General features: G+C 41.7%; 3 protein-coding genes, 1 non-coding gene and 1 pseudogene across 9 annotated transcripts; 2 read left to right on the forward strand and 3 right to left on the reverse strand.

Moving 5' to 3' along the window:
- Positions 1-27,489: 27,489 nt before the first annotated feature.
- Positions 27,490-27,597, reverse strand: LOC138804002 (small nucleolar RNA U13). The gene has a single exon (XR_011365123.1). It is a non-coding gene; the product is annotated as a small nucleolar RNA U13 (small nucleolar RNA).
- A 4,346-nt stretch (positions 27,598-31,943) lies between these two features.
- On the forward strand, positions 31,944-124,875 carry Inpp5f (inositol polyphosphate-5-phosphatase F). Of its 3 annotated transcripts, none has more exons than XM_069988153.1 (20): positions 31,944-32,260; positions 60,280-60,360; positions 84,671-84,807; positions 91,214-91,342; positions 91,544-91,711; positions 91,789-91,845; positions 94,904-95,102; positions 96,181-96,360; positions 97,282-97,349; positions 102,463-102,587; positions 105,058-105,135; positions 106,453-106,573; positions 108,625-108,753; positions 111,606-111,723; positions 113,678-113,876; positions 119,524-119,595; positions 120,520-120,593; positions 121,037-121,165; positions 121,712-121,799; positions 123,209-123,317. In XM_069988153.1, the coding sequence occupies exons 1-20, from the start codon at positions 32,164-32,166 to the stop codon at positions 123,219-123,221; spliced, it is 2,262 nt and encodes a 753-aa protein (XP_069844254.1). In that variant the 5' UTR covers positions 31,944-32,163; the 3' UTR covers positions 123,222-123,317. The 3 variants fall into 3 exon arrangements, with proteins under 3 accessions (XP_069844254.1, XP_069844253.1, XP_069844255.1); XM_069988152.1 differs by having other exon boundaries at positions 31,953-32,260; positions 122,697-124,875; XM_069988154.1 differs by lacking the exons at positions 31,944-32,260; positions 60,280-60,360; positions 84,671-84,807; ... (10 more) ...; positions 111,606-111,723; positions 113,678-113,876 and adding an exon at positions 117,753-118,006 and having other exon boundaries at positions 122,697-124,875.
- On the reverse strand, positions 61,866-61,979 carry LOC138803999 (small nucleolar RNA SNORA40; annotated as a pseudogene).
- Positions 124,876-125,028: 153 nt separating the features above from the next.
- Positions 125,029-157,480, reverse strand: Mcmbp (minichromosome maintenance complex binding protein). Of its 2 annotated transcripts, none has more exons than XM_069988156.1 (16): positions 157,179-157,480; positions 147,731-147,816; positions 147,009-147,149; positions 146,875-146,916; positions 144,551-144,652; positions 141,330-141,474; positions 139,058-139,209; positions 138,465-138,565; positions 136,355-136,527; positions 135,901-136,024; positions 134,317-134,434; positions 131,744-131,909; positions 130,895-131,028; positions 128,835-128,999; positions 127,590-127,678; positions 125,029-127,200 (listed from the first exon to the last, which is right to left on the reverse strand). In XM_069988156.1, the coding sequence occupies exons 1-16, from the start codon at positions 157,234-157,236 to the stop codon at positions 127,074-127,076; spliced, it is 1,923 nt and encodes a 640-aa protein (XP_069844257.1). In that variant the 5' UTR covers positions 157,237-157,480; the 3' UTR covers positions 125,029-127,073. The 2 variants fall into 2 exon arrangements, with proteins under 2 accessions (XP_069844257.1, XP_069844256.1); XM_069988155.1 differs by having other exon boundaries at positions 136,349-136,527.
- Positions 157,481-158,976: 1,496 nt separating this feature from the next.
- Positions 158,977-202,487, forward strand: Sec23ip (SEC23 interacting protein). Of its 3 annotated transcripts, XR_011365101.1 has the most exons (20): positions 158,977-159,191; positions 164,484-165,016; positions 166,356-166,566; positions 167,539-167,732; positions 170,201-170,290; positions 173,072-173,192; positions 175,133-175,222; positions 176,480-176,621; positions 178,220-178,428; positions 178,768-178,886; positions 179,426-179,578; positions 181,404-181,499; positions 185,619-185,816; positions 187,523-187,678; positions 188,319-188,421; positions 191,439-191,624; positions 192,539-192,701; positions 193,433-193,533; positions 194,040-194,171; positions 201,098-202,487. XR_011365101.1 is itself a non-coding variant. In XM_069988158.1 (19 exons), exons 1-18 carry the CDS (start codon positions 159,035-159,037, stop codon positions 193,512-193,514), a joined length of 3,000 nt encoding a protein of 999 aa, XP_069844259.1. In that variant the 5' UTR covers positions 158,977-159,034; the 3' UTR covers positions 193,515-193,533; positions 201,098-202,487. The 3 variants fall into 3 exon arrangements, 2 of the variants coding, with proteins under 2 accessions (XP_069844259.1, XP_069844258.1); XM_069988158.1 differs by lacking the exon at positions 194,040-194,171 and having other exon boundaries at positions 192,542-192,701; XM_069988157.1 differs by lacking the exon at positions 194,040-194,171 and having other exon boundaries at positions 158,978-159,191.
- The last annotated feature ends 209 nt before the right edge of the window (positions 202,488-202,696 follow it).

Here is a 202,696-nt window from a genome sequence, read left to right on the forward strand (position 1 = left end):
CTGGGTGCTAGCTGACTCATGCCTATAAGGAGGCTGAGATCTGAAGATCATGATTCAAGGCCAGTCTAGGCAGTAAATTTCTTGAAATTCTTTTTTTTTTTTTTTTTTTGTCGGTCGTGGGGCCTGAACTCTGGGCCTGGGCGCTGTCCCTCAGCTCTTCAGCTCAAGGCGAGCGCTCTACCACTTAAGCTACAGCGCCACTTCCGGTTTTCTGGTGTTTTATTGGAGATAGGAGTCTCACGGTCTTTCCTGCCCGGGTTGGCTTTGAACCGCGATCCTCAGATCTCAGCCTCCTGAGTAGCTAGGATTACAGGCGTGAGCCACGGGCGCCCGGCTAAGTTCTTGAAATTCTTATCTCTAATTAATCACCAAAAAGCCAGAAGTGGAGTGGCTCAAATGGTAGAGTGCTAGCTTTGAGCAAAAAAGCTCAAACACAATGCTCAAACCCTGAGTTCAAGCCCCAGGACATGCACATGCAAAGTAATGTATTTCTACTGCAGAAAACTGAGAAGTCAAGAAAATGTATCGAGAAAGAAAAAACTGGGCTGGGAATGTGGCTCAGTGGTGGAGAGCTTGCCTCGAGTGTATGAAGGCCTGGGTTCAATTCTTCAGCACTACATACACAGAAAAAGCCAGAAGTGGTGCTGTGGCTCAAGTGGTAGAGTGCTAGTCTTAAGCAAAAGCAGTTCAGTGACAGTGCCCAGGCCCTGAGTTCAAACCTAGGACTGGCAAAGAAAGAAAGAAAGAAAGAAAGAGAAAGAAAGATTTCCATAATATTAATGCCCATGTGTCATCATTATTAGTATTATAGTTTCATTTATTATTTCTCCTTCTATGTATATATACATCATAATATTAAATTTAACGTACATTCAAAGTTGAGAACTGTTAAATGAAAAAGCAAACTTTAGAAGAGAAGGGGTTTGGCTGGGCGCTGGTGGCTCACATCTGTAATCCTAGCTACTCAGGAGGCTGAGATCTGAGGATCGCGGTTCAAAACCAACCCGGGCAGGAAAGACTGTGAGACTCCTATCTCCAATAAACCACCAGAAAACCGGAAGTGGCGCGGTAGCTCAAGTGGTAGAGCACTCGCCTTGAGCTGAAGAGCTGAGGGACAGAGCCCAGGCCCAGAGTTCAAGCCCCATGACCGACAAAAAAAAGAAAAGAAAAGGGGTTTGCAGTGCTGTTATATATCTGTCTGTCATTTTATCTATCTGAATCTCTGATCTGGGAAATGAGTCAAATTATAAATATTTTTCCCAAGAAATGAGGTGTATTCATGTCTGTAATTCCAGCTACCTGGAAGGTAAATCTCATTTTAGACCAGTCTGGGCAATAGGTTAGTGAGACTGTCTCAAGCAACAAGTCAGCTATGACATGCCTCATTTGTAATACAGGAAGAATTTGCTATACAGGAAGCAGAGATAGATTATCCCAGGCTGAGAGAAGCCCAAGGGGGGAAGGAGAGAGAGAGAGAGAGAGAGAGAGAGAGAGAGAGAGAGAGAGAGAGAGAATGCAAAAGCTCAAAACCCTATCTGAAAAATAACAAGCATAAAAGCTGTGGATGTGGCTCAAGTGATAGAGCACTTGCCTAACAAGATTGAAGCCTGGAGTTCAAATCCCAGTTCCACAAAAATAAAAAGAGAAGCACAAAAAAGCTTTGTAATTCCCACATTTCTTTTTCTTTTTTCTTTTTTTAATTTTATTATTTTTTTTGGTGAACATACTGTATAGAGGGGTTACAATTACATGGGCTGTAATTCCCACATTTCTGTATCTTGAAAATTTTAGAATAACTCCAGGTTTCCTTTGTAATCTGAATAAAGATACACAGCATGTTCTCCAATATCAATTTTTCATTCCTCATTGACTGTCTCGTACACAGATAGAACTTGCCATTTTCCTTTCAAATGCCTTGTTAAAACCAGTGGTGATGATGTTGAAGTGAGCTGTCTGATATAGAGTACATACTGACTAATCCAAATAAAAATAAACAGAACATAAACAGCTCTGGCTGTTGCTGGAGACAAGCAGGAAGCGACCCTGTGTGGTGGTCAAATGCCTCCCAGAAGTGACTTGGCAAGTCGGAGAGGTCTTTGGTAGGATCTCTGCAGGACTGAGGGAGCCCAAGCTGCTACAGAGCTGCTATAGAAGACCAAGCTAGAGTCTTTGTAGTTCCTTTCTTGCCAGGTACTAGGCATAGGAGAGATGCTGCCAGGGAAGCAGCTCTGTCCTGTAACAGCAGGGCCCTGGGCTCATGGGCATTAATTGAGGATAACTCCCCCCCCCCCTCTTCTGAGGCCTTGATTCATCAGCTGTCCCAGCTCTCCTGTGTGTTCATGTCCTCCCTCTCTCTTAGACTATTCCTGGAAGTAGCTCTCATGACTGTGTGCGGTTGCCCCATCTCTCTCCTCCCCTGCAAACCCAACTTCTTCATGGAGTCATCCACATCCTCGACTTCTACTTCCTCAATCCCCATCCTACTCAAGTTCCTCCAGGGTAGTGATGCATCTGGCTGGCTCCAGGGACCTGCTTTTTCTGGAAACAGACTTGTGATCACGTGCAAATATTCAGACCAGATGCAGAAGCAGGGTTGGCCTTGCAGAGACTTAAGAGGGGGGACTTCAGGCTATCTCTCCTCTCCCCTCCCCTCCTGTCTCCTCTTCCCTTCCTTTTCCTCCTGGCTTCTGAGCATCTCTACTATCTCCCCCCTCTACTTATCTATCATCTCATTATGACCACACCAGATGCAGGACCTGAGGCCAGCTCCAAAGCAGACAATGCCTGAGAGATAACCTAAGTAAGTCCAGTAATTTCTTTTTCTTTTTCTTGTTGGTCATAGGGCCCAAACTCTGGGCCTGAGAGCTGTCACTCAAGGCTAGTACTCTACCACTTGAGCCACTGTCTCACTTCCAACTTTTTTTTCTGCTTATGTGGTGCTGAGGAATCGAACTCATAGCTTCAGGCATGCAAGGCAAGCACGCTACCACGGAGACACCTTCTCTGCCCTCCGTGTGAGTTTTAAAAAGATATCTCATACCCAAAAGGATGAACAATAATTATACAACAATATCATACCCAAAAGGATGAACAATAATTCTCTAAGATCATTAATCACTGTTCAGATTTCCATTTTTTCCCCAAATGTCCTTACTTTTTTTTTTTTTTTTTTTGGTCCAGTCGTGGGGCCTGAACTCTGGGCCTGGGCACTGTCCCTCAGCTCTTCAGCTCAAGGCTAGCTCTCTACCACTTGAGCCACAGCGCTACTTCCGGCTTTTTTCTTATTTGTCCAGTAGTGGGCCTGAACTCTGGGCCTGGGCACTGTCCCTCAGCTCTTCAGCTCAAGGCTAGCACTCTACCACTTGAGTCACAGTGCCACTTCTGGCTTTTTTTCTTTTTGCTTATGTGGTGCTGGGGAATTGAACCCAGGGCTTCAGGCATGCAAGGCAAGCACTCTACCACTGAGCCACCTTCCCAGCCCCTCGGCTTTTTTCTTATGTGGTGCTGAGGAATCAAACCCAGTGCCTCATGCATGCAAGGTAAGCACTCTACCACTGAGCCACCTTCCCAGCCCCCCAAAGGTCCTTACTTAATAAAACAGTTTGGAACCTAATTTGGGATCTCCTTCTATCTTTTTATCCCCTTTATTGTTTGTTCCTTGCAGTTGATTTGCTATAAGAAAGCCAGAAAATAAATGTTGGCTGTCTGCCCTTCAGAGATTCCCATCTCTAAGTTTGGTTGATTGTGTCTCCAAGGTGTCATATCATTTAATGAGGTCTTCAGTCTTCTATATTTCCTATATGTTGGTAGAATATCTTTATCCCCTCTCCCGTTTATTTTAGTGGTATCACTGCAGTAGACACTTCCATTTTTCTTTTTGTTGGTTGTGGGGCCTGACCTCAACCTGCTGCACCTTGACCTTAGACTTCCGGCCTCTAGAAATGTGAGAGACACATTTCCCAATGCCCAATCCCCTAATACTAGTACTTTGCCATGATGCACTAGCAGACAAGCACAATCTCCAACCTGGCTGTAATAAAGCAAGAGATAGGCAATCAGATAATGTCATCCTGTCTTTCCTAATTGTTATGTCTCTTATTCTTTTTATTGTGTTATTACATTGTCTAGCAAAAAAAAATGCTGAGTGCTATCAGAGATAATAGGCTTCCTTGTCCTGTTCCTTTACCTAGTGAAAATGCCTTTGACATTTCACGGATGAATATCATGTTCACTGCTGGATTCTGAGACAGCTTTCTTCAAATTAATCAGTCTTGAAAAACCATCTTGTACCTGCCCACCTGTCTAGACAATCTGCTGTTTTCCCTCCCACGCCCTGGCTGATGAAGACAAAAGGAACTCCAGGTTCCTTTGTGCTCCGTGTCTTTCTGTATCTTTCGCTTTATCCAAGGGACACCCACCCCAACTTCCACATATCTGGCAGCATAAAGAGAACCAGATGAAATTTAGTTCATTGTCACATGTGGGAGGGACAGAGGGAAAGAGGATCCTGCCTTTCTCTTCATTCGGAAGAATGGAATCCAGCTCCTTTGAGTTAGCTGCTCTCTCCCAGGGAAAAGGTGGATGGCCTGTTCTGAGTGCCACCACCATCGGTGGTGGTATGGGGAAGGTCCCGGATGGCCCCTCCACCCACTCCTGACCATGCTCATGTGAGGCAGACCTTATCAGGGGAAGAGGGAAATGTGGATCGATCACTCTCTTTATTCCAGTTTCTCCACTGTGACAGGATGGGTAGGTTTGATAATCTTTGCTGTAAGGCTCTTGCTCGACTCAGATCAGTGGAGAGAAAAAGAAGACCATGTTTTCCTTGGGCCTAAGTTTAAGTGCTGTGAATACAGTGAGCCTCAGCCATGTGTTACTAGTCTTGCTGAAATACATTCTTGATGTACTAAAAACTGATATTCCTGCAATTCATTCAACCACAATTTTTTTTTTGTATGCCAGTACTATGGGTTGAAGTCAGGTCCTGGGTATGTACCTTATACCGTTTTTTGCTCAAGTCTAAAACTCTTCCACTTGAGCCATAGCTCCACTTCCAGCTTTTTTTTGCTGGTTAACTGGAGGTAAGAGTCTCCTGAATTTTCATGAGTAGGCTGGCATCAAACTGCAATTCTCAGATCCCAGCTTCCAAGTTACCTAGGGTTACAGGCATAAACCAAGGGAGCCTGGCTAAACCACAACTTTTTAAAAGCATGTACTATGTGCTGTGGCTACAGCAAGTGGGCAAGACAGACGCCGTGCCTGTGGACTGCCAGGCAGTCAACAGACTTGAACAAGTGCCGTGACAGATGCAACCTACTTTGGGGAGCCAGGAAAGACCTTCCTAAAGAAGCCATCAATTCAAGCTCCAATCTCTCTCTGCTGGTTTGGGCCTTCCTTGAACTGAGATTTTTTTCCTGTTGATTTTCTGGCCCACATCCATCATTCAATATTTGGATCTACTGAATCTCCATAAGTCTTTGAGCTTTCATTAAAGTTAAAAGAAAATGGTAGCGTGCACACGCACACACACACACACCACACACACACACACACACACACACACACACACACACACACACACACAAAGCTTTAGAAATTGTTTCATTGTGTGGTAGAAACTATGTTATCCCTTCATTTCCTTTCTTTTCTTCTTCCATAACAGAAACCTGAATTTCACCTGGACAATTGGCACTCACAATAAATACTTATTTCCCAGCCTTCCTGCCAAGTAGGCTTGACTATGCGCTATAAGTGGAAATGGTGGGTTCTATTTATTGGGGTGCTGGGGGGACCTCACGCATGCTAGGCAAGTGCTCTTCTGAGCAGCATCCTGAAACCCTGAGATATATTCTTTTTCTCTTTTTGGCAGCGCTGAAGTTTGAGCTCAGGGTCTCACACTTGCTTGGCAGGTGCTCTACCACTGAGCCACACCTTCAGCCACTGAGTGAGCACCATCTCTCCTCATATTAGTACTTGGCAAATATGAACGAATACTGGAGATCCATGTTGGACTGTAGGGCAAGGGTCACTTCACAGGGATGGTAGAGGCTGGAAGCCACTTGTCCCAGATGCCCAGAGACCCACTGTATTAATGTCCTAGGATCACTGTAACAAGTTACTGCAAATGGAACAACTAACAAGAGAAAAGTGTTCTCTCACAGTTCTGGAGGCTAGAAACTTGAAATCCAAGTGTTGTCAGGGCTGTGCTCTCTCTGAAGACTCTAGAGAAGAACCTGCCTTGTGTCTTCCAGCTTTTAGTGGCCCCATGTGTTCCTGGCTCATGAAAAAAGGAGAGAAAGAAGATAAGAGTTTCCCTCCTCTTGCTCTTCCTCCTCCTTCTCTTCTCTTTTGCTTCTCTTTTCCTCCTCCTCCTTTGTCACTTCCTCCTTTGATTGCTTATTTATTTTAATTGTGTAAAATAGCTACATAATTTCAATACCGAGCACAATAAATTCAAATAAATCTGGCATATATCCCTGTCTCTTCAATTCACTTTCCCACTACAGTTCACTATTTAAAATGCATTTTCCCTTTAAAATGTACATAATTTTGTGCCTAAATTCCCCTCCCCTCCCTCCTTTCCCAGTACTAGGCATTTTATCTATCTTGCTCATTTACAAAATTGTAGCAAAATATAATGGTAAGCACCTTGATCATGCTCAGGAAGCTGAGGATGATTGGTGTATGGGGGGGGAGAGGGATTAGGAGGGATTTGGGAGTGAGTTCTGTCAATTAAGATACCCAGGTTCCCTTGCCTTTCCAAGAAGGATGTGAATGTTACGCTCAACATCTGGATGTTGGAGATCTGAAGAGATTAGAATACAGAGGTTCCAACTCCTGGGGTCTAGTGGTTGAGATTTGGATCCCTATGCCTCCCCACCCCCAACCATGTTAATCAGTTTTAAGTGTACAGTTCAGAGGCAATAGGTACATTCACACCATATAACCAGCACACCTTCAGGACTTGTCCATCTCCTCAAACAGGAGCTTAGTTTCTAGCTACTCATTCTTGTCCCCACACCTGGCAACTAACTTATGACTGCCTACCAGCCTTTCTTTCTCCTTCCTTCCTTCCTTCCTTCCTTCCTTCCTTCCTTCCTTCCTTCCTTCCTTCCTTCCTTCCTTCCTTTCTCCATTCCTTCCCTCCCTCCCTCCCTCCCTCCCTCCCTCTCTTTTCCTTCTCTTTATTTTTTCTTTTCTTTCCCTACCTCTCTTTTATCCATTCATTTGTTCTTTCTTTGTTAGTAGTGGGGCTTGAATTCAGGGCCTGGGTGCCATTCTTACCTTTTTCTGCTCAAGGTTAGTGCTCTACTGCTCCAGCCACACGTCTTTTTCTGGATTTTTTTTTTTTTTTTTTGTCAGTTGTGGGGCTTGAACCCAGGGCTTAGCTGCTGTCCCTAAGCTCTTTTTGCTCAAGGCTAGTGCTCTACCACTTTGAGCCACACTGCCACTTCCAGTATTCTGGTGGTTCATTGGAGGTAAGTTTCATGGATTTTCCTGCTTGGGCTGGCTTTGAACCATGACCCTCAGCTCTCAGCCTCCTGAGTAGCTAGGATGACAGGTGTGAACACTGGTGCCTGGCCTTGTTCTCTTTTGCAGAAGCAACCACTCTTCTCTGTTGATTATAATTACTTTCTGACTTATGCCCCAAATGTTTTATTATTAGATTGTGCTCCGGAGGGCAATCAGGAGTATACCATGAAAAAAAAATGAGCTGAGGTACAGCGCCCAGGCCCAGAGTTCAAGCCCCATGAAGGACACACACACAAAAAAATTCCCACTTTCTTTGTCTCTTCTCTTCTCTTCTCTTCTCCTTCTTCTTCTTCTTCTTCTTCTTCTTCTTCTTCTTCTTCTTCTTCTTCTTCTTCTTCTTCTTCTTCTTCTTCTTCTTCTTCTTCTTCTTCTTCTTCTTCTTCTTCTTCTTCTTCTTCTTCTTCTTCTTCTTCTTCTTCTTCTTCTTCTTCTTCTTCTTCTTCTTTCTTCTTCTTCTTTTCTTCTCCTCTTCCCCCTCCTCCACCTGCTCCTCTTCCTCTTCCACCTCCTCATCTTCCTCCTCCTCCTCCTCCTTCTTTTTTTTGTTGGTTGTGGGGCTTGATCTCTGGGCTTGGGCGCTGTCCCTGCACTCTTCAGTTCAAGACAAGCATTCTACGGCTTGATCCACAGCGTCACTTTCAGTTTTCTAGTGGTTTATTGGAAATAAGAGTCTCGGGCTGGGAAGGTGGCTCAGTGGTAGAGCACTTGCCTTGCATGCTTGAGGCCCTGGGTTCGATTCCTCAGCACTACATAAGAAAAAAGCCGGAAGTGGCACTGTGGCTCAAGTGGTAGAGTGCTAGCCTTGAGCTGAAGAGCTGAGGGACAGCACCCAGGCCCAGAGTTCAGGCTCCACAACTGGACCCCCCCCCCCCAAAAAAAAGTCTCATAGGCTTTCCTGCCCAGGCTGGCTTTGAATCTCGATCCTCAGATCTCAGCCTCCTGAGTAGCTAGGATGACAGGCATGAGCCACCAGCGCCTGGCTATTTTTCTCTTTTTTTGTAGTTAAGCAATAAAGATGGCATATTTCATAAATTTTGATGAACTATTCTTCAAAATTTTTAAGCACTAGAATAACTTTACTAACTTTGTAAGAAGCAACTTCAAAGATGCTTTTGCTGGATCCTGTGAATGAACTAAACCTCTCCCAGCTTTGTACATGTGCCCTTTGATCTGGGCCATTCTCTGCTGCAGTCACTTTTTATGGTCACCTTGGGCTCCAGGAAAGAGAAGATGCATTGATTAGTGTCTTGTGTGGAGGAAAAACTGCCCCTCACACAGTCCATGCCTTCTTATCATCTTAAGAGGAAACAGCCAGAACCTCAGACAACTTGTCCACAGGTAGAGACAACAACTCCAGAACTTCTGTAAGCACTGAGCTAATGGTCAACCAGGCCATTCGTGATTTGGGGCTGTTTAACAGTGCATGCCTTTCTCACCCCCTTCCCCCCCAATTCTGTTTAATCTGAGATCAATGTCTGTACTTCTAATAAAGATATACCAAAGACTATGTACTAAGTTTCCCTTCTCTGTCCTTCACCATGTCTCTTTATTTGGCATATGGGGGATGAGTAGCTTTTCTGACTTTGGATGGAGTCTCAACACTAGGTTTCAGCTCTATACCTGACTCATAGCCTTTGATTGAATATTACTATTCAGTACAAGAGATCAGCAGGCACAGCAGAATATAAAAAACCTTTCTGCCTTCCTACCTTCCTTATTCCTTCCTTCCTTCCTTCCTTTCTTTCCTTCCTTCCTTTCTTTCCTTCCTTCCTTCCTTCCTTCCTTTCTTTCTTTCTTTCTTTCTTTCTTTCTTTCTTTCTTTCTTTCTTTCTTTCTTTCTTTCTTTCTTTCCTTCCTTCCTTCCTTTCCTCCCTCCTTCCCCATCATCCACCTTCTTTCCAAGATAAGCACCTGAGTTACAGTGTTGTGTTCTTCCCAGTTTTGGCCAAACTAAAATTCCCTGACTTAGCCCTTTTTGCTATAGGATGTTGTCAATCTAACCAAAAGCCTCCTGTCATATTAAATTTTTATACTTTTATTACTGTAGTAAGAATCATAAGAGAGAAAATCATGTAGAATTGAACATCTGGGAGAAATCATGTAAATCATGAAACTGGAGAAAGGACAAAGACAAGATAGAAAAAGAAAATTTTAGTGACAAAGGAGGCAATTAAAGTAATTTTGGCCAACTTGCTCATACCTATAATCCTAGCTACTCAAGAGGCTGAGATCTGAGGATAGCTGTTCTGAGGATGGCAGGAAAGTCCAGGAGACTCTTATCTCCAATTAACCACCAGAAAACCAGAAGTGGCGCTGTGGCTCAAGTGGAAGAGTACTCACCTTGAGCTGAAGAGCTCAGGGACAGTGCCCAGGCCCAGAGTTCAAGCCCCATGACCACCACCACTATGAACAATAAATAATCTTGAACAGCAACAAAGAGGGAGGAAAATAAAAGAAGGTAAAAGAGAATATTAAATGTTCTCTTAAAATTACAAAAAGAAATCACATGAAATTATATTTTTAAGCTTGAAGAGAATGAATCTGGTTCTTTGTATTTCTCTTATATTACAATGAAATCATCAGGAGCTATTACTTGCCTTGCTAGGATTGAGCAATTCTAAATGAGAGAGACAGAGTGGGGGAGAGGGAGAGACAGAGAGAGAGAGAGAGAGAGAGAGAGAGAGAGAGAGAGAGAGAGAGAGAGAGAGAGAGCATGCTAACATATACTAGTGCTTAGGATTATTATCTTGCTAAAGCCAGTACATGGTAGTATTGAGAGAACAAATGCTTTTGGAGGAGAAGCTGGAGAATAATGCTGTAGGGTAAAGGAAGTTTGGGGCCATTCAGGAATGAGTCATTCTGTTCTGTGGCCTTTCTTCCAGATTCAGAAAGGACTCCTATGTCATGACTTCATCCAACCTTAAAACAATGGCTGATACAATCAGAAAGTTGCTTAGCTGCTGGCCATCTGACTTCTATGACAAAGAATCCCTGTTGTAGGGTAAAAGTTGCTTGTTCTGATTCTGTTGACCAGCCAGAAATTTGCTGAGATACTAGAAGCAGCAGAACATACACAGCAAAGGAGTTCCCAAGTAGACCACCGCTTGGTACAGAGGGGAGAAGGGAGCTTCTCAGCCTTTCCCTCCCCAACCTCCACTTTCACTAGGCTTGATTGTCTTGCTCTAAGTAGGACACATTTCTTTTTAGCTTTCTCTTAACTCTTTTAGGGCTCAGAGCTCTCAAAGTTCCCTATCATGTATATCATATTAAACAGTGTTAGCCCAATGAGCTCCCTTCCCATGCTCCTTCCTGCTCTACAGCTTGGCAGGCCCTTAGGCAACACTAGGCCCATTTAGTAAAGGCAGTAAATAATCAATCTCCAACCTCCTCTACCTTAGGATGGCACTTCTCTAGGGGCACTACTGCCATAAAAGGCAACAAGAGCCCCTTAGAGTGACCTTCAGGTCTGGGCAGGTGCAGAACCCCTTACCTACTATTTGGACAAAAGCCATAAACCCTAGTCCACCATGATGAAGCCCCTGGCCCTCACGTCCACACCAGGGTCTCCGTCTCCTAGGCCCTCCTAAGCCCTCCTAAACTTCCTAGGTTATATAGGTCACCTCAGACAATAGCCAGCACTTCTCACTTCTCCTTTGTGAGAAGGGTTGGTGCTGGCCCCTTTTCAGGCAATAAACCTTTCTTCCTTCTCTGTACCTGTCTGGTCTTCGGGCAGAGTGTAAAATACTCTAACAAACAGGCTAACAGGGCCTACAGAAAAGCCTCATATAGAGTGGAAGAGGCTCAAAAATGCTATTAGCGGCTGGGAAGGTGGTTCAGTGGTGGAGTGCTTGCCTTGCATGCATGAGACCCTGGGTTCAATTCCTCAGCACCACATAAGCAGAAAAAGCCAGAAGTGGCACTATGGCTCAAGTGGTAGAACACTAGCCTTGAGCTGAAGAGCTGAGGGACAGTGCCTAGGCCCAGAGTTCAGGCCCCACAACCAACCCCCCACCGCCCCCTCCAAAAAATATATAAAATTAGCCAGGCAGGAGGACTCCTGTCATTCCAGCAATGAGGAGGCTGAGGTAGGAACATTACAAGTTCAAGGCAGTCTGGACTATGTAGTAAAACCTTACCCTTCACAATTCCCCAAGCTTTCAGATCATAGAATCATGTGTATTAGAAACAGGAAGAGAGAGCTTATTTGGAAAGAGAATCTAGATGTTTTCATCAACAAGCTTTTATCCCTTTTTGTTTTAGTCTTGGCCTTTGGTAGTTTCAAATGCATTTACTTCCAGGTAGCAGTATCCTGTTTTCAAAACGAACAGCTATGAGTTGAATTGAATCTTCACAAGAGATATGTTCACCTCATACCTTAGGTACTTGTACATGTTATCTTATCTGGGAATAGGTCTTTTATAGATCTCAAGAAGTTAGGTGATAATAGAGTCCTAATCCAATGACTGGTGTCTTTATAAAACTGGAAAATGTGCTGGACACTGATGGCTCACACTTGTAATCCTAGTTCTTTGGGAGGCTGAGATCTAAGGATCACGGTTCAAAGCCAGCCGGAGAAGTAAAGTCTATGAGACTCTTATCTCCAATTAACCATCAAAAAAATCTAGAAATGGAGCTGTAGCTCAAGTGGTAAAGCACAAGCCTTGAGCAAAAAAGTTCAGGGATCATTGCCACACTATTCACAGTAGCCAAGATATGGAAACAATCCAAATGCTCCACAGTAGATGACTGGATCAAAAAAATATGGTACCTATTTATATACAACGGAATTTTACACAGCCATTAGAAAGAATAAAATAATGTCATTTACAGGGAAATGGGTGAAACTAGAACAAATCATGTCTAGTGAGGTTAACCAAGAGCAGAGAGACAAACGGAGCATGTTCTCTTTGATATGAGGAAGTTAGATCTAAAACACACTGGGATAAGACAAATTATACAGAATTTTAGATAGTCACATACAATGAGACCAAAAGAGGGTAGTCTTAGGAGAATCACAAAGGTGCAATACCCAAGCACCTCTTCCTATGCATTTAAAATAATATACATTCTGAAACCAACTCCAAAGATATGGAAACAAAAGGCTTTTTTCTTAATTTTTTTCTCTGATGACTCTGTATTCTGTGCCTTTGAGAAGCGTGAGATATATATAACCAGATAGACCTGTATTTGCCATTTTGTATTAGACCGGTATTTACCATTTTGTACTTTCTTTAACTTGCCTTTCTGCTTCTGTACACATGCTTGCTAAACCTTGAAGAGTGCAGCTGCTATTCTACCCGCCCTTGAGCCCCTGACACTCCTGGATCTGGAGCTGAAATTAACGACCCTCTGGCAGGGAGTACCTGACAAAGTACCTGATACATTCCAGACCACTTTCTCTGGGCCTAGGATCAGAGATAGTTGCTGCCCGGCAACCATTTCCCCTGGGTCAGGGTCAGAGATAGTGGCCATCTGGCAACCACTTCTCCTAAATTACCCTAGAAGTACTGTCTAATTAGTTTAGAGCACAATAGCTCACTAAGGCTGACCAATTATTAGCCCCAGCCCTTTTCCCACTTTGTACTGTGCCAATCATCCGCTAGAATTATGATTTAAATTTCCCGCGTGGTGTATTGATTCGTTGCCAATACATACTGAGGCCTTACCCCTACCAAAGAACATATAAAAGGTGCTGTAACCCTGTGCTGGGGGCCGCTCTCTGCACTTGGACATCAATGCACAGAGGGGTCCGTGCTCGAGCTCGTCAATAAACGACTCATTGCCGCTTGCATTGATCTTTGGTCTCTGGTGGTCTTTTTAGGCGCTTCAAGTCTCTGGGCATTACACCTTCTATGCAGTGTTCTCATATGCACATCTGTGGAAGGGTTTGGAGAGGGCACAAAATCAGAGGAAAGAGGGTGAAAAAGTGCAGCAGTGGAACACACTGGAAACTGATGAAATCAACTATGAAACTAGTAGGTGGAGATGGGAGGAAGGGAATGGGAAAGAATGAGAGAACAGATGACACTATGCAAAAGGAAAGGTACTTATTACCTGATGTATGTAAAGGTAGCCCCACTGTATAACACCTCTAAGACAACAATACAGTATACATAAGTTAGCAAAAAGAAAGAAAGAAAGAATTACAATGTGGAAAAAACAATTCAGGGACAGTACGTAGGCCCTGGATTCAAGCCTCAGGAATGATGCATACACGTATGCATGCATACACATACACACACACACACACACACACACACACACACACACACACACACACACACACACACACACACACACAAATGAAAAATGTGGAGAAGGTCATGTAATGATAGAGGTAGAAATGGAAATCAACTATCTATAAGCCAAGGAACATCAAAATTTCAGGTAACTACCTGGGGTCTCCAGAGGGAGCAGGGCCCTTGATTGTATTGTTTATACTCATTTGTTACAGCAATCCTAGGAAATAAATACATTAGCTGGGAACTGGTGACTCATGCCTGTAATCCTAGCTACTCAGGAGGCTGAGCTCTGCTCTGAGGATCGAGGTTCTAAGCCAGCCTGGTCCCTATGAGACTCCATTTAACCACTCAAAAAACAGAAGTGGTGCTGTGGCTCAAAGTAGACTGCTAGCTTTGAGAAAAAGAGCTCAGGGACAGCGCTGAGGCCCTGAGTTCAAGCCCTATGACCAACAAAACAACAACAATAACAACAAACCCAAATATATGGCCAAATGGACACATCTCTTTTATCCTCTCTTATTTAGTTAAAGAGAATGCAACTAATCTATGTTCTCAAAGCTCTGAGATTTCTGGTGGAAATTTCAATGTATATTATTTCTATCTTACTCTGTATTTGGATTGAGGAAGCCTTCTGAGGATGAAGTTGCAAGGTTCTAAGACAGAGGAGGAGGAGAGAGAGAGGGGTGGGGCATCCCACAGGATCTCCGTTGGGCAGCCTCAGGACAGTGCAGGGTGAAGCCAGCTGACACCTTCCCTGTGGGTGTGGAGCTGTAGGTTCACCCTCTGTAAGTGCTATTTACTTCCTCTTATCTCAGAATGAAAATGTCTTCACAGTATTTTAAGCTCCCTAGGGCTGCCATGGAAAATTAGAAGTAACAATACCACCTTTTGCCTTTTTCTTTTGTTTTGTTTTGTTAGTCGTGGGGCCTGAACTCTGGGCCTGGGCGCTGTCCCTCAGCTCTTCAGCACAAGGCCAATGCTCTACCACTTGAGCCACAGCACCACTTCTGGCTTTTTATGTTTATGTGGTGCTGAGGAATCGAACCCAGGGCCTCATGCATGGGAGGAAAGCACTCTATTACTGAGCCACCTTCCTAGCCTCCTGCCTTTTTCTCTTTTTAACTGACTTCCCTTTCTATTTTTTTTTTTTTTTTTGTCGGTCATGGGGCTTGAACTCTGGGCCTGAGCGCTGTCCCTCAGCTCTTCAGCTCAAGGCGAGCATTCTACCACTTGAGCTACAGCGCCACTTCCGGTTTTCTGGTGGTTTATTGGAGATAGGAGTCTCACGGTCTCTCCTGCCCGGGCTGGCTTTGAACCGCGATCCTCAGATCTCAGCCTCCTGAGTAGCTAGGATTACAGGCGTGAGCCACCAGCGCCCGGCTTAATAAATTTTTTTTTTTTTTTTTTGCTGACTTCCCTTTCTATTTTTTTAAAATATATATTTTATTTTATTTATTTTTTGGGGGGGTCCGGCCGTGGGGCCTGAACTCTGGGCCTGGGTGCTGTCCCTCAGCTCTACCACTTGAGCCACAGTGCCACTTCCGGCTTTTTTCTTTTTTGCTTATGTGGTGCTGAGGAACCAAACCCAGGGCCTCATGCATGCAAGGCAGCGCTCTACCACTGAGCCACCTTCCCAGCTCACTGACTTCCCTTTCTTCAGAACTTATTTGCATCATTTTCTCAAGACGCCTCCTCTTTAGTATGTGGTAATAACTCTTGTTCTGACTCACTGGTGATGCCACACTTGAGCAAAGGTGTTATTTCCATTCTCATGGGAACCAGTGTCTATTTCTATCTATTCACCTACCTGTAGGAGAAAGGGACATTGAGCTGATTGACTTGTTGACTTGTTAGATGGTATGATGAGTGTAAATAAAATGCTTCCTCAGTACTGTGAGTATGGGTGTGTATATGACTGTTGAGACTGAAGTAAACTGTTGACTACATGTGTTTTACATCTTGCATTATTGTAATGAGTCACAGAGAGCCTGGACCTGATATTAAGCTGGTGACCTGAAAAGGGTCCCAATACTAAATGGTGCCATCATTATCAAGAACTTTGCTGGTCTAGCTCTCTTTTCTTTTTTAAGTTGCATGCGTTTAATCGCAACTAATTTAATTGTTTAATTAATTAATTCAATTTATTAATTAAATTGCAACTATTTGCATCACTTTAATTAGCTAAGAAAAGACAATATTCTAAGACTAGAACATAGAAGAGATAGCTGATCTTGTGTGTGTGTGTGTGTGTGTGTGTGTGTGTGTGTGTGTGTGTGTGTGTGTCTGTGTGTGTGCTGGCCCAGGGGCTTGAACTCAAGGCTTAGGCTCTGTCATTAGGGCTTTTTTTGTTTTGTTTTGTTTTTTATTGCTCAAGGCTATCACTCTTTCTGGTCTCATTTCTTATTCAAACAAATGTTCTGTTTCAGAGGGAGAAAGGGGAAATCTTTCCTCACTGTATTAGGGATATGTTTTGTACTTACTTTCTATTATTAGTTTCATTCCTTTGGAGCATTCATTATAAATGCTTCTTTTTCTTCATGCCCTAAAGAATACAAATACTCAGTTTGATTTTTTTTTTTTTGGGTCCGGTTGTGGGCCTGAACTCTGGCCTGGGCGCTGTCCCTCAGCTCTTCAGCTCAAGGCTAGCGCTCTACCACTTGAGCCACAGCGCCACTTCTGCCTTTTTTCTTTTTGCTTATGTGGTGCTGAGGAATCGAACCCAGGGTCTCAGGCATGCAAGGCAAGTGCTCTACCACTGAGCCACCTTCCCAGCCCCTTAGTTTGATTTTGACTCTCATTTTGTCTCTCATATTTAGACTTTTTTGTTGTTGTTGCCCACTGCTCACTTTTTTGGTTTTTTTTTTAATCACTTTTTTTTTTTTTTTAAAGTAAAACTTTCCCACTGTTGGTGTTGGTTATGACTTTCAAAAGCTTTGTGGTTAGTCTCACTCAGAAATTCTAAGTGCTATATTTAGCAAGTCTGTTGCTTTAGATGGTAGTAATAACAGAAGTAACTCAGTTTCTCAATTCTGTTTTTTTTTCTATTTCTCCACTTATTATTTACAAGATACCTCTGGTAATCACAATCATTTTATATGTACTATTATTCATCTAATAACTCGTTTTGTGTGTGCTAGAACTTAGGGCCTGAGCACTGTCCCTGAGCTTTTGTGCTCAGGCTAATGTTCGACCACTTGAGTCACAGCTCCATTTCTAGACTTTTGCTGGTTAAGTGGAGATAAGAGTCTCACAGATTTTCCTCCCAGACTGTGAAGCATGATCCTCAGATCTCAGTTGCCTGAGTTGTTGGGATTACAGGTGAGAGCCATCAGTGCCTGGCTATCCAAGAACTTTAAAAGCAAGTCAATCATTGGTAGATTGCAATATCTGGTTTACATGTGTCTACGCTATTTCATTTATTTTGTGTTATACATAGAGAAAGAATTCACAGTTTGTAGGGCAATCTGGATAAACCTCAATAATGAGTAGAGGATGATGGGAAAAGGAGGAGAGTAGTTTAGCCAAGGAACTCTTTGGTTAATGTGGGCTAAATCATGTTCCCCTAAAATTTGTATAATGAATTAAAATCTTGTACCCCATACTGTAACTGCATTTGGAGATAGGATTTTTTTTTTTTTGTCGGTCGTGGGGCTTGAACTCTGGGCCTGGGCGCTGTCCCTCAGCTCTTCAGCTCAAGGCGAGCGCTCTACCACTTGAGCTACAGCGCCACTTCCGGTTTTCTGGTGATTTATTGGAGATAGGAATCTCACAGTCTTTCCTGCCCGGGCTGGCTTTGAACCTTGATCCTCAGATCTCAGCCTCCTGAGTAGCTAGGATTATAGGCGTGAGCCACCAGCGCCCGGCTTTGGAGATAGGATTTTTGAAGGCCTAATTAAGATAAAATGAGGCCAGTAGGATGGATCCTAATTCAATATGACTGCTGTCCTTACAAGAAGAGGTAGTTAGGACACACAAAATACATGGACTGAGAAAGGCACATGATGACATAATGAGAAAGGGCAGCTATAAGTCAAGGAGAGTACTCAGTAGAAATCCACCTATAAACACCTAGATCTTGGCCACCCAGCCTCCAGAATTATGAGAAAATAAATTCTGTTGCCTAAGTATCCCAGACAGTAGTACTTTGTTATAGCAGTACCAGCAGACCAATACAGCTAGGACCATCTACCTGTTCTTTTCTGTCCTAGAGCTTAGCTTGGCTTGAAGGGCAGAGGAAGGGTGTGGGGTAGGGAACAAATGACAAAGCCATTAATTTGGACATCTGCTTGGTACAACTTTGAACACTAGAAGTTATCACATATAGATTGGCTAATAGAAAAGGAATCCTTGTGTGTGTGTGTGTGTGTGTGTGTGTGTGTGTGTGTGAGTGTGCACGTGTGCTGGTTCTGAGGCTTGAACTCAGTACCTGGGCACTTTCCTTTAGCTGTCAATAAGGCTAGCACTCTACCACTTGAGTCACAACTCCACTTCCTGATTTTTTTGCTGGTAAATTGGAGATGATGTTCATGGTCACTCCTGCCCAGGATGGCTTCAAACCTCAACCCTCAGATCTCAGCCTATTGAACAGCTAGGATTTCAGGCTTGAGCCACTAGTGCCTGGCTCTCAGGAATCTTACTTGTGGGTAGAGAAGGGGTGAAATTTTGGTAGCAATAGAACATAATCAAGTTGGCTAGAATGGAGGGAGACAGCTGCAAATGCTCACACTTCAATAATTTGATTCTTGTTATACTGTGTTTCCTGAGGGCTGATGCTCTACTTTTCCTTGGGAGTAAATAGATCTGTAGTCTCTAAAAATAGAAGGAAACAAATGCAATTAATTTTATAAGCTTCTATTACTCTGGGTATATCTTTTTTGGGTGGGTAACATAAGGACACTTTGATTTATTCAAAGACAATGAAGCCATCCTCAAAAAAAACCCCTACAAATCTCCCTTGGGGAAGTGTTTAATAATAACCCTCCTCACTTGCATCCCCCCTCCCCCATCTGTGAATGTGACCTTATTTGGAAATTGAGTCTTTTGTAGATGTAATTAGTTGTTTAAAATGAAGTCTATTAGATTAGAGTAAACCCTAAACCCTAAAGACTGTTTGTTGTCTTTATAGGAAGAGGACAACGAGAGAGACACATGCAGACTAAGAGAGATCATGAGACAATGGAGGCCCAGATTAGAGCTATGTAACTGCCAGTCAAGGATTTTCAAGAGATTACCAAGAGCCGCTGGAACCTGGATGGGAGCAAGGAAGTATTTTCCCCCAAAGAGAGTATGGTCCTGCCAACTATTTGTACTTGAACTATTACCCTCAGCTTTGGTACTGACAAGGGCTTTTTGGCTCTCAGGGCAGGACAGTAGTTACAGATCTAATGAGAGATTTTACACCTGTGCTGAGACATGCAAATAGGGGTGCAGATGCTCAGAAATACTTTCCCTTTCTCTCTCTCCCCTCCCCACTCTCATTTTCCTTTTTTGTCCATCATGGGGCTTGAACTCAGGGCCTGGGCCTGGTGCAGTCCTGAGCTTTTCTTCTCAAGTCTAGCATTCTACCACTTTAAGCCACAGCTCCACATCTGGTTTTCTGGTGGTTAATTGGAGATAAGAATCTCATAGGCTTTCCTGCCTAGGCTGGCTTTGAATTGTGATCCTCAGATCTCAGCCTCCTGAGTAGCTAGGATTACAGGCACAAGCCACCAGTGCCTGGCTTCCCCTTCTTTCTCAAACACACTATGGACACAGAAATGGAAATCCCATGGTCTGTGCCCCTCGCTGTTCCTCAATAAATAGTCCTCGCCTGGCTTATTCCTTTTCCATTCTCTTCCATTGGTCCAACAACGTAGACAAGATAACACACAGGAAGAGCCTTAGAATTAGGGTTCATCCCTTACTGAGAAGTGATCCTTTTTCCTCCTTGTGAATAATCAGCTTTACAATATTTGAACTATCAGAACAGCTGCTTAGCAATGCAAATCAGCTCACTTTTGAAAATCCTTCCCTTTATGAGGCAGAAGTATCATTTAGCAACAGGTGCGGGAGGAAAAACACAAGAACCACAGTGTTTTCTTAAATCTCTTGAATATGAACTTGCTACTAGGGGATCAGCACTGCTATTCTTGGGGAGAGATTTTAGGCAAGATGCTGAACACAGTGAAAGGAACAGTGAAGTTTATTAAGAATAGTATAGGTGCCTACCACTGGTGGCTTATGCATACTCAGGAGGCTGAGATCTGAGGATAGCAGTCTGAAACCATATCTCTATTTCCAGCTTTTTTGGTAGTTTAGTGGAGATAAGAGTCTTTTACACTTTCCAGTCTGCGCTGGCTTTGAATGGAGATCCTCAGATCTCAGCCTCCTGAGTCACTAGGATTAAATGTGAGTCACCGGTGCCCAGCTTTTTTTTTTTTTTTTTTTTTTTTTTGCCAGTCCTAGGGCTTGAACTCAGGGCCTGAGCACTGTTCCTGAGCTTCTTTTTGCTCAAGGCTACCACTTGAGCCACAGTGCCACTTCTGGCTTTTTTCTGTTTATGTAGTACTGAGGAATCAAACCCAGGGCTTCATGCATACTAGGCAAATACTCTACCACTAAAGCCACATTCCCAGCCCTAAGATCATTTTTATAGCAATCTGAGGAAATGAAAACAATCCTCTGGCCAGGTGCTGGTGGCTCATACCTGTTATCCTAGCTCTTCAGGAGGCTGAGATGTGAGGATCACAGGCCAAAGTCAGCCCAGGCAGGAAACGTCCATGAGAGTCTTTTTTTTTTGGGTCCGGTTGTGGGGCCTGAACTCTGGGCCTGGGCGCTGTCCCTCAGATCTTCAGCTCAAGGCTAGTGCTCTACCACTTGAGCCACAGCGCCACTTCTGGCTTTTTTCTTTTTGCTTATGTGGTGCTGAGGAATTGAACCCAGGGCCTCAGGCATGCAAGGCAAGCACTCTACCACTGAGCCACCTTCCCAGCCCCTCCCTCAGTTTTCTAGCTCACAGCTGATGCTCTATCACTTGAGCCTTGCCTGCAGGGATTACAGCTAGGTTCCTAATAGCTTTGACTCCTGGGGTGGTTATTTAGACAGTGCTTTTATCAAGATGCCAGATAAGTAATCTAAAACCACACAGTGATTTGGCTTGGCCCTTTGTTACCTTTGAGTGGGGGTGGTGGAGGAGCAAGCTGGCTCAAGGTAAGATTAGTCTGAATGGACCCTACCAGTTTCCTAATTACTATTTCCTGCTTTGGAGTGTGATTTGTCCAAACCTCTGCCTTTGAAAATTTATCCTTCTCATATCTAGGGACTCGCCTTCTACCTCCCCTAGTGTTCTGCAATCTCTGAATGTCTACACTTCCTCTCTTCTCTACCTTGTGAGCTCTTCTAGCTGGGGGGGGTGAAGGGGGAGAACTGTGAGACTTTGCTTCTTTTTTTTTTTTTTTTTTTTGGTGAGTCGTGGGGCTTGAACTCTGGGCCTGGGCGCTGTCCCTCAGCTCTTCAGCTCAAGGGCAGCACTCTACCACTTGAGCTACAGTGCCACTTCCGGTTTTCTGGTGGTTTATTGGAGATAAGAGTTTCACAGACTTTCCTGCCCAGGCTGGCTTTGAACTGTGATCCTCAGATCTCAGCCTCCTGAGTAGCTAGGATTACAGGTGTGAGCCACCAGTGCCCAGCGGGACTTTGCTTCTTCCAGGCGGTCCTTAACCTGGATTGGCTCTGGCCAGGTTCTTCCTAAATCACCGAAGGACAAGCACATCTTGCCACTGACTTTTTTTCTTCTAAGACTAAACCAGTGTAACCTCACACATGAAAATATTTTCCTCCTATTAATAGTACTTTTGAAACCACTCCTGGAAAATCTATAGCTTTGGCGTTAAATCAAAGACTCTTCCAGCTCTATTTCTACTATCAGGGCTCTACACAAACTAGGAATAGCTTTGTCTGAGTCACTGGGATGAATGGTGCCATCCCAGAATACAGAGTTTTTGATCTCTAAATTTATCTCCTAATAGAACTCTGTGTGTGTGTGTGTGTGTGTGTGTGTGTGTGTGTGTGTGTGTGTGTTCATCCAGCTACACGATTGTTGGTGCATTAGAGAATAGGTAGGGAGTGGGGTACAGAAAGGAAGTCTGTTGGGCTGGGAAGGTGGCTCAGTGTTAGAGCGCTTGCCTTACATGCATGAGGCCCTGGGTTCGATTCCTCAGCACCACATAAGCAGAAAAAAAAAGCCGAAGTGGCACTGTGGCTCAAGTGGTAGAGTGCTAGCCTTGAGCTGAAGAGCTGAGGGACAGCGCCCAGGTCCAGAGTTCAAGCCCCACAACTAGACTCCCCTCCCCCCCCCAAAAAAAAAAGAAAGAAAAAAGAAAGAAGGAAGTCTGGGCTTGGAAAAGGAGGGACTAAAATGATCCAAGAGAATGATCAAAGAAGGGATGACAAATGGAGAGGACTCAATGAGCTGGCCTCAAAATCTTCCTGGGAGGTAGAAGCACAAAAAGTTCTCACATGCTAGTGTTGGGGTAAAGTCTGCGGTGCCTGAAGATATTTCAGAAATGAGGTATCTTCTTCAGGAAAAATGCAAAACAATAAATACAGAATCTGAGCTGGATGAAACTGAGAAGTCTTGAAGCTTAAGCTTCATTAGCTTCAGGACACATCCTTGCTGTCTATTTGACAATCACAGCCCAACATCCATCTCACACATACTCCCTTTGTGTTCATATCATATTCAGATGCTAGCAATCTGTCAAATAATTGAATCTAGGGGAAAATGTTTATACATAGAGTAAAAATAACATTTTTTATAACATCTAATAGTGCAGAACACTTTTAAAGACTTTTGTTTCAAGGTTCCTGACAAGAATACTAAGAGGGAAAAAACCCTTATGTTTTATTCCCAATTTACATCAAGGAAACTGCCTTTGGAGAAATGGGACATTTGCCTAAACATACTTGTCTGGCTAATATAGAGGTATGCTAGGACCCAGGTGGTGCTTGCCAGCTTTGACAGAGGGAGACTATAATTAGCAAGCATTTCTGCTTACCAAGGTGATGAAGGGAACAAGACAGGTTCACCTCAGCTGCCCGCCTCTGCATTGATCATGCTTACCTGTCTGTTTCCATCCCCCTTGGATCTCAGCTCCAAGTTCTACAGACAGAACAGAAAGCAATTTGCTCCAAACAGATCAGGTCAGCTGTAAACAAGGGCTGCGTGAGGCTCTGGGAAAACTCTTCAGAGCTAATGCTTGCCCATCATCTGCTTCTGGCCCCTGGTCATCCTCACTGTCCTCCTCTGAAAGAGTATCTCAGTTCTAGACAGGAAATCACAGGGGAAGACAAGTCCACAGGCTACAACTTATAGTATGAACGTAAAGGCCCTCAAATAAATTGGTTTAAGAGGTATATTTGTTTCCACTTAAAATGCAAATTATTTTCCCTGACATCCCCAAGGAGACATATTCCTGCTCCTGCTGAAGTCAGGGAAAGGACTTTATTAAGGCCTTTTTCCCTCCCATGTCCCCTCAGCCACAGAGTTCTCTGGCTTAGCTTCCTGCTCTCACTTTATTTCTGCTACCTTCTTAAGAGGAACAGGTCCCTCCAGGGGAGTTTGATTAGATTTACAACAAAGAGACTGAAAAATAAGCCAGAAAAGCCAGGAACCAGGGACTTATGCCTGTAATCCTAGCTACGCAGGAGGATTGCGGTTCAAAGCCACGTAGGGCAGACAAGTCCCTGTGAGACTCTTATTAACCACTCAAAAACCAGAAGTGGCGCTGTGGCTCAAACTGGTAGAGAGCTAGCCTTGAGCAAAAGAGCTCAGGGTCCTGAGTTCAAGCCCTATAACAGACTGAATAAATAAAAACATAAATAAAGCAAGCCCGGAAGAGAAAGTGGCCTTTTAAGAGGAGAGATTGGGGATTACTTATACTGTTGGACAACAATGGTGAGAAGAGAAAGATTTTTTTTTTAATGCACTATGTAGGATTCTGAGAAATACACACACAGCCTTTGAGTTTTCTCAAATTGTTCGTAATTATATAATATATAGCAGATTCCTTTTTCTCTCCGATAGTGGTCTGGACCGAACCCTTGCATTGTAGCTTTATGAACATCCTATATAAGCTGGGCATGGTAGTGCATATTTATAATTCCAGCACTTGGAAAGCTTATACAGAAGAACCACAAATTCTTGCCAGCCTAGACTAGCTAAATGAGACACTGTCTCAAAAACAAAATAAAATAATAACCCAAACCAACCAATTAGCTGGTGGTTTATATCTGTAATCCCAAGGAGGCTAATATCTGAGAATCTCAGTTGCAGGCCAGCCTGGGCAGGAAAGCCTGTGAGACTCCTATTCCCAATTCCAAAAACCTGGAAGAGGAGCTGGGACCTAAGGGATAGAGTACCAAAGGGAGAGCACCCAGACCCTGAGTTCAAGCCCCATTTTCAGTAGAAAAACAAAAATACATACAAACACACACACACACAAAGCAACCAACTAACCAAACAAAATCCATTTATACCTACAGTTTAGAATCCCTCATTGATGAATAGCAACGAGGAAAGCCATGAGAAATGCCCAGCTTGCAGAACATGTAAATGTTAGGATCTTGCCACATTTGAGAAGTACAATGCTGTAATCCTGAAATCAAAAGGTTACATTTGGAAAATGTATTTGCACTTTTTTTTTTTTGTCGGTGTGGGGCCTGAACTCTGGGCCTGGGCGCTGTCCCTCAGCTCTTCAGCTCAAGGCTGGCGCTCTACCACTTGAGCCACAGCACCACTTCTGGCTTTTTTGCTTATGTGGTGCTGAGGAATCAAACCCAGGGCCTCATGCATGGAAGGAAGGCATTCTACCACTGAGCCACCTTCCCAGCGTGTATTTGCACATTCATATGGCTGGATCCTGGCTATCCCTCTTTGAAATTTGACAAATCACATTTAGCTCTTGCTGTCCTCATAGCCCCTTGGGCCTCAGTTCATCCACACAAGAGCTGTCCCACAGCTCCCATCCCAGCACACATTACCCAGTCCACCTTTATGTACGTCTTCAGGCTCATTGAAGGATTGCTGTAAAACTGCAGGGAAGGAATGGAGCAGTGATAGCAAAACCCAAACCATTCATTTCCTTGTCATTAAGTGCTGTTCTTACAAAATGGTGAGATACTGAAAGATGTTATTATTTTCTTCAAGCAAGAGAACAAACAACAGGTTCGGAATCCACTGGGCAGATTTACCAAGGATCTAATGAATTTCTACACAAATAATCTCTCCTCTGTTATTTTCTGGTACAGTGCAAAGCACTATGCGAAAAATCTCTAACATGATTATCTAGCAGAAGACATTTTTGACAATGGTTATTCACTTGTGATGGTGCATGTCCTGACAGGCCACCAGCCTGAGAATTATAGTCAGCAGAGGCAGAGAACAAATCACATTATTGCAGTAACTGAGAGAAGGTAAGAAAAAACTCTGCTTGCTGTTCCTTCTACTTCAGGAAAAAAGAACAGTTTTACAATCCTTCCCACATTCCTGGTCTCACTTTCTGTCATTTCTATCCATTTCTATCCCCTGTAATCGCATTGTTTTTTGTTTCAGAAATATTCTGGGCTTATAAAAATATAGTTTCACTGGGAGCCAGTGGCTCATGCCTGTAATCCTAGCTACTAAAGAAGCTGAGATCTGAGGATCACAGTTCAAAGCCAGTCCAGGTGGGAGAGTCTGTGAGACTTTTCTCTCTAATAAACCACCAGAAAACTGGAAGTGGTGCTGTGGCTCAAGTGGTAAAGCACTATTCCTGAGCTGAAGAGCTGAGGGACAGTGCCCAGGCCCAGAGTTCAAGTCCCACATCCAACAAAAATACACACACACACACACACACACACACACACACACACAGTGAGAGAGAGAGAGTCTCTGTCATTCTCCTCTGTAAAAAATGCCCATAGTACACTAACTGGGATATAACTCAGTAATACAATACTTACCTAGCATGTGCAGGTTTCTGGGTTCAATCCTCAGCACTGCAGAATACATAATACATACATATATCCATACATATCTACAAACCAATAAATGTCTTCCTTCAACTTGGACTGCTCTTATTTAACACTGTGTCTTATAGTGCACTTTTTTTTGTGTGTGTGTGTTAGTTGTGGGGCTTGAACTCTGGGCCTAGGTACTATCCCTCAGCTCTTCAGCTCAAGGATAGAGTTCTACCATTTGAGCCACAGCACCACTTCTGGTTTTCTGGTGGCTTATTGCAGATAAAAGTCTCATGGACTTTCCTGCCAGGGTTGGCTTTGAACCGTGATCCTTACATCTCAGCCTCCTGAGTAGCTAGGATTACAGGCATAAGCCACTGGTGCTTGGCTTTATAATGCATTTTTAAAACCACATACCTAATTATAAAATAACCCCCCCCAAATGGTTTTAAAATTGAAAAGTAAATTCATAACAGAAAGGGTGTGAGAGAAATAGCTGTTGGAAGCCGGGTGCTGGTGGCTCACACCCATGACTGACAAGAAAAGAAAAGAAAAAAAATAGCTGTTGGACAAATAAGAAATAATTACTAGAAAAGACTAGTTAATTTCCCTCTACAAGGAGAGAAGAGAAATATTGGAGGCAGAAAACACATTGTTTCCTCTATCTCACACATATATACAATCGCATGGACAAATTATTATTTTTTTTGTTTTTTTTTTTTTTGGGTCTGGTCATGGGCCTGAACTCTGGGCCTGGGCGCTGTCCCTCAGCTCTTCAGCTCAAGGCTAGTGCTCTACCACTTGAGCCACAGCACCACTTCCGGCTTTTTTCTTTTTGCTTATGTGGTGCTGAGGAATCGAACCCAGGGCCTCAGGCATGCAAGGCAAGCGCTCTACCACTGAGCCACCTTCCCAGCCCCACATGGACAAATTATTAAGCTCGTTTAAACAATAACACTGATAAATCTTTCATGCCCAATAATTTGAAAGCCAGTATTACTAACCTCTAGAAAGTAACAGGGAAGGACAGACTGTCTTCTACATCAAACAAAGTCATGGTTCTCCTTTGGACCAACATAACATTTTCCTCATGAGGGATTTGGTCTCTCATACTAGTTGGCTGAACAATTTTATATGTCAAAGAGCTCTAAAATGGTCCTTCCAATTGTCTTTAATGAAGTGATAAGAGGAGGCAGAAAAAAAAAACCATGAGATTTTGGAGAGATTTTTTTTTTTTTTTTGGGGTCTGGTTGTGGGGCCTGAACTCTGGGCCTGGGCGCTGTCCCTCAGCTCTTCAGCTCAAGGCTAGTGCTCTACCACTTGAGCCATAGCGCCACTTCCGGCTTTTTTCTTTTTTCTTATGTGATGCTGAGGAATCGAACCCAGGGCCTCATGCGTGCAAGGCAAGCGCTCTACCACTGAGCCACCTTCCCAGCCCCCACCCCCCCATGAGATTTTGGATGTTGAGTGGCCAAATAAAATCTTAATCTGTGGCAGGTAACAATAAAATATTGGCTTGAGGCTGGATAGCTTATAAACAACAGAAACATCTGTGTGTATGTGCCAGTGCCAGTCCAATCCTGGGGCTTAAACTTAGGGCCAGGTTGCTATCCATGAGCTTTTTTTTGCTCGGGGATAGCACCCTACTACTTGAACCATACTTCCACTTCTGGCTTTTTGGTTGTTGATTGGAGATATGAGCCCGACTTTCCTGACCATGCTGGCTTCAAACTGAGATCCTCAGATCTTAGCCACCTAAGTAGGTAAGATTACAGGTTTAGAGGAAGGCACATGTCACGCAAGCACATGAGAACCCAATCATCACGCTTATGAACCGGAAAAGGATCCTCCATGAGACTCTTACCTCCAATAAACCACTAGAAAACCGGAAGTGACACTGTGGCTCAAGCGGTAGAGCACTAGCCTTGAGCTGGAGAGCACAGGGACAGTGCCCAAGCCCAGAGTTCAAGCCCCACAACCAACAACAACAACAAAAAAAGTTGATATGTAAAATAAACCATCATACAGGCTAGGGCTTGGTGGCAGAACATTTGCTTAACATGTGTAAGGTTCTGGGTTGAATCTTAAGAACAGAAAAAAAAAAATTACAGCTTGTGAGTGTTTTAGACTCTTTTTTTTTTTGGTCCGGTCGTGGGGCCTGAACTCTGGGCCTGGGCACTATCCCTCAGCTCTTCAGCTCAAGGCTAGCACTCTACCACTTGAGCCACAGCGCCACTTCCGGCTTTTTTTTTCTTTTTGCTTATGTGGTGCTAAGGAATCGAACCCAGGGCCTCACGCATGCAAGGCAAGTGCTTTACCACTGAGCCACCTTCCCAGCCCTTGTCTTAGACTCTTAATTCTAAAGTTAGGTTACCCTGAAGGCTGATCTAAGAAATTAGCGGCCTCTTGGCAGGCAAGAAAAAAACCAACACATCTCCCTCTCCATTACTATCTAGCTCTAACTGTAGCTCTGTATCTATAGCCTTTGGAATATTTCTTATATATTGACAAGACTGAAGAAATTGCTCATAGACATGTAACATACAAGACTGGGGACTAGTAGACAGTTGAGTACACTAAAATCAAATCAGGACCCCAGAAATCTTGGATACATTATTTAATTATTATTAATGATTCACTATTTAATAAATCTAACATTGAGGGGTTGGTCATATAGCTCAGTGGTAGAGGCCCAGGGTTTCAGTGCTAGCACTATAAAAACAAATCTAAAACTGAACAAAACAAACACTAACATTCAAGAGCCAAAATGCTAATTAGAGTTGGTCATTTGTCGTTATTTGCGTAGGATGAACTATAGGGCCATATTTCCTCACCTCCACTGATTTCATCACTGGGAGAACTCCTCAGTGAACTTTTCTTAAGGAAACATACTAAAACAGATTTAAGTTACTTGGCCAATGTCACACAGAACAGGCTAGAACCTAGCTCCTTAGTGAAATACTAACACTAGTAAAAATATACTGTAAAAACACATGTAAAAGAAGATAATATGCAAAATAGCTGTCAGTATTTTAAAAAATAGAGTAGCATCACAGAAACTTTGCAGTATAACCTTGGAAACAGCGGGGCAGGTGGACCTAATTGAGTTAGCAAGTTGGCCAAGGCAGGAGAGGCCAGCTGGGAGTTGGAGAAGCTTCAGGACCTAATCTTCAAAAAGTCCAAGGCTGGATGGATGGAGGGAAGGAAGTTGTAGCAGGAATCTGGGGATGTGACTTAGGCCAGGAACAACTCATTTTCTCTCTCTTTTGCTAGGTTAGGGTCTGCCCGCCCAAAAGTCCACCCTAGGGCAGGGAAGGTAGCTCAGTGGTAGAGTGCTTGCCTTGCATGCCTGAGGCCCTGGGTTCGATTCCTCAGCACCATATAAGAAAAAGAAAAAAGCTGGAAGTGGCGCTGTGCCTCAAGTGGTAGAGCGCTAGCCTTGAGCTGAAGAGCTGAGGGACAGTGCCCAGGCCCAGAGTTCAGGCCCCACGACCAGAACCCCCCCCCCAAAAAAAAAACAAAAACAAAAACAAAAGTCTACCCTAAAGTCAAGCATGCCTTCAGACCCTGACAGGGAGAAAGCAGAGAGAGCAGTAGGTTTTTAAGTCAGATTACTGGAGCATTCTTTTGCCAGGTTTTTCCTTTCCTAACAATCTAAATTGTTGCCTCTGGATTTATAGGTAACCAGCTCTACACAATGGTACTAGTTAATAACTGACTGCTGTTTGTTTTTTTCCTAGCTGCCACAGATTTTTGTAATTAATGTCTTTCAAAACAATGGCCAACTCAGGCTGTACATTAGAATCATCTGAGCAACTTAGAAAAAATATTGATGTCAGTAAGGCCCTAGCTCAATTAAATGGAATGTGGTGTCTCATGTTTACACCCTTTGCTATTTTGGAGGCTGAGATCGAGATCATGGTTTGATGCCAATTGGGCAAAAAGTTCCCCATATTCCTCCTCAACCAGTCAAAAGCAGGTGCATGGCTGTCCTCACAGCTATGCAAGAAACATAAATAGGAGCATAACAGTCCAAAGTGACCCCTGCAAAAAGCTAGCCTCTTTGAAAAATGGAATTGGAGGTGTGGCTAAAGTGGTAGAGCACTTGCCTAGCAGCTCAAGGTCCTGAATTCAAACCCCTAGCACTGCCAAAAAACAAGAAAACAAAAACTTCAGTTGGTTTGTGATACAAGCATTAGTACAATTAAAAAGAAAATTCCTCAGGTTATTCTAGTGAGTATCTTGAGTTGGAAGCGCTGATTTAAAACACCAGGAAAGGGCTGGGAAGGTGGCTCAGTGGTAGAGCACTTGCCTTGCATGCCTGAGGCCCTGGGTTTGATTCCTCAGCACCACATAAGAAAAAAGAAAAAAGCTGGAAATGGTGCTGTGGCTCAAGTGGTAGAGCGCTAGCCTTGAGCTGAAGAGCTGAGGGACAGTGCCCAGGCCCAGGGTTCAGGCCCCATGACCGGACCCAAAAAAAAAAAAAACAAAAACAAAAAACCATCAGGAAAAGTTTTAACCAACTGTATTAAATAAGATTTATTTTTTGCACCTAGCAATGTGTTTCATTAAAAAAATAATTTGCAGGACATACTGTCTTCATAGGACTTTCTCATTATTCATTGTTTTTCAAGGAAAGTCAACATGTGGCTGAAATCAACAATGAATCTGAAACTGATGGTTTGGCTGAAACTTTCACTGTCATTATTTTTGTCCAAATCACATCACAAAGATTTGGTACAGTAATCACAACTCCTGTGGTGTTAGGTGTTTGGATGGCTCAGGAAGCATAGTGCTTATGGGAAAAGGTGCCAGGACCTTCTGTTGCCATGGGACATTTTTTTTTTTGTGTGCCATGAAAACTCAACAATGAAACCAGCGTGGGCTGGAATAATTAGTAATGTGGAAGTCATTCCTGCTTTTGGGTCCGCCTCCTGTCTGTACTAGAGTAGGAAATTTAAAGTATTATTGCCCCCTTCTTATCTCTGACCTCATGTGTGTCTGTGTGTGTATCTGCTTATTTGATTTGAGAAGATAAAGGATAGGTAAAGGCTCACCGATTGATTAATAGACCCAAGAATGTAATGAAAGGTCATCAGTGAGCCCTGCTATGGCTCAGTCGGTGATGAATCACTTGCCTAGTAAATGCAGTCATGGGTCTGATCACCAAACCAAAACAAAAGGTCACTAATCCAACCACCACCTGAGATACCAAGATCCAAAATGTCCCCGAAATCACACGGCCCGTCAGACTTGGAGTTGGTTCTGGAACAGGGAGCCCAATTCCCCCAATTCTTCACATACCATCTGGCCGTCTGACCTTGTGACTACATCCCTTCCACTTCATTAATTGATCCCAGTATGAAATCTTCTCCGACCGGTCCTGCTCCACTGGCTCTGTCCTGTCCTCTCGGCCTGTGCTGCCCACACTTGTGTATTTCCTTTTGTTACACCCGTCTGGCTCAATGCTTGCTGTTGTCTAGCGTCACACGATTCTACAAGAAAATGCCCACACAGAAGCCACCTGTGCTGTGCTCAGACCCGGGCAGGAGAAGGATCCCCGCAGGCAGGCTGCTGGGCTCGGGGTCTGCGGGGTCTGCGGGGGCGCGGGGCTGGCCGCAGGCTCTGGGGGGAACGAACCCCGGGAAGGAGGTCAGGTGGGGCGGGAGTCAAGGACTCCATCTGCTTTCTTGGAGACTAATGGGAGGAACGACTAACGCGAGCCCACGGGTGGGCCTCTGCCCTCAAGGACGGCGCGGAGGAGGCTGCCAGCTAGGCCAGGCGGACCCAGCCAGGCTCGGGGTCCGCCCGAGGTGGCCCGGCAGGGAGGCGGACCGCGCCGGGAGGAGCAGGAGAAGGGGGGGCGGAGGGAGGAGCAGGCGCCGAGGGAGGAGGGTGGGAGGAAGGAAGGAAGAAGAAGAGGAGGAGGAGGGCGGGAAGAACTGGAGGAGAAGGTGGCGCGAAAGGGAGCAGAGAGGCGAAGCGCGGCCTGGGAGGAGCCGGGGAGGGGTGGAGCCAAGGGCGGGGGGCGGAGCCTAGAGCGGTCCGGGAGGAGCGAGCGGGCGGAGGGGGTGGAGTCCGAGGGCAGGGAAGCAGCCCGGGAAGGGGAGGAGCCCGGGAAGGGGCGGGGCCTGTCGGGGGGGGGGTTGGCGCTCGGCGAGGGGAGGCGCTGGGGGTGAGGCCTCCACGGCCGCCTCTGGCGCGTTCTCCGCGGGCGGGTCGTCCCCGGGGCGCTCCTGTGCTCTGCTCCCCGGCGCTGTTAGGTCTTCGGTCCTAGTCAGAGGCGCGGGCTCCGGTGGCCGCGGCGGCCGAGAGCGCCCAGGACGCTCCCCCTGCGGGCCTCGGTGGCCGCCGCCGGGCCCAGGAGCCGCCGCCTCCCTCAGCGCGCCGCGCCGCGCCGCGCCGGGCCGGCATGGAGCTCTTCCAAGCCAAGGACCACTACATCCTGCAGCAGGGCGAGCGCGCGCTGTGGTGCAGCCGCCGCGACGGCAGCCTGCAGCTCCGACCTGGTGAGGGGTGCGGCGCGGACTGGGGAAGCCGGGGTCGGGCGGGCGCGGAGGGGGCGCGGCCGGGCCCCGCGGCGCACTCGGCGGACCCACCGCGGGCGGGCGCGGCCCGCGGGCGGCGCGCGAGCTGTCAGGGTTTCCTGACCCGGAGCGGCCGCGGCCTCTGCCGTCCCCCCGCGGAGCAGGCCAGTGATCCTCGGCCTGAGCGCGTCCACCCTCCCGGGGTCAGGGGGCCGGGGGTGGGGGAGGCCGGAGGTAAAGCCCCCGCAGGCAGCTGGGCGGTGAAGGCCTGCCCACCCGGAGCGGCTGCTCAGAGCCCTGGGCGCGAAGTTCCGAGTTCGAGTTCCATCCAGTTCAGTGGACTCTTCGGCGGGACACTCCCGGTTGACATCCTGCGTGTCTGGTCCTTATTCGTTAAGTAACCCTCGGTTAGTTAACTCCTAGACACTCGCTCTAAAACACTTGGCTTTAGATCTGTATTGAAGTGAATTAAAATATCAAAATATTTGTGTCGGGGCGAAACAAGGATGTGTCGAGGTCCATGACTGGGTGTCACATAGGCGGGTAAGAGTGACCAGAGTCTACAGCCATCATGCAGCCCTGCCCTCAGGGCTGACAAGCCAGGGTCCTCTGTGAGGATGATAGGTCCCCCTAACCCCAGCTTTAGCCCGTCTATTTTCTTCATTAGTCAGGATCCTTTTACTTTAGGAAAAGGAAGAGAACAGAACTCTTTTTTTTGTGTGTTCTAATAAAACTTTATTAACAAAAAGTAGGTGGTGTGATACATTTGGCTTGACAAGACGGTCTGCCAACTCATGGCACAGGTTCGTCCATGCAAAAACAGCAGCATCAGTGGGCTCTAGAGGGGCCAGCATTCTAATTAAATACATACTCACAGCATTTGAAGTTACTTTTAATTCTTGTGTGTAGTGCTACTCAAAAAAATATTTCTGGGTAGGAACTGAAAAGTCTGACATGTTCAAATGAAATTTGTTATCACTTACAGGATTGTTTCCAAGTACAGATCCTTTAATATTATTCCTCCTCCATCTCCCCGTCCCCACAATCACCCTCCAGAGCAGATAGGAGCATCCTCCTTTTTCAGGTGTGGAGAAAGGTGTGAGGGGTCCCAGCAACTGCTGTTGGGATCTGGAGAGAATAGCTCTGTGGCCTTCAGAGCAGGCCCCCTGCTTTCTTATGAGGGCCTGCCAGTTGCTTTGCTAGAGCAGTAAAGGCGAACTTAGTTTTTTCTAGGCTCTGACTGTTTTCTTGCTATCACTTTTTTTTTTTTTTGGTCTGTCATGGGGCTTGAACTCTGGGCTTGGGCGCTGTCCCAGCACTCTACCGTTTGAGCCACAGCGCCACTTCCGGTTTTCTCGTGATTTATTGGAGATAAAAGTCTCACGGATTTTATTGCCTGGGCTGGCTTTGTATTGCAATCCTCAGATCTCAGCCTCCTGAGTAGCTAGGATTACACGTGTGAGCCACCAGCCCCCTGGCTGCTATCACTTTTTATTTCCTTTTTTTCAGAATGGAGGAGAAACTACTGGGTCCACATGAGGTTGGTTCTTGGTTATCTTGGGACAGATGTTGTAAATAGGCTCATTTTGACAAGCCTTTTGGTATTTTTTTAAAAAATTGATTGGACCATTTATTGACCTGGTTTCTGCCCAACCCCCACTGGGACTTCCGGTGAGATTCAGGACTGATTGAGGTAAAGTAGATTGCAAAATTCCCAGGCAGTCAAAAGATCTAAGAGAACTAGATGGAAGTTGGGATCATCAACAATTTCCCTGACAGGACAAACTTTTCTATACCTCAGTTTCCTCAACCTGAGCCTAGATTTTTGTATTAAACCATGTGTGTTGTACTACTGTTTATTTGTCCAAAGTTAATATCAAAAGGCAAATTAAACCTTTTTTCATGAATAAAATAATTATCAGGCTTTGCAACTATGTTTATTTCATTTCTTAGAATATAGCTGATCATGGACTAAAGTAGACCAAAAGTCTAGAGGAAGGAAGAGGCCAATGTGTTTCAGAAGTAGCAGCGGTTAGATGTTGATACATAAAGAATCCTTTCCCTTTACCAAATAGTTGATTCTGTTTAGATCTCAGTATCTTTCCTAAGTCTGATTATTTCATTTGGTAACTACAGTGTTTTTCTATAGATGAAATTATTTAAAGTTTTCTTTATTTTCACTGAACTATCTCTTCACCACTTTCTTGGGGGGCCAGTTTTGCTATTGTTTGTAGTGACAGCATTGAAAACTTTTCATTGTTTCCCATTGGTTACTGGATAAATAGATTAATGAACAAGTCCTTTTCTTTTCTGCATTGTAGTATTATAAGACCACAAAAGCTTTGTAAGCATTGTGATTTTTTTTTTTTTAATGCTGGTCCTGGGGCTTGAACTCAGTGCCTGGTACTATTCCTGCGTTTTTGCTTAAGGTTAGCATTCTACCACTTGAGCCACAGCTCCACTTCCAGCCTTTTTTCCTTTTTTGGGATTAATTGGAGTTATGAATCTCAGTGACTTTGCTGCCTGGGCTGGCTTCAAACCCTAATATTCATATCTCAGCCTGCTGAGTAGCTAGGATTATAGGCATGAGCTACTGGTGCCTGGCATACATTGTTGATTTTTTTGTTTTGTTTTGTTTTTTTTTGGTCGGTCATGGGGCTTGAACTCTGGGCCTGGGCGCTGTCCCTCAGCTCTTCAGCTCAAGGCGAGTGCTCTACCACTTGAGCTACAGCGCCACTTCCGGTTTTCTGGTGGTTTATTGGAGATAGGAGTCTCACGGTCTCTCCTGCCCGGGCTGGCTTTGAACCGCGATCCTCAGATCTCAGCCTCCTGAGTAGCTAGGATTACAGGCGTGAGCCACCAGGGCCCGGCTTACATTGGTGATTTTTAAGTGTGGTTATTGAACAACCTGAAACAGGTATTCTCTTTCTCCTAAAGACATCAGCCCCCTTTCCTGCCTGTTGTATAAGACCCAACTTCAAGATCCACCCCTACAAAACTTTCCCTTCATCTCTAGGACAGGATTTTTATTATGTTTCCCAGTATTTTCTATACTTAGCACACATTTCCATGATAACAGTTTATCTACTGCTCGAGTAGACGGTGTATTCCCCAAGGCAAGGATTCTACCTTACTTATCTCAGTGTCTCTAGGCTTTAGAGTGCTTAGAATACAGAAGGCATATTTGGTTTCATTGATGTGAATTAAATTTAAGAAAAAGTTCTCTCAGATAAACCATTGCTTTAAAAATAGGATGCAGGAGGGCACAGTAATGGAGGCAGGAAGGGTGAACAAATGCAGTCATTGTATTCAGTATACACTATGTAAAAAATAAACTGCAACTTGTGGGCAATCATGGGAGGGGAAAAATTGGGGAAAGTGAAGAAAGGGGTGACCAAGAAGCATTATACTCATTACCTGACTTTTGTAATTGTAACCCCTCTGTTGAACTCCCTAATAATAACAAAAAATAGGATGCAGGTTATGCTTATTACTCATTTTAGGCTGAGTTTTAAATATCTGGTAATCAGATTGGAAAGTATCTGTCTAGTTGGGTGAGGAGATAGAAGGAAAAGGAGAAGCACCACTTGTAATTTTTGTCTTGTCTGATGTAGCATTTTCTGAAACACAATTTTGTGGCAGTCTTTATGTTTTTATTTATCGTTGTTTATTTTTTCAGTTTTTTTTTCTAGCCAAACAACTGATTATTGTTAATTTTTTTTAGTATTGCTATTTTTCTTAAAGAGTAGCAAGTAGTCAGTATCTACGTGGATCACTGCTTTTTGATAGATGCTTAAGTGTATTGGATCGTAATGGCCACCACAGAAAAATATTTAGTTGTTTTAAGCATTCAATAATCTCCTGAGAGAAGAGTTTAATGCCTGAGAATAAGAATTGTAATTTAAAGACTTAGTAGGGAATATAATACAAGCTGCTTTTGGGGAATGGTGATATCCTCTTATCTCCTTGGTCTTAAAATTGCTTCCACCAGTCCTGTGGCTTTGTCTGATATGGCGGTGTTATATAATTTACTGCTCCGTGTTGCCTCATTCTGTTCTGAGACTGAGTGACCATGAAAGGAGCTCAAAACACCTGCCAACAGACAACATTCATGAATATCTAAATGATGAAGACCAGTGGGCATTTCTCTCTCTCTTTCTCTCTCTCTCTCTCTCTCTCTCTCTCTCTCTCTCTCTCTCTCTCTCTCTCTCTCTCTCTCGCTCTCTCTCTCTCTCTCTCTCTCTCTCTCGGATACTAGCTATCAGAATTCACAGAAACAGAAACTTTTCCTGTTTTTAGAGAGTTATGTTGTGATCATGAAATTTTACTTTTTACCATATATGAAGTGAATGATTTTTTTTTTTTTTTTTGGGTCCGGTTGTGGGGCCTGAACTCTGGGCCTGGGTGCTGTCCCTCAGCTCTTCAGCTCAAGGCTAACACTCTACCACTTGAGCCACAGCGCCACTTCCGGTTTTTTTCTTTTTTCTTATGTGGTGCTGAGGAATCGAATCCAGGGCCTCAGGCATACAAGGCAAGCACTCTACCACTGAGCCACCTTCCCAGCCCCTGAAGTGAATGATTTTGAAGGAAAAATTATATTATGGAAGGGAAATCCAAATGGAATATTTATCTCTTCTGAGGAATGTTTTGCTTAAACAGTTTAGAGTTCTGTGCCATTTAGTTTTATTTTTACAAAATGGTTTTGAAGACATAGCTCCTTTAGATTTCATGCTTGTAGCCTGGAATAGTGGTATATACGTATAATTCCAGTAGTGGGGCAGGGAACAAGGAGGCTGAGGCAAGAGCACTATGAGTTTGAAACCAGCCTTTGCCACATGGCAAAACAAAACAACAACAAAACCCCTGCCAAATCCATATTTGCTAAATTTGCACAAATTTTCATGACAAAATGCAAAGACTATTAAATATATTGTGACCATCTTGCTAACCATTTTTATTATTTTGTAAGAGAGCTAGTATCGTTAGTCTTCAATTTCTTTGAAGAGACTTAACAGTTTTATGTTTTATGCTACTTTTCAATTCATATTTCATATTATGAACAGGATAATAATTAGGTGAAGTAGATTTATACATTTTTAATGTACACTTATTTGCTATTTTAACATAGAAAAGACTTATTCATGCAAAGTCCTGCTCATTCACAATTTTGGTTTGAAAACAAAAGGGTCTTTTGGAATGATGTTTCACAGATTCAGGGGTGTTTTTGTGTATATTTTGTTATCTACGCCATCAGCCTAGATTAATATGAATGGCTTTTATTTGTTGAGTTTCTTTCCCTCCCTCCCTCCCTCCCTCCCTCCCTCTCTCCCTCTCTCCCTCCCTCCCTCCCTCCCTCCCTCCCTCCCTCCCTCCCTCCCTCTTTCTTTCTTTTTTCTTCCTTCCTTCCTTCCTATCTCCCTCCCTCCCTCCCTCCCTCCCTCCCTCCCTCCCTCCCTCCCTCCCTCCCTCCCTCCCTCCCTCCCTTCTTTCTTTCTTTCTTTCTTTCTTTCTTTCTTTCTTTCTTTCTTTCTTTCTTTCTTTCTTTCTTCTTTCCTTCCTTCCTTCCTTCCTTCCTATCTCTCTCCCTCCCTCCCTTCCTCCCTCCCTCCCTCCTTTCTTTCTTTCTTTCTTTCTTTCTTTCTTTCTTTCTTTCTTTCTTTCTTTCTTTCTTTCTTTCTTTCTTTCTTTCTTTCTTTCTTTCTTTCTTTCTTCTTGTCCTGGGGCTTGAACTCAGGGCCTGGGGACTGTCACTGAGCTTCTTTGCTCAAGGCTAGCACTCTACCACTTGAGCCACAGTGCCACTTCTGGCTTTTTCTGTGTATGTGGTACTGAGGAATTGAGCCCAGGGCTTCATGCCTGCTAGGCAAGCACTCTACTACTGAGCCACATTCCCAGCCCTGTTGAGTATTTTTCTGAGTGTGACATTGTTCTAAGTTCTTTGCATATATTATTTCATCCCTACAGTAAAACTTACAAGGGATGTTTCATTGTTCTAAGCTCTTTGCATGTGGTACTGAGGAATTGAGCCCAGGGCTTCATGCCTGCTAGGCAAGCACTCTACTACTGAGCCACATTCCCAGCCCTGTTGAGTATTTTTCTGAGTGTGACATTGTTCTAAGTTCTTTGCATATATTATTTCATCCCTACAGTAAAACTTACAAGGGATGTTTCATTGTTCTAAGCTCTTTGCATGTATTATTTCATCTCCACAGTAAAACTTACAAGGGACGTTACATTATCAACCTCATTTTTCAGATGAGTCACAGAGAAGTAATTTGTCTAAGTGTTCAGTATGAGGGATAGCCAGCTTCTAACCCAGTACATGGCTCCATAACCAAAATTTCTACAGTATTGACAAAAATGTTTTACAAATCTTTATAACTACTTTTTTTTTTGGCTATTCCTGGGGCTTGAACTTAGGGCTCGGCCACTGTCCCTTGAGCTTCTTTTGCTGTAGGCTAGCACTCTATCACTTGAGCCACAGCTTTACTTCTGGCTTTTTCTGTTTATGTGGCACTGAGGAATTGAACCCAGGGTTTCCTGCATGCAATCTACCACTAAGCCACATTCCCAACCCTATAACTACTTCTTTTAAATTAAAAAAAAATTTAAATAGTGGTACAAAGAGGTTTCAATCCAATATTTCAATTTATGAGTACAGTGATCTTGATCACTGTTACCCCTTCCATTTCTCTTATCTCTCATAGCCTCTCGTGTGTGTGTGTGTGTGTGTGTGTGTGTGTGTGTGTGTGTGTGTGTGTGTGTGTGTGTGTGTGTGTGTGTGTGTGTGTGTGTGTGTGTGTGTGTGTGTGTGTGTGTGTGTGTGTGTGTGTGTGTGTGTGTGTGTGTGTGTGTGTGTGTGTGTTCTGGTACTTTGAATTGTGATCCTTGGATCTTAACTTCCTGAGTAGTAAGCCACTGGTTCCTAGCTTGCTTTATTTGTTTGTTTGTTTGTTTGTTTATTTATTGTATTGGCCCTGGGAATTACATTCAGCTTGGGCACTGTCCCTGAGTTTTTTTGCTCAAGGCTGTTTCTGGCATTTTGGTGACAAATTGCAGAATAAGACTTTCAAGGACTTTCCTGCATGGGATGGCTTTGAAAGACATTTCTCAATCTTAGCCTCTTGAGTAGCCAAGATTACGGGCATGAGCCATTGTGTCCCAGTCTTGTTTTTCTTTTTAAGGCAGTGTCTTGTTGAGTATCCCTGGCTAAACCTCAAACTCAAGATCCTCTTGTCTCAGCTTCTTGAGTGCTAGGATTACAATTATGTGCCACTATGCTCTGCTTTCTTTCTACCTTCTTTTTTTTGTTGGTTGTGGGGCCTGAACTGTAGGCCTGGGTACTGTCCCTCAGTTCTTCAGCTCAAGGCTAGTGCTCTACCTTTTGAGCCACAGCACCACTTCTGGCTTTTTTTTTTTTCTGCTTATGTGGTGCTGAGAAATCGAACCCAGGGCCTCATGCATGGGAGGCAAGCACTCTACCACTGAGCCACCTTCCCAGCCCTCTTTCTACCTTCTTGACTACAGAGCTAATGGGAGTAATAGATGAAGTGTATCTGCAGCTGTCATATCATTGTAATGCAGCCTATGTAGAGAATAAGACAGTCCTTCTGAATGTCATAGCCAGAACATTAAGGAAAGGTAAGTATAGAATGAGAAGGCTATTCATGGGGCTTCTGGTTTGTTCTTTGACTCTGTCTGCCCTGCTTCCTTTCTTGCAAAAGCAAAATAATGTAGTTAGAAGGAATGCTGTTATGTAATAGATTGACTAGTAGTCTTTCCAGCTAAGGTTAGTTTATCAGGTTTCTCCTCTTAGGTTTTTAGAACATCTGCAGTTTAAGAAGGGAATAGATATAGGGTAGATCTTTGAGTAGAAACATTGATATGTGCTAGACGTGAATTGTTTCCTTTAGTGATGAGCAACCTGAAGCCTTTCTCAGTAGCTTTGCAAGAATCCTAGATCCAGTTTCAAGAGCAACCTTTTAGAGCAGACAAAGCTGAGATGGCATGAAGGAGACAAAGCCTTTACTAAGGGCAGTCATCTTCTGAGATATGAGCAACTTTTTTAGATTCCTTGTTCCTGGATACTTGTGTTTTGGCCTGCCAAATGAAGCTGGCTTCAAAGGAGAGTGCCTTCAAGCTCTTCTAGGTTAGAACCTGCAGGTTCCAGAGACCAAGGTTCCAAAACAGTGTGGCCTTTTGGGAAGTTGGCTGCTTTGGTGCTGCTCCAGGATGCCCAGTAACATGGGCCCCCAGCCCAGCCATAGCATGGAGGACACTCATCACCACCCCCTAGTACCTGGTCTTCAGTGTTGTATTAAATGAACCAAAATAATTCTAGACCCTGGTTCATCCTTTATGGTTTGAGAAACAAGGGGTTTGTTGGGAGAATTGAGTGAGACCAAAGAACAAAAGACCAGAATACTGCCTCTCACACACAGAATATTGCTGTGCTAATTTCTCATTTTATTCCTTTAAGGGAAATCTAATGTGCATATGTGTGTGTGTGTGTGTGTGTGTGTGTGTGTGTGTGTGTGTGTGTGTGTGTGTGTGTGTGTGTGTGTGTGTGTGTGTGTGTGTGTGTGTGTGTGTGTGTGTGTTGTGTGGTGTGTATGTGTGCTGGTACTGGGGCTTGAACTCAGGGCCTGGGCACTGTCCCTTAGCTTTTTCAGTCAAGTTTGGTGCTCTACCACTTGAGCCACAATGCCGCTTCTAGCTCTTTGCTAGTTAACTGGAGATAAACTCTCAAGGACTTTCCTGCTTGATCTGGCTTTGACCCTTGATCCCCAGAGCTCTTCTGAGCTGCCTGAGCTGCTAGCGTCTAGTTGGGAATCTAGCTCTTAAGTCTATGAAATTTAAGAAATCTATTTTCTTCCTGAATGAAAATAAATTAGGCTCATACACATCTTAATTTTCTCTCAGCTGACCCTTTAATAGAAAGGTGCCTGTTGCTAATTTTTGTCTTTATGGTTTATGATGGACTAAGCTGTTGTGTTTGCACACAGACAGTAGACTATTGGGAAATCGGACCAGTTCATCTGTGCTACTGATGAATGCATTCCTTTTTTTTTTGGTCAGTCATGGGTCTTGAACTCTGGTCTTGGGCGCTGTCCCTGTACTCTCCAGCTCAAGGCGAGCGCTCTACTGCTTGAGCCACAGCACCACTTTGGGTTTTCTAGTGGTTTATTGGAAATAAGAGTCTCACAGACTTTCTTGCCTGGGCTGGCTTTGAACCTCAATCCTCAGATCTCAGCCTCCTGAGTAGCTAGGATTACAGGCATGAGCCACCTGCGCCCGGCTGATTGAGTGCTGGTTGAGTGCATTCTTAGAATCATAGTCTAACCTTGATTTGGCCAAGTTTTATGGGGATTTAAATGTGCTAAATCTTTACAAGCTGTGTTTCTATCTCTGTGTGTGTGTCTTTTTATAAACTGTTCTATTTCTAGTCAAATGTTTTAAAACATAACCTTTTAAAATCTTGCCTTGCAAATATAATAAGAGAGCAACGTTGCAGGCCCCATAGCAAACAATTACTAGTTAGCTGATCTAAGTCACAATTGTGTCAACTGGCCATAATAGAGAACATTTGAAACAGAGTAGGTTTATTAAAATAGGGAATTTTTTTTTATTACCAGTGGCTGCTGATAATGCGTTAATAATGAATGGCTAGTATTTTAAAAATGAGAATAAATACTGAACATTCAGCTTTAGGATACTCACAACACATTCTGGTAGTATCTTAATTAAAAGGCACGTTCTGTTAGGATGACTCATTTTGTGGATGCTGTGACACCCTGAAGGGTGCTGCTTCCATTCACAAACAAGTTTCTCATCATATTTGCTTTGGTTAGGCTGATTAAATGAACTAGAGATGGATTTTTTTTTCTTTTTTTCTTTTTTTGTTGGTCGTGGGGTTTAAACTCTGGATTTGGGCGCTGTCCCTCATCTCTTCAGCTCAAGGCAAGTGCTCTACCACTTGAGCCACAGCGCCACTTCTGGTTTCTAGTGGTTTATTGGAAATAAGAGTCTCACAGACTTTCCTGCCTGGGCTGCCTTTGAACTGCAATCTTCAGATCTCAGTCTCCTAAGTAGCTAGGATTACAGGCGGAGCCACTGGCACCTGAACTCAGGGCCTGGGCTCTGTCCTCAGCCTCTCTTTGCTCAAGGCTAGCGCTCTGCCACTTGAGCCTGAGTGGCACTTCCGCCTTTTTCTGTTTATGTGGTACTGAGGAATTGAACCCAGGGCTTCATGCATGCTAGGCAAGCACTCTACTACTAAGCCACATTCCCAGCCCATAGAGATAGATTTTAAGACATCGCTGTTTCTGCTGCTTCTTCTACTTCTTCTTCTTCTCCTCCTCCTCCTCCTCCTCCTCCAGCTCCTCCTCCTCCTCTTCTTCTTCTTCTTTTGTGAAAATACCGTATGGAGGGGTTACAATTACATGGGCAAGGTAATGAGTATATTTCTCATCAGGCATTGTTGCCTCCTCCTTTGTTTCTCCTTCCCATCACCCCCACACCCAAGACATTGCTTCTTATTTAAAGTTACTTTATTTTAATTTCAGCTTCTTCAATTTTACTCTTGCATTTCTTTAACTTGATAATGGGATATTTAAAATTACACTAATTTTCTTTAGACATCTTATTCTTTGAAATAGGTTTTCACTTTCTTTTAAATTACACTGAATTTCAAATTTCCCACTTTTTGCAATGTCAGTGTATATGATTTGAGACAGTTATAACATCTAGTTGCAACATTAGAGGTTTTTTTTTTTTTTTTTTTTTTTTTTGGTCAGAGACTTGAACTTTGTACCTGAAACTTTCACTCATTGACTAACCCTATACGAACTGAGCCATGCCTCCAGCCTCTAGAATTTTTTTTGTTAGTTGTAAGGCTTGAACTCATGGCCTGGGAGCTATCCTTGAGCTCTTTTGCTCAAGGCTAGTACTCTAGCACTTTGAGCCACAGCTCCACCTCTGGTTTTCTGGTGGTTAATTGGAGATGAGTCTCACAAACTTTCCTACCTGGCCTGGTGATTATATATATCATTTATAAGCATGGAAATCCCTGTAAAACACTTGACCAGTATAACACTATCTCTTGTATACCTTTCTTTGATCTTACTAGAAACAGCACTTTTTTTTTCCCCAGTAGTAGGGCTTGAACTCTGGGCCTGGGCGCTGTCCCTCAGCTCTTTTTTTTTTTTTTTTTTAATTTAATTTTATTTGTGAACATACTGTACAGAGGGGTTACAATTACATGGGCAGGATAATGCGTACATTTCTTACCAAGCATTGCAGCCTCCTCCTTTGGTTTGTTTACCCTTCACATCCCTTCCCAGCCTGTCCCTCAGCTCTTTAGCTCAAGGCGAGCACTGTACCTACCACTTGAGCCACAGCCACTTCCGGTTTTCTGCTGGCTTATTAGATATAAGATCTCATGGACTTTTCCTGCCCAGGCTGGCTTTGAACCCCAAACCTCAGATCTCATCCTGCTGACTAGCTAGGATTAGAGGTTTGAGCCACAGGTGCCCGGCTAAAAACAACACTTTGTACAGTACCTTTATTCTAATTGGATGGTCACAAAAATACAAATTTTATGAGAATAGGTTTTACCTAATTGGTCAAGCTGTAAGATACATTACAACTTTTCCTCTTCCCCTCATGCCTCAGAACCCCAAGCTGTGGTCCTTGTTTCACATGGAAACAGTTCTTACTTGAAGCCAAGAAAATGGCAAATCCTTGACCTAATGAGGGCCTGTAGTGGCAGAATGTGTAAGCAATATTAGCTGCAAGAGAGTAAATTAGTTTTGAATGAAGTTTTCAGGAAGAACTAAGTAATTATTTAAACACCAGCTGGGAGAAGATTACATCTAGTTAATGATGGAAGTGCTAATTTTATGAATTTCTGTTAATAGCTCTAAAATGAGGAAAAGAAAATATTAATTCTTAGCTCATCTGTGTTTTGATTTACCTCTCAGAATTTCATGTCTGAAAGTAACACCGAAGTTTAGCTTTTGGTAGACAGAAGATAGGGGATATTTCCAAACACATTCCTGTGTTTCTTGGTGATGCATTATGAATTCATTATTGAAGAGTTTAATCCTTACTTGAAATAGTTATACTTTAGGTGCTTAAGGTTGAAAAGTATATATTTTCCTCAGCCTCTCCCTTGGATGAAGTCCTACTTATATTATCTGACCTTTCATAAAAGTTTCTTAGTCCTCCTCTGCTTTTTGGGCCTTTCTTTGAGATGTGAGAGGACTTTATTTTTCATATATAAAGAGAATTTAAGTTTTTATTTGGATATAGTTTGAGGAGGCATTGTAAAACAACAAAAAAAGCAATTTCTAATTTTCTTCATGATGATTAAAACATTGTGGCTAGGGGAAGGGATGATATGGGGAAACAAAGGAGGAGGCAACAATGCTTGATAAGAAATGTACTCACTATCTTTCCCATGTAATTGTAACCCCTCTGTATGGTATTTTCACAATAATAATAATAATAATAATAAAACTTTAAAAAAAAGTTGTGGTCCACTTTTTTTTTTTTTCCGGTCCTTTGGCTTGAACTCAGGGCCTGGGCGCTGTCCCTGAGCTTCTTTTTGCTGAAGGCTAGCACTCTATTACTTGAGCCACAACTTCCCCATTTACTACATTATAATTATTTCTGTTTATGTGTGTCAGTGCTGGGGTCTCCTACTATTGCTTGGGTTCCTCCCTGACTTCCCTCTCCTAAGGCTGGCACTTTACTGCTTGAACCGAACCTCTATTTCAACCTTTTTACTGGTTAATTGGAGATGAAGTCTCATGGATTTTTCTGCCTTGAGTTGGCTTATCAATATTCTCAAAACTTAGCCTTCTGAATAGCTAAGATAGGGGCTGGGAAGGTGGCTCAATGGTAGAGCGCTCGCCTTGCATGCTTAAGGCCCTAGGTTCGATTCCTCAGCACCACATAAGCAGAAAAAAAAAAAGTCGGAAGTGGCGCTGTGGCTGAAGTGGTAGAGTGCTAGCCTTGAGCTGAAGAGCTGAGGGACAGCACCCAGGCCAAGAGTTCAGGCCCCACAACCGGACCCCCCCCAAAAAAAGTTCTGAGTAGCTAGGATTTCAGGCATGAGCCACTAACAACTGTCTATTAGATCCTTATTTTTACTTTTTTTTTTTTTTTTGGTAAAAATTTTTATTAGCATAAGCTAATTGTATAAGGGAGGGGTGCATTGTCATATTTGCATATATGCCTTTATATTTTGTTTTATTTTTGCTGGTGCTGGGGCTTGAATTCAGGGCCTGGGTGCTGTCCATGAGCCTCTTTGTGCTCAAGTCTAGCGTTCTCCCACTTGAGCTACAGTGCCACTTCCGGCTTTTTCTGAGTAGTTTATTGGAGACCCAACTATTTTATTTTTGATACAGGGTCTTACTATGTAATCCAGGCTGTCCTTGAAATCATAATCTTGCCTCAGCCCTCTGAGTGGTAACCTTAATTATATTTGCTTCTGGTAGCTTAGGTCACCTTTGATGGCAGCCGACCATATTATGCAGTTTATGATACCTTACAACTTTTTTTTCTTTTTGTCAGTCATGGGTCTTGAACTCAGGGCTTGGGAGCTGTCCCTGAGCTTTTGTGATCAAGGCTAATGCTCTACCACTTTGAGCCACAGCTCTATTTTTGGTTTTGGGGTGATTAATTGGAGATAAAATCTCGTGGACTTTTTCTGCCTTAGCTGGCTTCGAACTATGATCCTCAGCTTTCAGTCTCCTGAGTAGCTAGGGGCCATTAGCTCCTGGCAACATTTTTTTTTTTTTAAATGTAGTCCTTCCCACAGCCACTGAATCAGTCTGATAGGATACAAATGAGGGACTAATACGGGTTCCTTCTCCCATCCTGTATTTACTTAGATCAGTCATTTTTAACCTGGCTGTACAGTAGAATTACATGGAGGGGATTTTTTTTAAAAATTTTTTTTATTGTAAAGATACTATACAGAGGGTTACAGTTACATGAGTGAGGTAATGAGTACACTTCCTCTTGAACATTGTTACCCCCTCCATTGTTTTCCCCCTACCATCCCCGGGATTTTTTTTTTTTTAATACAGATGCCAGAGCCCACCCTAGCCAGCTGGGTCCATCTCTGATGAGAGGTGAAACTTTGGCATTAGTATTTTATAAAGCTCTTAGATAATGATAATGAACAGCTGGTTGACAGCCATTGAGTTAGAGTTTATATGGGGAAATCACCAGCTGCTGGATCTTCTAAATTGGATTAGTTCTGTAGCTTCTGCTTGCTGGAGAAATAATTACCATTAGAGAATTCAAGGAAATGTATATCAAACTTTGCATTTATAAGATGGCACTTGGATGTAATTATTCTTAACCTGGTTTCCTGCCTAATTAAATTCTTAGAATTTAAGCAAGGATGAGCCAACTATGTTCCTCATTCTAAAACTTTTCCTCATTTGTTTGACTTTGGTGTTGGTGATTATCTCTTCAGAGCAAAAATATATCCCTTTTTTTTTAAAGCAGGAAATGAAACTGGGCTCTGGTTATATATGCATATCCTAGCACTTTTTTTTTTTTAAACACAAGTGAAGCTGCCGTGAGTTCAGCAGCTGTGCCCAAAACTAGGCTCTTTCTTGAGCCGAGAAGACCCAGGGAGTGCCTTTGCTCTGGGATGGTGGAATGAATGACTCACCAGCTCTGCAGGCACACAGTACTTAATCATTTGTTTTTCGTGTACCAGGAAGGGGAGTGCATATGAAAATAGAAGCTGTGTACTGCCAAATGGATCTGAAATAAGAGTGGAAATATTAACCCAGTGGATCAGACAATGGAGTACTTAGACTTGAAGTAAATGTAACTTTATTATTTCAGTAATTGGAATTTGGCAATATTCCTAAAATGTTATACTTTTATAATTTGTAAGCAACTTTATTCTTTACTAAATAACTTTGGTCATCTTAAATTTTATTTATTTATTTATTTTTGGGTCTGGTCGTGGGGCCTGAACTCTGGGCCTGGGCACTGTCCCTTAGCTCTTCAGCTCAAGGCTAGCGCTCTACCACTTGAGCCACAGTGCCACTTCCGCCTTTTTTCTTTTTGCTTATGTGGTGCTGAGGAATGGAACCCAGGGCCTCGAGCATGCAAGGCAAGCGCTCTACCACTGAGCCACCTTCTCAGCCCCTCATCTTAAATTTTAAAACTTACTTGTGAACTTAAAATGTTTCTCACTCACGCCTGTAATCCTAGCTACTCAGGAGGCTGAGATCTGAGGATCACGGTTCAAAGCCAGCCCGGGCAGGAGAGACCATGAGACTCCTATCTCCAATAAATCACCAGAAAACCAGAAGTGGCGCTGTAGCTCAAGTGGTAGAGCGCTCGCCTTGAGCTGAAGAGCTGAGGGACAGCGCCCAGGCCCAGAGAAGTTTCTCACTGGGCACAGGTGGCTCATGTCTGTCATCCTAGCTACTCTGGAGGCTAAGATCTGAGGATCTCGGTTCAAAGCCAGCCTGGGCAGGAAAGTCTGTGAGACTCTTATATTCAATAAACTACTCAAAAAAAGTAGCATTGTGGCTCAAGTGGTAGAGTGCTTGCTTTGAGCTAAAGAAGCTCAGAGACAGCACCTAGGCCTAGAGTTCAAGTGCCAGGACTGGCAAAAAAATTTTTTTGCTGGGTGCTGGTGGCTGAGGCCACCTAGCTACTCAAGAAGCTGTGATCTGAGGTTTGCAGATCTAGACAGGAAAATCTGTGAGATTCTTATCTCCAATTAACCACCAGAAAACCAGAAATGGCACTGTGGTAGAGTGCTTGCCTTGAGTGAAAAAGCTTAGGGATAGGGCCTGGGTCCTGAGTTTAAGCCCCATCCCCCCCCCAACCCCCGCCCCAAACCATATATCTGTTGAAGGAAAGGTTTGAAAACTGTATGCTTGTTGGAACATTTCAATTATATGGTGTTCTTTGTGGAGGGACCATATAAACTAATGCCTTCTCTCTCCCATGATTCACTGATATTGTTGACAGAGTGTCCAAGCTAAGTTTAGTCATTGAATATACCTAGACTAATACCCATCTACACCAGATTCTGCTAATGCCAAGTTTTTTTTATTTCCTTAGTGATGATACATTAAAATCTATTTAAAATCCATACACATGCGTGCATACATATATTTGTAAACACATGCACTCAGATACACACCTACATTTTGAAGTATCTCTCTATACCAGGCAGCAAATTGATAGCAGTTCAGCAATATGAACTGACCTTTTCTTCTTGGGTCAATTATAGTGCTTATACAGGTCTTACTCTATTTCTTGTGTCATTAGTATTACAAGTTATGTTATCTTAATGTGTAAGATAATTCAGTGTTGCCCACAATTTTAGCTAAGTATTTCATTGTGAGAAACTACATGCTCATCACTTACTATAGTTTTGAATGATAAATACATTTATTAGTAAAAAGCTTCCATGCAGCAAAGTTGGGTGTTTTGGGACATTAAAAAAAAAGAAGGTAAAATGTGCCAGGTGCTAGTGGCTCATGCCTGTAATCCTAGCTGCTCAGGAGGCTGAGATCTGAGGATCGTGGTTTGAAGATAGCCTGGGTTGGGGCTGGGAAGGTGGCTCAGTGGTAAAGCGCTTGCCTTGCATGCCTGAGGCCCTGGGTTCGATCCCTCAGCACCACATAAGCAAAAAGAAAAAAGCCAGAAGTGGCACTGTGGCTCAAGTGGTAGAGCCCAGAGTTCAGGCCTCACAACCGGACCCCCCCCAAAAAAAAAAAAAAGACAGCCTGGGCAGGAATGTCTGTGAGACTCTTTTCTCCAATAAATTACTCAAAAAAGCTGGAAGTAGTGCTGTGGCTCAAGTGATAGAGTGCTTGCCTGAGCAAAAAAAAAGCTTAGGGACAGTGCCCAGGCTAAGTTCAAGCCCAAGGACCGGCAAAATAAAATAAAATAAAAATAAATATAAAGTGTGACTGGAGATATAGTTCACTGGTAGACTGTTGCTCTGCTGCTGTTCACGTTCCTGAGTTCAATTCCCAGGCCTGCCAAAAACAAAAAATTTTTTTTTTGTTTTGTCAGTCATGGGCCTGAACTCTGGGCCTGGGCGCTGTCCCTCAGCTCTTCAGCTCAAGGCTAGCGCTCGGCCACTTGAGCTACAGCACCACTTTCGGCTTTTTCTGCTTATGTGGTGCTGAGGAATTGAACCCAGGGCTTCATGCATGCAAGGCAAGCACTCTACCACTGAGCCACCTTCCCAGCCCCCAAAAACAAAACTTAAGATGTGAGTCTTATTACAAGCTGATGAAAATAAGTAATTGGTAGGAGAAATCACTCTTTTTTTTGTTTATTTAGTTCAATAACTATAATGAATGCCTCTTAGCATCAAGCTCAGTGATAAACAAAAGAGCTATAGAATTAACTAAACTGGTAGAGAACTTGGCACTTTTTACTTGGTTAGTTGAAACTGTTTACATTTATTGTAATTAATATATTAGCTATTTCTGCCTTTATTCATCTTTTCTATTTGACATCTTTTCTTTTTCCTTCACTTACCTGCTTTTTCTTTCATTGGGGGGTGCTGGTACTGGGACTTGAGTTCAGGTTTGCAAGTTCTTCTAGAGTTTACCACTGAGCCACATCTCTACTTCTGGCTTTTTTTTTTTTTTTCTAATTAATTGCAGATAAGTGTCCCTGGACTTTTCTATTTGGGCTGGCTGATATCCTCAAATCTCAGCCTTCTCAGTAGCTATGGATTACAGGATGAGCCACCAGTGCTTGGCTTGACAAATTTCGTCGTTTCTTTTTGTTGTCTGATTAAGTTACAGTGTGATGTGTGTGTACATGTCAACATTGTTGTAATTTTTATATTTGCATTCTTTTTCTAAACTTTTTATTGTTATGATAAAGGTGATGTACAGAAGGATTGCAGTTACATAAGTCAGGTACAAAGTACATTCTTTTTGGACAAGGTCACTCCTTTCCTCTCTCCTAGTTTTTCTCTGCCATCCTGCCCACAAATTGTATAGCTCACTTTTCACAATTATTTATATTCTTTTGTGGATATAAACTTAGACTCAGCATTTATTTTCACATGTAATTGAAGTAGCCAACATCCATGTCTTTTTTTTTTTTTTTGTCAGTTGTGGGGCTTGAACTCTGGGCTTGAGCGCTGTCCCTCAGCACTTCTGCTCAGGGCTAGTGCTCTACCACTTGAGCCACAGTGCCACTTCCTGTTTTCTGGTGGTTAATTGGAGATAAGCGTCTCAGGGACTTTCTTGCCAGGGCTGGCTTTGAATTACTATCCTCAGATCTCAGCCTCCTGAGTAGCTAGGATTACAGGCATGAGCCACTGGTGCCTGGCATGTCCATGTTTTTTAAAGGTATATTTCCCTCCCTTTTCTAGATTTTGTCTTTTCTAGATTCTGCTGCCTCCAATGTCAAGGGTTTACCGAAAAGGAGGAAGCTGATAGTCATACTTGATTTGCTGTTTGGATAGAACTATGTTGCTGAGACAGACTGTGTGCCTAGTTTTAAGCTGCATCAGAGTTGTGGCTCAGTTTCATATTCTGAGAGAACAGAATTCTAGAGTGTATCTAGGCATGGAGGTATTTCACTCAGAGAAGGTTTACAGGTATTGTAGCTCTATCCTATGGTTTAATTAAAGAAAAAAGTATTAAAGTGGTTTTTCCTTCATATGATCCTTCTCCTTCCTCTTTTAAACCATATGTAGACTCTTAAAATGAAAAATCTATGGGGACAGTGTTGTGCAGTAGGAGCCTGGATATGTATTTCTCAAGTTTAGTTGAAAGTTATTAACATTTAGTATGTGACAGATGTTATGCCAAACACTTTCACATAATTCGTTTAATCCTCATGAAAACTCTCCTAGATGAAATCCTCATTTACAAAAGAAGCCGATGGATTCAGAACCTAGTTATATATACTAGGACTATTCCCTGGGACACCAAATGCAGGTTGTGGCAACATTATGTCTGATTATCTTTACTGTGTCCAGTTTTCCAATTCTCCAGTGAGTCCTGGGTTACTCTGTCACATTCTTACCTAACATCTGGATCTTTGAATTTAAGCTTGTTTGCTCCTGTCTGTCCTAAATGCTTGTCCTTGCATTTTGTTTCAAGGGCAATCTATTTTGCCTGGAAAAAGAACTGAATTTGCTTACTGTCTGTTGACTTGCTGGGTTGGTCCCTATTTAGTTCTTCAGCTTTATTCTTAAAGTGTTTAGAGTCCCCTTTGGGTTCAATAAATATTTGAAAGCCTGTTCTGTGTTAAGCAGATTTTTAGAGTCTGACAACAGCTTTTTTACTGGTTGTCAGGGTGAAGGTCTTGGCTCTGGACAAGGGCAGTGAGTGACTTTGTTCATGGAGAAAAGTGTAATATTCAGTGGACTTGGTGAGAAAGAAAGGCATTTTGGCTGCGGAAAGCCCTATGCAAATATGAGAGCATTACACAGTGACTATTTGGTAAGGATACTTAGGATGTTAGGGTGTGTTAGGAAGAGCACTCTTGGACTGAGTGGCAAAGTGTTCTGATGTTAGTTAATATGCTAGTTGGTGTTGGGCAGTCACGTTACCCACTACCCACTTTGCCAGCCATGATATATTTCGCTGAAATAAAACAGATGACTTTAACTTTTATTACTTTAAACAGTGAAATGCTTGAAGTGGGAGCATGGCTCAAGTGGTAGAACACAGGAGATTCTAAGTTCAAATGCCAGACTGCCAAAAGAAAAAAGAAGAAAGAAATAGTAAACATTGCTGATGTGATAGGAAGTTTGTCTGACTTCCCCCTTTCTTTCCATGTTGTATGTTTACCTGACAATTTTGGAGCCTGGTGTACCATGTACTAGGAACATAAAGTTGAACATGAAGATGGTCTCAGTGAGTTTCCTGTTCTTGATGATTCCCTGTTAGTCAAGGAGACAGCCAAGTCAATCATTAAGTGCAGTAAAAAACTAAGGTGCCCAGTGGAAATTTATTCAGGGTTCAGGGGAGCTATACCAGAGTGCCTAGTCAGCCCTATGGGGTGGGGTGGGTGGAGTGGGGAATGTGTCCAGGAAGACCAGTGACCCTTGTTCTGAACTTGGAATGAACAGCAGCCAAACAGGGCTGGAGCGATGTTCCCAGCCTTCACAAAGTTCCCTGGGTAACTGGAAATCGATGCTGGCAGTGGAGAGGCTGAGAAGGGTAGATGGGACTGGCCCCTGCAGGGTCTTGTAAGCCTTTCCAAGGAATCCGTACTTCATTCCTAAGGATATGGTTGGGAAAGGTAATAGGATTGGAATAAGAGTGCTCATCCCTTTTTAATGCCTAATGCATCTTTTTCCATGATAATTTTAGACAAATAAGACTTTAGCACAAAAAATATTTGAAACAAAGGCAGTTATTATGTTCTTACAAACAAAGCAGTTCACCAGCAAGATATAAAAACTCTGAAGCTTGTTGTATCAGCCAACTAGTCTCAAAAAACGTAAAGCAAACATTAAGATGAAAAGAAAAATATATACAAAATACGAGATTTTGAAAAGTAAGACTTCCCAAAAGCTAATAAAAGTCAGACATTGATGGTTTATATCTATAATCCTAGCTATTGAGGAAGCTGAAATCTGATGATTGTGGTTTGAAGTACATTGCTGCTTTCCGGGAAAAAAGAAGAAAACTAATAGGTGAAACGTTCAGAAAAATTAACAAGTACATAAAATACATGGAAGAGTCAAACAAAAGTATTTTACTAGATTAATACAATGAACCATCACCTAAATATGTTAAAGCAGATCATCATCTGGTGAACATATAGATATATGAACCAGAAATAGAAGTTAATTAATGATACCCCTCCTTACATTAAGACATTTTTCTATTTACTGCTCAGCTTCATTGATATTAGTGCTTATCTCATTACACAAAATGGATTTCATGACCCATATATAGATGGACATCACTTTCTTGAAAACACTGAGTTTAAAAATATATAAGCAGGGCTGGGAAAGTGGCTCAGTGGTAGAGTGCTTGCCTTGCATTCATAAGGCCCTGGGTTCGATTCCTCAGCACCGCATAAGCAAAAAGAAAAAAAAGCCGAAGTGGCGCTGTGGCTCAAGTGGTAGAGTGCTAGCCTTGAGCTGAAGAGCTGAGGGACAGCACCCAGGCCCAGAGTTCAGGCCCCACAACTGGACCCCCCAAACCCCCCCCCCCAAAAAAAAATAAGCACACATAGAACATTTATATCTAAATCCCACTCCCAAATAATCTTCCTGTGCCCTGTTACTCTTCTGTCTTTCCCTGTACTAAAAGGAAGATGACTTTGAGTCCTATTTTTATGGAGTTCAGGCCATCTGATCCCTCATCTGCTTTTCTTCTCCATTTCTATATTTAGCCTTTCATCTTTTCTTCCAGGCTTAGAAGAAAGTGACATATTTCTTCAAGGTTAACTTTTACAACCTTTGATTTCATTTTCAGCTTTCTTTTTGTATTTTAGTGTTTCCTCTTATTCTATACCTGGTCATTCCTTTTCACTTTATTCCTTACTGTGCTTACATTGAACCTAGTGCCAAAGTGGTCTATCACTGCACTACACCTTATGCCTAACCCTAGACATTTGTTTAAATCATTCCATCATGAACTTAATTCTATGAGTTTAACTGGGTTTTATTCTGAACTTCTGACATCAGTGACTATTAGTTTTAAAACACAAATTGTCTATGCTTTTTTGAAGTTGTTCACTTTTTAAGATTAAAATTGTATTTTCTTGAATGGGTGGTTTATTTACATCATTCACAATGCCCACAGTACAAAAGAGTGTGGATTTAGGAGGTTCTTGCTTGCCTTTTTTTAAATTGCTGTTTACCCTTGGCTTTTTTTTTTTTTTGTCAGTCATGGGGCTTGAACTCTGGGCCTGGGTGCTGCCCCTCAGCTCTTCAGTTCAAGGCTAGCCTCTACCACTTGAGCCACAGTACCACTTCCTGTTTTCTGAGTGGTTTATTGGAGATAAGAGCCTCGTGGACTTTCCTGCCTAGATTAGCTTTTACCATGATCCTCAGATCTCAGCCTCCTGAGTAGCTAGGATTATAGGCGTGAGCTACCCATGCCTGGCTACCTTTGGCTTTTTCTCTCACTCCCTTTTATTTTATTTTATTTTATTTTGGGTCCGGTCGTGAGACCTGAACTCTGGGCCTGGGCGCTGTCCCTCAGCTCTTCAGCTCAAGGCTAGCATTCTACCACTTGAGCCACAGTGCCACTTCCGGCTTTTTTCTTTTTTCTTATGTGGTGCTGAGGAATCGAACCCAGGGCCTCATGCATGCAAGGCAAGCCTTCTACCACTGAGCCACCTTCCCAGCCCCCTTTATTCTTTTTGCCCAAATCTTCAACCTTTCCTACTCTGGAGAGAAAATAGATGTTCAGTATCATCTTTGATTTCTGTTCTTCCTGCATTTCAGCTAGCTTCCTTTGAGCTGGTTTATGTTAATCTTAGGTATATTCTTTAGCTATTAGTAAACATCTTCCAAGCTCGTTTGTTGTGACCTTTCAAGTCCTTTCAACCCACAATTAGTAATTAGGTACATTCCTTACTCCAGTTTCTTCCTCTGTACAGTTCATGAAACTTTTGTTTCTGATACATATATATTTATATGTGTTCACTAGGACATAGTGTAGGAAGTATTTTTTGGTGATGGACCTCCAACAATTGAAAACACCATTTAACTTGTAGTTGAGGGTTCCTCTTATCAACTGACATATAATCCCTAGCTCTAAAGCTGTTTTACTGATGTCCTTACCTCCCTGCCATAGTCTTCAGTGCAGTCTCATTGTCTTTATTCAAGTCCCAGCACAATTAGCCTCAGTTTACTTGCATTCTTATTCAATCTCTACTGTACCTGCTAATCTTTTTTTTTTTTTGCCAGTCCTGGGGCATGAATGCAGGGCCTGGGCACTGTCCCTGAGCTCTTTCACTCTAGGCTAGCGCTCTATAATTGAGCCACAGTGCCACTTCCAGCTTTTTCTGTTTATGTGGCAATAAGGAATCAAACCCAGGCCTTCATGCGTGCTATGCAAGCACTCTACCACTAAGCCACATTCCCAGCCACTGCACCCCCCCTCCCCCACCCCCCCCAGCCCCTAGTCTTTTTAAACACAGATTATCTGTTCCTTTATTTTTAAAAATATCATAATTTGACATGGTGCCTCAGTGCCTTGTTCTTGTCAAATATTTTCCAAACAATGGGACAAATTCCAGAACAAGTCTTGTACTTTACTCTGGATTATTTTTTTCTTGTTGCTTTCCTGAAGTTTCTCTAGTAAATAATTCTCCTTGACAGCTTTAGGTCTTTTTTGTTTTTCTTCAGATTCCTAGAGCTCATTTATTATTGATTGGGTATAGTCTTAAACTGTGACCTTTTTTTTTTTTTGGGTCCGGTCGTGAGGCCTGAACTCTGGGCCTGGGCACTGTCAGCTCTTCAGCTCAAGGCTAGCGCTCTACCACTTGAACCACAGCGCCACTTCTGGCTTTTTTCTTTTTGCTTATGTGGTGCTGAGAAGTCAAACCCAGGGCCTCATGCATGCAAGGCAAGTGCTCTACCACTGAGCCACCTTCCCAGCCCTTAAACTATGACCTTTATAGGAACTCAGTGGCAGGATTTAGGGGAGCTAGAGCTCTTTCCATATCAGGAACATCTGTGTTGGTGTTGAGACTTGACCTGCCTGACACAGGAACACTGTCAGAGTTCCCATTTTCAATATTTAACTACTGGAGATAGTTAAACATTGAAAAATTAATGGAGATAAAAGTAGATACATAATTGATGCTGGGTTAGGAACACCTTTTGAAGCTTTAAAGGTAATGAACATGATATATTTGCATAAAAACTAAAAGCAAAATACTGACAAATGTATGCAGATTTAAAGTCCTTAATACAGAAAACTCATAATTTATTGAAGAATATAAAAAACTACTAGAAATTATGGACAAGAAAATCAAAGAAGAAGAAACCTAAGTAACCATTTTTGTAATGGTCAGTCTTATCAATAGTGGAAAGATAATACATATTTTAGGCATTAACTTATCAGATCATCAGGATGAAAAAACTCTGGCAAGAGAATTTTATTTTATTTTATTTTTTTGGTCCGGTCGTGGAGCCTGAACTCTGGGCCTGGGTGCTGTCCCTCAGCTCTTCAGCTCAAGGCTAGCGCTCTACCACTTGAGCCACAGCACCACTTCTGGCTTTTTTCTTTTTGCTTATGTGGTGCTGAGGAATTGAACCCAGGGCCTCAGGCTTGCAAGGCAAGCACTCTACCACTGAGCCACCTTCCCTGGCAAGAAAATTTTAAAACTTTTTGTTTTTTTGGTTGGTCGTGGTGCTTGAACTCTGGGCCTGGACACTGTCCCTCAGCTCTTCAGCTCAAGGCTATATCACTTTACCACTTGAGCCACAGAGCCACTTCTGGTTTTCTAGTGATTAATTGGAGAGAAGAGTCTCATGAACTTTTTTTTTTTTTTTTTTTTTTTTTTTTGGGGTCCGGTCGTGAGGCCTGAACTCTGGGCCTGGGCGCTGTCCCTCAGCTCTTCAGCCCAAGGCTAGTGCTCTACCACTTGAGCCACAGCGCCACTTCCGGCTTTTTTCTTTTTGCTTATGTGGTGCTGAGGGATCGAACCCAGGGCCTCATGCATGCAAGGCAAGTGCTCTACCACTGAGCCACCTTCCCATCCCTCTCATGGACTTTCATGCCCAGCTTTGAACTGCGATCCTCAGATCTCAGCCTCCTGAGTAGCTGGGATTATAGGCGTGAGCCACCAGCACCTGTCTAAAACAATCATTTTAATGTGTTTCTTGTAGAAGACATATAGTGTAATATTTGTAGAAAGCAAGCAAGGAAGAAAGTTACTTTTTAATTTAACTTATTTTTGGTGGTACAGGGGTTTGGACTCAGATCTTTGTATTTGAGCTACTTTGACAACCTGTTTTTGCATTGGTTATTTTCGAGGTAATATCTTGTTTGGTGCATGGGCCAGCCCGGACTTGAGTCTCCTATTTGTATTTCCCTGCATCCCTGAATGATGGGTAGGCACCACCATACTCAGCCATTGTGCTGCTTCTTAGCTGGGATGACTAACAAATGTGTACCACTGGCCCCAGCCAGTGGTCAAGATGGAGTCTTGCATATTTTGTTTTTCTCCCCAGGCTGGCCTCAAACTATAATCCCTTGAACTGTGTTTCCTAAGTAGCTAGGGTTACAAGTTTGAGCCAATGCACACAGCTAGAGAACTTTAAAGTTTTTAGGGGTTTTTTTTTTTTGGTCGGTTGTGGGGCTTGAACTCGGCTTGGGTGCTATCCCTTAGCTCTTCAACTCAAGGCCAGTGCTCTACCGCTTGAGCCACAGCACCACTTCTAGTTTTCTAGTGGTTTATTGGCGATAAGAGTCTCATGGACTTTTCTTTGCCCAGGCTGGCTTTGAACCGTGATCCTCAGATCTCAGCCTCCTGAGTAGCTAGGATTATAGGCGTGAGCCGATGCCCGGCGTTTTTAGTGTTTTGACTACTACCTTCATTTCTAAGATCTGTCCTAAGCTATTAGTGAGGAAGCAAATAAAATATTTACATAATATTTCTCATCACAGTGTTTTTAAAGAAGGGAAACCTTGTAATCACTTACATTCCTCAGTAGCAAATTCTTCCTTAACTGGGAACGTATTCTATCATGAAATTATGTTTTTGATGGATAATTTAAAGAAGTGAAAAAAATACTGTTCTCATGAACTGGTATTACTAACGTAATACTGTTTATAGTATAATTCAGTATGCAAATGTAATGAAATAAAATTCTGTTACCTTTGGCAGTGGTATGTTAAGTTTTTTTCTCCAAATTTATGCTGCTACTTTGATAATAAATACATAAATACGTATATAATTTCAGAGGGAGGCACTGTAGCAGGATGGTTTAGAACCCAGCCCCCAGTGAGGCAGGCCTTGTTTACTTATTTGCTGCTTATTTACTTATGGACTTATTTTTTTTTTAAAGGCAGTGTCTCGTGTATGTAGCCCCGATTGGGCTTCAAATTTACAATGTAGCCCAGGTTGTCCTGGAGATTTGATCCTCCTGCCTCAGCTTCCTGAGTGTTGAGGCATACACTACTGGGTCTGGTGGCAGACCTGACTTGATCATTTTTTCCAAGCGTTATTTCCTCAGCTGTAAAATGAGACTCCTAATGTCTACCCTACATACTTGTCAAGATTAGAAATGACAATATATATGACAGTCTTAAAAATTACTATTTTATGTTAATTCTTGCAACAGTAACAACAAAACCAGTGAAGTCAGGTCATAGAGGTAGCTTAATGGTGAAATATTTGGCCTAGCATGTGCTACTTAGCATATGTAAAACCATGGGTTCCATCCACAGCATTGTTAAACATCCTCAACCACAACAAAAAGCAACAAAGTCAACTCTTTGTGTTTCACTGAATGCATGTAGGAAACATCAAAACCCAAGTACATTAAGAGACTATATTATTAAGTATAATTACTCTGAGTTATCCGTAGAATATGTTTCACTACAAACATAAATGGTAATAATTGTTAGGTATTTAAAGAGGCTGCTGAGTAAGAACAACACCACACACGTGGTATTCAGGGATAGGTAAGGGATAGGTTTATTCAGGATACCGGCTAGCACCAGGCCAGGTTGACACTCCAAGCATCTGGGAAAGAGGCAATCTGGCCCCAGGCCATGTCTTGCCTTATATAGTAGGGGCAGGAGAAGGTGTGGCCACATCTGATCCAGGGAGGTGGGACCAGGTTAGGGGAGTGGGACCAGGTGGGAGAGAGGTGTGGCCACATCAGATCAGGATGTGACCTCAGCGGATTTGGAGGTGACCTACAGGTGTGCTAGTTGCCTGGGTCACACAAGTACTGGGCGGAGACTTGGCCTCCAGGAGGGAGGAGTCTGCTTGCCCTCCAGGAGCTGACCTTACAGTAGTTAAATACAATTTGAATTTTCTGGCAAGAGAAATATTGTTTTCAGCTGCTGAATTTCCAGAGCAGTCATTTTTTAAACCATATATATCAAACAACCTTTTGCAACCTATTAAATACAGTGAATTTGCTTCTTTTCTGAGTGTCTAGTATCATTTTCATTTCTTATATGAACAAAATGAGAAGTCTCCCAAATTAGGGTAATCTGTTCTGTGGTTTACATGAAGAGCCCTGATTGAGATGTCCAGCAAAGAGGGGTGCTCAGTAAATAGTAACAGTTCCTATTGGTTTTGCCCTAGAAGGTGTGTAAAAGAGCAGTCACTTCCTGGATGGCTTTGGTTCATGTAAACATTTTTGGGAAAAGGTGGTTTTCCAAGTATGATTCAGTAAGTGGATCACTCCATGGCTATTTCTTTCTTTCTTTTTTTTTTTTTGGTCGGCTGTGGGGCCTGAACTCTGGGCCTGGGCACTGTCCCTCAGCTCTTCAGCTCAAGGCAAGCACTCTACCACTTGAGCTACAGCGCCACTTCTGGTTTTCTGGTGGTTTATTGGAGATAGGAGTCTCACGGTCTCTCCTGCCCGGGCTGGCTTTGAACTGTGATCCTCAGATCTCAGCCTCCTGAGTAGCTAGGATTACAGGCGTGAGCCACCAGCGCCCGGCTCCATGGCTATTTCTTGAGTCTTGTCTGCATCTGGGACTGGCTCTGTGCTTGAATTCAGGAGTTGGAGATTTTCTTCATGTTTGCCCTACTAGTGCAACATCCTTTTTCCTCCACTGTAGGGCGCCAACATACTGCTTCACCTCAGGTGGAGTTTCTGAAGTTAGTTCTCACTCTGTGTAACTCCTAGCTTCAGGAGCCTTGTTCAGGCCTTGGAGTCAATGCTTTGTCTCAAATTGCTTTGTGGTAATATATTCTGTGTTGGGTGTTTATAACTGCTTTTGTGGGATGTCCATCCTCTTTTAATATACTGTTAAAGATATCTTCTGGTGAATATGTTTTCATGACTGCTTCTTATTTTATTCTAGCTACTGACCTACTTCTTGCCTGGAATCCCATTTGTTTGGGGTTGGTAGAAGGTGTTATTGGGAAAATTCAGCTTCATTCAGGTATGTTTCTAAAAACTCTTTAAACTTGTGATAGTTAATGTAGCATTCTGTGACATTTTCTTGTTTGAGGATACATAGAAATTGTTACGGTTTTGATTTCTTTGTCTTAATTTTGGATCTGCTCAAAGTTGGTATATTTCTGAATAATTTAATGAAACAAAAGGAAAGAGAGAGAGCTGGGAATGTGGTTTAGTGATAGAATGCTTGCCTAGTATGCATGAAGCCTTGAGTTCAATTCCTCAGTATTACATAAACAGATAAAGCCAGAAGTGGTGTTGTGGCCCAAGTGGTAGAGTAGTAGCCTTGAGCAAAAGAAGCTCAGGGACGGTGCCCAGGTCCTGAGTTCAAGCTCCAGGACTGGCCAAAAGAGAGAGGGGGGGGGGACATAGTATTAAAATCATTTTGTCCTTTTACTTAAAAATCTTCATCGAATGTCTGCTGTGTATCAAGAATTGTGCTTGTTGGTGTAACATGTGAGCCAAATCCTTTTCTACCCTCAGAGCTTACAATTTAAGAAAATATACAGATACAAATGCATACTAATTGAAATACATATATAATAATTTGAAAATTGATACTTTATGGGAGAGAATGGGAGAGATAAAGTTGGAAGGTGATGACCTTTTGTTAACAATCCATTCAGCTTTGATTAGACAAGGGTATGCTTATTTATATGTAGTATGATTTTTTTTTTTTTGTCCGTCATAGGGGCTTGGGCGCTGTCCCCAGCTCAAGGTGAGAGCTCTACCACTTGAGCCACAGCGCCACTTCCTGTAGTATTATTATTTTAGAGACCTTTGTCCACAGCAGGCAGATTGATAGAAATTTAAGCCAGGCATTGGTGGCTCATGCCTGTAATCCTAGCTACTTGGGAGGCTGAGATCTGAGGATTGTAGTTCAAAGCCAGCTCAGTCAGAAAAGTCCTTGAGACTCTTATCTCCAATCTTCAATTAACCACCAGGAAACAGGAAGTGGCTCTGTGGCTCAAAGTGAGGTAGCACTAGCCTTGAGTGAAACGGCTCCGGGGCAGCGCCTAGGTCCCACCCAGAGTTCAAGCCTCAGGACTGGCAAAAAGAAGAAGAAGAAGAAGAAGAAGAAGAAGAAGAAGAAGAAGAAGAAGAAGAAGAAGAAGAAGAAATTTAGTCATTCACCAGGCCCTTATCTGGACGGAAAACTGTTTCCTAGTTTCAAAGGAAATTCGTGGGTAAAAAGTACAAGTGTAATATAGGTGTGTGTCACTGAACTACCTGTAAAGGGCTAGATATTTATTTTTAAGCTTTATACTTAAGTATCTGCTTTCCTTTAGTGTCAGTTTTAATACAAACTTGGAACTATAGGAGGCTTTGCTATTATTGCTATATAATAAGAATACTTTACTGATACTCTGCATGAGTATCAGTACCCCCATCACTTCAAACTATTTTTTTTTTTTTTGGTACTGGGGTTCAAACCCCAGACATTGTACTTGCTAGGCAAGAACTTTGCCATTGAGCTATATCTCAGCCCATATTCCTTCTTACATAGACCAAAATTTATACTCAGCAATCAGTTCTGGATTGTAAAAGAGGATTTGTTTGTACTTGTAAGTCTCTGTTACAAATTAAACAGATACATATAATTGCTCTATATCTGTCTCTGAAGTGCCTTTTTATTCAAAATAAAATTGAATGTTTGGAAGCTATGTTGATGTGTGTATATGTGTATCTGTGTGTGTGTGTATGTTTGTACCTGTATCTGTATCTGTATCTGTGTATTTGAAGATAGGGCTCTGCACTTGGTAGATAGGCCCTCTACCAATCAAGCCACTCTGGCCTTTTTGCTTTGCTCTTAATTTAGTGTGTGTGTGTGTGTGTGTGTGTGTGTGTGTGTGTGTGTGTGTGTGTGTGTGTGTGTGTGTGTGTGTGTGTGTGTGTGTGTGTGTGTGTGTGTGTGTGTGTGTGTGTGTGTGTGTGTGTGTGTGTGTGTGTGTGTGTGTGTGTGTGTGTGTGTGTGTGTGTGTGTGTGTGTGTGGCTGGGTCTCTTCGCTTTTTTTCTTTTTTTGCTCAAGGCTAGCATTCTACCATTTGAGCCTCAACTCTACTTCTGGCCTCAACTCTACTTCTGGCTTTCTGTTGGTTAATTGGAGATAAGAGTCTCACACTCTTTTGGTCCTGAGCTGGCTTTTGAACTGCAGTCCTCAGATTTCAGCTTTGTGAGTAACTAGGATTATAGGCATGAGTCATTGGCTCAGCTTTCTTTGGTTGTCTTTTAAGATGTTTTATGAAGCATTTTGTAAAGCTAAGAAACCATCACAGATATTAAGCACACATTGTTATATCTGTGTAACATATATGTTGTAAAGCTATCATTTAGATTAAGAAGGGAAACATGACTTCAGAGCCCTCTCTACCTTCTCCGAATATTTCCTTCATTGAAGAAAACTTAATATTTTGATTTTTTTCTTTCCCTCTTGATTTTCATTATTGCTTTTTGTGTTTGTTTGTTTTTGGTGCTTGGTACATGAACTCGGGGTCTGGGTGCTGTCCCTGAGCTTTGTGCTCAAGGTTGGCACTCTACTATTTGAGCCCCACCTCAATTTTTGGCTTTTTTGGTGTTTAATTGGAAATAAGAGTCTCAAGGACTTTCTTGCCCAGGCTGACTTAGGATTGATCAGATCTCAGCCTCCTGAGTAACTAGAATTACAGGTGTGAGCCATTGGCACCTGGCTCATTATTGCTTTTAATACATATATGTTTCTAAACAAGATGTTGCTAAGGTTTATATTTTGGACATTTGATAGATAAATATTCTTTCTGTTTTTATTTTTAATTTTTTTGAGTTTACCCATGTTAATGCATGGAACTGGAGTCCCTTAATTTCACTATTAGTTGAATAAATAATGATTTGTTCTTTTGCCTGTCACTGGGTAAGTTTGTTATATTTTTTGCTCATAGAATACTGCTGAGATTCATTGTATATTATGCCTTTGGTAGATTTTTTTTTTCAACACAGAAGAGAAAATCATTTATCATTTTATAACCATGCTAAGTTTTTTAATAACACTCTCTTACCTGGCCACATTTACATACATATATTTTCAATTCATTTACATGCTGACAGGATAATTTTACAGCTAGTTCTTCTGAGCTAAAATTCGTTTCTATTATTTAAATGACATGTATGAAAGTTCTGAATTATTTTTCTTTAATTTCAGTCACATCCTGGTGAAGTGAATAATCACTGAAATCAGTCAGGAGAACAGGATTTGAGCTCTGATGATTAGCTTTGAGACAAAGGAGAGAAGTTACCTAATATCTGTTTCCTTTATCTATTGTGTAATATGCTATCCTAAAAGTTAATGGCTTAAAACAGTAGCAGTGGATCTTCTTCATGGTTCTGTGGATGAGCAAGTGGCTCTTCAGTTCTCTTCCGTTGGCTGTGGTCCTTCATGAAGCAGCATTCCCCTTGGAATTTACCTGGATTTACCTCTGTTTGACTTCATGTGGTCTCTCTCCCTGGGTCTCATCTTACAAGACCTCTCCTCAAATCCTTTTCTCTCTCCCTCCTAGAAAACCTGGACAACTTTTCAGGGTGGTGGCTGGGTAGGTTAGTCAAGTGCTCTACACCCCCAGCCTGATCACCTTCTTTTTTTTGTGGGGCCTGAAATCTGGGTCTGGGTGCTGTCTCTCAGATCTTCAGCTCAAGGCTAACACTCTACCACTTGAGCCACAGCGCCACTTTCGGCTTTTTCTGCGTAGGTGGTACTGAGGAATCCAACCCAGGGCCTCATGCATGCAAGGCAAGCACTCTACCACTGAGCCACCTTTCCAGCCCCTGACCTAATTATTTCTGTAGGGTTTTATGAGCCCCAAATGAGATAATATACCTGAAGGTTCTTACTAAATTACAAATCACTACCAAAATTCCTTTTTTAATATAAAACTAACAGATTATGTAAATAGGGAACCAAAGGGACCAAAATCAGGAGTGGATGTTGTACAGGTCTGCAATGACTTCCTTGGGGCAGGTGGTCTCTGACTACTGTCTCTTTACAGCTCCTTCATTCTTTTTTCCTTTTGACTATCTCTGTTGGTGTATATGTAGGGGAAAAAAATGTTGCCCTTAAAATAGCACCCTTAGTTCTCAAACTACCATCTGAGGTCCCATGTAATTAGTGGAGATTGATCAACAATCAAAAAGAATTGATTAGGGAGTCGGGTTCAGACACTAAAAACATTTATCGGCCCACGTTCGCCACCTCTCAAGTCATTTGGTTCAAAGTGTCCCTACAGGACCACTTTCCCAGGTGGGAGAGAAAATCAGTATCAAATTGTGTCCTGTCACCAGTGTACAAATTTAAGTTGATAGCTTCTGAATTCATGATACAGAGAGCATGTAGTCATCTGTAGTCAGCCTTCATTTCTATGTTCTCCCCCTCCCATCACCTGCCTTTCTTTTTTTTTTTTCTTTTCTTTCTGCCTTTCTTTCTTTCTTTTTTTTTTTTTTTTTTTTTTTTGGTTGGTTGTGGGGCTTGAACTCCGGGCTTGAGTGCTATCTCTCAGCTCAAGGCAAGCGCTCTAGCTCTACCGCTTGAGCCACAGCACCACTCCCGGTTTTCTAGTGGTTTATTGGAGATAAGAGTCTCACAGACTTTCCTGTCTGGGCTGGCTTTGAACTGTGATCCTCAGATCTCAGCCTCCTGAGTAGCTAGGATTACAGGCGTGAGCCACTGGCGCCCGGCTCTTTACCTGCCATTCTTTAGCCCCCAAACAGGAGGCTGATAGCCAATAAAAGTACCTATAATATAGAATATTTTGGAAGAGAGACAGATGAAAGAAAGTAAATAGGAGAGAGAAAAAAGAAAAGTAGGTAAAATTCCTTAATTTTTCAGTATCTTGGAGACACTCCCTCTGCTCTTCTTCTCTTGTCATACTACTTAACAGGCTTGGTCTGAAAAAAGTGAGTAAGAAGGAAAGGAAGATCTTTTCAGATGATGTTCTTCCTTCTTGACCACAGCCCTGTCTCTGTCCATCCACACTAACCCTTGAGCATTCCTTTTTTCTCCTTCACCTTCTGTCTTCCAGGCTGCCTAGTCCCTACTCTCTCAATGTCTCTCTAAAGCTCTTGCTACTAGGGGTCAGATTAGCCAAAAGCAGCTGTGCTGGTGAGCATCAGAACTGAGCTAAACAGTTGGGGGGCATTTTCCCATGGGAATATCTTAGGGGGTAGAAGATAAATGGAATAAAATGTCTGTACTTAAACTCTCTTTCACTCCTGTTTTCCTCCTACTGAAACTCTACATATTAATGCATGAATTTTTGTTCTTGTCGGTAAGATGGGAACATAAATTTATTTGAACAGATGTCACTGACAGTCTTAAATCAGCGTGGGTGAGCTATGCTGCTGTTTTTGATTGTCACTGAACTCTGCGCTCCTGAGAAATATATCAGGCTCTCATGACTTAGAAACTGCATGAGTTTGATAGGGTTGTCAGAGTGCTGCAGGCTGGGCGGCTTACACAACAGAATTTTATTTCATAGCTCTGGAGCTCACAAGTTAGAGGACAAGATGCTGGCAGGGTTGCTTTGTCTGAGATCTCTTTCCTTGGCTTGTAGATGGCCATATTCTCTCATCTTCATTTAGTCTCTCTTCTGTAACTGTGTGTCTAGATTTCCTTCTTACAATGGCACCAGTGTACTGGATTAGAGGACACCTTAATAAATTCACTTTAACATGATTACCTTCTTAAAAGGTAATCTGTCTGCATTGGTCACATTCTGAGGCATTGGAGGTCAGGATATATGAGTTTTGATGTTATAACAGGAACTTAGTGTCCATTGAAAGGTTTACTACAAAGTATTCCAGAGACAATTTCTTCTAGTCTAATACTGTTGATTCCTGTTTTTTGTTTTCTTTTTCCTTTTCCCTTTTCTCTGCAATACTGGAAAATGGGCTCAGGGCTACCACTTGAGCAGTGTGGCCATCCGGATATCTGCTTATGATGATATATTCTCCAGATGTACTCTTGGGGTTGGTGGACTAATCCTGAATGATCATGTGATGGCCTTGGGCCAGGGTAGTTTATCTGAGCCTCAGTCTCATCTTTAAGAGAACATCTACCTAGACAGTTATTGTAAGGATTTAATCAAAACTTGCTAAACGAGTTCTTGGTCATAGTAAGCATTCAGTATATACTAGATATTTTACTTTAAGGGTTCTAAGAAGTATCAGCTACTCTACCATAAATTCTGTGTTTTTTTTTTCTTGTCAGTTGTGGGACTTGAACTCAGGGCCTGGGCACTGTCCCTGAGCCTTTTCGCTGAAGGCTAGTGCTCTACCACTTTGAGCCACAGCCCCACTTGCCATTTTTGAGTGGTTAATTGGCGACAAGAGCCTCATAGGGACTTTTCTGCCTGCTTCCTGTCTCTGGTGGTTAGAGATGAGTCTTACTGACTTTCCTGCCTAGGCTACTTAACTGAGATCCTCAGACCTCGGCCTTCTGAATAGCTAGGATTATAGCATGAGCCATTGGTACCCAGCTCCAACTAAGTTCTATATATATACAATTTTGAAAGTTCTTAAAACTTGGATTGTGTATCTGCTGTCAGTATTTGCTGAAATGGTAATATAAACAATCCATTAGAAATCATACTGTGAAACTGCTGGGTTTTTTTGTTGTTGTTAGTTGTGGGGCCTGAACTCTGGACCTGGGCACTGTCCTTCAGCTCTTCAGCTCAAGGCTAGCACTCTACCACTTAAGCCATAGTTCTACTTCTGGCTTTTTCTGGAATCGGACCCAGGGCCTCATGCATGCAAGGCAAGCACTCTACCACTGGGCTACCTTCCCAGCCCCAATTTTTTTTTTTATTTTGGTTGGTTGTGGGGCTTGAACTCTGGGCTTGGGTACTATCCCTGAGCTCTTCAGCTCAAAGCGAGTTCTCTACCACTTGAGCACCACTTCTGGTTGTCTGCGTGGTTTACTGGAGGGTAAACTTTTTGGACTTTACTGCCAGGGCTGGCTTTGAACCATGATCCTCAGGTCTCAGCCTCCTGAGTAGCTAGGATTACAGGTGTGAGCCACCAATGCCCAGCTGAAGTAATGTTTTTGGTAGTAAAGTATTTGCAGTCGTAGTGACAAATTATATTTCATAATCCATGTGCTCTTTTTAAATATATGTGTTAGAAGAATTTTACAATTATTTTCAGTTGGGATATATATATATATTTTTTTTTATTTATTTTTTTTTACATCACATAACTATGTAATACATCACCCCGGACACCCTTTTATACTCTGGTCACTGTCATTATCTAGTCAGTTGGGATATATTTTGCTAATAATTGTTCACCCTTCCAGCCAGCTCTTCCAAAAAATATCTCTTTAGAACTGTTGGCTTGTTTTGGGGTTGAAGGCCTTTTCTGTTAGATATTTGCAGACTGGTGGACTTTTAGTCACAGTTTAATGCAGTCTTATTTCCACTAGCTGGAATATGTCTAGATTTGGATTGACCAAATGGGGTTTCTTAATTCGAGGAATTGAAAGTAGAAGGAAAAAGTAGATGAAAAGCAAAGGTTTGTGAGAATCGTTTTTTATTCATTTGTAATAAGAGTGATGGTGAAAGTTATAAGTACATATAGAATGTTTTGTTTGTTTCTCTTTTTGTCTATCTCCTCTCTGGAGGATAAGATTGAAAGAATTGGGGCTGGGAATGTGTCTGTTTTCCTCTTGGGTGGGTCCCTGTGTACTGACCTCAGGAGGGATTGTTTGGAAATACTCTGATTTAACAGATGTTCATGGTATGCCTTCTTTGTGCCAAAGCCTGTACCTAGTGTTGGTGACTTCAGTGTGACAGAGTTCTAGAATCATTTACTCAAGTCTGTGGCCTAGAGTTATTACCCAATCATACAGTTTTATCATTACAAGCTTAAGGTTTTGAAGAGAAGCATTAGGGAGCTGTGTACCCAACAAGGTAGGTGGGGCTGAAGGCTTCCCTGAGGAAGTGATGTATGACTTGAAGACTGAAAAATGAGTATGTGAAATGTGGGCTAATGGACAGGGGTGGAGGCAGTGGGAAGGGTGAGGGATGAGAGACTGAGAAGAAATGGAGTGGCAGAGTAAGCCGCTGTGCAAAAGAACACATGATTGATGTGTTTTCATCATTTATTTTCTGTTTAATGTCCGGGATATAGCCATATCTTTAAACACACATTTATAAAAAGATTGCTTTAGGCTGGAGATTGATTTTAAATGGATCATAAAAGCCCTTCAAGTCCAAATGCATTCTGAAGATTGAGAAGAAGATTAGCTCAATTAGGATAAGAGCTATCTGAATAAAAAGCACAAAGATTTGTTAGCAATTATGTATATATATATATGTATCATGATATATGAAAAATAGTCTGGAGAGAAAATTGTCAGGAGTCTTGACTAATTTGGCAATAGACTCTTTGTTTAGTAATTAAGTGAATTATTCCTCATAATACTGAACAATCACAGATAAAATTCACTCAAGTAGATCTCATTCATTAAAATTTGCTCACCATTTGCTCTTCTTCCACTTCTGAAGTGGTGAAGCAATCTTAGTTATTAAGATGGTAAAATGCATTATTGCGCATGATTTAAAACTGATTGTAGTCCTGTCTATGGAGACCTTCTTGCTATGGTGCTAAGGACAAGAAATGCTTTGTGTTTCAGTGCTGAGTATACAGAATTCAGTGTTACTACCATTGTTTTAATACCTACCTATAAGGCCATTGGGAATCCCCATTCCTTAAGAATATTAGATTCCCACGTAATTGTAACCCCTCTTTACGGTATTTTCACAATAATAATAAAAGAAAAGAATATTAGAGAAGCCAGGTGGGCCATTTGGAGCTAGCTTCAGCCTCTAGAGTTTTCCTATTACAGATCTTTTAGATACACCTTTGTTTGAATCAGAGTTTTATTGTTTGTTGTACATTATATTGTACAGAAGTAGATTGTTTTAATGTCTTTTAACAAATTACCTTATTAAAAATATATGGTGATTGTAGCTGGATGCTGGTGCTCACATTTGTAATTCTAGCTACTCCGGAGGCTGAGATCTGAGGATCCTACCAGCCTGGGCAGGAAATTCCATGAGACACTTATCTCCAATAAACTACTCAGGAAAAGCTGGAAGTGGCTTAAGTGGTAGGGGACTAGCCTTGAGCAAAATAAGCTCAGAGATGGTGCCTAGGCCCTGAGTTCAAGCCCCAGGACTGGCACCCCCCCCCAAAAAAAAGAAAATGTGTGGTGTATGTATATATGTATATGTGTATTTTAATGATGGTTTCATAACTATAAATTTATTAAGATCATTAACTTGTAAATTTACAAATAGATTAATTTTATATGTAAATTATATCTCAATAAAACCATTAAAGTTGGATGTGGTAGCATATACTTTTAATCCTAGTACTTGGGAGGTAAAGACAGGAGGATCATGGATTTGAGCCCAGTCTGGGCTACATAATGAATTCCAGGGTAGCCTGGACTACAAAATACAACATAACACAACAAAACACCTTCAATCCCCACAAAACCTCAACCATTAAATGTAACTAAGGCTGGTTTGTGATGGCTTATTCCTATAATCCTAGCTACTCAGGAGGCTGAGATCTAAGGATTGTGTTTTGAAGCCAGCCTAGGCAGAAAAGTCTGTGAGACTCCTATCTCCAGTTGCAAATATTTTACTTAAGCCAACTATTTGGCCAAGTAGTAGAGTGCTAACTTTGAGCAAAAATGCTTAGGGGCAATGCCAGGCTCTGAGTTTAAGCCCTACGACTGGTATGTGTGTACACATACATTTCACTAAGAAGATTTTTTTAATAGCCTCTTGTAATTATTTTAATTAAGAAAATGAAAGCTGAGGATGTAGGTCAGTGGTAGATCTTTTTAAATTTTCTGTATTGGATTTTGATCACAAAGTGGTCATACTTGCTAGGAAAATGTTTTATGATTAGAGTCATGTCCCCAGCCTTTTTGTTTTATTTTCTTTTCCAGATAAGGTCTTAAAGCTTTTGCTGAGCCAGTCTTGGATTATGATCCTCCTACTTCCGCCTCTCAAGTAGCTGGGATTACACCACCCCTGGTTTATTTTTGAGATTGGGTCTTTTGTTCAGGTTGAGTTTGAATTCCATCTCCCAGGTTGCTGTGATTACACATGTAAGCCACTATGTCTGGCTCAGTGGTGGAATTTTTTTTTTTTTTTTTTTGGTGGTTGTTGGCCTTGAACTTAGGGCCTGGGCACTGTCCTTGAGCTCTTTTGCTCAAGTCTAGCACTCTTACCACTTTGAGCCACAGCTCCACTTCCAAGTGGTAGAATTCTTGCCTAGCACTCAGAAGACCCTTGGTTTGATTCCTAATACTTAAACAAAACTAAACCCAAACAAAAACCCTAAAAAACCCAAACCAACCAAAGTAACAATATATTTTGATACTTGAGGTGATTCTCCACTCTCCCTGTCCCCCCTCCATGTTCTGAGGTTTGTTTAGAATATTTACATCATAACAACAGGATTTTTTTTGGGGGGGTCCGGTAGTGGGCCTGAACTCTGAGCCTGGGTGCTGTCCCTCAGCTCTTCAGCTCAAGGCTAGCACTCTACCACTTGAGCCACAGCGCCACTTCTGGCTTTTCTTTTTTTCTGCTTATGTGGTACTGAGGAATCGAACCCAGGGCCTCATGCATGCAAGGCAAGCGCTCTACCACTGAGCCACCTTCCCAGCCCAACAACAGGATTATTAGTAGTAGCAGCATTATTAGTATTATTATTTTCAGTTGTGGGGCTTGAACTCAGGATCTGGGCGCTCTCTGTGAGTCTTTTTGTACTTAAGGCGAATGTTGTACCACTTGAACCACAGAGCCACTTCTGATTTTTGAGTGGTTAATTGGAGAGTTTCATGGGAACTTTTCTGCCTGGGCTGGATTTGAATTATGATCCTCAGATCTCAGTCTCTTGAGTAGCTAGGATTATAGGTGTGAGACACCAGTGCCCTTCAGCTCAAGGCTAGCGCTCTACCACTTGAGCCACAGCGCCACTTCCGGCTTTTTTTTTTTTCTGCTTATGTGGTGCTGAGGAATTGAACCCAGGGCCTCAAGCATGCAAGGCAAGCGCTCTACCACTGAGCCACCTTCCCAGACCAGGATTATTATTATTACTATTTTTTTTTGTCAGTCGTGGGGCTTGAACTCTGGGCTTGGGCCCTGTCCTTGTGCTCTTCAGCTCAAGGCGAGTGCTCTACCGCTTGAGCCACACTGCCACTTCTGGTTTTCTAGTGGTTTATTGGAGATAAGAGTCTTATGGACTTTCCTGCCCAGGCTGGCTTTGAACCGTGATCCTCAGATCTCAGCCTCCTGAATAGCTAGGATTATAGGTGTGAGCCACCGCCCGGCTCAGGATTATTATTATTTTTTTTCACATATAACCATGCCCGACTGGCTTGTTTATTGGAGAAAGGGATGTGGAGTAACAATGTAAAGACCCTAGGTTGGGAAGAACACCCTTCCCTCCCCATATGTGCCCACTGCCCCAAATAAAAAATAACCAACTCTGGGGAGCAGCCGAGACAGTGACCTGGGACAGGGGAAGGAGACACCGAACTCAGGATTATTTTTAACATGATATTTTTACCAAAATGATCTAGAATGCTATTCAAATAGCTATTTTATATTTATTTGCTCATTTATGAGGATCTCAGAGTTATTTTAGAAGTTTTATAAATATATATGTATGTATATATATATATATATATATACACATATGTGTGTGTATATATATATATATCAGCCATGGGGCTTGAACTCTGGGCCTGGGTGCTGTCCCTTAGCTCTTCAGCTCAAGGCTAGTGCTCTACCACTTGAGCTACAGTACCACTTCTGGCTTTCTGGTGGTTTATTGGAGATAAAAGTCTCATGGTCTTTTCTGCCCAGCTGGCTTTGAATTGTGATCCTCAGATCTCAGCCTTCTGAGTAGCTAGGATTACAGGCATGAGCCACTGGAGCCCAGCTAGAAGTAATATTATTTATTTATTTATTTATTTATTTTTTTAATTTAATTTAATTTTATTTGAGAACATACTGTACAGAGGGGCTACAATTACATGGGCAGGATATTGCATACATTTCTTACCAAGCATTGCAGCCTCCTCCTTTGTTTACCCTTCACCTCCCTTCCCCGCCTCCCCCCTAGAAGTAATATTTTTTAAAAGCTACATTTTTATTGCTGTGTACAGGTGGCTCATGCCTTTATTCTTAGCTACTCAGGGGGCGGAGACCTGAGGATTGAGGTTTGAAGCCAGCTCGAACAGGAAAAGTCTGTGAGACTTTTATCTCCAATTAACCACCAAAAAGCCAGAAGTAGAGCTATGGCTCAAGTGGTAGAACACTAGTTTTGAGCAAAAAGCTCAGGGACAGCACCCAGGCCCACAGTTCAAGCTCTATTACTGGCACAAAACCAAAGAGCAAAAAAGTTATATTTTGTTGGTATATAAGCTTCTGGTTATCTTTAGGGAGAATTTATAACTATAGTTTGGCTGATTGGTCCTAGTTGAGTCATGAAGGCTTTGAGTCATGGAAGAAGACAGCTAAATTGTATGAGATGAGTACATCATCCCACCTTCTGATTTCCTTTACTCTCTCCAGGTACCTAGCCCTGGTGCTGAGTGTTCCTGCCTCTAATCTGAATTGTAGTTTGTTTGGTGCTTGTGTTCCAGCTTTTAGCTAGAAACAGTATATCATGTGGTCGCATAAGTGCGATCCATTGTCTGAGTTCTTCCAGAGGTTCATTAAGTCAGCATACCTGTCTCTAACAGGCATGGCAGATTGTTAGGTTTTTAGGCAGAGATAACTTCAGAGGCAAGTAGCTTGCCTTAGGCAATTCTACATTTTTTCTTCTAGTCATGAGTCTGATTACCTTTGAACTCCAGTTTCCTCAGTAATTACTATGGCATTGATAGTAAATTTTGTTTTAGCCTCAGAAAGAGAATTATGATAAAATGACTATAGATTGCAACCAGTTATGAGGACAGCATAAAGAATCTCATTGAAAGATGTTGATCACTAGGGCACTGGTGGGCAGGGAAAGAGTAAGCAGTGCAGAGGGTTTTTCTGAGCAAACTATGATCTATGCATGACTGAAATACCATGGTTAAAACTTGTTTGTACAATTAAGACACACCAAGAAAAGAAAGAAAGAAAAAAAGAGAGAAATAGAAATGAAAAAGAATGAAAGGGAAGTAAAACTGACTGTGTTGGGGATGGGTACTGGAGGATAGATGGAGGAAGGATGGAGGGCAAACCAAGAGGGTAAATGAAGATGAATGTGAACAAAGTAATTTATTTGCATGAAAGAAAATAGAAGAATGAAACCTGTTGAAATTATTTTATGAAAGGGGAGTGGGTTAAAACAGAGTGTAGAGGGCTGGGAAGGTAGCTCAGTGGTAGAGCACTTGCCTTGCATGCATGAGGCCCTGGGTTCGATTCCTCAGCACCACATAAGCAAAAAGAAAAAAGCCGGAAGTGGCGCTGTGGCTCAAGTGGTAGAGCGCTAGCCTTGAGCTGAAGAGCTGAGGGACAGTGCCCAGGCCCAGAGTTCAGGCCCCACGGCTGGACCCTAAAAAACAAAACAAAACAACAACAACAAAAAACAGAGGGTAGAGAAGGTGATTCAATTAGGATACATTGTATGCATCTATAGAAATGTCACAATGAAATTCTCCTTGTAAGGTAATAAAAATGACTGTCAGGGCCACATTTTTTTTTTGGGGGGGGGGGTCTGGTCGTGGGGCCTGAACTCTGGGCCTGAGAGCTGTCCCTCAGCTCTTCAGCTCAAGGCTAGCTCTCTACCACTTGAGCCACAGTGCCACTTCTGGCTTTTTTCTTTTTGCTTATGTGGTGCTGAGGAATCGAACCCAGGGCCTCATGCATGCAAGGCAAGTGCTCTACCACTGAGCCACCTTCCCAGCTCCCAGGGCCACATATTAAAATGTTTCATTTACTCTCCTTTCTTTTTTCTCATACATACTTTTATTGGCCTATATTAATTGTACAAAATAATGGATTTTGAACTTGGCCCTGATGACTCACAACTGTAATCCTAACTTTTGAGGAGGCTGAGATCTGAAGATGGACGTTTGAAGCCAGCCTGAGCAAACAAATCAGATAGACTTTTATCTCCAATTGACTAGCAAAAACCTAGAAGTGGAGGTATGGCTCAAATGATAAGTCACCAGCTGTGAGTGAGAACTTGAGGCCCAGAGTTCAAGCCCCAGTATCATCACACAGGAAGGGAGGGAGGGAGGGAGGGAGAGAGATAGATAAACACAGGCACTGGTGGCTAATGCCTATAAACCTAGCTATCCAGGAGGTTGATATCTAAGGGTTCTAGTTCAAAGCCAGTCCTGGCAGAAAAGTCTGTGATACTCTTAGCCAGAAGTGGGGTGTGACTCAAGTGGTGGAATGCTATCCTGGAGTGAAAAAGCCAAGTGAAAGCACAGGCCTTGAGTTCAAGCCCCAGTACTGGTACAAACACTGCTGGTGGCTCATGCCTGTAATCATAGGTCTCAGGAGGCTAAGATCTAAGAATTGCTGCTCAAAGCCAGCCCAGTCACAAAAGTCTGTGAGACTTTTATTTCTAGTTCATTACCAAAAAACCATAAGTGTCATTGTGGCTCAAAGTGGTAGAGTACTAGCCTTCAGCAAAAGAGCTCAGGGACAGCTCCCAGGCTTTGAGTTCAAGCCCCACAACTCCCCCCCACAAAAAATAAAGTTACATTGTGATATATATATATTTTTTTGGGTCCGGTCGTGGGGCCTGAACTCTGGGCCTGAGTGCTGTCCCTCAGCTCTTCAGCTCAAGGCTAGCACTCTACCACTTGAGCCACAGCGCCACTTCCAGCTTTTTTTCTTTTTGCTTATGTGGTGCTGAGGAATCGAACCCAGGGCCTCATGCATGCAAGGCAAGCGCTCTACCACTGAGCCACCTTCCCAGCCCCACATTGTGATATTTTTATATATACTTATGAGCTTTATGAATATTTTGTTATCACCTCTTTTCCCCATCCTCTTCCGCTTTTCCAGTGGTGTATGTATATATATACATATATATCTGATATATATGTATATATAATATACATGCAAGATATGATACATACATATACTAGTAGGATATATAAGTATATAACGTGTATTCTAGTGTCACTTAATCTTGATGAAGGTAGAGTACAGCAGATCCCAAATGTGATCAGGAGGATCTTGGCTTTGAGACTTTTGGGAAAAATATTAGTGATACCTCAACAACAGGTTGATATGGTGACACATGCTAATGATGCCAGCTGTACATGAGGCATATATAGGAACATCCCAGTCTGAATAGCCTCAGGCAAAGATATAAGGGCTCATTTAAAGCAAAAAGCAGCTGTTGTTCAAGTGGTAAAGTGCCCAGCAAGTGTGAAACCCTGAGTTCAAACCCCATCATTGCTCTCCTCCAAATGAAGTAAAAATTACTAATTAAAAAAAATATATAGAATAATAAATTCTTGCTTACTTAATCTTGATTAGTAACAGCCATTCACAGCTAGAAAATGAAGATTATTTAATTGATTCTGATATCAGGTTTGTTATGGGCTGTGGTCTTGGGCCTATTTGTGTAGGGGTCAATCACCTTCAACCTCGAAGCATTTATTTGTTTTTTTTTTTTTTTGCTGGTCATGGGGCCTGAACTCTGGTCTGGGCGCTGCCCCTCAGCTCTTCAGCTCAAGGCTAGCGCTCTACCACTGGAGCCACAGCGCCACTTCCGGCCTTTTCTGTTTATGTGGTGCTGAGGAATTGAACCCAGGGCCTCATGCTTGCAAGGCATGCACTCTACCACTGAGCCAACTTCCCAGCCTGAAGCATTTATTTGTATGCCACTTGTCAAAGCAACAGTTTATCTTTATGATGATAAATGTATCATGAATAAAAATCTTAATTACTCTTACTATGCTGGGATTTAATAGACAGGAAACTATGTAATATAGTGTTTTAAATAAACATTTAATATGGTGCTGTATGTCTGTAGTCTTAGCTACTGGGGAAACAAAAGACTAGAGGATCTTGGAGGCCAGCTTGGGCGAAGTTACCATAATATTCTATCTGAAAACCATATATATATATTTTTAAAGCAAAGGAACTGGGTGCCAGTGGCTCATGCCTATAATCCTAGCTACTCAAGAGGTTGAGATCTGAGGATCATGGTTTGAAGCCAGCCTGGGCAGAAAAGTCCCCATGAGACTCTTATTTCAATTCACCACCCCAAAACTAGAAGTGGCACTGTAGCTCAAGTGGTAGAGCTCTAGCCTTGAGCACAAAAAGGCTCAGGGACAGTGTCCAGGCCCTGAGTTCAAGCCCCAGAACCACCACCACCACCAAAAGCCAGAGTGTGGCTCAAGTGGTAAAGTGCAAGCACAAGATTGGCCGTGAGCTGAGATCAGCCCTCAGTACTGCACCCAAAAATAAATAAATAAATAAATAAATAAACATTTGAGAAAATATCTTAGAACTTTAAGGGCTAAGCTTGTTATCTGGAAAATGTAGTTTTATCTACAAAATAAATTTTCCCAATGATACTTTTGTCTTATTTTCCCCCTAGTTTTCTTGTTTTTATTAAAAAAATTAGAATTGTTATTATGAAGGTGATATACAGAGGGGTGGCAGTTATATAAGGCAGGTAAAGAGTACATCCCTCCTTTTTTCCCCCAGAACTGAGGACCAAACTCAGGGCCTTATGCTTGCCAGGCAAGTGCTCTTCCACTGAGCTAAATCACCAACCCGAATACATTTCTTTGCAAATTTGTTAATTTATCAAGGACTACTGTATCAGGTTGGAAATTGTCCATGGTGTTTTTTTTTTCTGAAGTCCTTAGACTCAGCTCACTCTCTTACATACACACTCACTCTCTTACATACACATTGTCTGAACAGGATTTGGGATTTTTTTGGACAAGGACACTCCCATTGAAGACCACAGGCCAACACCATACCACACCACCCTGCAATTCAATCTCAGAATGAAGCTGCAGTTTCTATGAACACCTATTGTTCAGAGGAAAGCACTTCAAGGTCGCCGAGAGTACATTTCTTTTTGGATGATGGATCTCTCCCCTTCCCTTGCTCTCCCCCAATTTTTCCCTCTCATCCCCACCCACAAGTTATATAGTTCATTTTCAACATAGTATCTAGTGAGTACACTGCTACATTTGTTCACCCTTTGTCCCTCCATTTTTGTACCTTCCCTTTTACTTCCAAAGACATGTAAATGAACAAACAGAACAAAAAGAAAACAAAAACAGCAAAAAAGGAAGAAAAAACCACTTTTTTGTTTTTTAATAGATTCAAAAGTTTATTTTTATAGAGTATAATATTGTTTAATTTTATGATGCTTTTGTTAAGGATTTAGCTCCAATTCTAAGCTTCATAGCCTAGACTGCATATCCTTCTAATCATGCCATTTGTTACTTGTGAAATAGAGCCCATTAAAAATGTCTCATCCTAGATCTCCCCATGAGTCATTATCAATTTTCTATAAATCCAGCTTAGGAAGCTTTAGTAAGCAACAGAGCAATTATAAGAAAGATTTAGTAGCTACTGTGTTTGGAAGATGGACCAATCTATAATAATTAGCTTTTTAGTCACTGAGAACATGTGATGTACTTTTAACTAGTAGGTGCCTGAGCCTTGAAGATCAGCACTGCTGTGGTGTGTTTTTGTTTGTCATTTCATTTCACTGATGTATGGTGCTTCCTGATGGATGTTCAGAGCCATATGGTACTTTATTTTCATGAGTGGAAAAAAAAGCATTTCCTAAGTGTAGTTAAAGAATAGCAATGGCTTTAAATACAAAATAAAAAATTGTGTTAAATATACCAAAAACTCATTCTTCTCCCCCCCTTCCCCTGCTCCGCCCATCCTGGGGCTTGAACTCTGGTCCTGTGGGTAATTCCTGAGCTTCTTTGGCTTAAGGCTAGTACTCTACCACTTGAGCCACAGCACCACTTCTGGCTTTTTATGAGTACTTTATTGGACAAAAGAGTCTCATGGACCTTTTTGCCTGGCCTGGCTTCTAACCATAATCCTCAGATCTCAGCCTCTTGAATAACTAGGATCATAGATGTGAGCCACCAGTGCCTGGCAAAAAAAAAAATCATGTCTTTAATAGAAAATTAAATTTATTCATTTTAGTATACAAGTCTACCCTGTAAATCAGTAGTAAATCAGTAGTAGAACACTAGCCTTGAGCACAGAAGCTTAGGGACAGTGTCCATGCCCTGAGTTCAAGTCCTAGGACTGGCTAAAAAAGTCTGCTTTGTAGACTTGCTCATTCATTTAAAAGTAGCAAATGGGGTGGGGGGAATGGGAGAAAAACAAAGGAGAGAATAACAAGTTAAATAAGAAATTTGCTCACTACCTTACCCATGTAACTGTAACCCCTCTTGACAATAAAATTAAATGTTAAAAAAATGTACAAAATGATCAATTAGTAACTTATGCAAAAGGTATCAGTGAAATTCACTCTTTTGGCTGCATTTAGAGTTCTAACAAAGGCTTATAAAAATGGTAGAATCCTCCAAATTGGAGCATACTTTGTCTTGAGATATGGAATTGATACAACCTAATTTTAATTGCGATTAAGTAATTACATAAATTTTACAGTATTGTGGGATAGTGATAATTAGGTAAAATCACAAACACATTTTAACCTTCACAAGGCAAATTGTCATTATCATAGTCTATATATAATGTTTGTGAATTCTATGGGCTTTGACAGTACAACCCATCAGCTGCACTGGACATTGATGAAAACAAACTAAACAACTCAAGGGTAGCGATGGGAGGGAGGAAATGAGAGGGAAAGAGGGAACAGCTTACACTAAGCAAAAGGAAAGAAATGTACATATCACCCGATGTGGAAGAAATAGGTGTATTATCAGAAATTATTTCTCTTTCTTTTTTTTTTTTTCAGAAATTATTTCTTGAAGCTTGGTTTTTTTTTTTTTTTTTTTTTTTTTTTTTCCTGTTGTGGGGCTTGAACTCTGGGCCTGGGTGCTGTCCCTCAGCTCTTCAGCTCAAGGTGAGCTGTACCATTTGAGCCACAGCGACACTCCTGGTTTTTCTGGTGGTTAATTGGAGATAAGAGTCTCACAGACTTTCCTGTCTTGGCTGGCTTTAATCTCAGCCTCCTGAGTAATTTAGGATTATAGGTGTGAGCCACTGGCACCCAGCTATTTCTTGACATTTTGAAGATTAGGAAGTCCAGAGTAAGGGACTTATTGTGCTTCAGAGATGACCTCTTCTCACATCTTGACTTTTTTTATTTTTGGTCGATCGTGGGGCTTGAATTCTGGGCTTGGGTGCTGTCCCTCAGCTCTTCAGCTCAAGGTGAGTGCTCTACCACTTGAGCTACAGCACCACTTCCGGTTTTCTAGTGGTTTATTGGAGATAGGAGTCTCATGGACTTTCCTGCCCGGGCTGGCTTTGAACCTTGATCCTCAGATCTCAGCCTCCTGAGTAGCTAGGATTACAGGCGTGAGCCACCGGCGCCCTCTTCTCACGTCTTAAGACCTCACGTGTAGAAGAGGTAAGGGAACTCTCCTCCTTCTCTTATAAGCTTACCAATCCTTCCTGTGAGGATGGATAACCTAAGCACCTACCAAGGTCCTACTTCCTATTACTATCATACTGGGAGTAAGACCTTTCAGCATATGAATTTAGGAGTAGGGACACTCAATTCAGCTGATAGTGTTCCACCTCGGCCCCTCAAACTCATGTTCTTCTCACATGCAAAGTACATTCGTTAATTCTAGAAGCTACCAAAGTCTTGTTCAAACATCAGCATCAACTTTAAAGTTTAAAACATAAAACTCGTCTAAACATCATATAAATTCAGATATGAGTAGCAGTCAAAGTACCATTCATGCTAAGGCAAATTACTCTGCATCTGTGAATCTGTAAAGCCAAATAAGTTATATGTGCTCCCAGAATACAGTAATGGAACAGCCATAAGCTAAGACATTGTGTTCCACTACCCAAGCTCCTTAGGGCTTGAGGATAATCCTTTATAGGTTAGTGTTCTAGACCCCTTGGCTACTAGGGTAGAAATCCCACCTGTCAGATCTACTGAAGAGGGGCTCCTACTGCACTTCACAGTCTACCCAGGAAAGCCTGCCTCCTTAGGGTTCTGCTGAGTAGCCCTGTCCTAATGGCTTTGGGTAGAGGCCATCTGGCTTGTTGAAGGTGACACTAGTCTCCCCCCTTTTAAAACCGATCACCATCTCTGATGATCTCTGAATTACCTTTGGGGGTCATAAATGCAAAAGGGATTTAAGAAAATAAAAAGTATGCATGGAATGAGTGAGACAAATAGATACATGGTAGATTACTAAATATATCAGTAATGATACCTATGTACAAAAACCAAAGATTTGCATACTGGAAAACAAAATCTGTGTACATTTCAAGACAAATGCTGTATATGGTGTGTGTACGTGTGTGTAATGTCGCCAAAAAGGCTGAAAGTAAAAGAATAGAAAAAAACTAAACATCCTATAAAAACTAATGTAGCTATGCTAATAGCGAAGCAGAGTTTAAGGCAAGAAGCATAGAGAAACATTTCAAAAATAACAGAATATTCAAGTTACCAGAAAGATAGAACAATTAAAATTTTGGGTTGGGAATCTAACCAGGTGTAGAACACTTGCCTAGCATTCACGAGGCACTGAATTTGATTGCCAGCACTGAAAAAAAAAATTATACGCGCCTAAGCACATCTCAGAATATATAAAGAACAATGAATCATTTGGCTTACGTTTTTTACTTTTAATGTCAATTTGAAATGACAGAGAAACATGTTAAGTGTTCTTATTCACAGCTTGACAGAACAAAGGAAAGGTGAGCAGAATGTAATATCAGAACATAATCTCTTCTTTTCTTCTCTTCCAGTATATCACCATCCTCTGAGATATAGTTGAGACTCTTCCATGGTTCTTTGAAGCATAAACTTCAGAAGTACTTCAGGAATTTAACTCTATTTGAGCATTACTTGAGAGTAAGCCAGGTGCCCGTGGCTCATGCCTATAATTTGAGCTACTCAAGAGTGCTGAGTTATAAGGATCATGGTTCAAAGCTGGCCATGGCAGAAAAGTGCCCATGAGACTCTTATCTCCAATGAACCACTCAATAACCAGAAGTGGAGCTGTGGCTCAAAGTGGTAGAGCTAGCTCTAGCTTGAGCAAAAACAGCTGAGAAACAGTGAGCTTCTAGGCCCTGATCAAGCCCCACAACCGGCCAAAGGGAAAAAAAAAGACTCAAGAGTAGCTAATATCTACCTCTGCCTTCATTGGCATGTCATATTATTAGTTCCTGATCACACAACTGTGAGTATGAGGCAGCTGGGTGCTTTCTGTTTCTATACTTAGGAGTAGTGGATGTAGAAGATGTAACTGATTCCAGGAATATAGCCTGTAATGTTGGGCTATGCTAAGGACTCAGACAAGTAAGAATCATTAGCAGACACACCTCTTTTCATTTTTACCTTTGGTAATTAGGTGAATGTTTATATTTATAGACTAGGAAAGGGTCTGAAAGAGCTGAAGCAGTAGTGCCTGTAAAATAATTTACAGTTACAAGTAATTTTTTAGCTATCAAGTAAAATTGAAAGGATTAATGCCAAGAATGTAATGTAATCATTTACTTTATATCTCTGCTTTTCTCCTTATTTGAACTAACAAAATGGTTAGTGGAGCAGATTGAAAAAATTTTCCATGAGGTAAGACTAAAAGTGATCAAAGGGCATTTTAGTGTTATCTGTAATGTTTAAACTTCAAAAAATTGAAAAATACCTTATAGAATTAACATTAATAAAATGATGGCTAAACATGCTTTATTGGGAAATGTATATAACTTCTATATATCAATAGGATGGATAGGCATGTCTAGAAATATGTAGATGTAATACTACCTAGTGATGAGGTCATTTATAGGGAGATGTGATGGTTAATTTCATGTCAGCTTGCCTGAGAAGGGATGCCCAGATAGCAGATGCAACATTTCTGTGTGTGTGTGTGTGTGTGTGTGTGTGTGTGAGAGAGAGAGAGAGAGAGAGAGAGAGAGAGAGAGAGAGAGAGAGAGAGAGAGAGAGAGAGAGAGAGAGAGAGAGAGAGAGAGAGAGAGAGGAAAGAGAGACAGAAACAGAGAGGAACAGAGAAAACAGAGAAACAGAGAGAGAGCATTTGAACTACTACACTAGGATCTAACTTCACTAATGTAGGTAGTCATTACTGAGTCTATTGAGGGCTAGGATAGAGAAAAACATAGAAGAAAGGTCAATTTTCTCTGAGTCTGGATGTCTACCTTCTGTCTGTGGACATTGAAACTCTTGGTTCCCAGGCCTTTAGACTTAAAAACACCAGCCTTCTGGTTCTTAGATTTTCTTACACTATCAGCTTCCCTGGACTGAGCTTGCATTTATACCCCTGGGCTCAGCTGAGTTTCAACACTGGATTTAGCTGGAGTTACATCACTGGACTCATCTGAGTTATACCCCTGGACTCAGCTGAGTTACAACACTGGATTCAGCTTAGTTAAACCACTGGATTTAGCTTGAATTTCACTACTGACTCAGCTTGAGTTAAACTATTGCACTCAGCTTTAGTTACACCACTGTACTCAGCTTGAATTACACCACTGGGCTCAACTAAGATACCATTCTGAGAACCATGTTGCCAGGTGGCACAATCAGTGTGCAAACATCATAGTGTGTAGTTACACATACTAGATGATACTGGTGCCTAGCCTGTTGATTCAGTCAGGAGAAGCAGTAAGGATGAGATGTAACAGAGTAACATGGAGTATGTTTTACACTAAACCAATGATGGGGCCGAGGATGAATGCTTGCCTATCATGTGTGAGTCCTGAGTTTAATCTCGAGTATTGCCACCCCCACCCCCAAATCCAGTAAAATAATAAGTATAACATGTCATCTACATAAAACCAGCACCATAGTTATTTATTATTATTAGACTATTAGGTAAAGTATATGGTTGTATGTATTATACTCTATGCTATCAGTAGCACAATAGGTTTGTTTACACCAACATCATTCATCACTTCAAGTGGAATAATATGTTGAGCTATGACATTACAACATCACTAGGCAATTAGATTTTTTCCAGCTCCATTATAATCTTATGAGACCACTGTCATTGCCTGACACATGTGTCACATGACTGCACAGCTGTATCACTCATATATATAATATTATATATTATATAAATACATACACACATATATGTGCATATATATGACACCAGGTTTTTCACTTAGTAATCATTAGGAATCATTCTTTATTAGGTCATAGAAAATTTCTAATTTTCTGTGTGTGTGTGTGTGTGTGTGTGTGTGTGTGCATGCGTGCGTGTGTGTGTGTGTGTGCGTGTGTGTGCGCGTGCACGCAGGTTCTGGGGCTTGAAATCAGGGCCTGGGCACTGTCTCTGAGCTTTTTTGCTTAAGGCTTTACCACTTGAGTCACACCCCCACTTCCGGCTTTGTTTTTTGTGTGGTCAGAGGTTAGAGTCTTAGGATTTTTTTTGCCAGGGCTGACTTAGAACTGGGATCCTCAGCTCTCAGCCTTCTGAGTAGCAAGGATTATAGGTGTGAACCACTAATGTCTCATTCCTCTAATTCTTTTTGTAAAGCTGCATAGTATACATTGTATGTATATGCCATGGTATGTTCTTCACTTTCTTATGTTCATACTTAGGTGGTTTCCAATACAATATTTAACAATACAAACTAATGCAAAGAATAGGCTTCAGTATGTAAGCTTTGGTTGTTGGGCTTATGCTTAGGGTAAATGCTCAAGAGTAGAACAGCTAGATTAAAAAGTAAGTGCATGTGTTGAATTTATAGGTACTGCTGAGTTTTCTTCCAGAAGAGTTGTATGTGTTGGTATTTTTACCAGGACTATTATATGAGAGAACATGTTTCTTTTTAAAAAATTAAAAAAAATTTTTTTTTATTGTGAAAATACCGTACAGAGGGGTTACAATTACATGGGCAAGGTAATGAGTACATTTCTTTTTTCTTTTTTTTTTTGGATCTGGTCGTGGGGCCTAGAACTTTGGGCCTGGGCTCTGTCCCTCAGCCCTTCAGCTCAAGGCTAGTGTATTTTACTTTAAGAAGTCACATTTTAGACTCTAGTTTTGTTGGTTATTGCCTCATTCATCCAGAACCATTGCAGTCTATAAATAGCAGATGTGAATATTTCTTTTCTCTTTCAGATCTTCCATGGTGGCTTATTCTAATTCGGCAGAAAGCACTGGTGGGCAAACTCCCAGGAGACCATGAAGTCTGTAAAGTTACCAAAATTGCTGTGCTGTCGCTTTCTGAAATGGAACCTCAGGATCTTGAACTAGAGGTAAGGCAAGATCAAGAGAAATTTTATGGAACCTTGGTAAAATGTCATAGCAAATGAGAAGATTTAGCTTAATAGATTAGGAACACACATTTTTCAGAGCTGGGTAATATATATATATATTGTCATAGGCCCTTGAACTCAGGGCCTGGGTGCTATCTCTGAGCTTTTTTGCTCAAGGATAGCATGTTACCACTTTGAGCCACAGTGCCATTTCCAGTTTTCTGGTGGTTAATTGGAGTTAAGAGTTTCATGGACTTTCCTGCCCAGACTGGCTTTGAATTGATTCAGATCTCAGCCCCCTGGGGAACTAGGATTATAGGCTTGGATAATATCTTTATTTTACTTTATTTTATTTTTGTCAGTTGTGGGGCCTGGGTGCTGTTCTTCAGCTCAAGGCTAGTGCCCTACCACTGGAGCCACAGCGCCACTTCCGGCTTTTCTGCTTATGTGGTGCTCAGGAATTGAACCCAAGGCCTCATGCATGCAAGGCAAGCACTCTACCACTGCACCTTCCCAGCCCCTGGATAATATCTTTAAAGTAATGTGTCCTGGGTTTTGAAACCTCATTTTAGTTGTAGAATCCTTGTTTCAAAACCTGTATAAACTAGCATATCAAACACACATAGAAACAATATAGAATTTGAAAACTCCCAATCTGAAGGGGAAGCAGAATCAGGAAGTGGAGAGTTAACTTTTACTGTATCTTTTTTTTTTTGGGGGGGGGGGGGAAGGAATCCGGTCATGGGGCCTGAACTCTGGGCCTGGGCACTGTCCCTCAGCTCTTCAGCTCAAGGCTAGCGCTCTACTACTTGAGCCACAGCACCACTTCCGGCTTTTTTCTTTTTTCTTATGTGGTGCTGAGGAATTGAACCCAGGGCCTCAGGCATGCAAGGCAAGCGCTCTACCACTGAGCCACCTTCCCATCCCCTCTTTTTTTTTTTTTTAACCTCTATTTCCTTCTTTATTTTGCTGGTTCTAGGGCTTGAACTTTGGGCACTGCCCCTGAGCTTTTTTGTTCAAGGCTAGGGCTCTACCATTTGAGCCACAGCTTCACTTCTAGCTTTTTTTGTAGTTTAATAGAGCTAAGAGTCTCATGGACTTTCCTGCCCAGGCTGGCTTTGACCTGTGATCCTCAGATCTCAGCTTCCTGAGTAATTAGGATTACAAGCGTGAGCCACTGGTGCCCCATCAGATCACCAAGGATAATGGTGGAATATATGATATGACCCTTACCAACTAGAGGTAAAAATAACTATGCAAGAGGTGTTTTGTCTGTCTTAGGGACTAGTTGGATATACCTTCTATAGAGGTAGTTTCAGAAATTTGTGCTTGTGCCTTTTCTTCTCTCCTTTTAATACTGTTTTATGTTGAGGAGCTTTACAACAATGAACAGCATAATGGGCAAAATGTTGAAATTCATAGACTTCTTGCTAATTTTCTGACATGTTAATTTAGATCTTTGGTATCTTCATTTCAATTTTCATATTACTCTATTTAAAAGACCTTTTAGAACTTAATCGAACTTAATCATTTATGTTTTCCTGTATATAAAGGAGAAGAAAACTGTTCTACTCAGAAATAATCCTGGTTAAAACTCTAGAGAGAGCTGGATGCCTGTGACTCCTACGAACTCAGGAGGTTGTGATCTGAGGATTGTGGTTCAAAGCCAGCCCAGGCAGGAAAATTCATGAAACTTTTCTCCAATTAAGCACCAAAAATCCAAAAGTGGCCCTGTGGCTCAAGTGGTCGAGCACTAGCCTTGAGCCAAAAAAGCTCAGGGATAGTGCCCAAGTGCCAAGTTCAAGCCTTAGGACTGGTGTGTGTGAACATGCACACATGCATGCATGTGCGCATGCATGCACGCACGCGCGCACACACACACACACACACACACACACTCCTTTCTCTAGGGAAAGCTGGGGAGGTATCTTGGTTGTGGGGCATTTGCCTACTATGGGCAAGGGTGTAGGTTGAGTGGTTTGCCTACCACAGACAAGGTGCTCCATTGGGTTGTTAGCATTTGCTCTTAAGGATTGTTATTTTCAAATGTTTCAGAATATTATTAATGATTTGTAGTTTTATGTATTTCCTTGACATTATTTTTGAACATACATGTCTTATGCACAGCAAAAGACTTCTTGAAGTTAGTTCTGTGCCTTCATTGTATGGTGGGTCTTTCTAACTGGGATGCCTAGTCTTCTGCCTTTATTCTTTTCTGAAGTATCCTCAGGTCACACTATGCTAATGTCTGGTTTGCCTTCTGTAATTGGAGCAGAAGCAATTTTATTTCAAGTTTATAGTATTAGCTTTTATTTTTCTACCTCAGTTGACATTTTGCCTGAGGTATATGGCTTGTTTGCTTGCCATTAAAAAAATAAGTTGGGTGCCGGTAGCTCGTGCCTGTAATCCTAGCTACTCAGGAGGCTGAGATCTGAGGATCACAGATCAAAGCCAGACCTGGCAGGAAAGTCCATGAGGCTCTTAACTCTGTTAAACTACAAAAAAAACTAGAAGTGAAACTGTGGCTCAAGTGGTAGAGCCCTAGCCTTGAGCTGAAGAGCTCAGGGACAGGGACCAGGCGCAGAGTTCAAGCCCATGACCAACAAAAACAAACCAAAAAACCCCCAGTCCCCCCAAAAAACAAACAAAAAATACTTCACATGCCAAAATTCATATAGCTCACTCATTTGAAGTATACAATTCAGTGATTTTTCACTTCCAGAAAGAGTCCTGCCAAGTAATTGCCAATCATTACTCATTTCCCCTAAAATGTGGGAGATCTTGATCTATTTCTGTGTATGTCATCTACTCTGGACAGCTCATATGAGTGGAATTAGACCTTAGGTAGCTTTTGTGATTGACTTCTTTTAGTTAGCATAGTGGTTGCAAGGTTCATGCTTATTGTAACATACACTGGTGCTTTATTCCTTTTTATTACTAAAAAAAATTTCCTTATGTGATTGCATCACATATTTTTAAAACTCATCATCACTTGTTGGAGATTTGAGTTTTTTCCATTTTTTAGCTATTATGAATAGTACCAAATTTTGCATACACATTTTTGATGGAGATTTATTTCTCTTGAGTCTTTACCTTCGGATAGAACTGTTGGGACATTTGGAAATTCTGGGTTTAACTTTTAGAGGAACTGCTGGGACTATTTTTATTAAAAATTCATCTATATAAGAGTATCAGTCTGTAGGATTCAGATAAATGCAAGCATATATGTTTCTTAAAAAAATACTTTTTAAAGTTTTATAGGCTTCTGTCTTCTTTCTGTATATCTTGTTTGCTGTATCTCATTGCCTTAAGAGATAGCTACATATTAGTTTTCCGTATTAGTTTCCCACCACATATCTGTTTAAAGTTTTATCTCTAGGTGGGTATAGATAACAACTTAGAAAGTGAGAGAATGTATTTGCCTTTTTTTTTTTTAGTCCGGTCATGGGGCCTGAACGCTGGGCCTGGGCGCTGTCCCTCAGCTCTTCAGCTCAAGGCTAGCACTCTACCACTTGAGCCACAGCGTCACTTCTGGCTTTTTTTGGGGGGGGTCCGGTCGTGGGGCCTGAACTCTCGGCCTGGGCACTGTCCCTCTGCTCTTCAGCTCAAGGCTAGCGCTCTACCACTTGAGCCACAGCACCACTTCTGGCTTTTTTCTTTTTGCTTATGTGGTGCTGAGGAATCAAACCCAGGGCCTCATGAATGCAAGGCAAGTGCTCTACCACTGAGCCACCTTCCCAGCCCTGTATTTGCCTTTTCTTAAGCAACAAGCAGCCACCTTTAATCTCTGTTGTGAAGAGTAACTTGCGATAGCAATAAGAAAACTGTAGGAGTACCTGCCTATGTGTGCATCAAGGTGTGGTAATCATGTAATATGCAGAATTGCCTGTGCCTTTGGGAAGGGAAGCTGTCTGTGCTGTTGGTCCAAATTCCCAATGCTATGTCTAAACCCAGTCTTAGGACTGCAAGGGATTCCAAGAAATAATTTTGTCTATTCCCTGATTTTTATATTTTTTTCCTTAGAGCAGGACTGAGAGACTAGGCTATACTTTTTTCCCTTAAAAGTAATTATATAGGGCTGGAAAGGTGGCTTAGTGGTAGAGTGCTTGCCTTGCATGCATGAGGCCCTGGGTTCGATTCCTCAGCACCACATAAGTAGAAAAACCTGCAAGTGGTGCTGTGGCTTAAGTGGTAGAGTGCTAGTCTTGAGCTGAAGAGCTGAGGGACAGCACCCAGGCCCAGAGTTTAGACCCCACGATTGAAAAAAAGAAAAAAAAAGAAAAAGTAACTATATAGTAGATTAAAATAATTCACTGAAAAGGTTTCTATTGATAGTAATTTTCCATTTCTGTTTTAAGAGATAGAAAGGTTTCTGGTTAAGATAGAAAGATGAGTTTTGCCTTAAAACATTTTTTTTTTTCTACATTGGGTTTGAACTCAGACCTTCATGCTTTCTAGGTAAATGCCTTATCACTTATCACTTGAGCTACACCCTTATTAGCCCTATTTGCTTTAGTTATTTTCCAGTTAGAGTCTTAGTTTTTGCTCAGGCCAGCTTTTGGGCTGTGTCTTTGAACTCTCAGTCCTCCTGCCTTAGCCTCTCAAAGGATTACATGCCTGTAATCCTACCATGCTCAGACCAGTAAAGCATCTCTTAATGGGAGTTCCCACTTAGTACTAGAAATAAAATGACTATGTTGAAAAAGTGGAATCAGGTTGCATGTTATTAATAGAATTCTTAGGCACTTTTCAAAACATTTGCTTCATATGTTGAAATTGCATATAAAACCCTGTCTCTAACTGGATTGGAACTTTCTTATTTTCTCTTCTCTACATAGCTATGATTCCTCTCTCCTTCATTACCTTCATTAGTGGGACCCAGCTTTCATTTAACTAATTTCTGGGCACAAATGTATATTATTCTTCTGATTTCATTAGTGCATATAAGAATAGAAGGAAAGGGGATGGGAATATGGTCTAGTGGTAGAATGCTTGCCTTGCATGCATGAAGCCCTGGGTTCGATTCCTCAGTACCACATAAACAGAAAAAGTTTGAAAGTGGCGCTATGACTCAAGTGGTAGAGTGCTAGCCTTGAGCAAATGAAGCTCAGGGACAGTACCTAGGTTCTGATTTCAAGCCCCAGGACTGGCAAAAAAAAAAAAAAAAAAGAATAGAAGGAAAGTTATCAGTGGAAGTGTCACACTTTTAAGGTTCCTAGTAGAACAGATGCAGCAGATCCTCTCAACCAGAATGTCCAGTTATTTAGAATGAATAAATATTTAGCACAGATGTATGTAAAGTAACAGTCCTGAGACATCAAAAATGTTTATTTTGCAATGTATTTATTTTTAGATGCCAGTTTCAAAACAAATAATATTAACTAGAACATTTAATTCCTCACTTAGATAGTAACTTAAAATCATAGTTCTAACTCGAACTTTTTGCATTTAAATCCTAAGTATATCCTTCCTTGAAATTTTTTTGTTGTCCTTCTCTCTCTTTCTTTTCTTTCTTTCTTTCTTTCTTTCTTTCTTTCTTTCTTTCTTTCTTTCTTTCTTTCTTTCTTTCTTTCTTTCTTTCTCTCTTTCGGTCTTTCTTTCCTTTCGGTCTTTCTTTCTTTCTTTCTTTCTTTCTTTCTTTCTTTCTTTCTTTCTTTCTTTCTTTCTTTCTTTCTGTCTGTCTGTCTGTCTGTCTGTCTGCCTTTCTTTCTTTCTTTCTTTCTTTCTTTCTTTCTTTCTTTCTTTCTTTCTTTCTTTCTTTCTTTCTTTCTTTCTGTCTGTCTGTCTGTCTGTCTGTCTGCCTTTCTTTCTTTCTTTCTTTCTTTCTTTCTTTCTTTCTTTCTTTCTTTCTTTCTTTCTTTCTTTCTTTCTTTCTTTCTTTCTTTCTTTCTTTCTTTCTTTCTTTCTGTCGTGGTGCTTGAACTCTGGGCTTGGGCACTGTCCCCTCGCTCTTCAGCACAAGGTGAGTACTCTACCGCTTGAGCCACAGTGCCACTTCTGGTTTTCTAGTGGTTTATTGGAGATAAGAGTCTCACAGTTTCCTGCCCGGGCTGGTATTGAACCTTGATCTTCAGATCTCAGCCTCCTGAGTAGCTAGGATTACAGGCGTGAGCCACCAGCGCCCAGCCTGTTTTTCTTTTTTTAATGTGGTACTAGGGTTAGATTTCTGGGTCTTGCAATTACCAGGCAGACTCTACCACTTGAGCCATACCTCTGGCCCTGTGTTGCATGTTTAATGTGACTTCTAATCATTGAAAGCACAGCTGTATTCTTTATCCACTATCACTAATTCTTGAAGTACTTTAATCCAAATATGTGAGTAATGCATTCACTTGTACTCTTAGCCTTGAACATTTAGCAAGCTGAACTTAATAATGTATTATCTTTTTCTCTCTGAATTATGTAGCTCTGTAAGAAGCATCATTTTGGAATTAACAAACCAGAGAAGATTATACCATCTCCTGATGATTCAAAGTTTCTACTGAAGACCTTTACAAATATTAAATCCAATGTGTCTGCTCCTAATAAAAAGAAAGTAAGAGCTGTTTTGCATTCATTCTTGATTAGTCTTAAGTCAGAAGGTACTTTGGTTGGTAGTAAATTTATTTTCAATCCATTTGTTATATTGAAGCTCTTTTTTTCTCAGATCTTTGGGATTATTCTTACTTGAAAGTTTTGGATCATCCAAATATATTACATTCTGTTCCTGCAGTAATAGGAAATTTATTTTCTATAGGTTAAAGAAAGTAAAGAGAAGGAGAAGTTGGAGAGAAGATTACTTGAAGAGTTGCTGAAGATGTTCATGGATTCAGAATCCTTTTACTACAGCTTGACCTATGATTTGACCAATTCGGTACAGAGGCAGAGCTCTGGGGAGAAGGACAGCTGTTCCCTGTGGCAGAAGGTACCACCCATAGCTCAAGCAGCGTCCTGTCTGGAACAATAATGTGTTTCTAAACTTTTTTTTCTTTCCTTTACTAGGTTGATGATCGATTTTTTTGGAATAAATATATGATACAAGATCTTATAGAGATTGGTGTGAGTAATTGTTTTTTTAAATATCCTTCCTGTTGGCAGTAACTTTTAGGCAAATGCTTTTTAATTGTGTTAAGATAAATTGTGAAATCTTACTTTAATGTTTTCCCCTGTGTGGAAGGGAATCATTTAACTAGGAAAAACTACTACTCTATTTTAAGGCAGTTCATAATTTCACTGCTTCCCTACTGGCCTGTTTAGCTGGTTCCCATAGGAGGGCAGTAATATAAGGCTATGGAACTCAGGTCCTTAGAGTTTCTGAAAAGAGGTATTTTGTTTGTATCCATTGTGAGTGTTGGAGCTCAGTTTTCCTGTAATGAAACCACTCTGGCTTCTCATCTGGGATTTGAGGTAAGCAAATCTCTTAAGGCCAGTTCAGCACTGCCAGTGGTTAACTTAGGGAAGACATAGAATATGATGAGATCGCTAGTCTGTTTCTTTACTCTGTCACATGTATTGGAGAATTATAACTGTACAAAGACTATTTACTTGTTGAGTCAACAAATTATTTATTTATTTATTATTATTTTTTTTTATGGTTGGTCATGGGGCTTGAATTCCGGGCCTGGGCTTTGTCCCTCAGCCTTCAGCTCAAAGCTAGTACACTACCACTTGAGCCATAGCACCACTTCTGGCTTTTTCTGTTTATGTGATGCTGAGGAATTGAACACGGGGCCTCATGCATGCGAGGCAAGCACTACCACTGAGCCACCTTCCCAGCCCCATGTACCACTTAGTTTTAGACACTAAATAAAACAGGCAAATGGATGAATAGGCTCACAGAGAACCTTTCAATTAACCTTTCAAAATTTTCTCCTTTCACTCTCCTATCTGCCCATATTGGTAACTTGTGTAAATGATTTTAACTTAATTCTTTTGTTGTTGTTTGAGCCTGGGCTCTATCCCTGAACTCTTTAGCTCAAGGCTAGTTAGTGCTCTACCACTTTATGCCACAGCACCACTTCTGGTTTTCTGGTGGTTAATTGGAGATAAGAGTATCACTGACTTTCTTGCACTGGCTGGCTTTGAACCGTGATCCCCAGATCTCAACTTTTTCTAGTGTTGTCTTCAGCCAGCCAGCTATTATGTCTCTATTGAAAATGAGGCATAAGAGTATTCTCGTTGCTATTTATGATGGTACTCAAACTATGATCCTTAAAACCCAGTGACAGAGGACTCTGGTGAATATTTGTCCTTTATAGTGGCTCTGTGGAGTTCCAGTGTGTTTTGTAGTTTTTATCAGAGCACTTTTAACTTACTATTTAAAACAGACAACTTGGAATAAAAGTGACATTTGCTAAGATGTGTTTCTTTGTTTCTGTCAAGAACAAAATACAAATAACAAGAATGGTGATAAAAAATAATGAGTGCAGGCTGGGGGACATGGTTGAAATGATAGAGTTCCTGCCTAGCAAGTGCGAAGTCCTGAGTTTAAGCCCCACTACTACCAAAATTTAAAAAAAAAAAAAAAAAAAGAAGCTGGGCGGCGGTGGCTCATGCCTGTAATCTTAGCTATTCAGGAGGCTGAGATCTGAGGATCACGGTTCAAAGTCAGCCCGGGCAGGAAAGTCTGAGACTCATCTCCAGTTAACCACCAGAAAACCAGAAGTGGCACTATGGCTCAATTGGTAGAGTGCTAGCCTTTAGCTGAAGAGCTCAGGGACAGCGCCTAGGCCCAGAGTTTAAGTCCCATAACTGACCAAAAAAAAAAAAGAATGATGCAAGTAGACTCTGTACAACTACATTATTAAATAACCTTCCTAAGATTCTTTTCTTCAGGCTCCATAAATCAAAAGAAACTGAGATAGAATTTTGAGCATGATGATAGAAGACAAGTAGGTTTGAAATGTGTTGAAACCAGATGTGGTGGTGCACACTGTAATCCTAGCACTCAGGGTGATGAGGCAGGAAGTTCTCAAGTCCTAGGCCAGCCTAGGATATATAACAATACCTTGTCTCAAAACAAATCAAGGGGGGCTGGGAAGATGGCTCAGTGGTAGAGCGTGTGCCTTGCATACCTGAGGCCCTGGGTTCGATTCCTCAGCACCACATAAGCAAAAAGAAAAAAGCCGGAAGTGGCTCTGTGGCTCAAGTGGTAGAGCGCTAGCCTTGAGCTGAAGAGCTGAGGGACAGTGCCCAGGCCCAGAGTTCAGGCCCCACGACCGGACCCAAAAAAAAAACCAAAAAAAAAACAAAAAAAAAAACAAATCAAGGAATAGACCAATCAACAAACAAAGCAAAAAGACATCTCAGTGTTCTTACCTTTAAAAGTGCATAAGAACCTGGCTCTGGTGGCTCACACTTGTAATCCTTGGTACCTGAGAGGCTGAGAGCAGGAGAATCACCATTTGAGGTCTGGGGCAGAAAAGTTCTCGAAAAACAGGGCTGGAAGTGTGGGCTAATGGGAGAGTGCCTGCTTACCAATTCAAGACCCTGAATTTAGTCCTCAGTACAGTATTCTCAGAAGAGGATGTCACTAACTTTGATTAGTACCTTCCTAATTATATTGGATAACATTTCAAAAGTACAACAATTATGGAGAGGGTTTTTGTTGCTATTCGCTTACTATTTAGATTTTTGTTAGGCGAACTAGGACATAAAGTACATCTATGTGTTTCACAATGATGTGATCAGAGTTGATTGTATTTAGCATACATTTGAGGGCTAAAAATCAACTATACTAAATAATAAACGAAACAGCTATTTGTGTTAAATACCATTTGACAGGCACTGTGAACATTTCACATGCATTGTTTATAATTCACAAAAAACTTTATTCATGGAGGAAATACTGGGACACATTAGGGGTGAGTTCTTTAAGGTGAGCTAGTTGGGAATATAACTTCAATTTGTACACAGATGTTTAGCCCCTGTGCTATGTTTTTTTTTTCCCAACTTTTTGATCATTGTAGAAGAAAGGAAAAGCCCTTTTTCCTTTCTTTTCCCTTACCATTCATTAAATAGAAAATATGGTTGAAGACACATAGACATAGGTGCTGACTGTTGTTTGGATTTAAGTGTTGTGTGAATATAAACAACATGATGTTCATTCTGTTTTCAGACACCAGATGTGGACTTTTGGATTATCCCCATTATCCAAGGTTTTGTGCAGATTGAAGAACTTGTGGTTAATTATACTGAATCATCTGATGATGAGAAAAGCAGCCCAGAGACCCCCCCTCAAGAATCTACCTGTGTTGATGACATTCACCCACGATTTTTAGTGGCTCTTATTTCACGCCGGAGTAGACATAGAGCAGGTGAGTAGAGGATCATAATAAAGTCCAGCCCAATAATAAAGACCAGATCAAACCCAAGTGAGATGGGAAAGATGCAGATGTATGGAAATGCTTTGACAATCATGGATTTAGAAGCACAGCTGACTTCAAAGTGCTTGATGATGAAGTATAGTGGTACAGTTAGGGACTAATTTCTAAGGAAGGATGAAAAGAAGACAGCAAAATGAGAAAGACAGACAGGGAGATGTATGTATAGAGAAGAGAAGGAAGTCATTTGAGAGTTGTTTCTGAATATTGGCATTTGAACTGACATCCTCTATCATAGTGGCAGGTCCTTACAGAGAGCTAGTATCTTTGGGAAAACTGTTGAGAGTCAGCTTTTTAAAATCATTGATATGTACAGTGATTTTGTTCTGTCTGCCAGATTCACATGGAACCTTCATGACTTCTTGGACTTGTATTTGATTAAGAAGCATAAGTTAGGCAGACTAAATGATTTTGTAGCCTAGATTACTCTCAAACTCTTGATCTTCCTGCCTCAGCCTTCCAAGTGATAGAATTCCAAGTGTGTGCCACTGTTCTTTTTTTTTTTTTTTTTTTGGGTCCGGTCGTGGGGCCTGAACTCTGGGCCTGGGCACTGTCCCTCAGCTCTTCAGCTCAAGGCTAGCACTCTACCACTTGAGCCACAGCGCCACTTCCGGCTTTTTTCTTTTTGCTTATGTGGTGCTGAGGAATTGAACCCAGGGCCTCATGCACGTAAGGCAAGCGCTGTACCACTGAGCCACCTTCCCAGCCCCTGTGCCACTGTTCTTGGCCAGAACAAATTTCTTTTTTGGTTGGTTGTGGGGCTTGAACTCAGGGCCTGGGTGCTGTCCCTGAGCCTCTTTGTGCTTAAGGCTAGTGCTCTACCACTTGAGCCATAGTGCCACTTTTGGTTTTTGAGTGGTTAATTGGAGATAAGAGTCTCATGGAGACTTTTCTGCTTTGAACCTTGATTCTCAGATCTCTGCTTCCTGACTAGCTAGCATTACAGGTATGAGCCACTGGCATCTGGCCAGACCAATTATTTTTCCAAATATTTGTTTCAATTTTTTTTCAGGAATGCGCTATAAACGAAGAGGAGTGGATAAAAATGGAAATGTTGCCAATTATGTAGAGACTGAGCAATTAATTCATGTTCATAATCATACTTTGTCATTTATTCAAACACGAGGTTCTGTGCCTGTCTTTTGGAGCCAGGTTGGGTATCGATACAATCCAAGACCTCGGCTGGACAAAAGTAAGCATGATAAGTATTTGATTTACAAATGATGATTTCAAAGAGAATTTTTTAAAAAGTAGACACTTGACAAATATGTACTTTTCTTTGCTAGATACTTTATTCAAAACAATAACTCTTAGGGCTGGGGATATGGTCTAGAGATAAAGTACTTGACTAGTTTGTATGAGGCCCTGAACTGCAAAAACAAAACAAAACAATGACTCTTATTGTGAAATGTAGTATAAGATAATATAATCACAGGAGTTGACTAAATCATTTGTTTAACATTAACATTAAAAGTTTCTCTAACAAGAGAGCAAAGATATTAGACTGCTGTTGTTTTAAATAGCACTTTATTGAATGTTTGACTTTGGAAAATGTAATTATAGCCAATATTTGTAGAAGCGGGAAGTACTTTACCAAGATGAAGTCCAAAAATGAATGAAATACTTTTACTTAAATTTCTCAGTGAAAACCTTTTTGAAACATTGAGAATTTCATTTCTTCTAGTATTCTTAGTATTGGGATGAGTTAAGTCATTTAAATAGAAATTGCTAAATGAGGATGAGTTAAAAGATTTTTATCTACAAAGTTACCTTGCATTCTTTGTACAATTTAGTAAACTTCATTCTTTTTATTTCATTTTTAAGAGGGATCTTTATTCTTTTATTGTAAGTAACATAAGCCCTTGCTGAGAAGTAGGTTGTATATATCAATATTAAATGTCATAATTTCACAAGTGACACTTTCAGATATGTTGAAGGTTAGTCTAACTGGAAAAAAATCAGAGTTTTGGCTTAACATTTTATTTTTAAAATGATGGTTAGATGATCATTTAAGCTGTCATTAAGTTATTTAAAAGTAAGAAAGATGGGATAGACACTAATTTCTGTCTTAAACATGGGAAGGAAAAATAGATTTTGTATCACTTCTTTGTAGGTGAAAAGGAAACTGTTGCCTATTTCTGTGCCCATTTCGAAGAACAACTGAAAATTTACAAAAAACAGGTGGGCTTTGATATGTGGTAGTAATATGTTCCTTCATATGTAGATGTGCCTATGTATCTATTTCTTTACATTTCATGAAAATAACATATACTATTCATAATTAAGCAGCCAGCTCAATTTGTCATGAAGTTAGAAAACATATTTAAACTATAAATATTCTTAATGTTCCTTAATAATGATGGATTCAGCTACTCTAGAGCAATCCAAGAAGCATCTAGACTAACAAATAATTAATCTCAGCCAGGCACTCAATGGCTTGCACCTGTACTTCCAGATAATCAGGAAGCTAAGATCTGAAGATCATGGTTCGAAGCCAGCCTGGGCAAGGAAGTCCATGAGACTCTTATTTTTAATTAACCAGCAAAAAGCCAGAAGTGGAGCTGTGTTCAGGTGGTAAAGTGCTAACCTTGTGACCTTGAAACCCTTTTGCCTGGGCACTATCTCTGAAAAAAAGAAAAGAAAGAAAAAGAAAATAAAAAAGAGAAAGAAGTCATTTCAGTCCCATTTACCTCTTGGAGGTAACAAGTTTTTTTTTTTTTTTTGGCCAATCCTAGGGCTTGAACTCAGGGCCTGGGCACTGTCCTTGAGCTTCATTTTTTTTTTGCTCAAGGGCTATAGAGCCACTTCTGGCCTTTTCTGTTTATGTGGTACTGAGGAATTAAATCCAGGGCTTCATGTATGCTAGGCAAACACTGTACCATAAGCCACATTCCCAGCCCCGAGGCAACAATTTTATATGTATCTGTCAGTACCCTTTTTTTCTCTACTCATGGATCACATGGTTCATACACTCACATGTAGGAATGCAGTCAGATAAACCAAAATAAATTAAAAACTGTTGGGTAAAATATAAAATTCTAGACTTTCATAAAAGATTCATGTGGGACAGTAATGTTCTTACCTATTAGCAGTAATACTGTAGGTTATATTTCTCTTATACAACAAATAGGAAGAAATAACTGAAAGGTATAATAAACACAGAAAAAGATACTAAGGAAAGACTGTATTCCTGAAAGGGAAAACTTGATATTGAATAGATTTGAGTTCTTACCAAACTAATATAATGATAAAGTCTGACAAGTTTGACTTTACAGTCTTAAAGAACTTCTGTTTATTAAGAGACATCATTAAGAGTACTGAGAGCAACTAGGCACTGGTAGCTCATATCTGTAATCCTTGCTCCTCAGGAGGCTTAGATCTGAGGATTGAGGTTCAAAGCTAGCTTAGGTAGGAAAGTTCATGATATTCTTATCTCCAGTTAACCACCAAAAATCCAGAAGATGTCCAGTTCCTGAGTTCAACCAACACACACACAAACATATACACACATACTCACACACTCACATACACACATACATAAGTGCTGGGAGCATGGCTGAAGCAGCAGAGCCCCTGCCTAGAAAGAGTGCAGTTTGAATTCAAGTCACAGTAGCAGGGAAAATAAAAATCACAAGTAAGAGAATGAAAGGAAAATCATAACGTAGGAAAAGAATATTTAGTTTTTTTCAATGTACATATATGATAAAGGTCTTACGTCTACAACATACTTAAAGGCATTTATAAATTCATTAAAAATAGATACAAGCTGAAATAAACTTGTATAAAATATCTTAGCAGACTTTTCATGTAAAATGGTTTCCATAAAGCCAGAAGACCTGTGAAAAGGTGTTCCACTTGGTTAGTCATCAGGGAAATGCAAATTAAAACCATGACTCATACACCAGAATAGCTACACTAAGAAAGAGAAAAAATACTAAGTTTTAGCACGGATGTGGAACAACTAAACCTTGATTAGAAAAATTTTAAATCTACTTGAGAAAAACTGTTCAATCAAGAAAATATATATATAAGAACATTCATGGAAGAAAAAAAAAGAAAAAAAAATCCCTGCTCATCAGAGGGTCAATGCAGTGGCAAAATAAAGTGCATCATTTCTATCATATTTAATACAGCTACTTACTGGGTAGACTCATGTTTACTAAGATGAGAAGATCTTAAAAATCACATTGTGAGGTGATATCAATCAAGATGTACTTAGCAAACTGAAATATTGAATTGTAACATAGTCTTCATACAACTACTTAAAGGTAATAAAAGCACAATAAAAATCACATTGTTGAGACAGTAAAGAAAATGAAAAACTGAAGCAGCATATAGTATATTACTATTTTAAAAAATCCTACAAAACAAAATCATGCCATTCACATTACATATAGTTCTTATCTATTTATTGTTTCCACACACATACACATATATAGTAGGCACACATATAGAAATGCATTTTAGTTATCTGCAGAAAAGACACTGATAACAAAGTTACCTCGAGGGTGGTTTGTGGAACAGAATTGTTTGTCAGTATGATTTGGCATTATTCTACATCTAAATTCACATATCAATTCACATGTTATTCCACAATTAACAATATATGTAATTATAAGTAGTATGAAGAACAAACCATATTCAAATATAACACACAGTTGTAAAATGAAGCAATAGGAGATCTGTAGCAGAAGAAATATCCTCATCCCACACTCCTCCTTGCTCCCTATTGACTTTCACATCAATTTGTAGGTGTGTGTATTGAGCAGACACTTCCTAATTTCTAACAGTACTCCAACTGTGTTCATTTATCTACCTCCTTCTCTTGGGTAATTGCTTTCTGGGCCCACCATCATTCTGACTCAATAAGGTGGCACCATTGCTCTTGCCAGTGATTGGTTTAGGTGTAGGCCTGTGTGTGCTCATTGGCTATTTGGTCAATGAGTTATAATGTGGAAAATTCCCTTGGGAAGCTGCAGCAAGAGAGTTTCCTGCTATAATAAAGAGGACACAAGAACTGGCAGCCTTCCTGTAGTGGTTGTATCTGGATTTGATGTGGAGCTGCTGCAGCTATTTCAAGACTGTGAATGAACTAGCAGGGGGCTTAACAACCTTGTTGGTAGGGTAAAAAAGGTAGGAAGAGCTCATGTCCTTAATGGTGTTTGTAGTCACTCAGTTCAGCCATTCTGACACTACTTCCAGATTTGTGCTACTTCCAGATTTGCTCTGAGCCTTGAGCAGCCATTTCTTGTTTGTAACAACAACAAAAAAACCAAACCCTAATATCTTGCTAAATGCATATTCATAATTGAAGCTTAAGTCAAAAGAGAGCTATACCATTGAAGATTTCATGGCTGTTATAACCATTTCTCCACAGATGGACCTTTGGACCATTTATTTTTGTTACTTTAAAAGGTTGGGAGCTGGTAGCTCACTCTGTAATCCTAACTACTCAGGAGACTGAGAGTTGAGGATAGTTTTGCAGCAAGCCATGAGACTTTGTATTTTATTTATTTTATTTTTTTAATCTCAGATTGCTTAGAAAAAGCCAAAGTAGCACTGTGGCTCATGTGGTAGAGTATTAACCTTGAGCCAGAAGCTCAGGAACAGTGCCCAAGCCCTGAGTTTGAGCCCCAGGACTGACCCAAAGGAAAAAAATGCTATGTAGGGTTTGAGGTGCAGCTTAGGTGGTAGAGTGACAGCCAGTGAGCAAAAGCATCAGATAGTTCAAGTCCCTGTCTCAGAGCAACAACAAAGAAAAAGCTGTAATCTTTTATGTGTGTTTTGGATACTTGTGTATTTTATAGAATAAAATTGAAGTGAGTGTGCTGGATAAAAAGGTTGTATGTCTAATTAAAGTTGATGCCGACTGCTTTATTATTCCCAAAAAGCCCACTAGTTCTCACTTGTAGAAACAATGAAAGCCAGTCATTTCCCTACAGATCCCAGTACTGCTTGTGTTAGTATTTAAATTTACCTTTATATGGTGAAGACTAATTTTCTATTTTGAAATTTGCATTTTGTTATTAAAGCTGTAGCCCTATGTTTATTAGCAACACATTTTTTTCTCTTGTGAATTTATTTTGTAGCATTCTTTACATATTATTGATTTTGTGCTTCAGATATATTCTGCTGAGTAGTCCTTTTTAAAAATCCTTTGCTTATACTGTCATTGATACATAGATTTGAAATTTTAATGACATAGCATCTGTCCATCTTTTCCTTTTTATCCTTTCTCATTTGTATGTTAGGCTTAGAAAGTCACATCCAATTACAATTTTGGAAACATTACTCGAAGTTTTCTTCTGCTTTTTTATATTTAGATGATTAATGCATCAAGAATTTTTTAGTGGATAATTAATGAGACACAAAGAGTTATTATGAGTCCCTCCTTTATGTATCCAGTTAACCCACCAGTAATGATAAAATCATCCATATTGTCCACACTGGTGGTAAGCGTATCCTTGATTCCTCAGTAGGTGTCTTTGCTGGGCTACTCTGTTTTGTTGCATCAGCTTTCTGTTTCTATGTTAGTTCCACAATTTTAGTTGCTCTATAGAATGTTTTGTTCTTCAAATGGGGCAAGTCCCCCTTTATTATTAGTTTCCAAATTTTTCCTACATATTTACTCTTCCAGATGAACCTTAGAATTAACTTGTCAAGTCCATAAAAAGATCCTGGTCGAATTTTGATTGGGATTGTTGAGTGTATAGATTAATTTGGGGAGACTTGACATCTTGAATCTTATCATTCACCAACATGGTATGTATTTCCATTTATTCAGGTTTTCTTTTATTTCAGTAGTTCTATAATGTTCTGTTTGTAGGTTTTACACATTTCTTTTTAAATTATTCTAGGTATTTCAAGTATTTGCTATTATGAAGGACTATATTTTCATTGTGTATTATAATTTGTTGTTGCAAATGTATGGATAAGTATTTTATACCACTGGTGTAAATAGTGCTCAGAAACCCAATGTATGCTGGGTGCTGGTGGCTCACACCTGTAATTCTAGCTACTCAGGAAGCTGAGATCTAAGGATCACAGTTGAAAGCCAGGCCAGGAAGGAAAGTTTGTAATACATTTATCTCCAATTAACTAAACAACATAAAAAAAAACTATATAGTAAATAAAAATTTATTCTTATGGGAAAAAGTTGATGCTTGAGTAGATTAATTTTTATTATGCCCATAAAATGTTTTGAAGATATAATTCTAGATAAATCATTAAAAATCACATTATGATTCTAACATCTAATCAATTTTATTATTTTTTCTTTTTTCTTGACTCATAGGTTATTATTAACTTGGTAGACCAGGCAGGAAGAGAGAAAATTATTGGTGATGCGTACCTGAAGCAAGTGCTGCTCTTTAACAACTCCCACCTCACTTACGTTTCCTTCGACTTCCATGAGCACTGGTGAGGTGCCCCCTGAGACAGATTTTGATCATTTGCAGTGTTTGTTCTAGGTGCTGCCATTGGGTCTTCACATCTCAGCTTTTGCTGGGAAGAAAAATTTCTTTTCCTCTTTTTAAGAAGGGAATTATTTACCTAGTTTTGGTTTTTATATGGACCTTATTTCAGTTAAAAATTTGAATTAAATTGTTAACAAAATATTGACAGTCCTTCTGTTGCAAAATGACTTGGAGACTGTAAGTTCTTTTTTTGCTTTGATCACACTGGTTGAAGAACTTACGGATTGTTTCTGTTTTTCTTGGGTCTCAGCCTAGCAGAAGTAATGAAGCTTTCTTGCTAAAAATTATCCTTCTGACTCATCTCATAATACTTCTGTCCTTGGAGATGAGTTTACTTTTGAAAAACATTTGGTGAATCATGTTGATGGTACCCTTTAAACTGGGTGTATTCTGAAAGAAGGTCCTTTTTGCCATAATCCTGGCTCTAATCTGTGTTAACTTACCTATATATCGGAGATTTGATGGAAAAAGGCACTTCTGATACATATAGTGTGGTTCCTTGTATTTGTGTTTTTTCAGTACTGGAGTTTGAAGGTCCTTTTTGCCATAATCCTGGCTCTAATCTGTGTTAACTTACCTATATATCGGAGATTTGATGGAAAAAGGCACTTCTGATACATGTAGTGTGGTTCCTTGTATTTGTGTTTTTTCAGTACTGGAGTTTGAACTCGGCCTTGTGTTTGGTAGGCAGGTGCTATACCACTTGAGTCACACCTCCAGCCCCTTTTTGTATCAATTTTGCACGTGTGTGTGTGTGTGTGTGTGTGTGTGTGTGTGTGTGTGTGCTTGTGTGCTTGTGTGTATGTGTTTGTATGTATGTGTTCACTGGCACTCTGGGCCTTGATCTTTTGTTCTGCCTTATTGCTAATGGCTGGGTATCCTACCACTTGAGACACGCCTCCATTTCTGGTTTCTTGCTGATTAAAAGGAATAAATGAGTCTCAAAGATTTGTCTGCATAGGCTGGTTTCAAACCCTGACTCTCAGATCTCAGTCTCCTGAGTTGATTATAAGTATGAACTACCTGTCAGGCATCAGTGGCTCACACCTATAATTCTAGCTACTCAGGAGGCTGAGGTCTGAGGATTGTGGTTCAAAGCCATCCTGGTCAGGAAAGCCTGTGAGACTCTTTATCTCCAATTAATCACAGCAAAAACTGGAAGAGGCACTGTGGCTCAAGTAGTAGAGTGCTAGCTTTGAGCAAAACAGCTAGGGAGCAGTGCCCAGGCCCAGAGTTCAAACCCCAGGACTGTAAAAAGAAAAAAAAAAGTTTGAGCTCCAGTGTCTAGGCGTACATTAATTTTGCAATGAAGTCTTGCTTTGTGCTTGGGCCCACTTGGGATGGGATACTCCTACTTGTGCTTCCCTGTGTCACTGGGAACAACAGACACATGTCACTATGTCCTATCATTGACTGAAATTGTGTCTTGTAAACTTTTATTGCCCTTGCTGACCTCAATCTATAATCCCTGGATCTCCACCTCCCAAGCAACTAGGATTACAGACTTGAGCCACCATGCCAACTTAAGTGTCTTCTTAAGTATGCTTTCTGTCTCAGTGCAGATCATTGATAGTTGTAGAATTGCCTGCATCATATACTTAACAGTAACAATTCTTTGTTTTTTGTTTTTTTTTTTTTTTTTGTCGGTCGTGGGTCTTGAGCTCTGGGCCTGGGCGCTGTCCCTCAGCTCTTCAGCTCAAGGCGAGCGCTCTACCACTTGAGCTACAGCGCCACTTCCGGTTTTCTGGTGGTTTATTGGAGATAGGAGTCTCACGGTCTCTCCTGCCCGGGCTGGCTTTGAACCTCGATCCTCAGATCTCAGCCTCCTGAGTAGCTAGGATTATAGGTGTGAGCCACCAGCGCCCGGCTTTTAACAGTAACAATTCTTAACTTTTCCAAAATAATCCCATCTTAAGAAAGGCAGCCAGATGCTGATGGCTCATGCCTATAATCCTAGCTACTCAGGAGGCTGAGATCTGAAGATCATGGTTTGAAGCCAGCCAGGGCAGAAAAGTCCCTGTGAGACTCTTATCTCCAATTGACCACTCAAAAACCAGAAGTGGCCCTGTGGCTCAAAGTGGTAGAGCATTAATTTTGAGCATGAGATAGCATCTAGGACCTCAGTTCAAGCCCCACGACTGTCAAAAAAAATAAAAAATAAAAAAGAGAAACAGACAAGAAAAACAGACAGAAAGGAAAATAAAGTAAGTAAGTAAGCAAGCAAGCAAGCAAAGCAAGCTAGCTGAAGTCTTTTTGGAATGCTAGGATTGGTTCTCTGGGTCTTATTTCATGCCAGACAAATGTTCTACCATTGATCTATGTCTCTAGCCTCTTAATATGTTAAGTTAAAAAAATGTGTACTATAATATTAAAGGTTGTTTTCTTTCTCTCTTTTTTTCTGGAATGGATTTTAGTCGAGGAATGAAGTTTGAGAATGTTCAAACTCTAACAGATGCCATTTATGACATTATTCTTGACATGAAGTGGTGTTGGTAGGTATCTCATAAGTTATTTTAAGAGATTCTTTTTAAAAAAATTTAATTGTTATTATAAAGGTGATATACAGAGGGATTACAGTTATATAAGCCAGGTAAAGAGTACATTTCTTTTTGGACAAGATCACTCCTTCCCCTCCTCTCTCCCAGTTTTTAAAGAGATTCTTGGTCTGTGAAATCATATGAATTTGTATAGTACAGACAAGCATTAACATAATAGCAACATGCTGGGAATGCATTGTGGATATCTTTTTTGTTTTGCTTCCCATTTTCTGTTATTTTCATGAGAGTGCTGTTGATCATTAGTCAGTGCTATCTTTGAAGAGGGAACAGGTATCAGATGATTGGGCAAAATTAAGTAAAATGGTCTGTAACTATTCTTTAAGAACTTGAGCTTATTTTTCATGCTCTGTGGTCTACATTTTCTCTTCTTATCCTCCCTATTTTGGGGAAAAGGGCTGAGAAGTATAGCATTTTCAGGCCCTTCAAAATTAAAAGAGAAGGAGAATGAGTCTCATGCTGCAGGAGGTAGATGTGGGAAGAAAAATCGACTTAAAGAACAGGAGGGAACATTTGGTTTTAAGATGACAACAGGTGGCCAGTGAAATTAGAGGGACAAGACATGCTGCATGACTTCCCACTGGATGGCAAAGTTGATTAGCCTGTTTCTTAGATAGCTTAGATGCATTTCTGCTTTGAGTCAAAGAGGGAGGAACAAGATGACAAGGTAGTGTTTAAGCTGCCTCCTTGTTTATAAGAATATGGGGAAACAGCCTGGGGTTGTGTCCTCTCTGCCCTGCCGTGTAGTTGTGATTTGAGGTGGATCACTCTATTCCTTAGGGTTTTCTTGTTTGGTTGTTTGTTTTTAGTGCCAGTCCTGCGGCTTGAAGTCAGGGCCTGTCCCTGAGCTTCATTTTGCTCAGAGCTAGCCCTCTTACCACTTGAACCATAGCAGTTCCACCTCTGATTTTTTAGTTGTTAATTGGAAATGAGAGTCTCACAGACTTTCTTGCCCAGGCTGGCTTTGAACTATGATCCTCAGATCTCAGCCTTCTGAGTAGTTAGGATGATAATGTGTGAGCCACTGGCACCCAGCTGTACCTTAGTTTTTAATTGTTTTGTTTCCTGAAATGGGGATAATGATGTCTTCACTACCAAGTTATTGTATGTGAATGTAATGTCAGTAATGATGGATATATAATGTTATTCTAGACAACACTATTGTTGCCATTGTCATAACTACTTTAAGAATTAAGCTTTTTTTGAAAATTCGATTGAAGTATTTCAAAGAGTAATCTCACTGTTTTTGAAAAGGGTTGATCAAGCTGGGGTAATATGCAAACAGGAAGGAATTTTTCGAATTAATTGCATGGACTGCCTGGATCGTACCAATGTAGTTCAAGCTGCCATTGCTCGAGTGGTTATGGAACAGCAGGTAATTGGGAGTCCATTTGATTCTAAATATTCGTATTTGTATGTTTTTTCATGTGGAAATAGTAGAAGTCTTTTTTCAAGTCTTGAAGGTTGTATAGGACATTTATAGTGTATAAATATCCTTATTGAATTAAAACTTTTAAAATACAAACTTTTCTAGATATGTTAAATACAATGGCATTATATAAACACTCATTTAAAAATTGTAAGGGCCAGCATTTTAAAATCCGTTGGGTAGTATTGTGGGACCCTGTACCTCTTTTACTCTCAGCTCCCCAAATACCCTTCTATATTTTGCATAGGAATTTGCAAACAGATTTCTGCTTTGCCAGTTTGCTCTGCCAGTATGAGTTGGGAGTGAGATGAGGAGTGGTAAGTCATGGGAACTAAAGAAGACCATGAACAGAAGATGGCAAAATGGACACAATCCTTAATGTGCTGTTCTATCAACATGTGGCTCTCTGGGGCCTGTTGATTCCTTTGACAAGACAGAACCAGTCTTTCTATGTGCCACAGCCCTATAGATGGTAGCTACTTCCTGCATTGTCTTCCATCACTTTGGTGTCCCATTTTAGATCTTTCATTTCTCTGCTACCTGAATAACAATGTTCCCGAAGTGTACATACTTCACCTGGTTTCTATGGTTTGTTTTTTGGCAGAATTGGGGGTTGAATCTAAGGCCTCATGCATGCTGGGCAAGTACTCTACCTACCACTTGAGCCACGTGCCTATCCCTTTTGTTTTGTAGTTTACTTTTGAGATGGGGGTCTTGCTAACTTTGCCCAGGTTAGCTTCAAACTTGAAAGTCCCCTATCTCTGCCTCCTCAGTAACTACAATTACAGATATGCACCACCACACCTGGCTTGTTTTGTTTTGTTTTTTTTTCTTAATAGAAAAATATGAGGACTATTTGAGAATATGTCTGTTTCTTTAATGTAGTGTTTAAGCATCCAGCCTTTTGAAGTTAAGCCTTTGTTATCTACATGCTAGGTGTTGACCCTATCATAGAGTTTAACCTCCCTGAGTCTTAGTCTATACCTAAGTGTAATGAGTACTGATTGTACAGGGTTGTTGTGACAGTTAATAAGATCAATCACGTAAAATAAACGCTAACCCAGACCAAGTTAAGACTTAATTGGCATTTCCTACTCTGATACTATTAATAGTACTATTTTTTCACTTCATAAATAATAATATGAAACTGTACATTAAAAATTCTGCCCAGGGCTGGGAAGGTGGCTCAGTGGTAGAGCGCTTGCCTTGCATGCCTGAGGCCCTGGGTTCGATTCCTCAGCACCACATAACCAGAAAAAAAAAAGCCGGAAATGGCGCTGTGGCTCAAGTGGTAGAGCGCTAGGCTTGAGCTGAAGAGCTGAGGGACAGCGCCCAGGCCCAGAGTTCAGGCCCCATGACTGGACTCCCCCCCCCCCCCCCCCAAAAAAAAATTCTGCCCAAACAGCCAGGCCTTGGTGTTTATACCTGTAATTATAGCTACTCAGAGGGCTGAGATCTGGGAATTGTGGTTCAAAGCCAGCCCAGGTGGGAAAGCCTGTCAGACTCTTGTCTCCAGTTAACTACCAGAAAAAAACAGGCACAGAGCTGTGGCTCAAGTGGTAGAACACCAGCCTTGAGCAAAGAAGTTCAGAGAGAGTGCCCAGGACTTGAATTCAAGTGCCAGGACTGGTACACCAAAAAAAAATTCTACCAAAACAGTGTAAATACTTCATTATATTTATTCAAATATGGTGATTCATAAAGCTGACTTTTAGCAGTGGCTTCTTTAGAAGAAGATGAAGCCTGAGCCAGGGGTGCACACTTGTAATACCAGTACTCAGGAGGCTTATGCAATAGAATTTTGAGTTGGAAGCCAGCCTAGGCTATATAGCAAAACCTTGTCTCTTTGCCTCCTTTGCCCTCCAAAGTCTGAAAACATGATTTGTTTTGGCAGAGATCCTACATTGTATGCCAGGGTGCTTTATTTTTCTATAGATACATTTTACTCTATGGTTTCCTGGTTCATGTGTAGTAATGTACCAATGTGTTTATTTTAGCTAAAAAAATTAGGTGTGATGCCCCCAGAACAGCCATTACCTGTGAAATGTAATCGGATCTACCAGATAATGTGGGCTAACAATGGTGACTCCATAAGCAGACAGTATGCTGGGACAGCTGCTCTGAAGGTAAATATATGTAACAAGCATTACGGGTTGCTCTGTGTGACACAGGTTAGACTGTGGTTGCAAACTGACTTGTTTTTGAGAAAAGCAGGTCTGTGTGGTTGACTCCTTGCTGCATGTCTGGCTAAGGCAGTGTTTACCCATTCAAATTTCTACAGGAGCCAGGTTCTATGACTGTTAGATCAGAGGGAAAAGTGGGCTATTCATGTTTATCCTGAAGGATGAACATGCATTGTCTCTGGAGGCAAGTTTACTTCTTCCTAGGAGATCAGTCCCATATTGCCATGTCTTCCAGTTTTTCAAAGGTATCTGGAAATCTGAAATTTTTTTTCCCTCGAGTTTGCTCTGTGACCTTGAACAAGTCACTGATTCCTCCGTCTCATTTGTCCAGGCTGCTGCAAAAGATTGTCATGGGATTTATAATTTAGGGTTTAGAACATTCCTTGGTACATAGTAAATGCTAAAAAAAATGTTTATTTTTTGTTAAAAATAAAATCTTGGAAGTGGCGCTGTAGCTCAAGTGGTAGAGCGCTCGCCTTGAGCTGAAGAGCTGAGGGACAACGCCCAGGCCCAGAGTTCAAGCCCCACGACCGACAAAAAAAAAAAAAAAAAAAAAAAATCTTTTTTTTTTGGTTCTGGTCGTGGGCCTGAACTTTGGGCCTGGGCGCTGTCCCTCAACTCTTCAGCTCAAGGCTAACGCTCTACCACTTGAGCCACAGCTCCACTTCTGGCTTTTTTCCTTTTTGTTTATGTGGTACTGGGGAATTGAACCCAGGGCCTCATGCATGGAAGGCAAGCGCTCTACCACTGAGCCACCTTCCCAGCCCTAAAAATAAAATCTTTTGTTGGGCACCAATTGCCTATGCCTTTTAATCCTAACTACTCAGGAAGCTGAGATCTGAGGATAAATCATGATTCAAATCCAGTCTGGACAGGAAAGTCTGTGAGACTCTTATCTGTAATCAACAACCAAAAAGCCAGAAGTAGAGCTGTGGCTCAAGTGGTAGCATACTAGCCTTGAGCAAAAGAGCTCAGGCACAGCAACTGGGCCCTGAATTAAAGCTTCATGACCAGCACCAAAATTTAAAAAAAAAAGTCTTTTGAAGATCCTATATAACTAGTCTTCATAGAATTTTAAGTATAGATAAATATGGAAAGATAGTTTCTGGTACCTAAATTCTTCCTTTGTGAGCAGTAACCACTGTGGATAATAAGAATGATTTAGCTTACATTAGGAGGGTTTATTTTAATTTTCCTTCAAGGTAATATTATTTATTTATGTATTTAATTTATTTAGTGTTGGTCTTGAGGCTTGAACTCAAGGCCTGAATACTATCCCTGAGCTTTTTTTTTTTTTTTTTTTTTAGCTCAAAGCTAGTGCTATACTGCTGAATTCCACAGTTCCACTTCCAGCTTTTGGGTTATTAATTGGAGAGTAGAGTCTTATGGACTTTGCTGCCTGGACTAGCTTTGAACCATGATCCTTACTCAGATCTTAGCCTTCTGAGTAGCTAGGATTACAGGTGTGAGCCACTGGCACCTGGCTTGGTAGTAGCTTATTTTAGTTTACCACATGGGCTCATCAGGTATCAGATAGTCAATCATTTTAAATGAGTAATAAATATACAAAATGCTTTTTAATAATTAAGGACAGCAAGGTTTAGATGTCTAGTACAAGCTGATGTTTAGAGAGACCTACTTTCTTCTTTGATTTTAAACTTCTTTGAGGTCCGTGTTCATATTTGTGTCTTCTGCAACAGCATTTTGTCACTAATACTCCCTGCAAATGGCCTAATGGAAGCATGTTCTTTCCAGCTTGTCAGTTTTTGATCAAAGCCTGCTGAGATTGGCCTGGATAGAAATAGTGAGGTTGGAGTAGGGGAGGAAAGAGTCCAGACTTTCTTTGCCTTAACTTTAAGTCAGTGTCCCTTCTTTTTTTTTTTTTTTTTTTTTTTTTTTTTGGGTCCGGTCGTGGGGCCTGAACTCTGGGCCTGGGCGCTGTCCGTCAGTTCTTCAGCTCAAGGCTAGTGCTCTACCACTTGAGCCATAGCACCACTTCCAGCTTTTTTTTTTTTTTTTTTGTCTTTTCTTTTTTGGTACTGGGGATCGAACCCAGGACGTTGCACTGAGCTACATCCCAGCCCAACTTCCAGCTTTTTTTTTTTTTTTTTTTCCCCTGCTTATGTGGTGCTGAGGAATTGAACTCAGGGCCTCAGGCATGCAAGGCAAGCGCTCTACCACTGAGCCACCTTCCCAGCTCAGTGTCCCTTCTATAGACTTACTCTGATACCTGTATGGTGAAACACAGGAGAAACAAAACAATTTAAATCTTCATTGGATTGCTGTACCGGTGATTAGAATGTGTAGTAAGGCATGGAAACCTCTGGTCTTCCTTTCTACTAATACCTACACATCCACACACAGATTGAATCCCTTCTTAACAGATGACAGAGAGCTATACACATTAGGAAATCTGGTTTTTTGAATGCTATACATACAGTTTTAGGTCTGAAAGTTGTTTTTTTGTTGTTTTGGTATTTGTTATATAATTGGTTTTTACCTTAAATTCTACAAATTCTAAAGTTGCTACAAGAACAGCACCATCTAACTGTAAAGCTTGATGCTACAAATAGCATGTTTAATTTTGGACATACTTGGGTCAAAGTCAAGTACTAGTGGGTACTTTAAGTTAGTTATACTATTTGGAAAATATTTAAGTTATAATGTGGAAATAATAGAATCCTGGAAATCATAGAACCATGGGAAACTAGAATTCTAGAACTAAAATCCCCAAATTGATTTTGAGAACGTTCATATATTTGAATAAATTGTCAAAATGGCTTTTTCTTTGACAGGGTGACTTTACAAGAACAGGAGAAAGAAAGTTAGCAGGAGTTATGAAAGATGGAGTTAACTCAGCAAATAGGTATTACCTCAATCGGTTTAAGGATGCTTATAGGCAAGCTGTTATAGGTAAGGAATAGAAATGCTTTCTTTCCTTAAAATTTATTCCTTCTATAACTAACATTTTACAGAAACAAGCTTCATTAACATAACTCATGTTTTGTAATGTACTTGTGTTTCTATATTGAGCTTCTTACCCAGTAAATCAGTTTTAGATTTAGACAAGATTAGAATTTGACAAATAATTTTGACTGGTGCAGTAAAAGAAACCATTTATTTTCACAAGTATCTGTCAGTTTATTATTCAAGCTGAGGCTTCTGAAGTGGCCAACAAAGTACCTAAGAGCTAAATACAAACTTATGTTGATTTTCTCATTACTAAGGCTGTACCATATAAACAGATGATTTTCTTTTTCTGTAAACTATTTATCATATGTTCTTGTTGTGGACACATATACCATCCTTTTTAATAAGTTTGATTTAACAGGATATTAGTGATTAATCCATTACTTTTTAGAAGGACAAGATAGATGGACCAATAGAATTCATACATTGAAATATTTTAAATTTAATGAAATTGTTATGTGTATAGGAGTAAATAATACAGTTCTGGATTTGACCAAAATGCAACATAGCTGACATGTGGTCCTGGGAATATTCTTTAAATTAAAAACTTTTTTTTTTTTTCAGTTGTGGACCTTGAATTCAGGGCATGGGCACTGTCCCTGAGGTCTTTTCGTTTGAGGCTAGCACTCTAACACTCTGAACCACAGCACCACTTCCAGTTTTCTGGTGGTTAATTGGAGATAAGAGTCTTACAGGGACTCTTCTGCCCAGGCTGGCTTTGAACTGTGAGCCTCAGATCTCAGCTTCCTGAGTAGCTAGGATTACAGGTGTGAGCCACTGGTGCCTGGTTTAAATTCAACTTTCACCTGATTATTTAGCATGAAACAGTAGGACTTCCACAAAGGTCAGATAGGAATCGAAGGAATCTGATGTAATGAAGTTTGATTCAGGGCTGGAGACATAGCAAGACATAGCTCAGTGGTAGAGTGCTTGACTAGTGTGTGTGAGGCTCTGAGTTCAGTCTTTAGTACAATTTTTAAAAAGTCATTGTTAAATATGAAGACTGCATGTTCTGTATGGTTAGGGAGTTGAATCTTAACAGGTTATTCAAGGAAAAATAAGATAACTTGATTCCGCCAGTTGGCCTAGCTACTCAGTTATGTCCCTGAGGATGGAGGTCACAGTTCTGCTGTCTATCCTGTCAGCTTCATTCAGGTCTGTACACTGGGTCTTTTCAAGGCTGAGAAGGAGAAATAACTACTGCTTCCCTTTTCAGGGAAGGGGTTGGTAGATGTTACCAATGTAGCTTCTGCTACATCGTTCTAGTACCTTCACAGGGAATGAGATTCAATGACTTATTAAAGCCATTGCTGCATGTCCATCAGGAGGAGGTCAGCTTATCTATTCAGATATTTTACTTTTTAAATTGGCTTGTATTTTTATTATGGTTATTCATGTTCCTAGCCAGATAACTCAATTGTTGATATTTTTACCTACTATGGGTTATCCTTTTCCTGACATTATACTTTGGAGCATTGAAGTTTTTTTTTTTGGGTCCGGTCATGGGGCCTGAACTGTGGGCCTGGGCGCTGTCCCTCAGCTCTTCAGCTCAAGGCTAGTGCTCTACCACTTGAGCCACAGCGCCACTTCCGGCTTTTTTCTTTTTGCTTATGTGGTGCTGAGGAATTGAACCCAGGGCCTCTGGCATGCAAGGCATGCGCTCTACCACTGAGCCACCTTCCCAGCCCTGAAGTTTTTAATTTTGATAATGTCCAGTTCATCTATTCCTTATTTTGTTGCTTATGCTTTTGGTACCATCTCTAAAAAATTATGTCTAGGATCACAAAGTTCATGTTAATATTTTCTTCTATGAGTTTTGTAGTTCCTATATTCTCTTTTGTTTTGTTTTGTTTTTAAATACTTTAGTAAACTAAGATGATCAACTCTTCTGCCCTAGATTTGATGCAAGGCATTCCAGTGACAGAAGACCTTTATTCCATATTTACTAAGGAGAAGGAGCATGAAGCTTTGGATAAGGAGAATCAGAGGAGCCACCAGGAGCTAATTAGTCAGCTCTTACAAAGTTATATGAAGTTACTACTGCCTGATGATGAGAAGTTCCATGGGGGCTGGGCTCTTATTGATTGTGACCCCAGGTGAGTTGGAGTTGGTGTCTGGGCAACTAACCCACTTAACTTCCCCATGTTTCTCAGTTGTCACAGTTTGAGCAGTGGCCCGTAGAGCTGTGAGCATGAATGCATGCTGTAGTTTCAGTATGGGGCTGTGCTAAGGCAAGTTTGTAAGGCACTTGCATTAGGTGTATAATTAAAGAGGACCAAAAACAAAAAAACAAAACCCCCGAGAGAGAGAGAGAGAGAGAGAGAGAGAGAGAGAGAGAGAGAGAGAGAGAGAGAGAGAGAGAGAGAGAGAGAGAGAGAGAGAGAGAGAATATGTGTATGTATATGTATATGTGTATGTATCCCTCCTGAGCTTTTGTGCTCAAGGCTCACTCTGCCACTTGAGCCACAGCTCAACTATTTGCTTTTTGATGAGTAATTGGAGATGAGAGTCTCACAGACTTTGCTGCCAGGGCTGGCTTTCAGTGGTTATCCTCAGATCTCAGATTCCTGAGTAGCTAGGTTTACAGGCATGAGTCACTGGTGCCTGGCTTATTGTTATTTTTTAGGAGTGGTTCAAAATTATTACAATTTCATATGTCAGGTTATGAGCACAATGCTTCTTGGGCATTTTGAGACCTTCCTTCACCCTTTCTGCATTTTCACCTTTGCATCCCTACCCACAAGTAACATAGCTCTTTGTTTGTTTGTTTTTTTGTTAGTCTTGGGGCTTGAACTCGGGTCCTGGGCACTATCTCTGAGCTGTTTTGCTCAAGGCTAGCTCTCTACCACTTTGAGTCACAGTATCATTTATGGTTTTTGAGTGGTCAATTGGAGATAATAGTCTCACAGGGACTTACTTGCCTGGACTAGCTTTGAACATCGATCCTCAGATCTCAGTCTTCTGAGTAGCTAGAATTACAGGTGTGAGCCACCAGTGCCTGGCTTTTTTTCCCCCTCCTTTGTTTCTTTTTTCTTTTCTAATTGTGTTGGTCCTGGGGCTTGAACTCTGCCTGGACACTATCCTTGAGCTTTTGTGCTCAAGGATCCACTTTTGTGATATACTGTGCTGGTCACATAATTTTTTTGTTTTGTTTTGTTTGGGGTCACTCATGGGGCTTGAACTCTAGGCCGGGGTGCTGTCCCTCAGCTCTTCAGCTCAAGGCAGGCATTCTACCACTTGAGCCACAGTACCACTTCCCGTTTTCTGGTGGTTAGTTGGAGATAAGAGTCTCATGGACTTTTCTGCCCAGACTGGCTTTGAGCCGTGATCCTAACATCTCAGCCTCATGAGTAGCTAGGAATACAGGTGTGAGCCCCTGGCACATAGTTCTTTTTGTTGTTGTTGTTGGTCATGGGGCTTGAACTCTGGGCCTAGGTGCTGTCCCTGATCTCTTCAGCTCAAGGCTAGAGCTCTTCCACTTGAGCCATAATGCCATTTCTGGGGTCTCACAGACTTTCCTGTCTGGGCTGGCTTTAAGCTGCAATCCTCAGATCTCAGCCTCCTGAGTAGCTAAGATTACAGGCGTGAGCCACCACCGCTGGACACATAGTTCATTTTTAAACATAGTATATATTGAATATAATGCCTGCATTTATTCACCTTCTTTCCTCCTTTTCTGTGCTCCCCTCCACTCATTCCCCCCCCCAAAAAAAAAACCCAAACCAAAACAAGAAAATACTCTGTTTCCATTTCTTGGAATTCATTTTGATAAACTGTTCTTTAGATGTTCAGAGGAATTATGCCTTTAGATTCTTCCTCTTCATATAGCCTCCTTTCCTCAGTTTATTTTTGTGTAAATACATAAAGGCCTGTATAAATTATCATCTTGAATTTTAGACCTAGCCTCCACTTATGAGAGAAAACATGCTGTTTGTCTCTCTGAGCTTGGTTTACTCCTCTTAACATGATTTGTTCTAGGTCCATCCATTTCCCTGCAAATGACATAATCTTTCTGATTGATGAGTAAAACTCCATTGTGTATAAGCTCTATATTTTTTCTTGATCCACTCATCTATTATAGAGCATCTGGGCTGTTTCCATAAAGTGGCCATTGTGAATAGTGCAGCAGTGAACATGGACGTGCAAGTGTCTTTACCATGTCCTGACTTGAAACGTTCTGGTAGACACCCAAGAGTGGCATGGCTGGATCATAAGGAAGTTCTGTGTTTAGTTTCCTGAGGCATCTCCAAACCACCATGAGGCATGAGCCACCAGTGCGAAGCTATTTCTGGCTTTTCAGAGCTAAGAGCCTTACTTTCTTGCCCAGACTGGATTAAAACCATAATCTTCAGGTCTCAGCCAGCGGAGTATCGAGGATTGACAGGTGCAACACTGGTAGATTTACATCGGTGCCTGGACCTTTGCCCGTTTTACAGGTCAGATTATCCGCCAAGCTTCCCCAGTGTTGAGATTACACACTCCTACCACCATTTTTTCTTTTGCTGTTCACTTGTTAAGTGTTACCAAGACTAGAACCATTGGGTCAGGCAGCTGAAGGCGGAATTGTGCACGTGCAGGAGCAGGTTCTCTTTGTGTTTCACGTTCTGTGTATGGCACTTTGGTAGTAATTCTCATTGATCGGGGACCCTGCGGTGCTAAGTCCTCTAAGGACTGTCTTGGCACCTTGCTTCACTTCGGCCCCAGCGCCTCCCTCTCTGCACTGCGGCACGGGCGGAGCGGGCAGCGTTAGGCAGGTGCGGCAAGAGGAGAAAGCCGGCCGTTCCGACGGGGGGGTTGTTCCGCTAGGCTGGCTGTGCGCCCGGCGGGAGCTGTCCAGCCGGGGGGCGCGGCACAGCGCGGCCCGCCCCGCAGGGACCCTGTGCCCGCCCCGCCGCGCCCTGGCCTGCCCTCCCTGACCTTTGCGTGTCCTTTCCCGCCATCCCGCTCCCGGGCCGCAGGACAGTCGCGGACTGGAGTGATTGACTCCAGTGACTGCGGGGAGCCGGGAGTTGCAGGGGCCGCTGCGTCCACCGCGGGGTCGGTCACCCTTTAGCCCTGCGTTCACCGAGCAGCCAGGGGTGCGGTAGCTCCTTCTCCCCGAGGCAGGGGGCCGGCCGGCAGCAGCGGGCGGCCGTGGCCTGCGCGCCCCTCCGGCCGCGTGCACGGAGGCGCGAGCTACCCCTCGCGGCAGCCGACCCCGACCCGGGTTCTCCCCCCCCCCCCCTTCCCAGGCTTCCGTCCCCCGCACTCCTCCGCCTGGGGCAGGGAGCTCCGAGCCCCCTTGGGACGTGGGCTGCACTGGACAGGACGCGCATGCGCCCTGGCTGCCAGCCGCATCGGGAAGTGGGCGGCCGGAAGCTAGACGCGTCCCCTGGGCGGGGCTTGGCGGCCGCCGCAGCGCGTCCCGATTGCCGCATTCGCCGCATTCGCTGCAGGCGCGAGCTCAGGCTTGGACAGCTCCGGCTGGGCTTCGCGGCATCGACGGACGGACGGACGGACGGACGGACAGCTAGGCAATGCCGCGCTCTCACAGGCCTCCGCCACCCGCGCAGCGGGCTGCTGCCGCTAATGCCGCAGAGCCCAAGACCGACGGGGTTCTGGCCATGACTTTCAAGATCTTCCTCCTTTTTGCGGGGCTGATGGTCAAAGTTCCCGTGGGGCTGTATTTCTCCTGCAAACTGCTGCTTTTCCAGAGCCTGATGCTAATGTCCCCCGAAGACAGCGCCTTTTACGCGACTATCGTCGCCGTGGTCGGGCTGCATGTGGTGCTGGCGATTTTTGTTTTCATAGTGTGGAAGGAGGGCTTGCCTCAGTGGCGGGAAAACAAGAAGGAGTAGAGCGGCCGCGGCCGCGAGCGCGGGCGGGGACAGCCTTCGGGGTTTGCGTTTTCCTTCTTGTTCGTGTTAAACACGCTTTTCCTTTTCTGGGGGCGGGTGGAGGGTGGGCAGGGAGGGGAACTAAGTGTCTTGCTGCGGCCGAGACCTCAGTACAAATGCGGGTGGGGGGAGGGCTCACATTTTCCGACCGCCTGTTAACGTGCCAAGTGATTTTTGTTAAGGACATAATGTGTTTGACTGAGGATCCTGTGCGACCGATGTAAATATTAATGCCCAAATAGGAAGCTAGAGTAAATGTAGTGCTGTAGGAGTAGAATTTATTTCGTATTACAAATGTGTCGTGACGTAATTTTTACGGCTTGGCTCAAGCAGTACTTTTCAGAATGCATGTAAGTATCAATGGACAGAATTGGATGCTATTTTGCCCTGTAATCCGGTATTATTCTCAGTGAAGCTGCCAGCATTGACGGATTTATAGTTTTCTTTTCCCCACTGATTGATTGATCAGTGCTTAAATTTTGGCTCTTAGAATTAATCTGAGTTTTATTGGGTTCTGGCATTTTACTTCATGAATGGTGTTTTTCTGTATACGAGATGAAAACTGAGGTGAATTTACATAAAGACAAGGTGCTCCTAATGGAGAGAACTGCAGTGGCGGGTTTTGGAGCGCCCCTCCTTCCTGCAGCACCCGCTAAACAATGACCTCATTCTACTCAGATTAAGCAGGGGCTTAAGTTCCAGCTACAAAGAATTGTCTCCCCTATTGGTTTCTATTCATTTTTTTTACTCACATTTTGATGGTAAGGTCTAGTGAATGACTGTAAATTCGTAAGGCAAGAATGTTCCTTCTTGCAGTGGAATTTGGCGACCAGTGATAATGCAGATTAATTACCTTGACAGAAAGGCCATTCATGTAGACTTATTAAAGTTTCATTTCAATTTGCATTCTATTTGTTGCTTATTTCTAGATTTTATGCTTTTCTTTTCGTACTAGAAAATGCTCAAGGGTGTATAATTCACGACAGTTTTAATGATTCATCCCATCGGGTTTTTTGAACTCCTATTTTAATATTTGATTTCGGAGTCAGTATGTGACAAAATAGCCTTCCAAAAATGTTTACGTGTACCTTGACAGCCAAGTAAATTAATCTATAGCGAAAGAAATGGAATATAATTGGGCTTGTTCCATTTTTTGCATATCGATATTATATTTGCATAAAATGTTTTAATGATACATTTCCCACAAGTGTAAAAATAATGGTAAAGGTGCATTGTGATATTTTGATGGTTAATGTAAAATAATCTTGATTTCTTCTTCTCAAGCTCATATATTTTATATTTCCAAATAATTGCCTTTCTATTGTCCATCTCCCTCCAATTTTCTTCCTCTCCTCCCTCCTCCTCCCCTTCTTCCTTTCCCTCTGCCCCCTCCTCCTTTGCTTCCTCCTCCTCCTCCCTCCTGCCTGCCTCCTCCTTTCCCTCCTCTTTTCCCTCCTCCTCCTCCTCCTCCCCCTCCCTCATACCTCCTTTCCCGCCTCCCTCTTCCCTTCTCCTTCCCACGCCCCCTCCCAGACGGCCCCCCCCACCCCCCTCCTCTGGCTACTTCTCAGCTCCAGCCCTTCTCACCACTAAGCCCTTCTCTGGTATGTGTTTTTCTTTGGTGATGGTTGTTCTTTCATTGGTTGATTTTTTTTTTTTTTATCTTAAATTCTTTTCCAAGTGGATAGATTGCATTGCATTTATCTTCAGAATTAGTATTCATTCTTCAATTTTCTTTTTTGTTCCCCTGGCCAATTTTTTTAAAAAATCGTAAGCGGCTCTGCTGTAGGACTGTATACAGGACTGTGCTTGACCAAAAGTGTGGATGAGATTCAAAGTATTTAATCCCTGTGTCATGTTTGTTTAGCCTCACTGACGCCACTCACAGGGACGTGGATGTGCTTTTACTGCTTTCCAACGCTGCCTACTACGTGGCCTAGTAAGTTACATACTAACTTAAAGCTGTTTTTTAAACTTAAGGAAATTTCCTTTTCAGAATTTATGGCAGTTAAAAAATTAAGACTCTGTTAATATATTATGAAAGCTTATGGAACCTTATATAATTACTCTTTTATCAGCTTGGTAGTTTTTAGAATAATAATTCATTGTGTTTGTGTTTATTTAACATTGGATTCTCTTAGCTAAAAATTGTTACCTTTCAAGCTTTGGGGTGTTACATGTATGTTTATCATTAGTGGCTGTATCCATCTGTATTATTACTACCGCTTTGTATTACATATATATTTATCATTAGTGTTCATATCACTTTGTATTACTGCAGCATATTTGTTTCCTTGGTGCTTCTCCACCTTTTTTTTTTTTTGCTGTTTCTGTGATCTGTGTACCATAGCTTGTGTGTATGTATGTCTGTATGCAAAAATATAAGCAGCTTGTTGTGCTTACAGTGATATCATCAATAACGTGGCTTCGGTTTGTCAATTCCATCTCCAGAAGGAGGACCAGTTAACAATGCCATTACCAAAATATGAGCACTTGTATACTCCTGCTTTATCAGGATTGAGTTTTAACTCATATTTTCCAAGTAAATATTATTTCTGACTTTATCATATTTTAGCTATCACCCTAGATGCCTGTTGGCACAGCTCACATGTCATTGTCACTCCCAGTTTTGAGCATCAGACTTATCTGACATGTACTCCCATATAAGAAGATGTGTGTGTATGTGTTCGTGTTTTGCTTGTTTTCGGTTTTTAATTTTATAGAAATTTTAACTATCTTAAATATATTGCACTGGGGATGATTTTAACTACACCTGTTCATTTGCTACTATTATATATACCTCAGCTGAGAAGCCAGATATGTTTCTGATTTTAATCCTCTTTTTTTACTCCCTTTCTTTAAGTTATGATGATGAAGTTGATAAAGTAAATCAATATCAACGACTAAGTCTAGAGGATCTGGAAAAAATAGAAATAGGTAAGTTTTAACATAGTGACTGCTTTACACAAATCAAATGCTCTTGCTCCCAGTTATAGGACATATTAGGTAGATAACATGTAGGTAACTAATATCTGTTGGAAACCAGAAAGAAATGAAATTCCAAGCAGTCTGTCTTTAGACTTCTTTTCTATTCTTTAGAGGTTAGTGATGGATGTAGTCTCATAGCGCTAACTGTGTTCATCTTATTTTCATGCTTTGTGAAGATAACCTGAGGGATCAAATAAGTTTCAATAAGACTAAAGAAGATAGCCGCATTCAATCTGATAGTCACTATAAGCTTGTATTTTGCAGGCTGTTTATAGATTATGAAGAATAATGTGGCACAAAGCTAATTGATGGGTATTTGTCAGTCATTTTGAAGTGAAAGAAGAAATGGATGTGAAAGATATAACTACGCATATATTCATTTGGGGTTTTAGGTCCTGAACCCACTCTTTTTGGTAAGCCGAAGTTCTCCTGCATGCGACTGCACTACAGATATAAAGGAGCAAGTGGTTATTTCCACACACTGAGGGCAGTGATGCGCAATCCAGAAGAAGATGGAAAAGGTGAAAGAAAGAATTCTGTGATAGCTTACTATCTACTCTTGGAAGTCTTGATGGGATGGGAGTGTTCTGTATAACGGCCAGCAGAATGAGAATTGGTCTGGGGAATGGTGTTGTGATTTCAGACATTGATACAGCACTGTTTTCAGAAATCCAAAGAACCTATTGAAATGGATTATTTAGTTTGAGGCGAGGACATGGGTACTTCTTAGCGTGTTTGGCTCTGTATGAAGTCATTTGGGTTCCAGGGCTTTGCTCAGCTTGCTGTCTTAGCAGCAGGAGTCAAGGACCTTGCCCGGTACATTCTCAGCTGTTGCCCTCCAGCACAATGCTGGGACAAACAATGAGCTATAAGCTCCTAATCCTAGTTAATTCATTTCTGTTAAAATTTGATTTAGAACATTTAGAATTGGTAGTGGACAAAGTAGTACTTTTCTGTACATTAAAACTTGTATTTAAATGACCACAGAGTTCTCTTATGTAAATTAAAATGCTGTTTTGAATATGTTTATGAAGAAATTTGGAAGCAGTTATATATTTGCATTTCAGATACCCTTCAGTGCATTGCAGAGATGCTACAGATCACCAAGCAAGCCATGGGACTAGATGTACCGATAACTGAGAAGAAACTTGAGAGGTAGGATAACACTTCTGCGTATGGAGACATTAATATCCAAGGTCTTAGTTCTGTTTACCTTTGGGTGCTGATGATCAGACTCAGGCCTCATACAGGTAAATGTGCTGCCATTGAGCATCAGGCCAGCCTTAAAGTTTTAATGCTTTAAAAGTCCTTGCAAATTGCTGGCTACTGGTGGCTCACACCTGTAATTCTAGCTACTAAGAAGGCTCAGATCGGAGGATGGTGGTTCAGTGCCATTACAGGTAGGAAAGTCCGTGAGAGTCATATCTACAATTAACTGGAAGTGGAGCTGTGGCTCAAAACTTGGAAAAGCTCAGAGTGCCCAGAGACGACTTGTATCACCAAGGTAACTGGGCAGAGATACACAGACATTCGTGGCAAGTAACATGTAGAATTTTACCCTTTATTGCTGTCATGGGGGATGTCACTACAATGTTATTTGCTCATAGTTCCATCCCCACTCCGTGACTGTTAGTCCTGCACTACCCAGCGTGGTAACCACTCAGCACAGGGGCTCCGAAGCCATGACAACGCGACCAGTCTCAGTATGGTGTGCCATACCACATGTCAGCCATCTTAGATTTAACAAATTTTAGAGATAACAAAATGTTTACTGCTGGTTTATATGTTGGAGGGATAATGTTTTATATATATTGGATTAAGTAAAATGGTACTAAAAACTAGTTTTCTTTTTAACGTAACAAGATGTATCTTGTGTGTTTCTTTCTGGCAGTGGTATTTCAGTGTCAATCCTATGGGAGTTTATCCAGTGAGCAATGCAGTGTTCCAAAGAAACTGGGACCAGTTTAAATCAGCAAAGCATTTTTACTTAGAAATTGGAATGGATCTTTTGGGTTCTCTGGGAAATTAACCTTTTCTCTTTCTGATTTATAGGAAGAGCAGTAAACCTCATGAAGACATCATGGGTATCAGATCTCAGAACCAAGGCTCTCTGGCCCAGGGGAAAAAATTTTTACTGAGCAAATTTTCATCTCTAAATCAAAAAGTGAAGCAGACCAAATCCAATGTAAATATTGGCAACCTACGAAAGTTAGGAAACTTTACTAAGCCTGAAATGAAAGTGAACTTTCTAAAACCAAACTTAAAAGTCAATCTTTGGAAATCAGATAGTAGTCTTGAGACTATGGAAAACTCAGGGGTGATGGAAAATAAGGTCCAGGCAGAATCTGATGGGGATATTTCTTCAGATAATGACTCCTACCATTCTGATGAATTCCTTACAAATTCCAAGTCTGATGAAGACAGGCAGCTCGCTAATTCTTTAGAGAGTGTAGGGCCGATAGACTATGTTCTTCCTAGTTGTGGTATTATTGCTTCGGCACCTCGATTGGGCGGTCGATCCCAGTCTATTGGCAGCACTGATGTGAGCATTCATGCTCCCACAGAGATTCCTCGTGATCATGAAGGCGCTCTTGGGAAAGGCCAGGAGTCTCCTTTGAAGAAAAGTCCCTCTGCTGACAACATACGCCTATTGGCTGGTTTTGTGAAACCTATGGATATTTACTGCCACAGATTTGTGCAAGACGCACAAAACAAAATGATGGAGCTGTCAGAGAGCAGCTCTGTGTCTCAGCGAGCTAGAGAGGAAGGAAACCAGATGACCAACCAAGTTTCTAAAGAAGAATCCCAACCAGAATCAACGGAACAGACCCCTTCCCGACCATCGCAATTAGATGTGTCTTTTTCTGGGACAGGCACACAGTTTTTGTCAGTTGAACCAGTGCACGCAGTTGTAGCTCAAAAGACACCCAGCTCCAGTTCCAGCATGCTGGAACTCGAGGCAGGGCTTCATGTAACTCCTTCTCCTTCAGAGAGCAGTAGCAGCAGAGCAGTCTCTCCCTTTGCAAAAATTCGAAGCTCTATGGTGCAGGTTGCCAGTATTACTCAGGCTGGCCTAACCCATGGGATCAACTTGGCAGTGGCAAAAGTTCAGAAGAGTCCTGCAGAACCGGAGATGGTTAATGAAATCCAGCAGAATGAACTTAAAAACATGTTTACACAATGCCAGACACGAATAATTCAGATTTAGGTTTTAGCTACCAAAAACAATCCCATGGTTTTTATTTGTGAATTTAGGACGTGTTTCATTTCATGTATTAAGCTAATTTAGCTTGTACTATCTGGATCTAGGATTCACAAATTTTAATTATGCTTATTAGTGTTTAAGAGGAGTCTGAATCTGAGCAGACTTCCAGATTCCTCTGTAAGTCCATCCTCCTGACTAGCTTATCCACTGCGGAGTAGTTGGGTCTGCTGAAGGAGTTCAGGTACAGGTCACTTGGACGGAACCTGAGGGAGGATTTGGGAGGGTGTCGATGGTTAGTAAAAGAAATAGATACCATCTGGGTCTGAGCCCACTCATGAGGTTAGCATTTTTCTATGTGTCCATTTCCCTAGAGATACATTTAGTTTTTAGTGACTTATTGTTTGTTGCTGGTAATGTAGAAGCATCTGAAAGTTTATTGAGGATTAACACTACAGTCAAATGTATTCTCATTTGATCCTAATTTTCCTCATACTCTACTCGAACAGTATATTCTGCCACCCCTAAATCCAGGAGCACTGACTTGCCAGTCATACAGCGAAACAGGCACATCATATGTGAACTGCAGCAGCTGTTAATCTTCATTTTTGCTCTGCTTTCAGGAACATAAGAATATATGTATATTGGCTCCTGGGAGTTCTAGAAGGAAGTCTTCAAATTTCAACTTTTTTCCCAGGGGGTATTCTTCAACATCTTGTGCAGACTAACACAATTATTGAAAATGTAGTCTAAAGCACAACTGCTAAAACTGGTTTTTCTGACGTTAACTCTGACCACACCAATGCCGCCTCCTCTAGAACTACAATAAGAGTCGCACGCCACATTCCAGCAGGCATTGGTTTCTCTGGTGTCTTAGAGCCTTACTCTGTGCGGTGATTCTCAGCTGAACATTATGTCTGTTGTAACTTTGATAAGCATTCCACTTTTGTTATTTATTTGTGGTTTCATTTTTTTTGAAGTGTCTAATCTTGTGACTTAAAATAAAGACCATTGTAATTAAAGCAACAATGGGCATGCAAATTTCCTTGTATAACATTTATAAAGGTTTGATTTTATGTAAAAGTTCAGAAATGGTCAGCGTGTCATAACAGAACACTTATTCTGAGCTTTTCCAGTTACCTTAACCCTTTGAAGTGTTAATGAAATGAATCACAAACCAAATTCTGAATCCCAAACATTAAAAACTGAATGCTTTATTCTGTTCTGATCAACTTTTCATCTGGGTGTTGGAAATAGGCTGGGTTCCACAACACACACAAAAATAGAAGCCAAAGTCAGCAAGAACTATGCGTGTTTATGTTCCATGGACATGAGTTACAAAGGTTTTTCAAAGTTAAAGTTGTTTTAAGGCAATGCTTATTTCCAAGCAGGGATCTACAAATGTTTATTCAGCAGGACTGACATCTTGCCGTCAATCTTAGCATTGTCCTGTGCCCCTGCCCACGCCTGGTAACAGTTTTCTAACAGAATACAGACAGAGCTTTCCAACATAGAGGATCACATAGGAGGCTGCACCTTGTAATTCAGGAAAAACAGCCCACAGTACTGGTAACTTGGGAAGTTTTATTTACAGGAAAGAGGATTCAACGGAACTTTTCTGTAAGAAAGACCAAGCAAAATTATGATTTCTTTGGTACATTACAATTTACATTGGCACAGTTAGACACATGGTAACTAATTACCTGTTTTAGAACAAAGGAAATACATCTTATTCTCACAAATCCAGTTTAGCATTTTATATTTCTAAAAGTGTAAGGATGGGTTGTCTACCAGTAATAAAAATGAAAAAGTTAAATCCTAATATAAACATTATTTACATTAGTTTATAAAAATAGCTTTGAATTTAGGAAAAGAATGGTGAACTAGTAATTTTTACTTCCCTTCATTAAGCATGATTCCTTGATTTTTCAAGACTGACCCTGTTTCCTTGGTGTTAACAATGTCAATGCCTTCCTTATAGGAAAAACACAATAAGGAATCATTTAATGTTTCCAGCTGTGAGAGTTACTAAAAGAAATTTTAAAAAGTCACGTTCTCATCTTCCTGAACATTCTGTTGCCACAATTATATTACTGTATTAGTTTGCTTTCTTTCCTATAAGTAATGGTACTTTTTATTCACGTAAAAATTTGTGTATTGAAACAAATTTGTCTGGGGAAAAAAGCACTTGTTTTAGAATTCACTGGAGTAGCAGATGTTAAATGATTTAACACGTTTGGAACTGATAAACTCCTAGAAAGTTTTAAGTCCAATATAATCATCAAAGCCAAGTAAATAACATTTGTGAAGAAAATAATTAAAAATCTTTTTTCCTAGACTGGGAATGTAGCACTTGCCTAGCATGTTCAAGAAGACCTGGCTTCAGTCCCCGGAACCCCAAAAGAAACTTTGTGTTTAGTTTACTGTTTGGTCTTTTCGTATTTGGGCAAACTGTCATAGATGAGCGAGCATTCCCTTCCGTCTCATAAACAGATGTTCCCAAATGTGCTGAAGGCATGAGAAAAATGATAGCTTCATTTATTCCACATAAAGGAATCTTATCCTTTTATGAAGAAAAAAAAAACAGTAATAACAGTTATTTCTTTCAGATCTTTCAGATCACCTGGAAAAAATTAATGGGTAATCCTAAGAATTTCTGGAAGTATTACCTGTAAAATCAAAGTGTAAAAGGCTAGTTTTCCAGGCGTGTTAACCGCTCTTAAGTGGAAAAAAGTTTCTGTGGCCAAGTATTTGAGGAAATACTGAAGGATTCACAGGTGAATCAATGGTAAGCGCACTTCACTTGCCACACTTAAGACTACTGCACATGCTTAGGCCCACTGAGAATTACTGGAAAGAAATATGAACTAGGATTATGAAGTGCACAATTTCTCCAACTTTGAAATGGCAACAGTTCTGTTTAAATGAAGTTGTACTGGCATATCAACAGTCTGGCCTGTGGGACTTAGCTGCAGTTAAGGAAATGCTATAGCCAGCAACCTTAATCAACATTAAACCTTTAATATCAAATACAATTTTGTACATCATTACTAATTTGTATAGTTATAAAACAAACTTCAAAAGCTCCATAAAATCAATAAGGGAAAAGCCCTTACTGAGTATCATATAAACATCAGGTGTTACCAGGCTTGATTTCAGGAAAAGTCCATTATTTTTATACAAATTGTCTATAAAACAATGTGGTATAAACGACGTCACTCAGGACTTCACAGTTCATTCCCATTCACACACTTCTGCTGCTGCAGCCTGTTTCTTCTTAAAGACTCCAGCTGCTTTGCTCTGAGCCACCGCTCTCTTGACAGTGTTGTCTGACCAGCACTGAGGGACAGAAACCTGGTTTGAAACAAACAAATTTAAGTGCAGAGCCAGGCTAGTGCCTTCAAACACTGAAGACCCAGGGACACTGTGAAAACAGGTCAGACTGGGAAACAAGAACATCTGGTAGCTGCAACATTTCAAAGCTAAGTTAAGATTTCTTCAGGAGTCCCTCCGAATTTCAAGTGGAGAGCGTCTCGCTGAGGCTCAGGGACAGGCAGCATGTCCGTTCTGCTGACAAGGGCATCAGCCGAACTCAACTCCTCCTCAATGCGCCCTTTCAGAAGCTGCTTTTTAAAGAAAAATCCTTTTGGTTTTTAGAAGTCTGCTTCAGTGTTTGACACATAAATAAATTAAATATGATGCACAGGTTGTCAAACCAGCCATTCCAAACACGCAGGACTTACCGTGCTACCACGAGCAGCTGGTGGAGGTCGTCCGCGGTGATGCTCTGAGGGTCGTTCTTCCGCATTTCCACGAAGTCATCCTCCACTGCCTTTATCAAAAGAACAAATGCACTTTGAAAGATTCCTTTAAAACTGAAATATTCTTTTTTTTTTTTTTGTCGGTCGTGGGGCTTGAACTCTGGCCTGGGCGCTGTCCCTCAGCTCTTCAGCTCAAGGCGAGCGCTCTACCACTTGAGCTACAGCGCCACTTCCAGTTTTCTGGTGGTTTATTGGCGATAGGAATCTCACGGTCATTCCTGCCCGGGCTGGCTTTGAACTGCGATCCTCAGATCTCAGTCTCCTGAGTAGCTAGGATTACAGCGTGAGCCACCAGCGCCCGGCTTCTTTTTTATTTAAATTAAGTTTTTTATTGTGAAAATACTGTACAGAGGGGTTACAGTTAAATGAGCAAGGTAATGAGTACATTTCTTATCAAGCATTGATGCTTCCTCCTTTGTTTTTCCCCTACCATCCCTTCCCTCCTACCTCAACTACCTTCCACCCTTCCTTAAATATTCTTAAATTAGTTCCTTGATTTTCTTTTTGTTTTCTTTTTCTTTTTGGTTGTGGGGCTTGAACTCTGGGCCTGGACACTGTCCCCGAGCTCTTCAGCTCAAGGCGAGTGTTCTACCACTTGAGCCACAGCGCCACTTCTGGTTTTCTGGTGGTTAATTGGAGAGAAGAGTCTCACGGACTTTCCTTGCCTGGGCTGGCTTTGAACTACAATCCTTAGATCTTAGCCTCCCGAGTAGCTAGGATTACAAGTGTGAGCCACTGGCAGTTCCTTGGTTTTCTAAGCAAAAAGAAACACGATCCTTTGGCTAATGAAAAACTGAGAATACTGACTAGTCTTAGATTATTATATAGTTAAGATGTATCATTTTAAATCACAAGCCAATGGCTAAAAAAACCCCAAACTAAAATGTATTGGAACAGAAACTTCCAGAAGAGAGGCAGGAATCAGCTCAGTACTAGAACCCTCCCCTTGGCTGCACAGGGCCTGGGATTGGACCCCAGCATAGCAAAAAAAAAACAAAAAGCAAAAACAAAAACAAAACTTTCAGGGAGTGAAAACAGGATGCCAGACAATGTCTATTTCCAGCACACAACAAAGGTCTAGGCAAGCACAGGGAAAGCAAGGCGCAGTAAACGCTGGACACGGCCGCTCTGCACAGGGAGCATGCGCATGCCCTCAGCTCAGTGTACCTTGGTGATTTCATCCGATATGCTGTAGTCCAGGAACCTCAGCAGGGTCAGGTAGATGCGGAACTTGTTCAGCATAGACGGCAGCACCGCCGAGAGAAGGCTGTTCATGTACTCCTCCATGTTGGGTGGCATCAGCTGAGGCTGTAAGTGCATCTGGCAGTCTGCCTGGAAAGAGAAACAGCGCACACTCCTTCCCACGCTCACATGCTTGCATGCTCCTCCCCCGCCCCTTGTAAACTACACTATATACACTCGGATTGTGTTAATCTGGCAATGAAAAATTTTATGTGAGGGGGTGGGAATGAGAGCTGGTTGTTATTTTTTTGGTACTGGGATTTGAACTCAGGGCTTTGCTTGGCAGGCAATGCACCCCTTGAGTCAGGCCTTCAGTCCTTTATACTTGTTATTTTTCAAACAGGGTCTCACTTTTTGCTTAGGCCCACAATTCTATTTATGCCTCCCATTTATCTGGTATACAGAGATGTACTGCCATACCAGCTTTTAATCGACTGAGATGAGGATCTCACAAACTCTGCCTAGACTGGTCTCAAATGCCAATCTTCCCAAAGTTCCCTACCTGAGTAGCTAGGATTACAGTTGTGAGCCTCTCTGGCTAGCCAGGAACAAGTTTTAATGTTCACTTGCACACTATAACTACCACAGCAACAGTTACAAAAATCAGCGTTTTGTTGGTCATTTGTAATGTTTCCTCTATGGTTTTAGCGAACATAAAAAAGTAGCCAACCACTAAAAGGCAGTTCATGAAACCGGATATCCTGTTTTCCCAGAAAACTTAACAACAAGCAATTTCATTCTCAAAGATTCTTATCCACTGTACATAAGCATTGCTACAAAGAAACTGCACACTTTCCAAGTCTTGGGAGTGTTTATCTTCCCCAGAATCAACAGCTCTCATTTTTCAGATAAGGTTTTGTTTATGTCTGTGGGCCTCTGTGATGCTCCTGCCTTGAGTAGCTGGACTACAGGCCAGCTCTGGCTAGCTTACTGGCTGAAATGAGGTCTAATTTTTTGCTTGGGCTGGCCTCAAAACAAGATCCTCATGGCTCTGTTTGAGATCTGGGATTACAGACATGTAGCATCATGGGTGGCTTGAATTATCAGCTCTTAATCAGCCACCCTGAAGACCAGAGCATTTCTCTCTCTCTCTCTCTCTCTCTCATAATGTTAACAACAATAAGGCTGATTACAAAGTAAGGACTATTTTGAAGGAACTCTTAAGACTGGCAAAGAGACCAGGCACTGGTGGCCCAAGAGTGGGCAGCACACACTGTAATCGTAGTTACTCAAGAGGCTGAGATCGAAGCCTGGCAGCTCAGAGGGAGCGCAGCAAGGACAGCAAGCGGGTGTCCATCCGGCATTCAGCTGTTTGCGCTCCTTGGTGGGGAATGCTGCAAACAGCCCTGGGTCCTCACAGAGGTTTTCAGCTCAAGGTGGAATGAGATAATTGTTCCCCTTATTAGTAATCAGCAGCCACAATTTACTTACCTCGCCTCCCTACCCTTAATTTTACAGTGCTGGGGACTGAACCTGGGGACTTGAGCATGCAGGCAAGTGTTCTCTCACAAGCTACCTGTGCTCTCAGGTGGTTGTTTGGTTTTTCTCCTTGGTGAGAAGGACATATTCTATATTGCCCAGACTGGGCTGGAAGTCACAGCCTTTCCCCACAGCCTCTGCAGCAGCTGGGATGGCAGGCACGTGCTGCTATGGCTCAGCTGAGCCACAATTTCTTACAGGCAAATTATGGAAAATAAGCACAAAATGTGGCCATCTTTCCAGATGCAACCTCCTCCACTTAAAACTGACACAGCGGGGGCTGGGAAAGTGGCTCAGTGGTAGAGCGCTTGCCTTGCATGCATGAGGTCCTGGGTTCGATTCCTCAGCACCACATAAGCAGAAAAAGCTGGAAGTAGTGCTGTGGCTCAAGTGATAGAATGTCTTGAGCTGAAGAGCTGAGGGGGCAACACCCAGGCCTACAGTTCAGGTCCCACGACTGACAAAAACACGCCCCCCCCCCCCCCCCCCCTGCACAGGCGGCGTACCGGGAGCAGGGACCGCCCCTCGGAGGTGATGAGAACATTGATGTTGCAGGGGAACTCCATCTGGTGGTAACTGAAGTCATAATCCACCTTCTGCCACGTGATCAGGTTGCTCAGGGCAGTCACGTTGTGAACACCTGGGAAAGCAAGAATGCAATTTCACTGACTGAGTCATCACCAACAACCAGCTCTGCTGACATCGATGACAAGGTGCCACTTATGCCTTGACTGATACAGTGTGAGGAGAGCTACACCTTCCCCTAATCTGTGCTTGGAGTCTGACATGCTGCTAGATGCAAAATGGGGCCCCAAAAGTCTATAATTTCTACCTAGAAAGTGTGGTGAGGGGCTACAACAATGCAAGAGGGTTCCTTCTAAACACGGAAGTTGATGGTTTTACTGATTTTCTATTCACATTTGCCTTCAAAGTACCCAGTCCACAGTATCATTTTGTCTACTTCAGTGTCTCAACATGGATATAGAACTCCGCTTCCTTGTAACGTTAGGAACATGCTCCACCAGGCCATTCAGCCCCCCTTACCGATCAAATCGTTTCCCCCCCCTGAATTCTCAAAGTGTTTGATGAAAGCTCTGAGGTGACAAGCAACTAAGCAAACCTTTCTCTCATTTCAGCCTGCAATGCTCCGTGTGCTATGTGCTCACAAAACCATGGTAGCTCACAGGTGTGCACCCAGCCAGCTTGTATTATCTGCTTTAGCCAAATGCATAGGCCAAACTTTTGCGTATTTGTTAAGTTGAACTGGTCTTTGTCCACAGATACCCTTCTAACCAGTGAGTGGCAGATCTGGCTTCAGAGGGCCCTGAGGACAGGGGCAGGCTCCACATGCGCACCTGGGGTGTCCAGCTGGCCCTGTTCTAGAAGTGTTTCATCGATGACCAAGGACGTGTTGTTGGGCAGCTGCAGCAGGCCACTGACCAGGCGATTGGCTGTATAGTCTTTGTGGGGAATGAATTTCAAATGGTTCATGTTCTCTATAGTCATCTGGAGACGAAAAGACTAAAGGAGAAGATTTTTAATAAGCAAGGATGTAAGTTTTCTGCTTTAAGAAAATACACATTTGGAGTTCAAACACTTTGTTTCACATAGGAAAAAAAGGATTTTATACGTTTCTAATGAGACAGTCTCTGCTACTCTTAGGAGCAAGGTACTATATTCACATGACAGCCTCAGTCATCTATGAGCTGTCCCAACACTAATGTGTCACAGTCCTCCTAGAGAATGACTTTTATTTTGCCAATGAAATGAGCAGCAGCCAATTGACATATATAGCAAGTATCCAGAAGTTTAACTTTTTAAACCTAACACAAGCCAGCAAAGCAGAAAATAAAATGTTTATTTTCTTCATTGAGATGGAAAGGCTCAACGGTGTCATGTTTCACTACAGTCTCTGAATCAAAACCATCCTCATTCATCCCTGCCACTGCAGAGGGTTTTGCATGAAGTACTGAAAGAACAGTCAGGGAGCACCGTGCGTGCTCAGCACTGCAGATCAGTCACCAGAGCCGCCAGTCCATCAGAGCAGGGAACCTGCCACGCCACGGCCACTGCTCCCTCCTGGGCCCTTCACCCTGCTCTCATCCTTCTCCTCCCTGAGCTCCATCCCAGAAAGAAGCAGGGGGAAAGCCGTTGACAAAGGGGTAAGACATATCTCCAAAATTTAGAAGATTTTCATAATGCAGGGGAGGGGACATTACAGATACAAATCTGAGTCCTGAAGGAAGCGCAGGGACTCGGGTCAGCTCTGCCACAGACGCACAGGGAGGTCACTTGCACTGAGTCTTTTATGAAAACGAGACATTCCAGTAGAAGTGTGCAAGGCTCACAGAGCTAGCTAGACTTAAACACAAGAGTGACATGCAAGAACGGAGGGAGGTGGGAAATAAAAAAGCCCAGAAAGTAACGGAGAGTCACCGTGCTCCATCCAGGCTGTCACTTTTAGATCCCTTCCTCAAAGAACTCTCTTACTCGGGGGAAATGTGATCCTATCCTGTGGGTAGCGCACTTAGCCTGCAGCTAAGGCTTCTATGGCCTGACCCCACCTTCCACTGCCCAAGCTCTGGTCACATGAACTGGGCCTTCTGGGATACCACGGCATCCTGCGGGTCATGCCCCATCACTGCCAGGACTCCACCCCTTCCCTGGCGCTTTATCTCTGTGAGGGCAAAGGGTCTGACTACTTCAGTAATTCACAAAATGCGGTACAGACCCAAGGAAGTGCTGAGACCCTTTGATGGGGTCCATGAAATTAAAAAAAAAAAAAAAAACCACAGCTTTCAGATTCCACTTCAGATTCACACTTCCACTACTCTTGATCAAAATGTCACATTACAACAAGACCAAATCTGGAAATAGACATGAAAATCTAGGGGACTCCTATTAATCTAGACCTTAAAGAGATTTGCAACAATGTAAAACCATGCCACTTTTACCATTACATTTGTTTTTTAATTGGGGGCAAGTTATCATTATTAAAAATACTTAAGGCTTACAGCAACTGATTTATTTTATTCAACATATCTCCATGGTAACTTCTAGTATGGGAGATTAACGAATTAAAACAGGTGTAAGTCCTGAGAGGGCTTATCTGTGTGGACCCTCCTGTGGCCTGGGGGGGACTGACACCCAGAGATCCTCCAATAATTGGCTCAACCTCTGTAGTTCCCAAAGGAAGAAGTAATCAGTGTTTGCAGTCACTCAACTTATCAAACAATTCTCCCAGTCCCAAGATTCCCTGCTCATAATACCACATTCCAGGTGCCCTTTGTAAATGAGCTGGGCTCAACTCTGCAACAGGAATCAAAGCTGGGGTAGTAGAGACAGAGATGCTCATCACCTCAGCTAAGAGAATCAGGCTACTGCAATTTACAGCTTGTTTGGGTTTAAGATTTTTAGTGCCTACACAGGACACCAAATTGAACAAACAGGCTCAAGAGTACAGTTTTAAGGGAGTTACTGCAACCGTGTGAACTGTTAGACATAACAAATTGGTGCTAAGGCAACAAATGGGATGTGTTTAGGAAAGAATACTTTTTTTTTTTGGTCAATTGTGGGGCTTGAAGTTAGGTCTAGGTGCTGTCCCTGAGCTTTTGTACTTAAGGCTATCGCTCTACCACTTTGAGCCACAGCTCCACTTCCAGTTTTCTGGTGGATAATTGGAGATAAAAGTCTCATAGACTTTCCTGCTCTGGCTGGCTTTGAACCACAATCTTCAGATTTCAGCCTCCTGACAGATGTGAGCCACCAGTGCCTGACTAAGAATACGTTTTTAATTATATAAGTCAACAGGCTTGGTTTCCCAATAAATGAAATCTATTCAAATCTCAAAGTATTTGGGTTGGGTGAAGACAATTAGATGCATTCATTGTAAACTCAGGTTTATAGTATGTATTTATATTCATCTTACTGCTGGAACAAGATGTTGAATAATTCGATATAAGTGTTCTGTGAAGGTACTATTCCGTGGGCAACCACTCAAGTTAACTGTAAATTTTCCTAGTGGAAGAACATCTCTTCTTGTGTATCTAGGGGGGAAAAAAAAGAAATAAAAAATAAGAACCTAAAGTGATTTCCTGGTTTCCACCAAAAGGCAAATAAAATACTGTCATTAAAAAATGTAGCAGAATCCTCTGGGGCTAGTCATTTTATCTATCAGAATAATAGCAGTTAAAATAGCAGCCAACCCTTCTCTCTTCAGTACTGATCCCATGCCAGGGACTCTTCTGAACATTCATGTGCTTTGTCAATCTCCAAACATCCAGAGGTGGGGGCTGATTACTTTGTTTCACAGCTGGGAATCCGAGCCTAAGAGCTAAGTATAACTGGAGTCACAGCTACCCAAAGTGCTGGAGACCATGAGTAGTTCAGGTCTGGAAAGTGCAGACTACTCGGTAAGCAGCCCTAATCTGAAACCCGAAATCTGTAGTGATCCAGTCTGAAACTGAGCAGTGTGTTGGCAATCAAAAAATCTTTAGATTTAAGAGAATTTCAGGTTTTCAATGAGAGGTGCTGAACCTGTCACCATCCAATAAGCTGGAAAATGATAGAGCTTGGATTCAAGGCTGTTTTAACTATGATATACTACTGTCTCAGATGTCATCCAAGGAAAAATAACCAATATAGCTGCAATGGTATTTACTATATATAAGAACTAGGAAGAACTAGTATTTATGGAAATGGCTACACATGGTACGACTGTATAATGAAACCTTGTGCTGCCACCAAAAAGCTCATGAGGAATTATGGGCAAATGTTTAGTATCTATTAAATGCTTAAAAGACATGGCTCTGTGCTTACAGTATAGCTGATACTACATGAATATACAGAGAGTTGCCATGGAAATAAAAGAACATGAACAAGTACAAGGGTACCCAAGATTCTCTGTAGGAGGTTACAAGGATAATTGCTGTTTCCTTCCTGTGTTCTTGGGACTTGTGGAAAGAGCACATTACTTTTGAAGTCAGAAAACAAAAGAACTATGCTGAAGTCACAGGGTGAGGGGCTAATGTCAACCTACAGATTAAATGTGCATGTGACACGCTTCATTGAGTGTTTTCAGAAGCAGAGCCATAGGATACATAAACAGAGAGATCAGAATGCAAACTGATTTGGGGATGTGGCTCAGGGGGTTGAGCACTATTTGCAGAGCAGTGAGCAAGGTCCTGGTTCAATCCCCAGCTCCACAAAAAGTAGGGGGAGGGAAGAATGCAAAAAGGATAAAATAACTCATTCTTCATCAGTCAGGTCGTTTATCCTAGTTTAGCTCAAACATTTACTGAAGGTACATTATCAAAATGCTATGTGAGATCGAGAACAGGTGGAGAGGGGATATTTGTGATTTGGTTTAATACTTGTTACAGTGAACAACAAACCCACTTGATGAATCCTGATAAACTAGAACACAAATATGACACCAGCGATCTTCCTTTTCCTTCCCACTTTCTATACCACAGCAAACTCCCTTATTTCCCACAAGCAATCCAACACTTACACTGTGGAGATGAGATGTAGGATAAGGTACTCGGCAGCCAAACTGTCTCCCAAAAGCGCGTGTGTGAGGAACCCAAGCAGCTCTGCTCTGACTGGGGACAACTCGGACATGAAACTTGACACGACTGCAGGAGGAAGGGAGAACCAACTCTGAATGCATGTGCCAGCACCCTGGTGCGAAAACAACTGTGCGACTAGTAAGAACTTAGAAGAGACACATAAGCAAAACCAAGGTAGCCCGTAGGTCGGTTCTTACGGGGGTGGGGGGTGGGGGTGAGGCTATTTCTATGAAGAGAATTAAGAGAAGAGGAAAATGAAGCAAAGCTACAGAAAGACTAAACAAGTGAATTCTGACAAATGAGGAGCTGCCTCGGTGCCACTACGGGCGCCAGCCACAGGCAGATCCAGACACGAGGTTCGTCTGTGGCTCAGCAGACGTTAACACTTACACTTACAGGTTCTGCTCTCCTCTTTGTTAAGGCAAGTGGGTAACAATGGATTGATGTGTTGCAGTTTCTGGGCTAAAATTACATGAATTCTTGGCACCAAGGAAGCGGGAGGACTGTGGACCCTCTGCTCCTGCGCTGTGTCCGTGCACTCCATGGGGTCCGGCAGTGCAGAGGCGTCCCTGTGGGGAGATGCACAGCAAGGATATGAAATAATATGCGGCGCTGAAAGCAAACTTAGAAGAAGTCAAGCGAGGAGCTATCTGTGCTCGCAGATTCTCACACACGGATGCTCCCGGGAGCCGGCTCTTCCTTGCCCTTTCGCTCACGCCTGGGCCATGTGGCAGCATGCTCCACGGCCAGGCATCCCCCAACGCGATGCACTGCCTCTCCACTGCCCACAGAAAAGCACCAATGGATATCGAAAAGAATCTCTAACTTGCGAGTCTACAAATTGTTTTATTTATAAGCTTACTGTCTCAGTTATTTCTTATATATACAACGTGTGTCTATGGGTCTTGATTTCTGAATGGAATTCCTCCTCCTTGGGGGGAGGGAGGGGAAGCTGCCATTGTGATTGGAGTCTGGAATGTGTAAATAGCTTAATGTGCCAGAACATAAATGATAAAATGACATGGTCAGGGCTGGAAGGTGGCTCGGTGGTAAGAGTGCTTGCCTTACATGCACGAGGCCCTGGGTTTGATTCCTCAGCACCACATAAGCAGAAAAAAAAGCTGGAAATGGTGCTGTGGCCCAAGTGGTAGAGCGCTCGCCTTGAGCTGAAGAGCTGAGGGACAGCGCCAGGCCCAGAGTTCCAATGACCAAAAAAAAAAAAACAAAACAAAAGACATGGTCATTTTTCTCAGGACATAAAACCTGTCTATAAAGTATCTTTTACACCGGGCGCCGATGGCTCACGCCTGTAATCCTAGCTACTCAGGAGGCTGAGATCTGAGGATCTGAGGTTCAAATGAAGACAGCCCGGGCAGGGAAAGTCCATGAGACTCTTATCTCCAATAAACCACTCGAAAACCGGAAGTGGTGCTGTGGCTCAAGTGGTAGAGCGCTTGCCTGGAATTGAAGAGCTGAGGGACAGCGCCCAAGCCCAGAGTTCAAGCCCCATGACTGACCAAAAAAAAAAAGTGTCTTTTACTTGCTCAATCTGGGAAAATTTAAGTCTGAAATTAATGAAGGAAAAAGGAAAATAACAAGAGAAAGAGAAAGAGGAAAGAAAAAAGGAGGAAAGAGGAAGAAGGAAGGAGCAGGAGAAAGATGAAGGGAAGAGGAAAAAAAGAAATAATAGCAATAATATCAAAACCATGAAGGCCAAAGAAAGGCTGAGGTCAGCTTCACTTCAGTGCAACGAGCCACACGGATCCTGGATCAAGATAGTAAGTACAGCAAAGAACACGAGTGAGACAATTAGTGAACTCAAGAACGGTGTACGATTAGTGTACCACGTACGTATGGGAAATATCCTAACTTAGATACTTGTGTTCTGATTACATATGAGAATCTCTGTTCTCAGGAAACATTAGTTCAAGTACTGAGGAATAAAAGGGTTTGGTATTTCAGTAACTGTCAAGTGTTTTGGAGAAGTGTGTGTAAGAGCTGAATATAGTGGTGCTCCCTGTAATTCCAGCACTCAGGAGGTTGAAGCAGCAGATCACAGGGTTGAGGCCAGCCTCAGCTACATAGTAAGACAAGTCTAAAGGAGAGAGTAAGCACCAGGGATAGATTTTGGGTGTACATAAACAGGGTAAGTGAATGACAAAGCACACTAGCAAGAGTAGTAACAATTGAAAAATCTGATGAAAGGGAAAGGAGTTCTTTATAACTATCCTGACACTTTTCTGAAAATGTAAAATTAAATAAAAAGTGACCAAAGCCAGGTACCAGGAGTTCATACTTGTAATACTAGCTTCCCAGGAGGTTGAGATCCAGAAGATCAAGGTTCAAAGCCAGCATGGGCAGAAGATTCTTCAGGACTCCATTTCCAAAATAACAAGCAAATATCTGGGCTAGAGGTATGGCTCAAATTGTAGAGTACCAGACAAGCAAATTCAAGGCACTAAGTTCAAACCGCACTACTGAGGGGGAAGAGACCGAATGAACTCACCTTTCATCATTGTTCAGTATACTTAGCACTGGATCCACGGACAATATGCCATATAATTCAAGAACATCATTTACTTTGAAACAATCCCAATCTTCATAGACCTAACAAGCATAGACACAAAATCACATTAGTACTGACATGAAAAAAAATCCAAACAAGAAATTAAGTCTTAAAGTTACAGTAATAGTATCTTAGAACTTTAGATCAAGAAATGAACAGCAAAGTAAGTAACTACATTTCATAGACTGAGACCAAGAGAGGTAATAATTAGTTTAATTAGTGGAAAGACTTTAATACTTAAACTCTTTCTATTCATCTGCAAGTAGGACGTAGTCGGCTGGACAAGGTGAAACAATACTTTCCCAATCCGCCTTTGGGGCCACCACAAAGAGAGTACAGCCGTCTTCCCACTGATTTTACCTCAGTGACACCCACACCAGACTTCTGACCCAAAGCCTTATTGACACAGGCCTCTAAATTTGTAGTGATTTGTTATAATAGCAAAGGAGAACGCATACAAATACTGTTTCCCATTTAAGTTTTGAAGCCAATAATGCATCTTTCAATGTGAGGACAATGAAAGGATTTATTACCTTCACCAGGCAAGCGGGACCCTTCTCTCCTGGCAGTGGAAAATTCAGATCAAAAGGAGAAGAGAGGTTTAAAGAGTTCAGTTGTTGGCCAGCAGATGCTTCGGTTTCTAAACGTTTTGGCTCTCCACACCACTGAAGGCCACCAACACTCCCTAAATTCAAAGGACAGCATCACACTTAGTAATTTCCTTTTCTTTTTTTGGGGGGTGGGGGTAATAGTGGGGTTTGAAGTCCTGCAGGACTTGCAAGGCAGGGGCTCTACCACTTGAGCCATGTCTCCAGCTCTACACTTAGCCATTTCTAATGCCTCCTAGAAGAAATGTATATCCCAAAGTTTGGTACAAATGATGTTTTGAGCTCTGAAAGTTCCGTTTGTTATGGTTTTAATAACACACTACTACCTTCGTTGGATCTATTTCACAACAAAGATAAATGCAGACCTGAAATTTTGCATTCATTTTCTACTATAAAACAGCAACAAATTACAGCCATCAAATCTTATGCAGGTACTATTAAAAGTTAATATTAAACATGCTTACTCTGACATCTTTGACCTAACATATCTGTGCTCTACTGACAGAACACCTTGGGCAGATTGTATTTTTTGTGCACTTTAAAGAATGATGAAGCCACATAGCAGTAACTTCATTTACCAAATGTTCATTAAAATCCATGGTGTGGAATCATACTAAGTACTGGGAAGATAAGTGTCTATCCTGAAGTAGTTACAATTCTAAACTAATAACTAATTAGGATCAAAATGCAGCCTGCCTTATCATTGAGTCCTACTCAGCAATAATAAGAAAATTACTAACACCATGTGGCACTGTGGGTGGATGAATGGATGTCAAGGGAATCATGCTGAACAAGAAGTATGAAGGGATATGACCAGCTGGGTGCTGGTGCTCATGCCTGTAATCCGATAGTGGTTCAAAGCTAGGCCAGGCAGGAAAATCCATGACTCTTATTTCCAATAAACCATTCAAAAACCAGAAGAGCTCAGGGACAGCATCCAGACCCTGAGTTCAAGCCCCATGACTGACCACTGTCCGTTTCCCCCCCACTCCCGCCGCTGAAAAGGGGGGGGATGTAAGCAGCACATGAAGAGAAAGACAAATTTATCCACCTACTAACATGAGGAAATTCACCTTTCATAAAAGCTGTGATTGTGCCAGGTGTTGAGTGGCTTACCCCTATAGTTCTTGCTACTCAGAAGGCCAAAATCTGGATTGTGTTTCAGAGCCAGCCCAGGCAGGAAAGTCTGTGAGACTTTTATCTCCAACGAACCACCAGAAAGTGGGAAAAGGAACTGTGGCTCAAGTGGTAGTGCACTAGGGCTTGAGCATAAAACCCTAGGGACAGCTCCCACGCTGAGTTCAAGCCTCAGGACTGTCTGTCTGTCTGTCTCTCTCTCTCTCATACACACACACAAAGCTGTAATTACAGGCATGAGCCGTCATGGGAGGCTACATGGGAGGCTGAGATCAGGAGGTGAAGGTTCCAGACTAGTCCAGGCAAAAAACAAACCAAACTCATAAACATACTTCAATGGAAGAAGCGGGGCATGGTGGTGAGCGCTGGTCACCACAGCTGCAGGAAGAAGTGTGAAAGCAGGATCAAAGTCCAGGCATAGGCCATGGCAACAAGTGTGATCCTATCTCAAAACAAGAGCCAGAGGCATGATTCAAGTGGTAGAGCACCTGTCGTACTACAAAACCAAACCAAACAAAAAAAACAATTGATTGAAATCAATGATGTGGCAATTCTGAAATTCTGTTAGGGTCTTAAAATATTTCAACTTTTCTTTTTGCTTTAATCAGAATCAATTTTTTTTAATAAATAAATCTTTGAAAATCCATCTAGTGTACTACCATTCTGAGTTTTTCCTTGATATTTTGACTTAAATATGTAAAGGACGTTTTCAGATATAGTCACTTCAGTGTAAAGTGCTATGCTTCTATATTATTTAAAGAGATAGGATAAAAAATATGAACAGATAATACTTTGTAGCTAGCCACTTGAGATTCTACATTCTTTGCATGTTTTTGTGGTTCTGGGGCTTGAACCCAGGGCCTTGCGCCTAGTAGGCAAGCCCTTTTCCAGTGAGCTACACCCCTAGCCCCAATCCAAACTGTTTCTAAGTCTCATAAACTTGAGGAAAGGTCATCACATCGTTACCAGCTCTTAAATCTAGGACTGCACTGTTCCACAGTCGAGAGTGAAAACAAATGTCTCGTGAGAAGGCTACAGGAAGCCCTCTGGAGCATACTACCTGCTTGCCTGGCACCTGCGTGCTGCTCTTTTTGCTTATTGGGCTGGAGGTCCATGTCTTCATCATCTTCATAACTCCTCTTGTGACGACTCGGAGTGTAGGAGGTTGATGGACTGACCCGAGCTTGGTTTGCATTGACGTAGGCGTTAGACAGTTAAGAAAATACTATCATGAACTGAGGAGTACCCTAAATTATGCTAATCATATAGCAATAAGAAAATTACTAGTTTGGCAATTCAGCTCAAGTATACTTAAATGGAAGTTAACTTGCAGTTTTGGATGTGAGTATGCCCTCTGACCAGGTTGAGTACAACCAAAAGTAAGCAAAGCAGCTGTCTTCACAGACACGGACGCATCAAGTTAAGCAAACACAGCACACAGTTCAGGGCTGTAGAAGCATCTGGATTTTGCAGGAAAATACTGGAGAAGATCGGTTGTAAGTATAAGACCCAGAAATCTGTGTAGGTTGCATTTGTGTCTTTGGCCAAATACTCAAGACAAGATTCTCCAAGGCCTGGCAGAGAACAGCAGCTGTTGGCAGAGTTAAATGGAGACAAGGGCTAGAAATGGATCTTGCTAAATATCCCAGGCATTTAGGTAGGACCTAGAAATAGCATTATCTCATGAGCAGGGACTGTGTTTTGTAGATCAAGGGCTACTCTATACCCACTTTCACAAATCCCCCAAACACGTCTTGTCAGGATCAAAGTCATCGAGTACCTTCTGTGAGGAATACATGCAGCACTTGTACTGGTTCTGACTGGGTGTGGTGGCACATGCTTGTCATTCCAGCTACATGGAGGGAACCCTGGCAAAAACACATGACTCTTATTTTAAAAGTAACAAAAGCGACAAGGACTGAGGGCATGACACAAGTGGTCGAACCCTTGCCTAACAAAGTTGAAGACCTCAGTTCACTGTATTTTCAAGAAAAAAAAATGTGTAGGCACCTCCTGCTTGGGACGCTGTGTGGGATCTGTAGCCAAACTTCCCGCATGGCCCTGCCAGCCGACTGGGCCCCTTGCATAAAGAGCTGTGCCCAAGGCTCAGTGTCAGCAACAGCCTCTGAACCTGCAGTTAGCTCCCCTGTGGCTGTGCCCTGGCAACCTGGGCTGATGCATCCACTGCAGGCGCTACTCGGTGTACCTCACTGCAGGTAAAGCTGAGCTTACTGGAGCCCCAAGGAAGACTAGCTGCTGCTGCAGTAGCTCGATGGCCCTTGCTTTTGTGATATAAAGGAGTTTCTGGAGGGTGCTCAGAACAACATGATCTTAAGCTCTGTGATGGTTTCAGTGAGGTACTACAACAGCACAGAATTGTAAGTGGCTGGTCTAACCAACTAGTTCAAGTTGAAGAAACAGAAAATTGTGCCTCTGAGCTTGGCACTGGTGGCTCATACCTATAATCCTAACTACTCAGGAGGCGGAGATCTGGAATCCACACTCAAAGCAGGGAAGGAAAGTCTGTGTAACTCTGATCCCTCACTAACTACCAAAAAAAGCCAGAAGTGGAGCTATGGCTCAAAATGGTAGAGCACTAGCCTGGAGTGAAAATAAAAACAACAAAACCTCAGGGACAGGCCCAGCCCCTGTGATCAAGTCCCTGGAACAGTTTAAAAAAACAAAACATTTCCGAGTTAGTAGTTAAAAATCTCACAAAGAAAATTGACAGGCTCAAAATAAAAATAATCTATGAACACTCAACTGGAGACTGTAGGCTAAGTATTAAAAGGAATGAACTACCGATACACACACACAGCATGGATGATTCTTGAGTATATGTTAAAAAATAACCAGACAGAGAACTAGAGACCCCCAAAAATAAGAAAAAAAGAAAATATTTAAGGCAAGGGAAGGCATGGATGTCAGAACATAGCTGCAAGGAAGAGAAGTATATGATAATTAGAGGCACAAGGGAATTTCTGGCCACAGGCTCTTTGCCCGGACTGGGATACTGGCTATGCAGGTATCCATGCCTTCATCCTAGTCACTGAAGGACCAGTGTACATGAAAGAGATACTAACCAAAAATGTTAATAAGTAAATGAAAAGGAGACTATGACAGTCAGTCCTTACCCCGACCACCACCTCACCCCTCCAGTGGGCTCCTGCTTTGTTACTAAACAGCTCTTTAGCTGCAAAAACACAACAAACGACAAAACCAGGCTCCTTTGTAACAAACCAATATGCTGTTTTCCTTTAATATCACAGGGGTGCAACTGTCACCCGGTCAACGTCAGGAAGCTGAAAATAGGTAGACTGGGTCTAGGGGAGCCCAGGCAGGAAGAGACACCCTATCTTAAAAACACCCAGCAAAAAACATGGTGAGAAGTGTGGGTCTGGCATAATGCCTGCCTAGCAATCATGAGTTCAAAGCCCAGTAACACCAGAAGAACAATTAGAAAGGCTGCAATTATTAGTTCAATGGTAGAATGCTTGCCGGGCATGTAAAAGGTCTTGGGTTCATCTCTAACATTGCAAAAATTTTTAATGTGAAAATTTTTTTTACCTCATCATAATAATCCTTCAGCCCTTATTCATTTATTTTTATCAGTCATGGGGCTTGAACTCTGGGCCTGGGCACTGTCCTGTCCCTCAGCTCTTCAGCTCAAGTTTAGCGCTCTACCACTTGAGCCACAGTGCCACTTCCGCTTTTTCTGCTTATGTGGTGCTGACAATTGAACCCAGGGCCTTAGGCATGCAAGGCAAGCAAGCACTCTACCATGGAGCCACCTTCCCAACCTTCCCTATTTATTTACACCTAATCTTTTCTTTCTTTCTTTTTTTTTTTTTGGTCAGTTGAGGGCCTGGACATTGTCCCTGAGATTTTCTGCTCAAGCCTAGCACTCTACCACTTTGAGCCACAGCTCCATTTCCAGTTTTCTGGTAATTAACTGGATAAGAGTCTCATGGACTGTCCTAGCTGGGCTGCTTTGGAGCATGACCATCATATCTTAGCCTCCCGAATAGCTAGGATTACAGGCATGAGCCCCAGTATCCAGCTACCTCAATTTTTTTTAAACAATATTTCATCACAGGAACATACCATAAAATTTGGCATTTGTATTAAAATAAAGTCACATTTTGTAAACAAAGTGGAAAACTTTCCCAGCTAATATTACTAGGGTAAAAAGATGAAAACCTTGAAAACTTAATCACAGTCTTTTTAACTAAAAAAAATTAGGAGCCATTCAACACATAGTAAGGTTCAGATAAAGGATATTTCTTTTACCCACGTAGACTCCCCAGGCACTGGAACACAGTAGAAAGTCTGTCTTTCCAATGTGGTAGATCTTGGAGAGTTTAAATCAAGTTCTTGTTGAGGCTATGACATACACAGAAGTATTTTTAAATTCTTGAGAAAAACAAGTTTAAAAAGATCAACTAAATTTTGTTACTTATAAAACCATATAAATATATAAATTGTAAACCATAGTAAATACATAAATTGTAAAGTTAATTTAAACTGGGAGCCAGTACCTCATTCCTGAGGATTGTGGTTCAAAATTAGCTCAGGCAGAGAAATCTGAGACACTTATTCTCCAAACAATCAGCAAAAACTTGGAATTAGAAGTGGTAGAGTACCTCAAGTGGAAAAGTTAGGAGCACAAGGCCATGAATTCAAGTTCCAGCACTATCATGCGTGCATGTGCGTGCGTGATTTTGTTTTGGGACAGGGTCTTACTATGTAGTCCAGGCTAGCCTGAAACTCATGATGCCCTGTGTCACTCTTCAGAGTAATCAGTGTGGTAACGGTGTGTACACCAGGCCTGGCTTCTCAACATGTTGTTTTTGAAAGGAAAATTGACTTAATTATTTCAAATGCAATAATCAAAATACTACCTCTCTCAAATCCTTAATACAGTGGGTTCTAGGTTATAAAACTCAATCGGATGTTGGGATGTACGTCAGTGACAGAGCACTTGCCTAGCATGCATTAAAGCCCTATGCTTGACCCCTAGCATGCACACGTAATGCATGCACACATTCGCACCCCAAACCCCTGATTCTATATAGAGAATTAGAGTTAGAACATAGGTCATTCCATGGAGATCTCCCTTCTACTGAGGTTTTACCTGAACCCCTGCCTAGTCAGCCCTGACAGAGATCCTTGCTTTCATTCAACAGTCGACAGTTAGGGTCTGTGTTTCCACAGAAAACACATGAAAAACATAAGGGGCAAGTAATGGGGAGAATTTTGGTTAATCAATTTATTTTGACATGGTAATCATTCTATTAAACTTGAAGTAACTTGGAAGCATACCCAACTACAGCATCAGACACACTGAGCAGGTATAAGACTGAAATTCAACTTAACTGTGTTGCCTGTTCTGCTATCAGAAAATCAAAGACACAGATTCCTGTAGTTCCTCGATACCTGTTTGTCTAGTAAGTTCCTAGCTTGGGACTATTCTCATGGATACCTTTATATGCCCACTCCGCTTTTTTCTCCCACTGCTTTTGTAAGAGTTTCTTCTATTATTTCTTTTCACCACCAAAAAAGGTGGTCAGAAATTGTGTGTATTTTAAAGTAAAAGTTTGGCTTAATGGTAGAACATATGCTTAGCATGTGTGAGCACATGGATTCAATCACCCATACCCTCAAAAGAAATAGAAAAAGCAGGATTTAATTATTATTATTTTCTTTTTGGTACCAAGCCTTGGGACTTGAACTCAGGCTTGGGTGCTGTCTCTGAGCTTTGGTACTCAAGGCTAGTGCTCTACACTTAACCCACAGTTCCACTGAGTCTTGTGAACTTTCCTGCCTGGATTGGCTTGAACCATGATCTTTAGATCTTCAGATCTCAGCCTCCAGTGGCGTGAGCCACTGGCACAAGGCAAGTTTATTTAATTTCTGAGCGTCTGCTAGGCCTAAGTTATTACTTTCACTTAAAACAATTGATAAATTATAATTATATATGTAATATATTTATATATTATAGTTATATAATATATAATTTATATTATTTTTTTAACAAAATAGGTACGAGAAAAGAATTTTGTTATTTATAATAATTACCTCTAACAGAGGTGGGAAACCTTTTTTGTGCAAGGGCCATTTAGATATTTATAACATCATTATGGCCCTTACAAAATTATGAATACGGACAGATAATCTTAGGAAGCTGACAAGAAGTGTTGCATGTCTGTCCCTTCGTATATCAAATGATTTTAAGGACTTCATGCAGCCTGAGGCCTAGACATACCTTATCCCTGTTCTAATACATTTTTTTATCCTTTTTTCATTGGTGCTAGTTACTGAGGTTTGAACACTCTTGCCTAGCTTTTTTGTTCAAGGCTGGCACTCTTCCACTTGAGCCATATTTCCACTTTTGACTTTTTGCTGGTTAATGGGAGAATAAGAGTCTCTTGGATTTGTCTACCTGGGCTGGCTTAGAACCAAAGTCCTCAGATCTCAGCCTCCAGAGTAGCTAGAATTTACAGGCAAGAGCCACTGGTAGCCAGGGTATAATAGATCTTTAAAAGACAATACGAAAACCACAACAGAAATACTCTTAAAAACTTTTATATCTTAAAGATACATACCCCACACTCTGCTACATCTCTGTATTTTCCAAAATGAAGAACCTTTGATCCAAAACAAAAAATAACATCATTACATCAGTATAATCAATACCGTACTAATAAAGAGAAAGTACCACAGAAAAATCAATACATACGCGTGCTTTTGTGTTCTGGTTAACCGTTTCATAAACTCCCATGTAAAATTCAGGGTCAAACATATCCTGGATCATGCAGCGAAATTTTACAAAACTATTAGGTTTCAAATAATGAAGGGGAACTTCATTCAATGATGGTACCTTTAAAGAAAACAGATAATAAAATATCCTGTCTATAAGATCTCAAGCACTTGTTCATCCATGCAAACAACTCCTCCCACTCTCAAGACACAAACTGTCACCATACACACTCAAAATCTAGGTCTATTACAAAGTCAAATGCTCTTAGAGGCCAATATAACATAACTGCTGGACAAAAGAAGTTCCCTCTGAATAGGTCTGTGTGATAGAGAACACATGACCATAATGTAAAAGGATGCTCTGCTTTGAATCCTTTTCAATGAGCAGAAATGCATTTACTTTGATGAGTCCCTCTTAAAACTCATTCATCATAGTTCTTTTAAAATGAAGGTAATGAAACAAAGGCAATGGATGCTCTGACAGCCAGTTTCCTAGCAAGTAACAGTCAGTTACTGCCACCTAGAGGCAAAAAGATGGAAGCATTTAATTTTGTCAACTTGTGAGATCAAAACATTTTAAAACATGTACTTAGGGCAGAAGTATGCATTCAACTATACTTTAAAATTGCATGTGGAATACTGCTCTATTGTGAAAAACTGTAGCCAGCCCAACCCTCTTCCTTAAAATAGCTAAACACATACCCATTTAGGAGCATTATTTTCCTTCAGCTTTTCCTTAAAGTATTCAATAACTTTCTTTTCCCAGTCAGGATTAACTCCATTTTGGGCTGAAAGAGAAATATAGTTTTCAAAGGTAAAGGTACAATGTATAATAACAGACTAGGTCCTGGTAAGTCACTCATTAGCTTACTCAGTTAAAGCAGAACTGGAATTTGCTACTGAGGTAAAGACATTCATTTCAGTGTCTGCGGCCCTCATCAAACACCCGAGATGCTGCCCCACCGAGCGCTGGGCACTGCAGACTCAGCTGCCAACAGCTGCAGAGGATGAGGCTGGCCTCCTGGGTCAGCAAGGGCTTACAAGAGCCCTCCCTTCATTAACTACCTATGTTGATCAAAAACAAACCAACAGCAGCCTTGAAATGAAGAGCAGCCTTTTAAACATAAATAGCTCAGAGCACACGTGTCCTTGCTCTGTTTGCTATCATTTGTTCTCTCTTGTATTTATCTAAGTTAAATGTATCACGTATTTTTACCTCTACATTATTCACTGTGTGTCTCTTAAGACTATCTTCTATAGCCACAAAATTATTATCAAGCTCAGGAAATTCAAAACGGATGTAATACTTACAGTATTTCCATCTACTATTCGTATTCCAATTGGTCATTAGACTTAAACCGCCCCCCCTTTTTCTTTTGCTGTTCTGGGGCTTAAACTCAGGGCCTTACCTTCATGCTCTATCTTTTCACCTTTTTTGCTCCCATCTGGCACTCTGCCACTTGAACCACATCCCCAGCCTAGCATTTCTGCTGGGCTGGCTTTGAACCTCCATTCTAAGATCTCAATCTCTTGAGTTACCAGGATTTATAGGCATGAGCCATAGACAGTTCAGGTCCAGTTTAGGATCATTTATTGCATCTAGTTATCAAGTCTTTTTAATCTGAGAGGCTCCTCAAACTCTTTATACCTTTAAGTGATTTAGTTTTCCTCTTTTGCAGTTCTGGAGATATGGCATTGATATTTCACAATACAAACCCTTTAAATAAAAAACAAGGCCAGGTATGAAAGCACACACCTCTAAATCCCAGGACTCAGGGGGCTGAAGCAGGAGGATATTGAATCTGGGACTAGTCTTTATGGAGCTATCCATGCTGAAGTTCCTCCTAACCCAAAAAAAACTAAGCTGTTTATTCAGCCTTCCAAGAAACCAGAGTAATGAGACAATACCAAACTTCCCAAACGACTAGTTTGATTGGTCTGTCAAAGAAGTTGCCTTAATCCTTATACAATAGTAGCTTGAAATAACCTAAAGCCAGGTGCCACAAAGGCATCTAGAGCAGAAGGAACCATGGACAGAACAGCTAAAAGCAAAAAAGAAAAATGAATGACTAAAAGCACTTTGGAGTGCGCTTCTGGAAGAGGTGAAGAACCAAAGCATGTTAAGGTTATACAGATGCAGAGGACTCTGAGGGTACAAACACTAAGGGTACCGCAAAAACAAGGAGGGGCACAACAAGGTCAAGTACTTGGAGGACAAAGTGCCTGGAAGAGCAAGGCAGTGAGGCCACACACATCACAAGGAGCTCTCGAAGTCAGCCTGCAAACCCAGAACCTGACTACAGCTTACATGGCACAGGGGAATTAATATGGTAGACCAAATTAAGGTTCACTAGCAGCTACCTAAAACAGGGAAATTCAATGTAATAACAGGGTTCTTTTTTTTTTTTTTTTGTCAGTCATGGGGCTTGAATTCTGGGCCTAAGCACGGTCCCTCGAGCTCTTCAGCTCAAGGATAGTGCTCTACAGAGCCACTTCTGGTTTTCTGGTGGTTTATTGGAGATAAGAGTTTCATGGCCTTTCCTGCCTGGGCTGGCTTTGAACCCTGATCCTCAGATCTCAGTCTCCTGAGTAGCTAGGATTACAGGCGTGAGCCACAGGCACTACAAGGTTCTTATATGTGGAAGGTGAAAGAAAAAAAGAACAGCAAGATGAAGGAACTCAATGTGCTGGCCTTAAAGATGAAAAGGGGCCACAAGTAATGACATGGAGGTGGGTCCAAACCCTAGAAAAAGACAGTCTCTCTCCTAAAGCCTGCAGACAGGAATTCAAGTCCTGCTGCCAGCTGGTTTTATCCCAGTGAAATTTTTGGTTTCCAGAACTATAAAATAATAAATTCACTGTCTTAATGTACTGTAATCAGTTATAGCAGAAACAGGAAGGTTACAGTAACACAGTGACGCTTGGAGAACAAGCCACTTTGCTGAAATTGCTGTGGATAGCAGTGACTTGTGTGCATTCGTCTTTTCGTGCCATATACCCTGGAATTACCTCACTGCTGTCCTTCCTGATAATGACAATTTTTCTTCCTTTTATCTTTTGTCCCTTTGTCAGTTTGACTAGACTTATATCAATTTTATTGATATTGAAAAGGAAGGATGAGGGATGTAACAATGGTATATTAAAAAAAAGCATGTCTTATATGCATAAGCCCCTGAGTTAAGTCCCTAGTAACACCAAAACAGGGAGGGGGGAAGAAGGAGGGAGGAGTGAAAGGGAGGGAGGGAAGAGGGGAAGGAAAAAGAAAAGAACTTTAATTGACTTGTTTTCAACCTTATTTCTTAATTTCTGCTATCTTTACTATTCGGTTGTAGTCTTCATTTCTCACTTCATACATGGAAGTTTAAATTATGGACTTGAGATCTTTCCTCTCTTCCATTAATACACATAGTGCCTCTAAGCACATTTGGCTGATTTGTGTTTGCCATTGGTTTAGTTCAGAATTCTTAAGGATTTCCCTTGGGCATCTTTCCCAGTGTTTGTGAGTGTCCTTCTCTCAAGTTTGGATTTTCCTGTTTCTTTCGGCTTCTGGGTCCCAATCTACTTTCATCTTGGTAAGTGAGTATACTTGGGTAATTCTACCTCTGGAGTTGCTGCTATTTGTCTATATCCCAGGCTATGCTTTCTCTTGGCCAACACTGCACAAGCACTTGCTGAGCAGAATGTGTGTTTGGATTAAGTATACAAATTTCTGAAAGAATATATATTGTCAAAACTCACAGAAGACTGGAAGACTGCATTCTCATTTTCCTCACATTTCTGTCAAAGAACAATGTTTCTAATAGCAATAGAACAAAAAAGAAACAGTAGCTAATCATTCCTCCTACTCTCCTCACAAGAATTTACAAAGTTGCAGGCCAATTTCACAAAAGATAAACATGAAAAATCTATACAGCTGGGTACCGGCGGCTCAGACCTGTAATCCTAGCTACTAAGGTGGCTGAGATCTGAGGACTGTGGTTCAAAGCCAGCCCAAGCAAGAAAGTCCACGAGACTCTTATTTATAATTAACCACCAGAAAACTGAAGTGGGGCTGTATCTCAAGTGGTAGAGATCTCGCTTTGAGCTAAAGAGCTGAGGGGCAGCACCCAGGCCCAGAGTTCAAGCCCTATGACCAACAACAACAAAAAAATCTCTATGAACTATCAGTTAAACTAGGTGTCATAATGTACGCTTACCAGTCCAAGCTACTTTAGAATCACTTGAGCCCAGTAATGGGGCCAGCCAGCATGGGCAACACAGCAAGCAAAATAAATAAAGTTTAAAGAGTTAACTGAGTAATATGGTATAAAAAAAATCATGGCTCTCAGCACTGGGAGGGAGACTCAGGCAGGAGGATTCCAAGTTTGAGGCCAGCCTGTGCTACAAAGCAAGACACTAAAATGAAAAAAAAAAAAAAAAAAGGACCAAGTAGTACTACCCCTTCAACAACAAAGTAGTCTTATCAGGACATGATAGTGGTTGATGGTGGAACACTATAAAGACACTAAACACCACTAAAATGTGCGTTTTAAAATGGGGGGCTTTGTGAAGAAGACAATGAAAAAATGTTCATGAAGAAGTAAAAAAGAGCTGATGGCACACAGTTAAGGGCACTTATCTCAATGGGTAATAACACACTTTTACAAATTCAGTATCATCATGTTGGTTCTTATAATTTCTTTTATTTCTACTTTTTGGTAGTACTGGGTTTTGAACTCAGGATATCATTCACTTGGCAGGCCCTCTACTGCTGAGCCTTGCCTCCAGCGCTGGATATTTTTAAACCGTGACCAAATTACTTTTTCTAATTTTGTAATAACTTGGGCTAGGATATAGGCCAGTAGTAGAGGGGTCAGCATGTGCAAGTCCCTAGATTTGATCCCAAGCATTGCACATACAAACAAAGTCAAAACACTCCAAGCACATTTTCCTAGCTGCCCAATCCACTTCCTCTGAGAACGTGCCCACTATTGAAACGTGGGCCTCAATAGTGATGAATCTGCCATGGCCATAGCCCAACTCCACAGGGTCAACCAGGTTTTCTATTCCTAGAGTTTGGGATTAAGCCAGTGTGGATTGAAACTAAGAAATGAATCTGAAGTGAAACAGAAAGTCAGCATGCAGAGATGAACAGAGCCTAAAAGAGAGAAAAATCAAGAAAAGTTGCTTGGACTTCTGCTAACCTAGTTCCTGAGTCTATTCAGTCCTCTGGAATCCCTGTCTTTGGGGTTTAAGGTAGTCCACAACAAATTACTTTTATCAGATCAGCCAAAGGAAAGTTGGTAGAAGAGATCAAAGGACAGATGATAAGGAATAAGGGCATAAAGACTCACAGTGGTAATAAAAAGCATAACAACTTCTGGTGGCTCTTCCTATTACTTTAAATCCTCTAAAATGCTAGTACTGAAATGTCCAATCCTTCCTGCTTCTACCATAATATTGTGATTTTTTTTTTTTAATGTGAGGTAGTCTGGTTAGATATAACTAAAGAACTTTAATGATCTGGCCCAGCTAATACTTTTGAGTTGATAAAGTATTCCTCTTTCTTCTTTTTCCTTTTCCAGTCCATGCCTGTACTGGGGCTTAAACTCAGGGCCTTGTGCTCTCTCTTGGCTTCTTTGCTCAAGGCTGGCATTCTACTATTCCTACTCCTAGAATTTTGCTGTTTAATTGGAGATATGAATCTCATGGACTTTTCCTGCCCAGACTGGCTTTGAGTAGTGATCCTCAGATCTCAGCCCCCTTAATAGCTCGATTACATACAGGAGAGAGGCACCTGTGCCCAAGTGCATTCCTAACTGTGAAATTAAAAGTAGTTATGACTGGGCATGGTGGTACAAGCCTGTAGTGCTAGCTACTCAGAGGTTGAGGCAAGAGGATGATTTGAACCTGAAAGTTAGAGGCCAGATTGGGATAAAACAGTGAAATTCTAATTTGAACAAAAAGAAAAGAAAAAAAAAAAGCACCGAGGTGCCAGTGGCTCATGTTGGTGATATTAGCTACCAGGAGGCTGAGATCTGAGGATTACGGTTAGAAGTCAGCCTGAGCAGGAACATCTGTGAAACTCTCATCTCTAACTAACCATTAAAAGGTGGAAGTCGAGCTGGGGCTAAAGTGGTATAGTACTGGCCTTGCGCACAAAACCTCAGGGACAGCACCCAGGCCTTGAGTTCAAGCCCCACACAGAATTAATTACTAATTCAAATTATAGTCAAAGAACAACTATTTAGCTGGGTACTGGTGGCTCACGCCTGCAATCCTAGTTACTCAGGAGGCTGAGATCTGAGGATCACAGTTCAAAGTCAGCTCAGGCAGTCCATGAGACTCTTATCTCCAATTAACCAACAGAAAACAGGAAGTGGCACTGTGGCTCAAGTGGTAGAACACTCACCTTGAGCTGGAGAGCTCAGGGACAATGCCCAGGCCCAGAGTTCAAGCTCCAGGACCGTACCCCCCTCATCCAAAAAATCTTTTTTTAAATTTTAGGTCTCTGCCTTAGTTTAAGGGAAGCAATTGAACCTGGATTAGTAATGAATAATCACAGTAGAGATTAAGCCATCCATATCACATATAATGAACCCCATAACGATCTGAATTATATTCCTAAATCCTTAAACCGTAGGGCCTAATATTCTGTATATAAAATGAGTTAGGAATTAGAAATAAACAATTAAAAACATGTAATAAAAGCTCACAGGGAACAATTTATGTATTAGCAACTATAATATGGCAGATATAAACTCAAAACAAGCTGCTTATAAAGATGAAATATGATTCATATAGTTGACTGGCCACCTACACAATTTCAAACTTTCTTAGATCTGAGCAAGAATTCGGCTTTACATGTGAAAGTAACTCATATCTCATATTCTCTGGACCAGCACAGGCCCATCACAACTGCTCTGCTCTAAACTGAGGTTTGTGGCCAGACACCCAATTTACACCACTCATCAGTCTTTCCACTGTTGCTGTTCAATAAATGTCTACTGAGCATTTTTCAATGTGCCAGGAGTACTTTGGACAATGAGTATACAGTAGTGAACAATGCAGACACAGTCCCTGAGTTTGCAGTCAAAATCTAGCAAAAGAACCCAAGAAACAGGCCATTTCAACGATGTGTTTCACATGCTAATTTTCAGGGATATACAGCAAACAAGTAACATGAAGCAGGCTCTACCTAACCTAACTTAGCTCCCAAGGAAAAGATTTAACCAGGAAAGTGAACTTGACACTGGAGGAGGAACAGACAAGGTAAACAGCAGATGCAGAAGACCTACAGGTGTGGCTCGAAATCATAGACTGAAGGAGAATATAAGAAAAGTCTGAGAACCAAGCGGAGGTGAAACCAACAAGGGCCTCACATGCCCCTTTAAAAAGGTCTGGAGCTAATGAGATACTAATAGGAAGTTTCCTTGGGGGACTTGGTCCCAGTGTGGAGAGAGGAACATGAACGAGTTAGGAGACTATCCCAGTTACCCAGAGAGGGACTAACAAAACCTGATGTGTGACTCTAGCTTTGGAGATGAAAATCACGGATGGATTCAGGAATTTCAAGAACCAGTGCTGCCAAGATATGTCAGAAATCAGATTCTGAAAGACAATACTAAGTAGGCAATTATCAAAAAACTAGTACCTACCACATACTCAAAGTACTCTAGAACTACACTGTACACCAGAATGTGCAGGTGACATCAATATTCTACACGTATGCTACTGAATCCAGTAGTCTCTACTGTCCTCTAGCTACTGAGACACTGGAAATGTGGTGGCACCAAACATTAAATTGTGACAAAGTTAAATAGCTACAAGTGGTGACTATATTAGTGTATAGGTCTCCATTTAACCACTAAAAAGCAGAAAGTGGAGCTGTGGCTCAAGTGGTAGAACATCAGCTTGAGCAAAAAAGCTAATGAACAGCACCTGGACCCTGAGTTCAAGCCACAGTACTGGCAGAAAACAAAAACAACACGTTCCCTCCCCTCTGCAAAGCCCTGCACTCTCTTAAACTGATACTGCAATTTCACCTTTGCCTGGTATTTTAGGTCTATTATTTTGAACACCAGCTCTTGGTCCAAGTACTCATTATGATGATCAATTATTACAATGTAGTCATGGAATACAGTTCCCAATGTAGTCCTTTTCTCCCCGACTGAGTCCAGGGCCTCCAGCATGTCAGGCATGCCTTCACTCTACCACTGAGCGTTGCCACAACCCATACTCCCTTTCCTAGTATGTACAGAGGCTTTTTTTTTTAAAGTGCCAGTCTGAACTCAGGGCCTGGGTGCTGTCCCTGATCTTCTTTTACTCAAGGCTGGTGTTCTACAATTTGAGCCATAGCCCCAAACTCTGGCTTTTTTTTTTTTTGGTTGGTTGTGGGGCCTGAACTTTGGGCCTAGGCGCTGTCCTGGTGCTCTTCAGCTCAAGGTGAGCGCTCTACCACTTGAGCCACAGCGCCACTTCCGGCTTTTTCTGTTTATGTGGTGCTGAGGAATCGAACCCAGGGCCTCATGCATGCGAGGCTGAGCCACCTTCCCACCCCCCTCCCTCACACACCCCCCAACTCTGGCTTTTTAATGGTTTATTGGAGATGAATCTCACAGACTTTCCTGCTTGGGCTGGCCTGGAACTGCAATCCTCAGAACTGACTCAGGCCCCTCAGTAGGTAGGGTTGGTTATATGCACTCACCACGGGCACCCCACCAGAATCGGTGGGTGTCTGTCTGCCCAGAGCTTGGGCTCAGCGCTAGCCCTGTGCTCTGGTGCTCAAGGCTAGCACACTCCCACTAGAACCACACCTCCACTTCCGGCTATTTTTAGTAGTTACTTGGGAGATAGGAGTCTCCCACAAGTTCCAGTTCCCCACGTCTTTGAATTGAGATCCTGAGATCTCAGCCTCCTAAGTAGCTAAGATTACAGGCTTGCGCTTCCGGAGCCTGGCTCAGAGGGATTTTTTTTTTAAAAATATTTTGTTATTATTAGGTGTTGTACGGAGGGGTTACCGTTTCGTAAGTTAGGTCATGAGCAAACTTCTTTTTGGAACAATGTCACCCCTTCGTTTTCCCCCAGTTTCCCCCCACCCCAGTTTCCCCCCACCTCGTCCCTGACCACAAATGACATAGTTCATTACAGAGTTTCTTTTTAATTCACGAGGTCGTTAGCGTTCATCGGCTATTATCTTTTAAGGCTGCCTTTCGTTTCAGCCTGGGAAACCAAATTAACTAGTTAGAATTAGAGGCAAAACCCGACAAATCGCGGCGGGAACTGTAAGAAACACATTTCCGGACTTTGGTTTTGGCTGCAGAGGAGTCTAGCTTCTTACTTCCTCGTCCTCTCCCCGATATCCCGTAGGATAGGATGGGGTGTCTTTTTTGGGGGGTAGGGGGGATTCCGAGGGATTAAACACACGCTCCACCTCGGATCGACACCCCCGGCCGCTCAGGACGAGCTAAGGGCAGCTAGCAACTCTAACTCCAGGCAAGTCAGGTGCGGCGACCTCACCGGAACGCCAGGCCAGAGTCTGACTCCACCGCCACGCCTCAAGCGCGGAGACTGGGGAATGGGGTGGGGATCGCAGGCCCAGGGGACGAGGGACGGACGAGCGTGCGTCCGTCCGGCGCAGCCGCCGCGGTCACTGAGCCCCAGCCGGCCCGGTTCGCTCCACCGGGCGATCCCGGGAAGCGGCTCACCTGCCACCCCCCCCCCCCGGGCTTTGGCACCAGAGCCGCGCGTTCCACCGGGCGGAACTCGGCCCCCGCCTTCACCCCGAGCTCCCCGAGCTGTCCGCCAGGCCGCGGTGAAGTCAACTTCGGGGCGGAGGGGCGAGCACGCCCCCCGCACGCCGGAAGTTTGGCAATAACCCTGAGCGGCTTCCCTCCGCCCGGGCTCCCGGATCCCGTCCGAGTCCGCGGCTCCGGGGCTGGGTGGCCGGCGGGGGAGCCGGGCCGTCCGTCTCCCCGCGAGCGCGCGCCGCGGCGCCCCCGCCGACGGCGAGGCGGCCCCGGGCGCGGCGGCGGCACCTGCAGCCCGGTGGAGGCGGTCGGAGCCCGGGCCGCCAGGCCGCGCGGGCCCGCGGCAGCCCGCAGGTGGTCCCGCGTGGGGCGGCACCGCGGCGCCCGTCGGCTCGGCCAGCCGCCCCGGGCGCGCCACTCACCGAAGAAGCCCTGCACGATCCCGAGCGGGTGGCTGAGCCAGTCCTCTCCGCAGGGCATGTCGCCGAGGGCCGGGCCGACCCGACCCGCGGGCCTCCGCACAGGCTCGGCCGCTCCTGGTCCGCGCCCTCCCGCGCACGGCGGGCCGAGGGCCGCGGCCTGCTGGGGCCTCCGGGCGCGGCGGCGGCGGACGCCGAGGAAGTGCTGACCACCGTGGGCGCGGCGCTCGGGCCGCAGCCTCCACTTCGCACAATGGCGGGAAACAGCCGCCGCCGACCGCGCTGCCGGCGACCTGGGTGGAGCTGGAGCGGGAGGGGCGGCGGGAGCGCACGGCGCGGCCCCGGCGGGGAGGGGGAGCGCGCGGCGCGGCCCCGGCGGAGCAGGGCGCGGGCCGGTTCTCCGGGGGAGGGGCGGGGTGGGGCGGGGCGGGGTGGCGACGAGACGCCCGCCCTCTTGGAGACCGGCAGTGGCAGGAAAGACAAGCGGCAGACGCAGGGCCCGGCCTCGCGGGCCGAGGACGGCGGGAGCGCGCGGCGCGGCCCTGGCTGGAGGGGCGCGGCCCCGGCGGGGAGGGAGGCGGAGGGGCGCGGTCCCGGCGGGGAGGCGGGAGGAGAGGCGCGGCCCCGGCGGGGAGGTGGGCGGGGCCTCGACGGGGCGCTCGCCATCTTGGAGACGGGCTGGGGAAGGGCAAACCAGGAGGCGGCGCGAGCTGAGCCGGGCCTAGCGGGCTGAGGGCGGCGCGGGCCGGCTGTCGGTCCCCTCGTGCTGGCCTGGCGGGGACACTGGCCTTCGTTAGCTCACTTGCGGAGCCCTGCACAGGGCCGGGAAGTGCAGCGCCTGGCGGCCGCGGGTGGTGGGTGAAGCGGCATTTTGCGTCTGCCCCTCCACCTCGTTTTTCTGTGTGTGCGCACGCGCCCGTTCGGGTGTGTGCTTGGCGCTTGGTCTGTATTTGTGGGGTTTGGGTGTGTGTGTGTGTAGTTAGTGTGTGTGGATTGTGTCGGGGTGTGCATTTGGTGCGTGTACGCCGCACGGGGACGCGGGGGGGCCGCTCTGGGGCTTTGAACTCAGCACGACTGAGCTCTAGAGGCTTACCCTTGAGCCACCCCTCCACTTCTATTCCTTCCTTCTCTTCCTCCTTTTTCTTTCATTCCTTCGTTCGTTTTTGCTTTCAGCCCAAGAAAATCCCAATACTAAAGTGGCTGATTTGAGGGACGATATTCAGTGTACTTCAATATAAAAGAGGTAGATAGGATATATATATATATGTGTGTGTGTGCACACACACATATATATATATATACACATATATTTGCCAGTTAAAGTCGCCCATCAAGTGCCGCATGGTGGGGTACACCTGGAAGCACCGGTCGGAGGAGGCCAGCCAGGCTAATTATTCCCGGGCAATATGGTGAGACTGTCTCAAAAAATAACCGCCCCCCCTTCCACACCAAACCACAAAGACAGCTGTCCCCTCGTTGCTTTCATGAAGCGACCCCGCAATCGAAGACGTCCAAGGTCAGTTGTGCTCGGATGCGGAGCCGACCCGGAGCAGATTGGAGGATCGAACCTCTCTCCCTCCCAGTTTCGGGCCCCACCTTCGCTCCACGGTTTCAAGCCGCACCTGCGCAGCCGCTGAGGGCTTCACGTGCTAGGCTTCGAGGCGAAGCCAGTGCCGCCATCTTGGCTTCTGGCAGCCCCAAGCTACAGGCTACTTCGGGAGTATTTCCGAACTGGAGCTGCCTTGCCTTCCGGTCCCTATGCGCAAATGCGGAAGTGCGCTGGCCAGAGGTGACTGGTTTCCGGCCCGTGGTGCAGCACCGGCTTCCCGGAGACGTGTAACGGACGGGGGGCCGCGGCCATGGCCGAGAGGAAGAGTAACGGCGGCGGCGCCTCCACCTCCTCGGCGGGCACTAACTTACTCTTCTCCTCCTCGGCCACGGAGTTCAGTTTCCACGTGCCCTTCATCCCCGTCACGCAGGCGGCGGCCGCCTCGGCCTCCCTGCTCCTGCCCGGAGGTAGTGAGGGGGAGGCGGTCTGGGGGGCGGCGTTGGGGCGCGCGGGGCCGCGGGTCGGGGCCGGCGGTGGTTTGGGGGGGCCGGGGTCTGAGATCTCGGAGGCGGGGCCGGTGATGGAGCTTGTGCTCCGCGTGGGGACCCCTGCACCCCCCCTCCCGTTCCAAGTTTTCCCGAGTGCTCGAGCACGGGCCCTGGGACCCTGCCGGGTGCGGACCGGAAGTGTGCGGGCCAGACAGCATCGCCCTGGAACGTGAGCCAGGCTATCTCCTGGGAGGCGGCAGCAGGCCTCTTCCAGGATGGACAGCGTCCCGCTTTTTCGGACACCGCAGACTAACTCCTGGAAGAATGTGGGTGTGAGAGGTTGCGGAGTGTCGGTACAGAAAGCCGTCCTCATTTTCCAAGACGTCCACGAAGCGTTTTGTTCTCCCAGGCCGCACTCCTGTGCGCCCCGCCAGCTGTTCGTATTGTCCAGGGCCCTTGCTGTGTGATGCTGGGGCGGCACAACGCAGACCGTAGTGTCTTGGGAGCCCAGAACCTTGCTGCATGACCTCAGGCATGTTACAGTCTCCGTTTGTGCTGCAGTTTCAATGAGTGTTCAGATTCATAGGGTTGTTGTGAGAAGTGAGTTGATGTTGGTAAAACACCAAGTAAATAATGCTTGGCAGGTAGTGCTAGGTAAATGTTTGTCAATGGAGCATGTCTGCCTCCCTCCTTGGGCCCTTTTATTTCCAGGATCGTGTCCAGTGTTTAGCACCTATGTCCTTATTACATGCTGAGGTTTCCTCCCCTTCCCCTCAGTGAATGATTTGTTTCTGCTTGTGAGACCAAGGAAAGTTTCCCGGAGAAGTGGAGAAAGACATGCAGGAAACAGCTTTATGGAGAACTGTCCTTTGTTTGTATTTCCTGGTGCTTGTTACTATCTACCTGACATGTACCCATGCTTGTTTATCCTACCCCCCCCCCCCCTAGAATGTAAGCTCTGTATGCAAGCAAGGTGTATGTCCTGTGCCTGGAAAAGCCATATTGGGTAGATATTTGCTAAGTGAGTGGGAGGCAAGGCATCGGATTTCACATGTGTCATTTAGGCTGTGATTGGAATGTTAGATGGTGTTGTCTTTGGTGAAGAATTGGTATGGCTGGCAGAAGTGCTGTGAGAGGGCTGAGGAGTAGATCAGGATTTGCTGAAGGGTTTTAGGTCATCTGCCTCAAAAGTATTGTTTAGCTCTTGTTCATCTCCTCACTATATTGTATTTGGCCAGTGTGTATAAAAACTAGACATTTTCAATTTTTGAGCACACCTGTTTTAACCACACTTACGTTTTCTTTCCTCTCTCCCTCCCTCCTCCCTCCCTGTCTCTGTCTCTGTCTCTGTCTCTGTCTCCATCTCTCTCTCTCTCTCTCTCTCTCTCTCTCTCTCTCTGTTGGTTTTGAGGTGTGAACGGAGGGCTTGGGTGCTGTCTCTGAGCTCTTTTGCTCAAGGCTAGTGCTCTACCACTTTGAGCTACAGCTCCACTTCCAGTTTTTTTGGTGGTTAACTGGAGATAAGAGTCCCACAGGAAAAAAAAAAAAAGAGTCCCACAGACTTCCTGCTGGCTTTGAACCACAATCCTCAGATCTCAGTCTCCTGAGTAGCTAGGATTATAGGACTGAGCCACCGGTGTCCAGCTTACTCCTGTCTTTAAACTCTTGTTTCTTGGTGGCTTTGAGTTCAGCCCATAGTACACAAGCTCATTCAGCTTGATTGCTTGGCTGTGTGTACCCCTTGAGCTATACCTCCAAGCCCAGCTTTTCACTGAATAATTGGAGATAGAATCTTGAGGACTTTTCTGCCCCACCCTTCCAAACTGTGGTCATCTAGATCTTAGCCTTCTATTAGATAGGATTTACAGGCATGAGCCACTGGTACCTGGCCAGAACTTACATATTTTTGTAGGACCATTAACCATTTTTAGGACTTTATGTACAAATATTTTTTCCCCTCTAAAAAAGGGTTTCATAGTTAGAGACCCCTTTAGATCATATCCAGAGACAAAGAAGAAACTATCCCTGGGGGCAAAATAGATAACTAGGAAGCAATTTCATAGATTGTACAGACAGGAACTGAGGATCATCTGTTTGTCAGACCCTGTTCCAGGTGTCAGGAATCACAGATAGCAGACAGTTCTGTCCGTAATGGCTGCACAGTATGTATATCTACACAGATACTCCCCTGGTAAGCATGTATGATGCACTTCACAATAGCCAGAAAGAAGGTTGGATAGGCTGCTGCAAATGCTGTGGGTCTCAACTGATGGAATAGGCAAGATAGGTCCCTTAGGCCATAGGTCCTCATAGGACATGGTATCTGAGTTGAGCCTAAAGGATACATAGAAATGAAGGAGTATGGAGGTGTGAGGAAACCTGAAGAAGATCTGGCAGAATATTGATGGGTGACATGGAACAGGGTGGACCTCTCCTTTTGTCCTTTCTTCTGTCCTTCCCAGTGCCCTCTGTCTTCTTCAAATGGGTCACTGACTAGAGTATTGCAGGGGTGTGGCTCTAGGAGGTCATGACTTCATATACTAGGGAGTTAATAGTTCCTATGGGGGAGCCACATTGATATGAAGGGCTCCGAAGAGAAAGCTGTCTGTTAGCACAGAGGTCCATTCTTGTTCAGTGTTAGCTCAAGACTGGGCTCTGAACCTGGCATGTAGTGGGTACTATTTAAGTATTTCCTGGATGGCTGAATGAAAGGTCTGAGAGAGAGGAAGTGGTTGAGAGCCTTGAAGATTCTTGTTGCAATGTAGGTGGACACTGGTGACCTGTTGGGATAGTGAGGTCTGGTAAAAGGATACATGGGGGTAAAAGTAATCCATCCACTTAAGGCTTACTAAGTTTGAAGTATATGTGAATCTGCTAGGAATGTTGGGGAAGTAGTTGGAATACATGAGGGCAGTGTGAGTTTGAAACAGTTGTGAGTGTTGCAGGTATATTAGTTCCCTCAGAAAGTGCCTCTGAAGTGAGTCTAGCAGGTTTGTTTGTTTGTTTTTTTAGAATTGTTTTTTTTTTTGTGAAAATACCATACAAAGGGGTTACAATTACATGAGCAAGGTAATGAGCACATTGCTTATCAAGCATTGTTGCTTCCTCCTTTGTTTCCACTACTAGCAGGGTTTTGAGGTCATTATTTCATGTATACTTGATGCTAATGAGAAGTCTATTTCTTGGACTGAGTAGATCTCAACTAATCTTAACTGGTGAAGGATACCAACAGGTTTTCCCAATGCTTTTCCTTGTTGGAAAATGAACTGAGTAATATAGAGGAGTGCAAGTGAAGTTCACAGAGAAGAATGGGAACTGGAAATCCACAAGACTAGTGGAGTGGCTCAAGTGGTAGAGAGCCTGCTGGGCAAGCATGAGGCCCTGAGTTCAAATCCCAGTATCACATATGCACAAAGGAAATATATCTGAAAAGTAGAAAAATGCTAGCAGACACAGGGCCTTGTGTTTTTTGTTTTGTGTGTTTTTTGCTGGTCATGGAGCCTGAACTCTGGGCCTGGGCGCTGTCCCTCAGCTCTTCAGCTCAAGGCTAGCACTCTACCACTTGAGCCACAGCACCACTTCCGGCTTTTTCTGCTTATGTGGTGCTGAGGAATTGAACCCAGGGCCTCATGCATGCAAGGCAAGCACTCTATCACTGAGCTACCTTCCCAGCTGCAGGGCCTTGTATTTGAAAGTGATATTTTTAGTTTTAAAACTCTCAAAGCCAGTTACCAGTGGCTTATGCCTGTTATTCTAGCTATTCAGAAGACTGAGATCTAAGGATCATGGTTCAATTGAAGCCAGCTCAGGAAAGTCTGTGAGACTCTTATCTCCAATTAACCACCAGAAAACTGGAAGTGGTGCTATGATTTAAAATAGAAGAGTGCTATCCTTGAATAAAAAGGGCTCAGGAACAGCATCAGGTTCTGACTTCAGCCCCACGACTGAAAAAAAAAAAAGAAAGAAACAAATTTGAGGGTTTTTTTGTTTAATTTTTTTTTTTATTCATTGTCTTTTTCCTTCTTTTTCTTTTCTTTCTTTCTTTTTTTTCTCTTGAGAATAGCCCGGGCTGGTCTCAAACTTGTCAGCTTAAGTTTTCTGCCTCCTTCATTCTCCCAAATAACTGGGACTACAGACACATCTTTTGAATAGTGTGATGTTGAATAATCCCAAAGGATAACCCGAATGCTGTAATCCCGGTTATGGCATTGAATTGTGTCTCTTGGACTCATGGCCAAATGGCGAGTATTTCATTAAGTTGGTGTATGTGAAATAAAGTGGGACAGATTAGAAGCTCAAGGGAGAAGCTGTCTGAGCCCAGTGGCCTTTTTCAGCAGAGGTCAAGGAGCAACCCAGGGCTTTGGCAGGCTCTAAGGGCAGAGGCCCTGGTGTTTCTAGGAATGGGTCCTCTGGACTGATGGACTCCATGCCCTAGCAGTAGATAAAGAGGGATTGAGGCAGGAGTAGGGAAGATTAGCAGAAAGCTGCAAGCTAAGGGCTCATAAAAATGTACTAGAGTGGACTTTTGAGGTCATAGAGAAGGAAAATAAAGAGAAAGTGTGTTCATAGTACCCACAATGAAGATCAAAAGGAAGCGAGAACATCCCATACTTAGAGAAGTGACTTTTCTGGTTATTTGGTGTTCTATAAAAAATTAATTATCTGGTTGGGACACTGCGTGATTTAGGGTGACAGATAATTGATGCCCTACTTTGCCTTGGGAATACAAGTACCACGTGTTCACTTCTTTTATCCCTGTTTATAAGGAAGAGCCTGACACCCTTTCTTGTCAACAGTTTCTCCTCATGGCTGAGAAATAAAATTATATGATAAAATTATTTGGGTAATAAGACTTTTTATTTACTTGAAAAGTATGGAGGGGTATGTACCCCATGTGTTAACAGTGATTGTCTCTGGAAGGCAGGTTTGTAAATTAGGATTTTTTTTTCTCTGCTTTTGATTTTTTCTGATTTATATTTCAAAGAGGAAAGTGGTTGGGTTTTTTTGTTTGTTTGTTTATTTTTGGGTTTTTTTTTTGGGTGCTGGTCCTGGGGTTTTAAGTCAGAGCCTGGGAGCTATCCCTGAGCTTTTTGGCTCAAGGTTAGCTAGCACTCTACCACTTGAGCCAAAGCTCCACTTCGTGCTTTTTTTCCCCCTCTGTAGTACAGAAATAGACATTAGAATAAGAAGAGCTCTGGTTGTTGGCTTTTATAGAAGAAGAGCATAAGGACTGCTGACCCTTTCAGCCATGGCTCTCCTATTTTGTTTCAGAGGATGCCACAGATGTTGGTGAGGAGGACAGCTTCCTTGGTCAGACGTCGATGCACACGTCCACCCCACAGACATTTAGTTACTTCCCTCAGGTATCAAGCAGCAGTGATCCTTTTGGGAACATTGGACAGTCACCCTTAACAATGACAGCAACATCGCTTGGACAGTCCACATTCTCTAGACCCCCGCCTGCTCTGCCTTTTACAACGGGGTCCCAAGACGGGGTGAATGCGTTTCCACCATCTGTTTCAAAGGCTCCATATGGTGCTCCACCTTCCTCGCAGATGGAAACCAATACTTACTTGCCTTCTCAGCCCAGCAGTCTCCCTCCTTCAAGTTTTGGGATCCCGCCTCAAGGAAAACCCCAACACGGATACAACCCCTATCGCCATACCCCTGTTAGCAGCAGAGCGAATCCCTATATCACGCCCCCACAGCTGCAGCAGAGCCAAACGCCAGGCCATCCCTTCCATCCTCCACCCTCCGGACCTCCTGTGCAGACCTACCAGATGCCGCCAGGGCCTTTGCCACCGGTATGTGGACAGGCTTTCTGTTCTACAAAGACACTCTAATTTTTCCTTTCTCATTTAGCTGATGTTATAGAAAGCTATGTATTTTATAATATATACAAGGACAAAATATTCTTCTAGCTTCTTTAATTATTTAGGGTTTTTTTTTTTTTTTTTTGTGGTACTAAGCATGGAACCCATGCCCTAAGGCATGCTAGGCAAGAACTCTACTACTGAGTTACCTCCCCTCCCCTTTAATTAGTTTTAGAAGTTATAGTTGGAATTTTACTTACTTTCTAAATTTTTTGTTTTGTTTTGTTTTTGGGTCCAGTTGTGGGGCCTGAACTCTGGGGCCTGGGCACTGTCCCTCAGCTCTTCAGCTCAAGGCTAGCGCCCTGCCACTTGAGTCACAGTGACCCTTCCGGCTTTTTTCTTTTTGCTTTTGTGGTGCTGAGGAATTGAACCCAGGGCCTCAGGCATGCAAGGCAAGCGCTCTACCACTGAGCCACCTTCCCTAACTTTCTAAATTTTTTTTTTTTTTTTTTTTTTTTTTGGGTCCGGTCGTGGGGCCTGAACTCTGGGCCTGGGCACTGTCCCTCAGCTCTTCAGCTCAAGGCTAGCACTCTACCACTTGAGCCACAGCACCACTTCCGGCTTTTTTCTTTTTGCTTATGTGGTGCTGAGGAATCAAACTCAGGGCCTCAAGCATGCAAGGCAAGCGCTCTACCACTGAGCCACCGTCCCAGCCCACTTTCTAAATTTTTACATGGTGCTGAGGGTAAGTCTGAGGGTCCTGCATACTAGGTGTATTCTACCACCCAGTTATAGCCTTAACCCTCCATTCAGTGTTTTAAATTTTGAGACAGGGACTTATAAAATTGCCAGCCCAGACATAAAAGTACAACAATCTTATTTCCATTTAACCAACAAATAGCCATAAGTGTAGCTATGGCTGAAGTGATAGAACACAAGCTTTGAGACAGCACCCAGGTCCTGAGTTCAAGCCCCAGGACCAGAAGAAAGGAAGGAAGGAAGAGAAGGAGGGAGGGAAGGAGACAGGAGGAAGAACTGAATTAAAGAATATATGTATTGTAAATATAAAATACATTTAGAAGGGCTATTCATATCTGTAACGTTGTCCATTTACTTTGCCACCTGTGTGGAAAAGACTATAGTTCATTTTACCTGCTATAGGGTACTACATTTTATTTAATTACTTGCTTTGCTTTGGGGTTTAGTTATTATTACTAAATAGTTGTCTAGAAATAGATGTAGGATTATTATTACTGATTACAGTTTGAGTCTGAGGCACATACCGAACTGTACCTTTTGGACATGTTATGACATGTTGTTGTCCCCTCAGGTTCCTCCTTCAGTACAGTCACCAGCACAGCAGCAGGTGCTTGCTAGACCTGCAGGCCCCTCTATGCAGGGACCACCTCCTTTTGTACTTCAGAACCAGTATGAACCAGTTCAGCCCCACTGGTTTTACTGTAAGGAAGTGGAATACAAGCAACTATGGATGCCTTTCAGTGTGTTTGACTCTTTGAATCTTGAAGAAATCTACAATTCAGGTAAGTACCTCTTGATATTTGGTTTTTGGAAGAGACGGAGTGAAGAACATTTATCCTTGGCCTGCTTTTGTGACTACCAGATTCCTTAATCTGTAGACCCTCCAGACTCAGTCCTTTAAAACGATGATACTAATATACATCCTGAATTATCTGAACAAAGTATTGGAAGAAATGGCTTATTAATGTTCCTTGTTTAAAAGGAGCTTTAACTCAGAGTAGTCATTTATATGATCAGAGTTCATTTTTCTTAGTTCTTTTACTCATTTGTAATTCAGTCTTAGTAAACATTTTCTGTGAGATTCCAGTTTGTATAGATGCTGAAATGTGTTCTGTGTCAGATAACAGTTTGGAGATGTCACTCATTATGTATTTCTTGATACAGATCCTACACAGGAGTACACTTGGGCTCTAGGAAGTCTTGTGGTGTACAATGTGACCTTTTGTTATTTGTCCTCATATTATTTGATCACAGGACTTAAAAACTACCCAGTATTCTCTAGCAACATGCTTCATGAAGTATTACTGCTTTGAAAAATTGCAAATGTTAGTTATTTCAATTTTTTTTTTTTATTGTCAGTTGTGAGGCTTGAAGTTGGGGCCTGCACACTGTCTCTGGGCTCTTTTGTTCAAGGCTAGTGCTCGACCACTTTGAGTCATAGCACCACTTCTAGTTTTCTGGTGGTTTATTGGAGATAAGAGTCTCATAGACTTTCCTGCCCAGGCTTCTTTGAACCATGATCCTTAGATCTCAGCCTCCTGAGTAGCTAGGATTACAGGCGTGAGCCACCCGTGTCTGACCATTTTAGTTATTTTCTAATCACCTTTTTACCAATTGAGAAGAGTCGTAATTTTGAGCAACATAATCACTGCTTAGTTAATAATCTTTAAATTTTGAATGATAGTCACATTCTTCTTTGCCATTTTCAAATATTCACTATAATGTTTGGGGGACCTGTGCCTTTTGTTTTTCAGTCCAGCCAGACCCAGAGAGTGTGGTTCTAGGCACAGATGGAGGGCGCTATGACGTTTACCTCTATGACCGGGTGAGGAAAGCCGTGTATTGGGATGAGGAACCAACCGAAGTGAGGCGCTGTACTTGGTTTTACAAGGGGGACACCGACAGCAGATTTATTCCCTACACAGAGGAGTTCAGTGAAAAACTAGAGGTGTGTGTACCTTACTCCCTTTGCGTTTCTTTACAGGACATGCAGTGGAGCCTTAGGTGACACTGCCATAGTCACTGACTTGATTTATAAGACAACTTTTCTTGATGCTGTTCACAAAAATTAAAAAAAGAACAAGGAAAAATTTGACCGCAATCTTACTGCCTTTTCCAAATCTACCTTTTAAAAAATAGTATCTTTTTTGTAATTCATGGCGCTTGAACTCAGGGCCTGGGCATTGCATTGTCTCTGAGCTCTTTTTGCTCAAAGCTAGCACTCTCCTTTGAGCCACAGTGCCACTTCCATTTTTGAGGAGTTAATTGGAGATAAGATTCTCACAAGGCCTTTTTCTGCTTGGGCTGGCTTCGAACCTCATTCCTCAGATCTTAGCCTCCTGAGTAGCTAGGATTACAGGTGTGAGCCACTGGCATCTGGCTAAAAATATTTCCTAATGTTCAACATCCCTGACTATAAGGGAAATGCAAATCAAAACAACTCAGATTCCATCTCACCCCAGTTAGATTGGCCAATATTGCAAAATCAGACAACAACTGCTGGAGGGGACGTGGGGGATAAGGAACCCTATCGTACTGCAGAGTACAACCACTCTAAATGGAGGTGTGGAGACTCCTGAAAAAAGTAAACATAGATTTTCCCTACAACCCAACCATACCATTTGGGCATCTACCCAGAATATTGCAAGTCAGGATACATAAAGATACTTTCATATCCATGTTCATTGCTACACAATAGCCAATTATGGAAACAGACCAGATGCCCTACAGTAGATGAGTGGATCAAAAAAAATGTGGTACTTATACACAGTGGAGTTTTATTCATCCATTGGAAAGAATAAGACTGTCATTTGCAGGGAAATGATGGACCTAGAACAAATCTTGTTAAGTTAAATAAGCCAAGCTCAGAGAGACGAATGGATGTGTTTTCTTTCATATGCAGAAGCAAGATCTAAAATACACCAAGACATCATAAATTATACAGGACTGTAGGCGTTCATACAGAGTAAGAAAGGAGGACACTCTTTTTTTTTGGGGGGGGGGGGCAGTCCTGGGGCTTGAACTCAGGATTGGGCACTGTCCCTGAGCTGCTTTTGCTCAAGGCTAGCACTCTACCACTTGAGCCACAGTGCCACTTCTGGCTTTTTCTGTTTATATGGTACTGAGAAATGGAACCCAGGGCTTCATGCATGCTAGGCAAGCACTCTACCACTAAGCCACATTCCCAGCTGCAGGAGGATACTCTTCATGCCTCTGAATAGTATGGAAACAAGTTCCAGGAAATTGAAACACAGGTTTTTCTTTTTGTTGTTGTTGGTGCTGTGTTTTTGTTTTGTTTGTCCCTTTTTTCTGTCTTTTGAGTGTGTGTGTGTGTGTGTGTGTTTTGGGGGGTGGGGGGCAGGGCGCCATAGAAAGGGAGGGAGGAGCCAGCCACCCGTGCTCACCTGTAATCCGAGCTATCTGGAGGCTGAGATCTGAGGCTCACAGTTCAAAGCCAGCCTGGGCAGGAAAGTCAATGAGACTCTTATCTCTAATACCACTAGAAAACCGGAAGTGGCAGTGTGGCTCAAGCAGTAGAGCACTCGTCTTTAGCTGAAGAGCGCAGGGACAGCACCCAAGCCCAGAGTTCAAGCCCCACGACTGACCAAAAAAAAAAAGAAAGAAAGGGAGGGAGGAAGAATGAACAAATGTGTAGTCATGGTACTTAGTAAGCATTATGTGGAAAATGAACTATGCAATTTGTGGACCTGGATAGGAGGAGTGAACAGAGGGATGGCAGAGGAAGGGTGACATTGTCCAAAAAGAGTTGTATTCATTACCTGACTTATGAAATGGTAACCCTTCTTTACAACACCTTAATAATAACAATGAAATTATATTAAAAAACATTTTCTAGGCTGCTTTTCATCGGTATACAATTTTTTTTAGTAGTTAGATTTTTTGGGTCCGGTCGTGGGGCCTGAACTCTGGGCCTGGACGCTGTCCCTCAGCTCTTCAGCTCAAGGCTAGCGCTCTACCACTTGAGCCACAGCGCCACTTCCGGCTTTTTTCTTTTTGTTTATGTGGTGCTGAGGAATCGAACCCAGGGCCTCAAGCATGCAAGGCAAGCGCTCTACCACTGAGCTACCCTCCCAGCCCCGTTGTTACAGATTTTTTCCCCATACACATTCACATACTTTTGTGTGTGTATCTGTTATCTTGCTTTCTTTCTTTTCTTGTTTAATTTTATAATTGCAGTTCTTAGGCATTATCAGTTATGCCTGTTCTAGGGACATTGGACTCTAGTAGAATATTAATGACTTGAAGTGCTATTTTATAAGCAAATTCTTGAGCAAAAGTAAGTCAGAGCTGCTATTACTATGATTCTTATTAGCATCATAGCTTTTGTTTTTCTTCCACACTTTATCCTGATGTGATACAGATTTCTTATATGGGATTATGTTTCTGTTATTGTAGGCTGAGTACAAAAAAGCTGTTACCACAAATCAGTGGCACCGAAGATTAGAGTTTCCAAGTGGAGAGACCATTGTAATGCACAATCCAAAGGTAATGGTGCTTTTTATTTTCAGTCTTGGGGCTTGCTGGGCACTGTCTCTGAGCTTTTGCGCTGGAGTCTAGAACTACCACTTTACGCCACAGTGCCGCTTCTAGTTTTCTGGTAGTTAATTGGAGATAAAACTCTCATGGACTTTCCTACCCAAGCTGGCTTGAACTGCCATCTTCAGATGTCAGCCTCCTGGGTAGCTGTGTGGTGCTTTTTTGAAGATACTAAAATGTTAGGATCATTTGAATAAATACTGTGCTGTATGTGGATGGTAATGCTCATTTTTAGTAACTTCTGTGTTGAGAGTATGTATTAAGGGCACTAAGAAATAATAATTTACAGCATTTTATTGATTATGAAAGCAAAAATACAATTTAAATTTTTCACATATTTTGGTTTTGGCGACATTTTAACAGAAGCTTAGTATGCACCACAGGAGTAGCTTGATAATTTTTTTCACTTGATTAGAGATGTGCCAACTTTTTCTGTAAAGGTCCAGAGAATAAGACTTTGTAAGCCGTCTGGTCTTTGCCCTTACCAACTGTGCCATTGTTTTGGAAGCAGCCAGAAGAAGCAATCATTAAGTGAACCTTTGGTGTGGAGTTTTAAATAAATCTTTATTTAGAATAACAGGTGGTAGGGCAGATTTTTCCTGTAGGCTATAATTTCTTACCTGTCTTTGATGATAGTTTGTTTTAACCTTTCAATAAAAATGTATTTTTTCTCTTTCCTTCTATATTGTCTCCACAAACTTTTTTTTTTGGTTGTTGTTGTTGGTTGTGGGGTTTGAATTCTGGGCCTAGGTAATGTCCCTGAGCTCTTTAGCTCAAGGCTAGCATTCTACCACTTGAACTACAGTGCCGTTTCCAGTTTTGGTCATTAATTGGAGTAAGAGTTTCATGGACTTTCCTGCCTGGGCTGGCTTTGAATCTTGATCCTCAGATCTCAACCCTCTTGAGTAGCTAGGGTTACAGGTGTGAGCCACCATGCTTGGCTTTAAAACATTTTTTAAGTAAGTTCATTCTTTAGCTGATCCTAGTGGCTTATGCCACTTTGGTTGTTGGTCATAGGACTTGAACTCAAGGCCTGGGTGCTGTCCCTGAGCTTTTTTGCTCAATGCTAGTACTCTACCATTTTGAGCCACAAAGCCACTTCCATCCAGGAAACTAGCAAAAAGTTGGAAATAAATCTGTGGCTCAAGTGGTAAAACACTAGCCTTGAATAAAAATGCCCAATACACTGCCCAGGCCGAGAGAGAGAGAGAGGAGAGAGAGAGAGAGAGAGAGAGAGAGAGAGAGAGAGAGAGAGAGAGAGAGAGAGAGACACTTCATTCTTTGATTTGCTATACTTAATTTCTCTTGGGTTTAGGTCCTGCCTGTATATGTGTGGATACACTGCCCAGGCCCTGAGAGAGAGAGAGAAAGAGAGAGAGAGAGAGAGAGAGAGACACACACACACACACACACTTCATTCTTTGATTGCCCTGAGACACACACTCTCTCTCTCTCTCTCTCTCTCTCTCTCTCTCCATTCTTTGATTTGCTATACTTAATTTCTCTTGGGTTTAGGTCCTGCCTATATATGTGCGTGTATGTATGTGGTAGGGGTTGGGGGGTGGAGAAAGAGAGAGAACTTGGACTTGAATTCAGGACCTGGGAGCTGAGGGAGGGGGAGAAAGAGAACTGAGACTTGAATTCAGGACCTAGGAGCTGTCCTTTAGCTTTTTCACTCAAAGCTGGTGCACTTGTACTTGCTAGGCAAGTTTTTGTACTTGCTAGGCAAGTACAACTTCATCTTTACTCCAGTCCTTTTACTCTTAGGGTGTTTTTTAGACAAGATCTTGTGCTAAGGTTACCTGGGCTGGCCTCAGGAATATGATCAACCTCCTCAGTAGCTGGGATCACAGGCATGTACCACCATGCCCTACCACATTGGTTTGTTTTGTTTTTGGAGAAAAAAAAAAAATCTGTATGGCACAGAGCTGAATTTAATTAAGTTGATTTAATGAATAGATTTCTTCTTGGAGCTTTTTTTTTTGTCATTCAGTTTTTGTCACTGCAGTTAAATTTGTCAGTTACTTGGAGCTTTGCCATTTAAAGAATTTTGCCTAATGTGTTTTTATAAGATAGATTTCTTAACTACAGATAAGTTGGCCATTAGAATTAAAACATTTTCAAGGTAAATTGGGCACCAGTAGCTCCTGTCTTTAATCCTATCTATTCAGGAGGCTGAGATCTGAGGATCAAGGTTCAAAACCACCAGAAAACCAGAAGTGGTGCTGTGGCTCCAGTGGTAGAGCGCTCAACTTAGAAGAGCTGAGGGACAGTGCCCAAGCCCAGAGTTCAAGTCCCACAACCCACCAAAAAAAAAAAAAAAAGAAAGAAAGAAAATGAGGAGTGGGGCTGTGGTACAAAGTGATAGAGCACTAGCTTTGAGTAAAATGCTCAGTGACAGTGCCTAGGCCCTGAGTTCAAGCCCCACAACTGACAAAAAAATCTTCAAGGTGTACTTTTGTTATTTTATATATGTGTAGTGCTGATAATAGAAGCCAGGGTTTTTTATTTAGTTGTATAATTTTCTGTCATGAGCATTGGATTTATTTGATTTTGGTGGTTAACATTAGCAGGAGTCTTAACAAAATTTGTTTGGGAGCATAGTACTGCTACTTGATTTATCAGCTTTTCATATTTAATCATAGTTTACTCTGTTAAAAATACCTTACTTACCTATCATGGGAAAGAGTTTGGAAATAAGCTCTGTAATAATTCTTTTATGTCCCAAAGGTTATTGTGCAGTTCCAGCCTTCCTCAGTGCCTGATGAGTGGGGAACTACCCAGGATGGACAGACCAGGCCCAGGGTTGTAAAGCGAGGGATTGATGACAGTCTGGATGAGATTCCTGATGGTATGCATAGTTTGTTTAGGTGTCAAGTCTTTTTCAAAGTCTTCTTTATTTTAGCATTATTCTTTAGAATGATGAAAAAAGAAACGTTTTTAGGACATCCTACTATAACACTTGGAAGTCAGCCATTTTGGCACAACTGTATCTTATTTTCCTTCAGTGTTTGGGCATATTTGTTCTTTTGATTTTTATTACTTTCTTCTTCTCAATAATACGTATATGTGTATATATAACTTCGTGTGTGCATGTGTCTGTGTGTCTGTGTGTGTGTTGGTACTGGGGCTTGAATTCAAGATCTCGTGCTCTCACTTGTCTTTTTTTCTTAGCACTTTACCACAGAAGCTTTACCATTCTGGCATTTTGCTGGTAATAGGAGATAATAGTCTCATGGATTTTTTTTCTGCCCAGGCTGGCTTTGAACCATGATCTACAGATCTCAGCCTCCTGAGTAGTTGGGATTATAGGTGTGAGCTACTAGTGCCCAGCATCCTGTTACTATTATCGTTTATTATTGTTATAAAGGTGATTATACTATGTAAGTCAGGTAATGAGTACATTTCCTTTTAGCCAGTGTCACCCCTTCCCTTGTTCTCTCTGTCTTTTCACAAGTTATATAGTTATATAACTACCCACAAGTTATATAGTTCCTTTAGTTCCTTTTCAACTTAGTGTCTAGTGAGTACCACTGCTGTGTCTGTTCATTTTTTGTCCTTCAGTTTCTTTGCCCCCTCCTTATGTTCTTCTATTTTTTTATTTGGAATTCTGATTAAGGTACGCAAACCACATAATGTAGATAGCCAACTATGTATTATTATGATGAAGTACATCATGGGGTGGTACTAAGCTTTTGGGGTTGTGTTTTTGTGCTTTACTTATTGAGTGGGGTGGCAAACTTACTATAAAAGAGCCAGACAGTGAGTGTTTAAGGCTTTGTAGGCCACGCGGACTCTGCTGATACTACTAGTTTTGCCACTGTAGTGTGAAAGTAGTTATAGACTATATGGAGACAAATGTGCATAGCCATCTTCTAGGGAAACTTTCATTTCTAAAAACAGGCAGCAGGCAGGATGTAACCAAACTGTGCTCTAGTGCATGTACTTTGTTTTCCCCTGTTATACCATATAAGGATGGGCTCTATTTTGCAGTTTATAGGTACATGTTTGTTTCATTATCTGCTAAAAATGATGAAGTAAGGAATAGGAGAAGGATGAGTGAGAGTGTTAAAAGGGGTGACATTGATCAAGATGCATTATATTCATAAACTGCTTTGTTAAATATCAATTCTTTTGGATTGCTAAAGATAATTTAAGAATGAAAAACCTTACAAAGTAAGTAGATATTATTAAACCTGAGAAATAATAGATTTAACTTGGAGATGTTCTTAACAATATTTGTGAATCAAGAGGAAGGGTTTTGGGAAAATATTTGTAAAGTTTTATGTTGAAAGATTGCTTTTTCCATGTGGAGCTTAGGTTTTGTTTTTTCCTCTTTAAAATTTAATTTTTTTTATTATAAAGGTGATGTTCAAAGGGATTACAATTACATAAGACAGATGAAGAGTACATTCCTTTTTGGACGGTGTCACCCCTTTTCTACTCTTGGGTGTTTGGTGTTGAGTATTGAACCCAAGGCCCTTGTCCATGCTAAGCCCCCAATCACTGTGCTAAGGAGTTCTGAAAAGATCTCAAGGGGATAGAGATCTGTAGGCACAGAAGTACAAACCACATGCTGATAGGTTTTGTGTGCAGAGAGCTTGCTTCTCCACCCATCTCATCTGCCTGTCATGTGCCAAGGTGGACGAAATAATTTGGCAGAAGATAAAGAGGCTTACTTGCTTGGAAGGGTCATCCATTTCTTTGGTCAGTTTGTAATAATAAAGGGATATTTGATAGATTTTGCTATTTAATTAAACAAATTCTCAGTTTTTCAAATTTTTCAAATAGGAGAAATGCCTCAGGTTGACCATTTGGTGTTTATGGTGCATGGCATTGGACCTGTGTGTGATTTGCGCTTTAGAAGCATTATTGAATGTGGTAAGTATTTTGTCATGTTTTCACTCCTAGAATGATTTAAGAACTAATAGAAGAACTTTGTTTCTTTTCTTTTCTTCTTCTTTTTTTTTAAGGTAGTGAGGTTGAACTCAGGGCCTAGGTGCTGTTCCTGAGCTTTTTTGCTCAAGGCTAGCCACAGCTCCACTTCTGGTTTTCTGGCGGTTAATTGGAGATAAGAGTCTCTAGATTTTGCTGCCTGGGCTGGCTTTGAAACAAACCTTCAGATCTCATTCTCCTGAATAGCTAGGATTACAGGTGTGAGCTCCCAGCTCTAGAAGAACTTTTAAGTATTCAGTTTTAGGATAGTTCCCAGTTTTATATTATTTCTTCTGATGAGTGGGAAATATTAATTTGTTTTTGATTTGCTCTTACACTGTTATATCTGAAGAATTAGAAGGAGGTTGGAAAAAAGTTGGCCTTGCTGATAGCCTCTGCCTGACACTTCCAGCAACATGGAAAGAACTATGGATGAGTACATTTATAGGGGGACCCATAAAAGATGCCTAGTTGATTTAAATCTTTGCAGTTTTATTTTTATGCCTCTATAATTATAGTTCATATTTACTGAATACATGGTACTTGCTAAGTACTTTGTGATTATATCATTTACCCTCACAAACACACCTTTGGGGAACAGGTATTATCACTGTTACCCCACTGCCAGAGACGATCTGAGACTGGTATCATAGTCAGTACTGGAACTGGAATCCTCCAGTAGGAAGCTTGATTGTTGTCCTATAGTTCTCTGTCACGGTGCCTTCCAGTAATGGTAAACATTTTTTTTTTTTTTTTGGTATATGTGTGCCAGTGCTGGGGCTTGAAACTCAGGGCCTCAGTGCTATCTCTAAGCTTTTTTGCTCAAGGCTGGTACTCTGCCATTTGAGCCATAGCTCTGCTTCTGACTTTTTAGTATTTAGCTGGAGATGAGTCTCACAGACTTTAGGGCACATGGCTGACTTTGAACTGCAATCCTCAGATCTCCTGAGTAGTTAGGGTTATAGGTAGGAGCTATTGGTGACTGGCAAAACTAATTTTTTTTCCTAGGCATTTATTCTTCTACAATGATGAAAAGTTAAAAAGAGTTTTCTAAAAGTCATAATTTATGTTTTTACAAAGTCTGTCATTTAAAAACGTATCTTTATTTTATAACAAAAATGCTGGCATATTTGAGATGATCTCGAATTGGTTCTCAAGCTAGGACACTTTAATAATTTATCTTCCTTGATATTTTTTTTTAAGTGGATGATTTTAGGGTAGTTTCTCTGAAATTGCTGCAGACCCATTTCAAGAGATCTTTAGATGATGGGAAGATCAGCAGAGTGGAGTTCCTTCCAGTTCCCTGGCACGGCGCCTTGGGTGGGGATGCCACAGGCGTTGACAGGTTTGTAGAATTGTGAAAGTTTTGTTTTAATTATATACTGGCTCTGATATATGATTAAATAGTAGCTGTATGATTTATGTGCTACTTTTCTCTTACATTGTGTATCCATTTTTCCCTTATTTGAAATGTTTAAACCAGGCTAGTGGCTCAAGTCATTATCATAGCTTTTTGGGAGGCGGAGATAAGGAGATCATAGTTCAAGGTCAGCCTGGGTATGAAAGCTCACCAGACCCTATCTCAGTCAATGGCCAGATGTGATGGCATGTGCCTGTCTTCCCAAGCTACAAGGAAGCCCAGTGGCTGGGTGCTGTGGCACATGCCTTTCATCCAGGTGACAAAGGGGAGCACTAATAATTTCATAGTCCAGCCAAGGCATAAATCAAGAGAGGCTGCCAGAGAGCTCACGTGTAGAGCTCCTTTTAGCTAGTATACATGAGGTCCTGGGTTCAAAATTCCAATACTGTAAAATAAAAAGTTTAAGAAAATCTTTAAAAAATTTTAACTGGTGTGCTTTACTTTCTTGTGTGTGCTAGGAATTAACCCCAGGTCTTCACATGTACCAAGTGCATATACTATCACTGAACTAAACCTTTAACCTGGTTCTAAAATATTATTCTGATCTTTTGTGATTACGACATTTAGGTTGCTTAGTAGCATTCCTGCCTGAGTAGCAGTAGCATGCTCCTCCTTCACCATGAGACAACTAAAAATGTCTCAGAAATTGCCAGATGTCCTCTGGGAGTTAGCACCACTCCTAGTTGAGATCTGCTGATTTAGATTTATTGTTTTGACTAGAGAATGCTCTTTGAAGTACAATTCTTTGTTACATGAAACTCAGGGGCATTGCAGGCCATTTAAAACTTTTTTTCTCAGTGCTTTCAGTGTTCATCAGGAACTGTAATCAATAATACCCCACTCAATTTTGAATAATCACATTTCAGATCCAAAAATATAGAAAATATTTATGCTGCACACAAGACTAATATTTATGTCAATTTTAGTAGCATCATACTGTCTTAGGCTTAATATAGCTAATCCTACAAACAGCATTCTCTCTAAAGTATACCCCTGTTTTAAAAGCATTTCCTTTCTCAATGAGTGTTTACAAACTGCACTCAGGTCATTCTCAAATCAGTAAGGGATTTCAATCCATTAAATTGTTTCTTATTCCATGTGACCATCTCTTTTGTTCCTTTTGACCATAATTTTTGTCAGGTATTTAGATTTCCAATTGGAAGAAAAATGGAAGTATAGTTTTTCTTTTTTAAAAATGAAATAAAGCTGGGTGTTAGTAGCTTACAACTGTAATCTTAACTACGAGATAGGGTGAGACCTGGAGGATCATAGTTGAAAGCCAGCTTCTCAGAATTGATTAATTTAGAGTGCTTAATCTAGGGCTGAAGGCTATGTCTCAGTAGTAGAGACTTGCCTAGCAAGCAGGGGGCTCTGAGTTCAAACCCTAAAACTGTTTTATAAAAATGAAAAAAATCTAGACTGATTATCCTATACATTTTACTGTTTTCAGAAACAAAAATTTAAACTTTAAATAGCCATAGGTTAAAGGTAGATACTAATAACATTTTTTTCTTTTTAAACAGGAATATTAAGAAAATTACTTTGCCAAGTATTGGTCGGTTTCGTCACTTTACCAATGAAACCTTGCTAGATATTTTATTTTATAACAGCCCCACCTACTGCCAGACAATTGTGGAAAAAGTGGGAATGGAGATAAATCGTCTCCATGCCCTCTTCATGAGTCGGAACCCAGACTTCAAAGGAAAGGTCTCTGTTGCAGGTCACAGTTTAGGTAAAACTTACTTCTGTGCATTGTCAACCTGTTAAATTATCACTGTTTTTAGTGTGCCTGACATTGTTAGTATGAAACTTAGAATTATACATCTGAAGTTTTTATAGAGGGTAGAAATGAATGCTTTGAGTTTAGATTCTGCCTTCATACCTACAATTGCATGGGTTCTCTTCTATTGGATATTTTAATTTCTTGTTTGATAAAATAATATTGAGCATCAGTCCTTAATTTTTTTATGGTTTCTGCCTAGGGACTTTGAAAAAATAGTAGGAAAACTTATTAATATTATAAAAAACACCTATTACTTACATTATAAAACGAAATACTTCTTTTTCTTAGGTTCTTTAATATTGTTTGATATCCTGTCTAATCAAAAAGATTTGAATATCTCAAAATCTCCGGGACCTGCAGCTATTGCTAATGGAGTTGTGAAGCAGCTGAATTTTCAAGAAAAGCAGGTGTGTCTGCACATGACCCTGTCAGTGTTAGAGATAGAGCCAAACCATTTTCCAAAATCTGTCTTAGTTTCTGAATTCTGTTTTTATATATCATTATATGTGGAGACTTAGTACATTGAAGAGATGGGTTTGGTGGTACACATCTGTAATCCCTGCTATTTGGAAGACTAAAGTGGGAGGATTGCAAGTTCAAGGATCAGCCTGGGCAGCATAAGGAGATACCATCTCCAAGAGAAAGCAAAACAAAAAAGAAGTTTAATGGAAATAAATATATATGTATATAATTATATATATTTTTCTTCTCCTTTATACATGTAAATGTGAAAGTTATGATTCTTAAAATGTAAGTTATTGTTGGAAATTGGAGCATGTGACTTACTAGATTTATATCTTTCAAAATATTCACATGTTGGATGTCAATTATGATTTGTCTTCAGGACAAATTATTTAAGTTTTTTCTGTAGATCAGAGAAACTTTGTGGATTTTTTTTTCTTGGCTTTGTAATGATCTTTCTCCCTTATTTTTTTGTTTTGTTAAGATGCCTGAAGAGTCAAAGCTGCCTTTGGATGAATCGTGTGACCTTGATGTTGAAAATGAAAAAGTTCTAACTTTGCAAGAAACTCTAGAAGCACTTAGCCTCTTTGAATATGTTAGCACTTTTGAAAAAGAAAAGATTGATATGGAATCTCTGGTACTGATGATAACTTGATTTCATTTTTGTTTAAAATTATCCTGTGTATAAGATTTTAAAAAATTCAAGTAATTTAAAAGCTGGCATGATTGGCTCATACCTGTAATTCTAGCAACTCAGGAAGCTAAGATCTGAGGATTGTGGCTCAAAGCTAGCCTAGGCAGAAAAGTTTGCAAAGCTTATCTCCAGTTAACCACTAAAGGGGAAGGGGAGCTGTGGCTCATGTGGTAGAATACTAACCTTGAGCAAAAAAGCTCAGGGACAGTGCCCAGTCTCTTAAATTCAAGTCCCAGGATTGGTATAGCCCCTTAGCCACCTACCCTCCCCTCCAAAACAAAAAAAGACTTAAACATTCTTATGTCAAAATTTATTCCCTATAAGGCAAACACTTAAATGCTTAAAAAAACAAACAAAAAAACCAAGCAAATAGAATTGAAGAAAAAAAAACAAAGCCAGGGTTGTTCAGTTTATCTTGTCTGAAATCCCATCTGCTTGGAAGGTAGAGATAAGGGAATGATGGTGTGATGCTAAATCTGGCTAAAAATTTAGTGAAACCCTCATCTCAACAAACTGAATGTGGTGGTTCCCACCTGTAACATCAGCTACTTGAGACAGATAGAAGGACTGGGGTCTGAAGCTGGTCATGGACAAAACTGGAGGACCCTGTCTGAAAAATAACTAAAGTGTAAAGCACTAGGATCATGACGTAAGTGGTAGAATAATGCCCAGAAGCTTAAAGCCCTCAGTTCAAAACAATGTGTAAAGGCTTTTTCAAGTATGATATAAACCCAGAAGCCATGAAAGAAATAGAATTGCTTAGCAGTAAACATTATCAGCAACACCTACAGACCATTGATAGATTAGGAAGACATGTATACCACATTTCACAAGGAAGGCTGATTTCCTTAATACTCAGAATGTCTAGGAAGCTGGTGGAAAAGCACTACTAGGCAAACAGGCAAATAACATATAAAGATTATTTATAGAAGCCGGGCGCTGGTGGCTCACGCCTGTAATCCTAGCTACTCAGGAGGCTGAGATCTGAGGATCGCGGTTCAAAGCCAACCCGGGCAGGAAAGACCGCGAGACTCCTATCTCCAATAAACCACCAGAAAACCGGAAGTGGCGCTGTAGCTCAAGTGGTAGAGCGCTCGCCTTGAGCTGAAGAGCTGAGGGACAGCACCCAGGCCCAGAGTTCAAGCCCCACGACCGACCAAAAAAAAAAAGATTATTTATAGAGAGGAAGGTTAAGTGGCATTTACCATACATAAAGTCATAAGAGAAATGCAAATTGAAAGTGCAGTGAGGTTTTTGTTTTTGACCTATCTTTTTTTGTTTTTTTTTGGGTCCGGTCGTGGGGCCTGAACTCTGGGCCTGGGCGCTGTCCCTCAGCTCTTCAGCTCAAGGCTAGCACTCTACCACTTGAGCCACAGCGCCACTTCTGGCTTTTTCTGCTTATGTGGTGCTAAGGAATAGAATTCAGGGCCTCTGGCATGCAAGGCAAGCGCTCTACCCCTGAGCCACCTTCCCAGCCCCATGGAGTTACATTTTTTTAATTAAAAAAATAATAGAATGTTTAGGTTGGAGAGGCCTTGTATTTTAAGGCTTAAATTTATTGTTAAAAACAAACCTCAAACCTAACTTTAAAGAAGTGACTGATTCTTATCGCTATTATTTTTTTCAGTTCAACGTGTCATTTTATGCATATACGAGGTATCTTGATCAGTCTCTCCCCTACTGAACTCTTTTTTTTAAAAATAATTTTGTATTGTATTGCAATTTTATTGATTTCCAGATTGATTCATGGGTGTGTTTCTTTTTAAAGCTCATGTGTACAGTTGATGACCTGAAGGAAATGGGGATACCTCTTGGACCCAGGAAGAAGATAGCTAACTTTGTAAAACGTAAAGCAGCCAAACTGGTAAAGTCTCTCTCTGCCCTCAAGATAATACTCATCTTTTGACCTGTTGGTTTTTATTTTAGAAATTTCTAGTTTCCTATGGTTGGATAAGCTAGTACACAGTAACAGAGCTAATAGAATTCACAGAACTGGGTTTAAATCCATGTTGAGCTAAATAACTCCCAAAGTAGAGGGAGTTTCCAGAACAAAGGGCTTTCAACTTTTTTTTTTTAATTTAATTTTTTATTTTTTTGTTGGTTGTGGGGCTTGAACTCTGGGCCTGGGCGCTGTCCCTCAGCTCTTCAGCTCAAGGCAAGTACTCCACCACTTGAGCCACAGTGCCACTTATGTTTTCTGAGTGGTTTATTGGAGATAAGAGTCTCACGGCCTTTTCTGCCCAGACTGGCTCAGATCTCAGCCTCCGGAGTAGCTAGGATTACAGGCATGAGCCATCATGCCCAGCTTAGGGTTTTCAACTTTTTAAAATGGTTGTTTGTGGTTATAGGCAGATAGATGAGTCCAGTGTCCTCACTCTTGGCACAAGTACACATTCATGCATAATTGGCTTAATTTCTGTGATGCTTGGTTTCCTTCATTTCTAAAATGTGAACGACAGTTTCTTCCTCATAGGTGGCATGAGCAGGAGATAGCTGGTGAAACCTCGTACGCAGCACTCCTCGCCATATAGAGATAAGGAATTGTGCCCTGCACGCTTCTTAACTGATAGCAAAATAGCAGAACAAAGCAGTAGTGACAAGCTACAAAAATAATCTGGGAAAAACTTACTTCATTTAATTTGAATTTAATATCAGACTCTATAGAGATTTTCTGATAAATTAAAAAAGTTAAAAAACAAAGACGTCTTATTTTTTGATACTGAAGGCATCTTATTTTTACTGTTATCAACTTCTTTAAATTTTTATGTATTTGTTTTTTTGTGGTACTATGTTTGAACTCAGGATCTGGTACTGTAGGCATGAAATTTGCCATTGAAGACTATGTCCCCAGCCCTTTTTGCTTTAGAGTATTTTTCAGATAGGATCTTGGCTAAGATCATCCTCTTATGTATGTCTTTTGAATAACTGAGATTACAGGAGCATACTACCAAAGTCCAGTGTATTTGTTTTAAAATTTTATTGTGAAAATACTGTACAGAGGGGTTACATTTACATGAGCAAGGTAATGAGTACATTTCTTATCCAGCATTGTTGCCTCCTCCTTTGTTTTTCCCCTACCATCCCTTCCCTCCCACCTGTAACTCAGTCTTGTGCATACTGGGCAAATGCTTCTCCACTAGGCTATGTATCTAATTCTGATCTTTTTGTCTTTTGAACTTCTTTGGTTCTCTTATTTGTTCTATTTGTTTTTGGACATCAACATGCCACTTTTTAATATGGATGCGACTGTCACCTGATTTTTCATGATTGGCCTAAGGAATTGAGTCAGTCAGCATTTAATGGAACATCTCTTTCTAGGTCAGGTCTTAGGCTTAGTTCTTGGGATTTAGAGAAAGACCGTGAGTATGCAGCCCACTTCAGGAGAGTGCGTTGATCCCACATGACAGGCACAAGACCTACAACAGGAGGCATTTAGTGCTGTCAGAGCCAGATGAGGGAATGGGGTGTTCTGGCTTGTTGATAGGGGACTGAGGTTGGTGAGAGAACACTTCCCAAAGTGTTACACTTGAGCTTGTAGCTTTATCAAGGGCAGTGGCTGGCTAGGAGCAGGCATGTGTTTCCTGTACTTGGAGCATCAGGTGCACTGGTAATGGGGAAGGGATGAGGATTCTGAAGGCAGGTTTGATTGCCCCTTTTACAGGAATAGTTTCCAGGTGTATTCTTATAGCTGTGAAAGTTGTGTTTTTTAGCAAATATCATAAAATGCTAACCTGCTTATTCTGTCAACATGGTTGTGTGGCAGGAAATTTTCTGTTTAGTCTAAATTTTAGTTCTAATTTGTTTAGGAATCTAAAATTTAAAATATATGTCAAATCACATTCTGAAATTTCACCCATATGCATGCCATGTATGTGTGCACACACACACATCCATAATGCATGAACTTTTGAATATATTAATTCTTTTCTACTTTAAAAAAATTATTTGCTGTCTTATTCTGTTGGCTAGAACCTCCTAGCTGATTCAGAGTACATTGGCCAAAACAAAAAAAAATGGCTTTGTAGATTTAAAAATTGAGACAAAATACATTTAATCAGCTGGGCCTTTTTTTCTGTGACTTGAGGCATATTTTCACTTTAGCAGCCGTGAGGCCCCTGTCCCTCTCTCATCAGTGTCTGTCAGGAGCTGCTGGAAAGCCTGTGTTCACAGAGTTCACTCAGAGTTCACACAGTGGCAGTGTGTGGTGGAGCTGGAAGAGGACGGAGCTAGCAGCTCATGCCAGCCCCGTGGTATTATACCAAGACGAAGTGAGATGACAGGTTGTACACTCAAAGATGGAAAGGAAAAGAGCAAGTACAAGACATTGTAGAGCCAACTATATTTGATTAAATGTAGAGAAAGGTTATTAGCATGGCAGGTTACAGGTGTTTTTCATCTAATTTTTCCTGTTTAAAATTGAATCATTGTTCATTGGCAATTCACAAACAGTTCATCATCACACTCAAGTTCTCCAGCCCTCTGATGAGCATGGTGATAACTGGGTTATGAGTACTGGTGGTGTTCCCATAGGCAAGTGTGGTGTTCCACACACACACTAGGAAGGTACAGGCTTGTAAAGCAAGACAGAAATAAGGAGCAAGCAGCTGTGTCTTTAGGCCCTGAATCATGTCCTTAATCTTTTTTTTTTTTTTTTTTTGGTGCCAATCCTGGGGCTTGAATTCAGGGCCTGGGCACCGTCCCTGAGCTATTTTTACTCAAAGCTAGTGGTTTACTACTTGAGCCACAGCTTCACTTTCAACTTCTTGGTAGTTACTTAGAGATAAGAGTCTCAAGGACTTTCCTGTTCAGGCTAGCTTTGACCCTCAATCCTCAGATCTCAGCCTCTTGAGTAGCTAGGATTATAGGCATGAGCCACTGGCACTGAGCCTTATTCTGTAACAGAGGTAGAAAGTAGAAAAGGATTCTGTAGTTCTTGAAAAATTTATAGAAGGAGCTTATTTTATAGACTGTAATTGCTTGGATATATAAATGATTGCATTATGAGAATATTTTGATTTTTAAAAAATGTTTTGATGATTAAATTTTTGGCATGATCATATATATTTTTAATCCAAAAGTATTTGGCTTTGGAAGACCATGAAACCTTAGCCAAATCACATCCATTGCCCTGTGTGGTCCATAGATAACATGGTGCTGCTAGATGGTGTGTCCTGCTGATTTACTGTTGCTGAAAAATGGGGCCAGAGTTAGCCAAAACTGTTTTATTTAGCTGTTGTTTATAGCTATTGAAATGAAAATGAGCACATACCCCCTTTACAGCTTAGGAAACAAAGGTTCCTGAGACCTGCAGAGAAGACAAGTCAGCTATGGCAAGTGTTCTCATTCCTCTGACACTGTGGAGTTCAGGGTGTAACCGTAAACCACCAGCAATGGCTTTGGCTTATTATCCATGACTCCTCTTATGTGTTTGCCCATAGCTCTTATTTGTTTATGGAAATGCAGAGATCTTAAGTGTTCTGGGCAATAAGTTTTGACAGTTGTATGTAACCATCTAAATCAAGAAACAACGTTTTTGTCCCACAGGTAGCTCCTCATGCTTCTTACCAGCTATTTCCTCCCTCTCTATGAATCCTGTTCTGATTTCTATCATTATGGAATGGTTTGCCTGTCCTAGAAATTCATAGAAGTAGACTCAACAGTATGTACTGTTTTGTATCTGCTTTCTTAAAATACTTTTGAGATTCACCTAAGATAGCCAATACTTATATTTTGCTATATTTTTTCTTTTAATAGTCTTTTTTACCTTAAGTTTAAGTAAATAATGGATAACATGACATAACATGACATTTCTTCTTAAATACTCACTGTGAATCTCTGAAAAGGACATTTTCCAAATAATCCAGTGTTGTCGTTATTTCTACACCATTAGTTGTTCCTTAATAGCGAGGAAGTATGTGTTTTAGTGATCACCAAGAACTGAACTTTCCTAAAGATAATCTTAGGAGATTTTGGTGTTTCTTAGGAACAGAAAAAAGCAGCATTAGAGAAGAAGGCAGTGATGGCCACTTTGACAAAAGGACAAGATGAGAGTGCTCAGAAAGCCAAAGAACTGGCTTCTCTGCCTTCAGAGTCGAACGAGTCAAAGAAGAAACTTCCAGTCGGTGCTTATGTGTCTTCTGTGCGTGTTGATTATGAGTCTTTTGAAGTTGGCACAGGACAGGTAAGTTTATGCATCAATAGGGCTACATATTTGATGTCAGAAGCATTTAGTACATGGTGGTTTTGTATTCTTATATAATGTGTATTGGGTTATATGGAGAAAGTTGGTTTTTCTCTGTGCTGCTTTTATAATGTTCAAAATAAGAGACATGTATATTCTGAACATAATTGTCTTAACTATGGCCCCTTTTGTTACTGATTATAAGACTAATGATATTAAATTATGACTGGTAGGAAAAAATTAAGACAGTAATAGAACATCTGACATATCATGAGGCAGTTTGGAAAGCACAACGTGAAACTTGACATCCGATCCAGACAAATTGCTTGTGCTTTTAAAGATTGTATTTAAATCTCTCTCTTCCCTTCCCCCTTCTCTGTCTCTCTGTCTCTCCTCTCTCTCTGCTGGTTCCAGGGCTAAGACTCAGGTCCTCAAGGTCCCATTTGGCTCATTTGCTCATGTCTGGTACTCTGTCACTTGAACCATGATCTGAAAATACCCATTTTTTATTTTGCAAAGATAAGTCAGGCCTAGCAGTGTGAAGAACAGCCTGTTAGGAAGGCAGCCTGATGGGGTAAGTTAGGAGCACTGGGTTTAGAAGTGGATGTTGTAGGTCAGAGTCCTCATTCTGCCACTGACTTGACTGTGTCATCGTCTTTACTGTCTTTTATCTCCGAAGTAGGGTTGGTGAGTTTTGCTTTACCTTCCTCTCTCAGTGGACCTTTGTAATGCCCTTAGATTATACCATTTATTGGTTTTCTTTCTTAGACACTAAAATGATACATGCTTTCCTGTGTTGCTGTGAGAACCCTGAAAGAGACTTAGAAACTATGAGTGCTGTTATGTAGGTGTTGATCCCTTTTGTTCAGTAATTAAATGCAAATATCTAAAATGGGCTCTTTTGGGACAAATCATTTTTCTCACAGAAGGAAATTTGTCTTAACTAGAGATTCAGTTGGAAATAATGCCATGGAATGTTTAGGGTCAGCCATCAAATTATATGTGGCCTCAGTTAGTGACCTTTCCCTTATACTGACTTTGATATTATAACCATGCTGTTTTTATTATGCTGGTATTGGGGCTTGAACTCGGGGCTTTGTGTTCTTACTTGACCATGTTTTATAGATGTAGAAACTGAAACAGAGGTAAGAGAGGTTAAGAAATTTGTCCAAGGTCACACGTGAGTGAGCAGTAGATTCAAACACAGGCAGGATGACTGCAGATTCTGCAGATTTCTGCAATAGGAATAATATACATTTATTATCCTAGAGAGTAAATAAAAAGATATAGCCAGAGGATGTAATAGCCAATAAAATTTAAAAGTGAAGCGGTGTACACTGGTGGCTCACGCCTGTAATCCTAGCTGCTCAGGAGGCTGAGATCTAAGGATCCTGGTTGAAAGCCAGCCCAGGCAGAAAAGTCCGTGAGACTCTTATCTCCAATAAACCATTAGAAAACCAGAAGTGGCGCTGTGGCTCAAGTGGTAGAGCACTCACCTTGAGCTGAAGAGCATAGGGACAGCATCCAAGCCCAGAGTTCAAGCCCCACGACCGACCAAAAAAAAAAGATTTAAAAGTGAAATTATTGTAAGCTAGCAAAAGTTATCCTTTAAGACATCTGTATTGTTTCTTTTAAGTAAATATAGTTCCATTTTGTATATGTTACAGTGGAATGATTATCTTTTATTGCTGTTTGATTCTTCCTAGGTTTCTGTTTCTTACAATTCACTAGACTTTGAACCAGAAATTTTCTTTGCCTTGGGATCTCCGATTGCTATGTTTCTCACTATCCGAGGAGTGGACAGGATAGCTGAGAACTACAGGCTTCCAACTTGTAAAGGATTCTTCAATATTTATCATCCAGTGAGTAACTTCAATTTGCTTTCTATTTTGAAGAATGTGAAGAGCCTGTCCTCTTCATCTTAACAGATTCTCAGATTTTTATTTCTTGGAAACCATTGTTAATGTTTACTTTGCAAGTTTCAGCTCTCTATCCTGGAAGAGTTAGTCTGATACTTTTCAGTAAATTTTTTTTTGCCAGAAAGTCTATTCAAAGAAAAGTAATATTGGGCCGGGTGCTAGTGGCTCACATTTATCATCCTAGCTACTAGGCGGCTGAGATCTGAGGATCATGATTCGAAACCAGTCCTGGACAGAAAAGTCTGTGAGACTCATCTCCAATTAACCACCAGAAAACTGGTGGTTTTGAGCTGTGGCTCAAAGTGGTAGAGCACTAGCCTTGAGCAAAAAAAGTTCAAGGTCATTGCCCAGGCCCTGAGTTCCAGCCCCACAACCCACAAAAATAAAAAAATAAATAAATAGAAGTAATATTATCTCATTTGCAAGGTAATTTTACCTACAAACTTGAAAATCTTACAGTTGCAGTATTTGAACAAAGTATAAAAATGGAGTCTCTGTTTGGCTGCTGGCCGTTTTCCTACCTAGCTAAGGCATACAGCTCAAAAGAAAAATTTTCACACATTTCCAATTTTCCTCTTTACAGCTTGATCCAGTGGCATATAGATTAGAGCCTATGATTGTTCCAGATTTAGACACAAAAGCAGTTCTCATTCCACATCACAAAGGCAGAAAAAGACTTCATTTAGGTAAGAGACAAATATTGTAAAAACTTCCTTTCTTCCCTTCACATTGTAATTGTAGTGAATTTGAAAGTTTAACACTAGCTGGGTTCTGGTGGCTCATACCTATAATCCTAGCTTTTCAGGAGGCTGAAATCTAAGGAAGGATTGTGGTTCAAAACCTTTCAGACAGGAAAGTTTATTATCTTCAGTTAACCACTGAATGGTGATGGTGGCTCAAGTGATAGAGCACTAGTCTTCTGCAAAACAAAAAACAGAAAAGGCTCAGGCTTGAGTTCAAGCCCTCAGACCAGCATGTGTGCGCATGCATACGCACGCACACACACACATTTAACACTAAATTCTGACAGTAATAGTGAAGACCCTGCTTCAGTAGTAGTGAGAACTTCTCAACTGAGAAAGTGGAGGAGCTGTGAAGAATTCTGAATGAATGCCTGCTCTTTGATGGCACTGTCATTGTTGAGATAAGGAATGGGGGGGTGGAGTTGATAATAAGATGATAAGATTTGTAATTAGATTTTGATAGTTCAGTTGGAATTTTTGGGATTAGGGAAGAAGAGTACATTTAAATTAATGACCAATCCATCAAGAAATAATTAATACTGCCTAAGTCAAGTGAGTTGTTGTTTTCTTGCTAACTAGACAAACTTTTCTGATTAAATAATTCATTAAGTGAGGCTGGGATGTAATTAGGCCTAAACTTAAAAAGTTGAGTGGAAGGAGCAGGAGTAAGGAGAAAAGAGGGGGAAATCACTAGGTTCTCTGTTTAAATATGTTTTTGGCCTGGCACCCATGGCTACTCAGGAGGCTGAGATCTGAGGATTGCAGCTTGAAGCCAACCCAGAAAGGAAAGTCTGTGAGACTCTTTATTTCCACTAAATTACCAAAAAAGCTAGAAGTAATGCTGTGGTTCAAGTGGCTTAATGACAGTGCCTAGGCGCTGAGTCCAAGTTCCGGGACCAGGACACCAAAAAAGTATATATATTTTTTTCAAGTATTTATTTATTGGGATTAGGCGACTATATACATGTCATAATGGCATACTTAACTAAAGTCACAAACACCTTTTAATCTTTACAATGATAGTTATCAGTATCTTAATCTACATAGCTTATGAATGGTATGACCTTTAACTGTAAAACTATTCTTACAAATTGGGTGATATGTACATTTGCTAGCTGTTCCCTCTTACTCCCTCCTTCCCATCACTACCCTTGAGTTGCTTAGTTCACTTTCATCAGTGTCCAGTACAGCTGATGGGCCCTCTGCTGGATTTTTTTTTTTTTTTGGTCAGTTGTGGGACACTGTCCCTGAGCTCTTCAGCTCAAGGCGAGTGCTCTACCATTTGAGCCACAGCACCACTTCCAATATTCTGGTGGTTTATTGGAGGTAAGAGGCTCATAGACTTTCCTGCCCAGGCTGGCTTTGAACCATGATCCTCAGCTCTCAGCCTCCTTAGTAGCTAGGATTACAGACGTGAGCCACCAGCATCCAGCCCTCTGCTGTATGTTTTCACCTACTTTCCACTGATTCTGTGCTCTGAGAAAGTATATTTTTGTTTGCTTGCTAGTAGCATATTTAGCTTTTGGAAAGTTAAAATGAGAAATTTGTTACTTATGGTCTTTCAACTAAAATATGATTATTAGAAAATTACAGAAAATAGTGAAGGCACTGTGGTATTTTTAATTTAAAAGTTGTAGTTACAGAAAAAAATTAATTTTATTTAACTGTCACAATATTGTTGATTAGAAAAGTGGTGATTTTTTTTTTCACTCGCATAGACCTATTTTTTTAAATTTGGATTAAAAAAAAAAGCCATTGGGCTAGGAATGTGGCTTAGTGATAGAGTGCTTGCCTAGCATGCATGATGCCTTGGGTTTGATTCCTCAATACCACATAAACAGAAAAAGCCAGAAATGGTGCTGTTGCTCAAGTGGTAGAGTGCTAGTTATGAGCAAAAGCAGCTTAGGGACAGTGGCTAGGCCCTGAGTTAAGCCCCAGGACTAGCCCCCCCCAAAAAACCCCACAACAAAAAGCCATACAAATAGGCTTTTTTATGGTATATGAACTTTTTTTGTACCAATAATAGGGCTTGGAGTCTTACTTAGTTTTTTTGCTCACAGCTTTACCATTTGAACCACACCTCTACTTGTCTGTTTCTGGCCTTTTGATAATTAATTGGAAACTAGGATTTCTTGATTTTGTCTGTCCTGGCCGGCTTTGAACCTTGCTCCTCAGATCTCAACCTCCTAAGTAGCCTCTGGCACCTGGCTTGAACTATTTCTTTCCTTGGGCTTGGGGTTTGATCTCAGGGCCTGGGTGTTTTACTTGAACTTCTTTTTTTGCTCAAGGTTAACTTTCTACCACTTGAGCCACAATGCCACTTCTTCCACTTTTTTCTGAGTGTTTTATTGGAGATAATAAGAGTCTCTCATGGACTTTCCTCCCCAAGCTGGCTTTGAACTCAGATCCTGAGTAGGTAGGATGATAAAGCATGAGCCACCAGTGCTTGGCGTGGCTTGAACTTTTTTTTTGAGAGAGAGGGGCTGAATGAAGTTTAGTTCTTTAAAAAAAAAAAAAAAGACAAAAAATATCTCATGACATTTTCCCATGTTGAGGGTTTAGGGCTCTAAGGTAACTACATATATTTGACATTTAAGGAAGGAAGAAGCAATTCTCACCTGCATGAGAAGAGTTTTAGCTTTTTTTGTTTGTTTGTTTGATATGGGGCTTGAGCTCAGGCTGGGTGCTGTCCCTGAACTCTTTTGCTCAAGGCTAGTGCTCTACCTTTTTGAGCCACAACTCCACTTCTGGTTTTCTGGTAGTTAATTGGAGGTAAGAATCTCATGGACTTTCCTGCCTGAGATTGGTTTTGAACCACAATCCTCAGATATCAGCCTCCTGAATAGTTAGGATTATAAGCTTGACTCACCAGCACCTGGCAAGTTTTAACTTTTAATGTCTGTGATGAAGAATTGTACCCAATGACTAATTAGCTTGATATTACATTTTAATCTCTCTAGAGTTGAAAGAAAGTCTCTCTCGTATGGGATCTGATTTGAAGCAGGGTTTTATTAGTTCTCTGAAAAGTGCTTGGCAAACGCTAAATGAGTTTGCCCGCGCACATACTTCTTCAGCTCAGTTGCAAGAAGAATTGGAGAAAGTCGCCAATCAAATCAAAGAGGAAGAAGAAAAGCAAGTAGTTGAAGGTAAATTCATCTTTTGACTTTTATGTGTGTAAATGTTGGTACTGAGTATTGAACTCAAGGACTTTTGCCCTCTATTGACTTTTTTCTCAAGGCTGGCTCTCTAATACTTGAACCACACCTATAGTTCTGGCTTTTTGCTAGTTTATTGGAGATAAGCATCTCTTGAATTGTCTGCCTGGGCTGGCTTAGAACCCTAACCTTATATCTCAGCCTCCCAAGCAGCTAGGACTATAGGTGTGAGCCACTGGCATCCAGCTTTCTTTTTACTTCCAAGGCATTTTTTAGTATAAATATTCTTTATGAACATACTACTTAGATTAATGATACTTTTTCTTTTTTTTAATTTGGTGAAATCATGTAAGTTCTTATAAAGGAAAATCTTTTCTGATCAACTCTCCTGTCAAATGCATTTTCCTCAAAAATCTCTGTCACTGTTTGTTAATTAAGGTTTTACCTGATAGTTATGGAATTTTCACTCTGCAATTTAAAATTTTTTACTGATTTTTAAAGCCAGGATAGAAGATTGGAATGGAGAGAAGTTTGGGTATTTTAAAGACTCACACCTATAAGTTATCCTGATACTCTTGTTTAACTGTCTTCTTCCAAATTTCATATGCAGTACGAGGTCATTCTGCCATGTTTTTGATGTTCAGATTCTCATTCTATTTCCTTTTTTTCTGCAATGCTGTTTCCCCCTTATCTTCACAACTTGTGTCAGCTGTTGACTTTCTCTCTTCTCCTTCGGAGAACCAGCCCTGCCTCCCCTGTTCTTTAGAAGAATGGGGAGTAAGCCTGGTAGCTCCCCAGTTACTACACCTGTCAAGCAATATTCTCATTGAGCCCAGAAACTCAGCTAAAATCACAGGAAAATGATTAAGTGATTGACTTTTATATTGAAATGGTTTAAATTCTAGCAGAAAAGATTGTTGAAAGTCCAGATTTTTCCAAGGATGAAGACTACTTAGGAAAGGTTGGAATGTTAAACGGAGGCCGCCGAATTGATTATGTTCTTCAAGAAAAGCCAATAGAGAGTTTTAATGAATATCTTTTCGCTCTTCAGAGTCATTTATGCTATTGGTAAGTATTCTTCACTTTGATGACTATTAATGGACTGTAGGTGCCAGCACATACAGCAGTTTGCTTCGTGAGATTCTTATACTGACTCATCATTTGTCATGGACTATTTAATCTGAACTGTGTGTGATAGAATCCAGTGATTTTTCTCCTTTCAAATTTGCATTGAACTTGTATTAACCACAAGGTGGCAGTATGTACTGTGCCTCTGACCTGAGACCATTGGTATTGTACAGTTTTTGCTTTTTTTTTTTTTTTTTTTTTTGGCCATTCCTGGGGCTTGAACTCAGGGCCTGGGCTCTGTCCCTGAGCTTCTTTTACTCAAGGCCAGCACTCTACCACTTGAGCCACAGTGCCACTTCTGGCTTTTTCTGTTTATGTAGTTCTGAGGAATCGAACCTAGGGCTTCATGAATGCTAGGCAAGCACTCTACTACTAAGCCACATTCCCAGCCCCCTGTATATTGTTTTTGTAGGGGTGTCTTTCATGGTTGGAGTGGTAGGGATTTTGAAAGGCTATTCTTCCGTATGTCCCATTACAAAGGAGACATGACATCTTTGGAGCAGATTAGTATCCATACAGTGAAAGGACCGCTCTGAGAGCATACTGCTCTGTCATCATTTGCTTTCTCATAGAGTTGAATAGAACGACAAAAACTGCACTTACCACCTTTATGCATAGAAGTTAATTTCATCTAAAGAGCTCTTAAGTAAATACATTTTTCTTTTTTCTAGGGAATCTGAAGATACTGCCCTTTTGTTACTTAAAGAAATTTATAGGACAATGAACATTAGTCCGGAGCAGCCTCAGCATTGATCAGACTTCTATTTTTGGTGTGAGTTTATCCTTGATTATAAGTTCTCAATGTTTGTATTCTGAAGTTTTTGTGTGTTTGTGTGTGTGTGTGTGTGTGGAGTTGATATTGACTAAGATTTTCTTTTTATTCTTTTTTTTCTCTGAAGTATTTTTTATTTTTGTTGGAATTCAGAATAGAGACACTTAAGGAAGGCAATATACAAAAGCAATGTATATTCCTGACTTGTTATAATCTTTTCAGAGCCAAGTATGCTGTTACATGCCTGTTTTCCCACAACCTGAGAGGCTGAAACAGGAGGATCATGAGTTTGAGGCCAGCTTGGGCTAAATAGTAATATCTTATCTCAGATAAACAATCCTCCCCCTCCTCCAATCTTTCAACTACATAGAATTTGAGTCCTTTTATTTGTTCTTTTTTTTTTTTAAGTAGATTCCCAGGAATATAGTTAAGAATTTCTTGGTAGGTCTCAGAACCTTCTTCACAATACCTTAAACAAATACTGATTTATTTTCCTCCTGTAACAGGAAGGGTTCCTCTGTTGAATGACACCACCAGCATCTTTCTGCCAAAATGTTGGCTTTTGCTGCCTCATGGTTACAAGATGTCCCATGGTTCCAGATATCTCATCTGTATTCATGGCATGATTAGTGGGGAAGGTCAGTGTCCATCATACCTTTCCCCTTTAATTAGAAAAGCAGAAGCATGCTGGGTGTGATAGTGCACACCTATAGTCCCAGTACTTGGGAGGTAGAGCTAGGAGATGAAGACTAGTCTAGGCCACATAGTGGAACCTTGTCTCACTTTGATCATACTTACTGACTCTGTTTTCAATAGGTGCCTACCCCATTGTGTGTGACAATTGTAAAGATTGTAAATTTTTTAAGTGTAATTTTTCTAGAGGGAAAGAATAGAGATGGGGGCTGAGTCTGTGATGACTGATCCAACCTACAAGGCAGCTGAAGTCTTACTCCTATCTGGCCTCCTGAGACACTAGATGCCCATTCTTCCTCACTAGATGATGTATTACTTGAAAAATAGGCAACATGTTTCTAACTGATAAGCAGTCTTAAAGCCTGTGAAAGAATGAAATGCAGAGTATCGCATTTCTCTTGCTGTATGAGGGCTTTGACTCTGCGCCTCTGGCTCTCAATTGGCTTTTGCACTCAAGGCTAGCATTCTGCCACTTGAGCCATAACTTTACTTTTGCCTTTTTGCTGGTTATTTGGAGATAAGAGTCTCATAGATTTGTCTGCCAGGGCTGACTTTGAATCTTTGTTTTCAGATCTCAGATCTCAACCTCTTGCTAGGATTATAGGCACAAACCTCTGGTACCCTGCCAATATTTTGGTTTTGATAAATAGGAAGATTCCCGACATCTCCTGCCTTGTCATTTTAGAAAGATAACTACTACTTTCAGTCTGATTACCTCAGAGAAAAATTTTGTGCATATTCAAACACCTATTCATGCACTTTAAAACAAAAGGATCTCATTCAATATACTGTTTTACCATTTGGATATTTTCAGTCATCTAGACAGCTTGCATGATATTGTACATTAATTAGCATGTCTGGGTTTTTGTCATTGTATTCAATGACTATAACCCATTGTATGCCTACATTCCCCTCTATTGAATCAGTTAATGAAAATTTAGATAATTTTCAGTGTTTTTAATGCTGACTATTAGGAAATTTTAGCTAACAGGATAGCTTGGTTTCAAAAAACACTTCATAAACTGTACCATTTTATTGTTCTTGCAATTTCTAGTATCATAATATTAAAATAAATTGAATGTAATTTCAAAACCCATTACAGTCCAGATTTTCAGTTATAAAATAGCTATTTAGTTGTTTGACAAATATTCATTGAGTACTTGCTGTGTGACAAGCACCAGTTTTCTTGCTAAAGATGAGTAACAAACCAGATGGTATCTTTACCTTTAAGAAATTTGCCTTTTGCTGGGTGCTAGGGCTCATACCTGTAATTCTAGCTACTCAGGAGGCTGAGATCTGAGAATCATTGTTTGAAATCAGCCTGGGAGGAAAGTCCATGAGACTCTTTATCTCCAGTTAGCCACAGAAAAAGCTGAAGTAGCGCTGTGGTTCAACTGGTAGAGCAACTAGCCTTGAGCAAAAGAAGCTCAGGGATAGCACCGAGGGCCTGAGTTGAAGCTTCAGGACCAGCAAAAAGAAAGAAATTTACCTTGTACTAGGAGATTGGCAGGATAAGTTGTATTTTAGGGCACAACTGAATTTCAGATATTAACAGATTCTGTGGAGAAAGTAAAAGAAGTTCAGATAGGTGACGGAGATCTGATTATGAGGAATGTGGGTCTCGTGTCAAAGCAAGAGGCGTGGAGTGACATGCTTTGGTTCTGTGCTTTCGCAAGCTTGCTTGGTTGCTGGGTAAGGAGTAGACAGGAGTGGGGCGGGGAAGGCAGTACACAAGTGACTTAGACCAGGGTGGTGAAGTGATAGGGTGAGAGAAGAAAGAAGAGCTGTTCCTAACCGGTGAATTCACCGTGGTGTATGAGGGAATAAAAGGTTAAGGATGACTCCTACGGAATTTTGTGAGCAACTAGGTGGATGGTGGTACCTTTTCCTTGTTAAGCTTTGGAGGGAGCAGGTGTTTAGAGGGTGGGAAGGATGGACTATGAGTTTTGGCTTGTCTGGTCAGTAGTTGATGATTATGCTTTGAAGCTCAGAAGAAACCTTGGAGCTAAAGATAACTTTAGAGTCATCAGAATGTGCTCATCATTTCAAGTCACAAATAGGTGAAATCATCTAGAAGGAGTGTGTAGGCAGAGCCAGCGAGGTGAAAGAAAATTGAGGACTTGAGTTCTCAGCTAGGGAAGATTGCTGGGGGTGTGGGGGGGAGGGGAGGAGGGGGCACATGCTTAACCCTGGCTGTTTCCTATATAGCCAGGATTACAAGCCTAAACTACCAGCACCTGGCCTAAGTCTGTTTTTTTAAAGGGGCAAGTAAAGGATCACTCTCCTGTATTTCTTCCTCAGCTCCCCTGACCAAAGATAATCAGTTCCAATTTTTATGTATCTTTCCAGACATCTGTGTGCCTGCACACACCTGTAATTTTTTTTTATCTTTACTTTATTATTTATTTATTTTTTTGTTGGTCATGGGGCTTGAACTCTGGGTCTGGGTGATGTCCCTGAGCTAGTCAGCTCAAGGCAAGTGCTCTGCTACTTGAGCTACAGTGCCACTTCTGGTTTTCTGGTAGTTTATTGGAGATAAGAGTCTCATAGGTGGCTGGGAATGTGACTTAGTGGTAGAGTACTTGACTAGCATGCATGAAGCCCTGGGTTCGATTCCTTAGTATCAGGTAAACAGAAAAAAGCCAGAAGTGGTGCTGTGGCACAAGTGGTAGAGTGCTAGCCTTGAACAAAAGAAGCTCAGGGAAGCTGGGCACCGGTGGCTCACACCTGTAATCCTAGCTACTCAGGAGATCGCTGTGAGACTCTTATTCCAATAAACCACCAGGAAACTGGAAATGGTACTGTGGCCCAAGTGGTAGAGTGTTCACCTTGAGCTGAAGAGCTCAGGGACAGCGCCCAGGCCCAGAGTTCAAGCCCCAGGACTGGCAAACAAAAAGTCTCACAGACTTTGCTGCCCAGGCTGGCTTCAAACCTGGATCCTCAGGTCTCAGCCTCCTGAGTAGTTAGGATTACAGGCCTTAACTACTGGTGCGCGGCTTAATTTCTCTATTTTTAAAAGACAAATGTCAGCAAAATTATTGCCCTGTTCTTACCTTTGTGTCTTGAGATTGCTTCATCTGCATCCATCCATCCAGTACTGCTTGAGTACCTTACTAAGTACCTGGTACTACTGTAGACACCGGGGTAATATCAGTGGACCAAAGTCTCTGCCTTTGTCAAAGGTCTGGAGCGTGCCACATGGTCACCAGAGTGAGTAGGGTAGGAGCACATCTGGGGTGGGAGCGCATTACTGCTGTGTTGGAGAGGGCAGGGGCATCCTCTCTGGTAAACGGCCATTTGAATACTCACGTGAGCAGGAAGGCGTCGGGGGGACATCTTCCATGCAGAGAAAAGAGTATATGTCAAAACATGAGAGGTACCTCATTTTAATGTGTCCCATTAGAGTTTTTACAATAATGCTGTACTGGTAAACATTTAGGTTAATCTTCAGTGCTTTCATGATAGACTAATATATGTGATATATATTGTGTGTTTGCAAATTTTCATTATATGATATGTATTTTTATTTTATATGTAGTGTCCAACATGATATCAGTCCCTTGAGCCTTTTTCCCCAAGGCTGGTGCTTTACCACTTGAGCCACAGCTCTCCTCCAACTCCTTTGGTTCTTACTTGGTGATAAGAGTCTCACAGACTTTCCTGCCCAAGCTGGCTTTGAACCATAATCTTCAGAGCCATTGTACCCGTCCAAATAGGCTATATTTTAATAGTTACATTGTGTTCTATTTTATAGTTCTACTCTGTACTAAATTACTGAATCTCAGCCCCATAGTTGGATGTCAGGTGATTTTTCCAATTTTTACTGTTCTATATAGTTCTGACATGCAGTTTTAAATACCTTTTACATATCTCTAAGGGCTTGAGATAAATTCCAGATCTAAAAACATCACATATTTTGAAAGGGAGTTCTGATCTGTACTACTGCTAAATTGCATTGTGGGCGAGTTGCTCAGTCTCCCTATCTCCTGTCAGTATGTAAGTACACACTTGCAGAAAAAGTAGGTAGTACTGATTTTAAACATTTTTCCAGTTGTATAGGTAGCAGTTGTTACATCATTTTTCTTACATTTTCAGCACTAGTACAGTTGAGCTTTTTGGTGTATTTAATTGCCTGCTTATATGTCTTTTTTTTAAATCAGTTGCTCGTTTTTTACCTTTGTGCATTTATCTAGAGGTGTGAGGGGTTGGTTGGGTACTTTTGTTTTAAAGGATATTAACCTTTTTACATTGCAAATATTTTCCCAGTTTGAGATATGCCTTTTATTTTTGCTTATATTTTAGCTTTTGGCCAGGGCAAGTGAGTAAGAGAGCATGTTTTTTGTTTTTTTGTTGTTTTTTTTTTTTTTAAAAAGACTCACACCTGTAATCCTAGCTACTCAGGAGGCTGAGATCTGGGGATCATGGTTCGTGGTTCGAAGCCCACCTGGGCAGGAAAGTCAATGAGACTCTTCAATAAACTACTCAGAAAAAGCCAGAAGTGACACTGTGGTTCAAGTGGTAGAGCGCTAGCCTTGAGCACCAAAGCTCAGGAACAGCACTCAGGCTCTGAGTTCAAGCCCCAAGACTGGCAAAAGAAAAAGCCAGTCTTTTCATTAATTATTGTTTGGATGTTTATTGTTTATCTTAAGCCTTACGTGGTTGTTTCATTTGAGCTTGAGAAGTATACCATCTTAAGGGTGTTAACTTTTTTACTAAAAATTAGTTCATCATTTTTGCCTGTGCCACACATATATGAATAGTACTGTTTTATTATTGATGTTTTTTTTTTTGTTTTTGTTGTTGTTTTTGGGTCCCGTTGTGGGGCTTGAACTCTGGGCCTGGGTGCTGTCCCTCAGCTCTTCAGCTCAAGGCTAGTGCTCTACCACTTGAGCCACAGCGCCACTTTTGGCTTTTTTTCGTTTTGCTTATGTGGTGCTGGGGAATCGAACCCAGGACCTCATGCATGCAAGGCAAGAGCTCTACCACTGAGCCACCTTCCCAGCCCTATTGATGTTTTTATCATATGCCTAATACTTTGTTTTCTGGGCTACCTGATTTATTATTTATCTTTCTATCCTATTTCAATGATTTTGAGTCACCTAGTTTCCACGGTTTAGCCTCTTTAAGTCTCAGGTGCTTTTGTCCTCAGCTGTTGGCTGGACGTTGAATTCTGAGAGGGCATGCATTGTCTCCTGCCAGCTACTGGGGGGGCATTACCTGTCTGGGTCTGCTTAACCTAGTTTCTCTGCTTGAGATGTTTTGGACTCTACTAGTAGTGGTGTGAATTCAGACCAAAGAATTTGTAGGTTGACATTTGGCATCAGGGTATTTCCCCTCCCCCCTTTAAGGAGGAAGCGGTGTGCTGGCTTCACTCTCACTTCTGCATGGAGCATTTTTCCTTTTAATCTTCCTCTAGGCTGTAGCTGTCAGAGTCCCCACTTCCTGTCTCAGCAGAGACACCCTTCTCTGGGCATCTTTCTTTTCATGGAACAGAAGCAGTGATAACATCCTATGGTGACTTAATTGTAGTTTTATGCTTTGGGGGGGGTATTACTGGACTTTGAATTCACCTCGTGTTTGTTTATGAGGTGCTCTACCACTGAGCAACACCTCCAGCACTTTTTAACACTAGTTATTTTTGAGATAGGGTCTTGCTTTCCGGTATGTCCCTGGCCTATGATCCTTCTACTTTTTACTTCCTGGGATGACAGGTATGCTACCACACCAAGCTGCTTCTAATTTAAATGGAGCCTCATGGATTTATCTGCCTGGACTTGTCTGGAACCGACATCTTCCCAATACCAGTCTTCCACGTAGTGAGGATGACAGGGTCCTGCCACTGTTTTGAGAACTTTTCTGCCCAAGCTGAACATAAACTATGATCCTCCCTATCTCAGCCTCTGAAGTAGTTAGACTACAGATGTGAGCCACTGGTACCTGTTTTGAAACTTTTTAATATCTGGCAATGTAAGTTCACCGTATACCCCAGTCTCGGTCATTATCTCAAATTAATGTTGAAATGAGTTAAGTTCCCCTTATTTCCTTTTCCCACAAAACCAACAAAATCCAAGAACTAGTAATTTTAGGATATTTTTTGTTGTTGTTTGTGGTAGTGGTCATGGGGCTTGAACTCAGGGCCTGAGCACGACTTCTGAGCTTTTTCACTCAAGGCTAGTACTCTACCATTTTGAACCATAGCACCACTTTCAGTTTTCTAGTAGTTAATTGGAGATAAGAGTTTCACAAAAATTTTCCTGCCTGGGCTGGCCTTGAACTGCAATCCTCAGATCTCAGCCTCTTGAGTGGATAGGATTACAGGTGTGAGCCTCTGGTGCCTGACTGTAATCCTAGCATTTCAACATCACCTAATATGGACATTTTAGTCAGGACTTCTTGGCAGGATTGTTCACTGTAATAGTGTTACTGCTTCTTATACTTGCTTATAAAATACAGGCTTTAAATTTAGAGTTTAAATTCTTAGTACTATAGAATACTACAAAGTAATTAATTTGAAACATTATACCTGGATCATTCAAGCAAATATTTGTTTACCTGAATAATACTTGTATGCTATGCCCCTTCAGTGCTTTTTAGAATTAGTCTTTAAAAAGCCTCAGATTAATCTGACAGATTAGTTTAAGTTTGTTCTTGGCTTCTGGTAGTTTCTTGGTTAGGAGGATTATTGTTCTAGATCTTTCTACCAGTGAACTGTGTACCTGCATCCCTTGGGGGAAGGGCTCGTGCTCCCTGGCTGTGTTCCTCAGGGCAGCTTAGCCCTCACTGTGTGTGTCGTTAAGAAGGAATAGCACTGAAGTGCTAATAATTTGAGTCTGGAAAGTTTACTGAAGGACTTTTTTTCTTATCTTAACAGGAAGTTCCAGTTTAAATTATGTCGCTAAGAGGATCTTCAGAGGCTGTTCTGTTGGCTCCTGTTCCTGTGATGGGTGACAGCAGTTGCTCAGATGCAATTCTCAGATGTAGAGATTCATTTAAAAGAAAATGCACAGAACGAAAATCTAGTGAAAAGAATCAGTACCACATTTGGATAATATAGATGAGAAAATACAACTATAAAAATGATGCAATGAAAACTTCCTCAGATCTGTTTAGTTACATGTGATATCAATGAAGAAATACTTGTAGCATGCAAATGGTTGTTTCTATTTTTACAAAACTATTGTCAGTGGGCTTACCTTTTTCTTTTATTAGTGCAGTATGGACTTGTTGAGAAACTATACAAACATGATTTTTAGAAATTGTATGTAGTGCTCTAAATGTGAATTGTAGTTATGAGCTGCTTTGATGCAGGGTCCTTCTGTTTGTGATGAGGAAGGTCTGAGGTCTCATATTCCAAGCTGGATCTGTGGTCTATAACGCTTCATGCCCAGTGAGAGTCTGGCTAAGGAGGAGGTAATGGCTCTCCTGGCTCCAGGGGATGAGGCGGCAAGTGACAAGTTCTCATTTTGTCACCTGAAGTAGCAGAGCTACACATCATTGCTGACGTTCCACTTAATGTGAGAACCAAAGTAGAAGTTTGTGTTTTTTGATTCATATTAATTTCTCTTATACCAAAGTATTTGAAAGGATGAAATGTACTGCTTTTAGGCTGTAAAATTACTTCATGAAAAGACTGCTCTATAATATTTCACTTTGTTTTACTATAAATTCAAATGATCTAAATATTTTCCTAATATATAGGAATAGTGATTTTCTTCTTTTATTAGGTAATAGAAAACTTGATGCTGTTTACATAGTTCTCATGGAACATGAAATTTTTTGAAAGTGACATGATACACATTTTTTTGTGTATATATCCTAATTAGTGTGAATAAAACAGTAACGTTGATACATTTTTTTAGGCAGCAACCTTCTGTATTTCTCATGTCTTCCTTGAAAGTATTTGTGTGTTTAGTGTTCATTCTGTTTTCATTGTTAGTAGCTACTGTGTTGTGCTGACCCAGAACTTCAGCATTGCTGCTCGTTAGAACAGGAAGAGTTTAGAGCTTTAGTTGACCCCAGACAACATAGATTCCAACCACCTCATTCTCTAGCTGTTGACACGACACTAAATGCCTTTCCTAGACTGGGAGGTGGCAGATCTGGGCTGAAGCATAGTTTTCTTGACTCCCTTTTGGCCTTCATTTCTTTATACCAGGATAATCACTTTTCACTTTTATTTCCTAATACTGATGAAGTAAAAGTACATGAGGGTTATTTATGTATATTTTAATAAAACCCAGTTTGATCTTTCCAATGTGCAATCAGTTTTGTCTGTGTCATTCTGCCTGTGTCTTCTATAGAAAACCATGGGCAGAGGAGAAGGGCATTGGACCAGTGCCCGTGGAAAAGCATGTGCCAGCAGTGGCCAGATTGCCATTTCTTTTTAATACTTGAGGAAACATGAAGTAGAGTTTTTGGTCACACTGCTTATAGACATTTTTTCCATTATTATTCAGTCTCTTAGAAAAAC

The sequence above is a fragment of the Dipodomys merriami genome, unplaced genomic scaffold (assembly GCF_024711535.1).
Source record: "Dipodomys merriami isolate MVZ:Mamm:240054 unplaced genomic scaffold, mDipMer1.0.p SCAF_35, whole genome shotgun sequence".
Taxonomy (NCBI): domain Eukaryota; kingdom Metazoa; phylum Chordata; class Mammalia; order Rodentia; family Heteromyidae; genus Dipodomys; species Dipodomys merriami.

What these genes read in the sequence shown, in the direction of transcription:
- Inpp5f (XM_069988152.1), top strand. Translation starts at nt 32,164, where the DNA reads ATGGAGCTCTTCCAAGCCAAGGACCACTACATCCTGCAGCAGGGCGAG. An exon ending in CCGGAGTAGACATAGAGCAG is followed by an intron (nt 95,103 to 96,180) that starts GTGAGTAGAGGA and finishes ATTTTTTTTCAG; the next exon opens with GAATGCGCTATAAACGAAGA. An exon ending in TTATAGGCAAGCTGTTATAG is followed by an intron (nt 111,724 to 113,677) that starts GTAAGGAATAGA and finishes CTTCTGCCCTAG; the next exon opens with ATTTGATGCAAGGCATTCCA.
- Sec23ip (XM_069988157.1), top strand. Translation starts at nt 159,035, where the DNA reads ATGGCCGAGAGGAAGAGTAACGGCGGCGGCGCCTCCACCTCCTCGGCG. An exon ending in CGCCAGGGCCTTTGCCACCG is followed by an intron (nt 165,017 to 166,355) that starts GTATGTGGACAG and finishes TTGTCCCCTCAG; the next exon opens with GTTCCTCCTTCAGTACAGTC. An exon ending in TAGAAGCATTATTGAATGTG is followed by an intron (nt 175,223 to 176,479) that starts GTAAGTATTTTG and finishes TTTTTTTTTAAG; the next exon opens with TGGATGATTTTAGGGTAGTT.
- Mcmbp (XM_069988155.1), bottom strand. Translation starts at nt 157,236, where the DNA reads ATGCCCTGCGGAGAGGACTGGCTCAGCCACCCGCTCGGGATCGTGCAG. An exon ending in GAGATGTAGCAGAGTGTGGG is followed by an intron (nt 144,653 to 146,874) that starts GTATGTATCTTT and finishes TGTATGTCATAG; the next exon opens with CCTCAACAAGAACTTGATTT. An exon ending in AGGGGCGGTCCCTGCTCCCG is followed by an intron (nt 129,000 to 130,894) that starts GTACGCCGCCTG and finishes TTCTCTTTCCAG; the next exon opens with GCAGACTGCCAGATGCACTT.